Here is a 288,358-nt window from a genome sequence, read left to right as displayed (position 1 = left end):
ATGGTCCCTAGCTACCTGACTTAATCTCCCACTGCTCTGGCTCTGAAACCCTCCATGCTCTTCCATCAGGTATTTGTGGGGCTCCCTGTCTGCTTTTTCAAGATTGATGCTCAAATGCTACCAATTAAAAAAAGACTCCCCTGACCAGTGACCACCTTATCTACATTGGAACTCCACCATCGCTGTCACTTTATCCTTCTTTACGATTTTTTAAATCACTTATCACTCAGACATTATATAATAAATCTATGAGGTGATTTTTAACGTTGTCTTTCTGCCTATTCTAAGAAAATTCTAAGAGAACAAGGACATATTCTGCTTTACGTACTAATATATTCCCGATATTTAGACCAGTGCCGGGAAGATAGTATGGGTTCAGCAAGTATTTTTTGGAATGATTTAATTTATTAAAAGCATACTTGGATTGTTTCTGGAGTTTCTATTCTGCTTAATGGGTCCATTCTATACAATTTAATTTGCTATAGATCTAGTCATATTCTTTGTTTCCTTTTGTAATTAGGCTGGATTTCTTTTTAGTCCATTTTCACATTAATAAAATAATATTTTAGTTATTGTAATTTTATTAATTTTTTTAAATCTCCTCTTTGCTACCTTTTAAATGTGTTTGGCTTTTTCTTTTCCAGATGAACTTTAAAATACTTTTTGTAAATTAACAGCAGAAAAAAACACATTGGACTCTGATAGGAAATATGTAAATGGTATTATTACGTTGGGAATGCTCAACAGTTTTACAATATTAAAGCTTTGTATCCATTTCCTAATTTACATGCCTTAGTAATTACTGTGTATAGCTTGAATTTGGGGTGTTTTGGTTTTGTTAATTTTGTTCCTAGATATTTTTTATATTTTTTTGCTATTATGATTTGGATCTTTTATCCATTATAATTTTAAACTGTAAAATAGGAAAATTATTTATTTTTACGCACTTATTTTGCCACCAAGTTGCCAAACTATTTGCTTAGTTCTAATGGTTATTTACATGTTACAGATGATGAAATGAGGCAACTAGAGATAGCTAAGAATGTTCAGCATCTGAATTCAAGCTCTGATGTATCTCAGTTCAAATTCTATGCTTTAAAGTTCTCTGCCCCCATTAGACTATAGCTCTGGCTTTCAGGAACTGTCATTTCATAGTTGGCCCACCTCCTCCCCATAAAATCTATTACAATATAAAACAGTCCTTCTTAATTGTGAGTGATTTTTCCCCAGGGGACATTTGGCAATAGCTAGAAACATTTTTGGTCCACTAGGGAGATTGTACTGACATCTAGTGAGTAGAAGCTAAGGATGCTACTGAACATCCTGTGCTGCACAGGACAGGCTCCACCACAAAGAATCATAGTTAACACTTAACTAAGCACGTAGATATGCCACGCAGACATGTATTACCATTACTCATGTAATCCTTGCATTACTTATCATCATTAAGACTCAAAATAACTCTATGGGGTTGGCATCGTCTTCATCTCCATCCTTCAGAAGAGGATACAGTGCATGACAAACTAAGATGTAGTGTCATCCAGCTAATAGGTAAAGCTAAGATTCATCCTCAGCCAGTGTGGCCTCAGAGCCACATTTTACAATACTATACACTACCTTAAGTCTGCTGGATTTAATTAAATTCAAGTGAAGGTCTCCTTCAGCCTAAAAACCCTACGAATTTATCTTACAAAAAACAAATTAAAATCAGTAACAATTGGCACATAATTATTAACTTAATTGTGTAGAGATGGAAAGTTGTCAGTTTCTTCCAAAGTTAATTTGAAAGTTAATGTTTCGCTGTGAAAGAAGAGAATAGAAAACGAAGGCTCTCTGCCATCTGAGTTCAGTGCTTTCTCCTGAACTTTTTTATGGGGATCATAAAAGCTGTTTGTTTTTATGGGGAGCATAAAAGCTTTATGCAACACTACCCAACTATATAGTAAGGTGGTGAATATTTTGTATTGTTTAGTGGATCAGAGAAAAGAGACACACCTCCCCCTAGTAGAGAAAATCCACAGAAGAACGTGATTCACCAAGACCCTTTATAATACCTGAAGTCACAGGACAGAGAAATGTTAATAAGAGGACAGACAATTGTACCATGGCCTGAGGAACAAAGGCTTTATACATGTATCTAACCTTACAACATTCCCAAGAGAGAGGGAAGGAACAAGTGCTACATCTGTACTTAGTTGTGGGAAAATAAGAATATAAACCAGCTCAGTGACTTGGCCAAAGGCATTGTATAAATCAGTAAAGAGAAAAATGTTTTCAGTGTCCTCTGCTTTTGAACACTCTTCTTTGAACTAATAATTCATTTGTGGGAATATTTGTAGTATGCTTTGCAATTCTAACATTTACACTTTCTAGAGTTTTGTTATGCCAATAGTGTGCTTATGCAATGGCTTAAACTAAATATACAAAATTGATAGATAAATATGTGTTTATCAAAAGTTTATCCACCATTGTTCAAAAGCCCTGCCCTTAAGCAGCTTACCGTCTATTTAAAGAAGTAGAACTAGTAGTTCATATTTAAGGGATCAACTGACTGGTACTAGTAAGAAAAAATAGCTGATACGTACTAAGATACCTCTGCAATCTTGTAATTGACATAAATTTTTTATCACAACAACCCAGTGAGATAGATACCAATTTCATTCACTTTTTACAGACGGAAAAATTGAAACACAGAGAAGTTAGGTGAGCTGCCCAAGGCCACTGATGGTGCTGGAGATAGAAACCCAGCCAAGGAGATTACAGAGCACACACTCTCAATGACTACACTAGATATACGAACCATAAAACTTGTCAAGTATAAGAGAAGAAAGTCCACAGAAATCACTGACAAATACTATGAAGGTCCAGTATTCAAACTGACCCTTTAAAAATGGGTAAAATGTGCCTCAATCTGTGGTCCCGAACTGGGGAAATACTGACCTGGGAGCATTTTGAAAACGTGTATGTGTTTGGGGGAGTGGAATTTGGTTGCCACAATGATTGGGAACTTCGCTGGCATTTAATTGGTGGAATCTTGCTAGTCCTCTCATACAGACAAGATATAAAAGACAGTCCTGCACAAGGATGCATTGTGTTGCATCTTATGAAACTTTCTAATGATATTTTTGATGGTAACTGAAGAACCTGTTTATGATTATGAACACAGAACCCTACTCCATTTTACATTTAAACCCAAAGTAATTTTTTTAATGCATGGTAAAAATTCAGGAACGTAGTAACCAGTAAATTGAAGGAAGGTTGAATTTTGTTTTGTTTAGAACTTACACTAAGTATTATTCATCATTTAAAAAAATCATGTCATCCATGGCAATGGTAGTCATGGAATTTGAGTCTGTATCAATCTGCTTCTGTAGCTTTCATATTGTAGGTGAATCCACATATAGAAGCAAACATCTGGCTAATTTCTATATCACTCAGTTTAGATTCTATATCACTCTGTAGATTTTTATATCACTCAGGGTAGTGGCTAATTTTTATATCACTCATTGCAATTTTTATATCACTCCGAGTAGGTTCTCGCCAGAACTCATTCGCCTACATGATGAAACATATATTATTTTAAATAAATTATCTTCCTTTGAAATTTTCATTATACTATAGGTAGGACATGATATTGACATTTCCAAATGACTATTTTATATCATCTGTGACTTTCATTTCAGAATAGAACATGGGACATTACCAAATATTTGAAATAAAAGGAAGCTTCAAGTCTGATGGAGCAATGATATTCTAATTAAGATTAATATATGAAAAAAGGGCATAGGGAGTACGACAGTTTCATTGATTCATTGATTCATTATTTCAACATATTATTTGAGCGCCTACTATGTGTCAGAGCACTCTACTTGCACTGATGATAGAACAATGGACAAGTATGGTAAAGTCCCTGTTCTCATAGGCCTTACATTTGTAATGAAAAAAAGGTCTAACACTTACAAATAAGACAAAATAAGGCTTGCGTGTCCTTTTAACGTCATGCAGAAACATTGCTTAACAGACTCAACCAAGGTTTATTTAATTCTCTAGGGGATTGTACCTTTGTTTTAATTGGTATTTGCTATTGGTTATGGCTCAAACTTCGTGAAGTTATATGCTAACTTACGGATTTTTTTTTTCCTGTAGAGATGCAAATAATTTCTGGACAGTATAAAATAACTTATGATTTTATTTTTCTTAGGACACTAGACAGATTTTTTTATAAAACTTATCAAATATATTTCAGTATGGCTTTCCTCAAATGCCCTTGCAACCAGCCTTCATAAACTAGTGGCTCTCATTCATGAGTAAAATACATCTTTTAAACATGCTTATTCTATATTAACATAAGAACCATACTTTTAACTTATTGAAAATTTTATTTTTACACATTTTTAAACACTTTAGTAAGATTCACATAGTAAAGGAATGAGGTCGGGATAAATAATAGAGAGCCTTAAGAAGAAAGAATAGTTTAGATTTTTTTGAGATAAAAAATTGAGGCCAATTATAAGTTTCTTGGGCAGGTTATTTACTTGAAAAGAAGTATTAAAATGAATCATAAAATCTGAGAAATATGTTTTTATATTTTTGTTCAATTTAGGTCATGGTTATTTAATTTCAATTAGAGACTCTTCTCATGCTATTAAGCATCCAATATCAATTCAGCACTTCAATTGCTATTCAGCACTTTCTGTTGATATTTAGACTAACATTCCATAAATTCCTCATAAAAAAATCTCAAATTATTAGAAGATAAATCACTTTATTTAATGCATAGGAAGTTTTCAAGAAAATAAGAGAAATATCTTGAGAATGAGAACTAAGTAGGAATTTAACTATTGAGGGACTAGCAAAACAGGAATTGTGAATTCTCTGAGGGAATTTACCATTCCTTGGTGGCCAAGAGCTGCAGTTAGGGTGGCTGGTGCACAAGGTTTGGGCAACAAGCCTGGATTCAGATTAGACACCTTAGAATAACCTTAAAATTCTCAACGAGCAGCAACTTAAGAAGAAAGATTCAATTAGAAAGAATTCCCACCAGTAAGTCCAACAAAAAAGGCAAGTTTCTAGTCTCAGACTAGAATTTCAAAAGTAGCCTGAGACATTGTGACCATCTAGAAATTTGGGTCTAGATTAACACTATTTGTGTGGTCCACAAAATTGTAAGTTTGGAATTTTAATTTAAAGTAATCTGGGCTGGTTGTGCCTAAAAGTGCCTAACAAAAACAAATGTAACTCTTCTCTGAAGGAGTCCTCAATGAATTTCCACAAATTTCCACTAAACAGGACTCAGAATCACAAATCCCAACACACACAAGGAATCATCACAATATGTGAGAACTGGCAGAAGAAAAAACAGCAGAATCAGACCTCCAAACATGATATTGAAATTATTGGGAGCAAATTATAAAATAAAATATGTGTAATGAAATAAAATGTAGGCTCAAATTAAGAAGGAAAAGTTTATCAAAACTTAGCAGGTTTATTTGAGACAAAACCACCAGATCACCTGGCCAATGGGCTTACACTTGTGGTCTCACAGGACTGTATATATTTCCATACTTTTAAAAGCCGTTGCCTAAGGGTCTGACTTCCAAACAGTTTGAATCTAGGTGCTTAGATCCTTCCCTTAGGGACACTGATGGGTCTTGGCACATTCTCAACTACTAGGAGTTATTAAAAATATGATAGGCTGCTTGGACAAGCACAAAGATTTGAGAGATGACAAAGATCCTGGGCAGAACTGGTTGAATGACAAGCTTCATCTCCCATACAAGGCCGCTCCTTCAAGACTGGGAGAGATAGCTGTTTCATCTACTGTACAGAAACTAACACAGAGAGTCAAGCAAAATGGAGAAACAAAGGAAAACATTCTAAATAAGCGAATGATAAATCCTCAGGGAAAAAACCTTAATGAAATGTACATAAGGAATTTACCTGATAAAGAGTTCAGAGTAATGGTCATAAAGATGCTCACCAAACTAGGGAGAAGAAGGAACGAACGCAGTGAGAACTTCAATAAAGAGCTAGAAAATATAAGAAAGTACCAAATTGAAGTCATAGAGATGAAAAATACAATAATTGAACTCAAAAATACACTAGGTGGGGGCTGGCTTAGTGGCATAGTGGTTAAGTTTGTGTGCTCTGCTTCAGCAGCCCAGGGTTCGTGGGTTCAGATCCCGTGTGCAGACCTACACACTACTCATCAGGTCATGCTGTGGTGGCATCCCACAGGTGAAGTAGAGGAATACTGGCACAGATGTCAGCTGAGGGACAATCTTCCTCAGGCAAAAAGAGAAAGATTGGCAACAGATGTTAGCTCATGGCCAATCTTCCTCACCAAAAAAAAAAAAACACAAAGAAAATACACTGGAGGGGTTGAACAGCAGGCTAAATGAAGCAGAAGAAAAGATCAGTCAACTCAAAGACAAAGCAGTGGAACTCACCCAATCAGAGCAGCAAAAATTAAAAAAAAAAAGAAGGAAAATGTTGACAGCTTAAGGGGTTTATGGGACAATGTCAAATGGACTAAAATTTGCATTATAAGGGTCGCAGAAGGAAAGGGGGGGGTGCAGAAATCTTGTTTGAAGAAATAATGGCTGAAAACTTCCCAGCCTATGGAAGGAAACAGATGTCCAGATCCAGGAAGCACAAAGAGTTCCAAAAAAGATGAATCCAAAGAGACTCACACCAAGAAGCATTATAATTAAAATGCTAAAAGTTTAAGGCAAAGAGAGAATATTAAAAGCAGCAAGAGAAAATCAACTTGTTATGTACAAGGGAACCCCCATAAGACTATGAGCAGATTTTTCAGCAGAAACTTTGCAGACCGGAAAGGAGTCACACAACATATTCAAAGTACTGAAAGAAAAAAACTTCCAGCCATGCATACTCTACTGAGCAAAGATATCATTCAGAATTGAAGGACAGATTAAGAGTTTTCTAGACAAGCAAAAGCTAAAGGAGTTCATCACCACTAAACTGGCCTTACAAGAAATGTTAAAGGGACTTCTCTAAGCTGAAAAGAAAGAGTACTAATTCTTAATTGAAAAAATATGAAAAAATAAATCACACTAAAGAGATAAATATATAGTAAAAGTAATGGATTAATCATTTGTAAAGCTAATAGGAAGGTTAAAAGACAAACATAGTAAAAATAATATGATTATAGTAATTAGTTAAGGGATACACAAGATGAAAAGATGTAAAATGTGACATCAAAAACCTAAAATGAGAGAGGAGAGTAAAAACCCACACGTATATCGTAAATTAATTTATGACAAAGGAGCCAAGAATATACAATGGGGAAAAGACAATCTCTTCAATAAATGGTATTGGGGAAAACTAGACAGCCACATGCACAGGAATGAAACTCAAACACTATTGTATACAAAATTAACTCAAAAATTACACAAAAACGATTAAAGACTTGAATGTAAGACCTGAAACCATAAAACTAGACAAAAACACAGGCAATAAGCTCCTTGACACAGGTCTTGGTGATGATTTTTTTTAACCTAACACCAAAAGCAAATGCAACAAAAACAAAAATAAATAAGTGGGACTACATCATACTACAAAGCTTCTGCACAGCAAAGGAAACTATCACCAAAATGAAAGGCAATGTACTGAATGGAAGAAAATATTTTCGAGTCAAATATCTGATAATGGGCTAATATTCAAAATATATAAAGAACTCACACAACACAATAGCAAAAAAAAAAAATCTGATTTAAAAATAGGAAAAGGATCTGAATAGACATTTTCCCAAAGAGGACGTACAGATGGCCAACAAGTACATGAAAAGATGCTCAACAACACTAGTCATCAGGGAAATGCAAATCAAAACCACAATGAGATATCACCTCACATCTGTTAGAAGGGCTATTATCAAAAAGATAAGTAATGTGTAGGTGAGGATGTGGAGAAAAAGGAACTCTTGTGCACTGTTGGTGGGAATATACATTGGTTCAGCCACCATAGAAAACAGTATGGAGTTTCCTCAAAATATTAAAAATAGAACTACCATATGATCTGGCAATTACACTCTGGGTATTCATCTGAAGAAAATAAAAGCATTAACTGGGAAATATATCTGCATCCCCATGTTCATTGCAGCATTGTTTACAATAACCAAGATATGGAAGCAACCTACGTGTCCCTTGATAGATGAACGGATAAAGAAATATATATATATATTGGACTATTATTCAGCCATAAAAAAGAATCAAATCTTACCATTTGTGACAATATGGATGGAACTCAAGGTCACTATGCTAAGTGAAAAAAGTCAGACAGAGAAAGATAAACACAATATAATCTTTCTTATATGTGGAATCTAGAAACAACAACAACAACAACAAAAAGTTTATGGATACAGAGAACAGATTGGTGGTTGTCAGAGGTGGGGGGTGGAGGGTGGAAGAAATAAGTGAAGGGAGTCAAAAGGTTAAAAAAGAGAAAAAACGAAAATAAAGAAACTATGGCGACACAATAGGAATACGGAAATGGGAGTCAGAGGACTTAGATTTGACTTTCATCCCATGTGACCATGAACAGGTCCTCCTGCTGCTTCGTGCCTCAGTTTCCGCATCTGTGACATTAGGAGCATGACAGTACTTACCTCAGTAGGTAGCTATGAGTCTTACTAATGAAGAAAAAAGTGGTGTAAGAAAGGATATAGAAAAAGATGCTAAGAGATTAGATCTTAAAAGTTCTTATTATAAGAAAAAATATTTTGAAACTATGTATGGTGATGATTGATATTAACTAGATTTATTGTGGCGAGCATCTTGCAATATGCTCAAATATCAAATCATTATGTTATACACCTGCAACTAATATAATGCTACATGTCAATTGTAAAAATAAATAAACAATATTTATACAGATTAAAAAAAGAAAAAAGAGAATTACCTCTTATTTCATTGAGTTTTTTCTTTGGATTGAAATATCACTTGGGAATCTGAGTTGTTTGTTTCCTTTTCTTGTGAATAATAATTTAAAAAAAGATGTTCTTTCTAGACGTATTGCAGTAAACTCAGAACACTCATGACAAAAGAGAAAAATGTTAATATCAGTTGAGAAAAAAAGACAACTTATTTATGAAGAAACAACAGTTAGATTAATAGCTATCTTTTCTTTGCATTTTCTTTTTTTATTTTTTCAGCTTTATTGAGGTACATTTAACAAATAGAAATTGTATATATTTAAGCTGTACAATGAGATGTTTTGAACTATGTATGCATTATAAAGTGATTACAACTATCAAGCTAATTAACATATCCATCATCTCACCTAGTTACCATTTTGTGTGTGTGTGTAATGAGAACACTTGATAACTTGATATCTACTCTCTTAGCGAATTTCAAGCATGAAATTCGTTATTCTTAACTCTAGCCAGCATACTGCACATTAGGTCTCTAGAACTTATTCATCTTACAGTTGAAACTTCTACTCTTTGCCCACCCTCTCCCCACCTCCTGACTTCCAGTACCCCTTCCTGGTAACCACCATTCTGTTCTCTGTTACTGTAAGTTCAACCCTTTTAGATTCTGCATATAAGTAAGATCATGCAGTATTTGTCTTTCTCAGACTTATTTCACTGAGCATAATTGCCTCAATTCCATCCATGTTTTTGCAAGTGGCTGAGTTTCCTTCTTTTCATAAGACTGAATATTTTATATTGTATATATACTTTCATCTTGTATATATGTGTGAAAATCTTACCTTGCATAGCAAAAGGAACTTTGCAGATGTGACTAAGTTAAGGGTCTTGAGATGGGGATATTATCCTGGATTATCCGGATAATCATGAGGGTTCTCATAAGAAAGAGGCAAGAGGGTCAAAGTTAGAAAAAGGAGATGGGACATTGTCAGCAGAGGTTGGAGTGATGCAATTTGAAGATGGAAGATGGGGCTGTGCATCAAGCAATACAAGTGTCATATATAGGGCAAGCAAACAGATTCTTCCCTTCTGTGACAGACCTGCCACCACCTTGATTCAGCCCTGTATTACTCATTTTGGAAGCAAGTGTTCAGTTTTTTTGCTGCATGGGATGGAAGTCAAAGAGGATGAGAAGTCAAGTCTCATCCTTGCTGGATAATGTTACACTGGGCAGTCCCGATCCTGTAATTCTCTTATTCAAAGCTTTTGATGCTACTAGTGTGGCCTAGTGAAGCATCCTCACTTGGTATTCATGGTCCTGGACCCATATTGCGTATCGAAACCACCTTTCTGATCAAATGTGCTGTTGTTCCTCTTCATTTACTCTCAATCACATAAAACACACCCTGTACTTTTCCAGCTCCCTGTCTTTGTCAGACCTCTTATATCACTCAACTTTACTTGAAAATTTCCGACTCCTCCCCACACAGCTCCGTTGCCATCTACATCATGAAGACGTTCCTGTATCTTTCCCATACTCACCTTCAGATATGAACTCTTTTCTGTCTCTAATGAAACCTATAGTACTTTATCCTTCCCTTATGACACGATGTCCCATTGGATAACAGCCAAGTGCAAAATTGCGCCGCCCCCCTCCTCATGCCTGGATTTAAACACCTCTCAGATGTTATCTTATTCATCCATTCAACTATGTGTTTTTCTGTAATACCTAACAAATTTAAAACACTATGTGCTCAATAAGAATATATTGAGTTAATTTTATTTTGAAACTAACACCAATGTAAAGTGTGATAAGTGATTTAATAGAAATCTAATGTGTTATTTTGTCCATTCCTCTGTTTTTATATCTAAAGTATTAAATAATGTTCCCAAAGGATTATGCCTAAATTTACCAGTCATAAAAAATTACATCCATAGTCCAAGGTAAGTTGTGTCACCTGTCAGAGAAAGTAAAATATTTTCTTAAGACATTTCAAGTTTTGTTCTTTTAAAGCAACAGGTGGGCATAATTCTCCCAAGCAAGTCTGTGTTAGGGCTAGAAAATAGCAGTCACATAAATCAGCTGTACTTTTTCATGTAGTTATTAGAGATATGTACAAATTTTTTTTTAAAACACACACATAAGCCCTGAGAGAATTACTGATCACAAAAAGTTTCATCTTACTTAATATTTTAGATATGACTCTCTTGATAAGTAAAAATGGCTCTTGTTCTTTCTGTCGTGCTCCATGTGAGTGATCCATGTCTAAGGGAATGAAATGTCAAAGCTTCGTTCACCTGAGTGGACAAACCTTCAAAAGTCGATCAAGTGGTGACCTCTAGAGTATAGCATTTTCTAAAGAATATCCAAAAACTACCAGTCATAAATTAAAAAGACAAATGCAGCTCTTAGCTGACTATAAATTTACTAATTAATGATTTGGGGAGAAAATGTGTAAAGACTGTGGATTTTTTTTATTAATCATAAGTTTTGCCCAAATGATGTGAAGGGTTACAAAATATGCTATTTAGGTTTGTAAAATAACCCGAGCACTTGTGAGTTGAGTGTGTATAAAGGTTTCACTGAACCACATTACACTTCACACTGGGGACTCTGCCAATATTAAATGTGTTTCTAAATAGAAGTGCTCATTGTTTATTCAACTGCTTAAATGCATGGCCCTTGGATCCAGGGTAGTTTTACACTTTACCTTTTTCTTATAATTACATGGATAGCAATTAAAGAGCATTTAAAAATCATGAAAACAGTGCTCCCTGGAGCATATCAAATGTGAATTTACAAGCCAGATTATGAAATGATTTTTGACTGCAAATAAATGAGTACAACATAAAAAACAATTGGAGACTCAAGGTCTTCTGAGTTCTAAAAAGTTACCCCCCAAAAAGCCCCTAAGCGTCACTTAACAAATTTAAGTATTATGGGCATAATATCTATCAATAATTGATCTCCCTAACATTAATGGTGAAAAGGTTTTTTTCTTCCACAACACTAAGGTATATTTGGCAAAACATTAGCCAATAAACTTAAGAAGGAAGAAAGAAAAAGTAATATTGTAATTTGCAAAACTTTCTTTATGTTGGTTTCTTGAGATTTTCACAGATCCATTACCACCTCCAGCGGCATAAGAAGGATAAACAGATCTTGCTTTCCCTTATGACGATGCAGCCAGCTGCTCCAGACTTTGCGTAGACTGCTGTCTCTTTGGCGTTCCATAGACTAGTTCTCAAGACACATCTCCTCATTGTCTCTACCTTTTCTACAACTGCGACTCACCACAAACAGACCTGAAAAGAAGAAGGAAGGGCGTATATACATATATATATCTGTGCGTGTGTGTGTGTATGCATGTGTGAGGAAGATTGTCCCTGAGCTAACATCTGTACCAATCTTCCTCTATTTTTTGTGGGATGCCACCACAGCATGGCCTGCTAAGTGGCACTAGGCCTGCGCCCAGGATCCGCACCTGTGAGTCCAAGGCCGCTAAAGGGAGTGCACAAACCTAACCACCACGCCATCCAGCCAGCCCCAGGAGGGGCATATTTTTAACAAAGCACATTTCTACTCTAAAGAAAATTGAGATTCTCTTAGTAAAGAAGAAGGAAAAATAGATTCTGGGCATGTAGCTATCAGCATCTGTTAACAGAAATATATGCATAAGAGTTATATCTTACTCAATGGTTAGCTGCCTAGTGATGCTTGGGTTTCATCTTGGGGTAAAATTGTATGTTTCTGAACAAAACTACTGTTACACATAACTTGTAGTTTAGGGCCATATATTTGTTAAATATTTTAAATTAGAATTCTATAAACATTCCCCAAATGTAATGATACAGGGCGATGGAGAGAAACTCATCTCTTTCTTATTCCTTTCACAACAGCCAGGCAACACCCTATCCAAGATTCCTTAGAAAAATAATTAACTCAATTGTCCTTGTGCTAAGAAGGACAGAAGTCAAATTTATGATAATGATGAAAGTTTCATAACTGTATCATAAAACAGCTGAGATTTCCTTATTGCTGTCCTTGAAAGAGGTCAATTCCAGCTCACATGTTATCTCATTCATCTTTGCAACATACATGTAATCTCCTGTGTCTCTAATGACCCTGTTCCTCACTCCACCTCAGCCACCCACTTTTACGGTACTCCAATCTTACCCGCATATTAGAATCACATAGGAGAAATTTAAGGAAATACTAACGTCTGGGTTTCATCCCCGGAGATGCTGAATTAACTCAGTTTTGATTTAAACTCCCCAGATGATGCTAATGTGCAGCCCCAGAGAATGACGACCCAGACCTTTTTATTCCCATTAACTTCACCCCCTCCACAGCTGAATCTTGAACATCTCACTCTCTGACCACCACCCCCTCCCTACACTATTTCCAGTAACTCTTCAACCCCACTGAAAGCTACAATTCATTGATTCACCACATTTTCAAAGTCTCTAACCTTCTTCCTGTCCTCATCTCCTCCCTAAAGTACCTGAGATTCCCCTGCATACACACTCAATTTCTAACCTCAACTTTCTCTGTCTAACTCCTCTGGCAAAACCTCAGTTTTGGTTAAATTCATGGACTCTGTAGTAAATCCAGGAAGCTACATATAACTGAAGAAAAATTTAAAACAAATAAATAATCCCTTGTCACTAACCTCACGTGGGCCCTTATTTTTTTTCTTTGAGGAAGATTAGCCCTGAGCTAACTACTGCCAATCCTCCTCTTTTTGCCGAGGAAGACTGGCCCTGAGCTAACATCCATGCCCATCTTCCTCTACTGTACATGTGGGACACCTACCACAGCATAGCTTGCCAAGTGGTGCCGTGTCCACACCTGGGATCCGAACCAGCAAACCCCAGGCCGCTGAAGCAGAACATGTGCATTTAACCGCTGTGCCACCGAGCTGGCCCCACATGGGTCCTTATTTCTGCCATGCAGTTATATTGCTCTTCCCTCATCTATTATTTGCCCACATCCCTAAAGGACTATTGCATACTTTTCCTCAATGTCTCTCTCCACTTGTCTAATTTTGGTTGATAGCATTGATTTTTACTTCCCTGAAGAAATAGGAAATTCTTCTGTTACTGAATCTATCAACCAATTGCAACTGCATTTTATGCTATCCCTGTTACAGTGAATGAAATCCTATGTCCATTTTCCTGTGCACCAGATCCCATTTGATATATCAAGGATATGGTCTGAAAGACATCGTTCCAAACATTGGCCATCTCTTTCCTGCATTATCATTTTCCCGTCTTGATTGCATGATTCGCAACAGCATTGTATTAGTTTCCTATTGATTCATTATAGATTACCACGAATTAAGTGGTTTAAAAGAATATTAACTTATTATCTTACAGTTCTAGGGGTCAGAAATCAAAAATGGATTTGCAGGGCTGTATTCCTTCTGGAGGCTCTAGAGAAGAATTCATTCATTTGTCTCTTCCAGCTTCCAGAAGCTACCTGCCTCCTTGGCTCATGGTCCTTCTCCTGTCTTCAAGTGTAGCAGCAAAATCCCTTTTGACATGTAAGGTGACATATTTCACAGGACCTGGGGATTAGGACAGGGACATTTTAGGTGAGCCATTATTCTGCCTACCGTAAACATTCAAGCCTATTGCAATACAGCCAAATTTTGAAAAAAAGTTCCCATGACCCCACAACCCCTTCCTACTGTTGTCTCCTATCTCTTTTTTAAAGTAAACATTGACAGAAGGGTTGCCTTTTCTTGCTATCTTTGATTTATCCTCTCCCATTCTCTTTTCAAGTAGACTTCATTCTTCACAATTCCCATAAAAACTGTTTTAAATGTCATTGATGAACTCCGCATTGTTAAATTCCACCATTGACTCTTTGTTCTCATCTTACTTAATTGATCAGAAGATTGGTCCCAGTTGACAACTCCCTTATTCTTCCTGTGATTTCTTCACTCGCTGACAGAGGGGCCACTCTCTCTAATGGTCATTTTCCTGCCTCTCTGGTCGCTTTTGCTCATTCTTCTTTGTGAAATCTTCCTCATTTTTCCAGCCTGTAAACACCACAGTGTTCTGGGGAGACCATACAGTTCGCTTTACCTCTATATGCATGCTGACAGCACCCACATTTTTATCCCCAGTCTGGAGCTTTCCATAATTTCCCTTGAGAATCTTACAGGCGTCTCAGATTTAGCATGATTAGAACCAAATTACCAATTGCTACGAACAACTACCCAAAACTGCTCATCCTCTTCTCAGTGGCAACTCTCTCCTTCAGAGTTCATGCATCCAAAAACCTTGGTTTTTATCCTCATGTCCTCTTTTATTTTCTCCTTCAGATTCCATCTGTCAGTTTTGCCTTCAAATGTATCCAGAAACAAATGGCTTTTCACCATGCCCACCACTATTCTTTAATCCAAACCACCAGCGTCTTTTGTCTATGTTACTGCAATCCGGTCACCCAGCTTTTACCCTTGGGTCCTACAGTCTGCTTCAACGCAACAGCCATGGCGATCCTTTGAAAACAAAGTCAGATCATGGCATTCGTCTGCTTAACCCTCCAAAGGCCTCTCCTCCTACTCCGAGTTAGAGCCTTCTATGGCTCACTTTCTCTCTGAAATCATATCCCATCCAGCCACTCTCTCTCTTGCCTGCATTGCTCAAGTGAAGCTAAAAATGGAAGTTCTTCAAACCGCATAAGCAATCTTTCCCTTCAAGGTTGCACTCGCTCTTCTCTCCATAAGAGAATGCCTCTCCTGGGATACCCACATAACTCAGGTCCTAACTTCCTTTGGGTCTTTGCTCAAAAATTCTTGCCTGACCACTCTACATAAAATAAACCCTCTGCCCCAGGGGTACTCCTAATCTTTCATTCTGATTTATTTTTCTCAATAGTGCTTCTCCCAACCTGTCATATTATAATTGTGGAAATAAATGAAGACAAAACAAAAGAGAAAAGCAAAGGCTATTTATTCAGAGCTTGCTATAGCAAGGAAGTTGGCCACTGGCATTGGTGTTTTGGCAAAGACTCACAGGCAAGCAGAGAAGTGGGAACGCTTCATAGTGGAGAAAAGGGAAATCTTCAGGTGTGACCTGATCAGGGGCTGTGGGCCTGGGGAAGCTGCAGGTGGGCTGACTAGAAGGGGGTGTCCTATGTAATCGGTTAGGGGAACATATTTGGCTTTCTCTGGTTGGTCTTAAGTCGGAAGCAGGGACAAAAATTAGGGAAGCTGGCAGTGATTAATCACGAAGTGAGCATTTGGGGTGATTGTTACAGAAGTTATTACTCAGCTTCCTGAATTATTGCTAGAGATAGTTGTTTGACTTCTGACAAAATGGACTTATAGCGAGCTGTCTTCCTCAGCTGTTTATTGTAGCTAAAGGAGTTGGTATCTTGGACAGTTTGCTGCAGGTTGTGGGACAGAGTTCTATTTTTTTCTGTGAGGAAGATTGGTCCTGAGCTAACATCTGTTGCCAATCCTCCTCTTCTTGCCTGAGGAAGATTGTCCCTGAGCTAAAAATAGGTGCCAATCTTCTTCTATTTTGTATGTGGGATGTTGCCAAAGCATAGCTTGATGAGTGGTGTGTAGGTCTGTACCCGGGATTTAAATCTGTGAACACCAGGCCTCCAAAGCAAAGAAGGCAAACTTAACCACTACACCACCAGGCCAGCGCCCAGCCTTCTACTTTTATACTTGGTTTGGCCATTATCCATTTGCATATTCAGTGTCTCATATTTTTGCCCCTTTAGATGTCTATTGTCTGTCTCTCCCCACCATCATGTCAGCGTGGGGCAGAGACAGTGCCTGGTGATTTTTTATGTGAGTGATCACAATGGAGGTTTATGAATTGCCTTATTCCCAGTACCTTGCACATAGTCCAATAGTTATGGAGTGAATGAATAAAAATGGGGCAGATATGCTCTTATCTATTTTCATGAATGATTAAATTAATGATAAGCCACATCAGGGAGAAAATGGAAACCAAATTATTTAAAGCAGTTTGAGTAGTCAAGATTGAAGAAATACTCTCTCTCTCCCTTATTTTGTTTGTATAGATGCAATATCTCTTGCCTGTAAATGACTTGGAAATGACCTTTAAAACGATTGAGTCTCTAAAGAGAGTTAAAATGAAAAAAAAAAAACTCATCTGGCACAAGTCGTATTATGCAATGTTGGCCTTAATTAGAAATAACATTACATTGTTTTCTCCTTTCTATAGGTCACTTCTGAAAGCCAAAGAAATAAAGACAAAAAATACAGTTGTAATAAATTCTAAATATAAACCACAACAGCGAATTGTTCCAAAGGTCTATCCTGATCATTTAGCACGTCTCGCCAAATACCTTTTATCTTCTCAATTTACAAGGGTGATTTCATGCTCCTTTTTCCCTCACAAAGTAAACGGGAGCGCCCCCTGGTGTTTGGGTGACATCGCTACTCTCTCTTCAGTTTACTACTCCGAAAGGGGTTTCTGTTTCCATGAAGGTGCATAAGAGCAAAGTCTCCAGAAAGTGAGCAAGAGGAAGAAGGTTTAGAGGTTTTAATCTCCGACACTTAATACTGAGCCTAATCAGTTGTTTTATGGCCATTTTGAATTTAGGGCACCATTGATCTGCTAATTCCCATCTGAGCTCAGAATTGCAAATGTTTCCCCCCAAATCTTACCCTATCTTTATCCAAAATACTTAAATATCGACAGTAGTTTCTCCTTATCTGAGGGGGATACATTCCAAGACCCCCAGTGGATGCCTGAAACAGCAGATAGCACTGAACACTACATTTACTGTTTTTTTCCTATACATACATACCTGTGATAAAGTTTAATTTATAAATTAGACACAGTAGGAGATTAACAACAACTAATAAAACAGAACAATTATAACAATATAGGGTAATAAAGTTATGTGAATATGGTCTTACTCTCTCTCAAAATGTCTTATTGTACTGTACTCACCCTTCTTCTTGTGATGATGTAAAATGATGCAATGCCTTCGTGGTGAGAAGTAAGATAAATGACATAGGCACGTGACATAGTGTTATTTTCACACCACAGTTGACCCAGAGTATCTGAATCCGCGGAAAGCGAAACTGCTGATAAGGAGGTGACTACTGAATGTACATATAATCTTTAAGCCGTATACAGGCATCCACTCACCTTTCAAGAAGGGCTATATAGAATTAAATATTATTGGGGACACCTACGCTGTTATGGGCCCTGGTTAAGTGCTCTACAGGCATCACTATATTGAATCTTCCCAAGTAACTTGTGAGGTTCTGCTATTACTGCAACTTTGCAAATGATCAAACTGTCTCTTTAAGAGACTTAATGACTTATAATAGGTTTTTACCACTAGCGGGTCATGAAGGTGGGATTTGCAGCTGAGCCTATACATCTGGAGAGCTAGATAGCTTAAGTAGTGTACAGTATGGCCTCATTCTTACATGTTTTATTTTGATTTGTCCAGACTCTTGTCTTCTTCATGAATAAAGAGTTCTCCCCCCACAACAATATATATATGGATTCTTTACTTCCTAAAGATGATCATGTGGTCCTCCTTTTCTTTTGCTGAGGAAGATTCACCCTGAGCTAACGTCTGTGCCAATCTTCCTCCATTTTATATGTGAGTCGCTGCCATGGTATGACTGACAAGTGGTGTAGGCCCGTGCCTGGGATCTGAACCCATGAACCCAGGCTGCCAAAGCAGAGTATGCCAAACTTAACCACTATGCCACAGGGCTGGCCCCATGTGGTCCTCTTAATTGGAACTAAAGTTCCAAGACTAAAAGATGTATCTGATCCTAAGAAAAATTATGATACAGATCAATTATTTAGGCCCCAAGAACCCTGTGCTGCCCCTCCATACTCCCTTTATCCTCCATTACTTGATTTTAGCTTTTTCTCGTATGCTGCAGTCCTGATGCTCTTTTGAGCATCATAGAATCCAGCAAAAAACTCCCCTAACATTCATGAAATAAAAGATACTTTAATTGTAAAAGGTCCTTGAAGATAATCCAGGGTTCCTTAAAAGTTGAGATCTAGAATGGTGTAGATAGGTACTAGGTGGTCACTAATTATTTACTGAGAGAATGAACATGCACGAATGCAATCCACTTATGGTAATGTGTAAAACTGGGTAGTTTTTAGAAAAAAGTAATTTCAGGAGATTGATGCTAAGCTTAGAGGGAAGGAGGAGAAGGAGTCCATCAAAACCGGGACATAGGAAATAATAGCGTATTAGAAGGACCTCTCATTTTTCACTGGATGATGCTTCAAGAGAAAGCTTCACCACTGTTTAAAGAATGTGTTTTTCATAATTCTATTTTCTTATGCCTCACTTTTGTTCTCCTTTTAAACAATGATGGGTAAGATACCTCTTTTAGTATGAATACATTAAATCTCTAGAGATTCTCTTACTCATTGCAATAACCAGAACAACCTAGATAAGTATAAAACTACCATTTATTCTTTTTTTTGCTGAGGAATATTCGCCCTGAGCCAACATCTGTAGCCAATCTTACTCTTTCTGCTTGAGGAAGATTTGCCCAGAGCTAACATCTATGCCCATCCTCCTCTATCTTGTATGTGAGCTGCCACTATAGCATGGCCACTGACAGACAAGTGGTGTAGGTCCTTACCCAGGATCCGAACCCGTGAACCCAGACCACTGGAGTTTGGGGCTGGCCCACCATTTATTCTTTTTAAACCCCATGAATATATAAAACATTAGGCCTGAGTCTGGAGAAGTAATATCACCTTAGATTAGAAATTTTCAAGACACTTTTTGCCAACAAATACCTATCTCTGCTCTATATTTTTCTCCCTTGTACGTAAGGTCCAACTCTGCTGAAATTCTGAAACACGTTAATACATTGAGTGATGCTCTTTACTGGGAACAAGTAACAATTTTTACATCTAAAGTTAAAGACCTTCAATTTGCCTCCTAAGAAGTGGTGTAGTTTGGAAAACAACCAAAGAGTCTCAAAGAGAAAGAAGAAAACACCAAGAGGATAAAAATGTTTTGCTAAATTTTTAAAGAATGTTGTCTTTGCCTTAGTTTCTAGAATTGAATCAGTAAGTGAACTTGTATCTACATTACATTAAGATAGCCAAAAATAAATAGGCTTTTCCTGTTTCCACTACATAACTATTGAATGGATATTTGAAGGACATTAGTTTGAGGTGCTAAAATTATCAACTTGTCCAGGATACAAACCAGCCCCACCTGCCGCAAAACTGGAAATAATACTAGTGTGCAAGGATCCCAGGGTGACGGAAAGGCATGGGCCTTAGATACAGATATATTCACACTTGTGTATTGCTCCTCCACTTTCTAGCCATGTTCTTTAACCGTTCTGAACATCATTTTCCACAGATGAAAGAGCTTCTTTTCCATGTTTACATGACGCTTGCAGGTCATCTTTGCAAACTCCAAGCACAGAGGACATGCCTCATAAAAAGATTAACTTCCATGATTTTCAGTATATTAGTATTTCCCTTTCTGAATACTGGCAATATTTGGGAAGAGTTGTAATTTAAAATTAAATACCAAAACATTAATATTTGTTATATCTTTTTTGGTGGCATTCAGGATGATTTCCATTTTTTATACATTACTTGTTTAGCTGAAAATATTACATAACATTTTATATGCTATAGATATAGACATATGTGTATATATAATCAGAAACACAGCCAATTGTTTTTGATTCTCACAACAAATTGATTTTGATTATGAAACGTAAAAATACACTTCGATGGATTTCAGACTATAGATCCAAGGGAATGCAACACAGAATTTTGATCTGGGCTAATCCAAAGTTTATTTTCAAATGTTACGTGGAAGCCTCACGATCCTCCATTACCACGGAATTTGTCGTGGCATGTACTTAAGACCCCAGATCATGGAATCTGAGAAGACAGACAAATTCCATTCCATCCACAGTGAGTTGGATGGAAGGACTTCGTAGTAACCTCAGTATTTTGGAGTGTGTTGAAGACATGGTTTCAAATTGATGCTTCTGGATTGTTTCTCAGTTCATCATGTTTTCAAAAGATTTACTATTAAAAGACTATTGCTTATATAATACGTTGTCAATAAACACTTGTTTTCCGGGTCTACCTGTTAACTGCTTGACCTATATGAACAAAATCTAGCAATTTTTTCTATCACTTATGAACTTGGCTCTTATGTAAATATTCTCCAGATGCCTGAAAACATTCTCCAGTTACCTGAGGAACGGAAACAAAACAGATCATTATTGGCTGTCAGAGATGCCCGTATCCTAAAGTACGTGGTATGGCCAACAGCAGTAGATACCTACCTGGCTGGGAGCCTGGGCAAATCTAGTGTAAATTTGTTGCTAGGTTAAGGTTTCAGTTATCATTGTGGGAAGGTACAAATGAGAGCAAATGGCGTAGAAAGATTCTGGTTCCAAAATAGCATGAATGATTTTCTGTTTAGGGCAGTTGGCAAAAATAAACTGAGATCTTTCTTTTTGAACCTGAAATCCCTCCCTCAAAATTCAGAAGTTTGGGATTGATTGGGTTCTAAGGTATCATCTGGTCCACCTGATAAATCTTTATTTATTGGTGAGGAAATAGATTCTGAAATTAGTTACGTACATTGCTCAAGGTTACACAGTTAGTTGGGGAAAACACTGGAATCTTGGCTTTCTGGATGAGATTCCAGGCTTCTACACTGGACTTGACAGATTTTTGGTGGAAGGCTTTCTGATTAAATCTTCATTTACAAAAGCCTTCTCCAATTGAATAATGCCATCTGTGTTCTAAGTCAAAACTCCTTTTATATCATGGCTGATTTTGGAATTTATCCTAGACGGGAACAAGATAGTATCTGAGTGTGCCTGCCACAGTTGCCAAAATTAAAAAGAAAAGAAAGAAAGAAGATTCGATCTGAGTCTCCTCACTATTAAGACAATATTTTCTCCTTCTCAGCACTCATTCTGCAGTGAATTGGGGCAAACACTCTGTGAAAGTATTTCCTTCAAGAAGTCAGAAGAATATGAAGTATGTTCAAGACAAGTATCCACAGACTTGATGAAACCACCAGCTTTGCAACAATTAGTGATAATCTACTTTCAAAATATCCAGAGATCAATGAATCAGAATAAACAGCCCAGAAACAGACAGTGAGATATGTATATATTAACTACTTGATAAATAACGCATCAACAAACCAGAGGGAATGGATTATTTAACAAATGGAGCTAAAAAATCAACTACTTGGGAAATTAAAAGTTTATATTTGCCTGTTACCATGCAACAAAAGTGCACTCTCTCTCTGGAATAAAACGGTTTAAGGGATTAAAGGCAAAAATCGAAGTCAAAGGGCAAAATGAAATTTAAAAACTACTTTCTTTATTGCACTATTGTTTAAAGGCAGAAATGAAACATGCAACTTATATTTATTTGATCTGACAATTTTTTTTTCCATTTGGATATTTCCAAAATCCTTTAGTTAAACTTAAAATATGAAACTTTCAGCAAACTAGCTCTAAGGCTTTATTGAAGATCATTAATTTTGCTTCAAAAATGGTAAACCAGTGGTCTTTCAATCACAAGTCTTTGTTTCCACAGGGCTAGAAAATATTCCTTGATTCTTCCTTTTGTTGTCTTGCTTACCTGTCATTTTTTTTATCCTCTTTTGTTATTTATCATCACCTCTTCCCATAGTTTTGTTATTTTCCTCAAAATTTAATGACTTTTTCTCTCCCCTTTCTTCCACAGCCCTGTTTGATTTTCTGCCAAGTCAAACAATTCTTGGTTTTTATGTACTTCTATCCTTAAAATATTCTCATTTATACATTTTTGATTTTTCTTACTATGAAAATATTTGTTCATTAAAAAATGAAAAAACAAAAAAATTTGTAAAAGAAAACAATAATCACAAATAAGTTTACATTTTAACCATTTTCTTTCCAGCAGTTTCTTTTCAGGTGGGCATGTGTGCGTGAGTGTTGGCGTGTGTGTGAGAGAAAGAGAGTTTTAACCATGATTATGGCAAGTATGGAACTGTTAGACTGTTTTCGTTCTATTCTCATAACATTATATCAGGAGCAATACTCAGGTCATTAGGGGTTCTTCAATAGCAGGAAAATATGTAACTGAGTGGACCAACATGCCATGATCGTTTATTCAACCTTTCTCTGTGAGACACTTGGATTGTTTCCAACTTTTCATCATTGTAAGTAGTGCTCAGATGAGCACGTATTTCCAAACCTTTTGGGAACATCTCTGATTATTACCAAACATAAATTTCTAGATTATGAAATGTTTTCTCATCTCTTTTCTTATCTTGACCTGTGTTGGGGAAATATAATTAAAAACAAAATGTTCCAACACAGAAAACCTCGCCACAAAGGTAGTAAAGAAAGAAAACAGTTTCACCATTAAATAAGCATTAAATCAGCATGTGGTGCGTATCACAGGCAATCTGCTAAGCGCTTGCAAAGACAGAAAGAAATATCATCTTTTTATATAGCCAAGCAGATACAACTCATTACATACATGTTTTCAAGATAAGCAATTAACTATTCCTCAAGGAAAAGGACTCGACAGCACCTTTGTCACACATAGTTCATCCTAAATTGACCTGGTAATTAGGGTGACCGTTTATGTTAGCTAATTGGATTTATCCAGAGGAGAAACAAACTTCTCATATCCTTATGATTGGTTGTTTGGCAATTTGGAGCAAGATGCCCACCGAAGTTAGGCTCCCCACATCCCACAGTCAACAGGAAATAGAGGTGCTATCTCCTTTGAGGTTTACATTTCAGACAGATGGCGCCCAGGTCCTAGAGAAAGGCATTCCTGGGTCATAAAGCTGACAGAAAAACTATTTAGTTTTGTAAAAGGATCTATATACATTCCAAGGACAGAAGAAAGCACTTACAAGTTTTCCAAAGTAAATGCTCTAAGAAAAAGGAGGGGAAAGAAATCTCTTCCCTTATTTTCTACAGGGAGAATTAAGCCTCTTGTATTTAATTTGTGTTTTTCTTTGCGTCTGCTTCTGCTTAATAGAAAACACATGTTCTCTTTTATCTCATTTAAAATACAAAACACCCCTTTTAAACTATGCCTTTGTTTCATGACATAAGTCAATGTGAAAGAAAAATTCCTCTTTAAGTTCTTAAAACCCCACTTTGGACCTAGAATGGGTTAAAGATGGCTCCAGATTCTTTGATGCTCCTCCCATCAAGAAGTAGAATTCATTTTCCCTTTCCTAGACCCGGAGACGGCTTTGATCAATTGCAAATGGTAGAAGGGACCCTAGGTCTCCTAAAAGTATTGGTGTTTTTTCCTATGGATCCTTAGAGCCCTCAGCCACCATGCTGCACGTCTGACCACTTGCTGGAAAGACATGGTGAAGAGGCCCTAGGACCACAGGTCTTAGGCAGAAGGGCCCTTCTGGACCCAGACTTTCAGACATCATTGCCAACTGCCAGGCAGTGAGAGGAATTATTGTTGACTGTAGATCCCAGCTACTACCTGAAATCAGTGCCACAGGCCACCTGAGCCTTACCTAATTTCCTAACTCACAAAACCATGAGATATAAAATGGTGAGGGGCTGGCCTGGTGGCATAGCGGTTAAGTTCAGGCACTCCACCTCAGCAACCCAGGTTTGCCAGTTCAGATCCTGGGCACAGACCCACCCACTGCTCATCAAGCCATGCTGGGGTGGCATCCCACATATAAAAATAAAGGAAGATTGACACAGATGTTAGCTATGCAACAATCTTCCTCAAGTGAAAAGAGGAAGATTGGCAACAGATACTAACTTGTGTCCAATCTCCCTCACCAAAAAAAAGTAAAGCAATAAAATAGTGGGGTTTTTTTGTTTTTTTGAGGAAGATTAGTCCTGAGCTAACTACCGCCAATCCTCCTCTTTTTGCTGAGGAAGACTGGCCCTGAGCTCACATCCATGCCCATCTTCCTCTACTTTATACGTGGGACGCCTACCACAGCATGGCTTTTGCCAAGCGGTGCCATGTCCGCACCCGGGATCTGAACCAGCGAACCCCAGGCCGCCGAGAAGCGGAACGTGTGCACTTCACCGCTGCGCCACCGGGCTGGCCCCAATAGTGGTTGTTTTAGTCTCCAAGTTTTGGGGTAGTTTGTTACACAGCAAGAAATAACCAGAACAGGGCCTAATGCAGAATCTTTTTCTCTCTCTTCATTCATCCTTTGATAAAAGTCAAAGATTCAGTGTTGGACCATGGCTGGGCTAAGAGAGTGGGATTCATTTCCCTCAGAGGGTTTCTCAGCTTTAATGCTGGAGGGCAGTTTAATTTCTAAAGCATTTGTACAGTGTAGCATCTAGTAAAGGAAATTTTCTCTTCAAAGAGAATCTCCATATAGCTCTGAAGAGATATCTACCTGTATCTCTACTCTCCAAAAAAAGCATAGGAAAGCTGGTCCAATTCAGAAAAAAAGAAGGACAAAGATTATTCATTTATGATGCTTGCCCGAGTACATTCTTACTGAGTTATACACAAAAACAAAGAAGAAAGTGCTTCCTTCCCAGAACCCCTCCTGGGCACACCCTTGGCACACCCTCGAGTGGCAGGAATTCTCATTGTTGCTGGCTGGGATCTAGTGACAGAAAGTTGCTCTCTCACTCCTGGGGCCCTGGGAAGTAACCTCTGCTCCCAGCTCTCGATATCCTCCCTCTCAGTGACAGTTGAGGCCCCACAGGAAGAAGAACCCACTCTCTGCATGATTCTCCCACAGTTTTTCTGGCCCCCAGGTTATCCCCCTGAGATTACACAGGTATACAAATGTCTCCCTCCTTCCAGGACTCTTTGTGAAGCAGGTAGGCCCACATTTCTCCCCCTGCCCCCTCACCCCCAGGACAGAGCTTCAGGCTTAGCCTCGGGCCTCTGCACCAGGAATCTCTTGCTTCTCATTCCTCTCAGAGTGGAACACAGCGCTGCTCTTTCCTCCTGGAATCTGGCAGAGCCTGAAGCTTTGTGGAAAGCAGGCCTCTGGGCTCTGCTCGTTGGCTGGATCCCAGCTGCTGCTCTGCTCTGCTCTGCCTGGTAGCAGGATCAGAGCTGGGAGGAGGGGCTTCCTGGGATACTGTTCAGGCAGCCTTCTTAGAACAAGGAAGGAGATCTGGTGAATTTGAAATGCGATGTTTGAAATATGATAGGAGTTTCAAAAACTAGAGTGTATTCCAAGAGAAAGGTAATGGATGTCAGAAACCAAAAAATAGTACATTATGTAGAGGTTGGGAGGGAGGAGAGAGGGGAGCAAAAACGTAGCAAAGACTGATGCTGAGGTGGACCCTGGGACTCAGGAGAAAGAGTCTGTGACCAGTGAGTCACAGGGAAGCCCTGGAGATGGGGTGGTGAGATGGCATTTGTTCAGAAAGTTAACTCTGGGAGGGATGTCTTTGGACAATATTGTAGCAGGAAGAGCACAGGCTCCTGAATCAGGGATTCTGTCAGTCTATAGTTAGGAGGATGTTTATATTAGGGGATGTTTTGTATACACATATAATTATTAGTGCCATCAAGTCAATTCCAACTCCAGGCGACCCTGTGGACAGCAGATCAGAACCCTGCCTGGTCTTTTTGTGCCACCCTCTCACCTTCCAGTGCTGTATCAGACAATGCTCCTCTGCTGTTATTCATAGGGTTTTCATGGCTTTTTTTTTTTTTTTTGAGGAAGATTAGCCCTGAGCTAACATCTGCCACCAATCCTCCTCTTTTTGCTGAGGAAGACTGGCCCTGAGCTAACATCCGTGCCCATCTTCCTCTGCTTTATATGTGGGACACCGGACACTGCATGGCTGGACAAGCGGTGAGTAGGTCTGCAGCCAGGATCCGAATCGGCGTACCCCAGGCCTCCGAAGCAAAAGGTGCGAACTTAACCACTGTACCACGGAGCTGGCCAATGGCCAATTTTTTTTTGCAGGTGACTGGTCAGGTTCTTTTTCCTAGTCTGTCCCAGTCTGGAAGCTCTACTGAGGCCTGTCCACCATGGATGACCCTGCAGTGTCATAGCTTTCAGCACCCCAGCAACATGCAGCCATTACCGTATGACAACTGACCAGGAAATGAAGCCAGGCTGTGGTGATGAGAGCACTGAATCTTAACCACCAGACCACCAGTGTATATATAGATATGTATCTATATATACTATATAGATATAGATATAGTATATAGAGATATATAGATATCTTTGAGACTCAGCGTTCTCATGACTCTGTATATAATTCATGGACTTCTTAGAGGACTGCTGAGGCACAGAAAGCAAAGCTCCAAGTACCTGATAAGTGTGCAGTGAAGGCTACATTTCTCACTCTTGTCTCTTCCTCTTAGACTGCAAATTCCTTAAAAACAAAAAAACTGTCTCATCCATCCCCATGTCCCTAGCACTTGGCATAACGTAGCTTAATAACTGTTTTTGCAGTGCATGAAGGAGTCGTTTTGGATAGAGAATCAGCAGAAGGGGCTCATGGTGAGGGCAACATATGGTATAGTATGAAAGAGAAAAAAGACTAGCAGGAAGGTGAAGGCATAAAGCCACCCCTTCTGCCTCCATGGGCTCGTTCCATCCCATCGCATTATTTCCCCATAAAACTACATCATAAAACTACGCTATAAAATGTCCACTTGCACATAATTTGCCTCCAATCAAACCATTTCCTAATTCCAATGCATCTCTTCCAGGATACTGAAGAAGACCTTTGACATGTGAATCATCCTAGTTTCTGGAGAGTAGCTTTATAATTGTTATTATTCTCGTGATACATTGATGTTACTGGGTGATAAAATTTGCCATGAAGATTTCCCTTCCTGTCAGTTCTCATGTGCTCAGGCATCTGGACTTACCTGATAGGCAGCGAAGCATTCCCACTAGAATTACGGGGAGGGCTTGCATGATGGGCCTAACTTGCATTTTACAAAAAACTAAGATAAGAATATAGAGAAGAGCTGGAGGAGGGACAGCTGCAGGCAGTAACAAAGTCTGGAAGGCCTTCAACCAGGAAAGACAGAGAGAAGGTGAGGATAGTGTGGAAAGTTGGAGAAAGACTTCAGAAGTAGCCAAGAGATGATGCCATAAGGAAAACCAGCAGTGGTATAATTCTGTTTGAGGGGAAAGAGGAGGGAAATGGTAAATTGAGTCTGGGGCATTCAGGAGAAATTTCGAGGCAAAAAAGAAGTTTGATTACAGACTGGTTTTTAGAAGATTGGGTTTCTTCTCCAAAGTGCTCAGTTTCCCTTTAATGCTGCTCTCATGAGAGTTTTGACCCAAGGGTGTAAAATTGCCTAGGATAAATTAACACTTAGCTATTGGAAAATCACCAATCCCAGAAAAAATACTAAAAGTTTTTCCAACTAACAGTAGTTAAGCATGTCATTTTCACATACAAAGATCAATTTATAAACTAGACACTGCTGAAGAAAATCCACTTTCCCTAAAAAGAAGGAACATAAGCTATGAAGTCGGACACTCCTCTTCGTTTCTCCTGACTCAATTGGGTAATCCATGATGTGTTCTGAGGTCTCCTCATCTGTGAATTGAACTAATCATACCAATCTCATAAAAGATTTAATGATATAATTCATATAAAGCAGTAGAGTTCCCAGCACATAATAGGTACTCCCAAAACGTTAGCCACTATTATTAATTAATACTATTTCTCAGAGGTAGAGACATATTTAGCTATGGAAAGTCTTTACAGAAATGTCTATTACATACATAATATTTACACTATATAGGTTTGTTTGAATCCATAATATTATCTTAATAAATTATAAATATGTGCACCAAATAGCAGCATGTGAATCCAATGATTATAAAGCATGCTGTTGTTAAATGATTTAGAGTATTTTATATTCTCAAAAATTAATGCTGAATCTACCTTTATCTTTAAACTGTGGGCTTGATATTCTTTCTAAAATTGCAGAGCTGAAAATATCAGTTTTTAAAAAGTATTTACAAGATAATAAAACAGAAAAAATGGAGAATAATGAACGAATGTCAAATTAATATAAAAAGGCACAAATTATTATATAAAGAACATACAGCAGATGACACACAGTCATTTAAACCAGAAAAATATAGATACAAACTTGCAAATTGGATTATCGGTTGCATCAAATTTGGGGAAAACAAAAAGATATGGTATTTCTGTACCTTAGTAAAAGCAAACAAAAATGGAACAGGTAAAAAATTTATCTTTGGCAGGACTGAGATGACAATTTTGACTTAGATACGCACATAGGAGCAGATGGAGTTCACAAAGCTCAGTTTTTTTGGTTGTTCTTTGGTAAGCAAATAAAAACCAAGACATATGATTTTTCTGTTCGGTTATTTATGTTGATAAAAGCCCAAAGTCAGTATTCAAATAGTTATTAAAATATTCACATATATATGTATGATTTCTTGTCAAAATGCATCCTTCTCCAACCACAGAAACTTAAGAGGAAAGAAAATTTCCCTTTCCTGAGGTCTTTCATGTTTCTTAGACCGCAGTTTTATCTTTCTTCTTAGTACAGCTCTGGAAAAGCAGTTGGAATGCAAAGCCCCTTGACAAATGTCTGCCTTTTAAAAGATGTTAATTTAATATACAAGAAAAGGAAGGTCTCTGGGGAAAGAGGATAAAGGAGTTAGAATTTCTAACTCTTAGGCTAAAAAATAGGATATCAGAAAGTCAATTAATTTCCTTTACACTGCTGATTAAAGCCTTCATTTTAACCTTCATTATAAATCAAGTGCATTAATCACTAAGCCATTTTTAAACAATTAATATTAACCTTCTTCAATCTTATCCCCAATTCCCCAGGAAAGCAATAGTTGAATTCTATTTATTCAGTTTAATGGATCAGTATTTCATTTAAAATAGAACCACATAAGCCTGTCTCTATTTATGTGAGATACAAATGTCACTCTCATCTACATACATAATGCCATGTCATAGAGAAATCACAGTCGTAAAATAATAGTCTTTAACAATGTCATTTTGAAGTAACCGATAAAAAGAAAAGATGCATGAACCATTTCAGAAAACAAATTACTGTACTTCTTAGAATAATCAAAGCAGGCTGTGGAATATCTCATTCTGCTGAAACAGCTTATAGAATCATAAATAGCTCATGCACCGTTCCGGTGATTAATGTTGAGCAGTTAAGAACAGCAAATCAATGTTCCTTTGTGTTCCATTTGTAGAAAATAGTGGACATTTTAGTCACCTGCATGGCTTTGTAGGTAAAGTTAAAAAATATACACAACTACACATACTGACTTCTGGAGTACACGCTTGGTGACTTCTTCTCCACGTGATAGCTTTTTTGGGTTGTGCGATGGGAAGGTACAGAGTATCTGTAGCTGCTGCTCTTTTCAGTGCAACAAGAAACACAACAGAAGAGTGCCCCGCCAACAATCAGCATCAGCGCTGTGGTCCAGCCTATATAGAGGGCTTCTCCAAGCTCACGTTTCTGGGCAACTTCCACTATGGGGTTGTAGAAATCTCTGATGATGGAATTGGCAACCCAGCTCACAGGGATGAGCACCATCATGCCTGTGATGATGAAGATGATTCCAGCCGTGAGCAGGACGTAACCCTTCACCTTCTCGTCGTCCCCGGTGCACCTGGTACACTTCATGCCAAGGATGGCCGTCATGAAAGCCAGGAAGGCCAGCACACAAGCAGTACACATGAGTCCCCTGGATGCCTGTAGGTCCGGAGAGAGAGCCAGCAGGGAATCATAGACTTTGCACTGCATTCTGATATTAGCGTGCCTCATGCAATTCATCCACAGTCCTTCCCAGAGGTTTTCAAAAACCACAATGTTGCTTTCAATGAAGGCAGACACTCTCCACTGAGGCATGATGGTGACAGCCACTGTGCCCACCAGGCCTACACCACCAAGCACCAGTCCAGCGATTTGCAGGACATAGGTAGCCATTATCCTCCACGATGCGTTTTATCCGGCCGGACTTCCGAGCTGGTAGGGCTGCTCCGAAGTAAGTTCTCTGTGCCCCAGGAGAGAACAGTTTTCCTGTAGTAATGAACTCAGAACCCAGTGATTTTTCAAATAGCTGCTTTCGCTGCTTCTAGCTAGATTAAATCCAGCGTTGGCTGGCTGAGGTGCCCCCTCTGTTGACTAGGACGGGTAAACTTACAAATCAGGTGCGGCAACTTTCTCAGCCAATAAGAGGGGGATGGTAACTCAGGTGTGTCTAAACCGACAAGATACTTGGAACGGCTGGACCTGCTCATAAACATTCTTTGTACTTCTCAGTTTTCTCAGAGGACAGCAGAACGTTTACCTGCAGGCATAATTATGCATGTTTGCACAATCATTAAGAAGTACACCCATCCCTTCCGACTGGAAAGGTGCATCTGGTATGAGCAATTCTGAAACTCAGTAAGAGCTGCCATGATCAAGGTGCAAACTAAAATATCTGCCTGAGAAATTTGCTAGGACTGTCAAAATGCCAACGTGAAAGGAGAGTAGGGGATTGGTAAATTGCTCATACCTGAGAAACCACATTCTTTGGGACACATATGATCCAAGTGGTTAACTTAATTTGTGTACAATTTTAAAGCAAGCTCGACTGGGGTGAAATCAGGGAACAGATCATGCCAGAGGACAAAGTAAGGCTAAAGTAACTAAATACACAAAGTCGTCCTCCTCCGTGGCACCAAACACCTGTTTTCTTTTGAGCCAGGGAAACTACTTGTTGCTGTTTTTCTGATAATCTTGATTTGTAAGAAAAAAATTTGCAAAATCCAAAAAAGAATCCACGATTTTCTTATATAGCAAGCACTAACAATAGCAATTAAATGATGAAGTGATTTACAGATTGCTGACTTATTCTGTGGCTCTGTCTTTGCTGCTCTGTCTTTCTCTGAATTTCTAGAAGCAACTAGAATTCTACAGATGGTATAAGAGTGATGGGTCTATAGAAATAACTGATATTTCTAAATAAAATATTTACAAGACAAGGTGACTACATTCATTGGACTGAATTATATTAGGTGCTAACTAAATTTGTCTTTAATACCACGTCTGCAAGAAGAGACGGAAACCCCTATGTGTACTGCAATTTGAACTGTCTCTTCTCAAAATAACGGTGACGACAACAGTGGTGCCAAAATAAACATACATGTTGTTTCAGGAAAACAGCAGTCCACTATCAATTTTCTTCTGGAGCGCATCACCTTGAGCGCTCTGTTCTGTCTTTCCAAGCTTCAAGCTGTACTTCAATTTCCTTTCATCTTTACATTGTAAAAATGATCTTTTCTTTACAATTTTACTTCCTTTCTGCTTCCTTGTACCACCTTAAATCTGAGTATGGGAGAGAGTGCTTCCTGCTCACTTATTAAACTTTGAAATTTTAATGGTCCAAAAAACATGAGTAGTTCACAGAGATTATGAATATGAAAATGATACATGTTAGGGAGGGGAAGAGGAATATGCCAAAGTAAACTGTCTTCTAAAAAAAAAAAAAAACAGGAATGTCCATGTTGTTATTATTTTATTAGACCAGATATATCGAAAGTTAGAAAAAATTAAATCTTGATATTTACAGTAATTTCCTCATTTGTTGAACTGTTAAGGGCTAACCTATAGCAAGTCCCTTAAGCTGACAGAAAATATCTAGCATTTTCTCCTTCAGGCTTGTGTCAGTAGAGATTTGTGGTGGAGAGGGAAATAGATTAGTCCTGGAAAAAGAATCTGCAATCCACCAAAGGAGAGTTGAAATCAAAATAGCAGATTTTTTTTCTTTATCTTTAGTTGCCAACCTGGCAAAAGGGAATGACTGACGGAATTAGCAAATGGGAAAGAAATGACATCACTGGTTGAGATAATGACAAACAAAAAAAAATGTATTTGTTGGAAATCAAGCGGAAATTTCTAAATTTGTGTGTGACGTATTTTTTAGGAGCTCTATGTAAATATTGGTGAATATCCAGATAAAACTGGGGAAACTGGAGACAAGTAGGTATCTATGTTCTCGAAAGCCTTGGCCTTGCTAGGAGCTGCCTCCCAAGTGTGCACTGATGTATCTGTTGGCTTCATGTACCACCAACCATCTCTTTCCTCGAGCACTGAGCTTTTCCAGGACGTTATTTCCCCCGAAAACATTTTCCTCCTTTCAAAAATATTAGTACTTTACCACTGGAATTGTCCCCACCAAAAGATTAGGATCAGAATGAGAAATCAACCGTAGGTTTACATTGGAATAATTACAGACTTAGCTGCCCCTGCAGAAACTAGCCCAGAGCGTCCATTCCGGGTATGATTCTTATCAAACAAGGATCCAGTTAACCCAAGGGCATCCAGGTACGTTTCTTATCACACAGTGATCCATTTAATCCCATGCTATTTTGAAATTAACTGTGCCCTTAAGGTCACTGGAAATGAGAAAGACAGGGAAAAATGGTAATACCGAGTTTACGAGGACCAGAAAGGCCTACATTCAGAGACTAAAAAGTGAAGTTAACTGTTTACCTACTTTTCTATAATACTCTGTTCCTACTAAGATGATTAACTTGTCTGTAAAATTCAAACAGCAGTAATGTTTAGAGAATTAGCAAATTGACAACATTTTTACTGTTCTTTAATTCAGAACTACAGAGCAACCTACACAGATTATTGTGTAATTTGTACTTGCATTTCTACGGAAGGACCAAAATATTACCAAGAACCCAAGAAAGAAAAAACCATGCTCGTGTTGATCCACTGTGTTTACTCTCTAGAAATCTCCCTTTGTCTACATTATCAGAAGGATGATTTAAATTTGGCAATTAAATGCAGTCCTAATAACTACATAACACAGCAAATGCTTTCTCTTTATAACTGAAAACATACAATATCACTGTCACACTGCCCTTGGTTTTGTCATCCTTATTCTTACAGCAGTTAATCCTTAACCAACAATGCTTTAGTCTGAGGTTCCTATTCTCATCACTACTTGAAATAATTTTTGCTTCTGCCAATCAAGCAGTTGCCAATTTCTATTGTTTTCGGGATTTGTTTTCGTATTTAATTTTCTTTGTTGTGTTGACAGTTTTCAACCTGTATTTATTTTTAATTATTTTTCACTGTTAATGAACTATACTTGGCTGACTATCTTGTCCTTAAAAAACAAGTGAACACATCAATAGATCTCTTTGTTTGTTGTTCCCAAAATAACATTGTGCATTGGTACGAGTTCAACTATTATCCTGTTTGTCCTTCACGATGACGAGCTGTTCATGTTCTCTCAAAGTTCTGTACCCATTAGCAATCCTCCATATTCTCCACTTCTCTATAGTTTCTACTCAATTGTTCTGCTTAAAAACGAGCTCCTTCCCATATAGGAATTGTCCAGTGTCTTAGTTAATGCTGCTTTAACAAAGTACAATAGACTGGGTAGCTTAAACAACAGAAATTAATTTTTCACAGTCTAGGGGCTGGGAAGTCTGAAATCAGGGCACCAGATGGTGGAGTTGTGGTGAGACCCCTCTTTCTGGTTTGCAGGTGGCCATCTTCTTGCTGTGCCCTCACTTGGCAGAGAGAGAGAGTGAGAGAGCTCTATTCTCTTCCTCTTCTTATAAGGACACTAATCCCATCACAAGAGCTCTACTTTTGTGACCTCATCATGACCTAAGTTTCTCCCAGAAAGCCCCCCTCCAAATACCATCACATTGAGGATTAGAGTTTCAATATATGAATTGGGGGAGGACACAAACGTGCAATCCATAACATCTAGTTACCAACATATCTAAGCAAGTAAATTCATCTATTTCCGAAGGGTCTGTTCTCATTGCCTCAGGAGATCTCTTTTTTCCAGTATCAAAAAAAAAAAAAATGCTGACTATAAATAGACAATGGGAATAATGGTTATTGAAATGTTCTTGTCTTTCTTCTACTTTTCATTGTGTTTATTAAAATTCAAATCTGAGGAACCTGGCCCTGTGGCATAGTGGTTAAGGTCAGCATGCTCTGCTTCTGTGGCCCAAGCCCACAGGTTCAGATCCTGGGTGCAGACCTACACCACTCATCAGCCATGCTGTGGCAGTGACCCACATATGAAAAAAGTGGAGGAAGATTGGCAACAGATGTTAGCTCAGGGCTAATCTTCCTCAGCAAAAAATAAATAAATAAATAAATGAATGAAATTAAAATCTTAGTTGCAGTGAATTCTGATATATTTTAGGAGACAAGTCTGGGTGCTTTTTTGAGTACAGTGTATTTGATATTGCCCATAAAGTCCTGCAAATCCTGTGGGATTCTTTTCTCTGAATTAACCAGTAATTTTTGGACAGAATTTCTGTGGAGAGAATTGACATGACCCACCCTAACTGTAATGATTTGAGAAGATTTTTTAAAGGACATAGAATTTGCTAGCAATAGTAATAGCTGCTGAGCATTAAATGTTCTCCATGCCTCAGATTCCTTACATGTGCTACACCTTATATTTAAAACATCGCTAGAGGGTAGGGGTTATTAGCTCCTTTTTATAATTGAATAAATTAAAAGTCAATAGCGACTATGCTTTTTCTCAGGCCATGCTGCTTTTGCTTGCTGAATGAAAGAAATGGAACCTATATTTGGACCTAAAACTCATGTTCCATCCTGTATTATCTTCCATCTCCCAAAGGAAACCAGAGAAAGCAAACTTCTTACATTGACACATATGGTCAGAGATAATGAAAAAGCAAAATTTGTTCAACAATTTTTTTCATGCTAGCACTTTGTTGAAAATTATTTGTATGGCCAAGCTTTGTTATTTTTTTTCAAATATCTGATTCATGGAAATTTAAATATATTTCTGTTGATATTCTATTCAGAGAAGTTTCTACCAGGGAGATCATGCCACAATTATCTCTTATTTAGAGTTTCAGAGAGTCCTCTACTCTGAAGTCACCAATGGCACCCCCTTTCTTATCAGTCTCCCATTCTCATCTCCAACTTGATAGTTTCTTAATTACAGACTAGGTCATGATACTTAATGATCTAACCAGCACTGAACACATACTTGGCTAAAATAAGAATTAAACAAATTCAGTGCAATGAAATGAACAGCTTCGTGTATCAGTGCCCTCGGCTTATTATAATACAGGAAAACTTTCTCTTGTGTTTACAGGGCTGTATTATTTATGGATAGAAGTGGCCAACCAAGGTAATATGCTCTAGTTACCTTCATTAGTCCAGTAGAATTGTTCTTTTCAGTGACTCACTAACAACTTTTCTATCTTTAACCAAAGGCAAAATAGAAAACATTTTTTAAGTTGAATAAAACTGTATTCCACATGGTTATTTTTGGAATTGCTTGAAAAATAAATTTTTAAAAATCTCTTAATTTCATGTAATAATCCTACTGAACAGTAAAGAATGATGTGCACCCTTGAATGAAAACAAAGGATCTGTGACAGAATTCAGATACACATAACACCACTCTTAAGAAAGAACACAAATGTCTGGCCAGGTGGAGACATTAATCAGGACTAGAAATGGTAACATCAGATAATGAATAGGGTCAAAAAAGAGCACTTCTCATAATTTTATTTAGAATCCCCAGCAATTCACATCAAGTTTAAGTCAGGTTAATTATGAAGAGGAAGAGAAAAGAAAAAGCACATAGGATATATCTTCATAATGACAACATATGCTTAATATATTTTAAGAAATTTTACTGAATATTACTATGATAATCATGAGAACAATTCAATAATTACTAAGTTATATTAACAATTAAGATTAAGTGATATAAGTAGTTAATTCTATGATTTGATCCTCCCAATCACCTTACAAGAACAGTAACATTATCATATCAATTTTACTAAGGAAACTGAGACTTATGAAGTTTAAATAACTGGCCCAATGCTTCATGACTAACAGGTGGAAGAGCTGATGTAGGAACTCAAGTCTTCAGACATCTGAGGCCATGCTCTGGACCCACTATGACATTATGACATACACCTGACTCCACTTCTTACCCATTCCTTGAATCTTGCCATTCTCTGGAATAATACATGCACACTGCAGGTTTTTAAAAGCATTTTGAGCAGGATGAAGATAAATATGGTGTCTCCATCTCCTACAGCAAAAGCCATTGGTCAATATGAGAAAAATGGAAATTTAGGAGTGAAAAGGTCACACCCATGGAAAACACACACACACACACACACACACACACACACACACACACGTCCTTAGAAGCAAACAATGAACATAGGAACACAAAAGATGACTTTCTTTTGTAAGACTGGAGTTTAACAGGACAGGGAAAAGTAATTAACCGGGCAAATAGAGCTAAGCCACATTACTGATTAATTTACAAAACAATTAACTTTCCACTTAAAATTCAAATTAAGATTCTGTCTGCCTTAGGCAACCAGTGTTTGCAAATTTTAATAGGGTTAGACATTAAGTGCCTTACTTAAAACCAACTTCAGATCACACTGGGTAAGAATATTATTGGAACAAGTAGTGCATGGCATTCGTGGTTTTCAGTTATTAAAAAAATAAATAAAATATTACAATATATTGCAACGTGCTGGACTTATTAATGTCTTTTCAATAAGAATATGAAGAAAATTAGAAGTTGTACAAATTCTTATCTGAAATATTTATAGAGATATTGTAATTTTTGTAAGATTTTCAAAATGATCTCTCATAAGATATCTTCTGAACATTTCTAACAGCCCGACAAGTACACTATGTACATAGCACTGTGATAGACTCCAGGGATCAAGAAATGTAAGTCAGTCTCTGCTCTTTATGATTTTATATATGCAGAGTACTGAGGGGCAGTGGGAGAAAGAACTGCTGGGTCAGTTAATCCTGTCACAGCAAACCAAATCATTAAAACTAATATTAATAATGTCTGTCCATGATTGCACAGCTTTAAAAATATCAGACTCATTTGTTCCAGCACGACAAACAAAAGCCCTCCCTTAGTCCTTTATGTTCATGGGAAAGAGTTGTGAGAACACTTCTAAGTATTGCTTTTGAAAATCTTTTGAAAGAGCAGCTATGTGTTTTTCATTCTTGTGGTGTTATTGCAACACTGCAGACGCTAGTCTCCTCAAGAACGGGAACCTTGTCCTGCTTTACATTCGCAATATTTGCCCAGCGCTCAGACCATAAAAGACACTGGATAATTGTGTGCTGAACTGAGTCAGGGTCTTGAGTTTACTGCTGTCTGGTCAGTAGGTCTTACTTTGGTCACGGTGACACTGCACCAACAATCCAAACCTTTCTTTCTCTTGAAAAAGTACACCATTCACCGCACAGTCAGTGAGAGAATAGCCTATCTTCACCTCGTAAAAAAAACAGCCACAAGGCATTTGAAGCCCTTGAAATAAAAACAAACCACCCATGGAAGCACCTATAAGAGCCTGTAAACCTTCAGAGGCAAGTCAGTGTCCCTGGTAGTTTACACAACTTCCTGGTTCGTTCAACCTGCTGTTTCTTGTTCTCCTCTTTCCTTCTCTCTGACCCTTGTTCCTAACACCTTCTTTAGAATTTCTGCTATGGGGACTCCTGTGTGATTATTGGAGTGGCTTCTGAAAGTCTCTCTCAGACATAGTTTCAGCTAGCCCTCCAGTCTCCCTCACTTGCCAACAACATTGTGTCTCTTTCCTTTGTTCCCATACTGGCTGTTCCCATCCAGGCGGGCCTCCTTCCAGGCCAAGAGCCTGGAACAGTGAAGAATGTCTTTGTGCACGGCAGCAGGATGTAATATTAGACCCAGAACACATCTGAGTGGTCATCTGCACATCTCATTCTATAGACACATCTGAGTGGTCATCTGCACATCTCATTCTATAGACACGGGGACCAAAAGCTCCACGAAGGCAGGAGCCATCTCTCGTCTACCCATCCTTGTATCAGAGTACTTGCAAAGTGCCTGACACAGAGAAGGCACTCAGTATTTATTTAATATCCATAGTAGTGCTGAGATCTCTGTGTCTCAGTTCTTGATATCTCCTTAGTGACTCTCGGTAACTAGAACACAGTAGCCAAGAAAACTATCTTTTGCTTATTTACGTATTTGTCTATTTTTTTTATTATTTGTTTTCCCCAATAGAATGTAACTGCTGTGGGCTAAATGACTTTGTCTTGTTCCCTAATGTTTTCTCCAACTTCTAGAATATTACCTTGTTCATAGCATGAGCTCAGGGAATATTTGATAAACAAATGAATAATATAATTTAAGAAAAATCTCTAAGCACACAGAATTTTGTTAATCCCCTGCATGTAAGTTATGTAACTTTTTCAGAGTTTTTCAGGTCAATACCTAAGCAGAGAAGAATCTAAAATAATACTCAGCATTGGCTCTATCGGTCTCTCACTACACATTTAGCTACACCCTCTAAGAGGTAAAAATAATGTCCCAGTGGGCCCAAGTATTTTGCTTTAGCTTTCATCAAGTTTCTTAAGTATTCTCTGAAAATAGACTTCCATTTTCTTATTTGTTTTACCTCCTTTCTTTCTTGACAGTACACACATCCCATTTTTCTACTGCTTACTATTATTAGTCTAATACTCCTTCAATAATCATGGCAAATATTGGTGGACTGGGAGTCTAGACTGCCATTTTTAATTAATATACAATTTTAATATAGTGGAGAAATACAATATAGAGGATTATAATATAGAATTACAATTTTAAGTCAACTATAATTATTCTCTAAATATACTAACAAAAGTAGAAAAATGATACGATATAGAATGTGAGATAATTAATAAAAACTAATACCCTTATAATATATATTTTTTAATTTTGGAAAGAATTTCCATGTATATTCTATGCATTCTGTCGTTGGAAAAATACTATTTTTTCCCTGCTACTATTTAGGAATTGTTCTGATGTCTTTGGAAACTTTAGTGTTCTCTGCCTATCTTTAGATTTGGATTCCTAAGAGTTAATAATATTGCTAGGAAGGGGTTTCATGTAGAAGGAGCGTTAAGTTACTGAAATAGCAGTCTCAATTGCATTGGCCTACCTTTATCAATTTGCCTTGTGATTTACTCTGAATTGAGAAAGAACTCCCTCTACAAATGAGTGAACGGTAAGTCCATCAGTGAACTATTATTAGAGATTTATTATTGACTTTCGATGAACAGACTAGCAACTGTAGAACTTGAAACCATCTTTATTTGAAAATAATTAGAAACTTGAGTGGATTACCATTTGCGTGTGTGTGTTTCCCTTACCTTTCAATCAAACTTTGTTTCAAATTTTATGCTATTTTGAACAGCTGGTTTTAGAATTAGCAAAACAGAAAAAAGCTTATTTAACTATGCTTTTGGTATCTCCAATTGTGGATAGTGGCTCTCTCAGAGATAGTAACTCAGATGTGTATATGTTTATGGGTGGGGTCGTAAAGGAATGACTTTCAGATTCTGTTTTGTAGACTCTATGTTGGTTGAATTCTGTACATTCTATGTCCGTATAATACAGAAAAACAAAGTACATTTTTGCGTGTAACATCTATCTAAATGCAAATATGGTTCTTACCATTCACTTGAGATTCAGATTCTATTTAAATAACATTTATTGATAGTCTAACACATGCAAGAAACATTGCATATACTATTGTAATTGAATTAGGCTATTCCTTAATTTGGAGATAGAAAATCCCCTTTTACACAGATTCTGACATTAAAAAAAAAAAGGTCCCTGATGGTGTGCAAGTTTCATGAAAGCAGGAACATTCTCTTTACAGAGCAATTTACAGCTGACTCTCTGAAATCACAGTGAATAGACTAGGAAAATAAGGTAGCAGCATATCTGTATTTTGACACTCCCAAGCTCTGCTTTCATAGACTATTGTCTAATTTTACATCTTACTCCTCTACATATTTGTTATGTTCTATGGCCACACTCTATCATCCTTGACTCTAGGCTTGAAATCCCGGTTACAGTGAGCCCTTTGTGTCGGGCACTGAACGTTACAGATAATGTAAAATCAACCAACAAATGTCAATTCTGGAAAAACCTCTCAAGTCTATTGTCCATCTAAACAGAAAATTTCCTGCCATAAACAGTCCCAGTAATTAAAAGTTTGACTCAAATGTCATTTTAAGGCTTTTATTTGTTTATTCCTTCATTAATTCATTAAATTTTTATCACCCAATGACTACAGGACAGACATTGTGCTACGTCCTGAAGACTAAACCATGAAGAAGTCACAATCCCTGCCTCGAGGAGCTTGCGGACTAATTAGGGGAGAACAGTTGCTGCATGCATGACTTCCTTTCAGAACCACCCTTTCAGATGATTGTAAAATCATAGGATTTATGGCATGGTGTCCCAAACTCAAATGCCTGCAGGGACCAGGGAGGGAACAGAAAAGAATGAAGCAAGATAGATGAGGACAGTTCATCCTCCACTAATAAAGCAAAAGCTACCCAAATCCAGCTGATGTTTGCCACATGGGCGCACACCTGGCGTTACTAGAGCTTTCCAACCTTAGCAAGAAGTCAGAAATCTGCGTTTTTAAAGGGAATTCTCCAATTTTTAACATTACCAACAGTGTGGTTGCAGAACAAAACATGTGGGACAAATTTAGTTCAAGGTTTGCCAGCTTCTAACCACTTGTCAAGACCCAGTGACCTCCAGGTACAAACTGCCGAGAAGAAAGCTTCTTCCTTGAGTGATCACTGAACCATCCATCCATGTTTCAGTTTCTCCGTCAAGACTAGGAGAGCACAACTCGCTTGCTGCCTCCTTGGAATGTCAAAAGAATTAATGACCCTGTGAGGGAACTAGATCTCCTTGGATAAAGAAACTGTACAAATAAACATTGTGATCGCTAATATTATGTTTCACCCTGAAGATCTGCACTAATTGTCCCAACCTATGGCAACTCAGTTCTGCATGTTGCACAAACATAGTAGAGAAGAATGTCATTAGAGCCATTTAATATCAACTTCTGGATTTTTCCCTTAAATAACACCCTTGCACATTGTTGACTATGTATATTATTTGTACACTATCTAGAGCAGTTTGAAAGCCTACCAAATCTGCTTTCTAAAACAGTCTTGATTGTAAAAGGTAGCCTTAATAATTTGTGAGCTGCTCATGTGTTTTCCCATGTGATGAAGTTGTGGGGACTTAAATTCCTGTTAAAACATTAGAAAAGGAGACTGACTGGTACACGCTCCAATTCTCTTATGGAGCACTGCATACCAAACTTTTCCACTCCCAAAAAGGGCACTGGTTTGCCTGGTGGAAAGAGAACAGCGGTTGACAACCCCTCTGCTGATCTTTCCACTGCTTCATGATCCCTAAAACAAGGAAGTGGATACAGCAAAGCTGACTTCTGTAGATTCTTTTCCCTAACTCAAATTCTGTTTTGTTAATATTGTTGGTCAGTCAAAACCTATGTTTACCTGTGTGAATGCATTGTGTGCTTTCTCTTGTTCCCCTGTTTGTCCTGGTGCTTAGGTTGAAACAGAGGCCAATGTCATGTGTTGGTTAGGTTGGCAGCTTAAGATATGCTGTTACTCAGCTTCATCTTCATTGTGCTCCTTTGAGTACTGCAGAGCTGATCACGACAGAGATAAATTCCTAAGAGACCCAGACTGCCCAATGTTGAACAGAAAAAATAAGCATCTGTTGGATAAATAATACAATCCAATAAGATTCATTATCCAGTGAGTTTTTAAAAGTGTTCTCTGAAACATTATGTGTGAGGGCAATAAATTAATCTAGATCTCCTTTCTCCCAAGAAATGTTGATGGACAGGTTTGGGGTTAAACCTGGCTAACCACATAGCTAGCTCCAAAGGTTGCTGGAGCCTCTGCCCTGATTGTAAACAACTTTGTCCATCATCCAAGTCGTTCCATAAGTGTAAATAGAAGATATTAACTCTTGGGTCAGACAAACACAGGCTTCTTAAGTATTTCAATTCGGAACACTATGTAGCATTGCTCTCCAATATATAGTATCAACTCAAGAAATAAAGACTCTTCCCTAAGTGCAAGAAGTGTCAAATATTGGAAGATGTTGGCCCTGTAAGGAACATATATACTATACGGTTACTTCCACCTTACGATAACATAATGTTGGTAGTAATCACCCATTTAAAAAAAAGTGCTTTGCTAGAGACCAAAAAAAAAAAGATTCATAAGCTCTTCTAGTGGAGTTTGTCATATGGCTCAAGATATGAAATATCCAGTATTGGAAATGATTTAAGAACTATTTTTAAACATTGCCATCAATGTGCAAACATTAAGATAATTCAAAATTCACATGGCAAATTTGCAGCAGAGCTAATACAAAGAAATTTCTTCTGTTTTCTCCTACCATAAAATTGTACAAGATGATAAGATTGCTGTATACAATATCCGGCTTAAGATCTGACGTAATTCAAATAGAATTATGATCACAGGACTGATTTATTTCACAGTGGCCATACAGTCATGATAACCATCAAAGCGACAACATGGACTCACAGATAAAAGAGTACATTGGAATTAAAAAGGCCAAGTTTCAAATATTCACTCTTGAGTTTCTTAGCAGTGTTGGAAAAGTAATGCAGGCTTATGTTTTTATTCCCAAAACACAGATGCAACATGTTTTGAGGTAATTTGTTATAAGTTCATTTAAGTACCTGGTATACTATCATTATTCTTAACAAAAAAGATACAGGAGGATTATTAAAGAGCATGACTTAATTAATATTCGAATTTCTGTCTCCTCTATAAAATTGAGCCTTGGATAACATCTTGATTTATACCCAATGATGTGAGTGTAGAATTTATTAGTCTTAGCTCTAGAGAAAAAGCTGCTGCCTACTGAAAAATTATGGTCTCTTCTTGGAGCTCAAGGACATTTCAAGAAGAAACTCTACTGCTATTGTGGCCATTAATAGTTTTAAATGGTATGAAACGAAAATTGAGGCTACCATGGTCTCTCTCTGGTACTTAAACAAATAAACAAAGAAATGGTCATATGTAAATGAGGTTAAATAGGAAAGGTACTTTGTGTATAGAGAGTGAACCATAGAGTTGGGAGAGGTAAGGGGTATAGGGAATCAGCGCCTGCAGAACTGACTGTTGAAACTTATAATTTTCCAGGTGCTTTAAAAGGATTATAGCATTAATCCTTGTGACATCCTCCCAAGAACAGATATTGCTGTATCCACTTTCCAGTTTAAGGAACAGGGGCCCACGGAGATTAAGAATAACATATTTCAGAGTTGGGATACCGAATTGAGTCTTTTTCATCCAAAGTCCGTAAGTGCTTCCTACTTCAGTGTGCTCAGTGTTCAGCCCTAGTTCATTATAAAAAAGCAACCTGTGTAAAATATTTCCTTAAAAGAATATAACACATTCAACTCACTGTGTCTTATACAAAGAATGAAATAATTAAAATTATTTTCAATAAATATTAAAAAATCTCTAAAACATATTTGAGTTTTAGACTATGGATAGATTTGGGGGAAAAAAAGAAAAAAAGTCTGTTGGTGGAGTAAAACATAAAAAAGATGCAAACATTGAAAGAAATGAGGAGAAAATGGGAGACTGTGAGAACAGAGGTCATAAAAATAGAGATAGGAGAGTGGAAATGAGATAGAAGTAGAAAGAAAAGGACAAGGAGACATACACAGACCTGAAGAAGGCAGGTATGGAGTTCACACAACACCTTCCACCCCTTTTCTAGCATGTTTTCCTGTACTAAGGAGGTTGGAGAGTGAAAAATTGTATTTTACACACTGCTTTTCAGGTTATTCTGGACATAAGTTTCAAAAATTAGATGAACTTGCATGAAAGTTGCTTGGGCCCTGAGTTACATAAGAAGAGAGTCAGTGGTTGCAGCATATACATTTTACTGGCCTTAGCAATGACAGAGGACACATGTTTCTGGAGACAGCAACTGTGGTGGTGACTAGCTAACACAGAATGAAGCTTCTAGATACTTTAAGTTTCACATGTGGCAGAAGTGGCACCTTTCTTGGTGGCTCAGATTTGCTTAGTGGTTTTGAGGATCATTCCTCACTCTTTCCAATAATTCTATGAGCTTTCTAACTATCTCTTTGGAAGTACTCCTCTTTAGACTCTAACTAGAGTGGGTTTGTGGGTCTCAGTCATGAATTGTTGGATACCAGTATTTGGACATTACAGAAAGAGAGAGTTGGGTTGGGTGGGATCAAAAGGAAAGACATTCCACAATTTTCAGTATTAGTGTTGTTGAACAGGGCTGTGAACTTGTTTTCCACTCAGTTTTGGAATGTTGACTAATTAATCTCTGTTCACAGGAGCTCTTTAGTCTTTAAAGTTTTAGTGGGTCTGCTTTGAACACGATAATGTTCATATCCTATTAGTGGACAAATTCACTTGGATCTATCAATGAAATACATATCTTAGTCAAATAAAATCAAGTCAGCGTGCCAAAAGCTTCCTGATTCATGGTGAATATTTAAACACTGGTAATAGCTTCTTTCGTTTTGTTTTGCTTTTAAAGATTATTACAAAATCAATTGTTGGTTTTACTAGGAGTAGAATATCAGAAAGGATCATGGTTGAGAATAACATGCCAATTTGAATGCACCGTTAGTTAAAATGTGTAGGAAAAAGCCAAGTTTAGTCAGGGGAAGAAACAATGAGTTTATGTCAGCTGCTTGAGGTGTGGGGAAGAAGAATGACTTCTCCCAATATGTTGAGAAATAGAAATACGTAAGAAGAAACAGACTCATTCATGAATGACTGGATAAAATGAATGCAGCATGCGTTATATATATTAAGGTAAACAGAGTATTTACTACAGAGTCATGAAAAGAAAAAACATACAAAGAAAGCTGAGAAATGCAGTGAGGTTAAGGGCTGAGCAGGGTCGCTCGTTCCAAGTGAGACAGAAAAAGAGGATTCTGATGAAATTCTCTTAAAGAAGCTCAAGTGTCTCAGGTTAAAGTCAGTAAGCTCTTCTTTAAGGCATTGTGCCTTAAAAACATAGTATTTTTCATGTCCCAAATCACAAGTTTCTTAGAGCAAGTAGGAACTTTAGGTGCTCAGTCACTTCCTGGAAGGGAATCAGAGTAAATCTCAAATGGAAAAGTCAAGATCACATTGAAGCCAGCCAAGTCCCTTTGCATTCTATAACTGTGCTAATGGCTTCTGATGTGGGAGAAGATTTACCTCTGGGAACATTAAGAAATAGCAAATAGAGAAAAAGCAAGATTCCATCCTTGGAATATTACAGAGGCTCCCTGGAAAAGTCAATAGGCCTGGAAAGTAGATTAATATGCCGTAGAATTTGGCTTTATGGCTTTTATGGTGTGTGAATATCTTTAATTGGAGGGAGAGACTGCTGGAAGTGGGGATGGTGAGGAATAAGGAAAGGAACATGATGTTTGCAAAAAGACACACCTCTCAATTTAGGACCCCTCATGACGTTTCCCTTGGCTGTTTTCTTGGGCACAATCTTAAATATTAATGCTACACTTGTGGAAGCCAAACAATAGTACAGAAGGTTTGAGTTAACACTAAATTCAACTCACTTTTCCCAAAAAAGATACTTAGCAATGTGATGTTTAAATTGTCATCACTCTGTACAAACGGGAAGATGATGTTGATCTCACTTCCAAGCAGGAAGGAGAATTTTTCCAGTAAAGAGACTTTAACCATCTCAGCCACTTTCTTCCTAATGAGGAAATGATGAATATTGATTCCTGCAGAGAATGTTTAAACAGTAGGTCCAGATGAGAATGTCAAGTAGCAATCCATGGACAAGGTGAGAGTTTTTCAGAGATATTAGAAAGGAGAATCATTTTCTATTTTCCATCTCCCAGTTAATAAAGATTTAAGCATATATATAAGCCATGACCAAAATTTAGCAATAGGTATCCTGAGGATGGTGTCAGAAACCCCTAAGTGATTACGTGAACTGAGAACAATGTGAGATTCAGCTTAGGGAACGTTTGCTTAATTACGCCTTCTATGAACTCTCACCAGTTCCTTAGAGAGGAAGAAGTGAAGAATAATTCCATGTTCCTCTAGGCATCCTTTATAGAGCTATATTTTATGTAAATATGTAAACTCTATAAAGGTTTTATTGCAGACAGGAGTACAGTAAACTCCCATTTGACTGGGTAGGCAGTAGAGTTAAGACTCTGCCTTCATGGTCCTGAACTTTGCCCATAACTTTGCTCCAAGTAAAATCTTGTGTGTTGATTTATCTCCATTTGCTTTCTAGAAAGTGAATTTGCATCCTAAAATACTGTGAATATTGACTGGAAATGCACAATTTTTTAGTTCCATCACTCTATCCTAAACACTATATTTCTATATCTTATTAAATATGATGGCTCCATTCCATCCCTGGAATCCCACTCTTTTTTTGATTATTAGAACAGCATTTAATTACCTTTATGAAGAAGAGTATTTTTTTAATTTAGTCTTCTGGAAAAAAGTTATTTGTTACTTAAGAACAGATGGCATTTTATTATTACTACTATTACTACTGTTGATTGTCAACAGCTACTGTTTATTAGGAACTTCTTTTGTTTTGGTCACTATAGGGCATTATGTACATTATCCTAGCCGATCAGCTGCCTCCAGATGGGAAGTATTTTTTTATTATTATCTGCATTTTCATATGAGGAAACTGAAGCCTAGTGAATTTAAGCAACTTGCTTAAGGGTGCACAGCTTGTAAGTGGTGCACATGGCTTTAAATCCAGTAAATCACCCCTTTGACAGCCTACTTTGTTCTTCCAGAGGTAGCAGTAGTTTACAAGTAATTCAGAGGCATTATTGTTTAATCGGTGGGAAATACCCTGAACCACTCTTTCCCATCTCAACACATAGATATGTAGATATCATTTCACATACATATAGTTTAGACTTAAAAAGGAGCATAATTATCCCATTCCATCCTCAAAATATCTATTAAGGTAGATACGGTAAATTTTATCATTTAAAATTTATGAATGGGGGAAATTCAAATTTATTATGTAAGTTGCCTAAAATAGCTCCCAGCTATTAAAGTCTTATTAAAGTCTTCCAACTTTAGATCTATTTTTTCCCACCTCCAAGTTTCACCCAAGATGTAGTCTGCCAAATTATGCCCACTTGCTTCAATTGCAAAGTGCTAACCTCATGAGGTGTTTTTAAATGATGAAACATTTTAAAACAATTAGCTAGTATTTTTAAATTAGTGAGCAGTAACCACCTGCAGAAAGGAATTTGAGGCATTTGTCTTAAACGCAGAAATGATCAGGTCATTTGCCATTAGTTTGGTCCCTGTGATGATAGGGGTATTTAAAAAACAGAATGTTTCAAATGTTTATTCAATTCATAGAGAAGATTGATTTGGCCACATTCCATCACATTTGTCAGCAGAGATTATGACCTGAACTTTGCAAATCAGGGTCATTGATGAAAGGGGGGAAGTAGTCAATATGAAAAATATCCTTCATATTTATGCCATCAAACATCAAAAGCTCATGCTTTTACTTCTCAAAATGAGTTTACACATATGGCTGGAAGTACACAGTGGTATACTGGGGGTGAGGGTGAGGAGGCGACAGAATAGATGTGTACTGAAAGAACAATATGAAATTTTAGTCAATTGTCAACTTTCTCAGAGATTTGGGAGAAATAAAATTAAGTGACTTAACTGGTGATTTTAAATACTAGTTAATATGTTGCAACAAACATATGACATGATATTACATTAATTTAAACAAATTCTCAGATGAAGTTTCTAAGAGACTTCATGACTGCAGCTGAGGGTTTGCCTATGAGTTCTCCTTCCATCTTCCGAGGGCATGCCTTTGTTGTTTTGAGGTATCACTAGAGAAGCTGAGAAGCACTGACTTAGGGGGGAAAACGGGAAAAGGGAGCTTTGGTTTTCTTTTAATGAAGTCATTGGACCAGGACATGGAAATTGCTGGGGAGAATTAATAAGCCACTCTCTCAGATAGGAAACTTTTGACGTTGCAGTGCCCCCGAAACTCAAATTTGTACGGCCCCCAATGACTCCAAAATGTTTTTACCTTTTTGGCTAATATTATAAGAATCTGAAGATACAGCATTTAAAACGGGGGCGGGGGGGGGGGGAGAATGTGCACCATTGATTTATTCATGAAGTTCAGATTTTCAGAACCCAACCAAACAGAGCAGATGGCAAATGAAGGCTCCACTCATTTCCCACTGCTGAACCACTAGAAGCTGAATGGAGTCATGGTTTTCGAGAAGTGGCACAATTATTTTGTGGACCCAAAGCCTCAACTTCCGAAAAGATTCACAGTCTTCAATGCACGCACATCTAAGAACATGTCTGAATGATGAAGCGCTTGTGTCACTGTACTTCTAAAGAAATCGAGCAAAGAGCCAATTTTGACCAACAAGAAGACACAGCATCATACAATTTTTGAGATATGTAAATGAAGTACAAAATTATGCTGAAACTTAACACAGTGCTATTACTCCAGGTAGCTTCATGGGAGTATGCTGACTTTTATGAAACTGTTGGCACAGGAAGTGAGAATCTCTGCCAGTGGTGCACCTCTCATCTGAACTGATCTAGACCCAGGCTGAATGCATCCCAAGATGCTCTAGAATGCCTCTGGTAAATACAAGCAATATCTGACTTGATCAATAGTAAACAGTGAGTAGACAAGGCCTCCATGTTTTTATATAAATAAGGATGACTGTATTTTTTTTGAGGCCAACCACACTTGTAATGTTTTTAAAAAAGATAATAAGATAGTCACATGACTTATACAAATAAGGTTTTCTGATCACGTGTCCCACCGATGACGTCAGATAGATAGTTTTTGTTCTATACCATGATGCTGTCTCTGCCAAAAGTGGAAGAATTAAATTATGAAGCCCCTATTGTATGGCAAATACTTTTCAAAACACTTTTCTTCAATTAATTATCACATCTATCTCAAGAGGTAAGTAGTGTAATTACTACATAAAAGGTAAGACAATTGAGACTAAGGTTAAGTAGCCTGCCTAAATTAACACAACTGGAAAGAGGTGATTTCACATGCAGTCTTTTGACTCCTGACTCAGTCATCTTTTTGTGTGTTCCATCAATTGAAATGAACTTCAGATCTGTAGGACTTAAAATATGAGTTCAGGGACAAATCTCTATTTATCATTTACAGTCACTCAGCATCACTTTGTTCAATCAAAACTGCATCTAACAGTTGTATCTAGTATATAATTTTTATATGACACCTCATGTATGAGTGCTTAAATAAAGGCACCTGGTTGATGAAAGTTTATCATATGAAAGTATAAAATACATAGTTCTGGCATAACTTTATGTAGATTGCAGAGGTCAAATATCTTCACATGCAAATACTTAGCAGCCAACTGTTGGTTCTTAAGTACTCTCAAATGCCAGTAGTCTCAAAGTGAATTTTGATAGATGATTACCTTCTCTTTGAGAACACTAATGTTTATTTTTTGTGCTCCAGTTAAGCTCAATTTATCAAAGCTCTGTTAACTACAAAGTGAAATACTGAAAGTACCTTAATGATAGCTAATTAATTCTAAAATTTTTGAGGCTACATGCAAATCTTAATGTCTTTATTTAATGTAGATATAATTCGTGCCAAGGAGTACATCCTTCTTATCTATCTTGTTGCAACTAATGCAATAATAATAATATTAAATGTTTGCAGGCAGAAGGGAGACATCTTACTTCTGAAAGAACATGTTTCAAGCTCACATACTAAACATGTGTTCAGTAAATAGCTTCAAAGACAGTAATAGTGGTTAAATATTTATATTCTCTTCCTGTGTACTACAATACCTTCCACTTTTCCTGTAATTAAGTAGTGATGCTTGCCCTGCTTAATTATTACAAAGCTTTTCTTTAATGGAGGTACTTAATTTTAAGTCACATTAAGAAGAGAGATTTTCATATTAAGTTTTATTATGTGTTAGGAAACAAATCTTTAGCACTTATTTTATTCCTCACCCTAGTTTTTGTTGAGAACAGTAATTCGTTTTTCAAACTGTAACATATAAAGATGACTTCAAAGGAAAGAAGACCTACAGAAAAATTTAGAATTGAAGATTGTTATAAAAATGAATATATGTGTTTGGTTTAAGTAGAATCATTGAGATTGTTACAAAATGCTATAATGTTAATAGGAGACAACCTCAGAGTTTAAATGCCTGATAGGTAGCCTACTAAGAATGTATTCATTTGCTTATTCGCTTAACTGTTACCTGCAGAGAAAACAAATTGACATTTTCATTTGGTGATTCCAGATGAGTAGGACCCATTAAAAAAAAAGTCACTGGTTGGCATATATCTGCAAATCTACAGATTCTCCCATGTTCATCTATAACACAACTAACCCTGCTAAGTCCTTCCAACTCTGAAAAAAATATATATGTATTACTTTACATAAATAATTTTAAACTAAAACAAGTAGACTATAAAAGTGAAGTGCTTAATTACTATTATCACTTTGATAAGGCTGTCTTCAGCAAGTAGCCAACGGCGTTCAATAAAATTGTAGTGAACATTTATTGCTCTTTCACCTTTTAGCTAAAATGAAAGATAATAAATAAATATTTATTTATTTTTTGAACTTAAGATTTCTAAAAAATATGCTGTTTGTGGGCTGGTCCAGTGCTGCAGTGGTTAATTTTGCACGTTCTGCTTCAGGGGCCCGGGGTTCACCAGTTCAGATCCTGGGTGCAGACCTACGCACAGCTTGTCAAGCCGTGCTGTGGCAGGCATCCCACATATAAAGTAGAGGACGACGGGCACGGATGTTAGCTCGGGGCCAGTCTTTCTCAGCAAAAAAGAGGAGGATTGGCAACAGATTTTAGCTCAAGGCTAATCTTCCGCAAAGAAAAAAGAAAAAAAAGTTAAAAAAATTGCTGTTGGCTGGCCTATTTTAAACACGGTTCTTCTTTGTGTGACCCCAAACATTTGTTTGCAAATAACTCTTTAGATTTGGGATGGAAAATACGTGTCATCCATTGTGGCACTTTCCCTTCCTAATATACATAGAATTTGGTGCCAAATGATTTTACTTCCTGATCCCAAATTTGGCCTTAAAATCCTTCTCAAAATAACTTTCTGGGCAGCAACTGCTTTGTGTTTTATACTCTAATTGTCATGACTGATCTAAACTCTGCAAAGCTAAGGCTGAGATCTGCCATTCATGGTTAGCCAGTTCAACCATCGGATACCTTAGAGGAAATGCCTGACAGCCACACACCTTGATGGGGAACGCTGAGGGCATGTGAAGCAGGAGTGAGTGGATGCCAAACGTAGAATTTATTGGGGGATGCCCAAGAGCTCTAGAGTTTAGCCCTGAAAAGCATATTGAGTTCCATTTAATGAAGAGATAAGCCAACTTGTTTTTTTAACCTTAACGTTGCCCTCAGGATCCTCGATATTGCTGCCCCCACGAGTCATGAGTATCAGTATTTCTTGTCAAAATGGCTATGTAAGAAAGCCTGTTCTCTTTTTACCGTACTAATCATTTTGCATTTGTGAATTAGCAAAAAGATTACAAGGAAATAGACATTAACTACCTCTAGCTATCAGAAGGATTGTTTCCTTTAATCTATATCTAGTTAATTTATTTTGTCATATTTGTATTTTGGAAGATACTGTGCTCAATGAACAGAGAATCACAACTCTCTCTTCCCAGGGTTGAAGGACCCATCTGTTCACAGGATGTCATGTCCTCAAACACAGGACAGAGACTGGCCCGTGAAGACTGCAGGGATCTTCTTAAGGAACAGAGTGCTTACATGGTTAGGTCACCTGACTCTGTTTAATTTGCTGTATGTAAGCATATTAAAACCAAATAAAGAAGAAGGCAAGAGCCTTAATCTATTTTTAATTAATAGTTGCAAAAAATTAAGTTAACCAAGTTATGCTTCTATCAGCTTGTTTTCAGAGCCCGTTACGTTAAATCACATCTTTAAAATGATGAATTATACTCCAAAGTTGTGTAAGAAGTAGAGGAAAGTAGGGCAAATGGATTCTAAAAATGACTCATTTATAATCTATGACTATTTTACTTGGTTTCTCACACTTTTTACCCACTTAAGAAAATAAAAAATTCTTCAGTTTTGCCCAAAGCTAAAACCTTCCATGTTGAAGGAAGGAGGGGTTTAGGTGAGTGGGGGCACTTTGTCTTCCTACATGTCAACAATGAAGTCCCCATAGGTGTCTCTCTTTTGTCTTTTTTTAAGCCAGGTACTTAGTTACATCCTTGTAGTTATTTACCCTTGTCAATTCATATGAAAACGACATAGCTACAGGGATTTTTCCTTGGTTTTAGAGCGTGATTGAATAGAGTCGTGAAATGTGAAACTAAACAGGGTCACTTATGTCTAAGGGCTTGAAAAAGGAGCAGGGAAGCCAGGAAGGAAATGGGTCTCATGCACGTCCTCAGCAGGCAGGACATAAACTTTTGAACTGAGTAACGCTGCATGAAGCCTGCAGCTCTCCACGATGATGAACTTTTAGCTACCTAACCTTAGCAATCAATTATGTTTAGCCAAAATTAGTTTTCTCCTGCCAAACCCAATTAACATTCTTTGTAATGAAAACCTCCCTCTTTTGCCTTTAAATGCCCCTGCCTCCTAGTTTCTAGTGGGACATTATTAGCATTGCTACCCGAGTCTGTGTATCCCTAAATGCAGTTCTTAGATCTCAGAATAAATGCCTCTCTGCCTCTCATTTTGGCTCTTTATTTTTAGGTTAATAGAGTCAATTCAAGAGCTAGCCACCAGCCTGCTGAGTGGTCTTTCAACATCCTGACACATAATTAATGTCTAACAACTGTTTCTCACCTGGAAAGTGATTTTGGTACAGCGAGTTAACCAACTTTTTCATGGAAACAGATTTAACAAGGTCACTAAAATATGAGTCAGCCTTCAGTTCCTTTGAATGGGTGTGTTTTTCTGGGCACATTCATTTGCCAGGTAAGAGACCAAAGTTAATAACTGGGTACTGTGGAAAGAGCACAGGTCCACAAGGTTAGTCTGAGCTCTTACATTGATTATTTCTCATTTAATAAGAAATATACCAGGTTCTGTCTGGATTGAGGGCTGATGGTACAAGGTGACCTCAAGGAAATGCATGCCACTAAGCAGCCACTTAGTGTCTTGAATGAGATTATTTTATTTCCTCCATTCTCTTAGTAAATCTATGATATAATGGGATGCCCTGGTTTAAACTGGATCCCAGTATTTACTGATGTTTCAGTGCCCAGCAATGGGAAAATTTCCTTAAATTAAATTTACTAGGACAAGATTTGTGCTTTAAATATTACAAATGTTTTCCTGAGGGTGGAAACTTGAATTTACCTTTGAGAGTAGATGGCTCTTTTGTTTGAAGGTCGGGGAGGGCAATAAAACTTTAATAGGAATTTCAGTTAGATTCAAGTAAAGACTATTGTGAAACTGAGATTCCAGAAACAGAAGAGTAAAATTGGTCAGCAGAGTAACTTGGAAAGTTATCTTTCTAATGGATGAGGTTGTGTTTTCCTGCATTGTGTGTCCTCTGAGGAAAACTGATTTGTTCCTGTCTGTGGTGCTGAGGGGAGTTAGGACCTAACTTTGCATAGAAGAGAAATGCTCAGGGTGAGCCCACGGTGGGGAGGAGAGCTGGCTACTGCCACAGAGATGTAGGTTGGAGCCTAAAGAGAGAGACAGCTGAGAGGAGATTCCTGGAGGTCAGGGCATATGGACTCTGGGACCTGATATTTTATTTATGGATTTTATTGCTTTGTGATTTCTATTTGGTATCCAAACACAGACACACACACTCACACACACACACACACACACACACGCACATTCTGTTCTTTGTTGTTTAGAGGGGATGTTAAGATACTGCCATACCGCCTGTGTCGGTGCTAAGGAGTGTGTGTGTATGTATGCGTATGGTGTGTGTGTGTGTGTGTGTGTGTGTGTGTGTGTGTATTATGGGCTTGCTTCTGTTTGAAGGAAGTAGACTCAAGATTACGGCGGTATCATTAAGAAAAGCTGAACTCCATTCTGAAGGTAGACATGGGAGAGTAATATTTGCTACAGACTAGAATTTCTAGAGTCCAGCAAGACTCCCACACCACTGAAATTTAGGCTTGAAAGAAATGTCTGATTCCCAAAAACTTTATGATCCTTACAGTGTAGAAACTAAGGTTTAGAGGCAAGATAGTCGCTAATAGGTGACACGGAAGTAGTTTTCTTATTTCAAATCTTAATTGGTAATTCTGATTCAGGTTATCATGGTCTAGATTGCAGCAGAACAATTCTTCCATTAAAAACAACTTGATTAGCTGGATTAAGAAAAAAAAATCTGTTTAAAGGCATCTGAGAGCTACCAAGGCCACCAGGACGTGAGCTGCCAATATTCCAGAGAGAACTGGTTCTCGCAAGAGTGAGCCAAATATTCTAGATCACGTTTCCCCTCAGGATGTTTGCCAGTTCACAGGAGAGATGAACAGAAAGGCTGAGGTGACAAACTCAAGCTGGTACTAAAAGGCAAAAATACTGAGTAGAGATGGTGACAGCCTTTGGAGTTGGAGAATTCAAATGGTATTGCGTGCTACCAAAGTGGCCAGTTATTGAGAGCCTGAGAGCCTGGAGGGAAAAGAAGGGAGCTCAACACTTGAACCTCTTTTCCCCTCAAAGCATTCATCCATTCAGAAGTGGCTCAGGCCAAGAGATGGAGACACTTAGGAAAACAGCTGCTCCTAAGAGGCTGAAAAGTTATGCAGAGATGTTGGCACTTCTCAACACTGGAGAACTAAAAACTGAACTTCAGTGTGGACAGTTTCTGATAAACAAGCCAGGCTTTCAGTGGGTATCCCTGAAGGATGACATTCTGGAAGTAAAGATAAAACATAAGTATATCATAATTTACGAAGACTGCAACCCACCCTTAAATCGGCTAAAACACTGCGAGTATTAATGTTATCCGGTCTTCATCTACCCAACTACCAGAAAATGAAAGGAATCATCTAGAGAAAATAACATCAATGCAAAGCTTCTACAAGGCCTGTTTTCAATCAAAAATGTCAGCAGTCCAAGAAATGTGACAAAGAAAAAAAGAAAAAGAGAGAGACAATGGAAACACATCCATACATGGTCCAGATAGTGATATGAAACTGAACAATGACATTGCAAAAATGTGAAACAACAGGCCATTCTTTCATGTGAATTTAGATGTAAAAATTTTAAACCAAATGTTAACAAATTAAGTCTTGCAATGTTTTAAAAGGATAGCATATCACAAACAAAATATGTTTATTCTAAGAATATGAATATGATTTAACATTTAAAAAATAGTCACTTAAATTCTCCATAAGCAGAAAAAAAGGAGGTAGCCCAGGATATTCTCAATAGATACAGTAAAAGCAGGTTACAAAACTCAGCCTTCATTTATAAAACAAATGAACATTGTAAGCTAGGAATAAATGGAGATTTTCTTAAACTGATAGAAGGTATCTACAAGAAAACCTACATCAAACCTTTTGTTCAATGGTGATATATAGAAATCCCTCGCTCTCAAGCCTGAGAATGAATCAAGGAGATCAGAGTGAGCTCTGCTACTTATTTTTGTACTGGAGTTCTTACCCACTATAATAATTCAAGGAGAAAAAATGTAGAAGAATTATGCAGAAATAAATAGCACAAACATTATTCAAAATGATATGACTATATATGTAGGTAATCCAAAGGATTCTACAGATAAATTATTGTAATTAATAAATGAACTCAACAAGGTCATTGAAGATAATGAATACAAAATCAATGCATTTCTTTATACCAGCAATAAAGCTTTTAAAAATGAAATGTAATAATAGACTTCGCAATTGCGTTTAAACAAATATCTCACTTTAAATTTAACTTAAGAAGATCTAAATAAATGGAGGTATTTACCACAAGTGTTGATTGGAAGGTGTAATACTGTTAAAAAGCCAACTTGTCCCAATCGGTCTGTAGATTCAGGACCATCTCAATCAAAATCTCATCAAGATTTTTTTAGAAATTGCCAAGCTGATTCTAAAGTTTGTATGGAAATGAAAAGGGCAAAAAATAGCTAAGACAACATAAAGAAGAACCAAGCCAGAAGACTTCCAAAATAGGATATCAATCCCTTTCATAGAGCTGTAGTAGTTAGGTTAGTGTGGGTATTGGTGCAAGAGTAGATAAAAGATAAAGGAATCCAGAAATAGACTCACATGTATGGACATTTGATTTATGACAAAGGTTTCTCTGCAATGTAGTGGAGAAAGAATAGTCTTTCAGAAAATGTTGCTAATTCAACTGGATATTCATAAGGAAAAAAATTGGAACTTGACTCCTTACATCACACTTTGCACAAAAATAAATCTCCAATGGACTCTAGATTCATGTGCAAATGGTAAACATGAAAACTTCTAGAATACAGAAGACAGAAATACATTCATGACTTTAGAAGTAAGCAACAATTCTTCAGTAGATCACAATAAGCATTAACATAAATAAGAAAATGAAAAATGAACAATATTACAAATAAGAATACAAAAAATACTAATAAATTAGTGAAAATGCAAACCTCATACCATAGGTGAAGATATTTGCGATATTTACAAAAAATATGTAAAAAAAAAATATATATATATGATAGAATGGGAGATACAATAAAGAAATCTGCAAAACTTAAGCAGATATTTCACAAAAGAGAATGTGCAAAATGGCCAATACACAGAAGAAAAAGCCACTAAACCTCATTAGTGATAACAGAAAAGCAAAGTAAAAACCACACATACATACCACTTCATGTACACAGAGCGGGATGACTAAAATTAAAGGAGAAGAACCAGCGTTGCTGAGCATGTAATGTGGACAGCTGGAGCTCTCATATAATGCTGGGCATGTATAAATTGACAACACTTTGCAAAAGTATATGGCAGTATCTACTAAAGCTGATCATTAGTATGTCCAGTATTTCAGAAATTCTATTCCAGAGAGATGTGAGCATATATGCACCTAAAGATATGTACAATAATGTTTATAACAGCTCTATTCGCCATACTGAAAAAAAAAAAAACCCTGAAACAATCTAAATGCTCTCATACTAGAATATATAAATAAAATCGTTATACATCCAATGGTATACTATTCAGCAATGAAAATGATAAAACCATATGCGAGAATCTTACAGACATAATTTTGAGCAAAAAGTAGATGTCAAAGAGTATATGCTTTATATAAGGTTCAAAAGTGGGGGAAAACTAATTTATGGTAAAAGTCAGGGCTGTGATTGTCTTTGGGAAGGAGAGGCAGTGAACGACGGGGAGGAGTGATCAACGTCGTTCTGGAACGATAATGATGTCCTGTTTGCTGATATGAGTGCTGGTTACACAAATGTTTTCAATTTTTGATGATTCATCCATGTACAATGTTAACATTTTTTCTCTTTTCTCTTTTTATATAATATTTGAATACAGATATTTACTAAAGAAAAAAAGAAAAACATTTAAGACCACTTGGTGGTGAGCGCCATCATGCCTTCCAGGAAGAGGGCAGTTAATACATTCCTGTCAAAAGAAAACCTGCACCGGGAACACGGAGATGCTGGGTAAAGGGGGGTTAACTCTGCGCCAAGCTGTCTGGGGGACACTGAGCTAATGCCTCAGATAGGACTGTGGAGATAAATAGGTATTTTCCCGGCACAAAAAAAAAAAAAAAAAAAAAAGACTGTGAACCAAAAGAACAGCATGCATTGAGAAACTTTCCAAGACTAAAAATTCTGAAAATGCAGCAACTTCCTGCAAATGCTGAACTAATTGCTAAAGTTTTGCGACTTGAAGGCCTTTGCTCCGTTTCACCAGTCTGTGAAACAGAAATGAAGGGAAAGAATATCAGCTCTTCATGGGGCTGATTACCATTTGCTCCCTCCTGCTGTCTACCTACTAGACAAGTAGCTACTCATTAGCCCCAGAGGGAAGGCTCGAGAAAGGAAAAGGGGAAAAGTCAAATGAATTAATTAAGCAGCTCTGGCCAGAGGTTTGGTAGGAGGAAGAGGTTGAAACTAATGGCTAAAATGAGTCTGTTAGATTTAATGAAACTCTTAGTTTGGCTTCCCTGTGACTATATGGAGAAATGGGAATTCGTTTTAATTTGCTTTTTAATAGTTTCCCATCTGACACAAGCTCTTGTACACTTAATTCAATGATTAAAAGTTTTAATGTATAGAAGATGCTAAGAAAAAAACATCTATTTAAACTTTAGGTATTGATTCCCTGAACAAATGCAAAATATGAGAACAAAAATTACCTTAAGAAGTCTATTTTTTAACAACAAAATATATACTGTTACAAAGATGCATTGGGAAAACGACATTTGCTTTCTGAAGTGTATGTAGCAAATGACATTATCATTCTGTTTCCTCTTTCTTTCTTTCTTTATTTCCTTCTTTCCTTCTTTCTTTCTTTCTTTCTGGAAGATTAGCCCTGACCTAACATCTGTTGCCAATCTCCCTCTATTTTGTATGTGGGATGCTGCCACAGCATGGCTTGATGAGCAATGTGTAGGGGGATCCTAACTCATCCCAAGCTGCTGAAGCAGAGTGCATCAACTTGACCACTATGCTACCAGGCTGGCCCTATATTACAACTTTTTTAAATCAACTGTTCCTAATATTTATTTTCCAATCATGGAACAGACACCAATTTTAAAAATAACAATATCTTCATTCAACAGAATTCTTCCCTGGATCATTCAACTTTAAGCAACGCCTTCTAGAATGTAGAGGATTTCATTGGATTGGAATGTTTCAAAGCTACCCAAGAAGTATATATACTGCATTTGAAAGCAAATTCACTGGCAAGTGACCTACTGAGGTCTAAATGTTTTATTTTAGTAAATCTTCAGAAAACAACCATATGATTAAGATGTGCTCTTCCCAACTTGGTCTACTGATTCATCTTCAGTGAACACTTTTCACTGACTATTTGGGGCCTCTGGCATGTTGGCCCCCATATGAATAGACAAAACATAGAGAAATGGTTAAACAGCAATGGTCCAGCAAGGCAAAAATGGTAAATATTCACAACGGAGCAATGGCAGAGGAGGAATGAGAAGGTTTATATTGAGCTAAGAGAAAACAACCACAGAGAAAATGGCACTATGAAATAGAAACCAGCCATTTCTGAAATCTAATTAAATCTGTAAAAAGTCATATGTGGTTAACATACTTGCAGAACATGCACAAAAATGATGGTATCCATATGAATCTATGAATTAGCAATCGTCATGGCAAAAGGATATTAATATATGGTTGATGGAGACTCTATACTTTAAGTCAGAAGTCTGAGCAAATTATGACTTAGATCTGAGTCTGAAATATCCTTCAATGTCTGAACCTAGGAAGTTACTAATTTACTTCAGTTTGGTATCAGCTGGTATGTGATTGATCTGCATAACTTATCAGTGGATGACCATGAAAAAATGAGGTGATGAAGTGCTCAATTATTTCTTTCAAAATGAATTTTCAAGTGTAGGATGTATGGTTGGTGAGCACTTCTATAATCTAGTCACAATTTCCAGATATGGAATTATTTAATTTATAAGAACAATCATTACATGGATTTCTACATTAGTAGTAAGAACAGAGTGGAATTAGGAGCACAAATTATCTACATCTCTTTTGTAAATTATTCCAGGGACCCTATGCTTCCAAGATTGTTCCCTTATATAGCATCACAAATAGGAAGGGTATGGTATTCGCTAACCTGCTCTTAAGTGATCCACCCTAGCCCTATTAGTCAGGGTTCTGCAGAGTAACAGAGCTGTTAGGAGATATAGATATATCTATATAGATATCCAGAGAGAGATTTGTTTTAAGAAATTGGTGGCTTATGAGATTGTAGGAGCTGGCAAGTCCAAAATCTGCAGAACAATTTGGCAGGCTGGAGACACAAGGAAGAGTCAACTCTGCAGCTCAAGTCTGAAAGCTGTCTGGAGGAATAATTCCTTCTTCCTCAAGGGACCTCAGTCTTTCTTCTTTAAGGCCTTCAACTGATTAGATGAGGCCCACCACGTTAAGGAGGGTAATCTGCTTACTCAAAGTACACTGATTGAAATGTTAATCTCATCTAAAAAAACAATGTTCACAGAGACATTTAGACTCATATTTGACCAAATAACTGTGTGCCGTGGCCTAGCCAAGTTGACACAAAATTAATGTGACATCATAGTAACATTCATACTTCCAGTAAAGAGTCTGATTTGGTCAGATTGTTACTTTCTAATATGGAGCACTGAGTAGGGAAGAGCTTTTCACCAGGATGTTAGAGGCTGTTAGCTTCTTTCACATCCACTGTATAGTATTTACCTTTGCTTCTTGCCCTGATCCCTGGCACTTCTGGTTGTGGGCAAAGTACTGGATGTGGTCTACTAGATGCCCATGAACTCTGACAGATTATGCAGACAGAACTGCTGGGGCTGCTTTCCTTCTAAATGCTAGGAGTAAGGCGGGCTCTTAGACTTCCAGAAATTCCTCCCCATCCTACGTCCAAAACGTGTATGCCACTTTATAACCTGATGAGCAATGCATGGGCTCCAAAAAGAAATCTGGAATGTTATCATTCCCTTTTAAGTGGCCTCATTTCTCTACCAAGTATACAATGAAATGCCAAATTGTTTTCGTTTTTGTTTATTTGAATACCAGTAAGGAAAAATTTCCCCAAGTGATTTTTCCTTTTCCCTTTGAGCAAATTGTTTATTCATATTATTTACCCATCCATCTGTTGAAATCTTACAGTTTTCCTTACACATTTGGTCCTTTTTATGTACTGAAGATATTAATATCTTTGTATGTTTATGGTATCAAATATTAGCATTTCATTTAGATATTTTCCATTTATTTTAGGTATATTTATTTTAATCAATGGAAATATAAAACTTTATATTTTCAAATCTGTCAATCTTTTCTTTAATAACTAGTAACTATTCAATATGCATTGATTTTTTTTTTTTAAAGACTGGCACCTGAGCTAACAAGTGTTGCCAATCTTCTCTCTTTTTTTTCTCTCTGCTTTATCTCCCCAAATCCCCCCCATACATAGTTGTATATCTCAGTTGCAGGTCCTTCTAGTTGTGGCATGTGGGACGCCACCTCAATGTGGCCTGATGAGCAGTGCCATGTCCGCACCCAGGATCAGAACTGGTGAAATCCTGGGCCGTCGCAGCAGAGCGCACGAACTTAACCACTCGGCCATGGGGCCGGCCCCTAATATGCATTGATTTCTGTGTGTACAACTTGAACAATCCTATGTATTCATAAATTTGTAATTTATAGGGCAATATACACTACATAGTAGAACATTAGAGAAAATACAATTAGGTTTTTTCCTTTTTTTTTAAGGAAGATTAGCTCTGAGCTAACATCTGCTGCCAATCCTCCCCTTTTTGCTGAGGAAGATTGGCCCTGAGCTAACATCCATGCCCATTTTCCTCTACTTTACATGTGGGATGCCTGCCATAGCATGGCTTGATAATTGGTATATAAGTCTGCGCCCAGGATCCAAACCGGCGAACCCCGAGCTGTCAAAGCGGAGAGCATGAACTTACCCGCTACGCCACTGGGTCGGCCCAGGTTTTTTCAATTTTTATAACACTTTTTGCTGAAGTTCAAGTGTTGAATTTGTGTAAATTAAATACATATATGTGGTAACTCAATTATATCCTTTTTTCTTTGTTACCTAAAATTTGATTAAAAGGTATTCTCTAATCTTTCTGCTGTGGGTCTAGTGCACAAAATCAGAGGTGAACCTAGTAAAGCCATTCAGTCCTCACCAGCATTTCCTCAGGGGGTCCCTCCCTCTGATGGCTGAAGACCAGGCAGAGATCTCCACATTCTGAACATCCTCAAATGCTGTGGTCACTGTGGGGCAGAAAGCATTTTTTTCCAATTGTCAACTCCCTCAATCCCAGGACAAACTTAATCTTGGCCTTGGTGAAACAGTAGATTTTCTGTGCCTTCAGTATTCGGGGCCTAACTCTTGGAAACAAAAACACTTGGTTGTGCATTATTTTCAGGGCTATCCGTTGCAAACTCAAAGGTGGACAACTGTCTCCTGGTGGGAAAATGTGTGTAACTTGCAAAGCAAAGTCTTGGCTACTTGCCTAGGGGTGGTGAAAAATACCTTTCATTCTTTCCTAAGAAGATCATGGTCACTAAAACAATGTATGGTGGCTGATATTTTAACCCTGATATCTTAACCTCTCAGTTAATCTCTCTGCTTTATATTTCAATTTTGAATTCTGATTCAGTTATTCTGATGATCTGCTGTAATAGCTCTTGGGTCAACCCATTCATCTGGGCCAGGTTTAATAGCAAATATATTGGGAAAAGGGAAATTCTGAAGACAAGTCAAACAGCCTAGGTGCCAAACTCTAAGACCAAATCATAATTTTTGGAATCCCAGACTCTCAAGTGATGTGGAATTGAGAAACATGGACAAAAAGTTAGTTAGGTGTTCCCAACAATCTCCAAGCTCTGTCATCTAAAACTTCCAGGGGTCACCTAAATCATGTTTCAAATGGCTTTCATCTTCCCTTATCAGGTGATGAATTAGCAAGGAAGACGAAGCGTGTCAAGCAGTGGTTCTCAACCAGAGGATGCTGGGCAATGTCTGGAGACACTTTTCATTTTCACATCTTCTAGGGGTGCTAAACTTACTGTTTTCTAGTGGACAGAGACCAGGGATACTGGTAAGCATCTTACAAGGAAGGAGAGCCCCCCAAAAAGACAAATGATCCAGGGGCTGGCCCCCTGGCACAGCAGTTAAGTTGGCACATTCCACTTCAGTGGCCTGGGGTTTGCTGGTTTGGATACCCGGTGTGGACGTACACACTGCTCATCAAGCCATGCTACAGCAGGCATCCCACATATAAAATAGAGGAAGATGAGCACAGATGTTAGCTCAGGGCTAATCTTCTTCTTAAAAAAAAACAAAAAAACAAATGATCCAATCCAACATACCATTAGTTCCAAGGTTGGGAGACCCTGGTATAGAGATTTGAAGGATCTGGAATCAATCAGACTTACTTAATATCCTAAATCTGCTATTAGGTTCTCTATAGCCTAAGTGTCCTCACACATAAAACGGGTATAAAAAGTCTTACTTAGGAGGGCCGGCCCAGTGGCGTTGTGGTTAAGTTTGTGCACTCTGCTTCTGCATCTCAGGGTTCACAGATTTGGATCTCAGCCGGGCACCCAGCACTGCTCGTCCAGCTATGCCGTGGTGGCATCCCACATACAGAAGAGAGGAAAATTGGCACAGATGTTAGCTCAGGGCCAATCTCCCTCACCAAAAAAAAAAAGTCTTTCTTACGGTGATGGGATGGCTAAAGGAGATAATCCATACAAAGCGCTTATCATGCTGTCCCCAAAAGAAGCATTCAATATACATGTTATTATTCTAAGCATTTTTATTATCAGTTTTCAATTCAAGAGGAGTAAAGAACTTTTCATGTTAAAATAGAAGAAAAATATATTTAGGAATACAAACAAAGGTGTACATTGTATACACAAAAAAGTTTATATACAATTTTAATCATCCTGCATTGGAATTGAGATCTTTCTTGCGTTGCCACACACTGGCATAAATTTTGGTTTCAGCACCGTCTCTCACAATTGAAAATTGCCCCTAAGTGATACCAAAGGAGTGATGCAGTGTATTTGTAAACCAATCACTTTAAAATAGATATACTGAGTATCAGCAAACATACTGTTTCCTGTTTCAGCTCCCCTTGGTAAAGAGTCAGCATTCTTGGGGCTGTTGGAAAGACTTTCTCTGTTGCCACTACAGACGTTGTCTCTTTGGAGATACGTGATGTGTGTGCTATCTTTAGGTCCTCATAAAGTCATCGGTCCCTAAGGGTGCAGAGCATGGCAGGGTCCTTTCTCCAATACTGGGTCACATTTTGTCACGGGCACCCGGGTATCTCACAAAGTCAGTCATGAATGTCATCCCTTTAATGTCTTCTCTCTAGTCTTCATTTCTTACAAGCAACTTCTTGTGTGCTTGAAAAAAGTTTCTCTTCATAGTCAAAAGAAACTTCAGACACAGCTCTGTGTCTACACTCCTTTAAAAAATCTCTCTCCTCTACAACTTCATCCTAATAAAAACATCAAATCAAACAATAACTCTGGAGATATTGTTTGATTAAACATAAGAATTTATATTCTCAAAAAGCAAAGAACTTTATATGTTCGCTATGAAATCCTAATAAGGTAATAGAAACTTGCTTTATATTTGTAGATCTATAGTGATTATATGATACAAAGCAACAGACTGCCCTTCAAGCATATTAGTTTCTCTGTGTCTAAGGATAGAAAGTTGATTGCAGATTCTTTCCTCTCTCTCCTCTTCCCTGACACCACCCAGGGTCAGAGTCTGATTAGCTAGAGCGTCTTGTTGGGTACAGCATTCATTCAGAAGACACTCATATAGATTTTGCATGTTGTCTTCACTTTTGACAGGGTAGCAGTAATATCCTACCCCATAATAGTTTATAACTCCTGCTGGCAGAAGTCATGGGATCAGAGAATTCTTCAATGGAATGAGCCATGTAGATCAAAGAACACTGAATCAGAATGTGTCTTGCAGGCTATTGAGCTCTCAATTTAGGTAGAAGGAAAGTGAAGTGAAAGAAATGAGATGACATCAACAGGCCCCATAGTGAGGTGGTGGTAGATCGATAACTCCATTCCCAGTCCCCAGGACTGTGCTGCCCAAGCAGAGAGGAGAGAGCTATGGGTTACTGAACTGAAAAAACATGCTATTATAATCCAGGTTACTTAAGAAAGAGGTCCAGGACACGGACCTTGAACACAGAATTATAGACTGTATCATAAACACATACCATCTGGGTTGTTAATCTAAGTACATACTTGCTCATTTAGTCATAAAAACTTAAGTTTAACAAAGGTTTTAAAGATTATATCCCTCTGCCCTCTGGCATCCAGTGGTTGGATGGCCTCTACTACGTAAATAGGCAATATTCAGCCACTGTTCTTGAATCACTCAGGGAAAAATACATTTGGTGAAATATCGCAAAGTCACCTACTCCCTACCTTCTACCTGCTGATTTTCAAATGACTGCTTCCCAAGATCTAGTGGGTAAATTACAGATGTCTCAATTCTGCTGGCGATGGAGTTAGCCATGAGCATGTAACCCAGTTCTAGACAGTGAGATTGAAGCACAGAGCATCTGAGAGTTTAGGGGAGCCTCTCCTCTTTGTCAGTTATTTGGTTTGTATCTGATAACGACATTATGATAACCATCTTGAACTTAGGAGGGGAAAAGACTAGGAAGTCAGCCAATGTACTAAAGATGGTAAAACTGAACAAAACCAAAAATCTTGATCCTTAATGACATGATAGTGCTGTTGAATTAATCCTGGAAAATTCCTACTGAGGAACTCCAGTTTCAATGAAATAACATAGCCTTATGGTGTAAGCCAACTTTAGTTGACTATTTTGTTACTTGCAGCCATAAACACCTTAATTTGATAGTGCTCATTTTAAGGATCCTTCTTGCTTCTGAGAGAGCCCTTTGAAGGCAGTTTTACTTGTAGATAGTTTTTTTTTCCCCACTTATTGAGCTGAAATGTCTTTTCTTTTAACCTCCACTCACTGATTCTAGGGGAATCTACTAAGATCAAACAGTATAACTCTAACAAAGCAGATCAGAGGGCAATTTTTATGTTAGGACACAAGCAGGTATAAGACATAGTGTCTGATTTCTAGTAAGAGAGCTGGGACACATATCTAACGTAAAAATGACGCTAGTCATTGAAGATTAAAGATGAAGTGCACTGAAAATTCACAACAGTTTAAAGTTCCTTTCAGCTGGGCAGTCAGAAGAAGGTAATATTGGGAGAAGAAAATATCTGAGTTGGACTCTAAAGTAAAGTCAAATTTAGCATATGAAGTTGGGGGTGTGGAATGGGAAAGGGGAAAATGGGATTCCAACATTTTGGGTCAAAAGATGAGAGAGTTGGATCAGACTGGGAGATAACAGAGGAAAAGTCTTACCTATTGATAGGGGAAAAAATGAAGAAAACACATCAAAACATGGAAGAAATCATGGAGAGAGAGAGAAAGCAGTTGAGAGAGAGACAATTTCTGGTTCCATTTTCCCTGTGAGGTTCAGCTCTGCCTCCTGCATCTTTAGAATAAATTATTTGTTTTAATCTTCTTTTTAAGTATCTCAAGGGTGTTCTTTATAACTAAGTTAATCCTGACTAAAACCAACATCTGCAAAGTATACAATTGGTCACTCAGGGGGTATGTAATATTCATATATATATGTTGCTTTAATATTATGGTACATTAGACACCCAATTATTTCAGAGGAAGGAGACGTGTACTATTATCCAAAGTTACTTTCTAGAAACTAAAAAAACAATTTTTTATATTCTTGAAGGTGATGGACATTTAATGCACAACTCTACATAAAATGTTAGTAAATTAAATTTATGATTTAAGACCATGCAATATAAGCACAATGCTGCTTCAACATTGTTGACATACCTAAGTCTTATGAAGATGACAACTATAGAAATGAATGGAAACTTGCCATTTTTATATAAAAACATATTCAAACACAGGCACTAGGTATATACATGCCCTGCCATATTTATTGTACAACAGCCCTCCTTTCTAGCAGCTTTGATTGGCTTCTGTGCAAATATATATGTATATGAGACACTAAGCACATATTTTGGTGGTATTCTCTACGCAGGACTAATGATAGCTAATCTCTAAAAGAAGATAATACACTAAGAGAAATTTTATTTAGGAAAAACAAACATTTAATTCATTAAATTGCCAGGGAGCTGAATTAAGATTTATAGTTTCCTGATCCTATGGATTACTGGGCATAATTATTGAAATTGTAGGAATCAGGGAGTCCATGGTTCGAAAAGAGAAATCGACTTTCTGATGTCATTCTTTCATTATTTCACACACGTGTACACACACACACATGCATATGCCGGTACCTCTACTTCCCTTCTTTTTAAATTAGCTAATACTTAGCAACAGTTTGACGTTCAGGCAACTGTGGCTGAGTTGCCTAATTATTGGTTTAGCTTTGGGGTGCAAGCCTGGGAAAAGGGGCCATAAGAATAAGAATTATTTATTACCACTTTATTGTGATGAGGGATAAGAATGGGGAATAATTTTTTTAAGTATTCAAATGGTTATAAACAATAGGAAATATAAATAAGTGGGTTAAAGTCATCTTTTTAAGACCAAGCATTTTGCTTGCCTGAAAGAAAATACTCCCAGGTTCATATCAGTTGAGTAAAGCAGATTTTTGACACATAGTAATAAGTAAATTAGTTTGAAGTCTGTCCAAACATGCTTTTAAATCATACTTGTTGGGGCATAAATTGTTATCTTGCCATGAGTTCAAAAAGCAAATGTGGAAATTGATGGGAGACTTCTAAGGCAAATAACCTAAAAAGATGCTAAGATTTTTGGAAAGAAATATAAAGGCATGTAGTTGATTTATTTCATTTATAGGTAGTCTTCAAAAATAAACTCAGGGTAAGCCATAGAGAAGAGGTGGGAAGAACACTGATATTCTTGGCTCTATTATGGACTTGGGAAAACTCTGGTACACTTTTAAGCAAACAGTTCTATGGAAATAGCAGAAATTCAATAAACATTTGAAAAATTCAATCTGTAGTAAAGTGTTCTTATTCTTATGTTTGTTACTTAGTCTTTCTAAAGATAAATTTTGATGATACCTATCACAACCCATCAACATGTGTTTTTGAAGGTGCAAAGTATAGATTTTAATTACTATGAGAAGTAAATAAGTGAAAAAATCCACAATCTCAAGGATGTTTCAGTACTAATGGGGATAGGTGGTCTACAAAGAAGCAGAATGACGTAAGGGGAGGGGCAAATAAAATCCAGGTAAAAGTAGGTACTAATTTTGAATGCTAATCTGCCTTCAGCATTCAATTTCTAATCTGAGAAATCTACCAGGTAGATATTATTAACCACATTTTACATAAAAGTAAACAAAAGTTTAGAGAGTTTAGAGAACACGCTGAAACCCACACAGTCAGGAACAGAACCAGATCCAACACTGAACTAGATATTTCTCATTCAATACCTCCATAGGCCTCCATTACCACATACTGTCTTTTTGATAGGGGAGCATATAAAAAGAACTTATTCTGATTTTCTTGGGATAACAGATAGCATTGAAAAGACAGAAAGAACCTAGAACAAGGAAAAGTGGGAAGGGAAAACCATTCTGAGAAAGCTCCATGAACAAAGAGATGAGGAGTGTGACAATAGAAGGCATACTTCCATGATTCCATGATATTCTAACTTGTTTTCTATTTCAGTCCAAACTCTAGGCGGATCACTAAAACTCTCAAGGACTTTCTAGTGGAGATGCTTAGGGAAAAAGACAGAACATTCTACGAGATTATTAGGTCAGGACAGTGAAGCAAGCCAAAGAATTCTTAAAAGGTTCATACCCTCAAAATGAATAATTCTCTATGCTTTGCACAGAAGAATAAAACATATGTGCATCTGTTGAATCAGATTGCTCCTAGAAAGCAAAAATAAGGTCTAAATAATCCTTTTAGTCCTCATAGACTCATGTGCAAAGTTAATCCTTGACAGATATATGTCTAATAAGTTATCAATCCAAATAATAGTTTTCTGCGTTGTAAATTTTTTTTCAAAAAAAGGCCTTGCATCTCTGTCTGATAGAATATTTTGGGGCAGGTTAGCATTTTTGAGGCCTTCATGTTACATGTTTGACCTTTGTCTCTATTATTTTTATGTTTATAGCCCTGAATTAGTACGAGGCCCATAATATTGCTTCCTTAACCACTGTGATCAGTTGAGTATTGAAGAGAGAGATGATATGAAAATATATCATCAGTTATGATATGTCTTTATCTCACACTACTGTGCCTAAAACAATATAGATGTATAATAAATATTTTTTTTTGAGAAAGAAAGTTGAAGAAACATAGCCAGGGACAGAGGAAAGAAAGGCTTTGAGTTATCAAGGCAGAGTTATCTAAAGCAAATATTTTTTTTCTGAATTCTAGAAATACAGAGGAAAACAAACAGACGAACAAACAATGAATAACTTGTAATATTTTGCATTCTCAGGTTTGAGCTGAGCATTATTCGTCCTATATAGTAAGTCTCCTGATTTTCCCTTCCAAGGGCCAAATGCCCACCTACTTCTGCCATTTTCCAGTTATTCCTTTGCAGTCGTGCTTAGGACACAACTGTGAATAACTTGTAGGTATTTTACGGAGTTATTTATTGAGTTTTAAGAAGATGATTCTACTGTATTAACTTCTTAAAAATTGAGAGTCTGTAGTCTTTCAAAAGGCAAGCAATTTAGCAGAGAAAAGACTCATCAATCTCCTTTCTGTCATTTGCCAGGAAAAGCAATTTGTATAATTGATTGTCTAAGCTTCCTATTAGTAAATCAACATACAGCATAAATACATGGTTTCTTATAGCTAAAGTTGCCCTTCTCATCAGAGATAGGTAACCAGGGCCTTTTAAACTTGAAGGTAAATGAGTGCAGTTCCAGCTACCTTAACTTCTTAAATAAAGTTAGATGTTCACTGGCTCTGCTTTGGACACCCTGCCTTAGATTTTGAACATTTTGGCAGAGGGGAAAAAGCATTGTTAGAAATTAAGTGATCCCTGAGATCTCAGCCAATATCCACAATGATCTAAGAGAGCCAGGATATAGGCAGCACCTTGAAATGTCAGACACTGGGTCAGACATGTCAATGTAAGCATTATCCACTCTACTACAGGATGTGTGGTATACTGTCTGCTATGTCTACTGGAGCTGCTTAGTAAAGATGGAGGGATGCAAGTCTGAACAGGTGCATGAATTCAGTTTTGGATGATAGATTTTTCTTCAGAAAAATCAGCATCATGACAGTTCTACATAGATTTAGCACTGATTAACATGATTCACAACTTCTTTCAGGTTCTATTTAATACTCTGTAGTAAAGACGCTACAATTCTTATTCACAATTCACAAATTTAAGAGGCAATATTTTTTTAAAAAAGACCGTGTCCTTGGAGCCCTCCACAAAATGTTTGCACCATCAGCTAAAACTTGCAGTGACTCAAGGAAAGTACTTAATGAAATCAACTCCCTCATCAACTAAAGTCTAAGAAGAGAGTAAACACACCAACTTAAGCTCAATTCTATAGGCAGCTGGAATTTTTATTTAAAATCATTCCTTGAAAGTGTATTTTTATTATATAAATAATTCATAAGGCATTTGCACTAAACTACATTCACACACTGATAAAGACAGATACATTAATATTTCAGCCTTCCCACCTCCCACTACACTTGCTTCTCAAATCCTTTGCTCGCCAGAAGTAAACACCATTCCGCTTTGCTATGTATCCTTCCAGAACTTTTTCTATGCATTTTCATACATATTTATGAATATTTAGAAAATTATGAATGTTTGGGTTTTTCTCCTCCTTCTTCATATATTAAGTGTACTGTATAAGCTTTTCTACCATTTGTCTTTGTTTTTTTAACAATATGTCTTGGCGATCATCGCGTCTCGGGAGGCGTGGACCTCACACATTCTCATCACTGAGGCCTATTATTTTATAGATGGCTGTATTATAAATTAATTAGTTTGCCTCTTTATTCTTTTATGGGGCATAAAGTTGAAAAAACTTACATTTCTTAGTGTGTGGTATAGTATCATCATTGGTCTTTTCAAGATCCTCCCTTGTTGGATTTGGTTTATCCACCTTCCATCTGATCTCCATGAAGGTGTTGAGCTGTTGTTGCTGTATCTTTTCTGTCATGGGGCAGGTAACAATCCTTCCATTTAGAACATTTAGAAGTAAGAACAGTGCACAAATAAATCAATATCCTCTGACCTTTTTCTCTCTCTATTTTTGGGACCGAATGTTCTGCTCTAAGTTGTCATTTTCCTACATGTGGACAAAATCATCTTCTTATTCCCCAGGTGTTTCTCAGAGTTTCTACATACTTTTCTCAGTTGTATCCCCATCCCTTCCTCTCTTCAGTTATGTCCCTATGGCTGGCTTTGAGAGAGTTGGCATCACATATTAGTTATCCAACTTCTCTCACCTTCCTATCTTAATTCCATTATTGATACAAGTTAAACACTATTAGCTGATTTCTTTCTATTTGCCTTAAAGGCACTGTTGAATAAAAATCCACAAACGTGTTCTGTGAACATGTGCACACATTCATCAATAATAATAATAATAGCAGCTAACATTTACTTAATGGCTACTTTATACCTGCTACATTTATAAGCTCTCCAAAACATTTATATTGACTCATTTAGCTCTTTCAACCACTCGATGGAGTAGATAACATTGTAATCCCTATTACTGAAATTGCTCCTAATAGATGAGGAAACTGACCATGGAGAAGCAAAATAAATGGTCCAAGGCCATATGATGGAAGGACTACAATCCAAGCCCAGCCAGTTCAGTTCCAGAGACTGTGTTTGACTCCTACTCTCTACTGCACCTAGGTGTGGGGGTGCCAATCCAAAGACTCTACGTATTCTAAATTTTAACAGCTAATGAAAAATCACCTTTAAAACGGCTCTGTATAAATTTAACTCCCAGCAAAACCTAACAACAGTGGTACTTGTAGTCTTTTATTTTTGTCTGTCTAATCAGGAAAAAATATCTCAAGATTTAAAATTTGTGTTTCTGCTGGCAAATCTTTAGCTATAGAAATACATTCAGTTCTTCAGAGAACATTGAGTTCTTCTGAATTGTTGAATGCTGTGCTTGAAAGACAATATAGAGATGCATTCTAGTCTCTTATTTTATAAAGGAGAAAACTGAGTGTCTGAGAGTTTTAATGACTTCCACAAATTCCCAAAGAATTAGTTACAAGGTGTGAGGGGAGCACAGAAGTTCTGTCTCTCTTTTTTAGGCTATTCCTTCTAATCCACACTGCATCCTGCAAAAATCTCCCTTAGTAATCATACTCTTTTATAGGATTCCATGTTGATCACCATACAGCTGTACCAAGATACTGCAATGGGATTCCAATATTTTACTAAAGACCAGAGAAGACACATGGAAGGCAGCGTCCAGGTTAATAGTACTGTTTTCTAACCTCTGGTACAATCTCCATGAAGAATAAAATATCAAGAGGATGGAAAATGAAGGGCAACCCTATATATCGAGTCAGCCCATTTGTTTCTGGCTACTCACTAAACCTGTTTATTTTAGCATTTATTTATGCCACGGGCTCCACGATTACAAAATCAGCCAGAGATTATCCAGAGGATTAATGATAGAGAAGACTCATAGAATTGTGGAACTGGAATGGATCTCAGAATTCATTTACAGTTAAGCTTACAACACCATGTGACAGATGAGTGATGGAGGTCTAGAGATGTCAAATGACTCGTCAAAATTAACACTACTAGTTAGTACCAGACCAGGATTTGAACGTAAGTTTTCCAAGTATTAATTTCTACCTAAACAAGAATTAATCCCCTCACTCATTCAACAAATGTTTATTAAGGTATTATTAATTGCTAAATATTGACCTAGGCATTGAAATTTGATGACAAGACAGATATTGTCACTGTTTCCACAGAATTTACGGTCTAGCGTGGTTAGAGGACATGGAAAGTGACTTCTCTCAGCTCTTGGTGTTTACTTCCATGTGGCAAGAGTTCCACCAGGGTTAAGCTCCTGGCCTCCCTCTGCCCTTCTGGCAGATAGAGAGAGATTTCCGTCTGATTATTGCATTTGGATGAGTAAATGGGCATGCCTTGCTTATTATCTCCTCTCCTTCTTGTCTGGGGGCTTCTGTTCTTGCCCTGCTTCTCTTGTAAATGTTGATTTGGCCTCCAGTGGACCAGCGTTGTCTGCTATCAGAGGCATCAGTCTGTCTAATTCTGGACTTCCTATCAGGTACGCCACTTACCTTCAGATAAAAGCCCCCTTCTCAAAGTATAATTGCTTTAGTAGCAAAAGTGGCAGTTTACTCTCATTTGCCTACCTTTTTGTCTTATTTTTCTATTGGTTCCAAAGTTGCTGAGGAAAAAGGATGCTATATTGTTGACCGTCATTAAACCGTAACAAAGAAATCCAGATCAATTGCTGTGATAACAAAAGTCTAAGGCCCTACAGAAACATGTAGGAGGGATTCAGAAGATATGAAAGTTTTACCAGATAACTAATATGAGGTCATACAATTCTGATCAGCTGCCTATATTTTATTTGTTTGTTTTTAATAAAGGGCTGCTCTTGCTTTAGAAACAGGCTTCTTTTACACTAAAATGATATTATAATTCTTTAAAGAGGCATTCATTATAATAAGTGTCTATCCTGAAGCTCTTGCAAGAGTTTCTTTTCTGATATGGCTATGGAGTGGTGACCCATCGCACGGGCCCTCAGAGAAGAGTTAAAGCAAAGGCCTAAAGTATTCTTTTCTTTAAGAAAAAGCCAAAATCTTCTGCCAGATGCACCACATTACACACACTTATGACTTTATAGATGGAGTCTAAAATGACAAGTATATAGCATAGACACTTAAAGTTCATTTAGAAAAGCACAGAGTCAGTCTGTGATGGTTATTAAGGTATTGTCTCTTAGTTTTAGGTCTACATTCTATACTCTGCTTTGGGATGGTATAGCTGAGAATCTGAAAACCACATTTGTCCTCTGTCAACTGTTCCCTGTAGGTTATGTCAATAGGGGGCGCTAGAGGGCAATTAGAAGGCTGGAGGAGTAGGAAGAGAACTGACTGCTCCTTTCTGTTTATGCTTTCTGTCCTGTTAACATCACCCTGGCAATGGCAGTTGGCTCCAATCTCCTCCTTTCACCTTCTGAATTGGAGAACTACCCCACTAAACCCTGCCTCCCCATTCCTCCAGAGAGACAGTGCTGCTGAGTGGCAATGCCCTCTCCTCAGAGGTCTGGGTCCCAGCTCGAAAGGGTCTTTCAAGTTCCATAAGGAAACCAGCGCGCCACTTCAAAGGTCTGAGTCTCACTCTAGAGCTTCTGGGTTCTAACAACCCCAACTTCCTCTCTTTGTCCCCTAGTCCTAGGGCTGGGGCTGCTCCCTGCAGTTACTAACCCTATCAACTTGACATTTCCTGTTGCCATTTCAGTCCTCTAATACTTGTTTAACCAATTCTGTATAATTAATTGTCATGGTTTCTGTTTTTCTGCATGGACCCTGAGCAGTCACCAAAATGCCAGTCATACCTTATACATTCAGGAAAAGAAATTAAACTCCCAAATGGTCATTCTCTAATCATTCTGGATCCATAGTTGATAGATAACAACAAATTCAATATCCAAGTGAGGTCTAGAACATGTTAACGTTGCCCTTTCATCAAATAAGGTAACTATGTGGGCAGAGTGATGCTCAGCAACAGTTCTAGAAGTAAAATGCTTAAAAAGCAACAAGAATATCCCACACGATTATCTCCAATTAGAGTGAGGGTCAAAAGCAGGGATCTTGGCAATGTGACCTGGTTGCTGAGAAATTAGCTTAAAGCAATCATGCACTATTAAAATTTGTTTCTCAGATATGTTATTTTGCAACTAATGTTGCCTCCAGGCAAGAGTAAATCAAGAGAGAGAAAAAAAATCTACTCGTTCCTACTTTACATTGAAAGATCACTTAGAGTAATCTAGCAACCAAAATTTGTGCAACAGTGTTAGAAACCAAATAAAAATTCTATACTTTGCTTCATAGCCAGTAAAAAATTGCGCCATTTGAAGATAATCTATTTGTGGAGTCTTTTTCTGCTCCCCTATCTGACCCTGTGATCAGATTATATTCTGGTGCTTGGTTACAATAAACATTTCATCTTCAGCATTCCTTGAGTTTCTACGTATGACGATTGTTTCCATCAGCGTGCCTTTCCTTTCCTTGTGTTTTCCTTTTATTTTATACTTTTAAAAATAAACAGCAATACCTCTGGATCTTCAATGAGGAAGGAACGTATGAATCAGTAATCCTTTTCACCAACTGTTGGAAGAAGTCCCGATGCCAGCTCAACCAAACCCAAGTTAACATATTGCTTACAAAAATATGTCACACTTATTATTATTTTACTCTTTTAAAAGATTAATAAGTTGTAGAAATTAAATAGTCAACACTAGGGTCTACCTTATTATTACCTTATTATGACATTAGTTTATGCAGTTGTGAAATGTGATCCGTCAGACGTCAGGGGCTGGTGTCTAGTGAAATGCTTTAACAATCTAGCCTGGGGGCCAAGGCAGGTTTTACCAGTGTACTTAGATGTACATGTTTTACAAGAAGGGTGGAATTTCTGAGTTAAAATGACTGCAGTTTGCAGCTTCATCTCAGAAAATTAGCTCATGGAGGAAATTCAGATCTCCTATGTGTGTTTCCTTTATTTTCCTTCCCTTCAAACGTAGACTAGTGTTAGCCAAAATGCAGGGTCTTGAGGAAACACATAGGTTTGATGTAAAGCTTTCATAGGTAACTCTTGGCAATTTGATGATTAGGATGTACAGAACTAAATGCATCTCTCATGATTTAACAGTTTATTTGCCACATGTAATTAGAATACACCTGTATCATTAAAAGGCATTGGCTAAGCTTGGATGGATCCTGATAAGTAGTTTGGGAAGGTAACATATGGAAGGAAGGCATGGTCACACACCATAAAGGATTTTAACACAGATTATATCTAGAATGATAGTATCATCATATTTTAGAGGTACAAGGCTTCATTAGTTCAGCCTCCACATTTCACTGGTAGGAAAACTGAGACCCAGGGAGAAAAATGTGTTTTTGTCTTAGTCACACTACTATTTAGCAGAAAATAGAACTGGAGAATGGTCCCCTGACCCCAAGCCAAGTTCCATTGTCCCCAACCATCTGTTGTTGCCGCAGTGACAGGCCACACTATAGCCACTTCCCACAAACGTGCATGCTTCCCAGAGGTCACCAGGTAACCATCCAAATGGCCTTTAGTTTTTATCCAGAAAAGTTGAAAGACTGTTCACTTAAAAAATTCATTGGTTTTGTATTTTAAAGACATGGACATAAATGACTTGGCTGGAATTGTTTTTTGGTTCCATGTTCTCTGACAGGGTGGAAAAGTGGATAGGGCCCTCCATGGGATCAGGCACAGACATTTTAAAATCAACACACTGTCTCTAAAAACCTTGTCCACTGACACCGCCACCCCTTTGGCCAGTGATCATGACAACCCTCTGCCTTTACCAGCTTATTTTAGAACACGTTGTATCGACATTTCTAAAGTTTCTTACAAGGAAATAATGCCAAATATCTCAAAATATTCATGTATAGAATAAAATAATGAAACTTGGTAAATAGATGTTGATTACATGAAATGTTGTTTAGTAACTATTGGAAACAATAGAACTTCAGGGCTTAGGACTCTGGGTTGAGGTCTGCTTACTCTTGATTAGGATAGAACATGGATTTCATTGGAATTAAAAAAATAAAATTGGGGCCTATATTTAAATTAGCGAAGAAAGATTTGGGCTGGTTTGGTGTTTGGTTTAACTGTCATCACCTGAAATCTTTGTTTTGCAATCAGGTTGGTTAGGAGCTATTTAGGCCAATGAGTTTATGCTTCTTCTGGAATGAGCAGCAATAGCTTCCTTGAAAACTGCCACAACCATTTCTGTCGAACAGAGCTGTCACACCAGGTTAGTGGAAATGTTTTTATACTATGTTTCTATTAATATTTTATAAGAGCACTATATTTTACCCGAAAGCAATGAGAAATGTAGATGTTCTATGTTTCAGGCAGGATTGTGCTGTGGTGCTTAAAATCTCCATTACCTGCATTTCAAGAGAGACAAGAAGAAAAGAAAACATGTATCCTGATTAAGTTCTCTCTTCTTTATCATTAGTTTTCTAAGTTATGGAGATGACACACTTCTTACGGTTGCTATGCCCAAGTGTTAAACAGATAATTAAAACAGAAGAAGTGGTAAATAAGTATTTTCGAAAGCAGTAGAGCTATGACTTCTGGATACACACAGAAGTTTAAGAATCATGATAAAAAAGGAATAAATGTGTACTTATACACACATATCTATAAGCAAACATATTTATTCACAATTATTCATAAAGTTAGCATAGTTACTGCCTTTATCTTGTTGCAGGATAATTTTCAAAGGATCTGTTGGCTTTAGTAGGAATTCAGACTTCATTTGTGACTCACATTTATAAGCATGAAGGAGAAGGAAGTCTGGGGGTTACATGTGGACCACCATGGGAAGGAGGCCCGGGGCAGGATGCAATTGACTGGTTTCCAGTTTGAGGGACTCTAGTTTACTGGGATGTCAAGGTTATGAGTTTTCATGTTAATGATTCTCATGTGGGGGCAGGAAGGGGGTTTCTGGAAAAGGGTTGAGCAATCCCCTTCCTTTCCCTTCTCTTTCTTTTTCCACCAACCTTCCACTTTTATCCCCATCCCTTTCCCTCTCTCTCTTTCTCTCCCTCCCCAGTCCCTCACATCTCCCTCCTTCCCCCCCTGCCTCCTCTACCCTCTTCTTTCATTGTCAATGGTGGTGACACATGCTGTGTGTTCCAAGCCAGAAATTAAGAGCTCTGTTGACTCAAGTTAGCCTTTTGTTTGAAAACTTGTTTATTCCCATGCTACACTACTTTCCTCAAATTTATAAAAGATCAGGAACACAATTTATAAGCTCTATAATGTTCTCTCCAAAGATCTTACTTCTGTCTTGTATCCAATTTTTTAAATATTTTTCTTCTGTAGGTATTACCCATTTGATTCATTGCCACGTACTCTCTTGCTCTGTGTGTCGTAGAATGGAAATTCATATGATTCATTACTTCAGGACAATGTCTTAGCCTAGAGTGAAAGGTTATATACACTGGAGACTTGCTGTTCTTGGCATCTTTCCTTTAGTTTCTTCAAATGAAGTGTAAATGGTGCAATCTGATCTTGGAGTGACAATGTTGGGTGTTTCATAATAACTTTATTGGGTCTAAAAGATACGTGCTCTCTTCATACACTTCCTGTTCCATCATTTATTGCTTCTACTCATAACACTGAGTTAAAAAAATGTAAGGGTCTTCTATCAAATATTTTCTAATTGCAAGTTCAGTTTGCTTCCTAATATGATAACCACAATGGAAAAAGCCATAATGGAATGCAGCACTGTTATCTGATTTACTTTACACCATGAACTCTGTTTAAAATAATTGCATCCTGGTTGCATTTTGTAGTACATATATTCATTAGTGAGTTATTTCATAGGGTATAGATAATCTTCTGTTAAGTGATAAGCTGGATGACTTATTTTAGAAAACGCTATGTTGGGGTTCTGAGAGACTACTCCTTATTACTAAGTGGGTTCTGTGCACTTAAAAATTGAAACTGAAATAAATTACAGGTAGGTACACATATCACCTTTATTACTGACAGAGGTCAAGTTGTAGAGTTAGGTCTATTAAAACAAATGGGCTTGCTAACACTGAACCGTAGAATCAGATTTATCCACATCAGGGCAGCAGGGGTCCGGGAGAAATTTCCCATCGTGGAGAAAGCCGTGGGACCATCATCTGGCGGGCAGTTTGTACATGAAGGAAGAGAAACTCCCAAGAGAGAGAAGGTCAAGGCTGAAAGGCACATGCCCAGTTATTCTTCTCACATTTATCAATCATAAAGGTTATTGTCCCCCACCCCCACTCCAGAAGCTGAATGAGTAAAGGATTAAAGAGGAGTTAGAAGGGTATTTAGGGGAAATTCACTCCTCATAGGAACTAGTGAGGAAAAAGTCTGTCCTGCTAATACGCTGGACTAGAGCAAAGGGAATCTGGATTCTGATTCTAGTTTCCCAAGTAACTGACTCGCTCTAGGACCTTGGGTTCTGGTTCTCTATCATACTATCTACAGAAAAAAGCCTGTAGTGTTGGTGAGTTCCAGGGTCTCTTTGCTTTTCAACATAATAGAATTTACTGCCATTTGTTGAGCACTATTCTCAGGCACTGGGTCAGAGCATCTTATGTATTTTCTCACTTAATTCTCACTTTATAAAGGCTCACAGGGGTAAAGGACAGCTTAGGCTGTACAACATGTAAGGGGCAGATTCAGGATTAAAATTCAAGTTCTGCAAATCACCCTGCTGCACTCATGATATGTGAATCATAAGGCCACACACAATAAATATACCATCAAAGAAGCCTTAGTATATTTCTTTGAGTCCGTAGGCCAACAGATATTCCTCAAAGTGAATCAAGATTCATATGGCACCTGGTCTTTGTAGTACAAAGAGCCAATGTTTTCCCCAGTCTGAAAGAGATGAGCTCAGAAAAGTCTATTACTTATGAGAGATGACTGAGAAAAGATGCAGATTGATAAGAAAGGGCAGACTCTGGTAGTACAATTTTTAATCCCCCCATTCTCAGTGCCCACACTCCAGATGAGAAATGGTTCACAGTGAAAAGTAGCAATAATGACAAGAATAATTATTTTCATCATAATTGTTTCTTGAAAGAAAGGATTCTGAACTTGAAATCTTTACTCTTTATTTCTTGAAAGAAGTAATTCCGGATTTAGAATCTTTATTCTTTAGATAAAGAAACTTTAACATCATTCTTTTAGGTAACAGAATCTAAGTGTATATTTGGAAGTCGTATATTTTTGATTTAAAAAAAATTAAGAGAATTACTTCCTAGTTTTGAATAATATTCCCTTTACATATGTGAGGCCCTGGAATGACAGCAGGCAACAATCACATCATCTAGAGTTTTCAGGACTCCTGACTGTAAGGTGCAGTAAACAAAGGCGAAATCTGAGCTTCCATTCTCTTCTGATCTGTCAGTGACCTGACTATAGACACACAGCTCAGTAATTTGCTGAGTACCAACTGTCAATCACATTAAAAGAAAAGACAAAAAGAACAGGCACAGTGAGCATAGTAAAGTAGTTGATGAAATAATTTTATTAGCTCTGAGACAACACATACACACATCTGATCAAGGATTTACTTCACTTCTGATTCACTCCTGAAGTGAATCTAGGAAATATGATTTCAGCAGGCACTAGTGTGGGTGGAAATTTTAACACAGACCGTACAGTGTTGGTAGTTATGAATACATATAGAGTTGCATGGTTTTGAAATATTCTTTCGTGATATTGGGAGTGACAGTATGGTTAATTGAACTGTCATGTGAGACCACTATTCATCAAGGCTTCCTGACAGATGAGATTCATTTTCCTTAAGCGAATTATGTGTATCACAGTAGCTGTATATTGAGAACTTTGATAAGCATTTCATGCAGAGCTCAAAGAAAAAGACATAAATAAGAAATTCAATAGAACAAAAAATTTAAAAATCTATTTTTATTGTTTATTTTATTTATTTATTTATTTTGAGGAAGAGTAGCCCTGAGCTAGCTACTGCCAGTCCTCCTCTTTTTACTGAGGAAGACTGGCCCTGAGCTAACATCCGTGCCCATCTTCCTCTACCTTATATGTGGGACGCCTACCACAGCATGGTGTGCCAAGCAGTGCCATGTCCACACCTGGGATCCGAACCAGCGAACCCCAGGCCACTGAGAAGCGGAACGTGCGAACTTAACCACTGCACCACCGGGCCAGCCCCCCTAAAAATCTATTAATGTTTGCATTGAGCTTAGAAATTATGTAAATTATTTCTCATTCTTTAGAAAATACAGCATTTGAATGAAAGGTCCAAAAAGATATTGGCTAATAATACAGTTTTAAGATAGTAGAAAGAAATAAACATGAAAATTATGCAATATTCACACCTTTGATAGCATGCCAAATGTGGTAGCTTTATCTACTCTTTAAACTTCATTATAAAGTAAACTGTTAGTCATCTACACATAAACTTTCAGGTGTACGAATTAAAATAGAGACTTTAATCATCCATTACGTAGATTGTGCATCATATAAATTCCAAGGTAGAGATTTGTTTGAGTTATAGCATTTAGGATAGTAAATATACATGTGAATTCATTGTATTCCTTTCTCTGCTGTGTATGAAAGGGGGGGATAAGCCTTAAAAAAAAGACTTGAATGCTTATATTTGGATTTGTAACATTTTCACAGCTATAGAAAGTAATATTTTAAATTAGAAGTAGTTAAAAAAATGAAAAAATAGATGGTCTCTGTTATTGAGGAGGCAGAAAGTGTTTGTCAGCTGTGTAGTGAAATGTATGGGGAAAGAAGCGATTCACTTATGAATTTTTAAGTGCAAATTTTAAAGACCTCTACTGGGTTCTACAAATCAGCTTCCAATGGTGCTATGGACATAGTATGTTATTTACTAAGCGTATTCTTTGCCTAACTGAAATCAAACAGGACAGATATATATAAATCTTCACATTCTGTGGTTTTCTAGAAGGCAATGTGCTATAGAGGCTAATGCTTATTTCACTTTGCTATTCAACATTTTTATTAACAGTAGCATACAGAAGGTTGTTAGTTTTGTACTCCACAAAATTATAGGGTGGGACCAACTTTATTTCTCAGCACTGCTATTTTGTTTAGGTTTTAATTACACAGGGGCTCAAAGCTGAACTAAAAGTCACTTTGAGAAATAACAACTACCATTCCTAAAACTCCCCCAAAGCTGAAACAACTTGGGTTGTGCTTTTCTAGTTGTTTATTCTATAAAAAATACTCTGGGTGTATATATAATATATATATTGCATAGAGAAATGTTTGTGTGTGGTTATGCATAAAACATGTCACACTTTATCACATTTTTATAAATCATTTTTTGTTTTGTATGTCTTTCATCATACAATTTGTTGCGATCTATGCCACTTTTTAAAATTCTTATAAAATATTTATTAAATGACTACATTGCATTTTATTTTATAGTCTCCTTTGATGGACTTATCTGTTGTTTCCAATTTTTCAGTATCTGGGCAGTGCAGAAATGAATATTGTAAAACTTGAAAGAATATTTCTGCAGGGGAACTATTAAGAAGTGGAATTACCTGGTCATACATTGTGTGCATTTTAAATATTCATATCCAGAGCAGCTCTGTCAAATTCTGTTACCACCTTCAGTGTGTGAGTACATTTTTAAGTTGATGTAAGTAACTTAGAAATGTTTCCAAATGGAGGGGAAAAGTGATATCTTTATAGTTACTAATTACTGCTTGGTTGAACATTTTTCAATATGTTTGTTGACCATTTGTATTTCCTTTATTAGTAATTGCTCATATTCTTTGTTTATTTTCTGAGTCATTTGTTCTTTTTCCTTTTTTTTTTGGTAGAAGTTCTTAAATATTCTGGGCAGTAATTTTACGTTGCATATTTTTTCTCAATCTTTTGTTTTTTGTCCTTTTTGTTTGCTTGTTTGATTTTCTAACTAACTTTTATTACCTTTTAAGTTTCCAGAAAAATTGAGTGGAAGGTACAGCGACTTCTCATATGCCCCTCACGTCCCACACATACTCTTGCTTATGTTTTGTTTCTTTATGATATCTTCTCTGATCAGGAGCTTTTGGTTTTGATGTAGCCATATTTATAAATCTTTCATTTCATAATTATTATTTGTTTATTCTTATTTAAGGAAGTGTTTCATATCCAAGATACTTAATCTAATGTCCTGTATTTTCCCTCAATTATTTCACTGGTGATCGTCTGTTTGCTTTCCTTGAATCAAACTAAACTACGTCTCTTTCCAAATGTGTTCATTACTCTCACTTACTTTCCTTTGCATCTTCTCGCATCTTTGCATCCCAGGCACCTCGCCATTCAGGTATTACTCCAAGATCACTTCTTCACCAAGTATTCTCTCATTCTTTCAGTTAGAGTTCTTCCCCTGATTCTTTTTATATTGTACCTAAAATGGTTGAGACAGTATTGTGTTTGTTTCAGTATATTACTCCTCTGAATAGTTCTCGAGAACAGGATCTATAAATCTTGATATTCCCAAAGAGTTTCATTCAACACCTCAAAGAATAGGTTTTCTATTAAAATTTCTTAAGAGAAAGAATGTATGTTTAGTTTGGACAACTGAATACACATCTGAAACAGATAGGAGTTGTTTTCAAATACTTGAGCATCTGTTCTATATTAAAGGAATTAAACTGGTCCTATATAGTCAATGAATAATTGCTAAAGAAATATTGCTCAAATAATTGCTAAATTAGATTTTTCTCAATATAAAGAAGAAATTTTCAACAAATAGAATTCTCTGAAAATTGAATGAACTCACAAAGGAGTGACTTGATTGTCCCCAGACGTGTTCAAGCAGGAGCAATGCATTAGTATTCCTTCTATAAGCCTTTCCTATAATAGTAGACCTACTGAATGAGTAAATAAAATGGTAGCTCCATTTGTATGCTTCATGAGTTTTAATTTTAGTCATTGACTATTGACACTGATGATCTTTCAGATCCTTCCAATCTCCAGGAACCATTTGCTTCGACTTTAAACATGACTTACTTTTTATTTACAAAAATTCTTAGGATAGATATTATGTTTTACCACTGAGATAGATGATTGTATTTTTATTTTTTGGATAGCTGTTTTATAGAAGTTAAATCACTTCTCAGAGGGTTCAATATTAAATCTATTCCAAAGACCACACTTTAGCTACAAAACCAATAAATATACATATTTTGTGTACAAATATTTGTATATTTAATACTTTATATACTTTTTACTAAATTGATTCATTGTATAAATGTTTTCCCCAAATTTCTCTGTATAAATCTCAACCACAGACACTCTAAGAGAAATACCACTTAATGTATTAAAAACAAAACAAAACAAAACAAAGTCCTGGGAATTCATATTCTATCCACTTTATATTTTTAATTTAGAATACAAACTAAATGGCAGTGAACTAGTGCTTTGACAATGCTGTGCATATTGCCCAGACACTGATAAAACTTTAGTGAATATGAAATAAGGCATAATGAAAATCATTATTTCTGAAAAGAAATTTATTAGGTAGGAGCCAGGACCTTTTCTGGAATCAGAAAGGAATAATTCATCAGGGGAGGATTATAACAGAATCCTGAATATAGATTATCACTAATCATAAGGAATCTATAAGGGTATTTTGTTATTCTTTCAACAAACAATTTTTGTGCTTCTGCCACTTCTGAGGCTCCCTCCGAGGCATTGAGCACAAAAGCTGAGTGCCAGTCAATTCTGTTTTATGGCTTCCTTGGAAGAGAAGATTTGCTGAAGGTCTTCTGATTTTGAACTCTAGTTGGACATTGCTGTTTGCACATCCTTATAATCAGTCAGTAGGGGAAGGATGAAATGGCCCAACTCAGTACGTTTAGAAGAATGTTATGTCTTAGCTTGGTAGCAAGCTTGCTAGTTAGGCAGTTGACGAAACTATTGGTAGAAAGTAAAAGGATCTGAAATAATGTGCTGGAATCAGCAGTCAAAACAAGGAGGCTCCACTTCATCAAGAAAGGTAGGTGATAATCACATTGGTAGACAAGTGACAATGATAGCCCAAATTACAAACCTGGCAATGGTTGCATTTCATGTGGAATCTCTTCAGTGTGTTCATCATGGTTAATCTCAGAAACAGTAATACTACCTTCAAGGTGAGCCTTCAGCACAAAGGGCATTAACAGAGCAACAGAAAAAAGCCAGCAGATGATAATGGTTGTGGTTAATAAGTCCTGAAGTTATATTTGAAGTTAATGAGTAAGAGTCTTAAGACACATGAAGTAATTCAGCAGAATATTGGAGAAAATGACTACTTAGTAAAATCTGCCCCCTTGGACAATTTCCAGCAGCTATATATGCAATAAGTTGATCAATAGTAATTCAGAGATCTGCAGCCACTGCATAAATACCTCAGAGGAGGGAAGGTACTTGGTATACAGCTCAGAGACCGGAAATTTCTAGAAAAATAGCTCAGCGGTTGGCAGCTTATGGGCCCATAACATGGGTATTGGCAATTTCTTGTTAAATAATTTTGGGATTGGCATCTGCTGGTGATATGACATGATGGTGAGAAGCCACTGGGTATGAAGCCAAGATTTTGGTAGCTTCTATACCCCAAACTACCCAATCTGCAGTTGTTTAGGGGTCGGAAATTCTTGGATAAGCAGTTAAGTTGTCCACAGCATTTGAAGCCATTGCTGATGGTCTGGCAAGCTTTAGATGTACATTGGCTGGATGTGTAGCAATTTGATACATACCCCTTGGTCTGAGTGCATGGGCTACAGCTGGGGCTGGGTCCAATGTTGGTAGTTTCACAGACATTGCATACTTTTCCCACCGTTGGAGAGTTGCAGGGCACACAGGAGTTGGATGGGTCACAACTTGTGGTGCAGATCTTGGGCTCACAGCTGGGAGAGTCGCAGCTTGGTGCTTCACCATAGGTTTCTTGGCAGTTGTCCAGAAGCCAGAGATTTCCTTGGTAGCTACTGGGTAAGCAGATCCCGAAGGTAGGGCTTACATCACTGGAGCAAAGAGCAACAGAGGAAGTCACAGGGACGTAACAGTGAGTTCTGTAGGATGTGCCACTGCAATCCCCAGGATAGCCCAGAAGAGACATGGAACCCGAGTGCATGCTCAGTGATGGCTGCGAAGGTATGGTGAGGCTGTGTGACCTGAGGACTTTTTATATCTTCCCTGGTGATTGTCTCCAGACTCTCTTCCTTCTCACTGCCTGGGACAACAACGCAGCAACATCTCATTAGTGTCTTGTTTAGCTACAGCTGCTAACGTCTTCACATTCATATAAAAATAAGTTTATTTTGATTCTTCAAGGTATCTAATTTAGCCATTTTGACCATCACCCATGAGCTATCATCTGTAGACCATAGGTTCTGTGAACAGTGATTTTAATGTTAATGGGCAAACTCCCATCTGTCAATCACTGGTTAACATGTCTATAGGCTTCTGTGACATGGTTATTAAAAGGTTAACAAGGATTCAAGCAAAACAAGGAAGCTGTGCTTGTCCACTCTTTTGACTACTGCAAAATACTGCAGACTTGATCCTATATTCTGAAATAAGCTGAATACTTTGGCTGTCTCCACATTGTCGCTCAAAAGAGAGAGTAAAGCATTGAACTACCAAGAGAAAAAACTGTTTCCCCCAAATATGTGCTATACTCTTAACTGTGCCAGGCCACGTATTGGTGACAACTTCTCATCTGATGTGTTTAGAGAATTCCATCTGTAAGATTCACAGCAATCCCAGTGAGACTTAGTGACCTATACGAGGCCAAAAATGAACTTGTCCCCATGGGTCAGTGGTTGCTAAGTAACCAAGAAGTCTATGAGATCCCTTTCTTAAAAAGCTTCTGCACTATATAACACCAAAGAAGGCCAGTTTCTCAAGATTGTACCTTCCTAATTGACAAAGATTATACACTATACATTCTATTGTCTCTGCCATACAACCCAGTTGCAGTCAAATGTATAGCATTTTTCTACATTTCTCCCAAAGTAAGTTTTACTTATTCTTCATTTGCTTTTTCATGCACACGGGCTTCATTTCATTCCTCTCTTGAAGAATGTAGTTATTTTCGGTTTAGACCCACAAAGGGGATTGACTGTGTTTAAAAATTTTATTTGAAAGACTGAACAGTTCTTATAGGCACCGTGCCTATTAAACAACACTTTTCACTCTTATGGTGAAGGCCGAAGAAATTTTAAGATTTTTCTTAAAAGTTTTAAGATTTTAATTTAAACTAAAGAATTGACTTTTTGGTTTTGAAATGCAAACTGTAATTCATCTGTACAGCGTCTATTGAATTGGAAACAGCAATGCGTTATTAACATGATGAGTTCAGACAAAGGATAGTACCAACTTCTTCAGGTAGGAAAAACTACAGGAATAGTTTTTAAAAGACAGTGTCCTCACAGAAGACAATTAGATTTCCCTCCCCATTCTCAGCTTCTCAGCTAGATTTTTAAAATACATACCAATTTAAACATACAGATAGTCTCCAAACATCTCTTTTTTAATCTGGGTTTTCTCAGAGTTCTCTCAGTATTTACTCTGTAAAGTGACAAATTTAGGGGCCGGTCCAGTGGCGCAGCAGTTAAGTTCACAAGTTCTGCCTCGGCGGTCCAGGGGTTGCTGGTTCGGATCTTGGGTGCGGACATGGCACTGCTTGACAAGCCATGCTGTGGTAGGCGTCCCACCTATAAAGCAGAGGAAGATGGGCACGGATGTTAGCTCAGGGCCAGTCTTCCTCAGCAAAAAGAGGAGGATTGGCAGCAGTTAGCTCAGGGCCAATCTTCCTCAAAAGAAAAAAAAGTGACGAATTTATTCTGTAAGCAACTCTTCATTATCCACATTTTGCTATCTTGTAAAGTGTCTCTCAGGCGAAAAGGGTCAGGATCAGGGAACCATATTTTCAGCAAATTGTTTGGTGGTAGAGCACCCTGGAATTTTGTGTAGAAATTTTCAATGCTGAGGCCGGAAAAATAGGAAATAAATACATAAGGCTGTTGACAGCCAACTTTCCACTAAGTTACTTGATCCCAGTGTTATATAGCAGAGTCCAGAGATTGATGGTGCTTTATTTCTGCATCTCTCTATCATGCCATGGTTACCTCGAGTTTTATTTTAGGCTTCCTTGTAACAGATTTGAGGGAAAAACAAAAACATAGAAAGAATGGGTCAGTCAGCTGTAAATCTTACATACCCCGTCTTCCAACTTAGCATTAAATGGTAGAGAATTTTAAATTAATATCATTCACACTAGTGTAAATTCAACAAAATAAGTAATGTAGAACATCACATATTGTAACCAATATTCACAGCGTGAGACTTTACAACATGTTTAAATTTATTTCGGTACAATAATCTTCTAAACAGTCGAACATTGAGATTTGCAAAGGCAAAGTTGGCTCAGCTCCTCTCATTTGTTTTCATGTTTTACCTTGTTACTCACTCATCACACTCATAGGTAACCATCACTCCCCGTTCACCCACCATTTTCTGTAAATCATACCTTTACAGAAGCCTGCTACTTTAGTCTCCATCTTGGCAAGAGACTGAGCAGACAGCATCAGTAACAGAGCAAATACCAAGTTCATAACAAGGTAAGTTTTAGGAGAAAGTAAAGGCCATTGCCCTTTGGGTGGCATTGTCCTCTGAAGGCTTTGGAGAAGCATATGTATTACCCTGTTTTCACTTAATTACTAAAAGGATCTTCCCTTCCATTAATTTTCATATTTATAATATTTTCTATGTGTGGAAAGCTGAATAAGATTCTCCCCCTCAAGATGTCCACTTCTAGTCCCTGGAACATGTGAATATTACCTTATGTGTCAAACAGGTCTTTGCAGATGTGATTAAGGATCTTGAGGTGGATTACTCTTGTGATGTAATCACGGGAGTTCGTATAAGAAGGAGGCAGTAGATCAGAGAGAAGGAAATGCAATGACAGAAGCAGAGATTGGAGTGATGCTGTCGTAAGTGAAGGAATGCTAACAACCTCAAGAAGCTGGAAGAGGCGGGGAACAGATTTTCATCTAGAGACTCCTGAAGGAATCTGCCCTGTTGAAGTCCTGCCTCTAGTTCAGTGAAACTGATTTTTGACTTTGGGCTTCCAGAATTTTAAGAGAATAAATTTCTGTTGTGTTGTGGTAAACCATTATAGCAGCCACAGGAAGCTAATGCATTGTGTTGGAAAAATATGGGTAACTCTAACAGATAGTCTTTATGTAGTTTGAGGAGTTTGCGTTCTGTATCTAGGGCAAGTTTAACATTCAAGGAATAAGCTTTCTCGCCATCAGAAACTCAGAGAAGTTCCCATGCTTTCTGAAGAATAAGAAACAAACTCCCTTTATCTAATGAGGCAGAAAATTCCTTACTACTCATTAAAAAAGAGTTACGGAACTCTTTCCCAATTTTTTCCAAAGGTTAAAAATCCTTTAGAGTAAACATAGAAGATAAATGAAACTAAAGTTTCCAGTAAATGGCCCTTAAAGAAAATAATAGAGGTCACCTTCTAGCCTTTTAGGTCGTGATGAAATTTTATCTTCTTTTTTTGCTACCTTATATAAAATTGTGTTCTAATTCCACTTGCCAGAGTTCTGTTAAATGATGCAACAGTGATTTCATGATTTAAAAAAGCAAAATGTATGCAAATACATACTTACATAACAGCTAAATTTTAAGTATTGAGTCTACACACAACGGTGGACATTCTAGCTATATTTGCGATGTTTCAGAATGGGACAGATGGGCAAAATCAAAAATTTAGGAAATAGGAGTAAATGAAGATAAATCATTTTTAAAATAGTAAGATAAGTGGGTGGAGAGACAGGAATGTGAGTTGGATTTGTGCTTACCTTTTCAGAAAACACGGCATGAATGGAATGCGATATAGATAGAATAAGAGTGGCATTTTGAGATGGAATGGTCATGATTGTGCCTGAATGAGTTATGAATCACTCTCTTACTGAATACTACTGAAACATATTTATTAGTGTGCAACCTTGGAAAATTGTTCTCTCTCAGTACCTTAGTACTTTCTTATGTAAAACCAGAGCTAATAGCGCATACTTTGCAGGACTGTTGTGAGGATTGGATGAGACAATAAACGTGAAAATACCTAAGAAAGTACATGGTACATAGTAGATGTAAATTAAATGTTACTTTTCTTTCTAATTTGCTAAAGCTCTTATTTAGGAAATTCCAGTCACCAGACTAAAGAAAAATATTGTTAATTAATTCGGATGTTGCACATATATAAACCTCCCATAATCTCTGTCTCCTCTAAAAGTTAATGTCAAAAATGAATAGTTCTACCCCATGTAGTTAAGAAAAATGTCTTGTTTGACAACAAATTACTAATGATTCCTCTTATTTAACCCGTATTTTCCTGTCCCATGTGTCATTCGCTAGTTCCTGGAAGAGTGCATATGCAGTTGTTAGGAATAAGTGCTCAGTAATACTACTCAGGTTTCCTGAGATCTAATCTTATCTCTGATGCTCACTTGGAGTATCGATTAACTACCAAATGTTTCTGTAACTCAGTTTCCACATCTTCAAAATGGAGTGAATAATAGTATTTTCTCCATAGGTGGCTATGAAGATAGTCAAGCAAAGGTTATGAAATATAGTTAGTATTTAGTTGTTAGCTTTCATCATTTTCATCAGTCTATAATCTTTGTTAGTATTATTATTATTAAATATTATTATTTTCATTATCATTATTATTATTGGGTCTCATTTAAAATCGATTGCATTTTGTATGAGTGCATCAGAAAAGAAGAAAGAAAATAAATGCACCAGAGGAGGCTGTTTTAGGCTAGACAACTTGCTGCAATCTACATAAGTGGTATATATATACAATTTTATATATAACATTCAACTTGGAGGAACTGAATAAGTTGAAGGTATTTCCTCTCATCTACATGGGAAGTAAGACATCTAGAGAGGACGTGGGTTTACATACCATTAGAATTAGTCAGCCCAGAGACAAGGGTGAGCTGTGGCTGAGGCAGAAAAGAAATAGTTTTATTTGCAGTTTAGTCTTGCCAGTCCTGGAGCTGAAGATCAAGGTCACCAAATTATTAACAACTTCCAAGTGGCTTCCAGATTCATCACCACCTAAATGAAAAAGACTGTAAATAATTTGGAGGATAAAGGAAAGTCTTTGGAATACAACTTAAGTGGGTCTTTGGGCAAGTTTCTTACCCTATGTGAGTTTCCTTATTTGTAAAAATGAAGAGAATAATATTTTTTCATACGCGTGTTCATGGGAGATTATTGATTAATGGTATGGTAGCACATTGAAAGTGACCAGTATGGTGGATACAAGAAGCTGCTTGTAGAAAGAACAAACCCCCACTGAGTACATGGAAAAACTGAATTAATTAGTTAGTTACATACATGAATAAAAGAGAGAAATAACTTCAAATAGTGATGTCCTCTACGCAGCAATCTGCGAGGCGGTGGAGAGGAAGTGCTACTTAAGTTTGATTAACAAGGCAAAAATAATGTTGTGCTTTCCATTGTTTAGAGCTAGAATATATGGAACCCTTTTGTGTTTTACCCTATAAGGTAGAGTGGCCATCGTAACTTGCTCTGTTCAATGATATATTACGAGACATATATAGAGTTGGTGGGTGATTCTCTTGCTATCTTCCCCTGGCCTCTACTAGCAATATTCAAGATAATAAAGACCCTTTATTCCTGGATCCTAGAATGAGAATGATTTTGGAGCTGGAACAATGAATGTGTAGTATGAGTGATAAATGAACCATTGTAACTTTAAGCTTCTTGAATTTTGAAGTTGTTAGTTACTGTGATGAAACGTAGTCTATTCTGATTAAAGGCCCTTCATGATTCCCGTTTTTATGTGTTGGAAAATACACATGCACATTGAATGCTCAAGTAGTATCACATGTTCAATCAGGACCTTGAAAATATCTATCTTGCTAGCTTTTTTCAGACACTCTGTTTTTGTTTCTTTAAATATATTTGATTTAGTAAAACTAAAAGGCTTTAACTTCATGGGAGATAATAAAAAGATAATATTTTCTAAATCATTTGAAGGAGGTTTATTTAAAAATAACCATGAAAACTTTTCTTCCTACTTAAGAACATGTTACTAGCAGGGGAATCAAGAAGCCTATAGCAACAATATTCTAGTGAATAAGCCAACAATTACAATCACTTAGAACGTGATCAAGAAAAGAATGTAGGTTAAAACAGTAACTGAACTAAAAGCACATTGATCCATCAGCCAAAGAACAATTCATCAGCCTAAAGTTGACACTTCTTTACAAAGCTATCTGGCAAGACGCTGGGATGACAATTCAGCATGATCTTCTAATAAGTGGAGATTGCCAAGTACCAACAGAAAAACAAGCTGGTTGGAAACTGCTGTATCTGTACGGAACAAATTGAAAACTATGAGACACATGGTCCAGGGGTCTGAAGTTTCTGGACACATAATCTAGAGATTCACAGTCATAGGAGAGATATCTCAAAGGATAGCAGGTGCTGGATGCAAAATTCAGTGGTTGATATCCACAGAAGATGAAGCTCTGCTGCTGACAGCTATATGAGTGGTGGTTCTGGGAACAGCGATTACTGGACAAATAGTTCTGAGGTCTATTACACATTGATGGTTGACAGGAACTGGAGAGGTAAGAATTGATGGGAAAACAACTGGTTGCTCTGCAGGGCCTAGAGACACAGTACGTAGTGGAAGAGTAGCCAGAAATTTCACAGGTTTTGGGCACACAACTGGATGATTGGTAGCTGGAATGTTTACTGCAAGTCTCTGGCAAGTTGTCCAGAAGCCGCGTTCTGTTTTGGCTGGGCAAGCAGACAGCATCACCACAGTTCACACCAGTAAAGTAAAGAGCAGTGGATGAGGTAACAGGAGTATGGCAGTAACTCCCAAGAGAGTGGAAGTTATAGTTTCCAGAACAGTAGATGTTGGATGACATGGTAGAATCTGAAGTAAGGATTTCAGAAAAGCAGCAAAGAGCAGCTTGTTGAGGTCTATGGGAAACTAGACCAGATTGCTTAAATACCTTGGTGAATATATATTCGGATTCTTCTCCTCCCCATATTTTAGATCAGTTTGCAACATAACATCTTATTAGTTCATTGTTGTGCTGCCTATAATAATGACTTCCCACTCATCCATAAAATGAGTCTAGTGTTTGTCTTGTAGATATCTGCCATCCCAATCTTTCCCTTGTTTATCAGACTTGAGAATGTATGATCTAGTCACCTTTGTATATTCTCTGCTTTGGTTCTGTTCCCACCCCTCAGTTATACCTGATTACAAGGAGTCTGAATGGATGTTTATCTTAGTCATTATCCATAAGGAACAACATAGGAAGGCGTAGTCTTCATCTTTGAACAAGACACTTAATGTTGCAATACCTGGAGGAAGTGTTGATGTACTAAAATACTTCCTACATATCAAAACTTATCGGATTTGCCAGATGGAAAATCTCATATTATTTTCTATTTTTAATACTCAGCTGAGATTTTAATTGTGTGGTGTTATTCTCTGTATATTTGTCATTCAATTTCATGTAAGCATCTTAGAGTACATTTTAAAGAACTCCACCCTGACAACTTGAAATTTTTCATATTTAAAGTGGAGTTTGGTTTCCAAAGACTTGGAGAGATATATGTGATATTTTTACATGGTAACATTGATGACATATTTGCATTTACTAGTAAAAATGTCATACATCCGATTGGTGGCATTCAAGTAAGAATAAACACGATATCAAAAGCCATCAGCTAGCATTCCTGAACTAATGAATATCTTTACCTGAGATATTCTACTAAGGTACTTCCGTCATCATGCAATTAAAGTAAGCAAGGATTAAGAAAGGTTTTAATATCACAAGAAGATAGATGTCTGAAAAGTTCACACTTGGACACCACAGAAGGAAAAATCTCTGGGCCTCATTTTGGATTTTCCTCCAAAGATGTGAATTAATCTTTACAGACATCTATTTCCTGGAGTGAGTAGTTCTCCAAATATCTCTTTTCAAGCTGTTTCCCAAGTGGTCAAAAATGATGTACTTGGGAACGAGTGGAGGAGAGTAAAGATTCCAAGCAGCCACTTGGCATCTGAAGTGTCATTGATAATCCTTTTGGTGGATGCTTTCCTATTGCACAAAGTCCTGGTTCCTTTTGAGGAATCTGGCCGTTGAGGGTGACATCAGCAGCCGTGAAGTCACTTCCCCTCTGCAGAATCCTCTTTTCTTACCTGTACCCATTATCTCTCTATTGTCCATTGAAGAGTCTAGAGGCTGCTGCAGTTTTTCCTGAAGAAAGATATTAAAAAATGTTTATAGAGCTTTTCACATAAAAGTGAGGAGAAATCATACACCCATACAAGCATGCACAAAGGGGGTTGGGTGAACACACTTGTGATATGTTATTTTTGATATTTTATTTCTTTTTAAAAGTCATGAAAAACATGACATTTGGTGCAGATGGAATGTAAGGTCTGAATTTCACAATTTTTGTTTCACCTCTTCTCTGAATTTCACCTTTTTTGTTTCACCTCTTCTCTGAATTTCACCTTTCTTGTTTCAGGCAGTGGAAGCAAAGATATTTGACATCCCACGTGGGGAATTTTCAAAGTCACTGTACCACATTCTTCCTCAAAGCAAGCCTCAGATCACTTTACATCAGTGTGAGGCCTGTTTCTGGTAGAAAATAACAGAAGAGATTGGAGTCAAGAGTTGAGAGTCTGAGAAGTCTATTTGACAATTTTCCCATCTCCTCTAAGAACGTTAAGCCCTCCAGATAAATGAAATCTTTCACATTCTTACATGCTTACAAAGAAGATTCTTCCTCTCATGTTGATAACTGCCAACCAAAATAGTGTTTTTGTGTGTGCCACGCCTACATTCCTCATGATTTAGTTCAAGATTCTCTTCACTTCTTTTGTTCTTTGTAAAGTTTGAAAACAAGTGATAATCAACCAGTCTATAAAATCTCTTCCTCAGCATGTAGGCATGCTACATATGAGTTTCAAAAAGAAAACTAAAATCTTATTTTTTATACCATAGTGAAAATAGATTGATCTCTGTAGAACTGCCATAGAACTGATAACTGGGACATCATTGAGGCTGGAGTTATTAAGCTAAATATGATGCCATCATTAATCATCAGTAATTAAAATGTAAGTTAGATGCAGGACATGTAAATGAGAGAAGCCTGGTATCATCAACCATTTATCACATCTTAACAACAAATGCAGGAAAGGCCCAATACACATACCTAGCTGACATGTGTCCTAATTTATTATTTGTAATTCTGTTTATAATTCTGCGTAATGTCTACAGAGAACTTCTTTATGTTTGTTATATCTCCATGTAGTTGCCAAGCTCAACAACTTGAGATAAAATAACAAAAAAACTACTGAGAAGTTATATCTTTTGTTAGAAATGATTGGTTGAGGTTATGATGAAACTAACTCAAATCCATGAAAATTACATCTGAGAGTTTGTGATATTTTTGTTTTCACATAATAGTTAATTAACACTTTTAGTTAATTAACTAATTCTTGTTTAGAGTCAATAAGTCTAATAAGTTCTCTATATTTTCCTTAGAGTTTTTTTTAAAGGACAGATTTCTACAACTGTCTGTTGCCTACATCATAAAGTCCACATTCCTGAACAACCTACGTAGGGTTTACAATATCTGGCACCAAGATGTGTTGTCAGCCTATCTCTGTTATCCTGCTCCAGAATCTTCATATTTAAGTTTCATTTAAACATTCAAAATGTCCTAAACCTTGCTTTTTCAATCTCAGAGACTTTGCACAAACTTCTCCTCTTCTAGACACCCTTCCCTATTGTGCCTCCTGGGAACAACTGTGCATTCCTTACAGCAGATCAGGAATCATTGTCTCAGAGATACTTTCTGCATCTCTTTACTCATTTCCATGCATGATGCCCTAAACATTCTACTTTTTTCTTTTTTTTAGTGAGGAAAATTAGCCCTCAGCTAACATCCACTGCCCATCCTCCTCTTTTTGCTGAGGAAGACCAGCCCTGAACTAACATCTGTGCCTGTCTTCCTCTATTTTATATGTGGGATGCCTACCACAGCATGGCTTGATAAGTGGTGCATAGGTCCACGCCCAGGATCCAAGCCTGTGAATCCCAGGCCACCAAAGTAAAGCACGTAAACAACCATTAGCCACTGGGCCAGCTCCCACAAATATTCCATTTGATTTTCTCCATGCTAATATAGGAGTTGGAAGTCATTTTTGTATTGGCTTACTTGTCCTGGTTGTGTATAGAGATAGGCAAGAAATCCACTTTGTCAATTCTTATTCATCCTTTCTTTGAAATACTATGGCTTTCTTCATATTGATCCCAATATGGAAATTTGGAATTTCTTTGTTCTTGTCATATCTATATCAACCTGGCCCAGAACAAGCAATGCTCACTCAAGGATTTAGTAGCACTATACATTACATTGTCATATTTTAAACATATAACAATTCCAACGTATACATAGACAAATAATATATACTATGAGCCATATCTGGAAGGTGAGTGGAAGGTCTCCCTAAGACCGTTTTCTCCATTTTACTTTCCGTTTTTCTTTTTCTTTCCTCTATAGAACTTTATTAACAAATTAATTAATGCACTTAAACATGATGTTGAATCTGTTTGCTTAAAGCCTCTCTAGCTTATAAGTCTTTGACCTCCTTGAGGTCAGAGACCAAATCTTATTTATATCAACATCACCTATTGTGTTTCTGGGACAATGTAGATAACTAATGTACATTTTTGAATGTTTAATAAATTAAATGATTATTTTTAATACTGAGATAAGAATTTTTAAAATCCCAGATGTCTGTTTGATACCTTACCTTTGATGATTTTTCTTTCTCCATTAGCCAACTCAAATATTTTAGTCAAATTTTTGATTTGATTCCTCAAAATTTTCTCTCGTATACTTCCCCATCCTAGTAAATAAAAAATTATCTACCTGGTTTCATAAGCCATGGATCAACATGTCACTCTTGATTCTTTTCTTTCCCTTACCACATATAAACAATAAGCAAGTACTAAGTTTCTTTCTTCTACATTTGTCCAAAATGTATCTGCTTCTATCCATTTGTGCTATCTTATCTTAGTTCCTCCAAGCTGTCATCATCTTCACAATTATACAACTTACCTACCTGCTTTCACTCTTTATGCTTCTAATTTGTTCCTTATCCTATGGTCAGAGTAATATTTATTTATTCATTTTCTAATTCTTTTCCTTTATGTATTTCCAAATAGCTGACCTGTTATTTTTCTTCATTCCAAAGGATTGTTTTTAGTTCTTACAAGAGAGGTCTACTGGTGATGAATACCCTTAAATTTTATTTATCTGAGAAAGTCTCAATTTCACCCTCACTTTTCAAAGATAATTTCACTGGACACAGAATTCTAGGTTGGTGGGTTTTTTCTTTCAATGCTTTAAATATTTCGTTTCCTCTTCTTCTTCCTTGAGTGGTGTCTGAAGAGAAGTATGACATAATTCTTCTCCTTGTTCCTCTATAGGTAAGGTGTTTTTCTTCTCCCTGGCCTTTCAAAATTTTTCTGTTTTCCTTGATTTCTGCAAGTTGACTATAATATGCTTAAGTTGTGGATATTTTGGAATTTATCTTGATTGTATTCTCTGAACTTCCTTGATCTGTGGTTTGGTTTCTACCACTAATTTGGGGGAATTCTCAATCATTATGGCTTCACATATTTCTTCTGTTCCTTTCCTTCTTTCTTTTTCTAGTATTCTCATTACAAGTATGTTACACTTTTTATAATCAGTCCACAGTGACTACTTCCAAGCTCTTTACGTGCTGGACTGGAAATTGGAAGGCCAGAATAATATTTTTAGAATGAAAGTCATTCTCTAATTTAAAACCTTAATAAGCTTTTTATTTCCTGAAAATAAAATGAAAAATATGTATTCCAAGACCTTGGATATTCTGAGCCTTGTCTACCTTCACAATCTCGTCTCATTCTACCCTCCTCTTGTTCCTCAACACTCTAGCCACGCCACTCTCCTTTCAATTTCTTGAATCTACCAAACTCTTTTTAATCACTGCTCCTGAAATACATTTAGTTTCCTACTCCTGCATTATGATTCCCTCTGCTCTTTGTACAGCTGTTTTATTTTCTTCCTTCAGGCCTTAATATTTTATTACTTAGAGAGGACTCCACAGTCCATCCCATCTCATTTGTAGCCTCTATCTCCAACGTTTATATTCTCTATAAATAAACTTATTTCCTTCATAGTACTGAGTATGAGTTCTAATTATACATTAAATTATCTAAGTGTATTGATCATCTACTTTACTAGAAGTCAAGGTCCATGACAGCAGGAATCAGTTCTATTTGCTCACCGCTGTATTATAATAAATAGAATAGTGTGGGTCACATATTAGTTATTCAATAGATATGTTTTGAATGCAGTAATGAATGGAGACAGTCATCTCCTTTTAAAAAAAATTCTCTGTAACTTACTTTATATATTTATAGAACTGAAAAAATAATTGATATGAGTAATTGATTCACATAACATATGTATTGACCATCAAAGAGATCTAAATGTTGTAGACAATGACTACAGCTTCTCAAGAGAGAGGTTTCCAGTAAATTCAAAGTATTTCACAGTTGAAAATGTGCTTTTTATATTATCTAATCACATTTTCCCATATTGGCTTACCTTTTGTATTTTTGAATGGAAGGAATCATTTCAAAATGGACGGATGATAAAATTAGTGACATATTTCTTATGTTTATAAAGCATATTTATTTTTCTTGTAGACTGTGAACCATTCAATTATGTTGAATTTCCATCTTTAGGACTCTTACAATTTGACATAAATTCGAGAACAGACAGACATGGATTTGAATGGCAACTGTTCTCTGAAACTTAATATATATATTTTTCATTGTTAGGCAACTTGTTTGATTTTTCTGAACCTAAGTCTTCTTGCTGGTAAAAATAAAGAGACAATGATAATTTTGGTCCAAGAGAGTGGCGATAAGGATTATTGCGGTAATATAAAGAAGTAACCAACACATAGTAGTTGTTCTCCGTGCTCCCCATGCAGTAGTAAATACTCATGTCAGCAATGATAAAAATCAAGCCATAGTACCTGCTTACGGACATCAAATTGAGTTGGCAAAAGGTCATATTAGTGAGATATGGCAGTTTTAAGTTGAGATGAGCAACTGAGAAACTGAAATTTGAAAAATAATAATGTTAGGAAATAGGACTGTAGTCCTGTAGTCACAGTGCAAGTTGAAAACAATACTGCACACAACAAGATTTGGTAAACTGAAGCAAGTGCATCAAATATCAGAATTATGCAAAACAAATAAAGTTACATTTTCCACGGTGGTAAGTTGGAATCTTAGATATAATGTGGCAGTAGGTGGATATTTTCTTTTTCTACCCAAATGTACCTCAAATTATTCCTTGTTCCAGAGACTATAGAATGCTCTACCAATTTTATGTTCCTCTCTTCCTCCTGAACCTATAATTGTATTATATCTAACAGCCTCCCCTGTGGTTGGTAAGGCCAAGAGGTTGTATTCCATACTTAGCTAAAATGGAATATAAACCCTAGGGCCATCTTGGTAGTCACATCTTAAAGAGTAAAGTCTCTGTCAGCTAATCTTGAAATGTCTGCATGGAGGAGGGCTTCTCTGCTGACCTCTTTCCCTGCCCAGTATTACTGGAAGGATAAGGATGTGTTTAAACCATTATATATTTGAGTGCTTATTTGTTGCAAGACTTAACTGTAACTGGTAGAGTCCCTCTGAGGCTAAATTTACTATCACCTGAAAGAGCTTAATGCCAAACCCCAAATGCAGACATATACTGCATGAACACTTTAACAGTCAACAAGGCATATTTCTCCATTTACTTCAATATGTGTATATTGTACAGATTCTTTTTAATGAATCATTTTCTTTACCTCTGGACAATTTCTATATTCCCCATAATTAATCCAGAGTATAAAAATCATCAGTGTCACCTAAAGCAATTGACATAACCCAAAGGAATAACTAGACATAAAATAAGGTACACATAAATGATAACAACATGAAAAGCATGATTTTTATGCCAAGGTGTACTTTAATTAGGGAGAAAATGAAGGAAAAGAATTTCATCCAGGTTGAGAAAATCAAATTTTTTTTTAAATAAAAGTAAGTGATAAGAACACCTAAAGCAAAGAAAATTCTCATTGAGGAGATTTAGTATAGAATTACATGAGATAGCATAAATCATGTAGAATAAGAAGAGCCATTGATGTGGAACTGAATGATCTCTCAGGGACAGCAAGCATGAGGTTGTTTCTAGCTTTTCTTTATGACTTTAATAAACATATTACCAGTTGCTCAAAAAAGAGTAAAGTTGAAATTCTCTGTTTGTACAGTTTGTGGGTCTGTAGCAGTAAGACATGTAGTTAAGAGGTTGGCATCCACAATATCTCAGGAATCGATGATCATAGGAAAGGTAGTTCAGTGGTTGACAACCACAGGACTGGTAACTTAAAAGGTGGTAGCTCAAAGATTGACTACAAGATGCTGGATGGCAGTAACTGGACCCACGGGATGTGAGCGCAAGACAGCTAGTTCCTTGATGGGATCTGAACACATCAGAAACAATAAGAGAACAGCCAGAAAGGCTACAGGCATTGCCCTCATAGCTAGTTGTTTGGCAGCTCACGGATTCACCTCAGGGCTCATGGAAATTGTTATGGAGTGTGTTGCTGCCCAGGCTGCTACTAGGAAAACAGGGGGCATCTCCACAGCTCACCTCAGTGGAACAGAGAGTTCTGGGTGAGGTAACAGGAACACGGCAGGAATTCCCAAAGTAGTGAGAGCCATAGTTCCTGGAGCAGCAATTCTTATAAGACATTGTGGAGTGGGAAGGTTAGGTCTTGCTGACATTGCAAAGAACAGATTGCTGAAGTGTGACTATTACTTGCTAGACCTATTGTTAATATATCTTGGCTGCTGGGTATAGGTTCCATCTATAGCCCATCCTCCTGCTCATACGTTTTATTTGTCTACCAAGCAGTTATCCCACCGACCTATAAAATGTCTATCATCTATATCACATCCTTCAGATAATTGTCATTCCAAAATCAAGCTTGTCTTCCTTGCTCAATCTCTTTCATAGTATAGGTCAACTGCTTCTTTAAGAATCATGTTTTTTATAAGTCTTGACAACTCCTTGACATTGCTGTTAAAAACCCACAAATGGATTCACGTAATTGGGGAGAATTCCTTTATAGCCATTTTTTGGTAAAATCAAAATATGTATATGTAAATACTTAACAACATTAATATTGTATTTTTAGAAGTGACAAATGTTGAAAATTTTTAACTTGGGAATTAAAACTTATTTTCTGTTCTTTGGCAATGCAATCAATTCAAAATCTAAATCATCTTCTGGGAAACTTAGCATGGATATCACATTCAAGAGTATTTTTCGCTTTGAAGAATGGTGACCTGGAAAGCTTTGACAATCTTTGCTTAGATCCACACCCAATGAGATTATGGGTCACTGTTCTGTCTTGTATTATCATGAAACTGAAGATGTTAGCATACATATTTTTATAGTTTCTATTTTAAAAATGTCACATCTCCTTGGATATTTATCTAAGTGAATTTCAGCTTATTATTGCACATATAAAGAGAGTTTATTCTTATAACCTGTTTCCATATTATTGTTTGTCAGTAAGTAGTTTCCATACACAAACGCTTTTGAAATAATTTGCATTTTTCTGATTCTTTAAGAAAGACAATCTAACTATGATTGATTTGTGTTCTAAAGCTTTATTTTTCTGTTGATTGTTTGGAATCAGAATGTATTTATACATGGAAAGGAAGTGAAAATTCCTAGACTAGTCTGCCAAAAACAAAATCTTAGCTTCATAACGTTACTGAACCCTATAACTCAATCTTTACCACACTATTTGGATAAATGGACTTTTATGAAATGTTTGAGGAGTTTCATTTAGGGTGACTACTTATTCCATTGTCTCTAGAGACATGCTTTTGGGTGTACGCACTGAGCTGGGAAAATAATAGATCTTCTATAGGGTCGCATTCTTGCTCCCCCCAGTTCTCAAAACCAGGATCATCTTTCTTTCTTTTCTTTTCTTTTTTTTTTTTTTTTTTTTTGTGCTGAGAAAGCCTCACCCTGAGCTAACATCTGTTGCCAACTTCCTTTTTTCGCTGAGGAAGATTTTCCCTGAGGTAACATTTGTTGCCAATCTTCCTCTATTTTGTATGTGAGCTGCTGTCACAGCATGGCCACTGATAGATGAGCAGTGTAGGTCTGTACCTGGGAACTGAACCTGGGCCGCCGAGGGGAGAGCATCAAACTTAACCACTAGGCCACCAGAGCTGGCCCAGGACCATCTTTCTGAATAGTGAAGCAACAAGAGCTGGCTTATGTAGTCAGAGAAAATACAGCCAGAGTTCATGAATTTGGCACTGTCTAGTTATAATAACCTCATGTGTAACTTCTCTGAGTTTCACTTTCCTCATGTGCAAAATGGGCACATTAAACACCAAGTAATTAATATCTTTCAAGATTTAATTTAAAAAAATGTGAAAGGCCCTGACCATTGTCCACCTAGTGCAACCTGAATGAAGTGGATTTGAGGTCACTCTGACTGAGCATGAAGCACAGCACTTCATGGTCAAAGTGGATTTGATGGAGCCAGCTTTTCAGATTGCTGATGCACACTATCTTTTCTGCAGCTTGTGGAAAAGGCAAACCTTCCTCCAGAGAGGAGAGGCACTCCTCAGTCAAGAGTACACAAATAGCTGAACTTTCCTGCAAGAAGCTCTAAAAATCTCTCGTGTCTCATTTATGAGAATTTAGTAATCAGATGAGTGTTCTCCCCATTTGCGATATCAGGAAACATCCACGCTGGCATTGAGTGCACATCTACTCCTGTGTGTGTGTATTCAAAATTCACATTTATATGTAATCCCTATAATATTGGTAGCACTATAAACACATTTTATGATCTTTGGACAAACTGAAAATGGCATGAGTCAGGTTGTAATTCTCTTTATTGAGTACAAGAGTGTCAGTCGTAACTAGCCACATACTCCACCCTCCTTAACATCGATGTTTAGAGAGGTTTTTTTAAAACATGAGCCAATTTACCGTTTAATCTAGAAGATGGGTACACAGGCAACTTATCTTTTCTATTGCTGGAAAGTGATGTTCTCTAATGATGTGTGACCCTCAAACCAATTAAATTCCCAGATACACAAAATAGGTCTAGTGTCTTCGTCATTAATGTCACAGGGTGGATTTATCCTTTATAGTTATCAATAGCCAACAAGGGAATTGTGCTGTTGTGTTATTAGGTAGAGGATATTCTGGATTATGATTCTCCATGGGTAGATCACACCATCTAGCATAACTAATTGGACTTCATTATAAATAAGGATTGTTTTTTCTTTTTGTTATCCTATTAGTAGGCAAGTCCATATTTAGTGAAGTAAATAGTACTAACTTACCTCCACTATACTATATTTACAAGTTTCTGTATGGATAAAATATCCCAAGTAATAAAAGGATAGAAATGTTGTTCTCTCTCCCCTGAGGCCACATAAATATAACAGAAAAAAAAACCCACTATCTGTAACCTGTTCAACTGCCTTCTAAAGTGAGTTTACTTCCACGCAGGTCAGTCTGTTCTTTTGAGCACATTGATTGGTTTAGATCTAAGTTTGGGAATGAGATTTGGAGAGGGCTGAATTTCTTTTCATTGGAGAATAAGATTTTGGAATTCTCAAAATCAATCCAAATAAAAGCAGAATGTGGAGATGGGAGCAGAGAAGCTGGTGTGGGAAAAGGAAATCATATTTTTACTGTTAAGTGATCCACCATTTAACCAATTTACACAGTAATATTGCTAACGCATATCTTTTGGAAAGTAGTGAAGGGCTGTGTAGAGCTTCCTGGTGGATGATGAGTGAACTAGTGACAGCAGGAGCAGTAAACAGACAGGACAATAATCCCGAGGGAGTTAACAGAAGTAGCAGGATGGCACAGGATTTTCGTAAGCCATGGAAATGACCAGGACTAGAGTCAATTATGGCCAAATACGAGAGAGGACAAAATTCTGTCTACTATTGTAGTTCTATCTGTATTTCATATGCCAAATTTGTAAAGCTGGGAGAGACCCCAATAAATTAGCTTGTTTGTTCCTTTTATTCAGTATGTTTTTTCTCTGTGTTCCATCTGGGTAGTTTCTATTGCTGTTGTGAAATTTATTAATGGTTTCTTCTATAGTTTCTAATCTTCTGTTAATGCCATTCACTATATTTTCCATCTCAGTCATTATAGTTTTCATCTCTGTAAGTTTCATTTGGGTTTATTTACATCTTCCATTTCTCTATTTAACAAGAACAGTCTTTCCTCTAGCTTCTTAAACATATGAAATACAGGTATAGTAACTGTTTTAATGTTCTGGTCTAATAATTTTATCATCTGTGTCGTTTCTGGCTTAGTTTTGATTAAGTGATTTTTCTTTTAAATTAGAGGTCTTATTTTCCTACTTCTTTGCATGTCTGGTAGTTTTTATTGGATTCCAGATACTATGACTTAACTTTTTGTGTGTTGTGTATTTTTGTATTGCTATAAATATTCTCGAGTTTGTTCTGGGCCACAGTTAAGTTACTTGGAAATAATTTGATCCTTTTGGGTCTTGCTTTTAAGCACTATTAAGTGGGACTAAAGCAGCATTTAATCTAGGGCTGCTATGGCCCCAGCACCATGAGAAAACCCTTTTGAGTTCTCTCTCAGTTTTCTACTCGGTGGTATAAACGTGAGCTCTGTGAGCTCTGAATATTTCTCCTCTAGTTCTTTCAGGTGGCTCGTTCCCCAGTTCCATGCAGTTTTCTCACATGTGTGCACTGACCAGTAACATTCTGTAATGGCTTTGGTGGACCCTCTGCAGATCTCTGGAACTCTCTTTCTGTTTGTCTCCTCTCTGTCTTTCAGAGATCATTGTCGTTTTTTGACTATTGTCTAATGTCCTAAAAAACCCATGTTTCAAATATTTTGCTTAAGATTGTGATTATTTTAGATTGAAGAATAAATCCTGTCCCTGTTACTCCATCTTCTCTGGGAGCAGAAGTCTAAATCATCTCATTTGAAGCCTGCTTTTATATAGATAAATATCTAATAAATAAAGAAAATCAATTTACCTTTTTTTGAATATATTTAAATATAGATCTCATACTTTTTAGCCTATTATAGTGATATTTCTTCTTACTGTAAAGATCTTTTTTATGCCCAAAAATCATGATTCCTGTTTTACTTTAAGCATAAAGAACAATTTCTCAGGATATCTTTCATGAAAAAGAAACAAATCAGGTTCTATTTTAGGCCAAAAAAGCCCCACTTCTTTAACTTTTATCTGTGAAATACACACACACACACACACACACACACATATATACTTATATATAATATATATATTACTTTAAAGTAGTTTGTTTGCTTTTTTTTTTCAGTAAAACAAGTAGCAATCTCTACCAAGAGTCTCTTGAAGGAAGAATCTGAAAGGAATGTAACTTCTCAGCCTACAAACATTTAATTCCTTGTTAGCACAATCCAGAATGATGTTGCCATTGTATACTTCTACATATGTATTGTGTGGTCATCTATGTCCTTGAGATTTTTCTCTTCTTTTTTATAAAGTTTCCTACTCTATATATCAAGCATGAAATCATATCAAGCATCAAAACTGATAAGCAATTATGATCTAAGTGTAAGTTTCCTATTATGGATACCTTGATGAGTCTCACCTAAGCAACACTTTCTTAGGACCAAATGCCAATGAATTTGCAAGGTTAAAATGTGACATACTCATGTGGAATATCTACCTTCCTCATAGAGAATACACAAGATGAAACTGGAGCACCTTCTCATGCCAGAAAGTAAGGAGTGCTCAAAGTAAACTAAACAAGTACGAGGGTATGTTGAAGACACACAGGAGCCAACTGAAAGAGCTCTTCATGACGAAAACTGGAAAGATTCATGCAGCAATATAAATAATATTAGATTATATCCTGAAGTATAAAGTATATAGCCATGTGTTAACGCTGATATAAGTAAATCATTATATAAATAATATGTAGGGGAAAATAGACAAATCTCCTACGCAGAGGGATTCCAAATAATATGTGTAGATGCTTCTTGATTAAAGAAGTGAAGCTTAACTTCCAGTTAAGTATGGGCTATACCCAATGACTTCCTTTCAAAGAGCACAGTATGATGGGGGGAAAGCAAGTACTTCACAGTGGCGAATTTTGACAAACACTACCTCAGCCAAGTGATCAAGGTTAACCTCAGTAACGATGTCATGTTGATCGTGTGTACTCTTGATATGGAAGCTTACCTCTGTGGTGTTTCTCCTTAAAACCCAAAATTCCACTCTACTCCTGAGAAAACTATCAGGCAAAATCGAAATTGCGGAGAGTCTACAAAATTCCTGACCACCTCTCCTCAAAACTCTTAAAGGAATCAAAAACAAGGAAAATTTGAGAAACTGTCACAGACAGGAGTTGCCGAAGGACAGGTGACAACTAAATATAAGGTGATATCCTGAATGGGATCCTGGAACATAAAAAAAGAATTAGGTAAAACTAAGAAAGTCTGAACAAAGTATGGACTTTAATTCACAATAATAAGTCAAGATTGGTTCATTAATTGTGATAAATGTAAACACTGATATGAGCTGTTATCAATGGGGGAACTAGATGTGGAGTATATAGAACTCTGTGTATTACTGTTATAACTTTTCTGTAATTCTAAAATAAAAGATTTATTTGAAATGTGAACTATGGACTAAATTCCTTACTACTGAAAGATCAAAGAGGTTTGTATATTTCATACATTCATCAGTTTATGCCATAGGCTGTTGGGACTTAACTTCTTTTGTCAAATAAGCTACCATTCGGTAATTTACATTTTGGTACCATTCTGGAACCATTATAAAGCACTTTCTCATATTTGCCTCATTTAAATTTTGTAGCAGCTTTCTGAGCAGGAAGGCAGGTTTGTTTTCCCGATGAGAAGATAAATTTAAAAACGTACTCAATTTATCCACGTCACAGAATTATCAAGAAGCACAGCTGGGTCTGTAAGCCAGCTCTTGTGACATCTTACCCAGCACTTCTTGTTATTTCCCTTTAAGAACAACTAAGCCATTGTTAATTTTTTTTTTCCGTTTGACTATGGTCAGAGAGCAAAAAAATATGTTACCGTACTGTTTTTGAGTGTTAAATAACACTATTGTAGCCTGAAAAACAATGATGTTAATATATTTTCTTAAGCAACTCCTCCATACACTACTCTATTCTCTTTCTAATAATAAGAGCTGAGCAATTGATTGTAGCTCTTCTTATACTTTGTTTCTCAGGAAATGAAGTAAATCCAATGAACTTCATAGTGAGAAACTTCGTCATTAAGTTCCCAACATATCACCAGGGAGGATCCAAGCAAAGAAGAATTTAACCTTTGTGGCAATTCAGCGGCTCTATTTGTGATGAATGGACAATAGATGTAACCACCCCACTGGTAGGTGTATTTCAATGTCTTCATGAATTTTGGAATTACTACTTTAAAAAATACATGATTTTCTTCTTTTAAACTCATTATGGAAAACCAATACATTGCCAGAAAGTTTAAATGGGACTCTTATGATATCACTCTGTAGCAACTCATGTGATTAATTTACCTGTACTAGTGAATACAGCCCTGGGAAAAATGTAACCCTTGGTACACAATATATACTCGTCTGTCAAATTGTGTTTCTATTTCAACTCCCAGAATGCATACTTTTCAGTAATTGTACAATTAATTAATTCTAAAATACTACTTCCTATATAATATTAGCATATTTTTGCCAGTTGTGGAAGAGTCGATGGAATTTCAACACGCACTAACTTATTCTGATGGATTTACACATACATTTTACTCAACAATCACTGACGACTCTTTCACACCTACACCCTGCCATGTTTAGCAGTTTTTCTGCTTTTAATTACAGTGGCCACTTGGAACTCATCAACAGGATTACAGCATTTTAATTACCTGCCACCTCTGGGAGCCAAAATAAAGCGTAGAACAAACCTAAAGTACTGTGTTCCTCACCAGAGCCTGTGAACCAACATTGAATGAGGTTTAACCCCTTTCAGTCCCACGCCCATGAGTCTCAGAATCAGTGTTTGAGAGTGGCTTTAATCAGAGTAGTTCATATATGATTAAAAAAAAAAAAACCTTAGGATGTTTAACATCCAGAAGGATCCAAAGAAAATGATACAACACAGTACCTAGCACAATTTTGAAAGTCAATCAGTACTCACTGAAGGAATCAATGAAGTCACAAAATCACTCAGGATACATTTGGCATTCATTATCAAGTGGGCAGAGCCCTCTCAATTAAAAACATCATAAATTCACTATAATCAACAAATGATTGATAACAAAATCCTTAATTATAGAACCTGAGAAAGCACTTTTTTAGGAATTAAAGCAAGTCTTTTCTTACATGCTAGAAGAAACAACAACAAAAACTGAGTTAGAGACTGTGCTGTCCAGGCGCATCTTGAAACAATTGATAAAAAAAACAAAACAAAACAAAAAAAAACCTCTCTATCTATCTGTCACCTATCTATCTTTCTTTGGAAAAGTTTTATAAGAAGTGATGGATGGACACACATTTTTAGCAAGAAATCCCAGTCCTAATGTTGATTCTGCTTAACCAAACTTACTGGAAGGTAAATGATGCCAGGTGCTCCAGAGAGGACACAAGCTTTAGAAAGTACCAGATACATATGTCAGAGGACTAAAGATACTGGACAATAAATTTAGTGGCTGGCCACTGCGATGCACCTAGTCAACGGTTGCAACAACAGGAGTCATAGACCAAAGGGAAGCCACTATCAGACAAATAGTTGAGGGCTAGAAGACACAGGAGAGGTAGGTCAAGGGGTGGCAGCTGTTTAATTGGGAACCTTGGATATCTGGTGTATGTTGGTGACTGGCCTGAATTGGAGACATGGGAAGCAGTGGGAACAAAGTCAATTTCTGCAGGGTCTGGACACATGGCAATCAGTAGAAGGGCATCAAGAGGTTTCGCAGTTGGTGGGCCCACAGTTGGCTGGTTGGCAGCTGGTGGGCTCACCACAGTGCTCTTGGCAGTAGTCCAGGAGCCACGTTGGCAACTACAGATTAAGCAGAGGGCACCTCCACAGATCACTCTTCCAGAGCAGAGAACAACAGATAAGGAAAAAGGAATATAGCAATGACTCCCAAAAGAGCAAGAGCTATCATTTCCAGAGCCACAGTTGTTGACATGAAGTTAACAGAGTGAGTCTCTGAAGAGTTATAGAGACTTTCTCAAATGCGGTTTTTCCCTTCTGGGTAAGTTTTCTATATATCCTCACTGCTTTCTGGCAGTTCCACACACACTCACTTCTGTCTTGCTGAGATTGTTTTATCTGACAGCATTCCATTAATAGTTGTTCAGATGCCAATGAAAATACCCTTCAACCTTCTCATAAAGTTTTACTTGTGTTTTGCAAACACTCCTGTCCCAGATATTTACCCTAATTCTTCTTATTACTTCCAGTAAAGTGCCAGGGTCACAACCATATCCTTCTCCAGGATATGGTGCAAGAGAGGAGGGAGAACATAGTAAGTGTTCTTATCCCTAAGTGGTGGGTACAACGTACCAAACATAGGCTAGTAGCTCACAAAGCAAGAATGACTCCTCTTCCTTTAGTTTATTGTTTAGTAAAAAAATTCTAAACTACTGAAATCACAATATGTTTGAAGGGCTTTTGATACATGTTTCCAAATCCACACTTCTAAGACAGTGCATGAGTGTCTCAGTCACCAAATCCTCGATATCATTGGATATTGCTACCATTACTTATTTTTGCCAATTTGATATGGAAAATGATGTCTTATTATTTATCTAATATGCATTTGTAGATGACTGGTCAGGTCTCCTATTTTGGTATATTTTTATTGATTGCTTAGTTTTCCAGTTTTTGGATCTTGATTGTCAATTGTAAGATCATTTGTTAAAATCTTTTATTAGATGGAATCCTCTTCTAGGAACCCAGAAGAAAATGAGAATGAAAATGAAAAGTAGTTTACATAGGTTCTTAATTACCAAATCAAACTTTACCTTGAAAAATATGGGAGTTTTATGAAAAAAAAAAATAAAGCAAATTCCTGGACCTATCACCTAGAGGCTCATATTCAGAGAGTTGTAATCGGACCCAAGTACCTGATATACTTTGCCAATGTGTCTGCAAAGCCTGGTTAGGGATCCACCGGGCAAGAAAATCCCTTAAGTATCCACCAGTTCTTAAAGTTTCTGATTGTCTGTGACTACATAAAATAAAAACAAACCCATTGCATTCCAGAAGATCTTAAGACAGAAACTCTTTTTCATTGAAAATAGTTCATTGCTGGTGAAATCTCTCATGCAACTTTCTGCAGATTTTATCTCTTCCAGAAAATGTCCCCCAATCCCCCACAAATATCATATTGCTTTGGTGTTTGATGGATAGGTTGTAGAGTAACACATTGGGTTACAACTTTATTAGACTTCTGTTTCCGGATGCCAAACCATTAACATGGTAACTAAACTACCTGTTTAGAGGCATAGAAGATTCAGCAGTATGGCTACCATGCAAATAAATTGTGGTCAACACCCAGAATAATGCCCAGCATACAATAACAACTCAAAAACTTTTGTTGAATAAATAATGTTGAATGAATGCATTTGGAGATTCAATTTTAAGCAAAGATATTAAATTGTACTTTCCTCAACATAGTTTCAGATTCTAACCCTGGGCAATTTTCTTTTCCCTTTCAAGCCCTCCCTCTCCCTGTCTTTCTTTTTCTTCTTCTTTTCCACCCTCTCCCCACACTACTGGAAAGGAAATAGAAGCGTTGTGTGTTACTGCATTGTTTCATCCTAATAGTAAATAGAGTAATAGAGAACAGGCTTCTCTACAAGAAACAAGATGTCAAGTATGCTTTAAAATATAGCAATCTTTTCACCCTGCAGCCGAGAAAGCTCTGTAATCAATTCATAAATTTGTATTACAGATATATCTTGCAGGCCATCATCACCTCCAGAAATGCAGCTCATGCTGACTTGGCAATACTGGGTATTTATCAACCAATGAGAATTTCATACGGCAAAAAGAAAGTGCTGTTCTGTTTTAATGGAGAGCGAAGGCTCATCAATACAACTGCTGTTAGCTCAAACAGGAAAAGGCAACGTGTTGTGTGGGCCACATAACATGTTATTTCTTCTTTCTTTTCCATTGTGTAGTTAGATCTGCTAATGGTCTATTTATATTGGGAACCAGAGGTGGTTTGTACTTGCAGATGGAATTAAGAAGAATAGAAAAGCGGAGAGGCAGCAAAATATTGTTTTCTGGTGTCCTCTCAATTTGCCTCTGAAACCGCTGACTTTGCGTGCCTACACAAAGCTAATTTGCTCCTCTGAAGGTTCCATGCACACTCCGTTATTAAGTAAATTCCATTTCTTTGCTTTATGGAAACAAAAAGATTTTAACTTTTCAGTAAAGCTCTGGTTTGAATTCAGAAGAAAATCTAGCCTGAATTTGATTCTGCTCACTTAAGTATGTCTTATATTGCACTGCTTACATCCTTCCTTTAATTTCTAAATAATTGCCAAAAGGTGCAAATAGTCAAAGAATAAAATTCATTATCCTGAGATTTATTTTTCAGAGAATAGCAGCGTCTTTGGACTTTGGATGAGAAAATAAGACCATAGTAGAGAAAATACTAAGCTAAGACACCTGTGATCCAGTACTCATTGTGAGTTAGGACACTTTACAAGTTCATATCTATATGCAGTTGATTAGACTAAAATAGATGCATCATAAATGATGACAGAGACTTGCACATAAGTAAGGATGAGCTCCTATAATTGAATTGTCTATTGCTCTAAATTTTCATGTGGGCCTATTTTCTAGAATCACCTGACTATAAAAGTTTCTGTTTAAAACAGGATGTGTTATATTTCGCAAAATTTGTGATAGAGCTGGCTAGCATAGCTGTAATTAAGAAAGCAAAACCTGTGTTCAACATTGCATTCATTCACAGGTGTAATTTAAAAAGCTTGACACTATTGTGTGTTATGCAATAAATAATGATATGGTGTTTATTTTTAACTTCATATTTAGATAAATTTAGCATAAGACTTTAAGGAATTTGCTAAGTAGGATTAAACACATTTTTTGAAGGACCATGGAGTTCAATGATCTTATGATTATATTAAAGTGCTATAGAAAGTATGTTTGAATTAGTTTCCTAAAACTGGAAAAATTCCAGTATCTAGTGGAAAGATCTATATATCAGATGTCCAGTTTGCAACATTGTTATTCTAGATTCTGGTGAGGGACTTTTATCAGAGTGATGTGTTTGATACTATACTGTCTGTATAGAAGTGCTTTTCCTCAGTCCACTCTTGTTGGAATAAGAACTTGGAAGATTTTTTGTTAGTTCATCCTACAGCCTCTAGCTAGCAGCATTTTTTACACATGACACATTATATAGGTTCCTTGTGTGCAGTAAACTGCCTTCTCATGACATCCTGGAGGCCCAGATGTCACATAAAGGGCATTCATCCATTTGGAAAAGGTCACTGCTTTCTACAATATAAAATATCAGAGTATGCGTAGGACATGGATGCTTTCATTAGTCCGCAGGATTTTTCCTAATTAACCCTATTTATCAAGCCAATTGCTAGATATGTTAGAATATAAATAAACTCATGCTGTATTTTTTAAGTAGACCTTTAGTTTTCATGTTTAGATATGTCCCAGCACAAATCAGATAAGTAGGAAGTAAAAAAAACCTACTTCTATTTTAACGCACCGCCCAAACTTTGAACATCTATATTCCCAACAAAAAATAGAAGACTGATAATGGTAAACATGTTAGCAATAATGAATATCCGTTAATGACATATGCTGTTTGACCAAAACAGTACATTAAAATATGCTGAGCAATTTCCTATACAAAAAGAGTAAAGCAATCAGTAAAAAGGAGCAGAAATAGCCAAATAATCTGAGAGGAGAGAAGTCCTTGGACTTGAAATAGGTCAAGAAAGTATTTAAGTACTGCCCTGATTAATGTGTCAGAAAAGTGACAGAATTAAGAACGTCTACTTTTAAATATTTCTTTTGAAACCTACAAATGGAGTTACCTTGACATCGCAACATATATGTAATTTTTTGCGATTTGTTTACTCAAAAGGTGAACACAAGGTTTGTAAGTTATTGGTTGAATTACTTTGTATTGAAGGTTAATAAGCACAATAGACAAATCTGGAAGATGTTGGGCATTGCAAGGGAGAAGTAAGTATACTTCCTGACTTGTCTGCGGGGGGCACTTCCACATGTTCCTATGACCTCAAGTTGACTATGCCTCTCATTTCCATTGGTTTGAGAGTTACACACATTGTATATTCTTCTATCAACAATAATTCTGAAAGATCTGTCTGAAAGTTCTAGCTCTGCTGTTTGTATTTTTATTCAGCTGGTGAAATAAATGCTTGAATAGGAGTAACAGAAGATGTTAAAACATCTGGAGGAGAATATTGTTGCTCATTCTAGCATGGCTGCCGACACATTCCACACAGCAAAAATTCTCAACCAGTCCTGTTCCTCTTCCTTAGAGGCGTTTACTTTATGAAATCTTGGGTCAGAACCTAGAGTTACTCCAATGAAACATTAGATTGATGACTTATTAACAAATATTAAAAATTATAGCTGCAAATTCTTTTTAAAGATCATTTTGTGAGAGGATCAGTACTTTGTATGTAAAATGGACCATTTTGAGTCTTACTGTCTCAACAAGATGATATGATTCATGATAAGTGTAGGTGAAATATCTATTTCTAATTGGACACCCATCTGGCTGTGTTTAATTGACTTTTGGGAAACAGCCGAAGCTTGTTAAACACATTTTAGACATACTTTATAGGGGTTATGACCCTGTTGTTGGCAAGACTGTCTAATATATTGACTATATTGGCAAATTCTGGTATGACTCTTAACTCACTTACTACCCTCCAGACACACTAGCCTCCTTTTGTTCTCAATAATCCCTAAGCTTCTGCCTTTGATCTTATTTTCTATGTCTAAAACACAGTCGCTCAGTTTATCACAGGATACTCTCCTTTTAATCCTTCTAGTTACAATCCATTTGTCATTTTTTAAAAGACAAAATGCCCCTGACCTTGTTGAAAGTAACTATCTCCCCCTGTTTATAGTACCATTTTCATTCCCTTTATGCCATTTTATATACTCTAATATGATCATATTCTTTATCAGTATTTATTGCTTCTTTTCTGTCATTCCCCCAGATTGAGTATAAACTCCATAAAAGAAGAGATAGCACCTGTCTTTTTTACCACTGTATCCTCAGTACCCAGAATAGAACTTGGCACATAATCGGAATTCCTTATTATTTACTGAACAATTACGCACACTGAAATAACTTTGAATGATGCAAATGTGTTAATCGAATGATACAATGAAATATTGACTGGTTGTAAATCTGAAACAGTTCTTATATTTAAGCAGATTTTTTCAACCATTTCCGGGAACATATTCCAAAAAAAAAAACCAAAGCAAAAGACTGATTTAATGATCTAAATGATGAAAGGAACAATGACTAAGTACTCATGACTCTGCATAAATTTCTTTTAGGTCAATTAAGAATAAAAAAAGTGAAAGAGTTTATTTTTTATACATTTATTTCTTCTCCACAGTTCTTCCTTTCTGTATTTAGAGCGGGGTTTCTGACATGTTTCCTTCTCCCTAAAGAACTTCTTTTAACGTTTCTTGCGGGGAAAGTTGGCTGGCAATGAATTCTCCAGGTTTGTCTGTCTGAGAAAATCTTTATTCTCCTTTGCCTTTGAAAGATAATTTTACTGGATATAGGATTCTAGGATAGTGTTTTATTTTTTCTTTCTAGACTCTAAATATTTCACTCCACTCGCTTCTTGCCTGCATGATTTCTGGCAAGAGGTTCACTATAATTCTTATCCTCTTTCCTCTATAGATAAGGCACTTTTTCTCTGGCTTTTCTCAAGATTTCACTTTGTCTTTGTTTTTCTGTAGTTTAATAAGATATTAGTAAAGATAATGTTATTTTTGTTTTGTTTTGTTTTTAATCCTGCTTGGTGTTCTCCAAGCTCCCTAAATCAGCGGTGTGGTGTTTGTCCTTGAGAGTTCTCAGCCATTATTACTTAAATTATTTCTTCTACTCCTTTCTCTTTTTCTTCTCCTTTTGATATTCCAATTACAAGTAAGTTGCACCTTGTGAAATTGTCCCACAGTTCTTGGATGCTCTGTTCTGTTTTTTTCCATTCTTTTTTCTCTTGGCATTTCAGTTTGGGTAGTTTCTATTGACCTGTCTTCAAGCTCACTGATTCTTTCCTTGGCCATGTCCAGTCTTCTAATCAAATAATCAAAGGCATTCTTCACTTTCGTTACAATCTTTTTGATTTCTAGCATGTTTTACTCTTTTTCTGAATTTCTCTCTCTCTGCTTACATTAGCCACGTGTTTTGTACGCTGTGTGCTTTTTCCATTGGAGCTCTGAACATAGTAATCAGAGGTTTTTAAATTCCCTGTCTGATAATTCCAACATCTATAGCATATCTGAATCTAATTTTGATGCTTAATTTTTCTCTAGTAACTGTGTTTTTTATTGCTTTTCAATGTGCCTTATAACTTTGAGGAAGTCAGATATGTTGTATAGAGTGATAGGAACTGATGTAAATAGGCCTTTATTGTGAGGTTTCCAGTTAATCTGACAGTTGGGCTGTGATTAATATGTGTTATAGCTGTAGGTACCAGGGGCTTCTGATTTCTCTAGTATTCATTTTAGGTCTCTCCTTTTTGCTTTCCTATGCACTCCTCCTCAGAAAGAGTCTGCATCACGTAGCTCTTTCAATTGTAATCCACTGTTATTTTCCTGGAGCCCTGTTGGTATGGTGGTAAGGTGGGGGAGAGGGGAAGCAGTCTATAGTCTTATAATTAAATCTCAATCTTTTAGTGGGCCTGTGTCCCTGAGCTTGACCTTCACAAGTGTTTCTTAATTTCTATGCCCAACCCCACAACTTAGGTGAGACAGGAATGCTAGTGGGAGCTAGAGAGAGAGAAATGTCCTTTCCTGAGGTTGGATAAGGCACTGATAAAGTTTTTTCTCCTGGAGAGTGGGAATTTGTTATGGAGGAAGTGGCTCTGTGCGTGTTTCACTAGGATTACTGCTCCCGTTCCTTTGACATGGCCGTGAGGGCATCTTCCTCGATTTTTCACCATGAGTAACTGGTGAGGTTCCTGGAGGTAAAATCCACGAAGAGTGGAGCATCCCCAAGCCTGTGACACCAGGGTGTTCTCATACTCATGCTTGTTCACAGTCAGCCACCATTAATTCCTCACAATTATCGTGTTCCTATCAGGTTATGTCTGCAGCATAACCTTCTGCTCCAGGTAAGCAGCCTTTAGCTGAGATTCTCCGAATTTGCCTGTTTCTCCAAATTTTGAGGTGACTGTTTGCCCTACAAACTCACCTGTCTGATGGGTCTAGGAAAATTTGTTGATTTTCAAGTTGTCTAACTTTTTCTTGTTGTAAGACATAAGTGATGACTTCTAAGCTCTTTATATGTTGGAGCTGAAACCAGAAGACAATATATACCTTAGAAGACACCCCCAACACCTTTACCTTCGCCAATTTCTAGAAAATTTCCCTAAGAAAAATCATGTCTCAGTGGAGAAAGAAGAAACTACTGATTATATTGAGAAGTGATTATTCAGAATTAAGCTTTGAGAAAAGACCCAGATTCCAAATTCTACCCTCAAAATATTGGAACAATCTGTTAGACTAACCTTCCATTTTTTCTGCCTGGTTTCTAATCTAATCATTGTTCAAGTTTAAATATTTATTTTTCCTCAATCTAGTTCAGATAAGATAAGGAGCAAGATAATTCTATCTGATTTTAAACTTCAAGGACCATGCTTCATAATTGGTTATGATGGAGACCTAATATTCTTCCTTGATTAAAGTTCATTTAGGAAGGGCAATATATTATTTGAGCTCATGGTTTGATAACGGAAGTCAGTTCTTATGATATCCAGTTTCAAGATGACTATACCCAGAGGGTTAATCACAATCAACACATTGGTGTTTCAATATTGATAAAGAATACCCAATTTTTTTTGTGATAATAGAGCTGAAATACCTATCCTCCACTTATTTTAACCATAGAAAATATACCTACTAAGCTAGAAAAAGGCAATAAACATCATCAAATATTGACCTGGAATTAATTGGTGCAAAATAAACAAATTTTTGTATTATAATCATATAATTCACTTGAGAAACACGGGCTTTGAGAAAATTTAGAAATAAATCCTAGATGAGTAATTTATAATCTGTATAATCTTGGCTAAGTTAGGAACAATTATAACTACCTGCCAGATGTCAAGGTAATTAAATGAATTAAATAAAAAATATTACTCAAAGCTGGCAACACAAAATTGTCACATGTGGGTTAATGTATGAATAGTAGCAGGTCCTATCTAGTCACATGATATCAGAAATAGAATCTCCCTTAAATTCCAGGTCTTAGAATTCTGAACTATGATGAGATAAGAAGTGAACACTTGTTTCCAGCCAACCTTAAGAAAATAGTGCAGAATAAAACTCCAAAGAGAAAAAACACCAACGTGAATTTCCTCATCAGTACTATCCTAAATCTAAATACCTCCTTCCCTAGCTTCTGCAACTATCTGACCAAAACATAATCTACTTAAATTCAAATCAATGATCATTTACAGAGAGCCTAAGTCATATATTGACACAAAGATAGGCTTTGAAGAGCCCAAAGTCTAGAGAAGAGTTCAGAAATGCAAATAAAAGAATGAAAAGTTAAGCATGATATTATTGTAAGAACAGATAAATAGTGAACAGGACAGAATAAAGAGTCTAGGTATAAACACACTCATATATGGATACATGATTTATGAAAAAAAAAGGCACTGACCTGCTATGCAGTAGGAAAATGAGTGTCTTTTAGGAAATGGTGCTGGTTTAACTGGAATTTTGGCTTCTAATAGACAGCACACACACACACATACACATGCCAATTTTACATTGACTGCATATTTAAATGTTGAAGGTAAAACAAAAATTCTATAAAGTTAACATATAGTATTTTCATTAATTTAGAGTATTAAAGATTTCTTAAAAGGGACAAAAAAAATTAACCATAAATAAAAGATTTATAAATTTGACTAACTTAAAAATAAGGAACTTCTATTAATCTAAAGATACCATTAAAAAATGAAAAAACAGGTAGTGATGTGGAAGAAGATATATTCAAAATATAACCAACAAAGAGCTAATATATAGACTACGCAAAGAACTCTTTTCATTCTAAAATCAAACGTACCAATGAAAAATATGAGCAAAGACATGAATGGTTACTTCAAAAAAGAAAAAGACATTCAAACGGACTAGGAGCATTGAAAAAATTTCTCAATCTGATGAGTCATCAGGAAAATTCAGAATAAGATCAACATTTGTTATAACTACATACTCACTAGAATGGCTAAACTTACAAAGATTGACAATTGTAAATATTGACGAGGATGTAGAACAACTGGAATTTTCATGCTCTGATAGTAGAAATTGATGCCGGTACAACTGTAGGGTATAACTTTGTCACGGTGTAGAATAAAGCTGAACAGGCACATTCCATGCAATTTATCAATTTCACTCCTGAACATATTACCCAACAGAATATTTCCATATGTATATCAAAATACAGGTGGAAGAATAAGAGTATTCTATACATTATTTCTAATAAATCCAAACTGGAAACAACCCATATGATCATCAATGGCAGAATGGATAAACAAATTTTGGTGTTTTAGTGCCTTGAATATTATACATCAAGGAAAATAAGCAGAATACTGGTATATAGAGCAGCATGGAAGAATCTCACAAACACAATATTTAATAAAAGAAGACAGAGACAAATGGGTAGATAATGTAAAATTTTACTTGAACGTTCAAGAACAGGCAAAACTAATAAATGGGTTAGAATTCACAATAATGGCTGCATTTGTAGAGTAAAGATTTGTGCACAAATTAGTATGTATGTTACTTTTCAACTAAGATCTCATTTAAAATTATTTAAAAAATAAACAGTCCAGTGGCCGGGCCAGTGGTGTAGTGGTTTAGTTTGTGCGCTCCACTTCATCAGCCCAGGGTTCGCAGGCTCAGATCTCAGGCGTAGACCTAGCACCTTTTGTCAAGCCATACTGTGGTGGCATCCCACATACAAAATCAAGGAAGATTGGCACAGATGTTAGCTCAGGGACAATCTTCCTCACACACACAAAAATAAAAATAAAGTGCAACAAGACAAACAATAGAAGTATGTCTAAGATAAAAGGCAGGCTAAGTCAATGTGTGATTTACGAAATGTGTAAGGAGCAAGGAGGGACTAAGAAAAGCTTCAAAACATAAAGGGTGCAGATCTCTCAAAATATCTAGGAGAGCCAGGCAAGTAAGGCTAAAGAATGAACTAGAATTGATTTTAAAACAGCAGAATGAATATGATGATAAGAGGAGCCAGTATTGAGCTCCAGTGTGAGAAAGACCATAAGGAGAGATGGATTCTGAGAACCAGAGGCATATGCCTTCTCTAAAAAGAAGAGCCACTAGTTAGCTCCAAAAATCATTGTCTTTCTTGCATACTTTCACAGTTTCTAGATATTCCAGTTCCTCAAAAAGTTGAACATTCATGCCTTTACAGTTTAGTTTTATTTTAACTTGTGAAATATATACCCCTACACATTTATGTTCATTGAGGGAAAAATGTGTCATTAATACATGAATGTCCCACACTAAATGACTTCTGGTAAATACTGAGATAGTTCAGGTTTGTTTTGTTCACTTCTGCATCTCTTGTGGCTGGCCGAGGATGGTTAGGGATGTAGTAGATAGGTAATAAAAATTTTGCTGAATAAATCAATAGTTTAATAAATGAAGTTGAGCTGTCTTTTTAAAAGTATGGATTTTAAAGGTAAATAGATCAGAGATGCATCCCGGTATTGATGACGATATACAAACAGGGTGGATGTTTGTAATAAGCAGCATTTTGGAGGACATACGTGTAAGTCAGAATTGCAGCAGCTCAACGTTTGCAACATAGAGAAGTGCATGAAGCCAGAGAAGTGGGAAGGAGAAAGATGATGAAGGAAGCCAGATGTCATGGTAAGGGGTTTGTATGTTTATTTTATGGGAAGAGATCATCATAGGAAGCCACCAAAGGCTTAAGCAACAGTGAGAAGTGGTTCAGTTTGCAATTAGAACATTCTGGTGGAAGCAGGTTCACTGGAAGAGAGAGATAAGGAGATCATTCCTAATCTTGCCTTTTCAAAATAACTTTCACCAAGGGCTCTTTGGGTCTTTCAGGTACATAGGATCAGAAATCTAGAAAGCAGCTTGAGGAATAAACCATCAAGCCATTCCCCTACTGTCAGATAAGAACATATGGTTGAGTATACCATGGCCTATTTACTTATTTTGTAAGCAGTTGAGGTTGGTCATTTCTGTGTTAAAACGAAGAAATAAAAAACAAACAGAAGAACCAGATTCTTAATTCTCATTGGATCTCATTTATTGCAGCAGAAACCAAAGAAATTCTTCCTACATCAGAGTGACAGTGAATAGCATTGTAAACCAAATAATTTTATGTCAAGGAGAGATGAAAAGAAGAGTTAAAAATGTGAAAGGAGCAGCTTGCATTAGATCAGGCACAGTAAAAACAAGAAAAGGCAGTCACTACTAGGAAAGCAGCAAAAGTCCATGGAGCTTGAATTTTCATCCTGGATCCTCGGTATGGTTATAAACTGGAACAAGGAGGCTACTGGCCTCCCAGTGCAGAGCAAGATGGACGACAAGTGTTGAACACGTGGGTCAGAGGTTGGTATCCAACGGAGAGAGGATGCAGAGGTCTGAGGCTGCTGGACACAATGCTAAGTGGTTGAGGACGACAGGGCAAATAACCAAAAGGGCGGGATATATAAGGGAGGAGGCTCAGGGGTCGGCAGCTGCTGGACACATAGCTCAGAGGTCTACCGGATACTGGGAGGTAGGAGCTAGAGACGTAAGAAGCAGCAGGAAGAAAACTGGTTCCTTGGCTGGGTCTGGGCACATAGTAAGCAGTGGAGGGGCAGTGAGAAGTTGCACAGTTGCTGGGCTCACAGCTGGCTGGCTGGCAGCTGGTTGGTTCATTGCAGGTCTCTTGACAGTTGTCCAGGAGCCAGGTATGGTCTTGACAGCTACTGGGCAAGCAGACGACATCTCCACAGCTCACATTTGTAGAGCAGAGGGCAATGGAGGAGGGGAGAGGAATATGACATGGATTTCTGAGGGATCCCAAGCTGTAGCTTCCAGAGCAGTAGTTGTGGCAAGACATGGTGAGGTTTCCAGAGCAGGCTGTGGTTGACTGAAAAGAAGCGAGTGTCTCAAGTTTCGCTGTGCCCCTCGTTTGGCCTGATCCCTTATATATACCTAGGAGGTGATGATCCTGTGTACAGACTCCTTTCTTCCTTGTTATATGAGTCCGCATCAGAACTCTTCATTATAGTCCAGGAAGTTGTGCTCCCACCTCTCATAAAACTGGATGTTCCTGCCAATGCCTTCCATTGATTAAATATATGTTTAAGCAGTGTGACTGAATTTTAATAGGATGTCTTCTTCTTAAATTATTCAACCCAAACTGATACTTTTGAAGGTCATTCTCTTATTCTAATTATAACCACCACTGCATAAACATTCTTAGAATTCCTCTCTTGGAACTGTCTTTAAAAGTTGTAGAAAACTTCTCTGCAGCAGTGGCATGTTATGTCTCATGCAAAGAAAATTCTGTGCTTTTTGGAAATTGTCAAAAAAGGAAACTTACAAGAAAGTTTGTTGCAAAAGAATGTAAAAAATCCTGTAACCTATATGCTCTGGGGCAGAAAGAGTTTAAAAGTAGTATAAGGTGGAAAATTTTAATGCACACAAATTTGTGCTTTGTTTTATTTTAGAATCCTGGTAGAAAGTGACTTCCCACCAAAATATCTTTATTTTAAAAAAGCATGCTTATTTTTTTCGTTTCAATAAATAAATAAATAACCTTAGTCAAGCTGGAAGCTTAGTTTATGTTTAAAGTATTCTTAATAGAGAGAAATAAATTGGGCTCAGTTAAAATTGTGGATCCTACTGTGAACAAAAGCAAATAAACAAAACCCCTTAAAGAAAGTTGAGTGTCATGACGTTTCTCTTGGTTATTACAGGCTATATATGTCATGGCTACTCATGTTCCAACTGAGAACTAATATTCTTTGGGGAAAAAATAGACGTAATGATTAAGACATGAACCTGGATTTGGCTTTGCTTCTTACGTTGGTTCTGGTGTCAGTTCCCAAAGAGCAGTTTCTAAGCTCTTTCACGTGGGCAATAGCATCAGAATAAATGTAGAGTTTTCCTAAGTATGAGTACTTTGAAGGCAACTTGGGGATATATTTTCTCATAAAAATTGGTTTACAAAAGGCATGGTTGTGTTTAGCCTCAACCATCTCACTGTGTTTTTCATATACCAACAAAACTAGTGACTCCAGTGGCTATTTTAATGGAAATTTTAATTATCTACTGGATCTAAAGTCCCTATTCCCTTTAGCTGGAAACTCAGTGGAAATCACAGCACTTTCCTCTGTTTTAATGTTTAATGGATATGCTCACACATCCTAAGTCTCCCTCTGTCCAGGAGGAGTAGAATCTTTGAAATAGAAGATTGGTTTCTCTGCGATCCAATATAGGACTGTTTTGCTACCAGGGATAGAAATATGAAAAGAAAATGATATAGTCTCTGAGGTCCTCTACTAGCAGGTTGAAATTATCCCAGTATTTTAGGTCAGAGAACACTACCCTTTGGTGATTTATACCTGATGTGTTTGAGGAATCCCCCCAAACCCAAGTCCCACTCTACCAACTTCATCACCTGATACTCTTTGTACACATTGCTTGAGTCTTCTTGTGAAATACTGGAAGCATCAGCTAAATGGCGTTAGTAATAAGTACAGCTATATTTAACTGAATGCTTATCAAATTTATATGTTGATGCTCTTTATACCCACTCTTCTTTAATATAAGCAAGAGCCCAACACTTGCATCATTAGTGCATCAATATACTTGTACATATGTATGTATGTGTATTGTTTATGCTGTATGTATAATGAATGTTTTGTCCATGAAAGGAAGGGATGTGGAATAACAGGAAACTGACATTCATTTAGCGTCTACTCTGGGCAACACCTTGCAGTGTGGGTAGCCACATATGCAATGTCATTTTGTCATCACAATTCTTTACAGTAAATTTTACTATTTCAAGTATTCTTATGAGAAAACTTGAGACATAGAAAGTTATAGTAATTGATATGAAGAAAAGTATTTAAACAAAAGGGGTTCAAACATTTGAACATTTGCTTGGGGGTCCTTGACCCCTGAACATTTTTTCTCCCATTATCCAACACGGCATTATATAGAGATATATTGATATCATCATTTACTAACTATGCAACCCTGGGAAATTTGCATAATTTCTCTGATGATCAGTTACTGTCAGTATTATTCCATGGAACAATGGGAATATTAGAAATGGCTGCTTTTCAGTGTCATTTTTAGGATATATTAGGATGTAAGAAAAAGTTAAATGTGAACTGCAAGACACTATACCAGAATAATTTATTTTCTTGCTTTGGCATCCTTAATCCATTCCAAAGAGTACCACCTTAGCTTTAATTCCTTTAGAGTACCCCATGAGACTCTCAATTTTTTGTTGTTGTGGGGAGATAACACTGCAAAAATATCCATGGAATTTCAGAAAATAGAGTGCCCTGAACGTAAGTTGTGCCCTAATATAACAAATATTGAGCTGATATTATTTGACAGTGACTGTGTCACTAAAAGAGAAGAGATTATGTGGGCATAACAGCAGGTACCTCATTAGCAGGCTCTTAAAAACTACAGGTTTCAGGCTTTTCTGATGTAAGAGCCAGGGAGAGGCTGAGGAACTGGGCATCCTGTCTTCTTCTCCAGATTTGCCCATTTTATTGTTTTTTCTTCAATTAACTAGGGGTCGTTCCCTCTCCTACTATGGAGAAACAACCCTGAATTTCTCGGTTTTGGACACAAAGAATCCTCAGAGCATTGCAACAATAAAGGTATGCCAATAAATGACATACCTTGCATTCATTCATTCAACAAATATTTCTTGAGCATCTAGTATATGCAAAACATTATAATATGTGCTGGCAATAATACCAAGATACCATTGATTTCCGCTGCTGGACAACATCCAATCTTATAGATGTGATAAGACAGGTACACAATCCACGTCAGTGTTGACTAAGTTCTATAAATGTCATACAGAGAAGAGCAAACATTGTTCACTGGCTTCACCTGAAGTTGTCGTTTGATATTCATTTTGAAGGATGGGAGGAAATGAGAGAGGGTTTGGGAAGGGAAAGATACTTCAGGCTGTAGCAAAAAGTATAAAGGCAGAAAAAATGCTGACATAGTTCTTTCAGTGAAGAGTCCTTAGAGGCAAGTTGTAGTAACTAAACTTAGATTCACATGCTGAATCTAATCCACTCATCAAGGAAGTAGTTAAGATTTTGTTCTACGGGCATGATGACCCAATAACTGACTTCAAGAAGAGAGTACTGGGATTAAAATGCATCATAGATTGGAAAGAGGGAAAATCTATTGTAATGATTTTCCTCCTTGATGCACTAAAATTATGTCTTTTGATCCATTTTCCCTTTCTGTTATCACTGCCATCATTCAAGATGGGTTTTGCTCCCCATTTCTTATGCTATCTAGACTCCTATCACTATTGTCTTCCCTTTAGCTTGATTACTGTATTTAGGTTAATATTGCTAAAATTAATTTTATTATGATTCTCTTACTCAAAATCATTGATAACTCCCCTTTGTCCACAGAGAATTGTCCAAACACTTGATCAGCGCCCCCCTGCTTCCCAATAGAGATTCTCTTCTCTTTTTGGATTGTCTGTTCATGTCTCCAAGTATGCCACATCCATCCTCATTTCACATCATCTCCTCATTCATCCTACTCTTCCTCTCTTTTGGGATAATTCTTGAATTTTACCTATCATTCAAACATCAGCTAAATTAGCCCCTTCTTCATAAATACGTTTCTACCAACCTAATGTCTCCAGCTTTAAATTTGTATATTTATCATTACCTAATTCAAACACACACACCCACACACATACTGCTTTGCGTCGCAAGCAAAACATTCTTTCTGTATGTGTCTTATTTCCTGATTATATTACAGATTCTTATAGTTACTGTCTGCTGAGTCCTTATTATATGCTAGACATGATTCTACATGTTTTACATGTATTAACTGATTTAATCCTCACCTCACAACATCCCTATTCAAGTATTTGTGATCATTATCCTCAATACATCTGAGGAAACTTAGTCGATCCTTAGGAAATATTTGCTCACTAGCATCATGGCATTCATGAAATATAACTTAGGCTTTCTTTATCAAATAAAACTTGACCTTTACTTAGTCAAGTCAATAATCTCTTTTATTTACTTTTCTTACCATTTTTCCATCTTCACCAGGGAAAGTCAACGTTCAAGGAATATAAAAGAACATGAGGATAGAAACAGGTTCAGAGGGACTGAACACCCTTTGTCAAGTTTTCCTCCTGCCTGTTCTAATATCCCTGATTAATATTCATTGTAGCTTGGCTTGGAGAAGACAACCAATTATCTAGAGTCAGCCCATTGCAACCTACAACATAATGAAGTGTCCTAATTTTAGCACCCCCTGTTGGATGCTGTGTGTAAAATCACTAAATTATGATATACTGGAAGAATTAAGTAATTCCCTGACTGGCGATGTAGAGTTTTGGATAACTGATAAGGCAGCTAGGCTGTAATCTAGTTTCTCATTTATTTATTATTTTTATTGCAATAACATTGCTTTATAAGATTATATAAATTTCGGGTGAACATCATTATATTTATATTTCTAAGTAGATTACATCATGTTCACCATCCAAAGACTAATTACAATCCACCACCATACACATAGGCCTGATCACCCTTTTCACCCTCTTCCCTCTGCCCTTCCCCTCTGGTAACCACCAATCCAATCTCTATCTGTATGTGTGTGTTTGTTGTTGTTTTTATCTTCTATTTATGAGTGAGATCATATGATATTTGACTTTCTCCCTCTGACTTATTTTACTTAGCATGATACCCTCAACCTTCATTCAAGTTGTCACAAATGGCCAGATTTCATCCATTTTCAGGGCTGACTAGTATTCCATTGTGCATATATACCACATCTTCTTTATCCATTCATCCCTTAGTGGGCACCTATGTTGCTTCCAAGTCTTGCCTATTGTGAATAATGGTGTAATGAACATAGGGGTGCATATATCTTTATACATTAATGTTTTCATGTTCTTTGGAAAAATACTCAGCAGTGGAATAGCTGGATTGTATGGCAGTTCTAGTCTTAATTTTTTAAGGACTCTCCATACTGTTTTCCATAGAGTCTGCACCATTTGGCTCTCCCACCAGCAGTATATTACATTTCCCTTTTCTCTACATCCTCTCCAACACTTTTTTCCTGTCTTCTTAATTATAGCCATTCTGACCCTCATGAGGTGATATATCATTGTAGTTTTGACTTGCATTTCTCTGATAATTAGTGATGTTGAAGATCTTTTCATGTGCCTGTTGGCCATCTGTATATCTTCTTTGAAGAAATGTCTGTTCAGATCTTTTGCCCATTTTTTAATTGGATTGTTAGTTTTTTCATTGTTGAGATGTATGTGTTCTTTATATATTTTGGATATTAATCCCTTACCAGATACATTGTTTGCAAATATCTTCTCTGAATTGTTAGATTATCTTTCGTTTTGTTGATGGTTTCCTTTGCTGTGCAGAAGCTTTTTAGTTTGGTGTAGTCCCATTTTTGTTTGTTTTTTCCATTGTTTCCCTTGCCCAATCAGACATTGTACTTGAAAATAGTCTGTTAGGACCAATGTCGAAGAGCATACTGCCAATGTTTTCCTCTAGAATTTTCATGTTTTCAGGTCTTACATTCAAGCCTTTAATACTTTTTGAGTTAATTTTTGTGTATGGTCTAAGATAATGATCTACTTTCATTCTTTTGTATGTGGCTTTCCAGTTTTCCAAATACTGTTTATTGAAGAGACTGTCCTTTCTCCATTGTATGTTCTTGGATTCCTTGTGGAAAATTAGCTGTCCATAGATGTGTGGGTTTATTTCTGGGCTCTCAATTGTGTTCCATTGGTCTGTGTGTTTGTTTTTGTGCCATTATCATGCTGTTTGGTTACTGTAGCTTTGTAGTATGTTTTGAAATGAGGGAGTGTGATACCTACAGCTTTGTTCTTTTTTCTCAGGGTTCCTTTAGCTATTCGGGGTCTTTTGTTGTTCCATATACATCTTAGGATTCTTTGTTCTATTTCTGTGAAAAATGTTCTTGGAACTTCAATGGGATTGCATTGAATCTGTCAATTGCTTTAGGAAGTATGGACATTTTAACTGTTAATCTTCCAATCCAAGAGCATGGAATATCTTTCCATTTCTTTGTATCTTCTTCAATTTCTTTCAACAATGTTTTATAGTTTTTAGTTTAAAGGTCTTTCACCTCCTTGGTTAATTTTATTCCTAGGTATTTTATTCTTTTTGTTGCATTTGTAAATGTGATTGTATTCTTAATTTCTCTTTCTGCTACTTCACTGTTAGTGTATAGAAATGCAACTGATTTTTGTATGTTGATTTTGTATCCTGCAAATTTACCTTATTCATTTATTATTTCCAGAAGGTTTTTGATGGATTCTTTAGGGTTTTCTACATTTAAAATCATGTCATCTGCAAATAGTGACAGTTTCATTTCTTCCTTTCCAATCTGGATCCCTTTTATTTCTTTTTCTTGCCTGATTACTCTGGGTAGGGCTTCCAATACTATGTTAAATAAGAGTAGTAAAAGTGAGCATCCTTGTCTGCTTCGTGTTCTTAGAGGTATAGCTTTCAGTTTTTCTCCAATAGAATGATATCTGCTGTGGGTTTGTCATAAATGACCTTTATTAATTTGAGGTGCTTTCCTTCCATTACCACTTTATTCAAGTTTTTATCATAAATGGATGCTGTATCTTGTCAAGAGTTTTCTCTGCATGTATTAAGAGGATCATGAGGTTTTTATTCTTCATTTTGTTAATGCGGTATATCACGTTGATTGATTTGTGGACGTTCAATCATCCCTGTATCCCTGGAATAAATCCTACTTGACCCTGGTGTGTGATCTTTTTAATGTACTGTTGCATTCGATTTGGTAGTGTTTTGTTCAGGATTTTTGCATCAATGTTCATCAGTGATATTGGCCTGTAATTTTCTTTTTTTGAGTTGTCCTTGTCTGGTCTTGGTATCAGGGTAATTATGGCTTCACAGAATGAGTTAGTAAGCTTCCCTTCCTCTTCAATTTTTTGCAAGAGTTTGAGGAGGATCGATATTAAGTCTTCTTTGAATGTTTGGTAGAATTCAGCAGGGAAGCCATCTGCTCCTGGACTTTCATTTTTGGGGAGGTTTTTGATTACTGTTTTGATTTCCTTATGGGTGACGGGTCTATTCAAATTCTCCATTTCGGGGCTGGCCCTGTGGCCCAGTGGTTAAGGTCACATCCTCCCCTTAGATGGCCCAGGGTTCGCCAGTCTGGATCCCGGGCATGGACTTACACACCTCTCATCAAGTGATGCTATGGTGGCATCCCACGTGGAGGAACTAGATGACTTACAACTAGAATACACAACTATGTACTGGGGCTTTGGGAAAAAGAAAAAAAAGAGGAAGTTTTCCAACAGATATCAGCTCAAGGCCAATCTTCCACACAAATAAATAAATAAGGAAAGCCAAGAAGAGCAGAGATTTAAAAAAAAAATAAAATCATCTTTTAGAAAAAAAAAATTCTCTATTTCTCTTGACTCAGTATTGGAAGGTTATATGATTCTGAGAATTTATCCACTTCTTGTAGATTATCCAAATTGTTGGTGTATAGCTTTTTGCAGTATTCTCCTGTAATCTTTTGCATTTCTGAGGTGTCTGTTGTAATTTTTATGTAATTTCTGATTTTATTTTTTTAAGCATTGTCTCTTTTTTTTTGGTGAGTCCAGCTAAAGGTTTGTCAATTTTGTTTATCTCTTCAAAAACCAGCTCTTCATTTCATTGATTTTTTTCTATTGTTTTTTTAGTCTCTATTTCATTGATTTATGCTCTGATTTTTATTATTTCCTTCCTTCTACTGATTTTGGGCTTTGTTTCTTCTTCCTTTTCCAATTCCTTTAGGTGCACTGTTGGATTGTTTATTTGAGGTTGTTTTTGTTTGTGAAGGTAGGCCTTTATTGCTATAAATGTCCCTCTTAGAACTGCTTTTGCTGTATCCTGTAAAATTTGGCATGTCATATTTTTATTTTCCTCTGTCTCAAAATATTTTTTTATTCCTCCGTTGATTTTTTCATTGACCCAATCATTGTTCAGTAGCATTTTGTTTAATGTCCTCATATCTGTGGCCTTTCCAATTTTCTTCCTGTAGTTGATTTCTAGTTTCATACCATTGTGATCAGAAAAATGTGATCTGTCTTGGAGAATGTTCCATGTGCATAAAAGAATGTTTATTCTGTGGTTTTGGGATGGAATGTTCTGGATATGTCTACTAAGTCCATTTGGTTTAATGTGTCATTTAAGGCCAGTGTTTCCTTATTGATCTTCTGTTTGGATTATCTATTGGTGTAAATGGAGTGTTAAAGGCCGCTACGATTAATGTCTTGCTGTCTATTTCTCCTTTTGTGTTTATTAATGATTGCTTTATATATTTAGGTGCTCCTAAGTTGGGTGCATAGATATTTACAAGTGCTATATCCTTTTGTTGGATTTTTCCCTTTATCGTTATGTAGTTCCCTTCTTTCTCTCTTATTACAGTTTTTGTTTTAAAGTCTATTTTGTCTGATATAAGTACTGCTATCTTAGCTTTCTTTTCATTGTCATTTACATGGAGTATCTTTTTCTATCCCTTCACTTTCAGTTTGTGAGTGCCTTTAGTGTGTCTGAAGTGTGTCTCTTGTATGTATCATATATGTGGACCTTGTTTTTTTTATCCTATCTGCCACCCTATGCCTTTGATCAGAGTATTTAGTCCATGGACATTTAAAGTAGCTATTGGTAAGAATGTGCTTATTGCCATTTTGTTACTTTTTTCTGGGTGTTTTAGTTGTTCTTCTCTGTTCCGTCCTCCTTCTCTTGCTCTCCTTCCTTGTGGTTGATGGCTTTGTTTATGTTTGGGTTCCTTTCTATTAATTTTTTGTGTGTTTATTATAGGTTTCTTGTTTGTGATTACCATGAGGTTCATATATAATAACCTACATATGTAGTCATCTATATTAGACTGATGGTCTCTTTAGTTTGACCTCTTGCTGAAAGCTCTACTCTTTTACTCCCCTCCCCCCCACATTTTATGTTTTTTGATGTAATATCTAACCTCTTTTTTTTTGCAAGTATATCTGTTACCCTCTTATCATGAAAATCAATAGTTTTGGTACTTTGTCTTTTTACCTTCATATTAGCTTCATAGGTGGTTGGTCTGCTGGCTTTACAGTATGTTTGCCTTTACTGGTGATTTTAAAGTTGTTGTTTTGGGGTTTTTTTGATAATTTTCTTATTCCTATTTGTGGTCTTTTCTTTTCCACTTAAATAAGTCCCTTTAGCATTTCTTGTAAGCCTGGTTTCTTGGTGATAAACTCCTTTAATTTTTACTTGTCTAGAAAGCTCTTCATTTCTCTCTCCATTGTGAATGATCACCTTGTTGTGTAGAGTATTCTTGGCTGTAGATTTTTTCCTTTCGGCAATTTCAATTTGTTGTGTCACACCCTTCTAATCTGTAAGGTTTCTTCTGAGAGGTCAACTGATAGCCTTACGGAGTTTTCTTCGTATGTAACTTGTTGCCTTTAACTTGTAATTTTTAGGATTCTCTCTTTATTTTTAATTCTTGACATTTTAATTATAACGTGTCTTGGAGTGGGCCTCTTTGGGTTCATTTTGTTTGGTGTTCTCTGCTTTCTGCACCTGAATGCCTGTTTCTTTCCTTAGGTTAGGAAAGTTTTCAGCTATTATTTCTTCAAATATATTCTCTGCCTTTTTGTTTCTTCTCCTTCTGGGACACTTAGAATACGAATGGTAGTGCACTTGATGTTGTCCCAGAGGTCAACTGTCCTTGTTCTTTTTAATTCTCTTTCTTTTGTCTGTTCAGCTTGGGTGATTTCCTCTAGCCTTTCATCCAGCTGTTTGATCCATCCTTCGGTATCATCTACTCTCCTATTGAGTCCCTCAAATGAGTTTTTCATTTCCAGTATTGTATTCTTCATTTCTGATTAGAACCAATCAGATATTTTCCAGTTCTTGGTTGAAGTTCTCATTGAGTTCTTCTATTCTTCTCCCAAGATTGGTGAGCATCCTTAGGGCTTTTTGTTTGAATTCTTTGTCAGGTAGATTGTTTATTTCTGTTTCATTTAGTTCTTTTTCTGGGGTTTTGTCATGTTCCCTTACTTGGAACATATACCTTTTTCTACTCATTTTGTCTTCTTCTCGCTGCTTATATCTATGTACTAGGTAGGTCAGCTACATCTCCTGATCTTGGAGAGGTGGCCTTATGTAAGAGATGCCTTATGAGGCCCAGCAGTGTGCTTCCCTCTGGTCATCAGTTCCAAACGTTCCAGGAGTGTCCTTATGTGGGCTATGTGTGTCCTTCTGTTGTGGCAGGGTTGCTCTTGCTGTAGGTGTCCAGGGAGGTTAGGCTGTTCCCCTGGCTGGTTGGTTGTAATCTTCAGCTGCATGTGGTTGCTATGGACCCTTCAGTCACTTTATCAGGCATGGGGAGCCCCAGTACATTTGGCTGCATGGCCTAATAGCACATTCCTGTTGCAGTTTTTCTGTTAAGTGAGCAGGACCCCAGCATGGCTGGTTGCTAGGCTCAAGGGCTCACAGTTACTATAGGCCTCTGGCTTGTAAGGCTGTTGTCAGCTCTCTAAGGATTGAAGCTGAGTGGGGCAGGCCCCAGGTATGGGAGCACCCAGCTGTTTCAGGCTTTGGAAGGTGGGACCAAGCCTCTATGTGTCTGTTTGAGAAGTACAAGTCTGCTGCAGCTGACAAGCCTCACCGCCCACCGGGCCACACACCCTGTCAACACAGTCCTGCCCCATGTGTGCACCCTGACCCACTGAAGTGGACCCAGTCGCCCAAGTACAGAGGCCCCACACACTCCACCATCTCCTCATGCATGCCCTGCTCTGCAGAGGCAGACCTACTCACCTGGCTGCAGAGATTCAAGGCACCCTGCCTATGCAGGCCCACAGGTTGTCAGAGGGCTTGCTGTTGAGTGGGTTTAGTCCCTAGGATGAGGGGGCTTCCCTGGCTGAGCTGAGTTAAATCATTGCTCTAGTGGTTGGAGCAGACCCTGGGCTAATAGGCCAGGAAAATAACTCCAATGGTGTCTGCTACTGTCTGTGTTAACACACATGTACTAGGTCACAATAATGGCTGCTCCCAAGGTCTCAGTCCCTGAGGAGGTCTCGCCTCTCACCAAGATGCACCCGGAGCCTATAAAGTGAGTTCCTTTTTACCAAACGACTGTGCACTTTTCTTTTGGGTGATTTTCGGCTGCTTTTCAAAGTGGGTGAATTTGTGTGTAGGCCCCTTAAGAGCAGGGTTTTTTTTCCCCTTATGTTCAATAGCTTTTCTGAGTGTATTCCGTGCTGTACTTAATAGCCAGAAAAGCCAGATATTATGACACTTGTCCCGGTTGTGCTGAGTCCAAAAGTTGCTTATTGTGGTAACGCTGTCCCATTCAGATTCCCCACTCCTCTAGGCAAAGCTTTGCCCTTTAAGATTGCTTCTGGCCAGCCATGAGGTGCTACGGCTCAAAGGTGTCTGTTTTTTAATCTCTAGAAAAGAATTTCTGCCTCTTCCATCTCAGTCCACAAAGTACCCTGTTGTTGGGGTTCTTTTTCTCTGGTTTTCAGTTCTCTCTCAGGGGTAATTGTTTCTAAAGTAGTTGCAAATTTGCTGTGTTTGTGGGAGGAGATGAGTTCAGAATGCACCTACATCACCATCTTCACACCGTCCTCCTGTAATCTACTTTCAACTGAATTTTTACTACTTTATAACATTCCTGACTGTGGAAACTATGGTTTATACATGATTTGGGCAAAACTTGCCACATTTATTCACTTCATTCATACACAAGAACTTTACACAAATGACACTAGAAAACTGTTTTGTATTAATTGAAACATCCTTTTGTACCTGAATTGAAGACAGTGTGGGTGGAGGTATCCCTTCCATTATTCATAGCTAAGTCCTTGAAATGTGTCCTTTAGGCCTTTACAAGGTCTTTTTCAATTTCCTCCTTTTACTTATATATTTTATCAGCTTTATTGAGGTATAATTGATGTATAATAAACTGAATATGTTTAAAGAGTATTTTATCAGCTTTATTGAGGTATAATTGATGTATAATAAACTGAAAACGTTTAAAGAGTACAATTTGACATTTGTCTATACTAAAACTCAAGATAATAATCATTCATTATCTTGCAAAATCCCTCCTTTGTAGTCTTTCCCTTCCAGTACTCTCCACCTTGCCTACCCCTACCCTTGTCCCCAAGAAACCATCGATCTTCTTTCTGCCATTTTGGATTAGTTTTATTAAATGAACAGAAATTATACAATATATGCTCTTTTTGTTCTCCCTTTTTAACTCAGTATATTTATTTTGGGATTCATCCAGGTTGTAGCCTGAATCAATAGTTTATTTCTTGTGTTGCTGCGTAGTGTTCCATTGTATGACTATAACACAATTTGTTTATTCATTCACATGTTGATGAACAATTGAGCTATGTGCAGTTTTGGGGGAATTATGAACACAGAAATGTTATGAACATTTGTGTGCAAGTTTTTGAATAGACATGTGCATTCATTTCTCTTGGGCAAATACCTAGGAGTGGAGTGATTTGATCATATGATAGGTCAATATTTAACTTTTTAAGGAACTGTCAAACTGTTTTCCAATGTGACTGTGTCATTTTACATTTTCACCAGCAGCATATGAGTTCAAGTTTCTTCATGTTTTTTCCAACATTTGGCATAGTCAGATTTTAAAAAATTTTTACTCATTCTATTAAGTTTACAGCAGTATTTCATTATGGTTTTAATTTGCCAGTGACTGATGATGCTGACCATATTCACTGCTCATTTTCCCTCTGTATATCTTCTTTAGTGAAGGAACTGCTGGTGTTTTGTTTACCTTTTTTATTGGGTTGTTTACTTTCTTATTATTGAGTTTGGAGAGTTCTTTAAATATTTTAGATGCAACTCCCTTACTAGATATACGATTTACAAATATTTTCTACCAGTCTGTGGCTTGTCTTTTTACTCATGTAACAGTGACTTTTTGAATAGCATATCTTTTTAATTTTGGTGAAGTTCAATTTATTAATTTTTACTTTATGGATTGTGTTTTTGACATTATATCTAAGAAATCTTTGCTTAAACTCATGTTTTAAAGCGGTTTTTTTTTTCTGTTTTCTCCATCTATGTTTTTGAAATCTAATTTCTATCATCATGAATATTTGAAGCTATTATCTTAAAGAGCACCAATGATGAATTCCCTACATCCACTGTAAATTTTTGCCCGCAATCTTAACTCCAGGGCACATTTCACATTGCTGTCCATACTCTCTATTTTGAAACCTTGTCCTATTTCTATCTCAGCAATGCTCTAATCTCATGGTTCTATTTCTATTACACGGAATACCTGTTATGTCTTCACATCTACCTCCCTTTTCTCCTTCTATTCCCCAGAATATAAATCCTTCTTAATCCTCTTCTTACACATTTTTGTCAATCTGTATTTCATTAATCTTAAGGGTTCAATTAATAGATCTATGTGAATTCCTCTATATTTATAATTATAAGCTTGCTCTCTTCCCTGATCTTTGCTCCTGCATTTGCAATTGTCTGTTAGATCATTCCACTGGAACACCTGACACTTCAGATTAAATATTTATACATACATAGTGCTTTCTCCAAAGTTGATTCTTCCTCCCATCATCTATATTTCTATTTATGGTACCATATTCTCTTAGTTATGTAGGCTTAAACTATTACAAAAGTATCCTCACAAATACTTTCTCTATCATATTTCCAAGCATGAGATTAACAGTGAAATATAGCTCAAGTAATGTCTTTTCCTTGGTTACACTTATCTTGAATACCTCTCTATTAACCATAGAATGCTATAAAAATGTCCTTAAGTTGTCATTCAAAGCTATTCAGAATACGAGTCCAGTACACATTACCAAGTATAAGCCTTTCAGGTCTTCTTCATATGGAACTCCACATGACTCTATTTGCCGTTCTCAGTAAATGTCTCACTTACATTGCTGGTTTCCTCTTTGTCGTTTTGAATGCTTTTCCACCCAGTCTCTGTTTACCCGTATACTCTTTATTCTTTACAGCCCAAGTCAAACATAATCACTACCTGAAAGCATTCATTTCTGCCCAACCACAAGTAATTTCTCTTCCCTTTGAACTCATTTCTAATTTACATATCTCCTATTATACTGATCAATTCCTACCTTATATTTTGCTCAATTTACATCTTATTTTTCCTTTTCAGTAATAATTGTGTTGAAGACATTATAGCTTTATTTGTGTTTGCACTGTTAAAGATGCCCAGCATACTGTTTTTGTAAATATTTATTCAAACAATGAATGAAAATGATTTAGTCGATGTTTTTCTCTATTAAGTTCATGCATTTTATTTTCTCATATCAGATTGAACACTTTCATGTAGATCAATATATAGGAGAGTAAATGGCTGTTGAGGAAAATTGACTAGGGATTTCCAGAGTCTGTCTTAATTTAGGCCATGCTTTCTAATTTTTTCTAATCGGTTCATTTGGAGGTAAATGCATGTCTTCATCCCATTGGCCCTTAGTTTTGTAAATTAGAACCAATCACTGTCTTTGGTTCTTTGAGAGCTTTTTACAGTGAAAGCAAAGATTTACTACAAAACTCTTAGAAAACGGGAAACACAGGTGTATTATAGTCCTTGTCACCGAAGTTTTGGATTTTCCCACATAATGCACTTTACAGTCAGGGAAAGAATGCAATTTATCTTCAGCTCACAGAGGATCCTTAGTCAGTTATTTCCTTGCATAGCACGAGCACCTCTCCTGGCCTTTCTTTACTCTAGACTCTCTCCAGGCACACAGAAACTCTGGGAAGAGACTTTACAATAGGAAATATTTTGGAGTGTAAAGATTTTGTTTTTTGTTTAATAGAACATGAGATCAAAATAGCAATGCTATGTCTTGTCAGCAATTCAGCACTCCAACTAAAATCAATAGGAGCTATAGGAGAGTCTGGCCCTAAAAAACATTTATCCTGTCTGACAGAACAGCCCTCAGGGCCAAATGAAGACCCTGAGTTTCCTATTTGTTTCCTCTGAAACATTATTTTATAATACTTCATAAGAGGTAGAGAATCACTCTTCTTCAGTTCAAAAGACTGACCCTTTATTGTCTGTTAATAAAGAGGAAACGGGAAGGTGATTAAAAGTCAATTCCTGCGAAACAGATTCAAAGACAACTGATCAAACAGTGCCTTGATTTGAGCAGGAGGAACTTTTCTCTAATCTGGCAGTCAATCCCAAGTTCTCCCCAATGTAATAACTAGTATAAAGATTCATCTGAGTGAGCAAAAGATTCTACCCTCTTTCAAACAATTACAGAGATGTGTACCTACACTGAAATTGAAATAAAGAAAGTTCACTAATGCTAGGATCAGGAGCTAGTTAAATTTTTAGAACTTTGACTGGTTCTCTCGGGGGATTAGGAAGTGGGAATAGTTGGGCCATCTCCCAGCTCTGCCTCTCCTGCAGGCTGACTACCTTAGATCCATTCAGAGATGACGGTAAAAGATCAAAGAGTTTTTACACCGGGTTCTGGTCCATAGGAAAGCTTTAGTTCTTTCAGGGAAATTTCCCAGAGATAGTCACACTCCTGTGGGAAACCATAGATGAGGCACTGAGTGCCTTGGATTGGGGTTACAAAGCTGATGAAGATAACTTCCTATAGAATGAGAAACTGACTCTAAGAATTCTAAGTAAATTCTTGCAGTCAAGAATTTCCATCACCTTGGAAAACTCTAGCTCTAATGTTGAAACTGGGTGGGTAAAAATTCAATGTTTTCTTCATGGTGGGGCGAATGTTCCAGATTAAGGTATATTCCTTAAAAAAATGTCTGCTATTGTGTAGACCTTGTGGTCCCAGGTGGAAAGCAACCTGGCTGTGACTGCTGAGTCAAGGGATTCCCAAGGATTAAGTAAATGGTGTCAGTAATAATGACGTTGCTGCCCAATATAGGGCATTGAGCAGACTACAAACATCAGAAAATTGTTGGTTGAGCCCCTAGCAGATGTCTTGTTGCTAAAAACCAAAAGTAAAGGTAACTTGCTTACTGGTGCTGAGTTCTGTCTCTCTCTCTCCACACCTGCTGACCTCTCCCTTCCATCTACCCTGTAATCAGTAACTTTGAGGAGAAAAAGATGATTCAGGGTAGGACCAATGTCTTTTTTGCCAAGAGAGACTGAGGCCATATGAACTCCTTTAAATTTGCTGGGAAACTTCTGGGAAGAGAGAGATTTAAACTTTTATAGCTCTTTTCGATACAGGTGCCCAAGTGACCATTCCACCCACTCCAGTGGGGTGTCGGGGAGGAGAATGCTTGGATTCAGCTATTGAAGCTTTAGAAGATATCACAGTGGGACAAGCCAGATAATGTGACATTGTGAGTGGGGCCCTTTGGGCTAATTCAATGTACTTTTGTTCATGAAAGGGTTATATGCTTGTTACTTACCCATTCCATAAATTCCAGCGGAGATTCTCCTGATTGTGAAGAGCTGTAAGTAAAGAAGTGCTAGTATCTTTGAAGCCCCTTGGAGCTACAAGTCTCTGTGGCTGAGGATTTTGCTGATCGGAGCTTTTGGCAAAGGGAGACAGCCTCCACCCATTGAACACTCCTTGGAGACCTGTTAATTGTAGCCTTACCTAAATATTGAATGAGACACATTGAATAGATTTGGTTGCAACCTCTGTTGGTCAGACTAATCCGAATAGCCAGTGGAGCGGTGTACTCACAGAAAAACTTACCAAAGCAACGCAGTATAGAGAAAGGGTTGGATACTGTAGGGGAAAAAGTCCTCAAAAGTCTCTTGCATTTCTGCATGTCTTAAGAGCAGAGTTACTGGTTCCTTCTATCCTGAATTATCTTTTCAGGCATGTTTGTATAGCAAGCAGCATTGGAAAATAGATAAAGTCTATTTCCCTGGGGCAAATGGCAGGCATGCTTACTGTCCATTATCATGTCCACCATCCAGGTTTCCTGAGCTCAGAGTTCCTCTCCTGTAACACAACTTCCTGTGTTTGCAATATCCTCTGGCCCTCTTCCCGTTGCCCTATAAGAATTGCGGTTCAGGGAATTGGTGCAAATGCTAATACTTTGGCTTCTGCTATTGCCATGAATAATAAAACCTCTGTCTCTGATCCAGGGGTCGCATGTCTTCTGCCAGCATCCATGAAGCTGTGACAGGTAAACTTGTCAGCTTGCAAGTAGGGCAAAATCTCAGACCTTTCATGGTTCTCATTGTCGCTCCCCATACATTTCTGTTTTTTAGCTGAAATTGTAGCACTGCAATATCATAAGTAAGTCTATTTTTTAGCAGTCATTTAATAAGACAGATTTTAGTAGAAACACAATAATCGTAATAATACTGAAATCATGATAAATTTCTGCAGCAGCAACTAGTAAAGATTAATCAAAGATATTAGAAGATAAAGAAAACAACTTAAGGCCATATTGAAAACATATCTTAAAAGCTTAAAGAGCATTAAAAGGAAAAAAACTGACACAAAAAAGGAACAAATGTAAACCACAGCTTAATTTAATCATCTTAAAGCTTCATAGTGAAGGAAAAGATGACTATATCCGATTTTTTTTTTAACAATACAGCCATATATAAGATGGTCTTTTAAAAGATTTCATACCTCTTTCAACTAGGCCAGGTAGAAATGTTTAGGTACTTTATTAAGAATTGGCAGCTATGAAGGATTAGTCAAGATACCTCAAGGTATAAGATAGGGATCTTGAGGGCAAAAGCTATGGACTATGTAACTCCTTTGTTAACAAGCAAAGATACTCCACTAGAGGTCAGTAGCTGCTAAACCCCAGTCACAGATGAGCCATAAGAGATAAGCCAGGGGTGACCAGCCATGAGATCTGTGAATGTAGCCATGTACTGTCCATGTCACCCAAAATTTTGAGTGTAGGTTGCTGGGTGGTAGGGACCGAAGACCTCTGGAAAAAAAAGGCAGACAATGATTGTGGGGCAGACTCCAGACACACCACAAGCAGAGAGGTGTAGCGAATGGTTTCACAGGAGCTGGGTACAGGCATGCTGGTTGGCAGCTGGTGGTTCCCCTCGGTTTCTTGGCAGTCCTTCAAGAACTTGGTTTGCAATGACTGCCACTGGCTAAGCAGAGGGCATCTCTGAGGCTCACATGGAGGAAAAAGTTATTACAGGAGATGACAGAAACATGGCAATAACCCCTGAGGGAATGACAGCTGTAGTTTTTAGCCGAGCAATTACTGAAAGACAAGATGACCTTAGTGTAGATTCTAGGCAAAGTACCCACACTTTGTGTTATTTTCCCTTTTGTGCTGTGGCTTCTAGAAGTTTTTTGTAATGAATATTGGCATCCAGTGCAGGCTTTATTCTGACTCACTGTTTCAAAAATGGTGATAAACACAATTCAGCTATTTAGATGTCAGGGAAAATGGCTACTTAACAGCCACAGAAAAGTATCCACTGAATCTCCAGCAAGGGACCTATGGTCTTATTTATCATTCAACAAACCATGCACTTAGGAAAACGCTATTCCAGCCTTCATTAAAAAATATTTGAAATTCTGCGAATAGATTAATGTTTATGACAGCTGGCATATTAATTTAAGATAGGCCACTTTTATGATCCAATAAAGGTTTTTTATGTGTTATGTGTGGCCTTTAACGTACATATAGGGCTCATTAAAAATTATTGTGCTTAGTACATTTAAATTTTTTTAATAAACTTCTCGTGAGGGACACTTTGCAGTATGATCAACGGGGCATGGGAATGAGAGTCACTAGGCTTGAATTCTAGCCGTGACTCTGCTTGAGTCAATCATATCACCTCAGCGAATATATTTACCCAACTGTATGTTGAGTAAAGCTCTCTATATATCTCTTACAGATTTAGAAATAACTATGATTCTATGAAAATGTAACTGTGAGAGAAATGAGAGAGCATAAGAAGAGCCTATGGAGAAATGGTCAATTGGTCTTCCCCACAAATACTTAGGCCTCAGCATTTCACTCAGCTACCTGATGGAGGTTTGGGAAACTCTTAACTCTGATTGGCCATCTTTCAGAACAAAACACAGCTTGGGAGGATGTTTGTCCTCCAGAGGAAAGCTCAGTGGGCCAGAGCATAGCATATTGTTTTTTGATTGCCTAGCATTCCATTTGTAGCCTGAGGGCCCCAGAGCACTGGCCTAACATCAGGAGCCCCTCCAGGACATCTCAAGATTGATGCTTTGATTGCTACAGTCATTCACTGCAGGAAATTAACCCAGACTCCTGGGGACCAAGCCACCATCAGCTGCTGCCCCCGGGAGATTAGGAAACTGGGAGCAGACCCACTTTAGGCAATCTGCTGAACAAATATAGACTTGAAAAATGAAAGAACTACACTGATGCCTGTTTCTGTTTCCTGAGAAAGATTTCTGAGAAATATTTCTCTCAGTGGTAATGAATGTTCTAACTTCAATCTGGTAAATACACCTGTGACCATTACAAACCTTTACCCTGAGTTGCTGTAAAGCTGATCGTTAAATAAATACATTATAATATTTGTGAATATCAATATAGCTAACATTTAATATGTATTTTTTCACTCTCTCTTGCAGTTTCATTTAATAAAACAGAAATTCTAGAGGAAGATACCTTGTTCTTGAGAATTTCAGCATGCGTTATTAGATCAGTTTCCTAACATACAGGGTGTCAGAGTGAATGCAGCTCATGCCAGGAGGAAACAAGAACAAGAGCTAATAAACCTCCTGTAAAGGCCGACAGGGTTTATAGTGCAAGAGGGCTTTTTAATCCGAGGTTAACACTCTGTACACTCAGTTTAAGTAAGCAGCACGCAACTGTCCATGAAGTAATAGTGACAAGGCAGCGTACTGCTAAAGGAGGTGTTATTCTTAGTCTTTTCTTTGATTTTCAGTCTTCTTTTCTCAGTACCTTTGTCATTAGTAGTTACTGAACTCGTGCAGGGGCCTTGGCCCTATGCTGAAGCAATACCTTATTGAGTAATGGAAAAATATCAATGGGCTTCACTGTTTTCAGATATTTACCTTTGAGATTTCTTTGTTCTTGTATCTGGATGCAATCACATTGGTCTCACCTCTGGGTTCTAAGCAACGCTCTTTGAATCCCATTAGTAAATTTATTTCCATAGAGCCAGAGAAAGTTATACAAAAAGACAGGCAAAATTTTGCATTATGCAACAGCAATAAGGTTTTCTGTGGGTTTTTTTAGTTCAAAATTTATTTTAATTTTTAGGTTGTTCGCTATATTTGTACCTCTCTGTCTATGGTATATTTTTTTGCTTATCAAGGCCATAGCTCTGATATAACCAGTAGTAGTGAATTATCAACTATTTAAAAAGTATAATGTTCTCGCTTTGTGTTTGTTGTTTCTTCTTAGCTATTTTTTCAATCAATTCTCATTATTTCCATTTTGGTCCCAGGGGAAGAATATAGAACAATTCCTGACATGAAAGAATTTCTGACTAAGAGAATAACCAGAACTTTCTGAAGGTAGAAATGGGAAGCAGAACTAGCGAAGGATATTCTGGCTTCAAGAAAGTTGTCAGTGACTCTTACACACCATGGAACAAAATGCCATCCTCACATCCCATTAGTGTCTCCAACAAACTCAAAATTTTCAAAAAGAACATTATTTGATTAAAAAGGAGTAGGGACTAATGAGTGTGCAAAATGGAATTACTAACAACATTAAGACAATTAAGCTTATGTTGTAGAAGAATCTGACTCCATACCATGCCTTCCCTGGCACCTAGATCTGTCAATTTCACATGAAGTTAATGTTCTCTTCTAGGATATTGGAAATGTGCAATATTTTACAAACCCCAATACAATATGCCTGGCTCCTTTCCAGCATTTATTTCTGAGCTGTAAATAAGCCATCCAATTAACTATACTTAGTTCTCTGATTGTCCCCTCTACAGACTCACAATACTGTCAACCAATTATGAGGTAGACTCTGATAGATGTAAACAAAAATGTGTCTATTCAGGATTTGTTAGTACTGCAGCCCAGGAAAAATACAAATTCAAGGGTCCCTTGGATTGTGTTTTCCATGGCTGAAAGGGAGAAGGAATGTTTTACAGTTGTGGCTAACAAAGGTAAACAAGAAAAAGGGAAAGGAATGTCTTTTAACAAATTCCAGGCTCAAGGTTGTCATGGAGTGAGGGTTGGTTGAAACAAGCCATTAAAATTTAGGAATGTAGAAGATGACCTTGATAGGAATGAGGTCTCTGTCAAGATAATCTTACCTTCCTTGAGAAGATTTGCTGATGCATTTCAGGCATCTAGTGAATTCAAGAGTTCATCCTGAAGGAGGAATTTTTTCATCTCCTCTTCAAGTCTGCCTGGCTCCATTTTAGTGACTTAAGTTGAGAGACACCATCTTTTTCCAATTCCACAAAACAATATAGCCAGACCAAGAATTTTCAATCACATTATTTGTATAGACTCTCCACATGGCATACAAATATTCCCCACATTTGAGCTACTCTAACAACAAGAAATGTAATGTCGTCAAGTAGTCAGGCCTTATAGCTCAAGCTCTGAAGTCCAACTCACAGGATTAAAATCCTGGCTCCACCATTTCCTATCTGTATTCTCTTGGATGACCTACTTAATTTATCTATGTCTTCATCCTCACTGAAAAAATTGGGATTTAAAAATTATATTATCCAATTGGGTTGTTTGAGTTTAAAATAATAAAGTACCTACACAGTGCTTGGTAAATAGTTAGAACAAACTAATAAAAGCAATTTTTTGGCTCATGGCGCAGTATTGCACAGATACGGAAATGTTCTTGAAATTCACTATGCTCGACTTCTAGGAGAAAAGCATGCTGTTAAGCTATCCACGTCTTAAAGAACCTAGAGTAAGTAATGTCAACGCACAAATCCTACCAGAGCCTTTATGTTCAGGCAAAGTCAAGATCAAGAAATTCCTTGTTCTGTAGAGTCATGTCTATAGTTTTTGAGAGTACTGCATAGACTATCTGGGTCATGATCCATACTGCTTATGTCCTTTGTACCTAAAATGGAGGGCTTTTCTTGGTCTCTGTCCTAAGATAAAAATCCAGTATAGAGAAATCATGAGAATAAACTGATGCTGAGGTCCAAGAAGCAAGTACCAGATAAAGTATCAAATGATATCTTGTGTATATTGAAACAAACACTCCACTAAGCATTTAGTGGGCATAATGTCATTTAGTTGTCACAATCACCCATGAATTAGGCATTACCTCCATTTTACAGTGAAGGAGCTGAATCTCAGAAGTGTTAATTTGTCCCAAGATACACAGCTAGTAAATGGCAGAATTTGGATTTGAACGAGATCTACTCATAATCCAAGGCCAACTCTCTTCCCACTACACTATATTGCCTACCAAGCACCTCTTCACATTGCCACACCATTATCTATTCCAATACCAAGAGTCTTTAGCACCTGAGTCCACACAACTTCTCTCTTTAAAGAGGTCCAATGTGCTCCATGTTGGGTGAGATTAGATACTGGCCCTTCTTCATCTAACTTCTCCTTAGGGGAGTGATCACGCTCAGCCTGGAAGAATGAGTTAAGGTCAAGTATGATGATCAGAGTAGACTGGGAAATGAAAGCCCTGTTTAACACTCTTGTCTCTTTCTCCTGCCACACCCCCAACACACACACATATATACCACACATAGCCACTTTTCACCAACATCCTGTCTTCCCAACAAGCTGCACCCAGTAAAGGAACATATACTTTTGGTATACTTGGTAAGCAAAGGAAATGGCTTTGTTTTCCCTCTTTTCTTCAGAAACAATGGCTCAGATGAGTTGAACTGTTCCCAGATACTGCCATTTGAGTTGCATTAGTAATAATTTTCACTGTGAATAAATTTCATCTATGTTTGCATGATTGGCTGTGACTGGAATCCTGAGAAGCAGCCATGCAGATGAAGTCTCCTTACTGCTATGTTGCTGCCACCACTGCTATGGCCGGAATCTTTATGTCAATATTTCTTGCTGCAGAAATGCTCTGCTATTGTGGCTGTCACATGCTCTGTCACTATTGTTGGGATCAAACAATGTTCAGCCTCTTTCAGAACCCTTCAGCTCCTCTTCAACTCTACTCCTCTGCAGAAGCATCTGTGTAAGTGCTGTTTCATAGATTTTAGGTTCAAATCTTCCTCTTTAGGATGACCTGTGTCATCCCAAACCAAAGGGCTGACAGATAAATCAACATTAGCTTTGTCATAGACACAGAGATCCTTGCCAGCCCACCTCAACAAGGCATGACATGTGTTTCTTAAGCTTTTTGTTTAGCAGAAAGTGCTGCCTGTATCTTCCAAAGTACAAAACAGCTCATCTCTTATTTTTTGCGTGACTAGCTGTCCTAATCTGTCATAGATTTCTGGGTTTATCTACAAATTGCCACCTCTGCCCTCCATATTGAATTTCCCAGCTAGCTAATCATGTTGCTAAATCCTACTGAGCAATTCCTAGATACAAGGTCACATGGTGAGAACTTTCAAATTATTAACTTATCAAGTCCTGCAGTGGCCCTGTTATTATCTTCTCAATTCTGGAGTTGAGGAAACAGAGGTAGAGAGTGGTTAAATAACTTTCACGTAGTCACAGAGTTGAGATTCAAATAGCCTTCACCCAGCACAGCTAAGATTCAGACCCAAGGAAATCTGACTTCAGAGTCCATGCTCTTAACCACAACCTTATGTCACCCTGGAAAAGGACAGATCATTTAAAAGCACACCCACAGCTTCAGAATAGCCAAGCTATTCCAAACAAAATTAATGGATCTTCACACATTCCAACTTTGTGGATTTATGATATTCATATTGAACATGTTCCCCATCTTTTGCTGACTACCACAAGTGTGTTCTTTTATTCTGATTGATACTGTACAAACTATGGTAAGGGAACATGTTCTCTTTTTTTCTTCCAAATATTTATACCTTTTCACTTGGTGGAAAAAAACCCCAAAGCATATTTTATAAAACGCATAAAAGCATTGAATAAAAATAATGTGACAATTAAGTTTCTAAGAGAAGTAAATTTATTTAATACAAAGAACATTTTTTCAACTCAAATAACACTCAAGGAATAGTGAAAAGAGGAAGAAGATAAGCAGAAATGTAGCGAGTATGCTAAACTTGAACTCATTATGTTCAAAGGTCTCTGGCTACTATGTGGTTAGGAAGTCCATGGAGGTCAAATTCAAAATTCTCTTGCACTTTTGAAGCAATAGATTAAATCTCATAGTTAGTTAGAAGAGTCTTGTGACACAGCAGACAAAATAGTGGATAGACAACGAGTAGACACAGATTTGAGTTGTAGTTCTGACGTTATTAACTCCATGGACAACCTCTGATATAGCAGAACCCATCAGAATTCACAGGACTAGATGGGCTTTGAGGTCTCCTTAAATTCCAATATTATATGGATTTCTGATATTAGTAGCACATTAGTTAAAAAGCCAGATTCGATGCTAAGCGTTTCCATCGATAATAACCAGTAGCCAAAGTGTAATTTTTCACTTTTTAAGTACTTATGTTAGTCCCTGATTGTGACTTTCATTGCTGTATAGTAGCGTCCTAGTGACCTAAAATAGTTAACATGCTTTTCAATTGCAGCTCACCACCAGAAATGCCCCAAAGAGAAAAAAAATTCTTCTCTTTGGAGGCAGTAGAAGATATGCTCATTCACGCACAAACACATGCACAGTAATTTATATTTAGAGACATAAACGTTCCTAGATATCTCAGGATTCAATTCATCACAATTAGAACATATTATCTCCCCTATGCATTCTACACATTCTTCACTTACTAGGCAATTGCACACCACCAGTAACACAGCAAGCTGGTTCATAAGTGTTAGAAGAAGATTCTAGGAATTGTGGCCCTGGTGCTACATAGACCAGGGGTCTACAGGAAGTGGATTCAGAGCTCTGAGACTGGTAGTGGTTAGATTCACATTCCAGAGTTTGGCAACTCGTAGACACGGAAGTCTTGGGTGGACAACACTTTGCCACGTAGCTCACAGGTTGGCAGCTCTGGACTACAGAACCCATTTGCTGGCTGCTTACTGATTGGCAAGGCTGAGAAACACACTCCAACACTGTAGAAGAAGTTCCTGATTGACATGTTGTCCTTTCACAGAGCCTGGAATTAGAGCAAGTTGTGTGGACAACTCTGGGGAGGCAGGCACTTGGCACACAGCTATTCTCTGTGCACCGTTCCTGTTCACAGTTGGGTGCTTTGCAGCTGATGGTTTCATTGCAGGTTTCTTGAAAGTTGTCCAAGAGCCAGGTCCTGCCATGGTAGCTGCTGGGTAAAAAAAATCCATCTTCAAAGCTTATAGGTTTAGAGCTATGTACGATGGCAGAGAGTGGTGGAACATTGTAGAAGTTCTTCAGTGAGTGGCAGTGGCTCTGGAGCATATTGTTAAAACCCTTGATTGAAGTTGCTCATAAGTTCCCAACATACTGGGTATGAAGATCAGATTCTTTGCTGGGGAGATTATATACTCGGAAAACTGGGTGTTGGCTTCTTCTCAAGACTCCTTTCCACCTCATTGCTTAAGCTAATTTGAAGAATAACATCTTATTAGCACTTTATTTAGTTATATATGAAAATGATGTCTTACTAACAAAGAAGCTGGTCCATTTTGAATCTTCAAAATGGCTTTCATGTTGGTCCCAAAGCTGACTCATCAGGGTGGAGTTTGTCAAATATGAGTCCCAACATGCCACCCAAGCTAACATTGCTTTTCCTTAGTCACCGTGACTCTCCATGTTGGTAAATGGACAATAAGAAACATATGTGGAAACAGCCAGTTGAATATTGATTAAAATTAGCGCTGGAGTTTTGAGAGATTCGACCTTGGCCGAACACGATAATGTGATCAAGAGATTTTTAGTCAGACACCAATCCATTGAGCCCATCCTCATTCTACTCAGATCTTTGTCCGTCCAGTTGATCTAGAAGGGACAGAAGGAGTCTACAATGAAACTCCTTCTTACTGTTCACCCAAAGTACTGAATGAGGCCATTGCTCTTTAAGCATCTTTCCCTTTGCCTACCATTTTGTTCCCCTCATCTTATTGAGGGCCAAACTTAAATGTTGCCTCTTTATGAACCTTTTCCCTAATCTTCCTATTTAGAAGTTATACTTCCTCTGAATTACCAATGGATTTTGACACATTCTCTATTGTGATTATATTTTACACAAAGTAGGTGTTTACTTCTACTTGTGCTTCTCAAAGGTTGATAATTAGCCTTTGTAACAAATCTGTTTCAGATAAGCTTCTCATCTGCATATTCAGTGTTTTTTCACTGCAGAATGATGATCAGCTCTACATTTATCACATTAGCATACTGTACTTAGCATAGTTTCATACTCACAGCATAGGACTTACCAGCACAATTTCTATAACACATTCTGTAATTTATTTAGCTAAGCTTATGACTTAGCATAGCACTCTGGTCTCCCTTTCTTAGATCTGAGGAAAACCAAGAACATTCAAGAATTTTGAACAACTTTTACCCAAACTCTGTTGATATATGATGGACTGGGGATATTACCTATTTAAGAGGACACCTCTGAATACACTCAGCTCGACAAGCTGTACACTCAACTTGTGTATAATGCCTTTGTAACACATGCAAGTGATTTGTAATTTTGAATGACCACTCTTGTGTGATTAAAGGTCCCATTACGCCCTCCACATGAACCCTGCAACAACTCGTTTAATTCTTATGCCTCTATGTATTTATCATTGCACAGAAGCTTCCACTGTAGCTTGTGACTCTCCTGCTTAAAGTTATTAAATGGATTCTCATTTCCCTTAGAATAAGATGCCTTCCCCTTAGCCTGGCCTCCAGCACCTTGCAGGACCTGGCTGCTGTCTATTTTTCTAACTCCTCATGTTATCATTTCCCTCTACCACAAATGCTCCATTCTCACAGGCCTCTACTCAGCTCATTGAGCAGGTCAAGCTTTTCCTTGTCTCAGTATTTGGCATGTACAGTTGCCTGTCTGTTTCACCTTCACTGCCCTCTCCCACTCTATATACAGCTCCTTTCCTCATCTTTTGTGGCTCAGCTTAACAGTTACCTCTTAGAGTGGTTTTCCTTCATCACCCTACTTGAAAAAGACTCCGTTCTCAGGGTGTATTCTTTTTCCTTCATAGAACTTATCTCGGTTCATATTGATTTTATTTGTTTCTTTATTGAGTCTTTGCCGCTCCACCATGAGTTCCATAAAGGCAAGAAGTATGTGTATCTTTCTGACTAGCATATCCCCACTACTGAACACAGTGTCTGGCTGGCACTTAATAAGGACTCCATAAGTGTATATTGAAAACTTAATGAACGGAAGGTGCTAAATAAAAATTTACTCAAATTATAGTTAAGTGTTTGAAAGGATGCAGTTCTGAAACCTTGACATATCCAAGATTTCCAAGAATTGGCAAGGGCAGAGAGCTTAAAGAACAAAAAGTAATAATCACCCTGCCTACCTTTAAGCTACCCCTTTGTGAAATAAGAACAAAATCATTAAGGAAGCTGCTTATTAGCATGGCACGAGCTGAGTCAATTATTTTAAAATAATGTTTGATTTTACATGGGCATGTTTTAAGAAGCTTTTACCCTGAAAAAGGGCACCACTTTTCACTGTCAGCACAGAGTCTTGTTGCCAAATTCTGAGGAGCAAAGGAAGGACATCATGGAGGCCAGCATTCACACAATCGTCTCCAGCACACAGCCTTCTTAGTAAGCTCACAGCGGGTAGTAAATTAGTGAACACGTGTGCAGTTCCAAATCCCCAAATGTCAGATGGTAATGTCAGGCCTGTCATTTGTGAATAAGGCCACTCCATGAGTTCTTTTCTCTTTGAGATGAGGCATTAACTTGCACATTCTGTTTAATCGAATGCTGAATTAATAGGTGTTTCAGCATATAATTTTGGTTCAATGAGTAAATGCAGATTTTGGCTGGTGCTGGATTTATAGAGGGAGTTACCTGGCTTATTACCTCAGAATGACGAAGGCTAGGACACCTGGTTACCTTGCAATTGTTTTTATGCAGTTTATCTCCTAGTATTCTTGAGAAATAGGTGGAAATAGTTACCTGATTGCTGATGGTGACTGGACACTTTACTACCAATTGGTTGAATAGCAATTTACTGGTCTAGAAGTACACAAATGCTCGCAGCTGCAGTGGCACCTCCTAAACACCAGGGGGCAGACTATCAACATTTGCTTTGGAGAAGCAATTAAATATAAGGATTCCAAAACTAGACTGCCAGGATTCTAACCCAAGATCTACAATCACAAACTGTAATCTTGAACAACATTTCCCTTAAATTTCTATAACTTAGTTTCCTCATTTTTTTTTTTTGAGGAAGACTGGACCTGAGCTAACATCTGTGCCCATCTTCCTCTACTTTATACATGGGACGCCTGTCACAGCATGACGTGCAAGTGGTGCCATGTCTGCACTTGGGATCCAAACCAGCCAACCCCAGGCCTCTCAAGTGGAACGTGCAAACCTAACCACTGTGCCACCGGGCCAGCCCCAAGTTTCTTCATTTTAAAAATGAAAATTATGAGTATCAACCTCAGAAGTTTGTTTTACTGATTAAATGAGGTGATGTATATAAGAACCAGATTGCCTGCCATATTGTGAGTCATAAATGAATAAAAATAGCAATTATTTCTGATCAGGTTAAGGATCTTCATGCAGACCAAGATGTTGTTCATGGCAACGTCAGTCTGAGACTGGTATACAACCACAAGGTAAAATAAACACAGTATCTATTTTGTGTTTGAGATTATGTTGTTTGTGTCTGTAAATGTTGCACCTTCCATTCTTTTAAGGGTTGAATTGTATTTATCATTCCAATTAAAAGTATAGTCACCTGTCTCCATCTCTCAAGAGCTTGGCACTTGGTGGTTATAAGGTTGAATAGTTTATATTAATTTGTGTGTGTGTGTGTGTGTGTGTGTGTGTGTAAGATTGGCCCTGAGCTAACAGCTGTCACCAATCTTCCTCTTTTTGCTTGAGGAAGATTGTCACTGAGCTAACATCTGTGCCAGTCTTCCTCTATTTTATGCGGGATGCTGCCTCAGCATGTCTTGATGAGTGGTGCTAGATCCATGCCTGGGATCTGAACCTGCGAACCCTGGGTGTCTGAAGTGGAGCACACAAACTTAACCACTACACCACCGAGCTGGCCCCTAGCTTATATTACTTTTATATTTGATTATGTGTCTGTGCTAGACTTCTAATCACTTTTTCAGTGATTAAAATAAGAAAAAATTAAAAATTAGAGCCACCCTTAAGTAACATAATTCAACTCAGTTCTCCCACAATTTATTTCCTCTGTCATGCCTTAGTTTTATCTCGCCAGCCAAGCTTATGCCAAACTGCCTAAATTAAATTAAATCCATTCCTCTTCTTCAACCAAAAAGTCACTCATATAGATACTGAGCATAGCAATTGAGGAATACTAGTCCAAGAGGAAAGAAATCTGGCTTCTAGCCCTGCTGGTTCTGTTAATTCACTGCATGAATTTGGACAAGTCACTTTGCCTCTCTGGATCTCTTAAAAGATAATGAGTTCAGATGAGAAGATCTCTAAGGTCCTTTCCAGCTGTCGCACTCTATGATTTTCTATCAGAATCTTAATATCTTAGAGTTGAATAGGACATTAAATGGCATCTTGTCAAATCTACCTACTGAATGAAATTCATGCTTTCATTTAAGCCATCTAATCTTCATTAAGATTCCTTATGAAAATTTTAACGGGACAGACCAAAGACTGAAGTCAGTAGACTATTAGTTGCCACGCATGCTGGTAGAAATCCATAACTTTAAATGAATAGTCTTATTGTATTTGAGAGTAACTCTAAGAATAAATTAAAAGTATTTCTCTGGCCAAAAACACATTGGTCCACCTCAAAAGAATGTGTTAAGGGGGATGACTAACTTCTTTCAGATATAACATTCTGTAAAATAAGTCACATACCATATAACCCTTCTCGGTCACTGCAATACATACAGAAAAAATAATTTAGCCTCTGGAATATCCAAAATTATGACACTACAACTATAATAATAATCCTATATGGAATATGGAAATGGTCTCTTCCCAGCTTTCTTTGTTTCTAATGATAAATATATTCTCTAAGATATGGTAATAAAAAGATTCACGTGACATCATTTCTTCTCTGAAACTCTCTCTAAATAATTTTGATTTGGGGATAATCCTTGGTCATTTCCAATTCAGTTATATCGACTTTGATTCAAATAGCCGAAAAACAAAAAGTAAGAAAAGTGAGAGGATTACACAATGTCTTTGTAGCCCTTAATAATGAGTAATTGGAAAAAAGAATGAACCATAGTATCTCAAACATCCGATTATTAACTCCCATATTTTCCAACCCCTTGTTCCTTTACATCTTGGATGAGAAAGTGCCATGGTTTATTATAGTAATTATTTATTTGCTTTGTTCCTTTCCCCAGATGCACTTACTCTGGCCTGCCTCTGAGGTTAGCTTTTGGTGAACTTATTTTTCTGCCTGTGTGTGATCCAGAAATGTGATTTTCTTTTTGAGTTCTTCCACTTCTCCTCCAGGCACTGTGGGGAACTGGGATTGGCCACCCCAAGATCTGTCTTTTTGTCATGAGGATTATTTTGGGCTGATTACTTTTAAAAACTGCAAACAGGAAAGAAACTCTGAAAAATAAAATGTACTTACCCTTTGTAAGAGACATTTACATTTGTAAAGGAAATCTCCATCTATAAAGGTGTCTCCCTCTCTGTACCTGGAAGAAGGGGGAATGACCTTATCTCTAGAAACTCTTATCATGCAGAAGGCAAGGACTTTAAATCTGCATAAAAACCTTACTCTTGTTTACTATACTTTTCTGGTAATGTCCCATAACTGACTCTCCCCACCCCCAACATCATCCTTTGCCTTTAGCTGAAGATGATATTTAAGGTGGTGGCTTCAGCCATTTTGGTGAGTTGCTCAGTTTGCCTGAGCCTCTCCCATGTGTACATGTTATAAAGCTTTGTTACTTTTCTCCTGTTATTCTGAGTCATGTGAATTTAATTCCTTTTCCAACCAGAAGGACCCAGAGCGGGTAGAGGAAATGTCTTCCTCTCCTACAACACCTCAGTTGTGACAATATGCCATCTCAATGATTTAGCATTTTTGATGATAATGATGACCAGAAGATTGATGGCAACCAGCTTATTTAAATAGACTTCAGCCAGCAAAGATGAATGCATATTTGATGCCATTGACATAATATATCCTGGAAATGATCATCCTAGCTCTATTTCATTCATTTGTTTTTTAAGTTAACTTTTATCAAGTATTTACTACTTGCCAGATTCTGTTAGACAAGATTCCATTGTATTCATTGAGGATATAACCATGGTAAAGGAGCAAACACATAAAACAGTGCTGATTAAACAAAATAAAACCTTAAATGAAATATTAAAAACAATGATTTTGTAATTAGAAAAAATATAAGAATATATAATGCTGGCACAGTGTAGGGGATAAGCAACACTGTGGATTGTGGAGTCTACTTACAAGGAATGAGAGAACTAGAAGGACCCACAACAAAGAATATACAACTATGTTCCGGGGGGCTTTGGGGAGAACAAGTGAAAAATAAAATCTTTAAAAAAAAAATAAAAAAAGAAATAACTCTTAGAAAATGTATTCCTTTTATTATAATAAAATGCATACACTTTTAATTTTATTCATACTTAATATGTTTGCTTCTTTGCACCAGTTATTGTAGTCAGTTAATACCATGACCTCTAAATTCCATTATTATGGCTTGCATAAGTCTGTGAAAAGGGTTCATGAAAAATATTTTGACAATATCCTCACCTAAAACAGTCAAGGTAGTACTTGCTGAAGTATCATTGCTGTCCCTGGGACTTTTCTTCTTGGATCAGACCCATTAGTGGTTTAATCAAAGTAAGGCATCCTGATAAGGCTAAAATGACCATGCACGGATGAGTTTAGGAAAGTCTCCTGCCCGAGCTCTAATTCCACTTGCCAAAAATTCCAGGGAACTAACTCTGTGTTGTCAGAGAATTCTACCTACCAGGGAACTACTGCTTAAATTAAATATTTCTTTTTAGACAAAGAACAGTTGGTTTGGAATTCCCAACAGACATCTTTCTTTTTTTTTTTAAATTAACAGCAAGATGTGATTTAATATCAAGTTAAATGAGTTTATTTGAAAGGAAAAAGTACCTCTTGCTCCATTTTTAACTTGAGAAGTAAGGAAGAAAATAGAAAAAAACAGAAGGAAAACAGAATGAGTATTCTATGAGATAAATGATTTTAATACTCATAAAATTTTTCTTTAATTATCACTATTCTAGGTAGTAGAGTATAGACTATAGCCAGATAGTAGCGGAGATTGAATTTGAGGAAGATAACTGTGAAATCACAGTCTTGAGCCGTTAGCAAGTTGATCAGTAGTAGAAGCCAGATCTACAGGTTGGCCGGAAACAAGACGTTTGGCAGCTCCTGGAAGCCAAGAAGGTTGGGTGGCAGAATCTGGATCTATAGCCCAAGGAAGGGAAGCCACAGACTCCACAACTCAGGTGTCTAAAGCCACGGGATCCACAGCCCTGTGAATAGGAAATTCTAGATCCATAGCCCAGGGAGCAGCAGCTGCTGGACCCAAAGCCCAGAGACCTGGCATAAGTTGACCGGCAGGGACTGCAGACTGTGGAGATCCTTGGATGGTAGCAGGACCTCTGGCAGGGGCTGGACACCACACAGGATCTTGTGGGCTCACAGCAGGTCTCCCCACAGCCACTGTAGAGAGAGGAGCCCAGCTGGCAGGTGCTGGGAGAGCAGAGGTCAGTGCTGTAGACCAGGTTGCTGGGGTAGGAAGAGCCACAGGAGGAGCCTGGGTAGCGCAGGTAGCTCCCAAGGGAGCAGGAGGAGAAGTTTCCAGAGCAGCAGCTGTAGGACATGGTGACAGGAGATGTGAGTTTAGCTGAGTTGTAGTGAGAAGGTGCTCTGATATCCCTGGTTTTTCCCAGCCACATATTTATATATCCTCACTATGCTGGATGTGATGCAAACCCTCCTCATTCTTACGCATGTCTTATCGTGAAAATAGCTAATTAACCTCAGCTATAATTATAACAGAACACATTCATGTGTTCTTAACTGCTGTTTAATTATTCTCGTTTATAGAAGCCACTCCGCTTCTCTCTTTTTTTTAATTTTCAGAAATAAGGTGTGGTTTGCCTTTAAAGATGTTGGTCATGATGTAGATGGTGTCCTCTCTTGTTCACTGAGCTTGACTCTGGGGATTTTGATCATGGGTGTGTAAATTGTTACCAGCAATGTACTCCTAACAGTCATCAGCACCTCCCTCCCAAATATTTACGTATGTTTTATTGAGCATTTACCATATGTAAAACATTGAAAATTGTGGTATCGTTTAATCCTTGCAACAACCTTATGAGAGAGGAATTATCACCAAGTTAGTAACCCCGATGTGTCTATCTCCAAAGCCAGCAGGAACCACAATGCTATGTTGACAACTTGAGAAGCTCGTCTTCTTTTGCTCCCAGAATCACAGGAACAATGAATTCCCAGGGGAAAAAATAACATTTCAATATGATAACATTTGCATTTTATCCGATGTTTCTGCCTATGTATTCTTTTATGAAGTCCCCAGATCTGGCCACTGAAGGAACAGCTTCTTAATTCTTTTAGATTTTTTTTTTCGTACTCAAAGTTACCATGGAGATGGTTGTTTGAAACTATCTTCTATTTGTCTTCTCATTTAGATTATCATCCTTAAGCAACTCATGTTTTCTCCAGTATGGAGTTATTGCATTCTTCTTTTTCCATGTGAGGCAGAGAATTCTTTGGCAAATACTTAGACTATCACTGAGAATAATTGCTAAAAACTGGTACAGCTTGAACGAGTTGACTACCAATGAAATACATTTGCAAAAACTTGAATTTTAATAGTGTGCTAACCTTTGCCAACTCAGTTGGGAGTGAGAAATGAGACACCTCAGAGAGTGATTCACTTCACTCCCTGCTGAGTTCTCTTTTGCTCATCATTCTAGAAAGACAAAGCAGCATAAAATTTACCTTCATATTAAGTAGTTAAAATTATCCTCATCACTCTAAAAAAAATCAATGGTATAAAGAAAAGTCCTGGAATTAGAGATGTCTTTTTTTTCATTTATATATAATATCCAACTTCTGCCTTAAAGCATCTTTTAGAAATTGAAAAGCAAAAAGCTATGTATGTAATTTGATCTTTTCTCTTTGTCTCGCAGATGATGGTTTTTTCTAATCTCCTATAGTATTTGCTTATCCGGCACCAATGAAATAGTCCGCCCATTGTTTTGCTCACAAATGTCTACCTAAGGTATTGCTCACTCCCCCAAATCCATCTTATCCCTCAAAGCCAAAGTCAAATTCTCTGTATCCGACAGGTGTTCATCTCAACTAAGCTTTAACTATTCTGCCATAAGGATCTTAGCATTTTATAAGCTGTCTATTTGAGTGAACACACACACACACACACCCCACCCCCGCGGAGGAATTGGAAGAGACATCTTGAACTGAGCTGTGCAGACTAAGATTTCAGTCGTTTGAACTTGCAGGATAGTCCTATGTGTGGAAAGAGTCAAGTACTCAGAAGTTCCTCAGAATCAGCAACAAGGCTTAATTTTCTTTGGCTGAGTGCCTGTCACAGACTGGGTGCTTCAAATTATTTATGAAATGAAAGAATATATCAAATCATCCACTTTTTATTTTTACATTCATCCAAAATAAATATGTGCATATGAACTAATTGCTTTTTCTTTCTTCTTTTAAAAATTATCTTTAATAAAATATTAAGTAAATATAATATCTCTTTCATACTTAGATATAATCCCCAAGTTAATCATAACCAGATCAGTGCTTGAAGTGACCTTAGATCTCTGTCTCCCACACTCACCCCAAGAAAGACTACCGTTGTGGCCTTAATTTATTATTCTTTCTTTCTTTTTCCAACTGCTACATCCTCATACATTCTAATGGTTCTGTTTTCTCAGCCTGACAAACATACAAACAACCTTCCTCAATCCAAAAATTTTAAATAGCATCATCACCTCCAAGGTTACATGTTCTTCTTATTTTTAAAGAGAGAATTCTCTAAAGAGTTCTGCAATCAGTTTGCCAACTAACTCACTTCTTATTCTTTTTTCAATAACCACTCTGTTTCTTTTTGGTTTAACAATCTTCTGGAATTTCACTGACATGGTTAGCAGTGACTTGATGCTGTCAAATGCAATGGACATTTTAGGGTGTCAAACAGTTAATCACACTTAACACAGGTGCCTGTGTCCTTGATCTTGAAACATGTTCATCTATGTACTTCCACTACAACACGCTCCTGGTTTTCTATGTAACTTTCACCCACCTAATTGTCTGTTACCCTCAGTTGGGTTCTTGGATTTGTTTCTTGAGGCTTGATCCTGGTCCGGCAAGGTAGTCTTTCTATAGGGGAAGCACTTCCCCTTCATGGCTTAAAATACTACCTGTATTCTATGACACTCAGATGTATATTTCCAGTACACAGATATTTTTACTTTTGTAATTCTAGACTCATATATCTAACTACCTACTAGCCATTGCCATTTGGAGGTTTCATAAGGGGATCAAGCTTTTATGTGTACGAAATTGAACTTTTGCTTTTCCTTAGGTCGAAAAAATATATTTTTTTCTCATCTGAGTATGCAACATTTCCACCCACCTAGTTGTTTAACTCAGAAACCTTGGAATCTTCCTAACATATGCAATCCATCCTGAGTATGACCCATTCCATCTTCCAAATTTATTGTAAATCTACCTAGTCTAGGATTTCTCAACCTCATCATCAATAACATTTTGGACTGGATAAGTGTTTGTTGTGAGGAGTATCCTGTGCATTGTAAGATATTTGTCAGTATCCTTAGCGTCTATCCACTATATGCCAGTGACACATGCCTCCCCCCCACTATGGCAATTAAAAATATTTCCAGAAATTGAGTGGGGGAGAAAGAAGCACTGGTGGAGAACCACTGCTCCAGTTCCAAGTAGTTTCTTTCTCGGCAGAACTATTGAAAAATTTTCAACACGGCCTCTCATTTTCAAAAATTGTGTCCTTCAAACTTTTCTCTCCATCCCTATCTGATGATCTTCTTAAAACTAAAAACTGGTCATGTCACTCTCCTGATAAAAACTTTTTCATCGTCTTGTAACACACGTATGATAAAACACAAAACCTCTACACAATCTGGAGGGCAGCACAATCGCGTCCCTGCCCATGTCTTCAACCACCTCTTCACAGCGTACTCTTTCCCTTTCTCACAAACACACTGCCTTTGTTCCACAATGAAAATATCTGAAATGTTTTTCCTACCACAAAGACATGCTATTTTCTCTGCCCTGAATATTCTTTCTGTATCTGGATAATTAAAATAATTAGGCCTGTCCTCACTTTCTAACCAACATATCCCGGGATAAATTAGGCTGGCCTTTGATGATTTCTATCAACATTGTACTTAATTCTATCATTTTTGTAATGTATTTATTTTGCAGACTGTCCTGTAGCCTAGAATAGTGCAACTGAAGCAAGTCTGTGACAGTTTGTTACCATCTGCCACGAGAGAAATAACATATATCAACAAGTAAATCAATGAATTGCTTCCTTCATTAGAAGTCTTACGTGATTTAAAACATCAGCTTAAAAAAGTCATAGGTTTGGTATCCTCCCTGATTTAACCTGTTCTGTGACCCACTCTTTGAGTGGCACTTCTCTGACTGTTAGCTCTAATGGGCAGGGAAGGCGGGAAGTATGCTCTTTCTTGTTCAACACTGAATCTTCAGCTCCAGAATAGTCAAAGTTATATAGTGGTTGCTCCATAAATACTTACTTAATGGATAAACTAGGAAACTGATGGTTTTATCATCACCTAAATATCTTCTTTCTTATCTTGTCTTGAGGACTTTGAACATTTCCTTGATATGCATATTCCCTTAAACGTTTCATAAAAACAGTGAACCTAGCAGAGACTCAACTGCCCTCATGAACAGTCTCCTGGCCCAGACCTGCTTCTGTTTCTTTGCATCCTATTTTCATTATAGTATACCTATAACATCTATGCAGTTCTGAAAATGGGATCCCTGGGAGACATCTATGACCTCGCTCTTCCTTACTTCCCATCTCCAATCTCAGGTCAGCATGTCTTGCTATTTTTTATCTCAAAAATATATTAGAATCCTTCATTTTCCTATCTTGCTGTAACTCAGCTGTTTTGCCTTTTTTTACTGCAGGCGGTCTTCAGTATGTCCCCCATGGCCTTCTCTCACCTATCTCAACTCTTTTCCCTGTGCATTTCTCTGAATGGTTTTTCTAAAAGTCTATGTCAGCCTTTACAAACTCGAATTCAATTTCCTAAGTATTTTACGCATGTCATCCTATGATCTGACCCCCAATTATCTCACACCTGGTGTCTTTATGTCCTAATTTTATCTTCAAAAGATATCAGATAGCTTCAGCTCAGCTTAAGGGCAACGGCAGAGGAGGAGCTAGTCAGGCAAAGGGGCTTTGTTTCAAGAAGCTCAGCATCAGCAAAGAATGTCAGAAGAGAAGAGATGAAAGATGGGGCTGGAGACAGACAGGAGCCAGATTGCAAGGAGCTCTGCAAGTCATGGGAGGGGTTTGGACATTCTTCAAAGGTCTAAAAGTCTCTGAAAATCAAACTTTTTTTAGAAATAATTTGGTGGTGAAAGACAACATGATCTATCCTCTTTACATGGAATCACATGGCTCAAATTAATGGAAACTATGCATAGTTTTGTTTTCTTCTTTTTATTAGTGTGGATATCTTATGTTTTGCCTCATAAATAAATAAATATATTTGATTATGGGGTGTTGTCCCAGATACTACCTGGGATATTATATAATATGCAGTTTATCCGTTCTATTATCTTTCTAAAATCTGAAAAACTCTGAATTCCAAAATTTATCTGTCTCCATTGGCTTAGATAAGGGACTGTGAATCTGCAGAAATTAAAAGGCATTGATAAGTTATAAATATGGATATAACTGATCAAATTTTCCTCCTACAGAAATGACTTTGACTGCAATGTGAAGAATGGATTGAAAAGTCACACAGGAGTAAGGGTGGGTCCAGGGGTTAGACCCTGGCAGTATGATTCAATAGCCTATATTCTTAACAACAGTGTTTGGTTGCCTCTCATAAAAATGACTATTAAAGCCCAGGAACATGTGTAGGATGAGATGAGAAGGGAGCCTTCTCTAGGGTGGCACTGTGAGAAAATCTTGCATTTCAGGAATTGGCAAAGAGGAGCCCACAAAAGCCTGGGAAGGAATAGCCAGTGAAGTAAAGAGAAAATTATGAGTGTAAAAAAATCAAGTTAAAAATGTGTTAAAAATATGGGAAAGCAGACAAAATTATACAGTGTTGGAGGGAGGTCAAGTTAGATAGATGTTGCCCTGGATTTTAAGCATCTCACTACCAGAGACTATACATATGTACATATTTATTTTGTTTTGTCTCATTTTTGTTTCTTTACTTTGAAAAAGATCACAATTTCAACAGTGTCTGGTACATAGTAGGTGCTAAATAAATGCTTGCTAAACTGAATCATCTTGTTTAATTTTTTGAATATATTAACATGGAATTTAAAAGGCAATTTCAAGGCAATTCAACAAGCATGCATTGATGCGCAAGGCACTGTTGTGGGTGGAGAGGAGGAGGAGGGGACAAAGAAATGGCCCATCCAAAGGAGGTACACCTTCATCTGTCTATGAAAAATGAATAGAGGGGCTGGCCCCAGGGCATAGTAGTTAAATTTGTGTGCTGTGCTTTGGCAGCCTGGGACTTGTAGGTTCAGAGCCCACGTTACAGACCTACACACATTAAGCCATGCTGTTGCGGTGTCCCATATACAAAATAGAGGAAGGTTGGCATGGATGCTAGCCCAGGGCAAATTTTCCCCAATCAAAAAGAGGAAGATTGGAAACAGATGTTATCTCAGGGCTAATCTTCCTCGCAACCCTGACCCCCCCCCCCCCGCCCCAAAAAAGAACAGAAATATGTCAAGAGAAGATAAGTGACTTTAAATTGTGTTATAGGCAATAAAATCCAATCACTTTCACTCTTCCTTAAGACTCCTTAGTTACTATACAAAGATGAATAAAATCTTAGGCCCTTTGGATTTACAGCTTGTGAATTACTTTGAATTCTGTTTATGTTTTACACAGAAAATAGTCATTCTCTGATTAGAAGTCATTTTAGGCTATAGGATCTTCCTGCTTATACAAACGCTGTGTGCTTAATCTCATTTTACATATTGCTTCTTACAAAATCAACAATCAAAGCTTAAAAATAGGAATTTGTCATATTAAAAAAAAGCAACCCCAGTAAGCCAATAACTCTAAAAAGATCAAGAAAAAACGTTAATGTGTTCAAACTCTACACAAGGTTAGTTTATTAAATAAAAACATATCTGCCACATTTTAGGAGAATAAAACATATGGAATAACCTCATAATTTTTCTTATATGTACTTCTCAGTATCTGACATAAAACTCTAAGATAATGTTTTGACCCGTCTCAGTCTATCAATAACCAGTGTTGTGGTTGGACCAGCCCTGGCAGTTCTTATGATTGCAAGACGCCCTTCAGCAATAACCATCAGGAAACTTTGAAAAAGTAAAGGTTTATTCTACAAGACCTGGAAATTACACAGCACATCTGAAGCCCCACAGTGAAGTTGTGGGGAGAGGGAGACAGAGACACAGAGAGAGAGCCCCCTGGGGTTCTGCTTTTGTTAGAGTTGAGGGTGGGGGCCTAGGGTTTCACAGGCTCACTATTGGTGAATTTGAAACACAAGAGTTGGAATTTGAAGCCAGGGAAGAGAAAAAACAAATGGCCCAAATGGTTAGTTATTGAAATCAACCAAGACCTCTAAAACAAAGAAGCCTCAGGAGGGGAGGTGCCCTGGCTTTTTATCTAGTCCTGTGGCTGACAATGTGTTTATTTGAGATAGCTGTCTTTGAATTGGATGCCTCTTTGAAATGGATGACTCAGCAATCAAAGCTTAAGTCAGGCACTGGTGTTACCAAAAAAAAAAAAAAAAACCAAAAAACTCTCAGGGCTTGCATTACAGATAGTTTCCCAACTTTGACCATTCTTTCACTGTATAATGATGACATACATGTATCTCTGAGAGAAATGAAGTAGTTGGTTGTCAGTCAGTTCCTGAAGCAGAGGGTTCTAGTAAGTGAGTATAATAGAAAGCAGCCTTTGGGTAGGAGTATGAAGAGGCATTAAACTGGATTTATACAAGCCAACACTATAGGCTGATCTGTATTAAGCTGACACAACGTCCCTAGTAGAGAAGTCATTTCCAAGGTAGAAGTTAGGATGATAATTCAGGTTCGGGGAGTCACAAGATCTACAATTGAAAGATTGGAAGACATTGACTTTATCATCTCTGGAAAAGAATGGTTTCTGGCTGCTGGTGGGCTTACAGCAGCTGTTTTGAGAGTCACAGCAGAGAGACCTGTCTTGGTGGTGACTGGGATAACAGAGGTCAGTGGGTAGTCAAAGTAGCAGCTGAGGTAAGAGGAGCCACAGGATAAGAGTGGATAGACTAGAACTTCTATAAGAGAACAGGAAGAGACATTTCCAGCCCAGCAGGAGTAACATGTTACTATATCTAATTCATCTGTTATCAACATCAGAGTGTGTCTGAATGTTCCCTGACGGCCTAGAGTGCTTATGTGCTCACCGGGTGAGTGTGATGTTCTTGACAGCCAACTTCAGTATCCTTCTACACTACAATTTGCATAAGAACACCTCCTTTGTGTGTTGTCTGATTCCAATCAAATAGATTAACACCATCATAAGTATGCTTACTTTTATTTTATAGCTAAAAGCCAGTTTTCAGTTTTGCCTTAGACGTCAGATAATTGTTGAATACTCAGAACAGTTGGTCATCATTGCCGGCTTAATTTGTGACTCAGAGGGTCATCTCTAGGATGCTGAGCTATAACTCTTTTCTTTCCTCCATACTAACAGTATTATATTTTATTGCAATTCTTTTCTCAGTCATTCCTAATGTGCTTTGCCATATTATAAAGCACATACTTACGTTCGGTAACAACTAATATGTGTGATATAAATGGTGCATAAAAGACAAAGATATCATTGCATGATCATGATACTCCATAGAATCAAATGAGTTTTCAAGAAAAATAATTTCTCTTGGCTCTCTTTACCAGTTGAATGAATATATGCTTCATGTAAGTGGACTTAAATTATATTAGCTAAGAAGATGGAAATTTCAGCCCAAATACTTTTTAAAAAGTCATCTGCTATCAAATTTATAGTGTGTAAATTTTTAATGGCCCCTTAGGGGCTGTTTATAAGCAGTAAAGCAAATACTAAATTATTTTCTTCAAGCATATTGAAAATTGCTGAACAAATAAAAAGTGGCAGAGCAGTGTTACAGATAGTCACATTTCCATATTATGTGAGGGTGGGTTTTACATCTAAAAGTCCTCAGCTAACATAGATATAGCAGTGTAGTGGCTCGCAGAGCAGATGGACAGCACGGAGGCCAAGAGTTAAAGGCAGTGAGAGAAGACCGTCCAGAAGAATCAAAGTATAAAAGAAACATTCAAGGGGCTGGCCCCGTGGCCAAGTGGTTAAGTTCACGTGCTCCACTGCAGGCGGCCCAGTGTTTAGTTGGTTCGAATCCTGGGCGCGGACATGGCACTGCTCATCAAACCACGCTGAGGCAGCGTCCCACATGCCACAACTAGAAGGACCCACAACGAAGAATATACAACTATGTACTGGGGGGCTTTGGGGAGAAAAAGGAAAAAAATAAAATCTTTAAAAAAAAAATACACATTTAAAAAAAAAAAGAAACATTCAAAAGAACATGAATACCCACAACGAGAAGGACCTGCAACTAAGATATACAACTATGTATCAAGGGGGTTTGGGAAATAAAGCAGGAAAAAAAAAAAAGGAACATGAGTAGAAAAAGCATTAAGGAAATGCTGACTTAGCTTACACTCAAGATAAAAAAATTATAAAGGAAGTTGATTAAAACATGTTCATTTGCATATTTATGATGTTTAAGGGGGGAATGGAATATACTATTGTATAGTTTACTGGATATTCAAAATGTTTAGGAATTGAGAGGATAAATATTTAATTTTAGGTTATATGAAAGAACATGATGTTTATGGCTCATCCAACCAAAGAGTTAGGTTAAGGGACCCATATGCATTTATTTTTTGAACATAGTTGCATATGTTTGTGGTGTAATAATAGTTAAAATATTTATAGAATGCTTTCTATATTCAAGAAACTCTTCTAGTTGCCTCACATATCTTATCATGTGCTCCTCATTGTAACCTTGTGATAAAAATACTATCATTATCTCTCTTTTACATTAAAGGAGATTGAATTTTTGAGAGGTCCTACAATATGTACAAGACAAATAGCCAAGAAGTGTTCAAGCTTGAGATTCAAATATACATAGTGTTTCTTCAGGTGTCATATGTGATGAGGATTTTAGGCTGGTTAATTTTAAAACTGCAGATGAGAAGCAGGCTCCGAGGAGTGGAATTTGCTTGCCCTTTGATCAGAGACAGCTGCATTTGTGAAGGAATTCTCCATGCCTCCCTCTCTGTGCCAGGAGGAAGGGGGGATGGCCTTATCTCTGGAAACTCTTAATGGGGAAGGCAAGAACTTAAGTTGTTTACTGTCTGGCAACCTCATGTAACTGACCCCCCACCCCAAAATCCTCCTTTGTCTTTAGCTGAAGATGATATTTGAGCAGTGACTTCTGCCATTTACTCAATCAGGTTTGATTCTTATCTAAAAGTTGTGGGACCGCCAAATGGCCGGACCCTACAGGCATTGATACCATTTTAACTTTTTTACATATCCTTTGTCTTGTAAAGAGATAACTCACATACCTATGCCTTAAATTTAGCTCTAACCCTCAACTTGGGGCAGCAGCAGAAGCAGCAGCAGCAGCGGCTCCTCCTGCCCATGGGTCCTTGTCCCCACGCAGCAGCTCTGACTGCCCAAGGGTCCTGTCCCCATGCTGGCAGCGGCAGCGGCAGCGGCAGCAGCAGCAGCTCCCCATGCCAGCAGCATCTCTGACTGCCCGTGGGTCCTGTCCCCACACAGCAGCTCTGACTGCCCATGGGTCGTGTCCCCATGGCAGCAGCAGAAGCTCTGACTGCCCATGGGTCCTGTCCCCATGCTATTCTATACTATTCTCTAAATAAAAGAGCACTTCTGCCAGATCTTAAGAGTCTAAGAAACCTTTCTTTCGACTCCTCGGCTTACCAACCCCGCATCAATATGCACAGGTAAAAAAAAAAAATTCTTAAGTACTCTAAGGAATGATCCTGAAGGGCAAAAACTCAGAAGATCCTCTAGGTGGAGAAACCAAAGTGGGGACCCAGAGTGTGACATTCTGATGGCCAAGTGATACTGTTACCTGAAGGACAGCGTGGGAGCCCAGGCACAGGTTGGGATGTCAGTCGGTTAACAGGACAGCCCTGACTCCTCTGTCTTCTTAATGGGCTTGATCCTTTCCCACTCTGTACCTACTAGAGAGGAGCTATCCTAGCTCTAGTTGCCTTATGGGAAGAAGGAGTTACTGCCAACAATCAAGTAATGACTTATCAAAGAGGCCCAGCCATTGAGGAATCATGTGCCTGTGAACAAGCAGAAGCTCTTTGGACAATATCAGTTCAACAGAGTTTCAGCAGCTTGAAGGTGATGTGCCTTCATTCTCTACTCATATTGGCAAGACTTCAACATTCAACAGACAAAGATAATACCTTTCAGTGCTCATTCATTTTGAGTTTCAAGACCATGAATAAGCAATTTTGTTTGACATTCCCAAGAGAGTCATGATAAAGCAATGATTGATACTGCTACCCCCAAGAGTAGGATCTGATGGGCTAATGGGTGCTAGGTGGCACTTTGCTTTCATATCATGTTTTTCTAACTTTTCAGTGGCTCTCATCATATGCTGCAGTGATTTATAGGGGTTTATCCAAAGCAGTGGCTCAGCAAGCAAGGACTCCTTTGAGGAAAGTTTGCACATTTTTTTGCCTGTTTTACTCTGACATGATATAGAATCAGTGAAAATTTAGGCAAGAAAATATATTAAATTAGATTTAAGTAAACTTTGGAAAACAAAATTTATTTTTCTCTATGTTTGAAAGAGCACCGGTTGTTTTGCTTATGCTTCAAATAGTGATGCCCTTTGCATAAGTTTGGAATCTCAGTAACGCAGACCAAAGGTTATTCTATGCTCCTCCTACTCTCTAAAAGGAGATTAACAGGTGAACAGTAATTGCCGAAGGTATGATAATTACATCGTACATCAAAGGACTGTGATCAGAAGGACAAAGATGTCTGACGCATAGTACCTTCAATAAATTCAAATGCTAAAAGCTCCACTCTATATTACATAATGCTCATATGCATTTATCATAATAGCCTTATGAATTGACTATTTTCAATTTTCAGATAAAAAATGTAGTGAAGTGTTAAAAATTATTTTAATACAAACTTTACAAAGCCAGAAAGTGAGACTAAGTCTGTTTGTCTCCAGATATTTCGTTACCCAACCCTACCTTTTGTGTTTGTCAAGCTACAATATAAAATTCAAAAAATGCTGAGGACCAAAGGTGTGATGTAGATGAAGTGAAGTTTCATTAGTAAGTTCTTTAGCATTTAAAATCCCTCAGAATATAGCATTAAAATGGAGGGAAGGAGGGGAATATTTCAGGCAAAGTATTAAACCACAGGACAAAAGATACGAGGCAGGAAAGTAAAAGGCAAGTCATTTTAGAATTCACAACCATAACGCTTTTTCTGTCTAGAATTTGAAAATGAAGAATTTGCTGATTAGAATTTCGTCTCATGACTCCAGTAAATGTAGGCTGCCGGTCCAAGGCCTCCCTCTACACATGTTGACCATCGACTAAGAGAACATTTCCACGTCATTCTCTCAGAATGAAGTCTGCAGCTCCGGACGATGGACTAAATGTGGTTTGACTGTTTTTTTCTGCTTTTCCTGGTACAATAATAGACCATGAAAAATCACCCCAAAATTATTGAAGCTAAAGCTTTTTTCCAGTTTGGTTTATAAGCTGGAGAAGATGAGCAATCAATGATACCTCTTCACCTTGCAATATCCAGAGGACACAGAAAGTGAAGTCCCCTGAATCAATTTTATAGTCAAGATATTAACCTCTGTGGTCCTTTGCCCAGCAGAAAGAGTAAGCTGTTAAAAACACCGAATCAGCCACTACTCACTTTTTTTATGATTATGAGTGTGGTAACAGCTTCTCCTTCAGTTACATGACTGGGGTTATTTTGCTGTTAAAGTGCCAGACAGGGAGTATACCCAAGACAAATTTAGGTATTATCCCTTTGCAGAAATTCCCTGAAATAAGGGCAATAACTTATTATGTGGAGTATAGATTTCAACTAAAATTGATTTCGAATAAAAATTTCAATATTATCTGGCCTAAAGAATTTGGAAAAAATCATGCTCTGCCTCTGTGAACTCCACTGCAGAGAAAGGGGGGCGGGTAACTGTAATCTTCTTCTCTCCTTTTGGAAATTCGCAATATGCTTAAGCATATTTAAAAACTGTGAAAGGGGGGAGAAAGCAAATCTGACTAATTTGGTTAGTCCAATATTCCTTGGGTAAATATAAACTTTGTATCTAATCTGTTTATATCTCTTAAGACCAGGAATTCCATATCAACCCTTAGCAGGTTAAGAGATCCCATACATCAGTGATAACTATATGTCTTCACTTTGAGAGACTCTACTGTGCCTATATGAATCTTCCAGAAATGCCCATTTTAAACCTTATCTCACATCTTATCAATCAATAGTCTACTCATGTTCTTAACATATGGTTAATTTTCATTAATCATTTTTTGAGATAATTATCGACTCACAGATAGTTGCGGAGATAGCACAAGAAATATTTCTTTGAAACTCAGAACATCCAAAAGATACACCAGAATACATGCATTAATGAAAAATAATAGAGTACACAATTTTGGTGCCAGTAAGTTAAATCACTACAACTCTCATTTTTCTCTGTTTTTTTTCTACTTGCTTATAAGAATCTACTTCATTACAAAGGTAATCCTTGAACTGAAACATTACTCAGATTAAAGAAGTTTTTAGTGAATTGATCAAATGGAAGAGTTAATGGAAAAAGGCTACGTTTCTCTAAGTAGATGGTTGTTCATCCTATTATAAGGGGTATCTTAAAACAAGTACAATTGATCCAGGGAAAGACCACCATCCAATAATGGAATACCCATATTTGACAATAGTGTATCGTGTAGAGAAGGTTCAACATCACTAGAAGCTTGTATACTCTTGGCACTAAAAATTTGATCATGTAGCAGTTTGATGAGTAATCCATATATGCAGACTGCTTGGTGAGACATACAATTTACAGAAGAAAGTAGGTTGGGTGGCAGAAACAGGGTCTACAACCCAGGAGTGGCAACATGTCAGCAGTTTGGTGGGGGCTAGAGAAGGCAGCCATTCTTGGGTGGCATGCCTCAGTCAACATAGGGGGTAATTGGAGAGTAGGGGTATATACAATACAGGACCAGGGCCAGAGTGAGGTGAGTTGGAGCCTAGCGTCCAACATTTAAGGAGACAATCACTTACACAACCCTGACAGTGAGTGTCCTCTGAAGAATAAGACATTAGAGTAAACCAAATTGATGGGATGAGAACAGACATAGCAGGACACTAGGAAATCAGAAGGTTCCTAAGGGGACAGTAAGGGGAATTCCCAGAGCAGCAGTATGTAAGACACGGTAAGACATGTGACTTCCTGTTGAATAGCTGAACAAAGTATTTTGAACTTGAATGACAACTCACATTGCCTTAATTTAGAGTGCAGTACCTCTCAAATTATAGTCTGCATTCCTGAACTCTGCCCTGTGTATCCCAGCATTTTATTAAATTGTTAATTGCAACTGAATGAGTCCCCAGTCACATAAATAAACACCTTAATTTTTCTACCCAAGAATAAAACAAGCCCAAAGAACCATTCCCGCATATTAAGTGGGAAGGTTATTTTTTAACATTGGCATCTTGTCACTCCTGACACAGAGCTCAGGCTTTCTCAAGCATCTCAAGCTTCTGTCTCTATTTCTGGATCTGTAGAGTTGGACAATCTCACTTTTAATTATAATTTTATTTAATTATTATGTAATCTCTTACCTCTCGCTGCCCAGATATTGTAGTTTAATAAAAAAAGAACTTGTAGTTTCCCTCTCCAAACTCCACACTATATTCTTCCAACCAATTGTGCCATTGTTTCTGTGGTTACCTCTTCCTGAAGCTCCCTTCACACCCACCATTCACACTGAGATAATGGGAGAAAATTTGAGGCTCTCATTAGATGTGGACTAACTCTTTAACGGCAAAGGTCTTGGTCTTTTCTAAGCTGCCAGTATTTTTCACCAAAGAACTCTAATGCAAAGTTAAAGCTCAAGACATATTTAGTGAGCTGAATTCAGAAAGTTGATACTTAGTTATGACTGAGCAGACTGACAGAGCTTGAGAGGCAAGTGCCCCATGTCACTCTCAGCTTTTTCTTGCTCAATTATAGAACCCAGCCTTCTCTGACAGTCTCTGTCACCGTCATCCAACTTGGTCATCAACCTGCTGTTACCTGGTGCCCAAACTCAACAGGACGCTAGAGTGTGGATGTAAAGAAGAACAGAGTATACATCAGAGGTGAAAAGTCACAGAGAGAGACAGAGACAGAGACAAAGGGAGAATAAAGAAAAGCAAAGAGAGGTGAGAAGAAAAATGAAAGAACAGTTGGAAATTAGCAGTGATGAGATAGTAAGAAAAGATTACTATGCAGAGAATGAAGGATGCAAAGGGTATTCCTCTTGTCTGATCCCTGAAATCAAAATCTTGACATAATACTAGTAAAAGTTTAAATATTGAATGTATTCTAACGTATTCGTTTCCTGTTCTACCCTTTGCTTCTTTGTTCCAATTTTTAGCCTCTCATCTCAAAGATTCCATTAGAAAGGGGGAAATTCTCCTAGTCGTTCTAGAACTAGATTCTTTGTCACTGAATACTCCTTCCTTCCATCTTGGGATTGTTCTCTGTTTTAAACAGTTGTCTCTACTCATCACTCCTTGTAGGACCTGGTGCCTTCCTTGCTTGAGGTCAGAAGCTTCTAGTTCTATTAGATTTGCTGAATGCATTCTCCAGACTTTCTCACTGGCCATGCTACCATGATCCCTTTGAATTCGTTTTCCCAATGGTTTCTTTAGTTTACATTTTACTCATTCCACATTATTTTAAGAAGAATTAGCAGTCCACTCTCAATGCTAATAGCAATAATTCAGACTCATAGGCTCTTTTTGTCTTACTAAAAAATTTTAAATGCCTATTTACACCAAAGTCAACGAGTAACTCTGCATGTAGATAATGCATTTTTATTAATTATAACTTGTTGGACATGAGTGACAGATATTTTATTTTAATTATTTTAAACCAAAAGAAGACTTTATTGGCTCATATAAGCAAAGCGCCTGAAGGACTAGTAAAGCTGGCTTAAGATATGATGGGAACCAGAGGCTCCTGTGTCGCCAGGAACTTCTATGCCTCTCTTCCCTGTTCCTCTGCTTTCTATCTCTTGGGCAGGTTTCTGGACACAGAGGACCTGGTTCTCACACTTGCATGCTTACCTCTTTCTTGTCTTGAGTATAAGAGAAAAGAGGCCCTCTTTTCTCAGATTCATTTAGAAAAACTTGAGGAAAAGGGATCCAGGAAGACAAATCAATAAACACTCGTAGCACATGATTGGAGTAAATGATAATCTTTGATAGTTATCCTCTGATTCATGGAGAGTTATTACTAAATATGTTATGGAAAATTTTAACTGAATTCTGACACTACCTTTAGTCTCTGAGACAAATAACTTGCTCAAGTTAAAAATAAACACAAAATGTGTCTTGTCTCAGTACTGAATAATATAAAAGCACGAGATTCAGAACACTGAAAATAATCTAACCTTATCTCCAATTCAATGCAGAAGTCATTAAAAAATGGATGATTCATCTTCTACTTGTCAAGGGACTTAATAACTTAAAAAAATTACCCTTGTCATAATAATCCTATAAATTTATAATTCACAAATATATATTTCTTTATTAACAAGGCAACATATTTCTTCCTATAACTCTTTCCATTCCTCACAATTTTAAACTTTAAAACTCGTCTATCTGTCTCTCTCTCACACACATGCACAAACACACACACTGAATAACCCATTTTCCCGTGTATTTGAAGAACACCATAATGCCCTCCAACTTCTAACACTTAATATTTTCTTGCCTATATATTGGATTTATTCAAATATCTTATATAATAGATTTAATTAGTATTTTTCACCTAGCTGACATCTTCTGGACAAACTCTAATTCAATATTGTTTTGAAAACGTAAACTCAAAATCAAACATGATTGTCAGCATAAGATGTTCCCATTGAAAACACAATGAGAATATTGACTCCATTGTGGGCATATTCTCAATAATACTGTTAAGCCTCCTACCAGCTTTTATGGTGGAAGACATGTACATTTGTTAGTTCTTAGGCAGTGGAAGTGCCCAGTGGTTTCCCTACACACCAGGCCAGAAGCCATTGCCTAGGGAAATGGATTTCCTTGGGAAATCCAAACCCCTTTCCTAAGGAAAGTACTCCAAAAGGCTGTAGCCCCAAAGATAAATCACAAATCGAACTCAGAGAACCAATAAAGAACAATGAGAACATATCAGATGCAAGAGTGCATAAGTTTATTAGGTCAAGCAAAACTGAACTTCCATACATTTTGTAAGAATTTATGAAATTCTGAATCAGTTGTTTCAAAATTACAGACATTGGACTCTATATTTTGGTGATTTAATAATTTCACTATCTGAAAGAAGTAGTCCATAAGCCAGTGCTTGATACCAGAGAAAAGTTGGTGGTGAGAGGGCTTAACTAAGATTATTGAAAATCCCTATGATAGTAGCTCTAAGCAGAGGCTAAAACATTGTGCTTAAAAGGTCTGAAAACTCAACAAGTTGATCTACAGAAGGCTGATCTATAGCTTGGCCTATAACAAGAAAGCTGGCAGCTTCTAGAAGGCAAGTAGGCTGGGCTGGAGAATCTAGATCCATAGGCCAGGGAAGGGAAGCCACAGACTCCATAACCCAGAGGTCTGAAGACATTGGATCCACAGCCCAGTGAGGAGGAAATTCTCAATCCATAGCCCAAAAAACAGCCTCTGCTGGATCCAAAGCTCAGAGATGCAGCATAAGTTGACCGGCAGGGACTGCAGAGACTGGAGGTCCTTGGGCGGTAGCAGGATCTCTGGCAGCAGCTGGACACCACACAGGACATCTGGTGTCTGGCAGGCTCCCATCAGGTCTCCCCATAGCCACTGTAGAGAGAGGAGCCCGGCTAGCAGGTGCTGGGAGAGCGGACGTCAGTGCTGTAGACCAGGTTGCTGGGGTAGGACAAGCCACAAGAGATGCCTGGGTTCTGCAGGTAGCTCCTAAGGAAGCAGGAGAAGTTTCCAGAGCAGCAGCTGTAGGACATGGTGACAGGAGAGGTGAGTTCAGCTGAGTTACAGTGAGAAGATTCTCTGAGTAACAATGTCATGGTTTCGACTCCAAGTTATATGCACTCTTAGACCTGGATGTGTCATTGTCCAGATGCTCCCTCTTCTTGCTCACCATTTTATACAAGAATGCCTCTCTAGGTTATTGCTTAAGTTCACCTTATCACAACTTCACTTAATTTTACTTTAATCACTCTGATACACTTAAGAGAAGTTTCTCAGTTTCTTTCCCCAGGAATTCTTTTTTGTTTGACCTTCAAAGTTATACGTCATCACATTTACAAATATCCTCCACCTTATTATTCATGTGTACAATGTGCCCTTGTCCTACTAATGGAATTACATAAACTTTTTCTGCCTTTCCTTTAAATTATTAGCAACATCAGAGGTTACTATAGTTTGTCCTTTTTTCCACAAGCATATTAGAATGGATTTCTCCAAATACCTGTGTTCAATAGTCTTAACAATCCATCAGTTGAAACTTTTACTCTTTTTCTTTTTGAAATAATCCACGCAATTCCTGATATCCATGAATTTAGCTTAATTAAATTGTGGATTCATTGGCAAAGCACTCAGCCTGCCTTTTCTGTGATGTGTGTGACTTTCTCATGTCTTGATCTCATGATCAGAATTAAGGAGTACAGACATCGTCTTTGGTATTCATGCCAATGGCTTCTTTAAAGGGAATAGAAGCCTAAAAAGCTTCCCAGGAGGCTATTCATTTAGGAAACAATAACTACAACCCTTTGAGTGGGACTTTAATGAGAAGTCTTTGCTAGAATGAATTTCTCTACATGTTTTCTGATGAGCCTTTCTTTCAGTAGGCATTATTCTCTGTTTATGCCCTAAATAAGCTCATAATTTTTTGTTTTGTTTTGTTTTTTAATGGAAGGACAGATTCTTAACTTCAATTATTAACTTATACCTAAAATAATACTTTGGTAATAGTGAACATTTTTTAAAGCAACTAACTTGAAGTATTAGAGCTATATGGGTCTTTAAAATCCTCTGGTCAATCAATACATAGAAAAATTATGTTTCAGAGAGGTTCAATAAATTTCTCCTAATTTCTCAGTAGGATAGAAGCAAAACTGAAGTTGGACCATGGTCTCCTTATGCAGTCAAGATTCAGACACTCAAATACAAGAAAGAAAATTCAGTTTTAATTTGTCTCCTAAAAGAATCTATTAAGCTTATTTATACTAAGATAAAAAAGCCTAATAAAGGCTTATTTACTTCTCCTAGGAATATTTGCATTGAACAGTGTTCAAGAGGAGAATTCCATACATCACTGATCTTTATATATTTAAAGTCTGTTTTCCTTTCACAGCCCAAAAAAGAGAAAAGAACCTGGATAATCTATACTTAGATTAATGAAAAAAAGAAGACAAAGAAGTTCTTCCTATCTGGTTGTACCCATTTGTCTTCTTTGGAATATGACGTTTTATTTGGCAAAACTAAGGGAAATGGCATTCACAATGGTCATTGAAGACAGAGCTCCTTAACTACCTGAAAATTAACTTGCTTTATTTCAAAGCACACTGCTTCAGAGCACTTAGCTACTTTGTTTTATGATTATCTCTCCCATGCAGAATCCAAAGTGTGGTATGCATAACATGAAGTGCCCTTGTGCAATACTTAAACCATCGCTCTGTTTCACTGAAGTAAAGTAAGCTATGCTTTATGAATAGACACCTATTAAATTTACTGAAGAAGTATGTGCCATCCCCAACACATGGGACTTCTTATGATGCCAGTCTTTAACTCCTTTAGAATGGGTGGTACTTCTCTCTTCCTATTAGAAGTTGATTCTGTTAAAAAAAAAAGACTTTCTCACATCTACAAGTTCTGGCTTTTCCTGGCCAGCTCCCTATGTCTGGAAATTAATATTAAAATAACTTGGGAACAAGTCAATTCCAATTAACACTCCCCCAGTCCATTCCTAATGAGGTGAACACTTTTCATTAGAGTGCATTTGTGCACTTTGTACAAATGCTAATGAATAACTCATCAATGCTAATAAATGTTTCCCTCTGAAGGGAAGAAAAAGCACAACAAAACTAGAGTCGCTGTAATAGTCCAGAAGTGGATCCTGGAACTAATAAAATATTCTGTGTGCTCTATATACACAGTCAACGTGTTATAAGGAAAAAAAAAATCACTCTCTGGATATGTCAGAGGAAAAATGTGATTTGGGATAACTTTTTTTTTTTATTTTAGAAATTGAGGAATACCCACACTACTGCATTTGAGGACCCACTAAACACAACTAGTTTATGATCTGAATTCCTTGAGTAGTGGTTGTTTTTCCAGGTCACCTTATTCTTGCAGCTCAGTCTTCAAGGTGACAGTCTCTTTTTGCAATGTTTGTGGAGATATTTAAATACCTTTCATATTAGGCAAATATTTTAGGGAGTAATCAAAACAGTAGAAGTCCATATGCTCCAGGCTAGATATTTTTTCCTTCCTGTTCACTTTTCTTTACATCCTCAAAACTATCTTCTCTAGACCTACCAGGGTCTTCTACTGCCCCGTCCCCAAAGATGCTTCTTTATAACGACTGTTCTTTGGTAAGATTTTACTTTCCAAATTCTCTTACCCAGGGGGTGATCTGTCTGTTAAACATTGTTGCTAATCGTGGGCTGAAAGACTCATTTGTGGGTAAAGGACTTAAGGGAAACCACTCTACCCGTCTGCTCTGGCCTCTCTCCCAGGCACTGGTGCAAGTCAGCCTGGGCTGCTGTTCCCCAGAGGTCACCTGTCCATTGTTAGAAATTCATCTGGGCACTGACATTCCTTTGGTATCCCTGCAGCTTTTCCTTGCTTCAAACTCACCCATGTTATGCTTACAGAACCGCATCATCCATAATTTTTATTTTAAATGAAAAGGCTGGTGTAGCTGATTTCTAAAGGACTCTGCTTACAGACCTCTCTGATCTTCTTACACTTGCATTTACCCAATTCATTTCAAAAATGGAAAAAATAAAGAAAACTATATAGAGTAATAAAGCAAACTCTAGGGTGTTTTTGTGGAATGCCTAAATTCACAATTATTAACATTTCATCATATTTGCTTCATCTCTCTCTCTCTCCTTCTTCTCTCTCTCACTCTCAGTTAAAGAAATAAAACGTTACAGATATAATCCTTTTGTGGGCCAACCTCAGTCTCATTCTCCTTCCTATCTTTCTGAAGACATAATAGTAACGCATTCAGTTTTGAATGGCGTTCCAGGGAACTTTCTTGATGCATATTTATAGATTTATACAGTTTATTGTTTTGTTGTTATTGTTTTAAGTTATAAGAATGCAATCTGATTGCACATATATTTGTAATTTGTTTTTGACATTAAAAATTATTTAAAAAATAAATCTATGTTGATATTTATACATTTGTGCATTTTTTTAATCATTACTTTAGTAGCACTTTTAAGTGCCGGGTAATTTTCTAGCACTTTATTACAAATAGTAGCTCATTTAATCTTCCTAATTGTCCTACTCTGTTATTCTTCTTATTTCATGGATGATGAAGCTGTGACAATGACAGGTTGAGTTCATTGCCCAAGGTCATTCATGTAGTAAGTAGCAGAGATGGGAGTTGAACCCAAATACTAACACCATTGTCAGAGTTTGTGGAAATAACCACTTTATTATCATATAAAGTTTCTTCTCTATTACAACTTTATAGAATTCTACCAAACAAAAATACCACATTTCATTTATCTGTTTCCTTACTATTTCTGATTTCTTTTCTTATTTTTTTTAAAGATTGACACCTGAGCTAACAACTATTGCCAATCTTCTTTTCTTTTCTCCCCCAAACCCCCAATACATAGTTGTATATTCTGGTTGTGCTATGTGGGATGCCACCTCAGCATGGCCTGATGAGTGGTGCCATGTTCATGCCCAAGATCTGAACTGGCAAAACCATGGGCTGCAGAAGTAGAGTGTGCAAACTTAACCACTCTGCCATGGGGCCGGCCCTATTTCTGATTTCTCACTATCACAAACTGTGTGACAAGGAACATTCTTGAGCATCTGTCCATATCTAGAGTTTCTCTCAGGTATACATTTAGAGGTAAAACTGCTAGGGATGTGCAATTTCAATTTTAGTGTAGTAATTCGAATCATGGCTTTTGGATTCAGACTGGCTGGATTTGAATCCTGACTACCGGTTGTAGAACCTGGACCCATTCGAGTTTATTCTTTTATAATTATCTTTTCGCTATGATTCTATAGAGTCATTTCTCCTTTTAATTTTATTTTTAGGGCTTCTTTGTGTATTCTTTATCTTAGGCCTTTGTCTCCCATATGTTTCAAATACACTTCTCCAGTTGGTTGACTATTTTTTTTAAGTTAACTTTATCAAGGTACAATTCACACATAATGAAATTCATCTCTTTCAGGTGTACAGTTCAATGAGTTTTGACAAATGTACACAGTCATGTAACTACCAACACAATTGAAATACAGAACATTTCCTTTGCCACCCAAAGTTTCCTCGTGCCCTCTTGTGTCAGTCTCCTCCCACCTCATATCTGAATTTCTGTCCCTGTAGTCTTTTCTTTTCTGAAATGCACTGTAAATGGAACTTTACATTATATAGCTTTTTGTGCCTAGTTTCCTTCACAGAGCAAACTGCTTTCGAGACTCATCTATGTTGTATATTTCAGTAGTCCACTCCTTTTTATTGTTAAGTGGCATTTCACTGTATGGATGTTATCATTCACCAGGTAACAAACATTTAAATGATTTCTAGTTTCGATGATTATGGACAAGTCTGCTATAAACATTTACATGCAAATCTTTTTGTAGACATATGTTTTCATTTTTTCTTAGATAAATACTTGGGAGTGGGATGACTGGTTCATATGGTAACTGCATGTTTAGCATTATAAGCAGCTGCTCAACTGTTTTCCACAGTGGCTGTACCATTTTGTATCCCCAACAGCAGTGTATGAAAGTTTCAGTTGTTCTACATCCTCAACAGCACTGTGCGTTTATTATTATTATCATTTTGCCTACTCTGGTAGGCATGTAGTGGTATCCCATGTAATTTCAATTTTCATTTCCCTAATGATTAATAATATTGAACATCTTTTCCTGTGTTATTTGCCTTCCATATCTCTCCTTCAGTGGTATCTGTTCAAATCTTTGGATCATTTTTAAGTTGCTTCTCTTTTTACATTTGATTTGTAAGAGCCCTTTACACAGCCTAGATTCAAGTCCTCTATCAAATATGGGTTTTTCAACTATTATCCCCAAGCTTGGGGCTTGCCATTTCATTTTCTTATCAAAAATTTTAAAGAGTAGATATTCTTAATTTTGGTTCAGTCCACTTTATCAAAAACATTTGGAGGCCAGCCTGGTGGCATAGTGGTTAAGTTTGTGCACTCCACTTCAGCAGCCAATCCACACTGCCCATCAAGCCGTGCTGTGGCGGCATACCATATGCAAAATAGAGGAAGACTGGCACAGTTGTTGCTCAGGTACAATCTTCCTCACGAAAAAAAATTTTTCTGGTGTATTTTGCAAAGCATGGGTCGAGGATTTGTTTTTTCTTTTTGTTTTTGGCATATAGATGCCCAGTTGCCTCAGTACCATTTGTTGAAAAGACTACCCTTTCCCACTGAATCACCAAGAATCTTTTGTCAAAAGTCAATTAATCATATGTGCACAGAACAGACCCATTTCTGGAATCACTCTTCTATTCCCTTAATGGATATGTCTATCTTGAGGCCAACACCACAGTGCCTTAATTACTATAGCTTTATAGTAAGACTTGAAGTCAGATTGTGAATTCCCAAAAGTTGTTCTTTAGTTTCAAAATTATTTGCCTATTTGAGTTCCTTTGCATTTCCATATACATTTTAGAATGAGTTTGCAAATTTCTATAAAAAAATCCCTGATATGATATTGATTGGGGTTATATTAAATCTACATTCAGTTTGAGGAGAATTGGCATCTTAACAGTATTGGGTCTTCAGTTCCACAAAATGATGCATCTCTTCATTTATTTAAGCATTCTTTAGTAGCTCTCAGCAATATATTGTAGTTTTTACTAAACAAATCCTGCATATGTTTTATTAGATTCATAACTGAATATTTTGTGGGGTTTGGTGCTATTTTAAATGGTATTTTAGAATCGTAATTTCTATTTGTTCATCACTTTTACATAGAGTTACATATTTTTTTGGTACATGACTTTGTACCCTGAAATTTTTCTAAATTTTTTTATTAGTCCTAGTAGATTTTTGTGAATTACTTCAGGTATTTTGTATAGGCTATTGTGCCATCTGCAGATAAAGACAATATTCTGTCTTCCTTTAAAATATGCGTGGTTATTTTCTTTTTATCTCATTGTACTGGGTGGAACCTCCAGTACAACACTGAATGGAAGTGATCACAGCAGACATCCTTGCCTTGTTCCTGATTTTAGTGAGGAAAAGCGTTCAGTCTTTTTTTATTGACTATGATGCTACCTGCATGGTCTTGTAGATGCCAATTATCAGACCGAGAAATTTCTGCTCTAAACCTTGTTTGCCAAGAGGTTTTACCACGAGTGCATGCATGGTGATTTTTTTCAAATGCTTTTCTATGTATTTATTGAGATGATTACATAGTTGTTTTTTTAATCCTGTTGATGTGATAAATTGCACTGGGTGATTTTGAATATTAAACCAACTTTATATTCATGGGAAAAACATGATCATGATGTATTATACTTTTAATACAATACTAGATTAGATTTACTGACTTTTTTCTAAGGTTTTTCTTATGCCTATATTTATAAGGGATATTGGTTTGTAATTTTCTTATAATATTGTCTGTGTCTGATTTTCTCTTAGGGTGATGTTGACTTTATAAAATTAGTTGGGAAGTGTTTATACTTCTCTTTTCTGAAATATTTTATGTAGAATTGAGTTTTTTAAAAAATATTTTGAATAATTTTCCAGTGAAGCCACCTCAGCTTGGAATATTCTTTACTGGAAGGTTTTTAACTGCCAATTCAATTTCGTTTATAGGTATAAGCCTATCCAGCCTGTCTAATATTCTTGATTGAGCTGGTAGTTTGCATCTGTCAAAGGATTTTCCCATTTCCTCTATGGCATCCCTGCAAGTAACCTCAGAGTCCAGCAACAGTGGTCACATGAATTTGCTGGGGCTGTAGAAAAGGCAGAAATTGTGGCCACCTGCCTCATAACCACAAGGACAGCATAAGCCATTGATGACCACTTTGGCTAGAAAGCAAGGCAGGTTCAATGCTATTGGTTGAAGCAAAAACTGAATCCACGAGAGATGAAACCAACAATCTCATATTTATTATCTCACTCTATTTTGTCTTATTTTCATGTCAATCATTTCTGCCACAGTACTAATATATCTGTCCTCTCTCAGGTGTTCATTCAAACAAAATTTTATTGCTTTTTTTATTCAAAGTATTTTAAAGAAATCAAACATCTTTTGAATCCTATGAAACTCAATTTCCTCAAAATGGAATACATGCTCCAGTTGAACAGAGGCCCCAGTTTTCTTCTCTCCATCATTTTGCGTGGACATGCATGGCCCTTTTCTCCCTCCTTGCTCTCAGTGCCTCACTGAGCAGTGTGTTACTAAGGTAGCAGATTGCATCTGAAGTGAAGATTATTCCCTGGGTACTGGATGGATCATTTATCTGGTGGAGGCTAGTGGAAGTCCTCGATCTCCAGTTCACTTGTCAGTTGATAAACACTACCGACTCTTCTAAAAGGATTGGGAAATATCCAACTCCTCTTCTGTTTCCAAATATAGTCCTCAAATCTTCATCTTAAAAATTTTCAAAGATGTGCATAATCTAGAAAAAAATCTTAAGTGACAAGAAAGGGAGTCCAGTATCATGTTGAACTTCCATGTTTCTTATTCTTTTGTTTGTTTGAATTCAACACTGTAGACAAAACAAAAATAGAGCCTAACTAGGAATTGAGTAAAGCACAGAAATATCTCATAAAATTAGATATCTGCCTACCAAGGAAACGCCAATGTGTGAAACAAATGTATTACAATGTCTGATTTCTTACACTGATGAAGACGAGCTTTGGTGTATTATGATGGAAACAACACTGAATTACAGCAGTTTACTTTAGGCTATTACATATGTCAGAGGCAAGAGTAGATGGTCCTAACAGTTGCAAAATTCTGTGACTCCAAAGTAAAATTCGTGTTCTGATAATTCAGTCTCTATAATGAGTTTCCATGACTACCTTTTGTTGTTTATTTTTTGTTCTTTGGCTGGTTGTGAAGGAAAAAGTACATTCCCTCCCTAGTGAACTTCAAGCAAGATTCAAGAAGCACAAGGACAATTGGGTTAGAGAGAGTACCTCTGAGAGCAAACGTTAAGGAAATTATTTCTTTGAAGAGTGTATTAGAGTTCTCCAGAGAAACAGAACCAATGATATATGTGATATATGTGGATGTGTGTATAGTCAGAGACAGAGATTTATTATTGAAAATTGGCTTATGTGACATGGGAGCTGGCAAGTCCGAAATCTGAAAAACAGGACAACAGGCTGGAAATCCAGTTTGATGTGGCAGTCTTGAGTTTGAATTCCATAGGACAGTAGGCTGGAAACTCAGGCAGGGTTTCTATGTTGCAGCCTTGAGAATTCCTTCTTCTTCAAGAAACCTCAGTCTTTGCTCTTAAGGCCTTCAACTGATTGCATGAGGCTCACTCACATTAGGGAAGGGAATCTTTCCTACTCAAGATCTACTGATTTAGATGATAATCACAGAAACATCTGGCTTGGTGTTTGACAAACAACTGGACACCAAAGCCTAGCCAAGTGGAAACATTAAAGTAACCCTTACAGATGGTTATGAAGATATTAAGCAATATCAGAATATCAGGCATTAAACAGTGTTCGAAAACAATTATTTAATCAGAAAAATATAACTATTTGTCACTCTACACCTTTCGTTTATTTATTACTTCTTCACTTCAACAGTATTAATAATATGGAACTTGCGAAAATCTCAGTATCTTTAAATCATCCCAGATTAAGTTATATTTAAAGTTACAAGCTTTGAAACCTCAACAGCACTTAAGAGGAAAAAAAAGAAGCTCTCAACATAAGTGTTTCTGAAAAGGTAAATCACCATCTGAGAAAGATTTTAGTCTTGTTTGTACGTGTAAGAAAAAATGTTTAAAAATAGTCACAAACTCTACTCCATACCTCATCATAATGATGAGGTTCTTTATATTTATTTACCAAAAAATTTACAGATTGACTTCCTATAATATTGAAATGTTTGTTGTAATAGTTTTATGAACCCTTGACTTTGACACATGAGACTATGGATCTTTGTTATAGAGAGCCACATTTGTTAAGATGTATTTGTTCACTTAAAGTTGTAAAGTATGTTTGCCATTTGGTGTAGGATGTGAATTTTCGCTCACAATCCTTGTAATTATTAATATCTTAACCATGACATCACTGAATTAACTATTGTTAACTCATTCAAGCAGTGTGAAAGCCCTAGAAAGTTCTTTGAAACTAGAAACATAGCTAAAAGCATTCCTAGTTCTTAAATATGCAGGTCAAATAGGTTAGAGAGTCTAATGATTAATTTTGGAACACATGCAGAATCTTAATTTTCTCTCTTAATAAAATCATGATAGTGGACATTATTTAATAAGCATTTAATATGGACCAGGCATTGTGCAAAGCATGAGACATCGTACATAAATTATCCTATTTAACTCACAGTGGTTCTACAATAATTTCCATCCCCTTATAGATTAGCTACAATGAATAAGAGACTAGGTAACCATCTTAACTTTATCAAGTTTGCACTCTTAACCATACTGCCTCAGTTACAAGGAAGATGGATACAGATGGTTGGGAAGATAGAGAGTGAAAGATTGGAGACAGGGTAAGGAATGAAGAAATATTAGGAGAATAAATAATAAATACTGTAATAATTAGAGTTGGAGCATATTAGGAACCTGGTTTTTGCCCCAGGTATCCAATTCTATTGCAAAGAAATTTTAATTAGACTATTATCTATGCATTATTAACCCAAACCAGAAAAAACAATACCTAAAGTCTACTGCAACTTGATGCACCACCCGAGGCTTCAATGATATCAAAAATGTTCTATATCTCCAAAAGGAAAAACACAATTTTCCATCTCTATTCTCTAACTTTTTACAAATCCTTGCATCTTTCCTGAATATCTCCCTCTTCTTTTGGCTCAGCTAAACTCCAAAGAGTTGAACTTTAGATCCACCTAAAACAATGCTTCCCATGGAGCCTGTTCTAGCTTTTCTCTGACAAGATCCCTTTGGTTCAAGGATATTCATCAACTTAACACTATTCTCTGAGCTTACCCTGAAAATTACTTCATTTTAATTTCCAGTTTATGTGCCATAGATTAGGAGCATACAAAGCCATAAAAAGACAAGTTCAGGACTACTAACAATCACAAGCAAGCTAATATAAGAGACAGCATCAACACAAATACTAAGAAGTTGAGAAAGGTTAGTCCAAAAAGTCTTCCTGGGTAAAGAGAGATCAAAACAAAGGCTATGGAGTAACACAAAAGTTAGATGGAAAAGAAAGAAAGTAGAAGGATCAATAGATACTTTTAAAAAAAAACAACTATGCCAGGAATTTTATACCTACAAACTAACTTAATTCTCCTAAGATATCCACGCCATTATCATTTACATTTTCCAGATGCAGAAGCAGAGACAAAATTAGTAACTTATATTAAGTCACTTCTTGTGAGTAATGGAATTAAGATTCAAGTTCAGCTTTGTCCTACTCCAAATTCCATTCTTTTCTATTCACTAATTCACTTATTCATTCTACTCATTCCATTTGCTTTCATAAGCATGAGTTTCTTACACAAAATAAGCATTTATTAACTTTGAACAGATGGGTTGATATATAGATACATAAACAAATGAGCAAATTAATAAAATCTATGAAGTCACAACAGTCTGAACTATTAGTACCAAATCTGTCCCAGAATTCTCCCAACTATGACTCTGTTAGGAGCCTGAAATACATTTCTGGATGACAAGAACTATATTATCTGACCTTAGGCTGAATTTAGATTCTGCTTCTTTGAGATAATGCTTAGGTCACAAATGGAACAGCTAACACAAAAGAAAGATCATTTCTCAGCACATTTCTTAAGTTGTACTCTTTGCTTTATGTCTTGAGGGATGCGGAGAAGCTAATCATTGCTTGGGCTTTTTAAAAAAATCTTGCTTGGGGTTCCAAGTTTTGATAGAGACCAAGAGAAGAAAAAAATAGAAAAAAAGAGAGAGAATTAAAAATCTAACTATAGCAGTGACTCCAATATCTGGGGCACCTGGCTTGCATATGCTCCTGACACTCTATAGCTTGCAGTTAAATGTTGTTCCTTAAGGGAAGCAGGACTAATGCTTTTTCATGCCAAAGAAAACTAACTAAAGGCACACAGAACACACTGAAATAAATAAGTAGAAATAGGAACCCGATTTCTATGTTACGTTAAGCAAATTATTGTAAAATAAGCTGGCATCTTTCTATTCCTTTGTGACATACTGGAAAGAGGTGATCCAGAAGGTAGGGAAAATAAAATGTGTTCTAAGAAAGAGACAGGAAGAGGGAGTGGAGAGAGAGAGAGACAGAAAGAATTTCAGAAGTAACAACTTTCAGATTTCTAGTTGTAGCATAGGTTATTGGTGAAATAAAAAGCGTCAGTTAGTGATGGAAGATGGCTTTTGAAGTTCTCATCTCTTGGAAATTGATAGGCAGCTCCTGAGTTGGTGGCTCTAGAATTTCCTTAGCAATAAAGTTTTAAAAAATTATTTGTTTGAGATTTTAGAAATGCAACATGCTGATTTGTAGACCTCTCAACACAAATTGGTTAGGAATAAAGCGACTGACCTCTTCTGGAGAAATAATAGGAGAGTTGAAAGAGCCCAATCCATTCCTAGAAGTAAGGAAAGTCCCCGATCCACAGCACAGAAACTGGAAACCACAGAGTCTACAGCCCTAAGCTCATAGTCACCTCCTCTGGATAGACTGATGAGGAAGGGTGCTCATAAGTGGGCACAGGATGGCTGGAAGATTCACCGGTGGCCAGCAGAAACTTAGCAGACACTGGGCAAAGGGAGTCAATGCGGTCACTCAATTTCTGTGAAGGGAGGACTCCCCTCTGAAAGATGGAGGATCTATTTATTTGCTAAGGCTACCATGACAAAATCCCACAGACTGGGTAAACAACAAAAATGCATTGCCTCACAGGTCTAGAGGCTGGAAGTCCTAGATCAAGGTATTGGAGGGTTGGTTCCTTCTGAGGGCTGGGAGGGAAGCTCCAGGGTGATCTCCTTGGATTATAGGCAGCCATCTTCTCCCTACATATCTCAACATCTTTTTCCTTTTATCCATGACTATCTCTGTGCTCAAATTTCCCCTTTTAATGACATCAGTTATATTGGATTAGAGTCCATCATATTGACTTCACTATAACTTGACTACCTCTGTAAAGACCCCATCTCCCAATAAGGTCACATTCTGAAGTACTGTGGTTTAGGACTTCAACATATGATTTTTTGGCGGCACAATTCAACTCATGACAAGAGGCAAGTAGTCATTAAAAGTAGAAAAAGAGGCACATTAGACTTTGATTAGATATTGTCTCCCAACTTCAACTTTCTTTGGGTTTAATGAGGAATTGGAATGAATTTTCTCCTAAAGAACTTTATAAACCCTTACCATTGGGTGTGATATATGAAGAAAACATCCTGGTAAAGTCCTCTGGGATTTCACTAATCAATTATCTAATTAACGTGAAATTGATTTTCCCCCCTCACAGACATGGCTGAGTATGTTTTATTCATTTACTTAAGAGACACCCATAATTCCTTTCTTATATATAGGATGAAGGTGGCTATTTTCATGGTCAATAATCTGGTAATCACCATTCGACTCAGTAGGATCCTCGCCACCTCCCACTCCCTCCCATCTCACATTGACAAGATACCATGCTCTTTTATTTCCGTTTCCTAAGGAACCAGGCAGTAAAATCTCAGTTCATGAATTGATAATCATATATTTTCAATTGTCAACAAATAAAAATAGTAAAGTCAATATGAAGAATGCCTGCATTCATCTCTTTAATGCAATATTTATTGCTGAAAGTCCACTGTGAGCCAGAAACTGAAAAAAGGATGTCATCCCTGTCATCTAGGTCCTTTCAGTCTGGTACATTAAGATGAGACGTACGAAGCTGGAGATTCCTAAAGCACTCTATGGGAATGACATGCTAATTGCTACAGAGGCTAGATACATACAATCATGAACACATTTTCATTGGTACTACAGTTGCAGGTCATCTTGGAATTGTTTGCCATTGGGAATATTCTATTAAACAGACATTATAACACAGATTTCAAAATTTAAAATGGGAGCTGGAGACTTGTCATTCAATGATTTCTAATGTAAAATTAAATAAAATACCAGTAAAACCAATTAAATTTAGAGAATTTTAAAAGAAATGAATAGAAATACGTAACTGCTTTTGAAAAATAAATGTAGAGGACAGTTAATTCTACTAAATCAATGAAACAAATAGAAAACCTTCCTTGGTTTGAGAGTATTACCAGTTTAGAAAGCTAAACAAAGATGAATGGTTCACGAAATAAATATAAAGAAGTGGGGGGAAAAGAGAAAATAAGAGATGAATGGAAATGAGAAAGAAACGGAAATTAGAGAAGAAGGATGAGAGAAGAAACACAGTCTGTGAGCACATTAAATCCTTAAGTTAGGAGGTCATTTGTCACTGGTTTTGAAACGCTGATTGGTGTTGTAAAGGTTCAAAATAGTTGGTTTTCTATATTGGGGTAAGGTTGTTATGCTCTTATTTTTAAGTAAGAGTATTTTTTGAAATCCCAGGTTTCTCATATAATTATAAGAATTTTGCTCTTTTGCCAAAGAATGGCCCAGACAATAAAAATGTACTTAAGATATTTGCAGCAGAGATGCTTAAATTTGATAATTCGGCGTCACTTGGGAAACGTCTGTTTATTTGAGCAAAGATTTACATGTATTCCTTACTAACTGCCAGGCAGTGCTCTGAGTACTTTACATATTTTACCTGATTAATTCTCATAAGAACCCAGTGAGAGAGGTACTATTATCCCTACGTAACGGATGAGAAAAGTGAGGCATGGAGCACTCAAGTCAGTGGCACAAGATCACAATGCTGGAAAAGACAGCACCAGGGTTTGCCCTGAGGTGTTCTGACAGCAGAGCCCATGCCTTCAGTCCCTCAATTACAATGGTCGGCCCCTCCTCAAAACTGCTCACTGTGCTGGTGGGATTCTGACATCTTTACAGGCACAATTTAAACTCACCAGAGTTTAAGATCCTGAGCGATCAAACACGCTCCACTCCACAACACCCTGAGATTACCTTATTTGTTTGTTTTAAATTCCAAATCTTTAAAAATAAATCAAATCCTGGTATTAGGCTGGTTAAAAAGTCGATATCAAGAAAGATAACAGGAAAGAAGGAACTCTGTGTATAACACTTCCCTAGGAATAGATGGGCTCGACTATGTTTTATAGCCCTTAAACATCCTCGTCAAAACCTTAGACTACTTTGGATGGGACAGAACTTGCAAGGGAATTACTCTCTGGGCACCATATCCCAGCATCATAGAATTTGAGCAATAAAATGGGAAAATGAGCAAACTGAGTTAAGCAGTTTGCACTGCTAGTAAGTGAGAAAACCAAAACAAGAATCCCAAATTGGGTTTCCCAGATTTGGAGCTCCTCCAGTTGTCTCTAACAGACACTGGGATATCATCGTCTCTGCTGTCTGCGCCTCCAAATATCCACCCACTGCACTGCTCAGCCAACTGAGCACTACTTAACAGTGTCTAGTCGAAAGAAAATCCAATTCCATTCCTGTCTATGGCTCCTGACTAATTAAAGGTACACAAGCCTCGGAAACAAAGAAACCTCAAGTATCCTCTACTTTCAACCCCTTGAAAATCCAGAAGCACCTTGAAATAAAACCTGTTCCTCTTTGGCTTCCTTTCTCCTGCTCTCCTGTCCATAGCATCCCCTCACCAGAGATGGAGGGAGTTCAATGACAGAAAGCTCGCCCAGCCCTGTGTTACTTTCCAGAGGTTAGATGAACAAATGCAGAGTAAATATGGGGTTGCCTTCCGTATGCCACTCATCACGACTTTATCAGCAAAGACTTTGGAAAAAAGGAAATGAGGAAAGGGAGGCACCAGGACCAGGAAGAGGCCAGACCTCCTCAAAGTGTCAAGGGAAGAAAGCTGTTCACACTCCCATGTCTTCTAGCATATGTTCTTTTCTCTTATTCCACTCTTTCCACTAGGCCAGGACTTGACACTAGCTGGATAAATTCAAGCCCCTGCGTCTTTTCTGACCCAATGCTGAGGCTTCCAACTTCTGGGCAGAAAGCTTCCAGATCTGTTGGAGATATAGCCAACCTTCATTCAGCTGCCCAATCAAAGAAAGAACAAAGAAAATGCAGTCACTATTTGCATACCTTTCGTACATGCGTTATTTAGTTTAAGACATCTGCTATCTAGCTTCCTTTTTCATTCAAACGACATGTATCTGTGGAGTGCCACGGACTGTTTCAGTTCCACCCACATATTCCACATGCCATTCATCTGATTTCTAACTCCAAAGCTCTTTTTATTCTGCCTCCAAATTTTAGCTATCAGAATCTGTCAAAATTGCTATTCTTCTCTCTCATATTTATAGTGAGTCATTACTAGTCATCATGAGGCCATCTGCACACTGTCACTGGGTAGTGACACGCAGCCTTTGTTCAAACCCAAAGATGCTGCGTCTTGCAGGATGGATATTAATGCTACTAAATCCATCTTCAACATTCCCAAATAACACCATTCATAACAGCTATTATATCTGCGCAATAGCATGAAGAGAGGGTGCGGCATATTATTAGCAAGAACTACCCATTACAATAGAATTATGATGTTATAAACAGAAAATAGATTTCCTTTTCGCTCTTTCTAATGTTGTGCTTTATATTTTTTGAAAGACAGTTCTTGTACAGAGGTGATTACAATTGTCAGGCATGTAGAATGATTTCTATGAGCATCTCCTGAGGGCTCCTGGCTGGATGTTAACCCTTTAACTGAAGAGAGGGCTCTCCACCATTGGTGGTATATCAGAATCACATGTGGAGCTCCTTCAGGAGGAGTTTGAACATCTGTCTTTTTATAATTGTTTATTTATTTGCTGGTTGGTTTGTATATTCTAAAATGACCCCTTGTTAATTCTGTTGCGTATTCAGAAGTAAGACACCACTGATTTAAGCCTTTGCCTAGTATATAAAAACCAACTCAAGTTCTGCTGGCATATAAAGTATTTTAAGTCAAAGGATCATAAACATAAGTGATGTGGTCCAGTTGACTTGTGATTTATGTCATGATTGGTGTTTTATATTTCAATCCATCAACATAGACACATTATATTTTCCTATTAAACATGGAAGAACATCCTTCAAGTGTGCAAGGGAGTTTGTTATCACAAACTGTCTTAAAACCCAAAACCTCTCAATTCATCTCTCATTCTCCCATTTATGATAGTGACATTAACTAACACAACAAAGTAATGGCTCAAGCTTGATGACTAATGGCAACTGAAATTTGCCCTCAGACCTGGGAAAAAAGGGGAGTGGTTGGAGCTGTAGGGAATTATAGAGAGCACACCCCATATGAATGGAGGAGCTGGAACTCAGTTCCAGGCAACTGCAAGGAAGGGAACCCAGGGTAACCAAATTTTCAGAATTTTGAAAAGAAGTCAGAAATGCATATTTTATGTGAATTCTTTTGATTTTTAGATATTGGCAACTAATTTGGAGTTTAATAAAAAGCCCACGGAGGCCTGCACTTATGCAATGAATAAACCTACATGGGCTGGATTAGATAGAGGACCTGAGGGTTTGTGATCTATTATTTAAACTGGTATCATTCACGACCACATTGATGTGAGGAGGGTTAGAGATGTACAGTTAGGAGAAGGGCATCATTGCATTCTTGGGAGGGCAGCCAGGAGGTCGTGTCACTGTAGACAAATTTTGCTGACTTTATTATCTTGATTAACACTGGTCCTGCCTGTAGTGAGCAAAAAGTCACTCTTACTTTGGATAAGACAACGATTTTCAAAAAGTTCTTTGGAAAACAGAGATCTGAGAAAGACAAGGACTTCACAGCATGGCATAGGCTAGGATTTTTATCACAGTGGCTAGAGGCTCATAGGAAAATTTTAGAAATTTAAAAGATCATAAGATAAACTTTTAAAAAGTAGTTGTTTGATGTGACTGCAGCTACTTCATCATTCCTCTGACTTCTAAAAGCCCTCTATAGGGCTTCCTTTCTTAAAATTGCAATTAAACGTACTTTTATATGGAGAAAAAGGTGATAATTTAAGCACATGTAGTATAATTTTATTGTATTTTTATGAAATAGAGTTGTAACTCAGTGCCATAAGCCACAGCATTATGTTTCTTGAGTCCCTGATAATAAATATTTGACCTTTGGTGTTTGTTACATCAGTGCAATGTACATCAGTACATTGATTAATGTACATCAGTACGTCAATTGCTTGAAATTGTCAGGAAACGTATATACTCAAAGAATGTGAGAAATCTGTCAGACATTTTCATTTTTTCTTTTTACTTGATGTTAAAGAGGACCAGAGACAAATAACAAAAGCAACAACAAAATACACTAATGTAATTATTAAAAGTCAGAATAGGGACCATTCCGGTGGTGTAGTAGTTAAGTTCCTGTGCTCTGCTTCAGTGGCCCGGGGTTCACGGGTTGGGATTCTGGGCATAGACCTATACACACCACTCATCAAGCCATGTTGTGGTGGCATCCCACATACAAAATAGAGGAAGACTGGCACAGATAGTAGCTCAGCGACAATCTTCCTCAAGCAAAAAGAGGAAGATTGGCAACATTTGTTAGCTCAGGGCCAATCTTCCTCACCAAAAAACACAAAAGTTAGATTGGTACTATGGAGAGAAACATTATCATGGAAGGTATCCTGAAGGGAGATCTGGGGACTCCAGGTAGGTCCCTGATATCTCAGAAAGAATGTCACAAGCACATATTCAGAAGTCTCGGGCAGGCATCTTAGGTAAGGACAGACAGATTTAACCAATAGAGCTTAAGTGGGAAGGTTCTCTTGAGAGTTCTTTTGCCTAACCTTTTCCAAGTCTCCTCCAGGGAGATTTGGAGGAACCTACTCCTCCAGCTGTCCTGCTGTAGCATGACTGTCACTTCTTTGCCCTTGTGGTAGTTCTAGCACAGTGGGTGGATCCAAAGAGCTGCCTGTACTACCTCTAGTCCACAGAAACAACCCGATGAACCTCAGAAACTTAGGGAGCTTTGAACTCAAGAAGAAGGATTCAAACCAGGACACTGCTCTACTATATGCTAGGAGGCCACTAAAACTTAGGGACCACAGCCATTTGAAGATGATTCTCACACAAGTCCCCAACTCCCAGAGCCAGCACACAGGGATGGAGAGGTGAACCAGGGACACCTGGCTGGGCTAGGCATAATCCCAGGCTTGAAGCACTGACTGAGAAGAAGCAACAGAATGTTACTGATATGGCATTACTAATAACAAACGGCGATGTTGAAAGAAACTTTTCCACGTCATCAAAAATAATTTAAGTATTTTTTATATAAAATTGTAGAGGAAAGACTGATTTATATTTTATTCTTTCTACAGAAAATCATGTTGACAAAATTAGTGTCATATGTAGAGGTGATCAAAGACTTTGCAGCCAAAAAGTGTAAGGGAAATGTTAGAGATGATGATGCTGCTATCATATTATTGTCTTGATTTTGTGACATTTGTGTTTTTTGTCAACTTGTAAGTTTTTATTTGTTAATATTATTTTTGTTCTTAATTGGCATTCATATTTACATCTACTATTCTATTCACAATATTGTATTCTTTTTCTTAAAGAAAACCCCCAAAATTATAAACATCAAGATTTTCAGACCATGGATCCACCTCTAGTAAGACAGTTGGGACAGAATAGTGTACCTCAAGTAGGGAGAAAAACAGGATCTTCCATGACCTTGGAAATGCTCAAAAGGCATTCAAAATTTTGAGGTGGGGGGCCTAGAGATGTTATAGGAGGGTAGATTCCAGGATGTTTTACAAATATAAATGTACACTACAAAATCCATGAAATAAGTTCATTTTGAAACAATTTTGATTTGATTGATCTAAGAAGTAGAGGATCCATAGGTCGTCCAGTGGGAAGAAGAAAATCCTGACATTTCTGTCCCTCTCTCCACCACTGTCATTTATTTCCTCACCTCATCTAAGTAGGGCTCCCACTTTGTTTTTATTCACGTGTCCATGATGATCTCTTCTTGCTTTAGATTTGATTTCATTTTTCTAAACACTAAATTAAAAAATTTCTTTTTCAGCATCATGCCCATTCCTAGTCATCTCTCTCAATCCTTTTGGCTTACTTTTATATGCTCCCTTTAGACTAGACATAGTAAGAATTTCTAATAGTAACTAACAAATGGAAAGTTACACTGGAGAGTGTGAATCAATGGTTTGATATAGGGGCAATGTTCAGAGGGTTCCTCATCAAGACCAGATTTCTGCCTCTTGGCCACTGGCACTATAAGGAGAGGACTACATTGAAATCTCCATTCTAGGAAGAAAACATTCCTTAGCCAAAACAGGATCAGATGTACAAGTAGTCATGGCCACAGAAAATAAGACAAGTTTCCCTGGCCATGATGGACTAGGCATTAATTGCATACCTTCATAGCATTTGTAACATAGATGTAATTCATTGACATAGAGCTATAAAAATAAACTGAGTTCACCCATAAATGTAAGATGAAGGTTGTTAGCTAATTGTAACTACAAAGAGGATTACTGAGTTACGTGTATGCAAATGAGGGAGTTCAAATATGGAAAAGATGACACTATAAAATACCACACCCATTGCTGAGAGTATATAAATATCACAGTCCAGGAATGACATTCAAACTCAAAATCTTCTCACTGTAACTCAGCTGACCTCACTTCTCCTGTCAACATGTCCCACAGCTGCTGCTCTGGAAGCTTCTCCTCCCGCTCCCTTGGGGGCTACCTGAGCTACCCAGGCTCCTTCTGTGGCTCTTCCTACCCCAGGAACTTGTTCTACAGCACTGCCTCCCCCTCTCCCATCACCTGCCAGCTGGGTTCCTCTCTCTACAGTGGTTGTCAGGAGAACTACTGTGAGCCCATCAGATGCCAGACTTCCTATGTGGTATCCAGACCTTGCCAGACATCCTGTTACCACCCAAGGACCTCCACACTCTGCAGTCCCTGTCTGACGACTTATTCTGGATCTCTAGGTTTTGGATCCAGCAGTAGCTGCTCCCCACGCTGTGGATTTAGAAGCTCCTACTCACTGGGTTGTGGCTCCAGTAGCTTCAGACCCCTGGTTTATGGAGTTCGTGGTTTCCCTTCTCTGAGCTATGGATCTGGATTCTGCCGCCCATCCTACTTGACTTCTAGGAACTTCCAGTCTTCTTGCTACAGACCAACCTGTGGATCTGGCTTCTACTAATCATCTTATTAAATTTCTAATCTTGTTATCCAATACCCTCAATGCCTCTACTCATAAACGTCATTACCTTTGTCATCTACAGAAAGAATTATCCTCTTACTTTCTGATTGTCAAATTCTCACCTTGTCTCTTGCCCTAAACACTGGCTAAAAGGCCTCCCTAAAAAGTTCTATAATTAATATACTAACTCAAAATAAAGTCTAAAGTCTGCATTGGAGATGGAATTCATGTTATTGGTTTTTATTCCAAAATTGTTTGAAAGGTTCAATCATTATAATCTAATAAACTTATTAGTTCTGATATCCAACTGTGTTTGTTGTTTTTAGTTGTTTATTAACTAGAGTTTTAATTCTGATAGATGAAAGAGATATTATGAAAAGACCAATATGCACATGGAAATAAGTTTTGAAATCCAAAGAAGTTGGGGATTTGCACTAATTTTGGGTGACCTCAGATATTTTTCTGACTCAAACTATAGATAGTGGAAAACTATTGTTTGAATATATAGGCTTTTATGAATTAAAATCTCAAAATCAGGAATTAGATTGAGTCCCTCATAAGATGTGTGTCCTCAGATAGACATAATTACAGATATAGTTTTATATAACTATAGATATAGGTGACTATATAGATACAGATATAGATAAATATATAGATAAATTTATAAATATAGATGAATATATAGATGATAGAGATATAGACACAGATAGCCTAATACCCAAGGAAAATTTACCAGACCTCAAGAAGTTAAGAAATGACTAAATCCAAAAGATGTATCATGTAGTACAAACAAACTCACAAGAGATTCAGTAAATAGAAATATTAGACATAGAAGTTAAAATTGATATGCTTAGGAAATAAAAGGATAGATTGAAAATTTTGGCAGAGCACTGGAACATATTAAAAGAACAAAGCAGAAATTCTAAAATTGAAAAATGCAATAAATTAAATGTAGAATTGGTGAATAGATTAAAAACAAATTATACACATCAGAAGAGAATTAGTTATTATTCCCTAGAATTTGTTCAAACTAAAAAATTAAGAAAACTGTAAGAATATTGAATGGAGTTTCAGAGAATATGGAACATAGAGAATGTGGAAAAGTCTAACATAATTTCAATTGGAGTCCTGAAACAAGATTGTGTGTGTGTAAGTGTGTGTATGTACATATGTGTGTATGTATGTGTATATATATTCAATGGAAAATGAACAGCTATTGACAAGTCAAGATATCACCAAATCCAAGAAAAGTAACATGTAATATAAACAGATACAGAGAGAATTTTCCAATAGAGGAACAACATTAATTCACAAATTCAAAAATTGTTACAAAACTCATGCATGACAAATACGAGGAAAGACCTACACCTTGGTGCATTGAAGTAAAACTAATAAGAAAGAAAAAGAGAAAAATTTAAAGCAATGAGAGGGGAAAAAGATGCAAGTTACCTTCAAAAAAGCAACAATAAGCAGCATCCTGGGCACAGATATGGCATTGTTCATCAGCCCATGCTGAGGCAGCAACCCACATAGCACGACTAGAGGCACTCACAACTGGAATGTAAAACTATGTACTGGGGAGCTTTGGGGGAAAGAATAAAAAAATAAAGAAGATTGGCAACAAATGTTAGCTCTGGTGCCAATCTGTGAAAAAGAAAAGCAACAGTAAGATTGGCAATTGAATTCTAAAAAGATAGAAAAAGGAAGACAGGAAAACAATTAAATATACTCAAATTTCTAAAGAAAGAAAACTTGAAAACTAGAACACTTGACTTGTGAGTATCTTTCAAAAATGAAGGGAAAACATGGACATCTTCAGGCAATCAAAAACTTAGAGATTTTGTCACTAGCCTTCCAGCACTAAAATGGATAACAAGGGTTATACATAGTCAAAAGCAAAATGATCCCGGAATATAGCAAAAAGAAGTAGGAAGGAATGAAGGGTAAACAAAAGATATATACTCGGTAAATTGCCTATCAAAACATGGAGCGAATAGATATCAATATACAGAAACATATATGAAATTAAAGTACCAAAAATCCCAACATAGTAATGTATATATTGGGGTGATGATAAATGGCCTTAAGATTTCTGACATTCTTGTACAGGAAACAGCAAAAGTATTAATATACGTTAGCAAATCAACAACGCATTCCGCAATGTCTAAGGCAGTATTGTTCAAACAGAACTTTCTGTGATACTTAAAATATTTTTATCTGCACCTTCCAATATTTGATATCCATCAACTACATGTGTCTGTTGTGCACTTGACGTGGTGAATATGACTGAGGAACTGAATTTTAATTTAGTTTAAGTACTGTAAATAAAACTTGATATATGTGGCTAGTGGCCACTCTATTGGATGGATTTAGAGTGACTTCTAAAAGAGTAATAAAATAATGTGTGTTATTCTGGAAGACTGACAGGATGATTGTTAATAAGTATCTTGCTTTATGTATAATACACTTCTTATCATATAGCAAACTTTGAGATTAATAAAGCAGAAGTAGCATTTTCTGTTTGCTTCTTTTGCCTGATATATCTTTTTTACTTTTCCCTTTTCTGTTTCCTTATATTTAAGAAAACCTATTATAAGTAGAAAATAGTTTTGAGTTTTAGCCCAGTATGATATTCTAAGTCTTTTATATGGATTATTTAGTCATATTACATTTAACTTAATTATTGATGTATTCAAGTTTCTGCCTACATATTTACTATTTTATTATTATTTGATCCATCTTCTATGTCCCTTTTTATCTCTTTTCATGCTTTTGGGAGAAGGCAATAAAATGGTTTAATGCTACATTTTTACTCTTTTAAGTTATTATTTTTTCCAAGCTTTTAATTTTTAAGCAATTTCTTAAGAGATTTTTAATGATCATTCTTAATTTATTACTGTTCACTTCTACCTACATATTAAGAATCACAAACCATTTTGTTAGTATTATGCACAGTGAGTATTTAGACATAATTCACTTATATTTCAGTCCTCTTTTTCCCACTTGCAATTCTAAGTTTCCTTCTGAGATTATTGTCTATCTAACTGGAGAAAATCCTTCAACATTTCTTTTTCCTCTGCTTTGCCTGACATGCAGAGCTCTACAAAAAGAGGACATTTGGAAATTTTACAGTGAAAAAATAAGCTTAAAGAGGTAGAGTAGGGAAAAAGTATGTTTTACAATGAAGGAGGAAATTGTATGAAATAATTTGAAGTTAAAAACGTCCAGAAAGTACTGCTCGATGGGAGTTATTCTACAAGAGAAAGCTCCCCAGACAAATTGTAAACATAGAAGACAAATATGACAGGGTATATACAAAAAGTCATAAATTGTACCAATTTTGAACTTTTTAATTTGAATTACAAAGAGATGGAAAAACCCATAGAGTCACTAGTTGTCTCCCCTCATCTCAAGAACATTTGACTCACTGAATCTTTTCATATGTGCACAAGTTCATATCCACTGAGTGTGTGTCAGATTAGTCTTCCTTGGTCATTTTGCCTCTAAGCATTTGTCCTGGCTTATCTCTGTGCCCTACCATGTTTCTCATTAAATTTATCTTATCTATTTTCCCCTTCTCAAAGTATTTGAGAATTATATATATATATTACATACATATTATGTATATTATATAATGAAATATATGGGAAACAAATTTAGGGAAAAAAATCACTGGAGAAAAATAGGGTGTCTCAGTGATGAGAGGAAAGCACACTTCTGGGCATCAAAAGGCATCACTCACACAAGCCCACCTCTCCAAGATTGTGAGACATAGCTGAACTACCTAATGCATAGATATAAGCACAGAGAAAGAGGCAACATGAGGAGACAAAGGAATACATTCCAAATCAGGGAATAGGACAAAACCCCAGAAAAAGCACTAAAAGAAGCAGAAATAAAAAATCTACTGGACAAAGAGTTCAAACAAAATGTCATAATGTTACTCACTGATCTTGGGAGAGGAATGGATGAACTCAGTGAGAACTTCAACAAAGAATTGGAAAATATAAAAAAGAACCAACCAGAATGAAGAGTACAATGCTAGAAGTGAAAAATTCACTAGAGGGACTCAATAGCAGAGTAGATGATATAGAAGAACAGATCAGTGAGCCGGGTAAAAGACTAGAGGAAATCACCCAAGCTGAACATATAAAAAAAAAAAGAACTAAAAAGAACGAGGACAGACTAGCGGGCCTCTGGAACAGAATCAATTGTACTACCATCCATATTATAGAAGTCCCAGAAGAAAAAGAGAGAGACAAAGGGGCAGAGAATCTATTTAAAAAATAATAGCTGAAAACTTTCCTAATCTAAGGAAGTAAACAGGCATGCAGTTACAGGAAGCAGAGAGAGTACCAAGCAAGATGAACCCAAAGAGGCCCACACCAAGAAGCATTATAATTAAAATGTCAAGAATTAAAGACAGAGAATCCTAAAAACTAAAAGAGAAAGGCAACAAGTTATATATAAAGGAAACTCCATAAGGCTATCTGCTGACTTCTCAGCAGAAACCTTACAGGTTAGAAGGGAGTGGCATCGTATATTTAAAGTGCTGAAAGGAAAAAACCTACTGCCAAGAATACTCTGCCCAACAAGGTTATCATTCATATGGAAGGAGAGATAAAAGAGTTTGCCAGACAACCAAAAACTAAATGGGTTTATCACCAAGAAAACAGCCCTACAAGAATGCTAAAGGGACTTATTGAAGTGGAAAAGAAAAGACCACAAATAGGAATAAGAAAAATATCCAAAAAAAGCAATAAAATCACTGGGAAAGGCAAATATACAGTAACAACCACCTATGAAGATAATATGAAGATCAAAAGACAGAAGTACAAAAGTTATCTATTTCCATGACAAGAGAGTAATGACATACACACATAAAAAAGAGGTTAGATAGGATATCAAAAACATAAAATGTGGGGGCCCGCCTGGTGGTGTAGCAGTTAAGTTCGTGCCCTCTGCTTCAGCAGCTCAGGGTTCACCGGTCAGATCCCAGGTGCGAATCTACACACCGTTAATCAAGCCATGCTGTGGCAGGTGTCCCATATATAAAATAGAGGAAGATGGGCACTCATGTTAGCTCAGGTATCCTCTTCTTCCAAAAAAAAAAAAAACCAAAAACATAAAATGTGGGATGAAGGGAGAAAAGAGTAGAGCTTTTAGCAAGAGGTCAAACTAAAGATATCATCAGGGCTGGCCCAGTGGCACAGAAGTTAAGTTCGCACATTCTGCTTTGGCGGCCTGGGGTTCACCAGTTTGGATCTAAGGTGCGGACATGGCACTGCTTGGCAAGCCATGCTGCGGTAGGTGTCCCACATGTAAAGTGGAGGAAGATGGGCATGGATGTTAGATCAGGGTCAGCCTTCCTCAACAAAAAGAGGAGGATTGCCAGCAGATGTTAGCTCAGGGCTAATCTTCCTCAAAAGGAAAAAAAAAGTAAAGATACCATCAACTTAATATAGATTACTATACACGTAGGTTATTAAATATAAATCTCATGGTAATCACAAACCAGAAACCTATAATAAATACACAAGAAACTAAGGAAATCTATAATGAACACATAAAAAACTAAGGAAAAACAAACACAAACGTAATACTAAAGAAAGCCATCAAACTACAAGGGAAGAGAGCAAGAGAAGGAGAAAGGAACAGAGAAGAACAACTAAAACACCCTGAAAAAAAGTAGCAAAATGGCAATAAGTACGTTCTTATCAATGGCTACTTTAAATGTCGATAGATTAAATGCTCCAATCAAAAGGCAGAGGGTGACCAACTGCATAAGAAAACAAGACCCATATATATGCTGCATGCAAAAGACACAATTCAGACCTAAAGACACTCCAAACTGAAAGTGAAGGGATGGAAAAAGATACTCCACGCAAATGGCAATGAAAAGAAAGCTGGGATAGCAATACATCTATCAGACAAAATAGACTTTAAAACAAAAACTGTAGCAAGAGACAAAGAAGGGCACCACATACTGATAAAGAGAAAAATCCAATAAGAAGATACAACATTTATAAATATGTATGAACTCAACATAGGAGCACCTAAATATATAAAGCAATTATTAACAGACATAAAAGGAGAAATAGACTGTAACACAATAATAGTAGGGGACTTTAAAACTCCACTTACACCAATGGAGAGATCATCCAAACAGAAGATCAATAAGGAAACATTGGTCTTCATTGACTTATTAGACCAGATGGACTTAGTAGATATATACAGAACATTCCATCCAAAACCCACTGAATAGACATTCTTTTCAAATGCACATGGCACATTCTCCAGGATAGATCACATATTAGGCCACAAAACAAGTCTCAATAAATTTAAGATCAAATAATACCAAGCATCTTTTCTGACCACAGTGGTATGAAACTAGAAGTCAACTACAGGAAGAAAAGCAGAAAAGCAGAAAAGCCAGAAATATGTGGAAATTAAAAAACGCTACAGAACAATGATTGGGTCAATGAAGAAATCAAAGGAGAAATCAATAATTACCTGGAGACAAATGAAAATGAAAATACAACATGCCAAAATTTATAGAATTCAGCAAAAGCAGTTCTAAGAGGGATGTTTATAGCAATACAGGCCTACCTTCACAAACAAACAAAAAACTCAGATAAACAAGCTAATAGTACACATAAGGGAACTGGAAAAAGAGGAACAAACAAAGCCCAAAATCAGAAGAAGGAAGGAAATAATAAAAATCAGAGCAGAAATAAATGAAATGGAGGCTAAAAAAAAAAACAAAAGAAAAAATCAATGAAACTAAGAGATGGTTCTTTCAATACATAAATAAAATTGACAAACCTTTAGATAGACTCACCAAGAAAAAAGAGAGAAGGCTCAAATAAATAAAATCAGAAATGAAAGAGGAGAAATTACAATGGACACCTCAGAAATACAAAAGATTATAAGAGAATGCTACAAAAAGTTATACAACAACAAATTAGATAATCTAGAATGGATAAATTCTTAGAATGATACAGCCTTCCAAAAATGAATCAAGAAAAAAGAGAATGAGAATAAACCAATCACAAGTAAGGAGATTGAAACAATAATAATCAAAGACCTCCCAAAATATGAAAGGACCAGATGGTTTCCCTGGTGAATTCTACCAAACATTCAAAGAGGACTTAGTATCTATCCTTATCAAATTCTCAAACTATTCCAAAAAACTGAAGGGAAGGGGAAATTTCCAAACTCATTCTATGAAATCAACATTACCTGGACACCAAAACCAGACAAGGACAACAGAAAAAAATATTACAGGCCAATACCACTGAGCAACATTGATGCAAAAATCTTCAGTAAAATAGTAGCAAATCGAATAAAACAATACATTAAAAAGATCAGACATCATGATCAAATGGGATTTATTCCAGGATGCAGGGATGGTTCAATAGCCACAAATCAACCAACGTTACACCACATTAACAAAATGAAGAATCAAAATCACATGATCATCTCAACAGATGCAGAGAATGCATTTGACAAAATACAGCATCCATTTATGATAAAAACTCTAAATAAAATGGGTATAGAAGAAAAGTATCTCAACATAATAGAGGCCATGTATGACAAACTCACAGCTAATACCATTCTCAGTAAAGAAAAAATGGAAGCTATCCCTCAAAGAACAGACAAGGACAAGGAACCTCAAAGAACCATACAAAGATGCCCATTTTCACTACTCTTATTTAACATGGTATTGGAAGTCCTAACCAGAACAATCAGGCAAAAAAAGAGAGAAATAGATGGGATCCAAATTGGAAACGAGGAAGTGAAACTGTCACTATTTGAAGATGACATGATTTTATATAGAGAAAACCCTAAAGAATCCACCAAAAAACTTTTAGAAATAATAAATGACCACAGTAAAATTGCAGGTTACAAAATCAACATACAAAAATCAATTGTGCTTCTAGACACTAACAACAAAGAGGCAGAAAGAGAAATTAAGAATACAGTCACATTTAAAATTGCAAGAAAAAGAATAAAATACTTAGGAATAAACTTAACCAAAGAGGTGAAAGATCAGTACACTGAAAACTATAAAACATTTTTGAAAGGAACTGAGGAAGACACAAAGAAATGGAAAGATATTCCATGCTCTTGGATTGGAAGCATTAACATAATTGAAATGTCTATACCTCCTAAAGCAATCTGCAGATTCAATGCAACCCCTCTCAAAGTTCCAATTTCAGGTTTCACGGAAACAGAACAAAAAATCCTAAAATTTATATGGAAAAACAAAAGACCCTGAATAACCAAAGGAATCCTGAGAAAAATAGCAAAGCTGGAGATATCACACCCCCTGATTTCAAAATACACTACAAAGCTATAGTAACCAAAAGAGCCTGGTACTGGCACAAAAACAAACACACAGATCAATACAACAGATTTGAAAGCCCAGAAGTAAACCCACGCATCTATGACAGCTAATTTTTGACAAAGGAGCCAAGAATATACAGTGGAGACAGGAAAGTATCTTCAACAAATGATGTTGAGAAAACTGGACAGTCACATGCAAAAGAATGAAAGTAGACCATTATCTTAGACTATACACACAAATTAACTCCAAATGGATTAAGGAATTGAATGTAAGACCTGAAATCACAGCAAAGGAAATCAACAAAATGGAAAGAGAGCCTAATATTGGGAAGAAGATATTTGCGAACTGTATATCCGAATATCCAAAATATATAAAGAACCAGTACATCTCAACAACAGAAAAGCTAACAACCAAAGTAAAAAATGGGCAAAAGATCTGAACAGATCTTCTTCTCCAAAGAAGATATACAGATGGCCAACAGGCACATGAAAAGATGTTCAACATCACTATCTATCAGGGACACTACAATGAGATACCACGGCACTCCTGTCAGAGCAGCTATAATTAACAAGACAGGAAATAACAAGTGTTGGAGAGGATGTGGAGACAAAAGAACCCTCATACACTGCTGGTGGGAGTGCAAACTGGTGCAGCCACTATGGAAAATAGTATGGAGATTCTTCAAAAAGTTAAGAACAGAACTTCGATATGATCCTGCTATTCCACTGGTGAGTATTTATCCAAAGAACATGAAAACACGAATGTGTAAAGATTCATGTACCACTATGTTCATTGCAGCATTAGTCACAATAGCCAAGACTTGGAAGCAACCTAGGTGCCCATCAAGGGACGAATGGATAAAGAAGATGTGGTATATATACACAATGGAATACTACTCAGCGATAAACAATGATGAAATCCAACCATTTGTGACAACCTGGACGGACCTTGAGGGTATTATGCTAAGCGAAATAAATCAGAGGTAGAAAGTCAAATACCATAGGATCTCACTCATAAATAGAAGCTAAAAACAACAACAAACAATCACTTAGAGATAGAGATTGGATTAGTGGTTACCAGAGGGGAAGCAGGGAGGGAGGAAGGAAAAGGGATGACAGGGCACATGTGTATGGTGATGGATGGTAATTAGTCTCTGGGTGGTGAACATGATGTAATCTTCATGGAAATCAAAGTACAATGATGTACACCTGAAATTTATAAAATGTTATAAAAAATATAAAATGAAATAAAATAAATATAAAAATATGATTGACTGCCTAGAAAAAAATAAGGTGTCTCTTTTCCACTGACATAGGAAAAAAATGATTTCACCTCAATCCCTGCCCTTAGAGCTAAGCATCCCCCAGCCAATATACAGGCAAATGCACGGTGAGTCTCGGCCAAGGAGAATAGTAGGGGCTTTCCTGCTCATGATTAGATGGCATTAATGACATATAGTCATAGAATTCTGACAGTAGAATAGTTCATTGGTTTAGTGCTATAACAACATGATAAATTTACACACAAATATGAGTCGGAAGGAATTATTCATCTTCAATTACAGAAAATATTATTGAATTACACATATGGAAATGACAAATTCCAAGCATGAGAAAGATGACTTTCTAGAATGCCACACTCATGGCTGAGAGTATAAAAATGCCCCAAGCCAGGAGGTGACATTAAATCTCAGAATCTTCTCATTGTCACTCATCTGAATTCACCTCTCCGGTCAACATGTCCTACAGTTGCTGCTCTGGAAAATTCTCCTCCCGCTCCCTTGGGGGCTACCTGTGTTACCCACGCTTCTCCTGTGGCTCTTCCTACCCCAGCAACCTGGTCTACAGCACTGACTTCCGCTCTCCCAGAACCTGCCAGCTGGGCTCCTCTCTCTACAGTGGCTGCCAGGAGACCTGCTGGGAGCCCACAAGATACCAGACCTCCTATGTGGTGTCCAGCCCCTGCCAGAGGTCCTGCTACCGTCCAAGGATCTCCACAGTCTGCAGTCCCTGCCGGTCAACTTACGCCAGGTCTCAGGGTTCTGGGTCCAGCAGCTGCTGCTCTCTCGGCTATGGATCTAGAAGCTGCTACTCACTGGGCTGTGGATCTCGTGGCTTCAGACCCCTGGGTTATGGAGTCTGTGGCTTCCCTTCCCTGAGCTATGGATCCAGATTCTGCTTTCCAACCCACTTTGCCTCCAGGAGCTGCCAATCATCATGTTATAGACCAATCTGTGGATCCAGCTACTATCAATAAACTTGCTGAGCATTCAGAAATTTTGAGCAATATGTCTAATCTCCAAGCAGTGTCTACTCATGATCAGATTCAGAGCCTTCCATGATCTTCGGGAAAAACTATCTGATCAGGTGCTCTTCAACATCTTTCCAGCCACAAAAACTGACCAAAAAACTGCCTCTAACCTATACTGAACTTAATGATTAATTCTATTGGGTGAATTAATGGAATTGGTGGAATTGATGAAATAAATTACTAAATCAATTAATCAAATTCGTGTTAATGAACAATGAATTAATGCTAATTAATTAATGTTAATGTTAATTAATTTTATACACAATATAAATAAAAACACAGATGAATACAATCTAATAAACTCATTCATTCTGGCTTCCAAATATGCTGCTAATTCTATTGTTAGTTTTAATTGACTAAGTTTTATTTTATGTTTTTGCTTTTTGGGGGGTATTTAGATTAAATTTCACTATACCACTGTGAGTAAACTTTGGAAACTTAATATATTAGTGGATTCAAACCGATTTATTTGGAATTTTAAACATTTCCTTGTTAAAACTGCTGTTTTATGGAATACTTAGGTTGCATTTTTAGACTTTATGTGAATAATAATTATTTATGTGAATAATAATCTCAGGAAGAGTATTGAGCACACTTCCTTCAAAGGATATGAGGCCTTGATGTTTGCTGACCAAAGGAGAAAAACAAGCAACTTGGAAAATACAACTGAGTGGGAAAAACTATAGGCTGTGTGCAAAGTTCATATGGCCACTAACAGAATGGTGTAGGTCCATGCCCAGGAACCAGATCCAGGCCACTGAAGCAGAGCACACCAAACTTAACCACTAGGCCACTAGGGCTGGCCCTGTAATTAATTTCTTAACAAGTATAAGGAGGAAGTCAATTATCCTTGGTGAGAATTAATTAGGTTCATGAAATGTGGTCTTTCACTTTCTTGTATCTAAGAGTCAAACTAAACGTGGCAGAAAGAAACAAGCCTTTCATATCAACAGAAATGGTTTCATTCATATCTCAACACACATTTGCAGACCCCTTGGTTTTATGTTGATATTCTGATATTTTATAGACCAAATATTTCAGAAAATAATAACATGCTAAAATGGGTAATATGTTGATAAAGTTTAAAGCTGATAACAAAAAACCAGTATCTTTATACAGAGATAAAGAGCAACATTCAAAGAATTTTCCTATTCAAATAATAATTTTCAGCTAGCAACAAGAATCATGAGGAACACACATGCCAAGAACTACAGTTATTTTACACTCAATGAAATGAAGACTCAAAGTGGATCAAGGGTTTGATTATAGGTCCCAGTCCTATAAGGAAATCAGGATCCAAGATTTCATGACAGATGGGGACTAATATAAGAAGTAAAGACACAAGCAGTGTGGGAGAGAATAAGGAGAATTTTGAGAACATGAAATAAAATCAACAAATCAGAGAGGCATAAAGATCTTGTGTTCAGGGAATTATTGGAAATCAAGTTACAATTCGTATGGCATAGCAATGGCAAATCAGGCCGGAGATGTTTAATAGGTACCTGTCACTTCATTGTTTGGATATCTTGAGTTTGGGATCACATTAACCTTGGGATTCATCTTCTCTTATTCATACTATTGAAAGTGCTTTCTGCTTGATCGCATTCACTCTATATTCCACCTGTTTAAACATTTTTAAATACTTTATAAAATAAAGCTTTTGTTAAATGTTATGTAAAATAATGTATTGTTATATTTACCTATTTTATACCAACATTCATGTTAAGAACACAATTTAACATAATATAAACATATATAATAAACAAACTCTTATATCCTCTACTACAAATAATGAAGCAGAGCATCTGGTAGGTGTTTTGGGTTCTGGAATGAACAGACTCCCCACCTAGAAATACTTCTCTGGCCTATCTACACAGCTTTAGTTAGGCCAGGGGCAGGAAAGGATTCTGCAGGTCTAGGCTCACATGCAAGCAGCTCTATTGGTTATGCCAAACAATCTGGCAGATGATATGGTGTTGATGGTATCTGTGGTACAAAAAAAATACAGAGTGAAGTTTGTGGCAAGCCCCAGTGGGAGAATCCCAATGCAGGCAATTGAAGTTGTAGAACAAGACCTTATAATCTGCAGTGGAGAATTAACATATCTTTGGAAAATCAGCTCCCTGGATACCACTTGGACCTGGTTGAGATATAAAACTTGACCATGGGACAAGTGACCATGCATCTGTAGCTGTCCATCATGAGCAGGGTTCTGGCAAACCCTCCAAGTCACAAAGTAAGGTAGACTCAGTAGCAATCCATTGCAAGATGGAAATAGCTCATACAGGAATGAACATAAGCAGAACAAGAAAGCAAGGCTGCATGAGCAGGACCCCAGACCCTTATGTCATCAACCAGGATTGCACTACCTCTCCTTTCTCAGATCACATGTGTGGTCACATTGGTCCTCCTGAAAGAGGAGCGGGAAAGCCCAGCTAGGTTTGCAGATGAACTGGCTTGTTAAGTGGATGTCTTTAAACACTGTGGTGAGGAAAATATTTTCTCTATGAGCAGAATTTTATGTTCAGCACCTGGTTATCCACTTTGCATAAAAGAGGAAAAGAGGCTCCAGTTGATGATGCATCTAGATTCCTGGACAGCGGCAGTTGGCCTGACCAGGTAGTTAGGGACCCGGAGAGAACAATATTAGAATATTGAACCAAGGAAATCTGGTGTAGAGACATATGGATGGACATATGTAAGTGGGCACAAAGGGTGAAGATCTTGGTAATTTGTTTTTAATGCCCACCAGAAAGCATCTCCACAGAAGTGGAACTAAACAGTCAAACAGACAAAATGACTCAACCAGTTGATGTTAGCCCACATTTGTCAGCAGTCCCCACAATGGCAAGATGGCAAGATGAGCAAAAGAATAACGTGATCACAGAGACTATGAATGGGTCCAATGGCACAAGCTCTTACTTACAAGGCTGATATAATTAATGTTACTTGTGAGTGTGTAATCTGTCAGCAACAGAGGCTAATGTTAAATTCCCAGTATGGCACTATTGCTCAAGGAGACCAACTGGCCACTCGGTTACAAGTTGAACATGGCCTCCTGCTCTGGAAGGATCAGTGGTTCATCTCCAAACACACAGATACCTATTCAGAGTATGAGTCTGCTTTTCATGTTTACCTCAGCAGCACCATTATCAAGGACCTAATGAAAAGCTTGATCCGCAAGCATGCAATTCCTCACAATGTAGCATCCAATCAGGAAATCCACTTCACTGTAGAAACAGTGTGAAGTGGGATCCACAGGTTTTATCAAAAACCACATCATCCTTAAGCTATCTGCCTCATGGTGCATTAGATTGGCCCACTGACAGCAAAGCTGAAGTGTTATCATGGAGGCAATAGCCTCAAAAGACTGGGCTCCAAACAGTCACTTGTTATCACTCCCAATGATCCAGTTAAGAACTTTGTGCTTTCTATTTCTGCAACCGGAATTGGGATAGAGTCCAAGTTCCCAGATTTGCTAAGGGACATACCAAGGGTCTCATTGAACTACAGCGATGGCTCCTGCCTAAGAACTTTGGGCTCCTTGTTTTCAAGGACTAGCAGGCAAAAAAAAAAAAAAAAACGAAAAAGAAAAAGAGTTGCCATCTGTTACACAATGAGGGTAAGGGGGTGAATGTGTGTGGAGCTCAGTTAATCTACTTGGATGGCTCCTGGAAGGCTCCTGGAACCACCTGTCCAATCTTAGATGTGATTTGTCAAATGCAGCAACTCTAGCAAGATAAAGGTGTGGTTATTCGGGTTCAGGAATAAGGGCTTGGGTAACACTATCAAGAAATCAACCAAGACCAATAGAGGTGGTAACTGAGGGTGAGGCAAATTTATAAGGGATAATGAAAGAGGGAGATGATGAGCACCAATTGCAGGTCCAACATCAAATGTCATGACAGGGACTGTGTTTCAGCCCCCTGACCTCACTCTTTTATATTTCCCCTCGGAAAGAGAGGCGTACTTTTCTCTGTTGGCTTCTTCGGGGTCTGCTTCAGCTTTCAAGCCAAGATCAAGTTTTTTCTCATGGCAGCCCCTGATCAATGATTGAATAGGTGGGAGAACAGCTTTTTTCTTTCTTAGGTGCTACTCTCGTACAAACTTTTTGTTCCCCGTCTCAGTGTCCGCCTCCTGAAGAGTTCAACTAGCAAATATTCTCTCTAATCTTTCTTAAAATTTAACATTTCCTTCTAAGATTATTTTTCTTCAGCCTAAAGAATTTCCATTAATATTTATTTCTCCAATATAATGAACCCATTGGAAATTAACACTCAGTTATTATATTATGCCAAGAAAAAATAAAATGAAGACTATGGGTGATGAAAGAAAGATATTTTATATTTTTGGAGGAAATTACAGGAAAGGAACTGACTTTGAAAATACACAAAACTTATACATAGTCTGAGCAGTGGAAAACCTGAGTTGTTCTAGGACGCAGATCCCAGGTGCTTTTAAAATTTGGATGATGTAAATGAATATGTAAGAAAAGACATAAACTATATTTTCAGTTTGTTTTAAATGGCATTTAAATTAAAAGATCTATATGCTAAAAGTAAGCAGAAGAGATACCTGAAATCTCTGTCACGTCAGTCCCTTTTCCCGATTTCCCACATTATCACCGTTACCCCACTCCCTCTTCACATGGCCCAAATCAACCTCCTCTTGTGACTCCATCTCAATTCAGTCTTCTTGAGTCCCTTTGCCTTTAAATGTTTTCCTGATTCTTTTCTGTTTCTAGCCATTTCTCATTATGTGCTATTTTTCTTCCCTCCATTAGGTGTGAGAAGCACTGGGTAATAACATGTGATAGATGGAAAATAAATTTGGAGAATGTGAATCAGTGGTGACAAGTAGAATCAATCATTAGAAGCATCCTTATAAAAAAACAAAGCTATGCCGCTTGACAGAGTAGAAAAGTGACAGAAAGAATCCCAGAGCAAAGCAGGAATAGATATACATGGAGTCACGGCCATAACAGGATGAGGATGACTGACAAACAGTCCTAGAAATTCTGAGATAGGAATGATCACTGGCTTTGTGCTATCATAACAAATTATAGCACGCATAAATACAATAGGTAGGAAGCTAGTCAACTACAATTACAGAGAAGGTTAATGAATTACACATATGCAGAAGAGGGTGTCGAAATGTGAGAGGATTGCAGCTGTACTGTACCATAGCAATTCATAAGAGTACATAAATTACCCAGTCCACAAGATGACAAACCTCAGAATCTTCTCATTGTGACTTATCTGAACTCACATCTCTTGTCAACATATCCCAAAACTGCTGCTCTGGAAACCTCTCCTCTCATTGCTCCCTTGGGGGCTACCTGCGCTGCCCAGGTGCCTCCTGTGGCTCTTCCTATCCCAGAACCCTGGTCTATAGCACTGACCTCTGCTCTCCCAGCACCTGTCAGTTGGGCTACTCTCTCTATAATGGCTGTGGGGAGACCTGCTGGGAGCCTACCAGGTACCAGATATCCTGTGTGGTAGCCAGCCCCTGCCAGAGGTCCTGCTACAGCTCAAGGGTCTCCACACTCTGAAGTCCCTCATGGTCAACTTATCCTGTTTCTCTTAGCTTTGGGTCCAGCAGTGGCTTATCTCTGGGCTATGGATCTAGGAGTTGCTATTTGCTGGGCTCTCAATCCAGTGGCTTCGGTTCCCTGAGTTATGGAGTCCTTGGCTTCTCCTTCTTGAGCTATAGATCCAGTTTCTGCCACCCAATCTGGTTTGCTTCTAGGGATCTCCAGCCATCTTGTTACCAACCTACCTATCCATCTGGCTTCTACTGATCAACTTGTTGCATTTCAATACTTTTAAAGCAAAGTTATCAAATGTTCATCATGTTCATTATTCCCAGTGGCAACTATCTTCTTAGTCTTTGATCACCAGTTCCTTACCTAATCTCTTTCCATCAGGCACAGGCTAACAGACTGATTCCTGAATCCTCTGAATTTGACGACAACCCAATAATATTATGGGTATTATTATTATTACTGGGTAATAGTAATTACCCAGTAAACAGTAATAATAATAATTACCCAGTAATATCAGCATTGCTGATGGAATTCATGCTAATTTATCTTCTGCCCCAAATGGTTAAAAAGTTAAATGATTAAATTGAATAAACTAATTCATTCTGGTGTTGAAATATTCTTATGTTATTGTTTATACATTATCGACCAGAGTTTGTGTTGTATTATATTAGCTTAAATAGAAGCTCAAATGAATCTGGGAGTAAATTTTGGAAGTCTAAAAAGTTGTGGATTTGATCTAATTTCTCTGGGCTTTGGATATTTGTCTCATTCAAACTATAGTTACTGAACCTGAACTTACCTGTTCTGTACTTTAGAGTTTTATGAATGAAAGTTTCAGAAGCAGGATATACATTGATTCCTTCGAAGAACATGGATTTTACCTACGTGGACAGAGAGAATATGTAACTGTGAAGTTGACAGATTCATTGGGAATTTCATGAAGAAGAATATCATTTATGTTTACATAGTTAGGATAATAAGTGAAAGAAAAACTAAATAAAAGATCAATTTAAAAATACATGTGAGCCTTAAATAAATTCTAATGAGGTTACCCAATACTTACTGTTAAAAATGACCAGACTCATGCGTCTGATGGTGAGTTTCCAACATATTTCACTTTTTCGTATATATGGAAAGATAGAGGCAATGATTCTTACTGGGAAGGGTATAGCTTCAGAATGTCTGCGATTCCACATCGATGCTTTCCTAAAGCCCAAACTAAATATAGATGAAAATAAAAACCTCTTTATGTCAGCTGACTTGATAATTTCATTTGGATCTCAACATAAAGTTGGGGATACTATGTATTTATTCTTTTGGTAATATTTTCAGCTTTCACAGGCCAAGTTTGTAAGGAAACCACATGAGATTAAGATAAATAGCAGGTTACTAAGGAATAAAAACTAATTACAAAAAGACATTGTCCCTGAATAGTGCTGAAATCAGGATTCAAAGAATATCCTATTCATTATTTCTTTAGGCCCTTTAAATCACATGAGTCCTTATATCTTCCTTCACAGGAGAAAAGTATGCAAGTTGGTGGGTACAGACGGAATGCAGAGAGAAAGAATAAAATTTAATTACACTGCTAGGTCTGTACATGAAATAAAAACTAAACATTAATATGACTTGTGGTTATACATTTAACAAAAATACTAAATATAAAGCTTGAATAACTTCCATTAAGTTCGTCACAAGTTGGCTGGTAAAAATGACCAAATCCCCAAATCCCAGTGAATATTTTTCCGTGGAATTCATTTATTTACAGTGTGTAACATGGAGGCCCATTGTGCTTGCTATAAAGATTTTTGCTTCAAGATATTTGAATTTTTACCTTGTATGTTTTCGAATGGCTCAAACTACATGTGGCTGAGAATCACAAACCTTTATGTCAGCAAAAAAGTGGAGGTCTTTTATTTTTATTTTTTATAGTTACATGCTAATCTTTTATAGTCCACATAGTCTAGAAAACCATACATTGCTATGTCAGATACAATTTGATAAGGAGACAAATTTAATAATAAAAAGACCTTGTTTTTGTGTTGAACTAAATAAATATTTAAAGAAATTTTCAAGTTATTATTTCTTTAGAATTTCACACAGCACTCAGATGAAAATAAATTTTTATGTGCTACATTAAGTACATTTCTATTTTTACTTTTTCTTTTTTTGCTGCAGAAGATTAGCCCTGAGCTAATATCTGTTGCCAATCCTCCTCTACTTTTTCTATGGGAGTCACCACCAAAGTGTGGCCGATGAGTAGAATATGTCAGTCAAAATCCAAAGCCACAAACCTGGGCTGCCAAAGTGGAATGTGCTGAACTTAACCACTACGCCATGGGTTTGGCCCCTGTACATTTCTTTTAAACATGAGGCAATGGAAAATCAGTGAGTTAAGGTCTGGCATAAGATTCCAGTCCCACAGACAAATCTATATTCACAATTTTGCAAAACACCAGAAGTAGTATAGAGTGTAATATAGAATGGAATAGAGGAGGTTTGGGAAGGTACAAACAAATAAACAAAGCAGAACAGTAGAAAGTTATCTGGTATTTTTGGGGTACATTTGGACACTTAATTTACAATGGAGAACGTATTTGGTAAATGGGGCTAAGCACTTGTAATGGCTACATACTACTGCATCATTTTAAAGTCTGAGTTTTGAATGAAAATAACCATAGGGTTCATATCTACCTGTTAGTCTTGCTGGACAGATTTCTAGTAATAATCCTTAATCCTCATTGCAGATTTCTTGTCTATTCTACACCATTTTTCTTTTTTTAAAGATCGGCACCTGAGCTAACAACTGTTGCCAATCTTTTTTTTTTCTCATTTTTCTCCCAAATCCCCCCCAGTAAACAGCTGTATATTATTAGCTGTGGGTCCTTCCAGTTGGGGTACGTGGGACGCCGCCTCAGTGTGGTATGATGAGTGGTGCCATGTCCACGCCCAGGATCTGAATCAGTGAAACCTTGGGCCTCCGAAGCAGAGCGTATGAACTTAACCACTTAGCCACGGGGCCGGCCCCCAGACACACCACACCATTTTTCTTATATCATAAAATAAACACTTTTATTAGCCACCCTTATGTAGAGAAATTTAACATGATGTTATTTACCACGTACAACTTTTGGCAGCAGCTGACTGGGTAGTTCAAATCACCCCTATCAATAAGAACCTTAGTAAAACTGGGTAAAATAACCTGTGCATTAACACAGCAGCCCTATCAGGTTGAGAACTGCCGACTCAAAATTAGGAGAGGTTTTAAGTCAATACAAATGTTGATAATTGGGCTGGTTTCTTCCTAGAATCATCTACCGATTTCAAAAATGCTAATAGTCTCATGGTGTAAATGAGCAGAATCAGACTGCAAGGCATTCTAAGAAGCTGAGAATACAGGTAAACATTCTAGTCTTTTGAAAACTATGTTTTTGAAACATTCTACACTTTCAAAGATTCTCCTAGAATTTTAAGTGTAAGCAAACATAGAATATGCTTTATAGGAGGTGAAGCCAATCTTTGAATTGCATCAACCTTGATGCTATGAGATTATTCATAAGCTTATGCCAGGTTGCTACATCCAAAGTAAATTCCTCTACAAATTGTCACATTCAGAGCATCAAATTTTCTATAGTGATTGATTAAAGATTACCAAGGTTAGGGGCTGGACCAGTGGCACAGTGGTTAAGTGCACACATTCCACTTTGGCGGACCAGGGTTCGTTGGTTTGGATCCTGGGTGCCTGGAACATGGCACCACTTGGCAAGCAATGCTGTGGCAGGTTTCCCATATATAAAGTAGAGGAAGATGGTCACAGATGTTAGCTCAGGGCCAGCCTTCCTCAGCAAAAAGAGGAGGATTGGCAGCAGAAGTTAGCTAAGGGCTAATCTTCCTCAAAAAGGAAAAAAATTACCAAGGTTAGAAAAAGGCAAGAAAAGACCAAACCAAGAGACAACAGAGAGTACAAGCAAATCTATAGCAGAACCAGATAATGGGCATATTAGAAACATATAGAGAAATGATTGTAGTTATTAATCTTAAGGAATTACAGACAGGTTTAAAAATTTTGACAGAATCCTAGAATATATAAAAATGAACGTGAAAATCATAAAAGTATAAAACACAATAACTAAAATGAACAAAACTCAAATGGACTCAAACAGTCTGAAACTATGGGCCAACCTCCCTGGCAGCTGACATATAGAATAATGAGCTCAGGTCAGAAGATGACAACATATCTAGTTGGAGTATCAACAAAGTCAAGGTGCAGTTAAGCTGATTAAAATTGGGGTCAGTGCGGGGTTAACTCAATTCTTCGAGGCATCTTACTGATAAGCCCTGTAACTTTATAACATGCAGAAGAAAGGACTTGCATTCTCTGGAAAAAATTAATCAAAATATTTATACACCTTCTAAAACTGAATCAAGAGGAAATAGGAAAGCTACCAATCGCAAGTAAAGATATTGAAACAGATCTCAAAAACATCCCCCAAAACAAAAGTCCAGGACGAGATGTCTTCTCTGGAGAATTCTACCAAGCATTCAAAGAAGATTTAATAGCTATCCTTCTCAAAATACTCCAAAAGATTGCAGAACATGGTATGCTTCCTAACTCATTCTATGAGGCCAAAATTACCTTTATACCAAAAGCAGGCAAGGAAAACAAAGAATTAAAATTACAAGCCATTATCATTGATGAAGATAGATGCAAAATCTTCAACAAAATGTTGGCAAACAGAATATACCAATGCATAAAAAGGATCATACACCAGACTCAGGTGGGCTTTGTACTAGGGATGTACTGGTGGTTCAACATCCACAAATCAATCAATGTGATACACTACATTAAGAAAATGAGGAGTGAAAATCACATGATCATCTGAATAGATGCAGAGAAAGCGTCTGACGAGATCCAATATCCATTTATGACAAAAACTCTGAATAAATTGTGTAAAGAAGGAAGGTACCTTAACATAATAAAGGCCAAATATGACATACCCACAGTCAACATCATACTTAATGGGGAAAAACTGAAAGCCATCTTCCTGAGAACAGAACAAGACAAAGGTGCCCACTCTCATCACTTCTATTCAACACAGTACTAAAGGTTTAGCCAGAGCAATAACAAGAAAATGAAATCAAGAGACTCAAATTGGAAAAGAAGTGAAACCTTGCTGTTTGTGGATGACATGATTCTACATATAGAAAAGCCTACAGAAGTCACCAAAAAACTATTAGAAATAATCAACAACTACAGCAAAGTTGTACAGTAAAAACTCAACTTACAAAAATCTGTTGCATTTCTGTACACTATTAATGAACCAGCATAAATAGCACTCAAGAATGCAATCCTATTTGCAACTGCAACAAAAAGAATAAAATATCTAGGAATAAATTTAACGAAGGAGATGAAAGATCTATACAATGAAAACTACAAGGCATTGTTGAGAGAAATTGTAGAGGACATAAAGAAATGGAAAGATATTCCATGCTCATGGATTAGAAGAACAAACATAATCAAAATGTCCATATTACCTAAAGCAATCTACAGATCCAGTGCAATCCCAATCAGAATCCCAATGGCATTCTTCACAGAAATAGAAGAAAGAATCCTGAAATTTATTTGAGACAACAAAAGACCCCAATAGCCAAAGCAATCTGGAGGAAAAAGAACAAAGCTGGAGACATCACAATCGCTGACTCCACAATGTACTATAAAGCTATAGTAATCAAAATGGCATGGCACTAGCATAAAAACAAACACACAGACAAATGGAACAGAATTGAAATCCCAGAAATAAAATCACACATCTGTGGACAGCTAATGTTCGACAAAGGAGCCAAGAACATACAAGAGACAAATGAAAGTCTCTTCAATAAATGATGTTGGGATACCTGGTCAGCCACATGCAAAAGAAGAAACGTAGACCATTATTTTACACTATACACAAAAATTAACTCAAAATGGGTTAAAGACATGAATGTAAGACCTGAAACCATAAAACCCCTACAAGAAAATTTAAGCAGTACACTCTTTGACATCAGTCAAAGCAGTATCTTTTTGAATACCATGTCTACTCAGGTAAGGGAAACAATAGAAAGAATAAACAAATGGGACTTCATCAGACTAGAAAGCTTCTTCAAGGCAAGGGAAAACAGGATAGAAACAAAAAAAAAACCCACCACTTGGGAAAAAATATTTTCAAATCGTATATCTGACAAAAGGTTAATCTACATACTATATAAAGAACTCACACAATACAACAACAAAAAATCAAACAACCCAATCAAAAAACGGGCAAGAGACATGAACAGACATTTCTCCAAAGAAGATACATGGATGGCCAATAGGCACATGAAAAGATGCTCATCATCACTGATCATCAGGGAAATGCAAATCAAAAGTACACTCAGATATCACCTTACACCTGTTAGAATGGCAAAAATAACCAAAACAAAAAGGAACAAATATTGGAGAGGTTGTGGTGAAAAAGGAACCCTCATACACTGCTGATGGGAATGCAAACTGGTACAGCCACTATGGAAAACATTATGGAGATTTCTCAAAAATTTAAAAATAGAAATGCCATATGATCCAGCCATCCCACTGCTGGGTATCTATCCAAAGAACTTGAAATCAGCAATTCCAAAAGTCCTCTTCACCCCTATGTTTGTTGCAGCATTATTTACAATAGCCAAGACATGGAAGCAACCTAAGTGCCCATAAACTGATGATTGGATAAAGAAAATATGGTATATATATATACAACAGAATACTACTCAGCCATAAAAAAGGATAAAATCATCCCATTCGCAACAACATGGATGGACCTTGAGGGTATTATGTTAAGTGAAATAAGCCAGATAACTAAAGACAATCTCTGTATGACTCCACTCATATGTGGAAGTTAAACATGTAGACAAAAAAAAACAGATCTGTAGTTACCATGGGAAAGGGGAGGTGAGGGGTGTGCACAAAGGGTGAAGTGGTGCACCTACAACATGACTGACAAACAATAATGTACAACTGAAAATTCACAAGGCTGTAAACTATCATAATCTCAATAAAATTTTTTTAAAAGATGGATATAATTAATAAAAATATGGGAAAATTTAAGAGCTATGGATATAATAATTAAAAAAAACCTAATAGATATCCTCAGACAAGAAGTAAATGGTTTGAGGTAAAAACAGGATTAAGAGAAAGTTTGACAAAACAGCTGCTGGCCCAGTGCCCGAGTGATTAAGTTCGCGCGCACCACTGCAGGTGGCCCAGTGTTTCATCAGTTCGAATCCTGGGCACGGACATGGCACTGCTCATGAAACCACGCTGAGGTGGCGTCCCACATGCCACAACTAGAAGGACCCACAGCTAAGAATGTGCAACTGTGTACCGGGGGGCTTTGGGGAGAAAAAGGAAAAAATAAACTCTTTAAAAAAAAAATTTGACAAAACAGAAGTGAGGATAAGTGAAGTTGAAGATGGATTTTCTAATAAAATATTATCCAATCCAAGCTACAGAGAGAAATAAAGATTGACAGAAAAGACAGAGTAAGGATTTGGAAACTTACCGTAAAACATCAAGCAATATAAAAACTATGTGACAAAAGTTCCAAAAAAAAAAATTAGGCAGAAAAAAATAGAAAAATTATAGTTAAAAACTTTGCATGTTGGATAAAAAATAAACCAACAACAGCAAGCAAACCAAAAAATATATCCAACTCACAGATCCAAGAATTCCCGAATCAGAAGAAATAAAAAGAAACCCAGATTAGGCACATCACTGTTAGTTGGTGGAAAAGCAAAGATAAAAAAGAAAACCTTAAAAGTAGCCAGAGGAAAAAAGAAACATTACATGCTGGAAAATAGTAATAAGAAATACAGCTAATTTTCTTAGAAGAAAAATGAAATGTTACCTTTAAAAGACTTAAAAGAAAAAAAGTCAACAGAGAATTTTATATTAGTTCAAAATCTCCTTCAAAAATGAAAGACAAAAACATGTTCAAAAAATTTGTATCCTCAAAAATTGTCTATAACATTATTCATTTGACCCTGGCTAACTTGATTAGCAATTTCCAGAAGAATTTTTATCATAAATCGATGTTGGATCTTGTCAAATGCTTTCTCTGTGTCTATTGAGGTGATCATGTGGTTTTTATTCCTCATTTTGTTAATGTTTTGTATCACATTGATTGATTTGTGGATATTGAACCATCCCTACGTCCCTGGTATAAATCCCACTTGGTCATGCTGTATCATCCTTTTAATGTAGACGTATTTGTTTCGCCAACATTTTGTTGAGGACTTTTGCAACTATGTTCATCAGTGATATTGGCCAGTAATTGTCCTTTTTCATGTCGTCCTTGTCTGGCTTTGAGATCAGGGTGATGGTGGTCCCATAAAATGTGTTAGGAAGTGTTCCATCTTCTTCAATATTTTGTGATACTTTGAGAAGAATAGATATTAAAGCTTCTTTAAATGTTTCATAGAATTCTCCAGAGAAGCCATCTTGTCCTGGATTTTTATTTTTTGGGAGGTTTTTGATTACTGTTTCAGTCTCTTGTGATTAGTCTATTCAGATTCTCTCTTTCTTCTTAATTCAGTTTTTGGAGGTTTTATGAGTCTAAGAATTTATCCATTTCTTCTAGATTGTCCACTTTGTTGGCATATTTTTTCATAGCATTCTCTTATAGTCATTTGTATTTGGTATCCATTGTAATTTCTCCTCTTTCATTTCTAATTTTGTTTTTTGGAGCCTCTCTCATTTTTTCTTAGTGAGTCTGGCTAAGGATTTGTAAATTTTGTTTATCTTCTAAAAGAACTAGGTCTTAGTTTAATTGATCTTTTCTATGGTGGGTTTTTTTTTTTTTTTGGTTCCAAATCATTTATTTCTACTCTAATTTTTACCATTTCTCAACTTTTACTGACTTTGGGCTTTGTTTGTTCTTCTTTTTCTATTTCTCTTAGGTGTAGTTTAAGATTGCTTGTTTGGGCATTTTGTTGTTTGTTAACGTGGGCCTGTATTGCTATGAATTTCCCTCTTGGCACTGATTTTGCTGTATCCCATGTGAGTTGGTATGGTTTATTTTCAGTTTCATTTTTCTCCAGACATTTTTTGAATTCTCCTGTAATTTCATCAATGACCCATTTGTCTTTCAGTAACATGTTGTTTAATTGCCACATCTTGGTGCCTTTCCCAGCTTTTTTATTGTACTTGATTTCTAGTTTCATAGCATTATGGTTGGAAAGGATGCTGCTTTCAATCTTCTTAAATTTATTGAGGCTTGCCTTGTTTCCCAACATATGGTCCATCTTTGAGAACGTTCATGTGCCTTGGAGAAGAACGTGTACTCTGCTGTTTTTGGATGGAGTGTTCTGCATATGTCTACATCTATTAAGTCCATCTGGTCTAGTGTTTTGCTTAATTCCACATTTTCCTCATTGACATTTTGTTGCATGATATATTCATTGATGTAAGTAGGGTGTTCACTTCCCCTACTATCATTATGTTGTTGATATCTTCTTTTAGTTTTGTTAATAGTTGCTTTAGGTACTTTGGTGCTCCTGTGTTGGGTGCATATATATTTATGAATGTTATGTCTTCTTGATGCAGTGCCCCGTTTATCATTATATACTCCTCTTCTCTGTCTTTCATTGCCTATTTTATCTTGAAGTCTACTTTTTCTGATGTGACTATGGCAACATCTGCTTTCTTTTGTTTGTCATTAGTTTGGAATATCACGTCCACCACTTCACTCTCAGCCTGTGTTTGTCTTTAGAGCTGAAATGTGTTTCCTAGAGGTAAGATATTGTTGGGTCTGATGTTTTAATCCATCAAGCCACTCTGTGTCTTTTGATTGGAGAATTCAATCCATTTACATTTAGAGTGATTATTGATATATGAGGGCTAAATGCTGCCATTTTATCCCTTGTTTTCTGGTTGTTCTGTATTTCCCTTGTTTCTTGCCCCATGTATTTCAGATCGCCTATTCAGATGGTAGTTCTCTAGGATAGTTTTATCAGTTTTCTCTTTATTTATGATTTGTGTCTCTGTTCTGATTATTTGTTTAGTGGTTACTGTGAGGTTTGTATAAAAGAATCTCATAGATCAGACAGTCCATTTTCTGATTGCCTCATTTCTTTTGTTGAAGCAGTTTCCATCCCTATCCTCTTCCCCTTCTAAGTTATTATTGTCACAACTTATTCCATTTTGTGTTGTGATTTTATAGTTAAAATGATGAGATTATACTTTTTTTTTTTTCAGGAAGGTTAGCCCTGAACTAATATCCACTGCCAATGTTCCAGTTTTTACTGAGGAAGATAGGCCCTGAGCTAACATCTATGTCTGTCTTTCTATGTTTTTTTATACATGGGACGCCTGCTGCAGCATGACTTGATAAGTGCTGCTTAGGTCTGCATTTGGGATTTGAACTGGTGCTTCCTGGCCATGGAAGCAGAGGGCATGAACTTAACCACTGCACCACCAGGCTTGCCCCAGATTATAGCTATTTTTTATGCATTTCTTTCCTTTATCTTAAATGTTATAATTAAGTGTTTTCTAAGCAGTTTTGAAAGAGAGCTGCAATTTTCAGGGTTTTTTCTGCCTATGTATCCCCTTGATCAATGGTTTACAAACGCTTTCTTCTTTTTTGTTCAGATATGAGGGCCTTCTTGATCACATCTTCTAGGGGAGGTATTCTGGCAGTGAACACCATGAGCTTTTATTTATCCAGGGAAGTTTTTATTTCTCTATCATATCTGAAGCATATTTTCAATGGATAGAGTATTCTAGGCTGACAGAAGTTCTTGTCATTTCAATCCACACGCTTAGAAGGAATGTATACCTCAGCAAAGACAGAATAAGAAGCATGTGCAATGCATAACAGGAAGAAAAAGAAGGACATTCCTGACCATGATGAGGTGGTCATTAATGTAAAACGGTCATGGAATTTCTGACACAAGCGTAGTTTATTAGCTTCATATTATAACAAAAATTATTATAGCACCCATAAAAACAATATGTAGGAAACTATGCAGCTGCAATTACAGAAATTATGATTGAGTTAATGCTACACAAAGAGGGAGTACAAATGTAGGAATGAGGCCCTCAAAGCTTTCAACATCTACTGCTGAGAGTATATAATGGCCAGAGTCCCAGAGGTAGAAATCAACCTCAGAATCTTGCCACTGTAATTCAGCTGAACTCACCTCTCCTGTCAACATGTCCTACAGCTGCTGCTCTGGAAACTTCTCCTCCCACTCCCTTGGAAGCTACCTCCGCTATCCAGGCTCCTTCTGTGGCTCTTCCTACCCCAGCAACCTGATCTACAGCACTGGCCTCTGCCGTCCCAGCACCTGCCAGCTGGGCTCCTCTCTCTACAGTGGCTGTCACAAGACTTGCTGGGAGCCCACCAGATACCAAACGTCCTGTGTGGTGTCCAGCCCCTGCCAGAGATCCTGCTACCACACAAGGACCTCCAGTCTCTGCAGTCCCTACGGGTCAACTTATACTCGGCCTCTGGGCTGTAGGTCCAGTGACAGCTGTTGCCCAGGCTATGGATCTAGAAGTTCCTATTCACTGGGCTGTGGATCCAGTGGCTTCAGACCACTGCATTATGGAATCTGTGGCTTCCCTTCCTTGAGCTCTGGATCCAGATTCTGCCATCCAACCTATTTTCGTTTTTGGAATCTCCAGCCATCTTGCTACCGGCCGATCTGTGGATCTGACTTCTACAGATTCACTTGTTGAGTGTCCAGATCATTCTGCAGAATCTCAACTATTTTATTCTCACAAGCAACAACTCTCTTCACGGTTTTCCAAAACTAACTGCTCACCCTTTCTTGGGTCACCCAGCTTAGCTTACAAGTTCGTTCTTTCAGAATGTAGAACTAAGTAATGAAGTTGAGTTTTAAATCATATAGTTGCATTGGTGATAGAATTCATCCACTCATTAGACATTGTTCAAAAATTAAGAAAAATCTAATCATCTTAATTAAATAAACACATTTATTCTTGCATCCATATATGTTGTTGTTATCATTATTTGTTACTTATTTATTAACCAGGAATTTCTTTTACTATTTATTGGGTTTGTATATGTAAAAGATGAATTTATTTGCTAAAGCAAGATTTGGAATCAGAGAGGCTGGGGGATTTGAATCAAAAATTTTGCTTTTTAGGGTTTTTTTGCCTCTTTATATAAACTTGGGATAAACAAAATTCTTGAGAGCTTTGAAAGCCTAATCCTTTAAATCACATGACTCCTTGTATCTCTCTTCAAAGGAGAAAGGCATGTAAGTTAGTGGGTACCTATGGACTGCAGCGAGAAAGAATAAAATTTAGTTACACTGCCAGGTCTGTACATGAAATAAAAATTAAACATCAATATGACTTGTGGTTGTACATTTAACAAAATTACTAAATATAAAACGTGAATAACTTCCATTAAGTTTCTCTGATGTAGGTTGGTACAATTGACCAAATCAATGAATCCCAGTGAATACTTCTCCACGGAATTCATTTCTTTACAGTGTATAAGGTGGAAGCCAATTATTCTTGGTGTAAGGCTTTTGATTCAAGGTGTTTGAGTTTTTACCTCTATGCTTTCTAATGGCTCAAACTTCTTTTGGCTGAGAATCACAAACTTTTATGTCAGCCAAAAAAATGGAGATCTTTTGTTTTTATTTTTTATAATTACATGCTAATATTTTATAGGCCATTTATTCCAGAAAACTGTACATTGCTATGTCATACACTGTTTGAGCAGAAGACAAATTTCATAATAGAAAGACCTTGTCTTTGTGTTGAGCTAAATAAATATTTAAAGAGATTTTTCAAGTCATTATTTCTTCAGAATTTTAAACAGCACTCAGAGGAAAATAAATTTTATGTGCACCATTAAGTACATTTCTTTGTCTTCTTTTTATTTTGCTGAGGAAGATTAGCCCTGAGCTAACATCTGTTGCCACTCTCCTCTACTTTTCTATGTGGGTCACTGCCATAGCATGGCTGATGAGTAGTGTATGTCAGCCAAGATCCAAACCCACAATCCCAGGCCACCAAAGTGGAACGAACTCAACTTAATCACTACACCATGGGGTTTGCCCCTGTACATTTCTTTTAAACATGAGGCAATGGAAAATCAGTGAGTCATGGTCTGGCTCAATATTCCAGTCCTACAGAGAAATCGCTATTCACAATTTTGTGAAAAAAACAGAAGTTGTATAGAGTGTAGTATAGAATGGAATAGAGGAAGTTTGGGAAGATACAAAGAAATAAACAAAGCAGAGAAGTAGAAAGGTCCCTGGTATGTTTTGGGAAAGGTTGGACAGTTAATGTACAATGGAGGATGTATTTGGTACATGGGGCTAAGCATTTGTAATGGGTGCATCCTACTTTATCATTTTAAATTCTGAGTTTCAAATGAAAATAATCATAGTTTTCATATCTACCTATCAATTTTACTGGACAGATTTCTAGGGATAATCCTCACTGTAGATTTCTTGTCTATTGTACACCATTTTTAATATATCGCAAAATGAACATTTTTACCAGCCACCCTTATAGAGAGAAATTTAGCATGATGTTATTTACCAAATACAACTTTTGGCAGCAGCAGACTGGGTAGTTCAAATCACTCCTATCAATAAGAACCTTAGTAAAATTGGGTAAAATGATCTTTGCATGAACACTGAAACACTATCAGTTTGAGAACTGCCAGATCAAAATTAAGAGAGGTTTTAAGTCAAAATAAATGTTGATAATTGGGCTGGTTTCTTCCTACTGACTCCAAAGATGCTAATGGGTTCATGATGTGAATGAGCGGAATCAGAATCCAGGGTTTCTAAGAAGCTGAGAATACAGGTAAACATTCTAGCCTTTTGAAGACTAGGTTTTTGAGACATTCTAGGCTTTTAAAGACTCTCCTAGAATTTTAACGGTAAGCAAACATAGAATATGCTTCACAGAAACTGAAGCCTTGGTGGCCAGCCCGGTGGCGCAGCGGTTAAGTGTGCACATTCCTCTTCTCAGCGGCCTGGGGTTCACTAGTTCAGATCCCAGGTGTGGACATGGCACTGCTTGGCAAAAGCCATGCTGTGGTAGGTGTCCCACATATAAAGTAGAGGAAGATGGGCATGGATGTTAGCTCAGCGCCAGTCTTCCTCAGCAAAAAGAGGAGGATTGGCAGTAGTTAGCTCAGGGCTAATCTTCCTCAAAAAAAGAAGAAAGAAAGAAACTGAAGCCAACCTTTGAACTGCATCAACATTGATGTTATGAGATTATGCATAATCTTACCCCAGGTTGCTACATCCAAAGTAAATTTCTCTGCAAATAGTCACCTTCAGAGCCTCAACCTTTCTATAGTGATTGATTAAAAATTACCAAGTTTAGAAAAAGGCAAGAAAAGAGCAAACCAAGAGACAACACAGCATTCAAACAAACCTACAGTAGGTCCGGATAATGGACATATTAGAAACGCACATAAAAATTATTGTGGCTATTAATCTTAATAAATTAAAGACAACTTTAAGAATTTTGACAGAGTACTCGAATATACAAACATGAACGTAAAAATGTTAAAACTATAAAGTACAATAACTCAAACAAACAAAACTCGAATTCAAAGGCAAACTAAAACCATCAGAAACTATGGACCAACCTCCCGCCAGCTGACAGGTAGAATATAATACTGTGCTGAGATCAGAAAGTGGCAGCATATCCGGTGGAGTATAGGCAAACTGGAGGTGCAGTCAAGCTGATAAAAGTTGGGGACTGTGCTTGGCTAACTCAACTCTTTGAGGAATCTCACTGATAAGCCCTGTACCTTTCTAACATGCAAAAGAAAAGACTTACATTCTCTAGACAAGAAGTAATTTATTTGCATATGTATATTTGTGTGTATATATGTATCAATCATACTTATATGATTGTATGACCATATAATCACAAATGTATATAAATACAATCATATGTGTATGTAGATATAAATATATCTACTCCGGAATCCATGGTTCTTTTATATACAATGTCTGTAATGCAATAAAACAAAGAATTTCAAAGAGCACTTAAATATTACCACAACCAAAAGAAAAACAATCAATAGAAAAAAATCCACATTTTACAGAAATATTAGAGTTAGTTGGCACAGACTTTAAAATGACTATGATGAATAATTTAAGATAAAGATGGCTATAATTGACAAACATACGGGGAATTTTAAGAAATGTGGAAGTAATAATAGTAATAAAAATAACAATAAAAAACGTGGATATCTTCAACCAGAAAATCAACTATTTAAAGTAAAAGTAGGATTAAAAGAATATTTGACAAAACAGAAGTAAGTATAAGTGGAACTTGAAGATGGATTTTTAAATAAAATATTATCCAATCCAAGCTACACAGAGATTAAGGATTGACAGAAAAGACAGAGTAAGGATTTGGAAACTTGTTGAAAAACATCAAGCAATCCAAAAACTATACAACAAAAGTCTCAGAAAAAAATATTAGGAAGAAAAAAATAGAAAAACTATAGTAAAAATCTTTATATATTTGACAAAGAATAAGCCAACAACAGCAAAGAAACCAAAAAAAATCTCCAATGCACAAATCCAAGAATCTTAGGATACTTGAATCAGAATAAATAAAAAGAAATCCAGATCCAGTCACATCATAGTTAACCGGTAAAAAGAAAAGATAATAAAATTGTTAAAGTAGCCAGAGGAAAAAACAAATATTACATATGCAGGAATAGTAATAAGAAATATAGCTAATTGTCTTAGAAGAAAATGGAATGAAATCTTTAAAAGACTGAAAAGAAAAAACAAGTCAACCTGGAATTTTATATCAGTTCAAAATAGCCTTAACAAATGAAAAGAAAAACGTAAAAATATTCAAAAAGTTTGTATCCTCAAAAATTACCTGTAAAATAATTCATTTGACCCTGTCTGATTTGATTAACAATTTCTAGAAGTGGGTGCAATTGAAACAGTAGGTACTATAATATATGGATAACACTCCTTAGATCAGAAACAATTGAATCCAGATTGGGGGCTGGCCCCCAGGTGACTTAGTGGTTAAGTTTGGGAGCTCTGCTTTGGTGGCCCAGGGTTCAACGGTTCAGATCCTGGGTGCAGACATACACACCACTCATCAAGCCATCCTGTAGCGGCGTCCCACATAGAAGTGCTAGAAGGACATACAACTAGGGTGTACAACTATGTACTGGGGCTTTGGGGAGGAAAAAAAAAAAGAGGAAGATTGGCAGCAGAGGTTAGTTCGGGGCCAATCTTCCTCACCAAAAAAAACCCAATAAAACAAAAGGGAGTTGAGTAAAAAAAAGAAAATGGTTCAATGTCTTAGGAATGCTGACCCACAAACAAAAAAATTGCAAGTCCATATTTCCACAGGAAAGAACATACATATTTTGAAATTGTCCATTTGTATAATGTTCACGCATAATTCACTTTTTAAAAAAAAAAAAATTCCCCCTGAAAGTCTACATTGTATAGAACTAATCAATACGAGGTTAGGACTGGACTGACCAGGATGTGAGTGCATGGAAAGTCTCCTTCAACTGATACCCCCATCGTTTCCTGTCATACAAATGTAGAATTAGAGATGAAAATAAACTGGAAGAGAATGAGGTTCCAAGCCTCGTTGATTGGTGCAGAGGATCTTACTAGGACTCTCAACTCTTTGAAAACAAATTTATTAACTTTCCACTTTTGCCTAGAGTAGTTTTGCTCCTTACTCATTCTGTGGTTACTCTTAAGTTTGCTGTGAAGGCTATTGTGAAGATGTGTTTGGAAAACAAGAAGAATGAGGAAAGTTGAGACACTCACCTTACTATCTGGATGAAATGAAGGAAAAATTAATTCTGCTGAAGAATATAAAAAAATGTTTTTTTCCAAATAATTACGTAGATTTTGTATAGCTATTGGTCACTTCTTTTCTTATATGGTTTATTTTAAAAATTGAAATAATTGATTTTCACAAAATCTAAATTTTGACCTTACTAGTTTTCTCTGCTTTATGTTTGACTTCTATTTCATTGATTTCTGTTCTTATCTTTATAATTCCTATTTTAAAATTTCTTTTGGTTTAAATTGCTATTCTTTTATCTAGCTTCCTCATGTAGAGTACTAAAAATTTGATTTCAAGCTTTCTCGTATTTTCATATATACATTAAAATCTAAAATTTTCTTCTAAGCAGCTGTTATCTGTCAAATTTTACTGAGTTGTCTGATTATTATCATACATTTCAAAATATTTCTCAATTTCCATTGTGTTTTTTTAATTTGATGTTTGGACCTTTATGAACAATATACGTTAATTTACAATCACATGAGATTCTTTTACGTTAAAAATTTGTAATTCATTTCTATCTTAAATCTACTGATTTTTCACTTTTTAAAAATGTACTGCCAGCACTAAACTGAACAATAACCCAAATTTAAAGTTTAATATCATCATTTGTGATAGAATTTATTTCAAAAGATTTTCTCCTTAAAATAAAATTCACGTGATTCAAATGTAATAAACTCCTTAAGCCGAAAATAATATGATGGTTTGTTACCTGTGTATTTTCTAATTTTGTTTTGTTGTGTATTTGTGGGATTAATAAAAGATCAATACTTCCCTATGAATAGACTTTGAAAATCTGAGTGTATGCAAAGTCCTAACTAATATTTCTAGTGTTTTAACTCTCTTAAAGTGGTAATTTCCTGGAAGTTGATAGTTTGAAGGTGCAACTTTCTCTAACTGTAAATCTCCGGAGCAGAGGAGAGCCAAACCAACACAATGACCAACTGACCATGTGTGTGTGCTGGCAGAACAGGAAATTAAGAAGTTGACACGTACACCAGAAATATAGAGAGCAAGGAAATAATTTAGTTATACGGTTTGGTCCATAGGATAAAAAGCAAGTAAATAGAAGACTAGTATATGTTTATAAAATCAAGAAAAGAACACCTATGAGCTTTCAGCACCTAGAATTGAATTCACTCCATTTGGGTTGGCAAAACTGTCTGAATTTTGCAGTCCAACAACCGCGTTCCTGTCTGATTCATTTCTCTAAGTGTCTGGTGTGCAGGGACATCATCACTGAACCTAGGTGGTGAGGGTGTAGGTTGAGAAGGAGTGGCTTCCATCTTGGTGCTTTCCCAAAGCCCAAACTCAACACAGCTGAAGAGCTTCTAAAGAAAGCCATAGGTCTGTTTCAGTTGTATCTCACCATGAAATTGGATACTCTTTGATTTTTTTATAGTTACTTTCCAAGCTTTTATAAATATAGTATTTTAGGAAATAATAAGTTGCTAAAGATATGGCTTGTTGTAAATAAGCCAAACATAACAAAATGATATCTTTGTGTAGAGCCAAGAAATCTTTAACTAAATTTCCTATTCATTATCTCATTATACCCTACAGCAGACCTGTGAGGGATTCATCTATTATATTCTAAGGTCCTTTTAGCATATGAGAAAAATGGAGGCTCAAAGAGAATCACAGACTTCTCGAAGGTGCTATTTCTTTAAGGAATTGAAAATGTCCCACCTTCTTCTTAAATACACTAAATATGAGAGACGTAAGTAACTGCATAGATCACCAAGTTAAACGTACTTACTATATAGATTTGGAACTTGAGACCTAGGAGAGTCAGTTTCTAGGTCATATAGCAAATTAATGGTAAGGATAAGAATAGAATCCCGGGTTCCGAAGTTTCATTTTAATGTGATTTCAACTGTGCCATGAGATCTCATCGCTCCCCTCTTGTCATTCCTCTTCTTTCTTCTCTTCCTCTCCATTATCACCACCGTTGTAATCACCCCCAGATTGCTTGGGATATAACTATGGTTTCTAGAATGTTACCAGGAGATTGAAGGTGATTGAAACAATGAGAGAAAATATACAAAATTCCACTTGGCTTTCTCTGACAGATGATGAAACAGCAACATTGTGTGCTCCCCTGTGAGCTCAATCTTATTTTGTTTATAACTAACATGATTTTCAAAAATATAATAATCCAAGTTATCTTCACTTGCAAATTCCCACTTGGGGGCCACGGTCATTTTAGAGATCCAGAATGTAGACAAAATTGCATTAGTGTGGAGAAATACGTTTTGGCTAAATTGGGGCTGTCCTTGGTAATTAAAAATTATCTGCATATTTCAGATGTAAAAGTGGTTCTCTGTTCCCTGTAAATACTAGAGTTAAAAAGCAAACTTTGTTTTAAAGATAAATCAGCAATAGATTCAACAGTAATTCCACAGCCATATAATGAAGTACTCGTACACAATCACTACTTACAATGTTGGAGATAGTAAATTTGTAATATCACAACTAGTGCTGAAGTTAAACATAATAATGTCTCATTTAAGGATTTAACCATCAAAATATAAAATCTTTATCATTATATCTCAAGGAACTGTCCCAATTCCATACAAAAGCTGCTCAGAAACAGCCAGCTCATACCCCTAAGTCTTTTGCGGCATTCTGAATTACCAGGATCAAGATAAAGTTCTCCCTATATGCCAGCAACTTAACAGAAGTGGTTCTGGGTCTCCAGTTCCCTACAAAGACACCTCCACTCTCTACCAGCTTCCCGTTAGATCTCTCACAGGTCCTATCCTACCAGACTTCCAGTTTCCTACTGCTATGTTCCCTGCCCATCTATTACAGTCACTGGCTCTGTGAATTTTGAATTCAATGGTTTGAATCCCAAGCAACTCTATTTCCAGGAATTGCCAGGCATCTTTTCACCCGCCAGCATGCGGTTCTGACTTCTAGGGATTAACATATTCAGTTTCCCGGGAAACTCATCATGAATCATTTCTATGCAATTGATTTCACCAATTTCTATTTATTTATTCTTGTCACATTAGTGATTACAGATAACAGCTTTGTCCCCCACCCCAACCTTAACTCCCATATTTTTTATTAGTCATGCCTCAGTAGTACAATGTCAAACATCTTGTCAGTACCAGTCAGTTCCCAAAATAATATTCATTCTGTTCTGCTCCATTCTGCTCTGCTCTTAGAGAATGCATGAAGAACAAATGTTCTATTTTTTTCTGAGGAGAATGAACTCATTCAAATGCTGCTCTATAATGAGAAAATTTAAAAACAATTTTTAAAAGTGTGGTTTCTTTTTCTCCAAATTTACCATCTAGCAAGGTTAACAAAATAACTATTTAATTACAATTGTGATTCAAGTTGTAAATAAGCAGTTCCTCAACATATAAGTATGTTTATCAATGAGATCTTAACTATCTTAGAAGTCGATAAAGCGTCCCAGAGAAAGTATTTTACAAGCTGAATCTGGAGAATGAGTAAAAGTAGCTTGATTAGGGTAGAAACTGGAGTAAGGATATTGAATTAAAATATGAGTGCACTAACTTGAGTGAGAACGATAAAATCTGTAATTAATGATGTCCAAAAATCAGAATATCCACACGTACCCATCCTGTATTGCTATCTCCGTCTCCCATTTTTACATACACCCTCCTTTTCCTGTAAACCAACTTAACATCAATTCTTTCCTGAACAAAATTGTGTTTTTCCTCTCTGCTTTGGTCATTCGACTTATCTTCTTATTCTTCCCCTTATCAGTTCTCATAGCTCTTGTGTTTTTGATATTTAAGATAGTCCCAACTTTTAGAGTTATTTTTAAGTACCATTTTCTTTATAATACTTGCATCACCAAGTAAAAGTTTTCTTTCAGTCTTCTGAAATTGGGGCTAAGGTGAATTACAGTGAAATGTAAAAAGCAAGGTGATAGGGATTGGATGGCATAGTGACTATGGCAATCTTGAATTAGAAGGAATTCAATTAGTAAATTGCAATGTGTAAAGATCCCATTGCCTGAGCTGAGGAGAATTTGAAAATGAGTTCCCAGGCTCACTGGGGATGAAAGAATTGGGATTTTATTGCAGTTGCCTTCTCAGTGAGCTAGATTAATAATATCAATCAAATTTCAACCCACATCCCTGGTCAGATATAATTTGATACTGTAAATAACAGGTTCTCAAAACTAAAAAGATACATATTTAGTTGTTGTGAGCAGAGGAGGTAACACACTACACACTCATATGAACACACACAAAATCAGCCACATTAACAACATTTCTAGTCATCACCGTGCTATAAGTCTTAGCCACATCAATAAGGCAAGAAAAACAAATAAAAAGTATAAATAAGAGCAAAGGAATGAGAAGACTTTCTGTATTCACAGTTAGGATGATTGTTTGCATTAAGAAATTCCTGAGGAATCTACAAAATTACTCTAAGAATGTATTTTATTTTAATATAAAACCAAAAATATGTAAAAAATTGTCTAAAATATGTTATAATAACAACAAAACATATTATCAAAAAAATGCACTTCAAGATCTAACATTTCCACACTTAATACTATAAAATATTACAGAAAAAAATCAAATAAAACCCAAATAAATTGAGAGACATGTCATAGATTGAGGGATATTCATTATCCCTAGTTTATAGATTCAATACATTCTGAACAAAATTGCCAGTAGGTGTTTTTATAAAAATTTGAAAACTGACTCTAAGATTTCTATAATGCAAGGGGGCAAGAATAGGGAAAATAATCTTGAAACAGAAATAAAGCTGGAAGACTTTTGCTATCTCATTTCAGGACTTAACATAAAGATATATTGAGGTATCACGCTACTGGAATAAGTATAGATAATTAATCAAGGAACAGAATAGAGTTCTGAAATAGACTCATATATATGTTGTAAATACTTTTTTTAAGTGTCAAATCAATTCAAATGGTGGAAAATGTCCTCAGCAAATGGTATTAGAATTAGTGGGTACATGTAAAGAACTAAAAAAATAGGAAAGGAAATGTGTTGATGCGTATCATACACCTGTATATAAAAGCTGAAATTTTAGGGGCTGGCCCCGTGGCCGAGTGGTGAAGTTCGCGCACTCCGCTGCAGGCGGCCCAGTGGTTCGTTGGTTCGAATCCCGGGCGCAGACATGGCACTGCTCATCAAACCACGCTGAGGCAGCGTCCCACATGCCACAACTAGAAGGACCCACAACGAAGAATATACAACTATGTACTGGGGGGCTTTGAGGAGAAAAAGGAAAAAATAAAATCTTTAAAAAAAAAGCTGAAATTTTAAAGCCTTTAGTTAAAAAAAAACATAAGAGAGTATCTTTCTAACCTGATGATAGACAAAATTTCTTAGAGAATATGAACAAGTGCTATAAAAGAAAACTAATTGATCAATTTTATTTCATCAAAATAGAAGTTTTTGCTTGTCAAAAGTCACTGTTAGAAGACGAGGAGACAAGTCACTAATAGGAAATTATCAGTAATACACAAATCTAACAATGGGCTTATTTCCAGAGTAGGTAAATAATTCCAACATATTAATGAAAAGAAAACCTATTTATAAAAGTGTGGAAAAACATGAATAAACACCACACAAAAGAAGACATGGGTATGATCAATAAGCACAAGAAAAGGTGCTCAAAATCATTATTCACCAAGTAAATGCAACTTAAAATCACAATGGCATACCACTGTCATCCACCAAACGGCTAAAAGAAAGATGGCAACGTCCAATGCTGATGAAGATGTGGAGCTCCTAGAACTCTGGGGCATTGTTGGTTGGAGAGTAAAATGATAAAACTGACTTTGGACAACTGTTTGCCAATCTCTAATGAAGTTAAACATACGCTCACTATGGCCCAGAAATTCCATTTAGGGTTTTTTTTCTCCAAGAAAAACTAAAACCATATGTTCAAGAGAAGACTGGAACAATCAGTGTTCATTGCAGCTTTATTGATTTAAAAAATTTTTTAACTCTTGAAACAATTCAGTACTTGTCAACAGACAAAGAAACAAACACATTATGATATATTTACACAAGGGTACACCACAGAGAAATAAGATGAATCAAACATAAGCAACATGGGGAATCTCAAAAACATTATTTTGAGTGAAAAATGCTGGATACACATGAGAACATATTATACGACCTAATTTTTATGAAGTTTTTAGAATAGACAAAATTATTCTATGGTGAAAGAAATCATCACAGTAGTTGGATGTGGGGGCAGGACTTGATTAAAAAGGAACATGAGGATACTTTCTGGGATGGGGGAATGTTCTAGAACCTGATCAGGTAGTTGTAACATAGGTGTATTTTTTTTGTCAAAAGCATCAATCTCTATCTTTAAAATCTGTTCATTTCATTGCATGTAAATACTAATTGAATAAAAAAGATTTTAAAAACGAACAAATCAGACAACTTTATACCTCTGCTTAAAGCCATTCAATGGCTCTTGTTGCTTTTAGAAGAAAGTACCATACTGAATCAGACCACTAAGGACCTACAGAGAATGGCCTCAAAATATTTTTGGCCTAATTTCAAGTCTTTCCTTTTCCCTCAATGATCAGCCAAAATGGGCTTCTGTTTCATAATGCACATCTCAAGACTTTGGTCCTAAAAACACTTCTTCTCCAGCTCCCACATATATGTTCTCTCCTTATTCTTCAGATTTATTTCAAATGCTATTCCTCTGGGAAATTCGCCTTGACCTCTAACAAGTTGAAATTCCCTGGATGTATAAATCATATTCTTAGCATCAAGAATGCATTCAAGCTCATTATTATTGTAATTAAATAATTATTTATTTAGCATTTGCCTTCTCTGTTCAACTTTCAGTTCCGTTAGAACGGAGACCACACATTTTCTTAATTTGCTTTTCTTTATGGTGTAGTACACAAGTGCAATCTCTTTTAAAAAAAAATATATTGAGCCATATATTTCCATAGCATAGGTTCTGGCTCATGGTAAAGTCTCAAGGAAAATTTTGTGAAAAATAATGATACTGAAAAAATGTTTGACAATGTGTTCTGAGGCGTGACTAAGTAAAAAACACCCAGGAGGACAAGGAGTTGGGGGGGATAAAACTGTTCTCGGTAATCACTAATGAGATAAATATTAATGAAAAAGAAATTGTTGAAATCAAGTGCCTAGAAGTGATTCATGAGAGAATTTCCTGGGAAACTGTGTACATTTATTCTTGGAAATCAGCCCTGGAAACTGGTTGGTAGACAGATGATCTGCAGCTTCTGGAACTTTAGCTGTGTGGGCAGCAGAAGCTTGGAACCTAAACTCCTGGGTTTACAGTCCATGGTGTTATTCATCTGTCAGAGAATGCAACTGGAGGAAGCTGAAAGACTAGAAGCAACTGGACATAAGTCAGATAAGTGCCAGCTGGTCTCCCATTAATTGCGTAGAGTGGATTAACTTGGTGAAACCTGGACTACCACAATTCACCATACTATAGTTAATTCTTGAAATATAGAAAGAATAAAATCTGTACTCAGGGAAATTTAGAATGTGCCAGAGACTTGAATGGAGGAGGATGCCGTTCCCTGAGTGGTAATGGCAAGACATCGACTCAGGAGTTATGAGTGTCTTGTAAAATAATACAGTCTTCTTATCCTGACTGTCAACCTGAAATGGGATACTATATATCACTTCAGGTGTAATTGTGGGGTCACAAGTTTGTTGTTCCCACCCATGAGTTCTACTGGTTGTTTGTAAGCAATACATCATACTGCTGATTATTTACAGTCAATCGATCTTTGAGTTGTTTTGATAAGTTTGCTTGTTTACTGCTTTTGGAAGGCAGAATAATAGCCCCTCAAAGATAACTATATCGTAAGTCCTGGGACTTGTGAATATGTTTCCTTACGTGGCAGGGGTATTTAAGGTAGCAGATGAAATTAAAGTTGCTAATCAGTTGACCTTAAATTAGAGAGATTACCAGGTGGACCCAACATAATCACAAGCATCCTTAAAAACAACAGAGAGAGGGAGAGGAGTAGTTCAGAGTGATGCACTGTAAGAATGATTTGACTCGCCATCGCTAGATTTGAATATGGAGGAAGGGGGACATGGACTAAGGAATGTAGGTGACCTCTAGAAAACTAAAAAAAGGCAAATAGATAGATTTTCCACTAGAGCCTCTGGAAAGGAATGCAGCCCTGCCAGTACCTTGATTTTAGCCCGGAGAGACTCTATCTCACTTTTGACCTACAGAATTGTAACATAATAAATTTGTATTGTTTAAGCCACTAAATTTGATATAATTTGTCATAGCAATATAGAAAACTAAGACACTAGGATATTCTTGAAAGTTAGAAAACTTTCCTCTCCTGCATCTGAAATCTGGAGACATTAACACGGGAAGCCTCAGTTTGGCCAAAACACTATTGCTGTTACCCATGAGTGCTCTGCCATTGCTTGCATTTGTGGGTCTGACATTTTTTTGTTTCTCTTGGTTGGAGATTATGAGCATGAGATCAACTAGGATTTTTAAATGTCGCCAGCATTGCTGCTTACAGAGGAGTGTGCTATTTACCATTTTCAATTTTATAACGCAATGGCTGATTTAATTTTTTCCCAAAGTTTTCTGTCATTATTTCTTTTTTTCTCTAATTATATAAGCGCCATAGCTATTTCCTATACATGGTGGAGGAGAGGGCGGTGGGAGAGGAAGATGAGGAAGAGAAGGAGCACATGATGGAAGAAAGAACATAGGAGGGAATGGTACAGTTGGCTGGAATAAAGTGGAACTACACATAACTCTACAATAACTTGCTGTGCAACCTTGTAAACCTCTTTTGAACTCTTCCATGTTTCAATCTTCACCTCTGTAGATTAAATAGGTTGCATATGATGAACTCTACAGATCCTTTTATGTTTCATCTTTTATTACATTGGCAATAAGGGAGGAAGTAAAGAGAGCATGATGAGGAGACTGAGATATACCTATAAGACTGAGTTTTTTGCCAAGGCTCACTACTCTGCATTCAACTTCCTAATTTCAGGGATATTTGAGGATCTTACAAAATAAAGAATAGCAAAAGTATTTGAACATCACTTGTTCTATATAAAGATTATTTCTCCAATTGTTGTCATACTATCTATCTTAGTACCTTACTTTTTATAATACCTGGATGTAAGAGAGAAGAAGGGTATAAATAAAGGATTTGCAATTTTATTTCAATATACAGCTGAAACAGTTATTTTTGATGATATTAAATATGTCTTGTTTGCAGCCAGATTCTGTTTATTTGTTGGAAAAGAACCAAGGTGCGACTTCACACCTGCTGAGCCTAGTTCCTTCCCATCTAAGTTTGTTGCCTGCCTTCTTATACAAATGGACATAATTTGAGCAGATTGAAAATTGTAATTGGGGTACAGAGAGTTAGCCAATTAAAAAAATATGAGATGTTTCCTGCACTGTGATTGTCTAAATCTCATAAGTGCTCTCTTTCTAAAGATGTACACCCGCACTCTAGTCTTCCATTTGAATACCCTTCATGCACAGCCCTCGTCATATAAATCTAAACTTTGTTCCTATACTCTTCAAGCCTCTCTGATGCATAATGTCTTTAGAGACGCACAGTCCATATTCATTGTGTGAACAATATAGTCAAATCTCTTGAGATTTTCATTCAAGGTGGCACCTAGAAACTGTGGGCATCCAGAGAATTCCTGCTTAAAGAGGGGGAAATATCTAAGCCCAACCAAAATTAGTGCACAGCCCCTACAATCTGAGTTTTCCAAAGTGCATTAACAGAAGCAATGACAACACAAATCCTAGTTGACATGTAACTAATAAATAACAACATTAACAGCATATTTGGACAGAATGAAGTGTTTATTAAGATAAAATTACTTGACTTCTCATCTGTTTTGGGGAGAAATGCAAAACCAGAAATTGTATCATCAGTGCAATTTGAATTGCTCATTAATTTTTCAGTTTGACAGAGTTCATCTATCAGCCAGTGTTAAGGGCTGGAGAGGTAAAGAACTGGTGGTGGTCAGGGAATATTAGAATACTTTTCAATGGAGGAAAACAAGATAATAGATAATCTCAGTACAGAATCGGCATTTCTCAAATGGGTTTGGCTTTTCTACAAATCAATCAGTAGAAGCCAGATCTACAGAGTGGCTAGTAACAAGGTGAATGGAAACTCCTGGAAGGAAAGTAGATTGGGTAGCAGACACTGGATCCATAGCTCAGGGAAGGGAAGCCACAGACTCCATAACCCAGGGGTCCGAAGCCACCGGATCCACAGCCCAGTGAGTAGCAGCTTCTAGATCCATAGCTCAGGGAGCAGCAGCTGCTGGACCCAGAGACCAGTGACCTGGCATAAGTTGACCGGCAGGGACTGCAGACTGTGGAGATCCTTGGACGGTAGCAGGACCTCTGGCAGGGGCTGGACACCACACAGGACGTCTGGTATCTGGTGGGCTCCCAGTAAGTCTTCTGACAGCCACCGTAGAGAGAGGAGCCCAGCTGGCAGGTGCTGGGAGAGCAGAGATCAGTGCTGTAGACCAGGTTGCTGGGGTAGGAAGAGCCACAGGAGGAGCCTGGGTAGCGCAGGAAGCCCCCAAGGGAGCGGGAGGAGAAGTTTCCAGAGCAGCAGCTGTAGGACATGTTGACAGGAGAGGTGAGTTCAGCTGAGTTACAGTGGGAATATCTGAGTTTTAATTTTGCCTTCTGGAGTGGGGCATTTATATACTCTCAGCACTAGGTGTGGTAACCTACAGGGTCATCCTTTAGATATTTGTGCTCTCTCATTTACATAGGTGTAATTCAGTAATCTTCTCTGTAATTGCAAATGAATAGTTTTTCACACATAATATTTATGGGTACTATAATTCTGGTGTTATAGCCAAAGCCAATGAACCACTCCCTTGTCAGAAATGCCATGACTGTTTCACACAAACACTTATCCCATCGCAGCCAGGAAAGCCTCTCTTTTTCCTCTTGTCATAATCTTTACGTGTCTTGTTTCTGGCAATAATGGGAAAATACTCTTCTCAAATGGTGGGAAATGAGATAAAATGACCTTTCTTCTTTGTCCATGTGTCAGAGGCACAACTTTGGCCTTAAGAGGAACCTACTAAGGACTGACCTTACTTGTCACCACGTTTTCTTGTTCTCCAAAATTATCGTCCATCTATTAAACAGTGTGTCTCCAATCCAGTGGAGAGAAAAAATACGAGCCAAGACAAATTGATCATTGATGGCTAGAACCAGAGAGAAACCTAAGCATTTATTTGGAGACATGGTGACAGTGAGGGACCAGAACCAAGACACAGTCACAAGCAGAGACCAATTTAAAACACTTGCACACATGCAAAAACCAGGATGATTTCGCCTTCTACAGAGAAGAGTTACTCATATGTCTGGCGGGCTGCTAGGATAAGGACACCAGTATAATAGATCATTTAAATCCCATCAGAAATTAAGATAATTCAAACCAGGGTTTCAGTCCCTGTAAGAAGCTATTAGCAATTCAATTTTACTTCTAAGAATTGGCTCTCCACTGTTTGGGATATTTCCGGTGGTCTCAACTCTTTGCTAGGCCCTGAATACCAATTTTGTTTTTCTAGCCCTATGACTTTGTGGAAATTCTCTTGGCCTCCTAGTCACTGCTTTCAAACTCAGCACAGAATTCTAAGGGAATAGCGACTTCAGGTGCAGGCTCATTTCTTTGGACTTCCTCTCTGGCCCATACAGATCTCTGTGTTTCTGGAATGTTTTGGTATTTCTCTGAAGTTTTCAAACAGAGGAGTTTTTTCCTTAATTTTTTTCAGCTTTTCTATTCTCATTGAGAGGAATGGTTCAATATTTTAAGCAATGTTAACTTGCTAATTTTATGTAATTTAGAAAGATTTATTTATTTTCAAAATACATGAGAGCGATTCGAATAAGTGAGGAGCTATGGTGAAGGCGACCATTTAAAAGCTCATTATTATAGTTTTAATGATAGTAAATGACATCTACCAAAATTTAGGAAATTCAAATACTGCACATGCCCCCGAGGAGAGGGCGCCAGCCAGCTTCTGCCTCTGAGTGGCTGCAACATGATAAGTGGATTTTGTGCTGGTTCAAAAAAGAAAAAAAAGAGATATAAATGAATGACAGGTTATGAAAACAGGCTCAACATCACTGATCATCAGGGGAAAACAATACTTCAGTTGTGGGTCTCCAGCCTTTCTCTGTAGCCCTGTCTTCCATTTCCGTACCACATACACGTGCCTTACACTGTTACAATATGGCCTAAACTCACCGAGTGTCTTCACACCTTTCTGCTTGTCTCACCCCATTTTATCCTTACAGATCTTATCTCATTCATTTGCATATTTATTGTATCTATGCTTTTCTAAGTGATGCCCCATCCCCAACAGAAGCTGTCAATGCCCTGCCTATATCCCCTAGGTAATCATCTGTACAGTGAAGACTGATAACTGGGGCCATCTGTAGAAATCTACCTGAGGACATTTTCACTTCATAGGACATGCTGAGCCCCTGTGCAGGGAATTCTCCACTAGACTCGAGCTCCAGTTGTTTACAGTGGCACCTGGCTTCATAATGCACCTTCTATTGCCTTCCTTGCATTCCATGTCATATTTTCTCACTCTCCTACAGTTATTTACTGAGATCACCTCCCAAATAAACAATTCACCTTGGAATCCATGTTCTCACCCATTGTTTCTGGATAACTTATAGAAAAACACATGCTTGGATTCCTCATTAACATGTTTATTGAGAAATCTTCATTGTTTCTTACCTTGTAAAATTTTAATAAAAGGATCCCGAGGGAAAAATATTACACACAAACACATATTACAGAGAGAAATGTGCTTTAGTGTTGCATGTAGCGCATTTAAGAAAAGCAACCATGATACCTTTATCCAATGAATATATTTTCGAAAGTACAGAATTCAAAGTCTTCTAATCTAAGTTGGATAATAATAGAGTATGTATTTTGTGGCTAATAGTTAGTAATACATAGTGATTAAAGAGAATCTTAACATAAGAATTATTGGCTCTTGTTTATTGAGCTTCTAACCTAGATGATTAGGAAAAGAAAGATCCCCAGCCTGCAGTGACAAGTTGACTGGTAATTTGGAGAAGAGCAGTAGGTGGATGTCAAGGTTGTAACTTTCTATGAATGAGATTCTGTTGGTAACACATCACGAATATCAAAACCATTTTGTTCCCAGTCAGTGATGGGACTCTGAAATCAAAAGATCAGAAGCCACTGGATGCACAGCTCAGAGTGATAGGTTTTATGCAAAATATTTCAGTGTTGAATTGTCGACAACTCAGTAAAAAAGAAAAAGCAATGGTGGAGGGCTATGATATATGGAACAAATGATGTGATCCTTGAGGTTAATTTAGTCCAAGGTTATGAGTTTACAAATTCTTCTTAAATTTATATTAACTTAACGTAGATGAAGGTTTAGAGATTTAGAAGGAAAGTAAAGAGAAAAATACCTCTTGTCAGAGAACGATCTGTGAATAAGGAGACTGGAGTAACAGAAGACAAATTCACTAAATTTTCCAGTTTGGGCTGATAAATCTAAGCTCCCCAATTTAACTCCTGAGTTTTACCTTCAAGATTATTTTGTTTTTTCCAGCTTTATGAAAGTGTAAGTGACAAATAAAAGTTGTATATGTTTAAAGTGTACAACGTGATGTTTTGATTCAGTATACATTGTGAAATGATTACCAAAATCAAACTAATTAACATATCCATCATTTCACATGGTTGCAATTTTTCGTGTGTGGTGAGAACACTTAAAATACCTCATTTAGCAAAGTTCAAGATATGAAATAGTATTAATAGTATTATTAGCTATAGTGATCGTGCTGTACACTAGATCTCCAGAACTTATTCATCCTGCACAACTGAAATCTTGTACCTTTGACCAACATCAAGATAATTTAGAATTGTGTTAGAAAACAGAAAATATAGACAAGGAATAGTGTCTGCAGTATTGTATCAATAGGACACTTTCCTTACTTGCTCAGGCATAAAGCAAGGAGAAATGACCTCTGCTCTAGAAGAACAGAAAATAAAGGACTCACCAAGTAGCTGTTAGAATTGGGTGCACTTACTTTTTTCTTCAGTCCTCTTCCTTCTAGAAGGTCTACATTATGCTACTTTTAAAATGGAGATAGATTTTATTGTGAAAGTTTGATACGCTCTAACATCATTGCTGTAAGTTTCTTACAGTGTTATTAGAAAATAAAATAAGAAAATATTGCCTTCAACCGTGACCGGACGTTTCCCTGGATCGGGAAACTGGTTGTACTCTAACATCAGATATTTTGTGAAGGAACTTAGAAGGCAGAAGGTTATGCTCTAAGACTATGATAAATCTACCAAACTTTTTTCTTTAACTTTGGAGCTATAGTTAAGCAGAGGCAAAAAATAAAATTAACAAAGGAAAACAAAAGAAGAAGTCAAATATACAGGGAAAAAGCAGGAAAGAAAAATGGTGGGGGGACAGAGAGAAAAAACAAAAGAGAAAGAGAGAAAGAAATTGAGAGAAAGAAAGAAAGAAAAAAATAGGCACAGAAAGGGAGAGAGAAAGAGAAACATTCAGATAGCCTGCAGAAGAAAAGAGAACTGGAAAAGAAACTTCACTTTTAAGCAGGAAAATGCACAGTGGTCCGTGGCTCTGCAAGTGCCAGAGAGTTAGTCAAAGCCTGTGCAGTGAAAACCTAGAGACATCCTAAGGCCGTAGATGCCCTGGATATTTATAGATGTAGATGATATAAAGGACAATATATCAAAATTCATAAAATACACTAATTTTGAAAAGTTTTAATTTTAAAGATATTGGGATGAAACAGACCGTAATTTAAGAATGCAATAGAAAAAAGACTGAAATTCCTGAGCCTTCTCTGTGTTCCATTTTCGGTATTTCTACCCCTTATCACACTAGTGCTACCCTCTTGGCTGTGGAAAGTTGGGCCAGATTGATCTTCCCTGGGGCTGTTTCAATTGACCCCCTTTTTTGTCACCTTATCTTCAAATACATGGCAGAGTGTCTTTCAGTCTCTAGCCATCTCTCTCAGTCTCTTTGTTTTATCTATTTTTGGTCTGTCTTCAATGGTTGAGAGACACACTGTGTGTTATACAGTACTTGGTATATTAGCATACTATAGTACTTGGTGTATTGTTTTTCTATTGCTGCCTTAACAAATTACCATCAAGTAATTTGGAGAATGGAGATGAATAGTGACAAGATGGATCATTCCAGGAAGGCATCCACCCAGATGGAAACGGAGCCTTTGATCCATTGTTCCAGGAGAAAATTGGTGTTATCTCATTCCTCTCTCTCAAGAGAAAAGCATCTACCAGCAAAACCAGATGTGGATGCTTAGGAAGCAGATACAGGTAGCATAAACCAGAGGAAAAGCTTTCCTGGCCATGAAGGCATGTGCATTAATGTAAAACAGTCATAGCATTTCTGACATAGGAGTAGTTCATTGGCTTTGGCTGTAACAACAAAATTATGGCGCCCATAAATAGAATATGTGAAAAACAATTCAAATGAAACCGCATTACACAGAAGATTATTGAGTAACACATATGCGAAAGAGGAAATCCAGTGTAGGAACAGTGCCACACCCACTGCTGAGAGTATATAAATGCCCCAGTTCAGAAGGCAAAATTAAAACTCAGAATCTTCCCACTGTAACTCAGCTGAACTCACCTCTCCTGTCAACATGTCCTACAGCTGCTGCTCTGGAAACTTCTCCTCCCGCTCCCTTGGGGGCTACCTGCGCTACCCAGGCTCCTTCTGTGGCTCTTCCTACCCCAGCAACCTGGTCTACAGCACTGATCTCTGCTCTCCCAGCACCTGCCAGCTGGGCTCTTCTTTTTACAGTGGCTGTGGGGAGACCTGCTGGAAGCCCCTCAGATACCAGATGTCCTGTGTGGTGTCCAGCCCCTGCCAGAGGTCCTGCTACCGTCCAAGGATCTCCACAGTCTGCAGTCCCTGCCGGTCAACTTATGCCAGGTCACTGGTCTCTGGGTCCAGCAGCTGCTGCTCCCTGAGCTATGGATCTAGAAGCTGCTACTCACTGGGCTGTGGATCCGGTGGCTTCAGACCCCTGGGTTATGGTGTCTGTGGCTTTCCTTCCCCGAGCTATGGATCCAGATTCTGCTATCCTGCCTCCTCTGCCTCCAGGAGCTGCCAATCATCATGCTACAGGCCAGCCTGTAGATCCAATTTCTGTGGATCAACTTGTTGAGGGTTCAGATCCTTTTGAGTATTGAGGTCAAAGTCTCTACTCAGTATAGCCGTTGTTTTCATCTCACCTGTTACTACTATTCTTTTATTCTTAGATTACCAGTTTCTTGCTTTACCAACTTTTAGCAGACCCTGAATTTAATGAGTAGCCGAAAATTAAGTCCTAATATCTGTATAATTGATAGGACGTATACTATTGTATTTTCATCTCAAAGCAATTAACGAAAATTTTACTCTAATAAATTTATGTAATCTGGCAGCCAAATATATTGTTCATCTTATTATTATTTGTCTATAGTAATTTTTTTTTTGAGGAAGATTAGCCTTGAGCTAACATCAACCACCAATCCTCCTCTTTGTTGCTGAGGAAGACTAATCCTGAGCTAATATCCATGCCCATCTTCCTCTACCTTATATGTGGGATGCCTGCCACAGCATGGCTTGACAAGCAGTGCGTAAGTCCGCATCCAGGATCTGAACCAGCAAACCCCAGGCCACCAAAGCAGAACATGGGAACTTAAATGCTGCACCACCAGGCCGGCCCCTGTAGTATTTTTGTATTCAAGGATTTTGGAGGTTTAAATAAAGATCAATATGACTCTGAAACTGGATTTGGGCACATATAATTTGATAGATTTAAGCAAATTTCTGTTGACATTGGATATGTGCCTTATTGAGAGCCGTCATTTCCTGGAGGTCCATATTTTGCATGTATCAATGTCAGTGACACCTGCCTGAGAATGGGGGACATGCATTCCTGCTGATAAAGGAAAACAATAAATTGGGACATAAACTAGAAATGCAGAACACAACAGTGTCTGAGTGTGGATTTTCAGCTAAGAGAAAAGATGAGCCTTAAGCAACTCCCAGGACAGATGCTTTGCTCTTTGCTGATTGGAGTAAGTGCCATGATCCCCGCCTGCTATAGATGAGGTGTACCTGAGCCTCACCTGTAAACGTATGTAAGGAAATTCACAATGACCTTAGGTGGGGGGTAACTGGGATAAGGAAGTGTGGGACAACCTCCTGATGCTTCTCTAAGGCTCAGCCTGAATTAAGCTAAGAGCAATGCACCTGAGCAGTGTTGGACAACCATTTATATTCATTAGTTTTAGCCTGGATCCCCCTCTCCCACAAAGCAGAGCTGAAGTCAAGAACTTGGGTGCAGACAGTTTATTTGGCGTAAGACCCCAGGGAGCAGGTTTGGGAGACCAAGGAAGGTGAAAGAGTCAAAGAGGAAGATCTCATAACAGGGCATATTTTTCAGTTGATTTTACAGTGGGTAATGGGGACTCAATCCTTCACAGCCTTTTTTTCTTTCTGAGGAAGATAAGCTCTGAGCTAACATCTGCCACCAATCCTCCTCTTTTTGCTAAGGAAGATTGGCCCTGAGCTAACATCCGTGCCCATCTCCTACCGATCTTCCTCTACTTTTTTATGTGGGATGCCTGCCATAGCAGTGCATAGCTCCGCACCCGGGATCCGAACTGGTGAACCCTGGGTGGCCAAAGCAGAACGTGAGAACTTAACTGCTGCACCACCGGGCCGGCCCCTTCAGGAGCCATTAAAATGACTCTCGGAATTGTCTACCGAGGATGTGATCAACAGGGAGAAGCATTTATCCATCACTTCTGTCTCCCATTGGTTGAACATTGTCCCAGATATAGTTAACTTCCTGAAACTTCACTAACCATGCAAAGGAAGCTTCATCTTGGGCTCCTTTTGTTTTCCGGTTGTGACCTCGGAGGGTAAAAGAAACATTGTATATGCTTGAGGAAGGATGTCTGTGCAAAGAGGGTTGAAGCCTGCATGAAATCGTTCACCATAGCTGTGCCTGGGATCACAAGTGAGAGATTGAGGTTATAAGAGAGGTCACAAAGGACGTCAGATACATCGCTTTCATTTAATGCTCAAACATCCCTATGAGAAAGACAAACATATCCTATAGACCTTTCCAGACACCATTAAATGAAAACTCAAAAAGGATTAGAAGCTTGCCAAAGTCTATAAACCAAAGATCTGGTAGACTCTGATCCCTTGAATAAATCTTTTGTTGTTCTTTCCTGATTTTTTCTTTTTTTTAAATATGCAACTCCTTGTTTAACCAAAGAGCCCTGAGTACTTTGGTATTACAGAAATTGCTTTATCTGAATATTCTTTAGCTCCTTTTGGATCTAGTTTCATTAGCCTCATGAGTAGTATCTATAATAAAGAGGAAAAATGAAAATAAATTTAAAGTTCAAGAGAAGAACATTAAGGAAGGGTGAGCTAATTTCTTTTGAAAACATTTGCCTTGACTATAATAGACTAAGAGAGAAATATTTGATTACCTCTTTGGAAGATATTCCTAGAAATCCTGCGTGTTATGACAAATCTTATATTATTCACTTTAATTATCACTATCAGTGTACGTCATGATGTTTCCTTCCTCAAAACCTAGCATTATAAGCAAAAGTACTTTAAAAAAAACCCCCACAAAACAAAAAAATTCTCACATCCGCACATACACAAATTCAATACCAGCAACCAAAAATTTGAGCATGATCCACTTCTTGTTAAAAATCTAAAAATTAACAGGAAGGTAAAAATGATTCTTAGTAATTTGACAGATTTCTGTCTTTCTTTTCTTTTTTTTTTTTTTTTGCTGAGGAAGCTTCTCCCTGAGCTCACATCTGTTATCAATTCTCCTCTTTTTACTTGAGAAAGATTTGCCCTGAGCTACATCTGTGCCAGTCTTCCTCTATTTTGCATGTGGGGTGCTGCCACAGCATGGCCACTGAGGAGTGGTATAGGTCCACTCCCAGGAACCGAACTCAGGCCACTAAAGCAGAGCATGCCAAACTCAACCACCAAGCCAAGGGGATAGCCCCGACAGACTTATCTTCCCTCCAAATTCTCTAACATAAACACAGTGTCATTCTTAGAAGCTTTTCTCTGAAAACAAAAAAAGTAAAATTGCCAAACTCTTGTGACATCTCGCTAGTACTGGAAACTGCATTCCCATTTTGGTGAGTCAGATTGAAGGAAAGTGGAGGTAATCAGGATAAAATCATGGGAAAATCCTTGAGTGTAGAAAAGTAGTATAGGATGCAGAAGTAACACAGAATTTGGGAGAAAGATGGAGGATCCAGCTTGCGAGAATGTATAACCCAAGCAAGAAAAGAGGAAAATTCCCTGTCTGTGGTTTGTAATGTAAAATAGGATACTAATGACCTAAAAATCAACACAAAGTCACAAAGATAATAATAATGCAACAGAGGTGGAAGGGGCGATTGATGAGGTAAGGAAAAATATTGATTGCCAAAATAACTTACTCTGGGTATATACAAAAATGTTGTTAAGGTTTTAAAACTACAGCTTCCACTTTTATTAACAGAATATTATAGCTTATTTGGATACAATTATGAGTTATGTGCTTACAACAATTACAGCTGTATTTCTTCGTAGTAACCTTATCTTGTTGTTTTTACCATGATGTTCTTCTTCACCAAAATTTATATTTTATATTATTACTGAGACAATGAATAATTTTATCTTCAGTGTTGAGCTTTTTAAATGACTCTACATTAGCATTGTCAAATAGAGCATTAGGAACTGTAAAAAGCCTTACTTAGATTCTTGGACTGGATGAAGAAACCGAAACATTATGGAAATTAATTCATTTTCTATTTGAAGCATTTGACAATACTGGCATAAAACTGGCTTCATCTAATCCTTAGTGAAGTTTTTCTTCTGCTAGTGGAGAAGCACATCACCAGCTATTGCTGCTGCTTTTTTTTTCTTTTTTTTACATGCACAAGAAACATGAGTGAAAATGATTTAGAATAGTGGTTTGACCTAAATGAAAATGTGTGCATCAGAGTAATGTGTTAACACATCTTTTGCAACTTCTAATGATAAACAATCATCTTTGGAAGCAATCGTCTTAAAATTTCTACTATCTTTTGAAGTAGATACTCATGCTTCTTCAGCAAAGTGGTCTCTTTTACTTTTCTTGTGGTTGGCGACATCCCTGATCCCCATGGTAAATAGTAAATGTCATCAAATTGTTGGGCAAGTTATATATTCACCATCAGCTTGCTTTAGTAACAGAAATTCAGTATTCACTTTTATTATTATTATTATTGTTAAACATGAGCTTTTAGCTTTCATTCATTGTTCGCAAAAAGATTTTTTTGGCAAAGTTTAAAGCAGAAAGATATTCACAAACAATAAAAGAAACAGTTGTAGCTTTAAACAATACAACATGTGGCCAAGTCGCTGTAGCAAGAACATTTAGGTTATTCTTTGTATCCTGTGTGTTGCAGCCTCAATTTCAAGCACGTTTCATGTACACCTAATCAGTAATTCTCAAATTTCCCACCAACTCCACCTGCTGGTAGCTTGGTGTATATCATTGCATCTTGCAGGCTAGGAGAAGAACTGGTTAGGTGAGAACAACAAATGAACCTCCACCTAGATTTGAACCTATGAGCTGTCCAACTACTTGTATCTGCCTATAATTTGTTTTTTAGTGATCCCTCTGCATACACTCTTTGAAATAAAAGCGATAGTTGTATTTTGTTCAAAAAGGATGAGCAAGGGAAGGATAGAATATGGCTTGTCTTCTTCCAGATTTCACATTGGTTAAATAAAGATCCTGTACACTTTACGTGCATCTTATACTGCAAAAAATGAAACCGTGGCAAAAGCAAAATGGTGATCTCCCAAACCAGTCATCACATGTTAATTTGATTATTATTGATTATAAATAAAAAATGAAAAATCTGAGACAATTGCCAAATGGGACTGGATGCTGAGACAACCAGAATAAACTAAGACATATGGTTACCCTGTGGGTAAGAATCTAAGTCATATGTACCTTTAGGAATATTTTCCTTGACTTAACGGATAAAAACTTTGGGACATAGTTGCTGATGCAAGAGTTATCAGCTGCCTGGATATTTAGCTGAATCCTATAGCAAGAGAGTATTTCCATTGGTTTTGAGTTTTGTTTTTTTGTTGTTTTTTTTAAACAAGTGCCATCAACCAAACATCTATAAAACAAGAGCAAATTTGGACTTGGTCAAACTTATAGAACTTGTTATATGGAATATGTTGGGCCTACTTGCTAATACATGTTGAAACGTTAGATATTTCATTTAGAGACTTGATTTCTTATCTGGCAGTAAAGCTGGTGGAAGTGGTGCCCTCACCAAGTCTACCACTAATGTCTAACTTCCTACTGGATATCCTCACTCCAACTTCTCAAATATTTTAGGATATATTTTATGAGCAATCTTGCTTCCAAAATTATGTGATGAAGCCAATTTAATATCCCTTACAATTTGTAATTATTTTGTATAAAATTATTGGAATTTCTAACTCCCTACAGAACAAAAGGCCACAGTTAGTAGTTTGTTTGTAGTCTTTCTTTTTTTTTTTTTGAGGAAGATTGGCCCTGAGATAACATCTGTTGCCAATCTTTCTCTTTTTTTTTTTCTCCCCAAAGCCAGAGTTCACAGTTGTATATCCTAGTTGTAAGTCACTCTCTTCCTCTATGTGGGACACCACCACAGCATGGCTTGATGAGCGGTGCTTGGGTCTGTGCCCAGAATCCGAACCGGCAAACCTCAGGCTGCCAAAGTGGAGCCCACAAACTTAACTGCTACACTACCAGGCCAGCCCTTGTTTGTAGTCTTAAAATGTGCTTCTTCTAGGTTTTATCATACAAAGGTACTAGTGAATGAACTAAACATAAAAGATGAAATAATTTCTTCTGAACCAAAAATGACATTGGACAATTTTCCTTTTTTTTTTTAAGATTTTATTTTTTCCTTTTTCTCCCCAAAGCCCCCCGGTACATAGTTGTATATTCTTCGTTGTGGGTCCTTCTAGTTGTGGCATGTGGGACGCTGCCTCAGCGTGGTCTGATGAGCAGTGCCATGTCCGCGCCCAGGATTCGAACTAACGAAACACTGGGCCGCCTGCAGCAGAGCGCGCGAACTCAACCACTCGGCCACGGGGCCAGCCCCTGGACAATTTTACTTTTTAAAGTAAAGTTTTCTTAATGATAAATACAAGATACAGAAATAGCCAGTCAGATATTTAGAAGTATTTTTGAAGACACAGAGTGAACAAATAATCTTAAGCAAATACATAGACGTCATACAACTTATTTCTATATAAACTTACAACATTTTCCCACACTGTGAAATTAGAAACAAATGTACTAGGGGAAATAAATAGAAGATACAGGAATAAAGAAATATACTTCAATATTGCATGTCTGTCACTACAAGGAAGCAGTTTTGGCATCTTTCTTCAATGAATACATTTTCTAGTTACTAGAATTCAAATTATTCCTAATCCATAGCAGATAACAGCAGAACTCAAATTTGTAAGCTAATGGTAGGACAACAGATCAATAGGCAGCATGGATCTTGATATAGTAGGTATTATGTTAAAATTTCTAGATAGATTAGGTACTGTGTTTAGTAGAAGCCAAATCCACAGGCTGGTTGGAAAGCAGACTGGCAGCTTCTAGAAGAGAAGTAGGTTGGATGGTAAAAGCTGGGTCTATAACTTAGGGATGAGAAAGCACTGGGACCACAACCCACTGAATGGAAACCACTGGAGCCAAAGCCCAGAGACCCAGAGTAAGTCTGGCAGGGACTGCAGAATGTGGAGGTCCTTGGGCGGCAGCAGGACCTCTGGCAGGGGCTGGACACCACAAAAGACGTCTGGTATCTGGTGGGCTCGCAGCAGGTCTCCTGACAGCCACTGTAGAGAGAGGAGCCCAGCTGGCAGGTGCTGGGAGAGCAGAGATCAGTGCTGTAGACCAAGTTGCTGGGGTAGGAAGAGCCACAAGAGATGCCTGGGTGCTGCAGGTAGCCCCCAAGAGAGCGGGAGAAGTTTCCAGAGCAGCAGTTGTAGGACATGGTGACAGGAGATGTGACTTACAATGAGAAGATTCTGAGTTTGAATGGTGCCTCTTGGCCTAGGGCATTTATATACCCTTATCATTGGGTGTGTCATCCACATGGCACATAAAAACAGGTTACCTTCTGCTTTCAATTGAATTGAAGAGATCATCAGAGTCATGCATATGTAGTTTTTGTGGTTTTACAACTGAAAAGTGCAGTAAAGTGTGTGCATTGGAATTCAGGTAATAGCGTTGAATCTTCAAAGCTATTAGTCATCTTACTCTACCAAAGGTCACCCAGCAGATCACTCAGAGAAGCGCTTTAGAGGTAGGCAGTGTCTGGGCTGAGGGAAGCTGGTTTAATTAAAAATAATTGATACCCGTTTCACAATCTGTCTCAAAACTGTTGCCATCTGGATAGCAAAGTTGCTAACTAAATGATCTATTCGTAGTCATTTCTTTTAAACAAAAACGTACATTGATTTGCCACTAAGTTGCAAGTTTACTTAACGAGTAGTGTCATAAGGAAGCAGCAATGGTAATATACAAGATGTATGAGGATTTTTTTAATGGGCTCTCAACTTGAATGGCTTTAGTGAAAAATTAACTGAGAGATTCCCTTATTTCTTATGCTCCTGCTTAAAACTATGTGCAGACTAATGAGTCAATCTTAGCTTTTCTTTCCTTTATGTGTGTGTGTTTACTGTGGTATGAGTTAAATATTATAAATTGCTTTATGCTATTTTGGAATATTAGAGATTATTCCTCTAAGATGCTGAAAAGAACATTAAAAATAAAGAATGAAACATGTGGCAAAAATGCCTGATATATTTCTACCTCTAATCAGAGGCGGTGTTCACCATTAAAAGATTTCCCCGAATCTGGAAAATATTCTTATTCTAAAGAAAGTTTATAAGGTAATTGTCTTGAAGTATTGGACCAAAGAAGCCATCTTAAGGAGATTCTCCCTTTGCCTCAGAAAGCAACATACATCACTTTGACTTAAATTGTTTTCAGGTGTTTCTGACAAGTATTACCAAATTTCTAAAATAATGGTGATATTTTTTTCTTGTTCTATGGCTTGTATTCCACCTCTATGTGGTAGGGTAATGAAGATTGATACCTTGAGGAAGAGGAGAGATTGAGAAGGTTTATCTTGCTGTGGCTTCTGTGCTGTTGATTTTTTCATTTCATAGAAAAGCGTTTCCCTTCCACTTCTGAACAAAAGTGTTCGGGTTCAAAAATCTCCATTTTGGGGGCTGGCCCTGTTGCCGAGTGGTTAAGTTCGCGTGCTCCGCTGCAGGCTGCCCTGTGTTTGGTTGGTTCGAATCCTGGGCGCAGACATGTCACTGCTCATCGAGCCACGCTGAGGCAGCGTCCCACATGCCACAGCTAGAAGGACCCACAACGAAGAATACACAGCTATGTACTGGGGGACTTTGGGGAGAAAAGGAAAAATAAAATCTTTAAAAAAAATCTCCATTTTGTTGAGAATAGAATATTCAAAATTACTTAATATCTGACCTCATAGAATATTCCAGAGAAATATGTCATATGAGTGGATGAAATTGAAGCAAGAAAGCAAATTTAATTGAGGTGAGTTGAATATTTACATGAATGTTTTGATGTTCAATATTTTAGTAACAAATAAAATGGGAGGATTTGGAATCTACTAGAATGTGTTTTGCTATTCATAATTACGAAGCCTAACACATAAGAATTGTTTATTTTAGAAACAGAGGACAAACTGTGTTACCTAATAAATGAAACATCATTGAAGACCAATCTGTCTACTCAAAACGTTCAGGCTCAAGAAGAGAGTTTAGCAATTGTCTTCAGTCCTCTATCAGATTGGAATGCCATTTATTACATCCTGATTAGATACTCCCAGGACCCTAAGATGAAAATCTCGTTACCTACCAGAGTACCTCATTTTACATTTTTAGCTGAATCTTCCCTTAAAACTTCCATCTAGCAAACTCAGTTCTTTACAGTATGAGTCTCAGCTCACTTCCATTGGACAACGTATCAGTTCTTGAAGATGGATGTCTTAAGTGGTCTGCCCATTCCCACAGGTTATTTTAAGCCATTTCTTGTACCCAGGCTTTACTCTACTTACAGTTAGCAATGATGAATTTCCTGGGAGACTCCAGAAACATACTTATGACACTAGTCCTCTAGGCAGAATATATATGTCACTTGATGCATGTGGCACATTAGAGGTTCTAAAGGCATTCATGCTCTATTTCGCATTATCGTCCATTTTGATATCCCCCCATTTCAGTTTATAAAGGTCATTTGTAACTGTGAATTCTTCAAATACTTAATCTTTCTGTAGAGTCTACACGGGGAGCACACAATCAGAATTTCTTGATTTTCTCTATCTTCTCCGGTAAAAATCCTACACTATGACAGGAAACTAAGGGAATAAGGATGAACTTTTTCATTTATAGTGCTTATTGTTTTGTTCTCAATAACATCAACACCATAAAAAAATTACTTAAATTTTATAGGGATGAAGAATTATTGATAATCAAATTTATTGATGACATATCAAGAAGCAAGTGAACTTCAGGGCAAAAATTCATTGATTAAATATTTTTACAATGTAATCTTTAAAACACTCCTGCAAATATTAGACCTTTCATTCTTAAATCAAAAACTCATGCACACAAGAATGGCTTGGCTACTTTTCTGTTCTAAGAAAACTAAAATCTAAATGTATTAGACACTCATTTAGCATTTCCACCAATTAAGGATTGTTAGTGAGTTATTTCTTCTGTAAGGTCCATAGGATTTGGGAGAGAGAACAGATATTGAAGATTTTTTTTTCTGTTCTCAATTAGGTTCCTAAACTTGGAGCAAAATAAATGTCCCCTCCAGACTACAAAGTATTTTTTAGAGCTTTAAACACAACAAAATTCTCACTTTGTTACCCATTCAATACAATAACTGAAGGTTAGGATGAATAAAACACCAATCTTATAGGTACAATTATGGCACAATTGCATTCATCTACCCAAGCTAGATGAATAAGAAATGACATTTTTGCTTCATGAACAATTGCTTTGAAAAACTAATGAAATTCTTTTGTTTAAAAGTCTGCATTCATAAAAAAGGTCTTTGAAGGTTAATGTATTCCATTTTAACTGGAGCCCAATTAAGCATTCTTATTAAAATAGGCCCGTGTTACTACACTCATTGCTAGGGTATATAAGCGTCCAGTATAGAAGGCAACATTCACACTCACAAGCTCTCTCTGCAACTCAGCTGAGCTCAGAACTCCTGACAACATTTCTTACAACTGCAGCTCTGGAAACTTCTCGGCTCGCTCTCTTGGAGGTTACCTGAGGTACCCAGTTTCTACCTTTGATTCTTTCTCCCCCAGCAATGTAGTCTACTCTCCTAGTGCTTGCCAGCTGGGCTCCTCTCTCTACGATGGCTGTCAGGGGAGCCTCTGTGAGCCCACCAGCTGCCAGCCATCCTGTGCTGTGGCCAGATCCCACCGGACATCCTGCTTCCGCCCAAAGAATTTCATCTTCTACAGTCCCTGCCAAACAAATTACACTGGATCTCTAGGATGTGGAAACATTGGCCTTGGATCTTTTGGTTACGGAAGCACTGGCTTCCAGTCTCTGGGCTGTGGGTCCAGCTTCCTCCGCCCAACTTGCTTTTCTTCTAGGAGCTGCCAGTCAACTTGTTACCGACCAGCCTTTGGCTCTCGCTTTTTTGGATCAACTTACTGAATATCCCTCATTATCTTATGGTTATGTCTGCACTTCACAAAGCTTTAACACTCAGCCTGTGCAATATCTTTGATTACTGATCATCTGCATCACCAGGACTTGTCATCACAGTCCTCTTGGAAACACGCCGTTTACTGTGGACAAAGTAACCCTGGCCTGAGATATTTTCTAAATCTGACATATGAGGTATGTCTTGAACTTTCGTTCTTATGCCAATGTTCAGAATCACTTCTGTTACTACCTAAGTCTTCTCTTATTATTCTCCTAAGATTCTTTCACTTAAATGTATTTCACATAGATATGGCATTTAAAATAAACTTATTTCTCTAGCATGAATGCTGTCAGACCATTTTCTTTTATTCATATGACACATTTAGTGAATGTATCCAGCACCTTCAACTGTCTTCATTAGATAAATATTTTTTGTTTTCTTTGTTTCATATGCTTCATTAATATTTTGCTGGATAGAAAGCAGGAAGTTTAGAGCAGAATTGAAATATATAGCATATCTCATGTCTTGAGAGATTTATATCCTTTCAGAGGTGCATTTGTTCATCTAATTGCTTCAGAAAATTTTGCTTTTAGTTAGGTATTCATTGAAAAAATATTTATTGAATTCTGATTAGATACCAGGCCTTGTGTTGAGCAAAGGCACAAATTCCTTTCCTTTAAGGAGTTTGCACACGTAAAATTCTAACTTACCATCATGTAACAAGTGCAATAATGGGCATAAAAATCATAAGATTCAATGAGAGCACAAAGAAGGACTTCAAAAGGAGTCTGAGGAAATCACATAAAACTCATTATTGAAAACACAAAGAGCAAGTTATCACTTCATTTAAAAAATAAATCTTACTAATCTGTGTTAATTTTAGTCCTTTCAGAAAGAGCTACCATATGAGAATTGACATGAAAGAGACTTGTTAGGGAAAAGATCTGCCAGAGAAAATGGAGAAGTAGCTGGAGAATTTTGGGAGAGACACACTATGATGCTGGTCTGAACTCAGTGAAGGACAGAGGGAAGGAAAGAAGGAATGGGAAATACGAGAGCTACATTTTCATAGCTTCCACGTCCATGATATTTTTTCCCATTTTAACTCAGCCACCATAGTGATAAACAATGATGAAATGATCAATGAAAGCATGCAATTTTCCCTGAGTTAAGTTCAGTGTACATTATTTTACTTACTTTGATCAAAAGATCAATTACTGTATCAGATCCCATATGAGACTCCTTGAGAGAATGCCTAACCCTACAACGGAAGATGAGAGGGAATTGAGAGTTATTAGATGGTCAATTTTATGCATAATTGATGCATTAAGCAGGCTGGACGCAGTCGGGCATAATTAGGAAATTGTTTCATCTTTCTCTTACTACTGAACTTCACACTTTATCTGAGGGCTCTGACATCCCCAAATCCCTGAGTAATACCGTGAGCAGATCTATGATCACATTAAGATATTAAGAAACATTGTCATGTCACATTAGTAGTTAAGTCCAATCCAGTATAAATTAAAAACCAATGTTACAGCCACAGTAAAGCTTCTCTCTTTTCTCTCAGTTCAGGCCTGTCACGTGATTCCACAGGTCACCAGTGGCATGATCATTTTATTTAACCTCCTTGTTCTGCCTTGTCTTCCATCAATGTGCTGCTCCTGGCTTCTCCTGTTCAAGCCAAAGAGAAAGGATGGGAGGAAAGGAAATGACAACTGAGGCCATCTGTCTCATCATGCTGCAGACCACCTGGTCAACATGACTTAGCTATTTGTTTCAGGAAATTTTTCCTGGGCAAAGGTAAGATTAAACCAATAAACCATTTCACTATATGCTTCCAGAAACCCCTATAAATTAATTTATTGTAGACAACAGTCTGCAGACCTGGAAAAACAGCTCCTTAATTAAGCAACAGTTTACTTACCAAGAGACTCTTGTGGGTACCCTCTCTATGCTATGCTCACAAATTCTAAATTATCATCTAATAAATTTGTCCAGTCCCAATCAGTTCTCTACCTTGAAGCCATTCTAGTCTGGACTGGACTTCTAACACCTCTCTGTGGAGACATGGCTAAAACTCTAACCCAGTGGCGTTCCCCCTTCCTAGAGAAAGTTCGGAAACACTTCATTTTGCTTAATTAATCTGGTGATATTCTGAGGCGTTCAAAAGGGACATAAAAGTCTTTTCACTTAGCTAGGGCTACCTGTAGTTCTGTCTTTGGTGCTGAACATCCTCAGTTACCACTGATGCCTGAATACTGGCTCTTTCCCTAGTGACACTGGTGTGTTTTCCAGAAACTATGTTCTTACCTCCCCACCACACTCTCTGGAACCCTCCACCTGGAACCATTCACCTGGTAGCACATCCTTCTACAACTTTCCCTTAGCTCCTCACTCTCAGTTCCTGCCCACCACCAGGGCTATACCCAATCTAGCTCTCTTTGACTAGCATCCATTTGCCCTGGAGGTGGTTGTCTTGGCCCAGGGGAAACACACACACTTGCTGTTCTATCCATGGAAACAGAGTTTGGTCCTAGAGCAGGCATCTTTTCATCCAGCCAATGCTAATGACTCACTCCAACTTTTTAAGAGAGAAAGACAGAATATTAATCTCAGTAACTCCCAAACTCCGAGAAGTAAACACTCATAATTTTCTGCCTTGTCCCCTTGGTGGCACTAAGGCACAAAATTCCACAGATATTCCATTCCTTTTATTAATATGGCACATTTAGTGAATGCACTAAGTACAACTTTTGACTGTCTTCATTAGGTAAACATTTTTTTGTTTTGTTTTCCCGTTTCATATATTTCGTTAATATTTTTTGGACATAAAAGAGAAAGTTTACATAAGAGTTGAAACATATGACATAGCTCATGCCTTGAGAGATTTATATCCCTCCTAGATGTATTTATTCATTTAAGTGCTTCAAAAATTTTTGTTTTCAATTAGGCATTCATGGAACAAATACTTGTTGAGTTCCCATGAAGAGGATGAGATTGCTGTCTCTGCTTCTGGCAAGCCACCACACTGTCCGTGCATGGTCCTCATGAGCTTCTCTCTCTGCAAGAAGGGAGAAGCACTGTGTGTGTGTGTGTGTGTGTGTGTGTGTGTGTGTGTGTGTGCGCACGCGCATGTGTGATATCACCCAGCAGAATGAGACATTTCAGAGTAAACCTCTCCCTCTTACAAATGTCTAAACTTTTCTTGATGGGTTTAAAGTTCACAAAAACTGTAAAACTCTGTAGCCATGTCTTCTCTTGAGGATGTGGTGATGAGAGACAGACAGACAGAGAAAGAGAAAGAGAGACAGAGAGAGAGATTTAAGGAATTGGCTCATGTGTTTGTGGGGGCTGTCAAGTACAGAAGTCCAAAGCTCATAAGGCAGCCTGTAGGCCGGAAACTCAAGCAGGATTTCTATTTACAGACTTGAGGCAGAATTTCTTCTCTGAGACACCCTTGTTTTTGCCCTTAAGGTCTTAACAGATTGGATGAGGCCCACTGGCATTATCAAGAACAATCTCCTTTACTTAAAGTCAACTGATTGCAAATGTTAATCACATCTACGAAATGACTTCACAACAACAGCAAGACGAGTATTTGACCAAATGACTGGGCACCATAGCCTAGCCAAGCTGACATAATATTAAGCATCACAGGCTCCATTTCCTAGAGAATCTGGGCTGACAGTCTCTATTTCATAAGAAATATAGTTTAAATTACTGCAAAAGACTTAAAGCAAGAGTAAATTAAATTTTTCCTTGTAAGTAATCTTCCACTCAGTTTATAAATTTATTTGCATACTTCTTTAGATCATTTTTTCAGATTTCTATGTGCAGTTTGTAAGAGCAATTTCTAGCACAGTTTCATGATTGTTCACTGGAATAACTAAACCTCTTAATAAGATGTCCAAGTGTATTCACAAAAATAATTTATTTTTCTGCTAATGAGCCCTCCATGCTCTCCAGTGAGGCTCTTTTAAGAACACAACTCTGGCCAGCTGTGTACAAGAGACATATTAGGGTAGAGGGCAACGTCAAGAGAATTTATTTCCAAAATCATTTTAAATCTCTATGTCCATCTTAGGCTCTTTCTGGCCATCGCATTTCTCATATTTGCTTCATTCAATGGCTTTGTGATGCCCCCTCCCCTTTTTGTGTCATGCCCTTCTTTTATCCTTCTCTGCCTTTCTGCTTTGTTTCCTGCATTTTAATCAAGCATTCACTCTCTTCATAGTTTCCACAGATCTTGACATTATTAACATTTGGTTTGGATACTTCTTTGTTAGGATAGGTCTGTCTTGAGCATTGTAAGATGTTCAGCAGCATCCCTGGCCTCTTCCCACTAGATACCAGTAGCATTATCACCCCCCTACTTGTGACAATCAAGTATGTCTCCAGACATTGCGAAATGTGCTCTGAAGGCAAAATCACCCCCTGTTTAGAACCACTGATTTAGATGGATATCCTGGGGATGAGCTTTTTGGGATAGTTCTTAACCGTGAACACTGGACCTGTCCCCTATTTGGGATGGGGATAGGACAGTAAAAATGCAATATTATATTACTCCATGCATAAATGAGGCGTTGTGAATGATGACTGCCCAATAAATATACTTATACTTTATAAATTTAAAATAATGTTGAATTACCTACTTGGCAACTATTATTCCACTGTTGTACATGAATATAGTAGTTGTGATTGTGTTTACAATTATAATGACCTGTTCAAATGAAATTAGAAATAATAATAACATTTTTTTGGACAAGCTTCCCAGTTCTAGAATGTCTAAGTTATCTGCTGGGATCACACCTACTCATTGATCATCCCAGACCAAGAAGTAATAGTAAGACTTAGATTATCTTCTCATTATATTTCAAATAATCATTTCTGCGTGAGACCAATTGCTGGTTTATAGACTCTGCTTTAATATCTCTTGGGCATTCTGAAAGCTTTCTTCAATTTGTCTGACTCATTCTGGATACTCCACAAAAATGACTTCAACTCTTTTCGTATCAACCAGCAGTGTCGGAGCTGGCCATAAACTACATTTCTTTATTTTGAAGCTTTGCAATTGATATCACAGGGTTATGCTAGGTCTTACAGGATGCTAGTTTAAGCAATAACATAGTGGAATTCATGGGAAGCTATCAATAACATTGTAAACTATAACTTTGGTTAGATTGATATAATAGCATGAGAAAAAAACTATAGACTAGGGGAATTTTCCCAGAAAAGGTAAAGCTCAGGTTAGGACCTAGAGGACAATACATTTGGACAGGCACAGTAAAGTCACAGGAGAGGAAATAGAACAGGTAAAACATGCAAAGTACATGTTTGAGGACAGGCAAGGATTCTCCTGTACCCTTTGCATGTGGAGAAGAGCTTGGCCTTAAACTGGAAAGATTATTTGCCCATGGATATTATGCTAACAAAGTTTAACTATATTACTTAAGAAACCAGAGATCAATGGAAATTTCTGAGTAGGGTAATTTTAGAATTTCATTCTGTCACCTAAATTTGATATGCTTTTTGGTGGCAGATAGATTTTTTTAATGAGAACTGTTATTTGATTGTTGTAGTCAGTACTTTGTTTATGATAATATTTGTCCTTTACTTTTTTTTTCACATTTTATTGTCTAGAATCCTTCTGGCCAGAAAGGTATTAGAAGTATTTTGTAGTTTGTGGACTATATCCTATTTTCCAACTCTTCCCAAATTTCCTGAAAGAAATTCCTGAGACAGAGACTGTACCTTTTATGTAATTTGTTACTTTCAGAGTATCATTTAATAAAATGTTAGCAATTGATTCATCTTCTTTCAAGGGAGCATAGCACCTGAGATATATATTATTTATTAAATGTAGAAAACTAACTTGATATCATCTCTCCTTCAGAATTTGTCCTGGTCAACAAAATGTCTACTTATTATTCTCCAATGTTTCTGACGTGTATGTCATCATGTCACATATAGGCCATGCTTCCTGATGGACAGAGGAAACTTTGTGGAGATGAAGCAATCTTCTCAAAGGAGAGGACTGTCCCATCTCAGAAGCAGCAAACATTTCTTATTAATGACAGTTTCAAGTATGTTTGTGTATAAAGGGATAAAAGACATTTTGAAGAATGTATCACTGTTAATACCAAATTATATTGTTAGGCTTTTATTGCTGGCTGAAAACAACATTAAAAAAGTTTCATGGTAGACAAAAATTAAAATTGGTTATGGGAATTGAAATAATTAGTCTGTTCACTTTTATGTTAGTTTTAAAAGCAGTAGTCTAAATTTTGTGGGCTTTTATTGTTAACAGTACATGTTATAGCAATATACTCTTATAATCCATAAACCAACTCAGAAAGTTGAGTATTAGTTTGGTTGTTGTTTTTGGTTGCTTGCTTTTAATAAGACTGAGGAACAGAGGTACAAGATCACACAGCTAGTCAATAGTGTATTGCAAACTCACTTCTACTTTTAAAACTCAAGTTTTTTTAACAACGTCACCCTATGCAATCAGTAAAACTAAATAAATAAAAGAGCACTTATCCTGACAGTGATTCTTCAAAATGGAAACCTCTACAGAAAGAGTTTCTAAATTTGAGTCTTGTACCATTAGTGGGTCACAGAATCTATTTATGATGTTGATCCGTACTTCTTTTATTGAGAAATAATGGAATGGATTGGGATGGGATGGGATAGAAAATTTTAAAGTTAATGGTGAGCCATCACAATCTTCTGGTTAATAAAGTAACTACTTTCCATATTAACATTTTCTAAGCATTTGAAATCAACGAACTATTAAGTATTACTTTTTCAGAGGTCTTTGATAGTGTAGCATTCAGTTATTAGGAATCTGTGCTATTAACATTGCATTTCTACAAATTTATTTTATAAAGCCCAGTAAAAGATAACATGAATGCTGAAAAATACTCTAAATGGACATAGCAGTACACATGATGAAGTATCTAAGAATATTTATTTGAGCAAGTGGAGCATAAATCAAGGAATGATGAGATGAAAGAAACAGTGTAGACAATCAGACACTATTGCAGACAAAGAGAGGTTCTGCTTAAATTTTGACACTTCCACACAAGACAAGAGTGTTCATGCAGACGACCTAAGTAAAGAGCAGGCTTTTTTGGATAAGATTCAATGCATTCTCGATAAACCCATTTGGCTACTACATTCTCATAACTAGTAAATTAGAGATTTTTAACTATTATGGTATTGATATAAGTAATTGGATTTTATGCAATTATAGAGGGAACACAAAAAGAACCAGCAAGAAAATTAAGAATATGGAACATTTTAATTTTGCTCTTTCATATGTCATGCTCAGAATATTTTCACAGCATATTAAAACAGAGCAATAGAAGTCTGTAATGATAAATTCTAAATTGCTCAAGCTCCTAGTACAAGGCTGCTGTGAAGCGGTAGTCAATGGATTGCAAATTCATTCTATTCCCTTAAAAATCAGGAAACATGCCAATTTTGTACAAATTCTGTTATGAGTAATTAGGATTTATTTTGTCTGTCCATTTTTCCCCTCAATCTCCAAAGATACTGTATATTTCAATGAGTACACATAATTGTTCATTATTTATATTTTTATTCTGTTGTATATACAAACATGCTTATGTTATATTTGACATATAAAATAAGCCCTATTAAGAATAAAACTTGCCATGAGCTCTATTAAGATTAAAAATCTTTTACAAAAGTCTTTTCTGAGGGGCTGGCCCCGTGGCCGAGTGGTTAAGTTCGCGCGCTCCGCTGCAGGCGGCCCAGTGTTTCGTTGGTTCGAGTCCTGGGCGCGGACATGGCACTGCTCATCAGACCACGCTGAGGCAGCGTCCCACATGCCACAACTAGAAGAATACACAACTATGTACTGGGGGGCTTTGGGGAGAAAAAGGAAAAAAATAAAATCTTAAAAAAAAAAAAAAAAAAGTCTTTTCTGAAACCAATAAGACTAAGAGACAGAGAGAGAGAGAGGGAGAGAAAGGTGTATTTATGGAGAAAATGAGATCTGGAGCACCCTCTGAGTTAGGTTATGGTGGAAGGATGATTTAAGATCCCATCTCTCAGTTTCCACACATTTTTCTCGAGAAATCTACTTGTTTTTTATTCCTTTTAAACTTAGTTATCAATGGTGATTTTTTTTCTGACATAGTAGTTGGTAACCTTTGGTGACTTACTTCCTAGCCTCAATTTCTTCAGTTTTACAATTGGATAAAATCATCTATTTGGCAGGATTGGCTAGGCCTGAAAGCAGACATTATATTAAGAAAAACGTTTATTATCTAATGGAAGGCAGCTGACAAATGTTAGGTCCTTCTCGCTATTATTTTTACAAGTTTTAATTTACATGCCCTAAAGCATGGAGATTTCTTTGGTGGATAGTTAAGGAACATTTACTGAATGTCAACTGTGTGGCAATAACTGTGCTGGCTTTGGGCTTAGAAAGACGAAAAGACATAGTTCTTACTCTCAAGGAACTTGCATCAGATTTTAAAAAACAAAGTAGAAAGAAAGAAAACCCTCATGTGTATATAAGTGCATGAGAAACAATAGGCGCTATCTAGCTCAAGAAGAAATTATTTTAAGTACTGTAAGATTAAAATGGACACTCTGCATAAGAATTTTATTTTTTCTCCTTCTATGTATGTAAGTCTTTAAAACTATACCCAAAACAGCTCTACTAGCAGAATGTCCACACCATCCCTGATACAGTAGGCTTCACCATGCAGTCAGAGCAATGGGTGCCAGGGAAGGTTCTCATAGAGCAGGGTCTTTCAAATTTGTGTGACCCTGACCCATACTGAGAATTACGTTTTACTTCAGAACCTGTCTCTCTCTCTCTTTCTCTTCCCCAATCTCTCTCTCTGCATGTGCGTATTTCTCTCTCTCTTACTCTCTCTCAAGAACCAAACTTTCATTAAAAAATGTGTGATATAACTTTAAAATTTTCTATCCCATCCCATCCCATTCCATTCCATTATTTCTCAGTAAAAGAAGTACGGATCAACATCATAAATAGATTCTGTGACCCACTAATGGTACAAGACTCAGATTTAGAAACTTTTTCTATAGAGATTTCCATAGTGGAGTTATTAAAGTAGCTAATTCCATGTGTTCCTGCTCAAGCTTATCTCAAAAAATTTTCATTCCTTTATGTAGTAGCCCACTTTCTCTCTTCCAGTAAATGGAAGAAAATTCCTATTAAACCATGGTTCAACCATCAGGCCATTAGATATTCACAGAAGAAATCTTAGATTTCTGGACACTTTTTATCAGATGAAATTGCAAAGCCTGGTTAAAAGATAGTTGAGGAGAAAATCAAACTTTCTACCCTAAAAGTAATAAATAGTAATTAAAAAATATATTGATGCAAGGTTAAATCAGTGTCTTTAAAAATAACCCACACATATCTCTGCTTATATTAGTGATTCAAGAAAGATATTAATCAAGTCAATATTCAAGTTTGAATTCTTTCAAGTAGCACTTTTTTTGTTGTTGTTGTTGAGGAAGATAACGCCCTGAGCTAACGTCCGTTGCAAATCTTCCTCTTTTTTTTTTTTTTCCCCATGAGCTGCTGCCACAGCATGGCCACTGACAGACAAGTGGTGTGGTTTTGTACCTGGGAACCAAACCCAGGGTGATGAAGTGGTGTATGCTCAATTTTAACCACTGGGCGATCGGGGCTGGCCCTCAAGTAATACTCTTAACATTTAATCTTCTTACCATGTTTTACAGTTTATATAGTACTTTAATACACATACATTAACTTATGAACACTATCTTTTGTATTATAGAAGATGTTTACTATTTTGACAAAGATATTGCATTACAATGTCGTTGTATTGGAGCATGTGCAGCTTACTAATATTTAAGACTAGAAGACTTCCCAAAAGAGGGCCAGGGCATTGATTGGGATGTCCCACAAATGTAGCAATAGGTCCCAGTGCTTATGAATCAATGACAAGGTGACCAATTTATTTACATGGTGAGATGCCACGAACAATCCTAACTCAAAGCTGGAAACCCAGGGGATCCTCTGCTCAGATATTACAATCCACTTTTTCTACAACCCCAAGCAAGATCTGGTATAAGTTCTTCGTCAAGGATGAGAGAGGAAGAAAATCTTGGCTGTAAATACAGGGATTGAACACTGCACTGGTCGCAGATGGCATTGCAGAAAGAATTGTGTCAGTCGTTATGGAATTGGGAAGTATCTTGAAAGGTACTAGGAAGAGAATTGATAAAGCAGCTTGAATAGGAAGACCTAGGTAGAAATGCTGAAACTAACAGGAGCCCTAAGGACATGACTGAAGTTTCCAGAATAACAGAAGATATGGTTGCAATGAATTCTTTTTCAGGAAGTGGTCTGATATAGAGTGTTTCACCTGGTATTCTAACTCTTTATGCCTTATTACCGCGTATGACATCTATCCATTACAATTTGAATAAATGACAGTAATGAAATTAATCACTGTACTGAAATTACTGGCAAGAATATGTCACATGCATTAATATTTAGTTGAATTTCCTGGGGGTTGGTGGCAAGAAAGACCTACTTATATATCTTAAAAAGTACTTCATTTTTAGAAATCTTATATCTTTTCAAAGAAATTGTTTTACACAATTGTAGCCATTAATTCTCAAAACATTGAATTAGAGTATTTACCAGGACAAAACATCTAGTGCAACTAGAGGTAATTAAATGCCTAAAAGGTAAGCCTTTAAAAATGCTCTGATGATACAATTTTATCATATGAAAAACTATAATTCAAACTAATTGCCACCCACCTTTCCTGAAAACTTTTAAAAATATCACATGTATTCAAAGGAACTGTGGGAAACCAAAACAATTAAAAATCAACAACTCCCATCATTAAGATACTTACAATCCAATTAAGGAAATAAGAGATATGCAAGCAGAACCCTAGAGCAAGCAAGTCAGAAAAGACTTCAACCAATCAACCAACATTAATCAGCCAATCAGTCAACATCGTTTGACCCATTATGTGTTAGGCACGTGCTGGATATAGGGTGGTGAACAAGACAGAGAAGATTCCTGACCTCAGAGAGCTTACCTTCCAGTGGCATTACCACGTTTAGTCACCAGATCAATAATAACCTAGGGCATTCACACCAAAGCTGATTTTAGCACATAGCGCCACTGACCCAGATAACTGGTTTGCCCTGGGCAAAGTAGTGCTGTATCTCTGGCCCCTTCTTATCTCTGGTTTTGCCCTGACCACTCCCCTTTACTCTATTAAATGTTAACTAAAAACCAAAGAGGGTCTTTGAATATTAATAGCTTCATAATTCAAAGTGAAGAGTCTGGGAAATTCTTCTCACTCTGACACGCATACAAATATATAGCCCCAAACCACAAACCACACAGAATGTCCAAGTGAGAAAGTACACAGGACACAAGTTTCACAAGGATCTGCTTTGTCCCCTGCTGTACGCCTAATGCCTATACAGAGCCTGGTTCAAGTTGGTGCTTTCAGAGCATTTACTGAACGCCTATTGGAGTGAATGAATGAATGAAGATTTGGCACACTTCCGAAATTTTCCTGATCACAGTTCATATTAAGAGAGGACCTATTGTGTCAGGCACTGTGCCAAATGTTTGCAGTATCTAGTTCAGTCTTCATGACAATCCAGTAAGGTAAATAATAACAGAATACTCATTTTATTAATATAATAACTAGGCTTGTCTTAATGAGTTTATTTGCCCAGGACCAAAGAAGAAAATTGAGTTTTGAATTCAGGTCCATCGCCCACCAGTCTGTATTCTTTCTATTTTTCCAGCTTTATTGAGGTATAATTGATAAATAAAATTGTATATATTTAACATGTACAACATGATGATTTGACATACTTACACTCTGTGAAATAATTACCACATTCGGATTAATTGGCACATCCATCACCTCACATCGTTACCTTTTGTGTGTGTGTGTGTGTGTGTGTTTGCTGAGAATGATTAAGATATACTTGCTTAGCAAATTTCAAGAACACAACACAGTGTTATTAACAATAGTCACCATGCTCCACGTTAGATCCCCAGAACTTATTCATCTTATAACTGAAGGCTTGTACCCTTTGACTAGCATCTCCCCATCCACCCCCGACAACCCCCTGGTAACCACCATTGTACTCTCTGTTTCTATGAGTCTGGCCTTTATTTTTTAGATTCCTCATATAAGTGAGATGATACACTATTTGTCTTTCTCTGCCTGGCTAATTTTCTTTATCATAATGTCTTCTAGATTTATCCATGCTGTTGCAAATGTCAGGATGTCTTTCTATCTCACGGCTAAATAACATTTATATATATATATGTGTGTGTGTGTGTATACATACCACATTATGCCACATCTTTATCTGTTCATCTGTCAACAAACACTTAGGTTGTTTCCATATCTTAGCTATTGTGAATAATGTGGCAATGAGCATAAGAGTGCAGATATCTCTTCGAGATACTGGTTCATTTCTTTTGGGTATATTCCCAGAAGTGAGATTGATGGATCATATATTAGCTCTATTTTTAATTTTTTGAGGAAGCTCTATACTGTTTTCCATAATGGCTGTACCAACTTACACCCCCACCAACGATATACAAGGATTCTCTTTTCTCCACATCCAGTGAACACTTATTATCCATTGTCTTCTTTTTTTTTTTTTAAGATTTTATTTTTCCTTTTTCTCCCCAAAGCCCCCCAGTACATAGTTGTATATTCTTCGTTGTGGGTTCTTCTAGTTGTGGCATGTGGGACACTGCCTCAGCGTGGTTTGGTGAGCAGTGCCATGTCCGCGCCCTGGATTTGAACCAATGAAACACTGGGCCGCCTGCAGCGGAGTGCGCGAACTTAACCACTCAGCCACAGGGCCAGCCCCTATCCATTGTCTTCTTGATGAAAGCCATCCTAACAGATGTCAGGTGATGTCTCATTGTAGCTTTGATTTGTGTTTCCCTGATGGTTAGGGATGTTGAACACTTTTTCATGTACCTGTTGGCTATTTGTATGCATTCTCGGAAAAATGTCTATTCAGGTGCTTATGCTTAATAAAACTCTAGTGACTAGTGAGTTTGAATGAATGAATGAGTCAATCAAGCAATCAATATGTCAGTCAAGAAAGTCAAGGGCACAATGTTTGAATCATTTAAAATATTGATAAGTAGAAAAAGCAAATTATCACTACAGTCATTTCTGTACTCTTAGTAATCTACAGCCTCATTTAGAATTGATTTTACACAAAAAACTAACTGAGGTACTGCACCATTAATAATAATCTGTAGGAGTCCACCATATTCAGAAACACATAAAGCCACAATCAAGTAAAGAGTACAACATGGCTTTGAATAATCAAGGGCTGTTTGACGAAATTCATTATATTTTTCACCACTTTCCATATACACTATTTCTGAAACTGATGTTTTTTTAAGAGAACTACTCTAGTCTCAATTTAATACATGAGAAGTCACTTCCCATGCCACTGGACCTTCTCCTACTCTTTAAGAAATAATTTATCATTTCTGATATTTCCGGATCCCTGAGTAATTGACCATAGCAACAAATGTAGTCAGAATATCCTACCTTGTATTCAGAAAAATAATTTGGGAGAAAAAGCCACTACTGCTGAAAAATTCGAACAGGATCACAATAAAACCGATCAACTGGTAACAAATAAAAAGTGGTGTAAAGTTGAATACATATATGCTATGGCAACAGAGAATAAATAAATAAAAACTGGTGAAATCCGCTTGGGGCAGCCCTTTCCCGTCTTCATTGTAGTTGCATGCTCCATCCCCATTTTTCACCTCTATATTTGATGTTTGCTCATCTTTATTATCTGCTCACTCCTTACTGGCCACCACGGCTCCCACTCTGCTAAAGTGCTAGGTTAGTGGTCACTAACGCTATGTTAAAGATCGAACTCAGTAGTTTCCTCTCATTCCTAGACTTATCTGCCCTTTCTAAACTGTGTGCCATTGGACAGTTTTACTACTCTTTGCTTGAAACTCTCTCTTCTCTTGAACTTCTTGTGAAACAATTTATCTGATTCTGCATCCTTTTGCATCTCTCACCATTCATCTCATCATAGTCTCTCTATTCCCATTTCCTTCTATCAGTCTTCAAATGTAGGCATCCTTCAAGGAGCATCATACTCTCTCTTATCTAAGCTCCATATTTCCTCCCAGGATAATCACATCTACTTTCATGTTTTTCAATATCAATTTTGCAGATAATTTAAAAGTATGCATTTTAAATGTCAACTGTTCTCCTAAGAAAGCCCTGAATGACAAATAATCCTAGGTCTCTCTTACCATATATATTAGCCATCAATATCTCAAATGTTAAAATTTGAACTCATGGTTATACCCCCTTATTATTATTAATATAAACCATTTTTTTTCAATAAGCATGACTCAAAATCTTGGTATTTGTTTGATTTTCATCTTTCTCTTAACCTTCACAACCAATAGGATTAGCCTGTGTCTCTAAAATGTTCCACATAGCTACCATTTCTTTCCATTTCTATTCTACAACACAGCCACTAAGCTTTGCTTTGTAGTTTGCATTGAATTTAATAGGAGATGAGTATTCCACTTGACCCCCAAATACAGAGGTGATTGCCAGCAGAGACATTTCCAGAGTGCAAATGGAGTATGATTTATGACATGCCTCGGAAACTACGTCAGTTGCTGCTCTCTATTATGTTGCCTAATTCTGATCTGTGTGAGGTGCTCACCTTACAAAAGATGTGCTCTGCAAGGCACATAGAAAATTATGTTTTCTATTATTGAGACACAGCCTCTGTTTCCTTCAAATTCAAGTATTAAAATTCAACTGGCTACAGAGAAAGACAACCACTGTACGATTTCACTCACATGTGGAAGATAAACAGACCCGTGGACAAAGAGAACTATGTAGTGGTTACCAAGGGGAAGGGAGTTAGGGGTGGGAGGTGGGCACAAAGGATGAAGCAGCTCACCTATACAGTGACTGACAAATAATAATGTACAATTGAAATTTCACAATGTTCTAAACTATCAGAACCTCAATAAAAAAATCAACTGGCTGACGAAGCTCTTTTTGTAGAATATAGGTGTGCCAAACACTAAAACTCTGAAATGTTTCTTCAAGACAAAATAAGAATAGATTTTTGTATCCAATTTCACATTTGCCATGTGTTCTGAAATTGTAATAAAGATATATATATCTCCTTTTCTTTTTGTTGACTAAGTCAAAAGGGGTTAATGGTAACTTTTGTACACCAGGGACTATGTTACAGTAGTTTCAAAAATCTATACTCTTTAATAACTAAAAAAAAGCATTTTTACTAATGAATACTTTTTCTTTAAGAACCACTAAGCGATATTTTAGGACTCTTTTCTATGTGTCCTTAAATATTTCTGATCTAGCATTGATTTTTAATGGGAAGTGTTTTAGGTAAGGTCCAAAAGATTCTCAGCACACTAGTCATGGAGTAAAACCACCCAAAACATGTCATGGAATACTAGCTCATGCTCATCTTTAATTTGCAACAGGTTCTACCTCAACAGAAACGTGAGCCTTCAGAGAACAAAGAATTTAGTCTCAGACATAAAGAATTGAAAGTTTGAAGAAGTTTTATTCCAGTCTTAAAATGGCTCTCAGTTGGCCTATAAATGATACTAAAGTAGAAACCCTCAGCCTACTTCTGTCTTTCGGCTCCAGAATAATATTAGAAGAGACCAGAGGCAGTCTTGAATGATAACCATGTGATTAATAACATGATGAGGGAGAGAAGGAGTGAAAGAAAGAGTTCAGAAAATTATTTTAGAAACGTCGGAAGTGGTAGAAGAGTGAACAATTGTAACACGCCCCCTGGTGTATAGAGATAGCACAGCAGCTGTTTTGCCTTATTCAACCAGAAGGACATGTATAAACATCTACATCAGGGATTTCTAGTGGCTTTTGAATTGTGATAAAAATCATAGATTCTCTTTACAATGGCGACTTTTTTTTACTTTCAAGTATTGTTTTCTTTTTAACTCCATTTAATAAACATCTCATTTATGTTACCTCTGCTGTTCAAACCATCTGCCCTTTAGTAGCACAGAGAAGCTAGACTTTACGTGTTAGGCAATATTGCAAAGCAGGAAAATGTCCTGTGAAAAGGAGAGTCCTTCTTACCTTTTTTAGAGTTTGCTCTTATTCTAGATCATCCTTTTAAATTTTCACCTTCCAAACACCTAGGCCATCTCCCACGAAATGCCTCATTCTTCCTGGAGAATTTTTGCAAAATTCATCTTCCTCAAAAGTTATAAGATAGGGTTTGAGGCATGATATATCTCATGGTGAATAGAGAGAAGGGCAAGAAGAGGGTGAGGAAAGGTCAACATCGACTGCTTACGTGACTGCTCTTACTTCCCCATGTCCCACTAGACTGAGTCCCATTGTTGCAGCCCTGGAATTTTCCTCTAATAAAGTGACTTTTCTGTTCACTTTCTACTTAGAATTATGCCTCCTGTTCAACAGCCATACACAAAATACTGATATCTATTCCAATTTATCTAAAATTAGATATGCTAAAACAAAATGTTGTAGAAAACTGTTCATGATTGGTTTAGAGCAGGGTCTTCTTGATTTTTCCCAGGCATGCGTCAATCAAAAACTCCTTATTTTAAGGAAGATCCATTTTCTCTTGTTATTTGATTCTGGTTCCTAGAATTCCATCGAGTGTTACCAATTTATACTCAATCTAAATTAACTAGTGGAGACAACAAGGTCAATCCACCATCCCTCACAGTCCACAATTTACCCCAAATATGACTACTGATTCCTGCTCTCTAGCAACAGCAAGGTATAGTAAAAGGAACAAACATGGTTTTGCATACAGATTCAAATCCTAACTTTGCCACCTACTAGCTGAGTGGTCTTGGGCAAGTTGCTTAAACTCTCCGATTCAATTTCCTTATCCTTACAATCAGAATAATAATTTTTTCAGAGTTTATGTAAGGTATTCAAAGTGCCTGGTAATGAATAAGTAATGACTATACTATTTTGGTATATTATATTTTTGTTATTATATTTGCTGCTTCTAAAGTTCTTAGTATCTTTAATGATAGCTGATCACATTTATCTTCTTCTTTGCAACTATACTTTTCTCCATATCAGTTATCTTTTTTAAGGTCAATGCTTTAAAAAACTGCCCAAGGAAACCTCAGTACCTTTCATTCAAAGTAGAAACATTAATATCTGCACTCCCATGTTCGTTGATCATTATTCACAATAGCAAAGACATAGAAACAAACTACATATCCATTAACAGACAAGTGGATAAAGAAAATGTGGTATATATATTCAACAGAATATTCTTCCATTAAAATGGAATTTTAATTCCTGCTACTTGTGACAACATGGATGAACCTGGAGGACATTATGCTAAGTGAAACAAGCCAGATACAGAAGGACAAATGAATCTAGGATAGTCAAACTCATAGAAGCAGAGGGTAGAATGGTGGTTCCCAGGGATTGGGGGAAGGGAGTAATGATGAGGTATTAATGAAAAGGTGCAAAGTTTTAGCTATGCAAGAGGAACAAGTCCTAGAGATCTACTGTGCAGCATAGTGCTTATAGTTGACAGTTCTGTACTATCTACTTAAAAATTTGCTGAGAGGGTAGATCATATGCTAAGTATTCCTATCATCATCATCATCATCATCATCAAGAGGATGGGAGGAAACTTTTGGAGGTGATGGATATATTTATGGCATAGGTTCTGGTGATGGTTTCACAGATGTATACTTAACTCCAAACTCATCAAGTTATATACTTCAAATATGTATAGCTTTTTGTATGTCAATCATACCCCAATAAAGTGGATTTTGAAAAAAAACAGAAATAGCAAAGCAGGGAAGAATTGCATCAAATAAAGACTGATAGAGATAATATTTTTCTTAGATCTAAAAATGTATACACATTTTCAAGCCTAGTCATGGTAATTTGCAGTTTGATAAGAACATTGATTGTATAAACATGAGTTTATTAAACTTACCAGAAGCTGGTTTTTAAACACTAGGTAAAAGATAAATGTTGTGATTAATTCCTAGTGAGCAATCAAATATATATGAGAAACTAGCACACTCCTTTCTATTATGATACTATTTCCCAACGTTTGTATGACAAGAGTGAAAGCAATTTAGCAAAACGTTTCTTCTATTTTCTCCGCACTTCTCATTTTGATTTCTGAAGACTCAATTCTCTTCCTTCAGAGACTCAAAGAAAAGATTTAGAAGGGGATGCGTTTAAAATTATGTCTTTACAATTTTGGTGACACTAGCTGATGAACACCCAGGCTGAAACAATCGACTTTAATACTTTATCAACTCATATGAAAAGTACTTTCTTTTCAATTTATTTTCCTTTTAGGTTAGATTCTCAAAAACCTTTCAGCCATCCAAACTTGAATACATTCCTCACTATATTGATGCAGAGGAAGATCAATATAAATTTCACAGTTAAATGGTCTGCAAGGGATGGTCCTCACGTATAAGAAATTCAAAATCAAATGTAAATATACACGTGTATTTGTTCAAATGCAAACATATCCTTGGTATTTACCAAAAAAGGGAGTTATTTTTGATACTCGTAATTTCTGTCTAATCTCTCAAGGAAAGTTTTAGTTGATTCTCTGTATTTTTCTACCATTTCCCTTTAATTCAGAGATATAGCATAATGGACAATCTAAAGAGAAAGACATTTTGGAAAGGAATTCTTTTCTGTCTGTTTGTTTTAGTAAAGGAAATGTTTAATGGAAATGTTTAAAGAATGGGAAATTTGGACAAAGGTGAAATGATAAAGTGACCTAAAGGAGATATACTGCAGAAAGGAATGGGACAAATAAAAGAAAGTTAGTGAACCCAAGGGTATTTTTGACAACTATTGCCTTGTGATGAAGGGTATAAAAACCTTAATGTTTTATGAAGGCAAGAGGCCTTTTTACTTCCCCTTTCCTGTCTGTATATGGTGAGTATGGAATGTTCAGTGTGAAATTGCATGTTTGAATGGTGGGTTTTTTCCAGCTCTGTTGATGTATGATTACACAAATAAACATTGTATGCATGTAAGGTGTACAACATGATGCTTTAATATGCATATACACTGTGAAATGATTACCATAATCAAGTTAACTAACACATCCATTACCTCACATAGTTACCTTCTTTTTTGTGGTGAGAAAACTTGAGATTACTCTCTTAGCAAATTTCAAGCATACAATATATTATTACTAACCATAGTCATCATGCTGTACATTAGTCTCCAGAACTCACTCATCTTATAACGAAAGTTTATACCCTTTGATCAACATCTCCTCATGTCCCCCAGCCCTCAGCCCCTGGTGACCATCATTCTATTCTCTGTTACTACGAGTTTGACATTTTTAGATTCCATATATAGGTGAGGTCATGAGCATTTGTTTTTCTGTGTCTGGTTTATTTCACTTAGCATAACGTCCTCCAGGTTCATCCATGTTCTTGCAAATTATTCAGCCTTAAGTGGTGGATTTCTTATTAAATTCAAACGAATTGATCCCAGGTGATTAAATTTGAGGTCAGGCAGACTATTTGCTAAGCACTGTAACTCAAACTCATGAAAAAGCATATATTCGCTTGTTTTATTTTGAGCGATAAGCATCAATTCATGAAGGGAAACAAAATGTCTTGAAAATAAAAATCAGTTAACCTAAGTTATTTCAAGTCATGAATTTAAAAACTCATTAGATTTTTCAGTAAACACTGAAGAGCAGTTATTTTTTATGCCTTTGGAATTTAGGTAAAGATGGAAACATATGCTTGGCTTGAAAGTTGTAACATTTTCCTTACAAATCTTATAAACCATCCATTAGATAATCAGACAACTAACAGAGACAGGTAATCAACATTTCTGTAAATTCCATTAAGATGAAATGAAAAAATACAAAAGCACATAGATTATGTAATAATTTGTAGTAGTAATAAGAATTATTAGCCGTTTGTCTTAAACCATAAGGACATATATATATTTTTAAGTACTTGGCATTATTTTCTAAATGAAATTTTTAGTTTCAAAAAGAAACTCTGCCAGGCCGGCCCTGTGGCACAGCGGTTAAGTTCGCACGTTCAGCTTCTCGGTGGTCCAGGGTTCGCTGGTTCGGATCCTGGGTGCAGACATGGCACCGCTTGGCAAAAGCCATGCTGTGGCAGGCATCCCACACATAAAGTAGAGGAAGATGGGCACAGATGTTAGCTCAGGGCCAGTCTTCCTCAGCAAAAGAGGAGGATTGGCAGTAGTTAGCTCAGGGCTAATCTTCCTCACACACACACAAAAAGAAACTCTGCTCAGCAGTAATGGTAAAAACAGGTTCATAGAATGTTACAATACCTTGATCATAAAACCAGTACAACACCCTCATTTTCCAGATGTGGAGATGAGGTTGGGTGAACTACGGAAGTAGTATACAAGACATGAATGTGACATATGAGTGATGTATGATGCTTACACTATGCCATCCTTTGGAATAAAAGTTGAAAAAATTAACTCCACAGATAAGTCACAACTAAAGTCACCTTAGAGTACTTATTGGTGTTTCTGAAAGGAAAGAAGAGATGTATTTCAGTTAAGAGTTAAAAGATTATTCTATCAGCACCATTATTTAAATTGGGTTTGAAAAACTCGTGTCTACTCAGTCATTATAAGCAGATGTCTATGGGAACAACATATATTATTACTAAAAACAAGAAATCATTGCTAAGGCCCAATCAACACCAAGAAATATGATACGCAGAAATCATTGCTTTTTTACAATGATAAATAGATGATAATAATAAGTAGATTCAAACTGAAAATACAAAGAGAAAAATAATGGCTCACACAGTTACTGTGAAAGATATAAACTGAATATTGGGGTAAAGGTCAAGGAAACGTTAAAAAGTTATTGCACAAGCACAATGACAAAGTTAAATGATCTGTGAGTAAAACTGACTTTCTAAATTGAAGAATTGGGACAACCAATTGGGTCAAATAGGTTGTATAAATTGCCATAATCTTGATGTTCTTTGCTATTAAATCTTTAATAAGGTTAGGTTGCCATTTCACCTTATAAGTCTTTTGTCAGAAATATAGATTTTTTTTTTTGCCCAGAAACTGAATATTTAATGCATCAAATGTGCTAGAGAAAAATAAAAAATAAATAACTGAGAATTGCTCTACATGCTTTAAAATCAACTTGCTTGATCTTTTGCTTGGACTGACCTATTTTAATTGCTTTAGACTTTAGTATTTTTGCTGTAGACCTGAGTACCAATTATACATTTACTTTTTCTGGTTTTAAATGTTATGGTGTTATATTTCCTACCACCCAGAATAAATAAAAAAAGACTTCCATAGTAACCAATTGTCCTCATTAGAAAGAACATAGCTGATATAACCCTCACATGAAAGAATCCACCAGAAGAATAATGTCCTTTGAATAACGCTATCACACCTCATCTCAGACATGAGAATACCTCATGAGCTTATTTATTTCTTCCCATAGAAACTTCCTTGTACATGATATATTGAGGTGGAAATGAAGCAGCCTGGAAGGTTGCAATGTGATTTGTAACGTATCAAAGCTGAGATTTGTTCTCCAACATGTAAATACTGAGCTAGTCACTCACTGAAATCATTTTGGGAAAGAAAATGTCATACTTTAAAGATGCTGGTCTACAAATGATCAAAATAGCGCCCAGTGATGGGACAAACATGGTAATAATTCAACGAATGCAGAATGTGAGCATCTTGTTAATGGATGTTGAATTGTTACTGAGAACATATACCTTCCATGACCAGACAGAGGCCAGAATATTATTTTCACTCTGTCTTCCAAAGTCCTCATCTCCACAGCCAAAATGAGAATGGTGAATTAAACCACTGAGGTCACAATACCCGTCACAAAGCTTCTGTGGAAGCCTGGATGTCAACGACCACAGCTTACTCTTTTACAGGAATGAATTGAATTGCATAGTAAAAGCTGAGTTACTTGAGCTTAAATGTCACTCTCTGCACAGTACTTTACAAATCCTCAGAAGTGAGGCTGATAAAGCCTGCAGCCTTTACATCTCAAATAGCATATGAGCCCCCCAAACCCTTTAATATTCCCTTGATTCCAACAAGGGAGGGCCTCCTACATGTTAACAAGTTTTAATTTAGTATTCCTTTAATCAACTTTGTGCCCATTAGGGGTAATTCTTTCATCCTCAAAGCCTTGGCTTTTATCTCAGCCTGGTTGAAATTCCCATAAACTCACTCCATGACATGAGGCAATCCCCAATCGTATTTCAAAAGATTATTTTGGTTCACTAATTATATATGACTGCTTCTGACTTCCTCTTTAAGAAGATATTTTATGTAAACGTCATGATCTGTCCACCATTATCCAAAACCAACCTCCATTAAAGGGTTAACCACTCCAGCTGAGTCCCTGAGGCTGACATATCTCTCAACTTAGTGACAATAATAGTAAGAATAGTAAGTGTTTATTCAAATATACTATGTGTCAGGAACCTTAGATGTATTCATTTATTTAATACAATCATCCTGTGAGGTAGATACTATTATTACCCTCATTTCACAGATGGCTTAGAGAGCTTAAATAATAATATGCTCAAAAGCATCACAGCTATTAAGTGCACAAGTCGGATTTGAACTTAGGTAAGCAGACTCAAGAGCCTATATATTTTCCACTTGCCTCCCCTACTGATTTAAAGGACCTTCCAGAAAGGAAATATGACAGATACTTCTTGATGGTATTTTCTACGACACATTCAGATCTATTAAAAGGTTGGAGCATAATTTTTGTAGAGGTGGTTGATCTTTGGTGACTTCCTATCCATTTCCTTTTGGTCTCTGCTCATCACTCCTGTCACATCTATTCCTAGGTGCTCGCTCACCACATGCTCTTTCCTGGGTTCTAGGTCTCTCGCTGTGTCACTCCAGGTAACGCTGCCCTCTTGACACTCCATCTCTTGTTCCAGACTTGTCTCTTCATTTTCTCCTTTTCCTATTCCCTTTTTCTCCCAACATTTTTGTGTCTAGTGTGCCAGGGACACAACATTCAGAGTAATATACAGTCTGTCCTCCTCTCAATCCTCAGGAAATGAATTTACAGTTCTAACTGTGATCACACATCATGACTCCAAGTATTAAGTGGCGATTTGATTTGACTTAGGGGAGTTTTTATCACCTATAGAAAAGTGGAGGGATTTTTTTGGGAGATGTATCAGTCAGGGTCTCCAGATAACTGAACCAATTTTATATATATATATATATACATATATATATATGTATATATATGTATATATTATATGTATACGTATACATACTATTATATGTATGTATATTATATATGTAATATATATACATTCTTATATATACTATATACTACTATATATGCATATGTATACTATACACACTACTTGTATAGAGTAGTATAGTATATATTGTATAGCACACAATACTATATTATATATACAGTATATATAGCATATATATGGAGATATATATATATATAGTGTGTGTCTATTAATACATATAAATATATAAAAAGCTTTATTTTAAAGAATTGGCTCACATGATTGTGCAGGCTGACAAATCTGAAAAGGGAAGGAAAGGCTGGCAGGCTGGTAATTCAGGCAGGAGTTGATACAGCAGTCTTGAGACAGAAATCCTTTGGGAAACCTGTTTTTCTTTTAGGGTCTCCAATTGATTGGATTAGATCCACACACATCATGTAGGGTAATCTCTTTTGCTTAAAGTCAACTGATTATAGATGTTAACCACATATCCAACACTCTCTCACAGTGTAGTGTAAGCCCTGACAGTTGTTGTTGTTGTAATGTGAGTGCCTGACTTAAGCTTTGATTGCAGAAGAGGGAGGAGGCATCCACTTCAAAGACTGCTGTATGGAATAAAACCATTGCCAGCCACAATGATAATGATCTGGGCCACCTCCCCTCACTGAGGCTCCTTTGTTTTAGAGATCTTGGTTGATTTCAATAACCGATGACTTTTATTTTATTTTTATTTATTTATTTTCTGATGTACATCATAATATATTTCAAATTCTGTGTAGATTACATCATGTTTACCACCTGAAAACTAATTATAGTCCATCCCCTCACATGTGAGCCTAATCACCCCTTTTGCCCTGTCCACTCCCCCGTTCCCCTATGGTAACCACCAATCCAATCTCCAATGTTATGTGTTTGTTTGTCATTGCTTTTATCTTCTACTTATGAGTGAGATCATATGGAATTTGACTTTCGCCCTCTGACTTATTTCACTCAGCATAATACCCTCAAAGTCCATCCATGTTGTCACAAATGGCCAGATTTCATCATTTCTTATGGCTGAGTAGTAGTCCATCATGTACAAATACCACATCTTCTTTATCCATTCGTCCCTTAATGGGCACCTAGGTTGCTTCCATGTCTTGGCTATTGTGTATCATGCTGCAATGAACATAGGGGTGCAAGTATCTTTATGCCTTTGTGTTTTCAAGTTCTTTGGATAAACACCCAGCAGTGGGATAGCTGGATCATATGGTAGATCTATCCTTAATTTTCTGAGGATACTCCATACTGCTTTCCACCCTGGGTGCACCAGTTTGCACTCCCACCAGCAGTGAACAAGGATTCCCTTCTCTCCACATCATCTTCAATATTTGTTGTTTCCTGTCTTGTTAATTATAGCCATTCTGACTAGAGTGAGGTGATACCTCATTGTAGTTTTGATTTGCATTTCCCTGATAGCTAATGATGTTGAGCATCCTTTCATATGCCTATTGACCATCCATATATCTTCTTTCGAGAAATCTCTGTTCAGATCTTTTGCCCATTTTCTAATTGGATTGTTGTTTTTCTTGTTGTTGAGCTGTATGAGTTCTTTGTATATTTTGGATATTAACCCCTTATCTGATATGTGGTTTGCAAATATCTTCTCCCAATTGTTAGGTTGTCTTTTCATTTTGTTGATGGTGTCCTTTGCTGTGCAGAAGCTTTTTAGTTTGATGTAGTCCCATTTGTTCATTTTTTCTTTTGTTTCCCTTGCCTGGTCAGACATGGGACTTGAAAATATGCTGCTCAGACCAATGTCAAAGAGCGTACTGATTATGTTTTCTTCTAGAAGTTTCATGGTTTCGGGTCTTACATTCAAGTCTTTAATCCATTTTGAGTTGATTTTTGTGCATAGTGTAAGGGAATGGTCTGCTTTCATTCTTCTGCATGTGGCTGTCCAGTTTTCCCAACACCGTTTATTGAAGAGACTCTCCTCTCTCCATCGTGTGCTCTTGGCTCCCTTGTCGAATATTAGCTGCCCATAAACCTGTGGGTTTACTTCTGGGCTCTCAATTCTGTTCCATAGATCTGTGTGTCTGTTTTTGTGCCAGTACCATGCTGTTTTGGTTATTATGGCTTTGTAGTATGTTTTGAAATCAGGGAGTGTGATACCTCCAGCTTTGTTCTTTTTTCTCAGGAATCCTTTGACTATTTGGGGTCTTTTGTTGTTCCATATAAATTTTAGGATTCTTTGTTCTATTTCTGTGAAAAATGTTGTTGGAACTTTGGTAGGGCTTGTATTGAATCTATAGATTGCTTTAGAAAGTATGGACATTTTAACGATGTTAATTCTTCCAATCCAAGAGCACAGAATATCTTTCCATTTCTTCGTGTCAACTTTGATTTCTTTCAACAATGTTTAAAAGTTTTTGGTGTACAGATCTTTCACCTCTTTGGCTAAGTTTATTCCTAGGTATTTTATTATTTTTGTTGCAATTGTAAATGGGATTGTATTCTTAATTTCTCTTTCTGCTACTTCATTGTTAGTGTATAGAAATGCAACCGATTCTTGTACGTTGATTTTGTATCCCGCAACTTGATTGTATTATTTTATTGTTTCTAAAAGTTTTTTAGCAGAATCTTTAGGGTTTTCTAGATATAAAATCATGTCATCTGCAAAGAGTGACAGTTTCACTTCTTCTTTTCCAATGTGCATCCCTTTTATTTCTTTTTCTTGCCTAATTGCTCTGGCTATGACTTCCAATACTATGTTAAATAAGAGTGATGACAGTGGGCATCCTTGTCTTGTTCTTGTTCTTAGAGGGATAGCTTTCAATTTTTCTTCATTGAGAATGATATTTGCTGTGGGTTTGTCATATATGGCCTATAAATGATGATTTAGACCACTTGCTTTCTCTCTTCTCATGCTTTAAATTTCCACTCTTATGTTTTAAATTCACTAATAAATGATCCTGCCAAACACTAAACCCACGCTCTTGACCCCAATAAAAGCAGAACCCAAGACCCATGCACATTCTCTCTCTCTACACCCAACCTCTCTGTGTGATCACAAGTGTGTTGTGTAATTTCCAGTTTCTTTAAGTAATAAATCCTTATTTTTTCAAAGTTTCCTGGTGGTTATTGCTGAAAGGCATCTTACAATCATAATAAGGACCACAAGGTCCAGTCCAACCACAACATTGGTTATCTCTATAGCCTGAGATCAGCACACAGCACACAGCAACACCTAGATTAGCATTTGATTAAATCGCTGGGTACTATAGCCCAACCAAGTGACACATAAAACTAGCCACCACAGGACATATGATTGACGAATGAACTAGTTTACATCACTTAGCTAGGAGAACTGTGTACTTACTTTTATTCTGGGCTGAAGCTACTATGAAAGAATGCGTAGGTTCACTTCAAATGAGTTCTGTGTTAATGGCATTTATTGCTTTTTGGGGAGGTGAAGGACTCCTCAGTAGCTAAGCCTTGTTCCAAAAGAAGTATTGTGATTTTCATTACAGGCTCTGAAGAGGACTAGATAACTCTTTTTATTATTCCCACTAGTAATGTCTTAGATACATGAATTAGGAAGGATTCCACTTGGTCTTGGATCTTTGAAAAAGTGGTGCAAAGACAAAAGAATAATTCAGAATTCATCCAAAGTTGTAGTATCCTGAGCAGAAGAGGCGGCACCAGCAGTGTCCAGAAGTAGCAGCAACCAACTCTAGCAGTGGCTGGAAGTAACCACAACAGTAATGGACAACATGATATCATATGTAACAAGGCTATTACTGTAGCATTGGCTTAGTTGCTGTTCCAGAAGTCTTTACATCCCTGGTTCCTGTACAGTTTGTCAACCCAACCTCCTAGCTTACCAACAGCTTCTTTGAGTTACCCATATCCTCATTAAATTTCTTTTTGTAAGTGATATCCATCTCATTCAACCAAGAACCATGTCAGATATATCCTATTTTCCTCACATCCTTTACTGCTGGAAGAAAAGTACATGGTGAAGACAGTGATAATGGTTTGGTAATCTTTCCTTTAACTCCTTTTTTGCTTATTAAATAGCACTGTCCTAAGAGATCTGAACAGAGCTTTGGAGAAGACTGGTAGAGAAGGCTTGAGTTTGGGCCTCTTCATCTGGCACAAATGACTGTTGGAACAGGGGATTTAATAATTTATTGTACTTGCATTATGCTTTACTGTCTGCCTAAGAAGCAATTCTGTGTGTCATATGGGCTGTTTAAATCTTTTTAGAAAATTATTTCAGTTATAATTTTAACATAAAAATATAACATAAAAGAAATTCAACTTATAATAGGATCATATAAAGTTTAATAGCCATCTAGTGTTCCAGCCATGAGTGAAATAAAAAGGAAAACATTTCAGCCTATCTGTCTGTAATGAATTTCAATGTAGATGCATTAAAGTTGAGTAAATCTAGACTTCAATGAAGGAGCTCACTACTGAGCAGGGGAGAAAGATAAGCAAATGCCACATTATATAATAAGTGTTGTTGTGGAAAAAAGAAAAGATGTGAAAAGAATATGATTGAGGACAGACTTGGTTTTCTGGACCATGATGTAAGAGTAGTTTTCATATGCTAGGCCTTAAGGGATGAAGAGGTGTTTCTATGGAATGAAATAGAGAAAAAAAGGTATGACAAGGAGATAAAAGTATTAAGGTAATAACAATAATAGTAATAGCTAGTGTCTATTGTTTGCTCTGTGTTTGGCCATTCTTTTGTGTGCTACAAATATTAGCTCATTTAATCCTCACCACAATTACAAGGAAAACAATGAAATTGTCTTCAGTTTGCAGATAACAAAAATGAGACTTAATGAGGCAAAATAAATCGCCCAAGGTCCTAGAATTAATTAACATTGATATTGCAACCTAAGCAATCTGATTTCAAATTTTGGTCTTATAAACAGTAAGTTGAACAGCAAGGAGAATGGATTCTTAAGATGTGAATGGAGTAAAAGTTGAGTTACAAAGAATCTTAATAGAGAATATTGTGATGAGGAGATGTAAAAACTTGAAATAGGGAAGGAGAATTGGTAACGAAGAAGATGAAACCTCTCTGAGGAAGATTTAAATGACAGAACTAAGGGCAATTAGTAATCAATGAAAGAAGAGAGAAGAAAAATTGAAAATTATTTTCATGACTCATTTTTCAATATTTGAGTATTAGATGGGTGGAAATGCCAGAATGGAGGGTCTGGAGGCAGACAGAGTACATGTGTGAGAGGAATATTCTATTAGAAGATAATGCGACTCAGTTGCTGATGTGGACACACATTTGGGAACATTCTTCAAGCAGGAAAATACCAGAAGAAAGGCCAGATTGGGAGGTATACCATATTGTTCAAATAAAAATACACAGTGCTAGTTACATTTGAATTTCAGACGAATGACTTTTTTGTAGTATAAGTATGTTCCATGTGATATTTTGCACATTCTTATTTTGAAAACATGCTTTTTGTATATTGGAAATTCTAATTTCTCAGGTTGCCCTGTATTGTACCTGGCATTGTTACAGATATAGAGATATACATTTCAGAGTCATCAGTTTGCAGAGACAAGATCATTGATTGCTTTGAGTGGATGACATTACCTAAGAAAAATAATTTCTCAAAGGAAAGGGTAGGCACTGGGGTCTATGATACAATGCAAAGCATAGCTCCTTCCCTCATTTACTCTCTTTGCCTTATGACTTTGTAGAGTCCTCCCATTCGGACTCCTGGCTCAGCCCAGTAATATGCTCTGACCAATAAAATGAGACAGAATTAATAGTGTGTCAGTTCCGGGTATAAGAGTCCAATACCCTTGCAGGTAACTAGTTTGCTGTCGTATGCCTACCGTCTCTATAAGAACACGTCTGGTTTAGTCTATGGGAGGATGAGAGACATGTGGAGCAGACCCAATCACCCAGTTACCCACACAACAATCAGCCAACAATACCTATATCTTTTTTTTTTAAATTGAGGTAACACATTGGTTTATAACATTATATAAATTTTGGCTGTACATCAGTATTCTCTTAGTTATTCTGAAAGATGCTGCAATGAACATAGGAGTATATATATTTTTTCAAATTGGTGTTTTCATGTTATTTGGATAAATACCCAGAAGTAAAATATCTTGGTCATATGGTAGTTTTATTCTTAATTTTTTGAGGAATCTCCATACAGTTTTCCATAGTGGCTGCGCCAGTGACAGGCTCCACATCCTCTCCAATACTTGTCATTTCTTGTCTTTTTAATAATAGCCATTCTGATGGTCATAAGGTGATGTCTCATTGTAGTTTTGATTTGCATTTCCCTAATAATTAGTGACGTTGAACATCTTTTCACGTGCCTATTGGCCACCTGTATACCTTCTTTAGAAAAATGTCTGTTCAGATTCTCTGTCCATTTTTTACTTTGGTTGTTTGTTCTTTTGTTCTTGAGTTGCATGAGTTCTTTGTATATTTTGGATATTAATCCCTTATTGGATATATGATTTACAAATATCTTCTTCCACTTGGTAGGTTGTCTTTTGTTTTGTTGATGGTTTCCTTTGCCATGCAGAAGATTTTTAGCTTAAAGTAGTCCCACTTGTTTATTTTTTCTTTTGTTTCCCTTGCCTGAGGAGACATGATATTTGAAAAGATACTGATAAGGCCAATGTTAAAGAGCATACTGCCTATGTTTTCTTCTAGGAGTTTTATGGTTTCAGATCTTACATTCAAGTCTTTAACCCATTTTAAGTTAATTTTTGAGCATGGTGTAAGAGAGTGTTCTATTTTCCTTTTTTTTTTTTGTTAAGGAAGATTAGCCATGAGCTAATCTCTGCCACCTGTTTTTGCTGAGGAAGATTGGCCCTGAGTTAACATCCATGACCATCTTCCTCTGCTTTATATGTGGGATACCTGCCACAGCATGGCTTGATAAGCGTTGTATAGATCTGTGGCTGGGATCTAAAACGGCAAACCCGGAGCCACCGAAGTGGAGCATGTGAACTTAACCTCTATGCCACTGGGACAGCCCCTATTTTAATTCTTTTGCATGTGGCTGTCCAGTTTTCCCAACACTATTTATTGAAGACAATTCCCTTTCTCCATTGTATGTTCTTGGCTCATTTGTCAAAAATTAGCTATCTACAGATGTGTGGGTTTATTTCTGGGCTCTCAGTAGGGTTCCATTGTGTCTGTATGTCTGTTTTTGTGCCAGTATCATGCTGTTTTGATTAATATAGCATTGTAGTATATTTTGAAATCAAGGAGTGTGATACTTCCAGCTTTATTCTTTTTTCTCAGAATTGTGTTTGCTGTTTGGGGTCTTTTGCTGTTCCATTTAAATTTTAGGATTCTTCATTTTATTTCTGTGAAAAATGTCATTGGGACTATGACAGGGGTTGCATTAAATCTGTAGATTATTTTAGGAAGTATGGACATTTTAACTATGTTAATTCTTCCAATCCATGAGCAAAGAATACCTTTGTGTCTTCGTTCATTTCTTTCAATGATGTTTTATATGTGGGACACCTGGATGCCGTTTTACAGTTTTAGCGTGCTGATCTTTCACCTCTTTAGTGAAATTTATGCCAAGGTATTTCATTCTTTTTGTTGCAATTGTAAATGGAATTTTATTCTTGATTTCTCTTTTTGCTATTTCACTTTCAGTATGTAGAAATGTAGCTGATTTTTGGATATTGATTTTGTGCCCCGAAACTTTACTATATTTGTTTATCATTTCTAATAGTTTTTTCTTGAATTCTTTAGGGTTTTCTGTATATAAAATCAAGTCATCTGCAAATAGTGATAGTTTTACTTCTTTCTTTCCAATTTGGATCCCTTTTATTTCTTTTTCTTGCCTGATTTCTCTGGCTGGGACTTCCAACACTAGGTTTAATAAGAGTGGTGAAAGTGGGCATCCTGTCTTGTTCCTGTTCTTGGAGGGATAGCCTTCAGTTTTTCACTGTTGAGTACGATATAAGCTGTAGGTTTGTCATATTTGGCCTTTTTTTCTGTTGAGGTATTTTCCTTCTATCCCATTTTATTCAGAGATTTTATCATAAATGAATACTGTATCTTGTTGAATGCTTTCTCCACATCTATTGAGATGATCCTGTGAATTTTATTCTTCATTTTATTAATGTGATGTATCATGCTGATTGATTTATGGATATTGAACCATCTCTGCATCCCTGGAATAAATCCTGCTTGATCATGGTGGATGATCCTTTTAATGTATTGTTGTATTTGATTTGCTAATTTTTTGTTGAGGATTTTAGCATTGATGTTCATCAGTGATATTGGACTATAATTTTCTTTTTTTGTTGACCTTGTCTTGTTTTGCTATCAGGGTGATGTTTGCATTATAGAATGACTTAGGAAGTGTCTCCTCCCCTTCTATTTTTTGGAAGAGTTTGAGAAGGATAGGTATTAAATCTTCTTTGAATGTTTGGTAGAATTCACAGGGGAAGCCATCAGGGCAGGGACTTTTGTTTTTGGGTATCTTTTTGATTACTGTTTCAATCTCTTTACTATTGATTGGTCTATTCAGATTCTCTATTTCTTCCTTACTCAGTTTTAGAAGGTTGTCTAACTCTAAGAATTTATCCATTTCTTCTAGATTATCCAATTTGTTGGTGTATAGCTTTTCATAGTGTTCTCTTATAATCTTTAGTATTTCTGTGGTGTCTGTTGTAATTTGCTTTCTATTTCTCATTTTATTTATTTGAGCCTTCTTTATTTTCTTCTTGGCTAGTCTAGCTGAAGGTTTGTCAATTTTGTTGATCCTTTCAAAGAACCATCTCTTAGGTTCATTAATCTTTTCTATTGTCTTTTTAGTCTCTATTTCATTTATTTCCACTCTGATTTTTAGTATTCGCTTCATTTACTGATTTGGGGCTTCATTTGTTCTTCTTTTTCAAGTTCCTTTAGGTGTATTTTTCGATTGTTTATTTGAGATTTTTCTTGTTTTTTGAAGTAGGCCTTTATTACTAAACTTCCCTCTTAGTAACGCTTTTGCTGTATCCCACAAATTTTGCTATGTAGAATTTTCATTTTCATTTGTCTCCCAGGGTTTTTGAGTTATCCTTTGATTTCTTCATTGATTCAATAGTTGTTCAGTACCATTTTGTTTAATCTCCACATATTTGTGACTTTTCCTGTTTTCTTCTGGTAGGTAGTTGATTTCTAGTTTCATAATGCTGTGGTCAGAAAAGATGCCTGATATTATTTCAATCTTCTTAAATTTATTGAGATTTGTTTTGTGGCCTAATATGTCATCCATCCTAGAGAATGTTCCATGTGTATTTGAAAAGAATGTGTATTCTACAGTTTTTGTGTGGAATGTTCTACATATGTCTACTAAGTCCATCTGGTCTAATGCGTCATTTAAGGCCAATGTTTCCTTGTTGATCTGTCTGGATGATCTATCCATTGATGTAAGTGGAGTGTTAAAGTCCCCTACTATTATTGTGTTACTGTCCATTTCTCCTTTTATGTCTGAATATATATCTCTTAAATTCTGAAGTTTAGGGGTAATAATGTCAGATAAAGTAAGTACAGACTAAATATAAGTTATTATTATTAGTTATATTGATGTTGGCTTATGGTTATGCCTCTGCATCAAGCAGAGTGCCTAGCATATTATAAATGGTTAGTAAATATCTATACAAAAGATGAATAAAGCATGATTTTTAAAATGAAAATAAAAGCTTAATTTTCATTTTCATCAATAGAATCATATCATTACAATAAAAGTATTCCTAGTTTAATGGAGAATCAGGTATATAAATAAATAATTAATATATTAGTTCTACCTTAGATTTACTCAGTATATATTTTATGAAATATTTTCTGTGGATCAGCTATTGCTCTAGGCACTGAGGATTCAGCAGTAAGTAAAACAGATTGAGTCATTGAGTCCTTGCCCAAATGGAGTTTACATTCCTTAGGGAAGACACATACTATGTGAATAAACAATCAAATATGTAACATCCATTGGTGATAAATGTTATGAAGAAAAAGCTGTATAAGAGACTGGAGTCCAATCGGATAGTCAGGAAGTGGCATTGTACATGATGCTGTCAGGTGCCTTGTGGAATAAGAAAAGGCATCCCAACAGAGGGAATAATTACATTGATTTTTGAAGATGAGTAGGAGCTCAATATAAAAAGTGAAGAGCATAGCATCTGAGGTGAAGGAGCAGCAAAGATAAAGGCAAATATTTGAGAAAGATTATAGATTATTTAGGTAATTACACATATTAATTCAGTCAGTGCTTATTGAGCTTCATATCTGGTGGACCAACTCCATGTTCCATACTCTTCTGCAAATTGACTTTCAACAGAATTATCTTAGATTTTTTCCATATCAGCACATTGAGAGCTGCATCATTTTCTTTGTAATAGTAGCATTTGTGTCATCCCAAGACACATAAGAAGCCGTTTTAAACAAAGGGCTTTTAACAAAGGGACCAAAGGGTGAGGAGAGGCTCTGAATCCTAGGAATCAGATAAGAATATATGAGAAGGTACAGCCATAGTGACAGTGACAAGTGACAAATGATGACTGCAGACTTTAGAAAATGAGTAAAATGGGATATATACATTAAGAAGCTAGCAAAAAGCAGTTACCAATTGGATATAGAGATGAGAGAAAAGACATGGAAAGCCTCTACAAATCCTGACCCGAGTGGCTATATGGAACACGGTGCCATTATCAACCAATTGGACCATAGAATTCATATGGTTTCTATAACCCATAGAAAGGTGTTTGGCAGAAACATAGCTAAACACATATCTCTAGGTTCATAGCTAAAGCCATAGATAGATCCATAGCTTCTACCCAGTCCTACACATTTTGGAGACCAGGAATTACATTTGTTGAATATGTTTAAAAAAAAAAAAACCTTTTTATTCAGTCTTTGAAAATTGATCAGGTATGTTGAACTTTTATCCTATACACGTATATAATAAAACATTTGCTAAACTACTCCTTCATATTAATAGAGCATTTTTCATTGACTAAAGAGTTTTTATATTGATTTTTATCATTAAATTGCCTATGACCAATCTGAGTTCAGTAAGGAGATGTGATTATGACCATTACGTCTCTAAAACACTTCTCAGTGGAGGTAAGAAATTTTACTTTCTGCATCCATGTTTCAAGATATTATTCTGCCTCCAGCGGCCGGCCAGTGGAGAGCTGGTTAAGTTTGCGCTCTCCACTTCAGTGGCCAGGGGTTTGCAGATTCAGATCCTGGGAACACACTTAGCACTGCACATGAAGCCATGCTGTGGTGGCATCCCGTATAAAATAGAGGAAGATTGGCACAGATGTTAGCTCAGGACCAATTTTCCTCACACACACACAAACACACACACACACAAAGGCATTATTTTCCCTCTAATTCTGTCCTTTAATATTAATCCTAGATCCTAAGTTATGCAATCCCT

The 288,358-nt window shown here is 37.1% G+C and overlaps 10 protein-coding genes, 2 long non-coding RNA genes and 3 pseudogenes across 13 annotated transcripts; 7 read left to right on the top strand and 8 right to left on the bottom strand.

The window, feature by feature from the left end:
* Positions 1-29,215: 29,215 nt before the first annotated feature.
* Positions 29,216-31,022, bottom strand: LOC124234228 (claudin-8). Its single transcript, XM_046651469.1, has one exon. The coding sequence runs from the start codon at positions 30,824-30,826 to the stop codon at positions 30,149-30,151; it is 678 nt and encodes a 225-aa protein (XP_046507425.1). The 5' UTR covers positions 30,827-31,022; the 3' UTR covers positions 29,216-30,148.
* Positions 31,023-77,489: 46,467 nt separating this feature from the next.
* Positions 77,490-167,798, top strand: LOC124234269 (uncharacterized). 2 transcript variants are annotated; one of them, XR_006887263.1, is made up of 3 exons: positions 77,490-77,592; positions 107,824-107,981; positions 167,135-167,798. It is a non-coding gene; the product is annotated as an uncharacterized LOC124234269 (long non-coding RNA). The 2 variants fall into 2 exon arrangements; XR_006887264.1 differs by lacking the exon at positions 77,490-77,592 and adding an exon at positions 88,859-88,942.
* Positions 84,836-86,473, bottom strand: LOC124234262 (keratin-associated protein 24-1-like). The gene has a single exon (XM_046651512.1). The coding sequence runs from the start codon at positions 86,449-86,451 to the stop codon at positions 85,690-85,692; it is 762 nt and encodes a 253-aa protein (XP_046507468.1). The 5' UTR covers positions 86,452-86,473; the 3' UTR covers positions 84,836-85,689.
* LOC124234265 (keratin-associated protein 26-1-like) lies at positions 121,181-122,041 on the bottom strand. The gene has a single exon (XM_046651515.1). The coding sequence runs from the start codon at positions 121,962-121,964 to the stop codon at positions 121,410-121,412; it is 555 nt and encodes a 184-aa protein (XP_046507471.1). The 5' UTR covers positions 121,965-122,041; the 3' UTR covers positions 121,181-121,409.
* Positions 146,162-147,633, bottom strand: LOC124234263 (keratin-associated protein 27-1-like). The gene has a single exon (XM_046651513.1). The coding sequence runs from the start codon at positions 147,568-147,570 to the stop codon at positions 146,950-146,952; it is 621 nt and encodes a 206-aa protein (XP_046507469.1). The 5' UTR covers positions 147,571-147,633; the 3' UTR covers positions 146,162-146,949.
* Positions 154,484-155,198, bottom strand: LOC124234267 (keratin-associated protein 13-1-like). Its single transcript, XM_046651517.1, has one exon. The coding sequence runs from the start codon at positions 155,146-155,148 to the stop codon at positions 154,639-154,641; it is 510 nt and encodes a 169-aa protein (XP_046507473.1). The 5' UTR covers positions 155,149-155,198; the 3' UTR covers positions 154,484-154,638.
* A 4,496-nt stretch (positions 167,799-172,294) lies between the features above and the next one.
* LOC124234264 (keratin-associated protein 13-2-like) lies at positions 172,295-173,005 on the bottom strand (annotated as a pseudogene).
* A 19,994-nt stretch (positions 173,006-192,999) lies between these two features.
* LOC124234266 (keratin-associated protein 13-1-like) lies at positions 193,000-193,797 on the top strand. The gene has a single exon (XM_046651516.1). The coding sequence runs from the start codon at positions 193,058-193,060 to the stop codon at positions 193,571-193,573; it is 516 nt and encodes a 171-aa protein (XP_046507472.1). The 5' UTR covers positions 193,000-193,057; the 3' UTR covers positions 193,574-193,797.
* A 9,837-nt stretch (positions 193,798-203,634) lies between these two features.
* On the top strand, positions 203,635-204,184 carry LOC124234268 (keratin-associated protein 13-1-like). The gene has a single exon (XM_046651518.1). It carries the CDS (start codon positions 203,661-203,663, stop codon positions 204,177-204,179), a length of 519 nt encoding a protein of 172 aa, XP_046507474.1. The 5' UTR covers positions 203,635-203,660; the 3' UTR covers positions 204,180-204,184.
* A 2,954-nt stretch (positions 204,185-207,138) lies between these two features.
* LOC124234398 (keratin-associated protein 13-1-like) lies at positions 207,139-210,033 on the top strand (annotated as a pseudogene).
* Positions 210,034-220,984: 10,951 nt separating this feature from the next.
* Positions 220,985-221,527, top strand: LOC124234395 (keratin-associated protein 13-1-like). Its single transcript, XM_046651756.1, has one exon. It carries the CDS (start codon positions 221,000-221,002, stop codon positions 221,525-221,527), a length of 528 nt encoding a protein of 175 aa, XP_046507712.1. The 5' UTR covers positions 220,985-220,999.
* A 15,016-nt stretch (positions 221,528-236,543) lies between these two features.
* Positions 236,544-237,302, bottom strand: LOC124234358 (keratin-associated protein 13-1-like). Its single transcript, XM_046651703.1, has one exon. It carries the CDS (start codon positions 237,272-237,274, stop codon positions 236,786-236,788), a length of 489 nt encoding a protein of 162 aa, XP_046507659.1. The 5' UTR covers positions 237,275-237,302; the 3' UTR covers positions 236,544-236,785.
* A 5,034-nt stretch (positions 237,303-242,336) lies between these two features.
* Positions 242,337-242,796, top strand: LOC124234326 (keratin-associated protein 23-1-like; annotated as a pseudogene).
* A 6,155-nt stretch (positions 242,797-248,951) lies between these two features.
* Positions 248,952-249,858, bottom strand: LOC124234290 (keratin-associated protein 13-1-like). The gene has a single exon (XM_046651573.1). The coding sequence runs from the start codon at positions 249,816-249,818 to the stop codon at positions 249,372-249,374; it is 447 nt and encodes a 148-aa protein (XP_046507529.1). The 5' UTR covers positions 249,819-249,858; the 3' UTR covers positions 248,952-249,371.
* Positions 249,859-253,020: 3,162 nt separating this feature from the next.
* On the top strand, positions 253,021-259,903 carry LOC124234333 (uncharacterized). The gene is made up of 4 exons (XR_006887272.1): positions 253,021-253,154; positions 253,485-253,734; positions 255,111-255,343; positions 256,494-259,903. It is a non-coding gene; the product is annotated as an uncharacterized LOC124234333 (long non-coding RNA).
* Positions 259,904-288,358: the final 28,455 nt, after the last annotated feature.

The sequence above is a fragment of the Equus quagga genome, unplaced genomic scaffold (genome assembly GCF_021613505.1).
Source record: "Equus quagga isolate Etosha38 unplaced genomic scaffold, UCLA_HA_Equagga_1.0 73442_RagTag, whole genome shotgun sequence".
Taxonomy (NCBI): domain Eukaryota; kingdom Metazoa; phylum Chordata; class Mammalia; order Perissodactyla; family Equidae; genus Equus; species Equus quagga.
The sequence above is the reverse complement of the archived record's forward strand: the minus strand, read 5'-3'. Positions and strand labels throughout refer to the sequence as shown.

What these genes read in the sequence shown, in the direction of transcription:
- LOC124234266 (XM_046651516.1), top strand. Translation starts at nt 193,058, where the DNA reads ATGTCCCACAGCTGCTGCTCTGGAAGCTTCTCCTCCCGCTCCCTTGGG.
- LOC124234267 (XM_046651517.1), bottom strand. Translation starts at nt 155,148, where the DNA reads ATGTCCTACAGCTGCTGCTCTGGAAACTTCTCCTCCTGCTCCCTTGGG.
- LOC124234228 (XM_046651469.1), bottom strand. Translation starts at nt 30,826, where the DNA reads ATGGCTACCTATGTCCTGCAAATCGCTGGACTGGTGCTTGGTGGTGTA.
- LOC124234263 (XM_046651513.1), bottom strand. Translation starts at nt 147,570, where the DNA reads ATGCTCCAGAGCCACTGCCACTCACTGAAGAACTTCTACAATGTTCCA.
- LOC124234395 (XM_046651756.1), top strand. Translation starts at nt 221,000, where the DNA reads ATGTCCTACAGCTGCTGCTCTGGAAACTTCTCCTCCCACTCCCTTGGA.
- LOC124234268 (XM_046651518.1), top strand. Translation starts at nt 203,661, where the DNA reads ATGTCCTACAGTTGCTGCTCTGGAAAATTCTCCTCCCGCTCCCTTGGG.
- LOC124234358 (XM_046651703.1), bottom strand. Translation starts at nt 237,274, where the DNA reads ATGTCCTACAGCTGCTGCTCTGGAAACTTCTCCTCCCGCTCCCTTGGG.
- LOC124234262 (XM_046651512.1), bottom strand. Translation starts at nt 86,451, where the DNA reads ATGCACTCGGGTTCCATGTCTCTTCTGGGCTATCCTGGGGATTGCAGT.
- LOC124234265 (XM_046651515.1), bottom strand. Translation starts at nt 121,964, where the DNA reads ATGTCTTGCCACAACTACTGCTCTGGAAGCTACAGCTTGGGATCCCTC.
- LOC124234290 (XM_046651573.1), bottom strand. Translation starts at nt 249,818, where the DNA reads ATGTCCTACAACTGCTGCTCTGGAAACTTCTCCCGCTCTCTTGGGGGC.